General features: G+C 36.2%; 6 protein-coding genes and 1 long non-coding RNA gene across 10 annotated transcripts; 4 read left to right on the top strand and 3 right to left on the bottom strand.

The window, feature by feature from the left end:
* Positions 1 to 4,392: 4,392 nt before the first annotated feature.
* On the bottom strand, positions 4,393 to 11,785 carry LOC129742982 (pickpocket protein 28-like). The gene is made up of 4 exons (XM_055734925.1): positions 11,756 to 11,785; positions 6,397 to 6,557; positions 4,703 to 5,038; positions 4,393 to 4,642 (listed from the first exon to the last, which is right to left on the bottom strand). The coding sequence occupies exons 1-4, from the start codon at positions 11,783 to 11,785 to the stop codon at positions 4,393 to 4,395; spliced, it is 777 nt and encodes a 258-aa protein (XP_055590900.1).
* A 13,691-nt stretch (positions 11,786 to 25,476) lies between these two features.
* On the top strand, positions 25,477 to 29,437 carry LOC129742980 (pickpocket protein 28-like). The gene is made up of 7 exons (XM_055734924.1): positions 25,477 to 25,685; positions 25,797 to 26,181; positions 26,237 to 26,397; positions 26,452 to 26,793; positions 26,849 to 27,045; positions 28,839 to 28,855; positions 29,282 to 29,437. Exons 1-7 carry the CDS (start codon positions 25,477 to 25,479, stop codon positions 29,435 to 29,437), a joined length of 1,467 nt encoding a protein of 488 aa, XP_055590899.1.
* Positions 29,438 to 31,345: 1,908 nt separating this feature from the next.
* On the bottom strand, positions 31,346 to 34,452 carry LOC129742979 (uncharacterized). The gene is made up of 3 exons (XM_055734923.1): positions 34,014 to 34,452; positions 33,482 to 33,969; positions 31,346 to 33,268 (listed from the first exon to the last, which is right to left on the bottom strand). Exons 1-3 carry the CDS (start codon positions 34,450 to 34,452, stop codon positions 31,346 to 31,348), a joined length of 2,850 nt encoding a protein of 949 aa, XP_055590898.1.
* Positions 34,453 to 45,207: 10,755 nt separating this feature from the next.
* Positions 45,208 to 50,475, bottom strand: LOC129742978 (uncharacterized). The gene has a single exon (XM_055734922.1). The coding sequence runs from the start codon at positions 50,473 to 50,475 to the stop codon at positions 45,208 to 45,210; it is 5,268 nt and encodes a 1,755-aa protein (XP_055590897.1).
* Positions 50,476 to 81,678: 31,203 nt separating this feature from the next.
* Positions 81,679 to 82,225, top strand: LOC129742066 (uncharacterized). The gene is made up of 3 exons (XM_055733912.1): positions 81,679 to 81,770; positions 81,854 to 82,070; positions 82,130 to 82,225. Exons 1-3 carry the CDS (start codon positions 81,708 to 81,710, stop codon positions 82,153 to 82,155), a joined length of 306 nt encoding a protein of 101 aa, XP_055589887.1. The 5' UTR covers positions 81,679 to 81,707; the 3' UTR covers positions 82,156 to 82,225.
* A 3,581-nt stretch (positions 82,226 to 85,806) lies between these two features.
* LOC129744351 (uncharacterized) lies at positions 85,807 to 86,401 on the top strand. The gene is made up of 3 exons (XR_008736899.1): positions 85,807 to 85,956; positions 86,024 to 86,134; positions 86,190 to 86,401. It is a non-coding gene; the product is annotated as an uncharacterized LOC129744351 (long non-coding RNA).
* Positions 86,402 to 112,247: 25,846 nt separating this feature from the next.
* Positions 112,248 to 287,737, top strand: LOC129747376 (uncharacterized). 4 transcript variants are annotated; one of them, XM_055741551.1, is made up of 7 exons: positions 112,248 to 112,406; positions 142,152 to 142,354; positions 211,102 to 211,249; positions 259,064 to 259,198; positions 259,824 to 259,965; positions 272,766 to 273,381; positions 286,885 to 287,737. In XM_055741551.1, the coding sequence occupies exons 2-7, from the start codon at positions 142,288 to 142,290 to the stop codon at positions 287,202 to 287,204; spliced, it is 1,428 nt and encodes a 475-aa protein (XP_055597526.1). In that variant the 5' UTR covers positions 112,248 to 112,406; positions 142,152 to 142,287; the 3' UTR covers positions 287,205 to 287,737. The 4 variants fall into 4 exon arrangements, with proteins under 4 accessions (XP_055597526.1, XP_055597524.1, XP_055597527.1 ...); XM_055741549.1 differs by having other exon boundaries at positions 112,250 to 112,445; XM_055741552.1 differs by having other exon boundaries at positions 112,255 to 112,399.
* Positions 287,738 to 288,358: the final 621 nt, after the last annotated feature.

Here is a 288,358-nt window from a genome sequence, read left to right as displayed (position 1 = left end):
TTATGTATTTGATTTTGTCTTAGTAAATTTTGTCAGTACTATCAATCTTGTCAATTTAGTCATTTATTTTTAGGTTTGTAAATCTTGTCAAATTCGTCATTTTTTGAAATTTCTTCAATTTAAATTGTGCCATTAATGTCAATTTTGTAAATTTTGTGAATTTTGTCGATTTTGTCAATTTTGTTAATTTGGAAAATTTTGTCAGTTTTATCTAATTTGTCATTATGTGTCAATTTAGTGAATTTTTTTTATTGTTTCATATTTCCAGAAGGACGTTAATGGAAATGAAAATGTAGTAAATAAGAACACAATCAGTTTTCTTTTAAAAATACTCAACGTCAAGGTAAAATTATTTATCAGAATTACGCTTATTTTTACAATATTATTGCCAAATAGCACAAATTTTAATTAAATAGCAAAGGTTTATAAAAAACATTGAAATCCCGAGTCAGAGAAAACAAATAAATATTTTTTTAAGAAAGAATAATCGATTAATAATAATAAAAATAAATTATTTTTATCTAGATTGATTAAGGCTGTTAATATCCAGTTCCACCAATACCTATTAAATTAAATTCATTATGAACCTATAATTGCATCAAATGAGCATCAGCAAACCATAACTGTTTAAAATGAATCCGATACTCAGTATTTTACTTGCTCCGTTTAATTCATATGAATTTAGCTATTGGTGATGGGTTTAGTGATTGATAAACTCCATATTCTCACTCGGGTCCTTACTATGTTGTTTAAATGTGATAAAAAAAAACCAAAAAAAAAACAAAAAAAATCGTAGTTGTTGGCTTTACTAGATATAAGATAACCTTTTTTCCAGTAGCAATAGAAAAAAAACCCATGTAAGTAAAGACAAATATAAAAAGTTATATCAAATGTTTATTTTTAATTATATTATTACAAACAGCTCAATTACATCGTTTATTTGAATTTGTATTCATCAATATTTTATTACATATTTATTAAATGACATATGATTTATTTTATATTATATTATATTGCTTTTTTATATATCATTATATTTACACTATATTTCATTTATCAGAGAGAAGGCATCTGGGGATAACCTTAAGCAATTATTGCAAGCGGAGTGGAGTGCCAACCATTGTAGGTTTCTGAGGGTTGGATGCTTTCTCTCGACGAACCATCGGCCGTGGAAGCCCTAGAAGTCAATTCGAAAGGCCAAGCCACACAGACATAGGCTGGACCTTGCTACCGATGGGGGAACCATACATACATACATACATACATACATGTGTCAATTTAGTGAATTTTGTCATTGCCAATTTTGTGAATTTTCTCGATTTTATTAATTTCATGAATTTGACTCGATTTTTTCATGTTTGTCAATTTTTTCAATTCAGTGAATCATGTCTATCTTGTTAATTTTGTCAATTTAGTGAACTTTGTCAATATTGTCATTGTCAGTTTTGCCAATTTTCTCGATTTTATCATTTTTGTCGATTTTTTTTCGATTATGTCAAATTTGTCGATTAGGTCGCTTTTGTAAATTTTGACAATTTCAAATTAATTTTTGCACCTGTTCGCCTTAGGGTGGACTGGTATATACTTAAATAAATACTACGTTTTTTGGGAATTATTAATTTATGAAATTTTGTTTACTGACATCTATTTGTCAATTAACTCATTTTATCGTTCGATTGGAAGCGCCCTCTGTTTTCCTTATGGGGAATTACACGGAGTGAAAGCGTACCCAGCGTTTATCGCTCCATGTCTTCGATCATCTTCATGAGTGATTGTTGGAAAATGCTGGCAAGCCCAATTGATACGTTTTTTGGAGTGATGATTTGATGATAATTACTATGAAAATTTATTTTTCAAACTATTTTGTTTTTTTTTCTTTCTTTTATACATTGAAGAGGGAAAAAAATCAAATTTTTTAAGACAAAAATCATTTTTATTGTACTGCCCAGTTTCGCAAAAACGTAGTGACAAAGTTTACAAAAATTCACACCAATACATACAAATACACTGACATCGTCTGAACTCGTCGAGCTGATTCGATAGGTACCTATAAAGGTATATCTAAGACCCATAATTAAGGATCTCACAAATCGACCGATAACTATACCTTTCTGAAAGAAAGGCAAAATGATCTGATACATCTGGTTGGAAATAATTGACTTTAAAACAAGAGGGGCATTAAGAGGGCAGAAATAGAAGATTTTCATTAGAAATAGCAGTAGAAATAGAAGTATTTCTATTGCAAACTCAACAGATTATTCCACCGAATATTCGGCCGAATATTCGGCCGAATATTCGTTTGGCCGAATAGTTGAAAAAGTCAATATTCGGTATTCGGCCGTTCGCCGAATACCACTATTCGGTACATCTCTAATTAAGATACTTGAAAGTGTTTTAAAGAACCTATTTGGGAATTCTAAGCGACATGTCAAAAATGTCTGTCAATTTCTTGTCATGTTATTTGTTTTGTTTATATCTGTACTGATATTTACAAATGGAATTCAAGATTTTTTCGAATTTTTCTTATAAATGTTAAATAAGATATTCGAATACATTTTTGATGATGCGAATTTTCGTTATGATTCATATTGTGTACTGAAAGTCCTTTGAACGAAATAAGGTACCTTCTATTGACCAACCCTCTCAATCATCTCAAATGACATTAAGTTTAAATACTAATCATTACAGTGGCAATAAGCTATTGCTGGATTGGTCGAGAGGCTGGTGAGTTTCATTGCAACCTAGAGAGCAGCGGTTCAATTCTTTAGGCATGTAAGCAGCTTTTGTAATCAAAACAATATAATTAAAATCAATGAGATAGACCATGATAGACCGGCAACCTAGCAATCTGACATGTGGTTGTCAGAGCAATCTGTCAATTGGATTTTTTTCGGCGCGTAGAAGTTTCTTGCATTCTCTTAGAAGTTGAATAGCGTTCTCTAGAGCCACCTAAACGAACTTGAAAGTAGCTTTAAGAACTTAAATTTTGGGCTGATTAGCATTCTCTTCAGAAACAAACGAGAGCTGATTAAGCTTCTATGGAACCTTTTTAAGGGAATTCTGGTTGCTTGGGTATCCAATTACAGGGTATATTAATGAAAATTCACCAGAAAACCCTCCGGCTGTCCTATCTAAGTGCATTGAAAATCATCCGTGCGACTGCTTCAAATAGATGGGCGGAAGAGTCTAGGAATGGAAGCTTTAACCTGCTGGTGGTAACGAGATCCTGGTTCACAGTTCAATCCGTTATGGCAAAATTGGTGTAGGCGTATGTTGAGAAAACACTACTCTATGATCAAAATGTGAGTTGTGATTCAAATACACAACAATGTTTTTTTTTTAAATATAATTTTTTATGAGCAATATTTGGACTTGTTAATCATTATTATCTACAAATACATCATTTCTCTTGGTTGTTGTAATGATTCTACCACGAAAAACAGGAGAACAACACAAGTGGGGAAATGCCTTATTCGGGATACAACAGTAATGAAGAGATGGTGGAACAAAATGACCGCTGCGGTCAGTGAAAAGGGTGTCCAAACTATGATGAGTGACATTCGACGAAAAGTTCGAAATTTCATCAAAACCACAGCGGATTATTTTTTTTTTATTATTTTTCCTTTAAAGTGCTATAAAAAAAACCTACATTTTAAGGATAAAACATGTTTATTTTGTTTACATAGCTTCGAGATAGACCCGTTTTAATGTGTCCAGATTTGAGATAATCTATGCTTTAGTGTAAAAGAAGATAGTTTTTTTTGTTGAAAAACAAATATTATAGGGACTACGCAACTTTTCCTCTTGAAAATTTAGTTATGAAAATATGTACATAAATACTTCTTGAGGAAAAGGGATGCTCACTTCGCCTCGGGACAATTTAAGTTTTTCGCTAACAGATAATGCTTTAAAAGCCGAAATTCTTGATACGCGTGCAAAATTTTCTAAAGTTGTTCCTCTTGTGAAGAGCAAATTATGGGCCTTAATACATAAGACGAGTCACGAGTCGTTTTACTCGATTGACCCATTTTGGCATTATAGTTGTCGAATCGAGTCAAACTTCAGTCGAGTAGCTCGACTGAGTCGACTGCTTGAACGTTCGTGACTCAGCTGTCACGATTAAGCGAGCCAAGTTTGTTTTGATCTGGTCCTGCAACAGAGGTGCCAGGTGTCCTGATTTATCAGGATTTGTCCTGATTTTCGAGAGACCGCAAATTCTAAAACTTTCAGTTATGACAACTAAAAAGCTAGCGCCAAATCAAAGAAGGCAAATATTTAAAACACCTGTTTCAACAGGGATTGTCTATCGATAGCAGAAAGGGGTTGATAAATCTTTCATTTAGGTACAAGATTTAAAAAATTGGTTCTTTAATAACATGCATTTATTTTATTTCAATAATCATGTCGACATGGCAGAACTTGCCGTACCGGAGCCACTTTTACGTCTCTCCTTAGAGGTCTTATCAAACAAAAATATACGATTTCCAGAATACTTATCATGCTGGCTCCCATCATTAGTCCGAAAAGTCCTCCCAACTTACCAACCGAATCGCTGAAACTCACCAGCTCCTGACGAATTGTTGCCAGAATCCGGTTTTCCTTCATATTTATCATAAGGAAAACTACACCATAAAAATTTATCCTGAAAGCATTTTAAGTTGTCAATTTTTCTCAAGATAAAGTGAATGCATTTCTATATTACGACGGAAATCCCAAGGCTTCGACAAAAGCTTGCACACTGTACGGTTGACTTGAAATTTCGACTTCATAGGACAGTGACGTGCACGCTGGCAAACAACCACAAGGATGATCGTTATTTCCTCCTACTTCTCGAGCAAACATTTTCATGTAGGCGCCTGAATAACAGTCGATTTCACTAGCATCGCATTCTCGCATGTCCGCGCTTCTTGGCATGGAGAATTTAACGCACCCACACAATTTGTAAGTGAAATTCACTAAACATTCCTGCATGCAATTATGCTGGTTGTAAATTTTGAAGTACCGTAGATATCTTTCACTTTCGAAGAAACATTGCCGGCTGAAAAAAAAATAACTGTTACCAGAAATTGATATGACTTTAGAAGAGTTGGCCGTGACAAACTTTCGATAGAATTACTTCGAGATAAAATAGCTGATGGATCCTTTAAAACCGAGCATTTTTGTTGGAAATACTCTTGAAGGGATTAATAAGCCATTAACGCTAAAAAGCCCAGGAATAGGAAAATGCTCCTATTCCCAATACTATATTTTTTTTAGCTTTTTGCTGGCTTTCTCGCTGGAGGTTTCTGGATCGGTAACATCCACTGATAGTTTTCCAAACCCAGAAGTAAAATTCAAGGGAATAAATCATGCGGATTTTTTTAAACTGTTTCACACAACCAAGAGGTTAAAATATTTGAAATCGAAATCAGATTCATAATACATCCTTAATCCCTTTAATGCGTGGTTTTTTTTAATATAAATGGGTCCAGCAGTGACTGATGCATGGTAGTTATCAAACATTTTACACATGTTTTCAATTTCTACAGAGCAAGTTCACTCTTTTTGGAAGAAAATGGTAGAAATTTTGACACTTGAAGCATATTTTGAAAACTTTATCATGCAAAAATGCTTCAAGATCTTTGGCCGTCTTGTTTTTTTACAACACCTGTTTTATTTTCGTATGCTGTGATGCAAAAACAGTTGGATTTCTATCACATTCGATAGAAAAAGAACAGTGTTGTAGAATATATTGACTACCTAAGATCTTGAATATATTTTCACCAGATAAAATTGACAAAGTGAGTTACAAGTGTCAAAATTTTTACCACTTTTTCGCAACACGAGTGAACTTGCTCTCATCACCAGTAAAAAACCATGGACCATATTTGATTAATTTCAAAAGTAATTGTATTGATAAGCCATATGATTCACGATTATTCACGCATTTCTGAGATATTTGGATTCTGGTCACTGCTGTTAACTCTCCACTGAATATGAGTCCATGGGCTTGCCTGTGTATATGTACTAAAGTTTTTTAAGCTTTTTTTTATGTTTTTAGCTTAATTCAGTACTGTAAATATTAAAAAAAAACTTCGATTCATCAATAATTCAATTACCAATCAAAAACCCAAAAGAAATTCTCATTTTTGCACTATGTAAACAACAAAAACTATTGAAAAAAATAATTATGTTTCTTTTGAGCCTGAACTGCTAAGCTAGCGGATAATAAAGTATTTTTCCGTTCATAATTTTATTTTTTCAACGGAATCATAGTCCATGCAGTAGAGGGTTAACAACATGCTTTGAAGGGTTTAGGATCAGCTTTTTTTTTGGGTTGCTCTTAATCCGGTAAGTTAATATTTGTTCATGCAAGCGCTCAAGTTAAACATAAAAAGTAACATGTTGTATACGAACTGTTCCAACCGCTGAGATCGTAGTGCTGGTGCTGTTTCCGTCAATTGCGGCTTCACTGTCAGAGTCATACTACTGCCCAAAGCCAAATGGTAATGGAAATGCTCCAACGTTGGTGCCTCGTCCGGTGGATGAATGAGCACTTGATATCCGTTTCTTGGACCCTGAAAAAGAATGATACGAGATGCAAAAAATCGTTAATCAAAGTATTGTAGTATTTCAAAATAAATGTAAATCAACATTGAGTTTTTTTTTATTGGTACTACCTAGTGAACCTACATGCATGTAAGAGGAGCACCGTGACGTCTGTAACAAAAAATTCCAATCGATACAAAAGAACTGTCAAAATCGACTAAACACGATCCGAGCTTTTGTCGCAAAGCCTTTAGCTTTCTAATAGAAAACTCAACCAAGGAGAGTATTGTGATTGCTGTTGCAGTTCAAGCAAATAATTTTAAAACTCGTCGTATGAACTCGAATTGCGAACAAAATTTAAGTTCTTCGTACCGTTTATCGCGTTCCACCGGGCATCAAATTCGATGTTGTTTTGTTGGATTTACTGAGCGTTCACTTTATAGCTTTAACATTGAGTCAGAAAACAGTGCTTAAGAATTTTTTGTCCGAACGTTCGGCAATGTGGCCAGATATTTTTTTAACACGTTCGTCGCCACGCTCAATTTGGTAGTTTTACTAGCCGGGCCAAAAGAAATTTTCAGAGAGAGAGAGCAAATAGGGAGAACTCCCATATTTGAAACGTGTGGCGAAGCTGAGCGGTTAACTCTAGTAAGAGAGCGTCACACGCTTTTTGATGTGACGGGCCCCCCCAGGAAATACACCCGTCACCCGAATATGGGTGCCGTGGCGACGAACGTGTTAAATAAAGCATCAGATGTCGCTTTTGTTATATACAGGTTCACTGGTAATACCGTAGATAGATATATGATAGAGTTCACGGTTACATACACTACAAAATAAATCATCGTTTACAAAGTCAGAAGCTAACATAATTCTCAGCCCACTATTCTGCCCATAGCCAAGTGGTCGTTCAGGATATGCATCAAAATTTGAACCGTTGCGATAGCCGGATTCACGGATCCAGTCATTTGACGTTCTAGAAATGTTAGGATATGTGAACTCTTCGTGTAAATTTTCCAACCGATACAAATTATTCGCTGCCATTCCATTGAATGTGTTGCAAAATCCACCATCAGTTATAGTTTCAACGAATAAGCCGATACAATCAGGATTCTTTACAGCTTTCCACCAACAGTAATTAAGGTGATAATCCGGTTTGACAGAAATATTTTTCAAAATTTTGACGGTCGGTACGGATAGTTTATCGTGAAAAGATATCCAAACGGGGACATACGAACAGACATGGGAAAGTGCTCGGAGATTTCTGTACCTACAAATAAAAGCAAGTTATAACTAGATCTGTCCTGTTCATCATAGACCGTACTCATGATCCTTAAGTTCTTTTTGTTGAAGGACTCGCGATGCAGCGTCAGTTATGTTGAATAATTCCGTACTGCTTTGATCCACACTACAAATGGTTACTGCTGGGAATGGTATAGTCAAAATAGGCTTCAAGTCAGGCTGGTAACTGATATAAATTGGATTATCGACCCAATTCAAATAGGTTGCAATCACGCTAAGAACACTCAGAATGATCGCCGCCACAATCCAAATGATCCACCATCCACGATCTATAGGTCCTAAATGCTTCATTATCAGGTGCTTAATGGGATTGATGGAATTCTCTTCACAGTATTCAATCCAGAGAATTCGCACCATATTGGTAATACGCACTCGAATAGGTGCCATATCGTTCAACAGGTTCCACAGAAAAAGAACTGTTCAAAAAAAAACGAATCTGAATGCACACCTGACAACAATGAATCTGTTCTAATTGAACAATTTTCGCCAGGCAATATGTCTTGTATTTCATAACTGTTGGATAATTTTGGTTGAATAAATAATGCCCTTGTTATCCAACCGTTGCGTCGTTCATATGGAAAAAAAGCAAAGGATATGGTTTCTCAAACCTTCAGCAGACACCTAACGAATAATTTAATGGTTGCTTGTTAACAAGTTTATCACAAGCCACATGTTATCGTGGAGAGGTGAATATTTAAGAATAACGACCTTGACCTGGTTGACGATATTGCTTTGATACGCAGAGCGAGCTCGACAACTTCACCTAAAGTCAATGTCAACACTACGCGTGTGATAAACATTTGTAAGCAGTCTTCCGAAAATCACTCGGAAGAAACGCTCATGATAGGTTTCTAGTTGGAAACATTCAAAGCCGATTGCTGCTGCCTGTTGTTCCCTGGAGAATCGGCAGAGCGACAATGCGAAGTCAATGTAAACAAGATTCAAAAGCGAGAGCAGACTCGCATCTAAGTCGATCTCTCAAGCTCACTACCCGGTGTATCAGAAGTGATTGAGACACTGACTGATACAAGATCCAATTCAAAAATCCACTCACTCACTCACTCAAACTCAATCAATGCGGCCTTGCATCGGTTCATACTGCCTGCGTACTTTCTGGCAAAGCGGCAGAAACATATGTTCATACGTACTGCCTGCGTGTTTGAATGACTATTTTAATCCTCCCCAACAACAGCAACAACAAAGCAAGATGTATCAGGCAGACAGCATTCGATCATCGATCAGTAAACGAGTGAGTGAGTGAGTGATTGAGCAAAAAAAGTTATTGACTGAAAAAAGAAACTGAAAATCAGGTAGCTCCTCACTCAGTTGAGAATTCCAACTGGAGAAGAAACGTCTCTCTTTCAAATTTTATTTCTTTGATTCTCGGAGCAGCGCTGTCGAACACAATCTTTGCCCCACTGGGAGATAAACCAACCGACAATTTAGGTTTTGCTTTCGCTGTTGAAAACGTTTCAGTGTCTCTCATGAGAATTGAGTGATATTCGGAACACTGTTTGTAAGATTAAAGCTTTTTTGGTCAGATTTAAGCTTTTTAGATGTTTATAAGCTTTCATATCCAATGCAATCAAGGCAAACAAAAGTTTAAGTAAAATTATTTAATAACGAAATTCACTTAGCTAAAAGATGTTGGTCAAAAGTTTTATAAAATAATCTTTTCGGGTTGCATAGCCGTGGTGACGATACGTAAACTGTAAGTATTTGTGCTTGTAGAATATCAACGGACGCTAAGAGCTGGTTCACTGGTGTTGGGAAAAAGTGGTAGAAATTTTGACACTTACGGCACATTTTGAAAATTATGCAATGCAAAAACATTTTCAAGATCTGTGGCCTTCAAGTTTTATTTACAACACGTGTTGTATTTTCGAATGCTGTGATGCAAAAATAGCAATATTTCAATCACATACGACTGAAATAGAAAAAGTGTTGCAAAAAAATACAACGCTCCAAGATCTTGAAAACATGTTTGCATGGTAAAATTTCCAAAATGTCAAAATTTCTACCACTTTTTCCCAACACCAGTGAACTTGCTCTAAGAGGACTAGGATTGTAAATCTATTTGTATTTTTGCAACCTCTTCTATGGGTGTATATAAAACGTATGACCAACACTCTTTGTGAAGTGTTAGTGTCGTGTCGTTACACACGACACTAACTGCAAAAAGCATCCGTCGAAACGCGAAAAATCACCGACAGTGGAAGAGGCAAAGTGAGTCCAAATTTTCCAGGAGAGAAAGCGCCGCCCGGAGGAAGAGGAGCTCAAGGAGCTGGAGCAGCTGATCGCTTCCAAGGAACACGAAAGTTCTCAACGCATCCAGCAAAAGTTTCGTGCCGCAAGCCGAAATGTGCCGGGATATGGACGGAGGCATCCTGACCGACAACTGTGAGGTGATCAAAAGATGGAAGTAGCACTTCGATGAACACCTGATTCGGCGCACATGCAGGAGATCAAGCCGGTGGGGAAAGATACATTGCCGACCTAGCCAGTTACAAGGTGGAGCCACTCCCAACGATGAGTGAAGTTAAGGAAGCCATATGCCAGTTGAATAGGAACAGCTTAGTGAGAACTACCGAGCAATCACAGTTTGAAATACCGCCTACAAAGTGCTGTCCCGAATCCTACTCCGCTGCCTAACGCCACATGCAAACAGATTCGTGGAAAGTCAGCAGGCCGGATTCATGAAGGGAAGGTCTACGACGAACCAGATCTTCAAATTACGGCAAATTCTCCAAAACTGTCGTGAACACCAAGTTCCAACGTACCATTTATTCATCGACTTCAAAACGGCACACGACACGATCGACTGTGACGAGCTATGGAAAATCATGGACGAGAATTTGGCCTGATTAAGGCGACGATCGACGCTGTGCTGAGTGCGGATTTCGGGTGAATTGTCGAGTTCATTCGAACCGCGCAGGGGGCTTTGACAAGGTGATGGTCCATCCTGCATGATGTTCAACGTGGCGCTAGAAGGTACTATTCGACAAGCGGTGGGTGAAATGCGGAGCACGATTTTCAACAGATCCAGTCATCTTATCTGCTTTGACGATGACATTGATATAGTCGGCAGATCATCTGCGGCTGTGGAAGAAATCTACCGCAAACTGAAACGCGAAGCAGAAAGGATTGGGTTGATGATTAATACGTCCAAGACGAAGAACATGCTTGCTGCGGATCCGAGACCGACCGAACCCGCTTGTAATAACAGTAATAACAAGGTCACGATCGACGGCGACGAGCTGGATGACACCAGCCGTGAGATCCTGCGGCGAATTATCAGCGAAAGTCATGCCTACTAAATGGACTCCACAAGCAACTGACGTCGAGAAGACTTAGTCCTTCCACGAAGTGTAACCTGTATATGACGCTCATTAGACCGGTTGTTCTCTACGGGCACGAAACATGGATATTGCTCGAGGAGGACCTGCGTACACTTCGAGCGACGTATTCGAGCGACGAGTGTTAAGAAACATCTTTGGCGGCGTATAGAAAAACGGAGTGTGGAGGCGAGTGATGAATTACGAAGTCGCACGACTCTACGGCGAACCCGGTATCCAGAAGGTGGTGAAGGCTGTCTGGATACGCTAGGCAGGACATGTTGCAAGAATGCCGGACGATTGTCCTAAAACAGATGAACGCTACGAATCCAGTAGGATCGAGACGCTCAGGGGCGCATGGAGTAAGGTAGGTAAACCAAGTGGAGCGTGGCGATTGCGAGATGTCCGAGAAATTGGAGATTGGTTGCCATGGACCGAGTGAATTTTAGTGATTATGTTCATCAAGTTATGTCATGAGACGGAATACTATGAAAATTCATAGTTAGTGTCGTCAAAGGGAGCAAGCAAAGGGCACGTTTTGGTATTGATAAAACTTTTTATTTCTGGTAAGTCAAGTAATTCTGACTTACCATTTTGTGAGCCTTCTCGAAAGTTTCCATTGATTCAACTCTATGATTACATTTCCTTCTGTCTATACTGGAGAAAATGGTTTGATAAGTAGAAATAAAATAAACAAAATACCTGTGCTTACTTCAAACCTCTGAGCTAAGCTTTAATGATCGCGAAACTGCAATGCACGGCACTGAATATTTTTAGCAACGACTGAAAATTTATTATCAAATAGGTCGTGGAAGGTACTTTTCGACACTGAGTTCAGTGCTGAAAAGTAGTATGATCGATCTCAACACATTTGGTCACTTTGTACCCAACCGTTTGCCAGTTTTGTATTGTGCTGACTGCTGAGTGTTGCCAGTTTGAACATTTTGTTGTTAATTTGTTATAGTTTTTCGCGGGAAAACTATAATAAGGGATGAAAACTCAATAAAATTTCTTTTTGATTTCTATCTTGAACAAGTAAGATGTGTTTTACTATCCGTTATGGTCTAGACCAGGGGTTTTCAGATCGTGCTCCGCAGAGCACTTGGTGCTCCGCGAAGCTTTTGAAAGTGCTCCGCGACGTACGCAACGAAAATCATAAACTGATTTCGAAAAACTCTGATCTTTTGTTTTTTTTTTGTCATTTTTATCGTAATATGAGAAAAAAATTCAAAGGGCATATAGTACAAACGAATAAATTTTGTTTACTTTGTTTTTACTGGCGGCTGAATCCCTGGCCCCTGCAGGAATGTTGGCAAAGAATGGTGGATTGTCAAAGTGCACTGCGTTGATCGATCATTGTTGTGATGCAGGACTGAGTGTGCAAAACACTCAATGAAAAGGCTGTTCTTGCGCCGTACTTGGCGAGCTAAAGACTGCAGAAGCTGGAGAAGCGCATACTATTGTTGAAAACTCAATCAAACCTTGTATTCAAGAAGTCGTCCGTATCATGGTTGATAATATAACAGTGGAATTGGTAAATTCGATTCTCATGTCTGACGACACGGTTTCTCGGCTAATTTTTGACATGGCTGAAGATGTTGAAAGTGTTTGAGAACTTAAAAATTCGACATGCAGCTTGACAAATCCACAGATGAAGCAGGACTAGTATTTCTGATTTTTTTTTATTCTTTTTTCTAGGATTTTAACGCTGTCGCGTTATTCATCCCCTAGCATTTCTGATGATATTTGTTCACTATCAAGGTTCTGAATGTTTCGAAAAAGATTTGTTCCTTTGCAAACCGTTGATAACTTCCACGTCGGGGGCTTAAATGATCAAATTAAATAATTGATGAATATGTTACGGACAACAATACTCCATGGGGAAATTGCATTGATGTATGTATAGATGGTGCGAAAGCTATAGTTGGAAATAATGCTGGAGTCGTTGCCAAAATCGAAGAAAAGACAAAAAGTTGCGGCAGTAGTCATTACATCCTTCATCGACATGCACTCGCTATGAAAAAACTATCATCATCTTTGAAGGAAGTCTTGGGCGAAATCATAAAAATACTCAACTTTATTAAGGCTCGACCGAAAAATTCAGGGTTATTCAAGGCGTTGTGAAGAGATGGTTAGCCAACATTCCACGCTACTAACTAATTCATACCGAAGATCCCTGATTATCTCGTAGAAAAACGTTATCTCGCCTGTTTGAATTAAGAATGACTTCAGGCTTTCAATGCAAGGTAAAGGAATAACATATCATTTGGATCAATACATGATCTGTTGATTTGATAATAAAAAACAATCTTCGATTAAAACGGCAAAATCATGACTATCAAGAAAAAAAAAATCAAATTTTGGACAGAATCGCTCAAAAAGTGCAACCTGGACAGCTTTCCGAATTTAAGAAGCATTCAATCAGAAATAACCTTGAAGTTATCATCCGAAAATTTCTAAGAATTATGACAATCACAAAACTTTTCGTTAATAAATTAATTTTTGTTTTCCTTGGTGTAAACTTAAACTAACAGGCCCACGTGTCTAGTGAAGTCATTTACAATTACAATTACAATGATTTGCCTCAGGATTTGTTGAACAGCTTCAAGCAAAATTCCCCGAAGAATATCATCTATTATAAAAAATTCTCTTGTAACGGTGTTTGTAGTACTACTCCTTCGAAATTACCCAAACGATTCGAATGTAATTATTTTTAGAATATTCTGTAGTCATGCGAATCGGTTTATATCGATTAAAAACAACAGAAAGTCGCATCTTTTGTCCGTAATAATTAAATTTGTAGTTTTTTTAATGCAATAAAAGTCATGGCTTCCATTTTTTCGAGATTTTTTTTCCCTTTGGGCGGTTTGTTTTTCGTCTCCAAGGTCGAGGCGTCGCGAGCAGACGTCGTTAGAAGATAGTAACCATGGCATAGCATACATACACTTCCATCTGTACCGTTGAGCCGTCAACACGTACGCCGGAGCATCGTATCGTTGCTGTGTACCTGCAGGAACATTTTTCATTATTTATTTTTTCCTTACCTGTTTTTCAAACAGCACTTTTCAGTGCTAAAATTAAATTATTTTCATTTTCTTTTATTCATATTTCTCTTTTCTTTCCAGCATGGGGAAGTCATCGGCCGGCTCAAGGGCCGGGAGAAAACGGATTGCCGAACCTAATTCAGGTCCATCGCCCAAAAAAGTTGAAATTTCCAATTCATTCGATGTCCTTCATAACATCGGTGATGAGGAAATATTCATATTTAATTCTGATAAGAGTACTAAGAAACCTTCTTCTTCTTATACTCTTAAAAACGAAAAGATTCCACCAATAACGGTCACGATTCCTGACTTCAATGCCTTTCGAAAAGAAATCGTCACTTCCGTCAAGGATGTGAAGATTTCTTTTCAGATCGGTCGAAGGGGAACTGCTCGTATATTGGCGGAATATTTTAATGATTTTAAAAAAATTCTAAATTATTTGAATAATAAAAAACACCAATTTTTTACGTACGACACTAGAGGTGATCGTCCTTTTAAAGTTGTACTTCGTGGTCTCACTGGCGATCAGACACCGGATGAGATCACAGCTGAATTAAATTCTTTGTTAGGTTTTCCTCCAATTCAAGTTATTCAAATGAGGAAAAGAACCAACACGAATAATACCAGTAGTGTTGGTTTTGCTCCTGAACTTTATTTGATCCATTTTAAAAAGGATCAGGTTAATAATTTGTAAATTCTTGAAAAGGCTCGTCTTATGTTTCATTGTCGAGTCAAATTCGAACCTTTTCGTAAATCTTCTACCAATTTTCTTCAAAATATTACGCAATGTCGTCGTTGTCAAGCTTTTTGTCATGGCACTAAAAATTGTAGAATGAATGCCAGATGCATGTTTTGCGGCTCATTCGATCATGAAAAATCTAAATGCCTTTTTGGTGGTGATAAGCCAAAAACAGAATTTTTTAAGTGTGCGAATTGCGCAGGTAATCATTCCTCGAATTCTCTAGACTGTCCCGTTAGGGCAAAAATTGTTGCTTCTAGGAAAAATCCCAAAGTTTCCAGAAAAGTTTCTTCTCCTCCTTCCTCTTTTTCGTCTTCACACGTCAGACCGGCAAACAACCTGCCTGTTCGTGGTCAGCCTCGGCCTACATTGGAATCACGGCTGGGTAATACCCGAAGTGATTTTAATGTTACCTGGGCTGATTCTGCGCCACAGACTCGTTGTTTATCGTTCTCAGAGGTGGTTGAAAATGGGTTGCCTTCTTCAGGTTTAACTAATAAAAATGGGAAAAAACCAAGTCTCAACGTTCATGCGAAGGCTTGGGAAAATCCCCGAAATTCAAATACTTTCTCTTCTCCTTCCTTTTCTGATCCTAACAATTTTGTTGATTTGGGTGAGATTACTGAGGAAAAATTAAAATTTTTGCATCAAAATTTAATGGAAATGATGCAACTTATGTTGAAAGCAAATTCAATGTTTGAAGCTTTCCAAACTTCTTTTAATTATGCTAACAAAATTATTATGACTTTACGATTCCCTCATGGATCCAAATAGATGTTTAAATATTATGAATTGGAACGCTAGATCTTTGCTGGCTAACCAAGACGAGTTCTTTTTATTTTTGAAAACTCAAAACATACATATTGCTGCCATCACTGAAACTTTTTTAAAGCCAGACAATAACTTGAAAAGCAATGCTTTCTTCAAAATTTTACGAAATGATCGACTTGATCGACAAGGTGGGGGTGTAGCTATTGTCATCAATAGTCGTCTCAAATTTAGACTTCTTCCTTCTTTCAATACAAAAGTCTTAGAAACAATTGGAATTGAATTAGAAACTTCTATGGGGAAAATTATAATTGTTGCCGCATATTTGCCTTTTCAATGTAGCGGTGAACAGAAAAATTTTTTGAAGGGAGATTTACAAAAACTCACCAGAAATAAATATAAATTTTTTATTATTGGTGACTTTAATGCAAAACACCGATCTTGGAATAATATTTCATCAAATTCAAATGGGAATATTTTGTTTAATGACTGCTCTGCAGGTTATTATACTGTTGAATATCCTAATGGGCATACTTGTTTTTCTTCAATTAGAAATCCCTCCACAATTGATTTGGTTCTAACGGATTTAGGCGAGCATTGTAGTCAATTAGTTACTCATGCGGACCTCGATTCAGACCACCTTCCAGTAACATTTTCTTTATCCCAAAGTCCCATTGAAAACCCTTTAAAATCAACTTTTAACTTTCAAAAGGCTAACTGGGAGCGATATATGAATTTTATTGAACGTAATTTAGATGTAAACGTTCCACTGAATTCAATAGAAGATATTGATTTGGCTGTAGAAAATTTGACAACTTCAATAGTCAATGCTAAAGCCGCTTCAATACCCAAAGTTAAACATAAATTTAATCAACCTTTAATTGATGATGATCTTCAGTTTTTGATACGACTGAAAAACATTCGTCGACGCCAATATCAACGTAATAGGGATCCTTATTTGAAATTTATTTATTGCGACCTTCAAAAAGAGATCGAACGTCGTTTAAATTTCATTCGTAATGAAAATTTTGCTAAAGCAGTAGAGGACATAAAACCCTACTCAAAGCCATTTTGGAAATTAACTAAAATTCTAAAAAAGCCCCAGAAGCCAATTCCTACTTTGAAAGACGGGGATAAACTTCTTTTAACGAATGCAGAAAAAGCTCAAAAATTAGCCCAACAATTTGAGTCTGCTCATGATTTTAATTTAAACGTTGTAAGTCCAATTGATGCTCAAATTTCCCTTGAATTTGATGATATTCTATCTAAACAAAATGTATTTGAAAGTTCTTATGAGACAAATATTGATGAACTTAAATTGATTTGCAAAAAATTTAAAAATATGAAAGCCCCAGGGGAAGATGGGATTTTCTATATTCTTATTAAAAAGTTGCCTGAAAGCACTTTAAATTTTTTAGTTAAAATCTTCAATAAATGTTTTCACTTGGCTTATTTTCCAAATAAATGGAAAAATGCCAAAGTAACTCCAATTTTAAAACCTGGAAAAAGTGCTTCAGAGCCTTCAAGTTATCGACCAATTAGTTTGCTCCCTTCTTTAAGTAAGCTATTTGAGAGAGTTATTTTGAATAGAATGATGATTCACATTAATCAGAATTCTATTTTCCCTGATGAACAATTCGGTTTTCGTCATGGACATTCTACTACACATCAACTTTTGAGTGTAACTAATATGATTAACGCTAGCAAATCTGAAGGATATTCAACTGGTGTTGCTCTTCTTGATATTGAAAAAGCTTTTGACAGTGTTTGGCACAAAGGTTTAGTAGCTAAATTAGCTCGATTTGATTTTCCTGTATATCTCACCAAAATTATTCAAAATTATTTGACTAGCCGAACCTTACAAGTAAGCTATCAAAATTCATGCTCTGAAAGGACACCCATTAGAGCTGGTGTCCCTCAGGGCAGTATACTTGGGCCAATCTTATACAATATTTTTACTTCTGATCTTCCTGATGTACCAGAAGGAAAAGGTAGAAGATTATTTGCTGATGATACTTTGCTTTCAGCCAAAGGTCGAAATTTACGGGTGGTACGCAGTAGATTGCAACAAAATTTAAATTCCTTTTTTGAATTACTTGAAAATGTGGAAAATTTCTCCTAACGCTTCCAAAACTCAACTTATTTTATTTCCCCATAAGCCAAAAGCTCAATTTTTAAAACCTAATGAAAATCATTACATAACTTTTAATGGGGTTTCATTAGAATGGTCTGATCACGTGAAGTACCTGGGACTTACACTTGATCGGAATCTTACTTTTAAAAATCACATTGAAGATATTCAATCTAAATGTAATAAATACACTAAATCTCTTTATTCTCTCATCAACAGGAAATCCAGGTTGTGTCTGCGAAATAAGATGTTAATCTACAAACAGGTATTCCGATCAGCGATAATGTATGCAGTTCCGATTTGGTCTAGCTGCTGCGCAACGAGGAAGAAAGCCATCCAGAGGATTCAGAACAAGGTTCTGAAAATGATTTTGCGGCTTCCACCTTGGCACAGCACCGAAGATCTTCACCGGATTGCAGGCATTGAATCGATCGAAGAGATGGCCAACAAAATCATCTCCAACTTCAGAGGCAAATCGATGCAGTCTTCCATCGCAGAGATTCGTTCTCTCTATAATTAGTTTTAATTTAGGATAGTTTTAGTTTTTAGTAGTAAGTTAAAATATTTTTTGACATTACAGGATGTTCTCCTACATAAAAATACTTGATTGCACTCAGCAAAATTAATTCAAATAAATAAATTATAGTGATTAATAAACTAGGGCTCTGGACAGTTCATCATTGAGCTGAACACCTAATTTAATGTAATAATGTAATATAAATGTAATGATGAATTGGTACAAATAAAGACATATTTAAAAAAAAAAAAAAATGGCATAGCATACTGATCATTGAGAATATTTTGGCGCGTATTTCTCAACCAAGCATATTTTCAATGTAAGTGGTGGCGATATGAAGCGTTGATGTGATTTTTTTTGTTCTTGATTCCTAGCTCATTTCTACAGCACATGGTTATGAATGACGCCTAGATGTGACTCAGGTTGACATTTTGCTGATCGAATAAAACATATAATATTTGTTTGGCCAAAATCTGAAATTGAAAAGTCAGGCATTCATTTTTAAAGATTTTCTTTTCTTCGAGGGGTTTGTTTTTCGTCTCCATGGGCGAGGCGTCGCTAGCAAACGTCGTTGCAAGATAATAGTAACCAAAGCATACTGTTCATAGGTCGCTGGAAAAATTTAAAAATTAGGCGCCTATTTCTCAACCAAGTACCTATATTTCTTATGCACGTGGGGCGATATGCAACCTCGATGTGTTTTTTCTTGCTTAATTGTACACAGCACATGGTAATAAATGACGCCTAGATGTGACACGGATTGATATTTTATCGATCGAATTAAAACCATATAAATGATTTCAAATATTAAAACCATTTTTAACTCGTGTTAATTTAAGTAGTTAATTGTTGTCCAAAAAAAAATTGGTAAAGATAAATACGAAATAATGTTATGACACTTTGCGGACGTTTAAAAATAAGAAATTGGGAAGCTTTACATTCAATTTCGTATAATCCAATACGCCTAGAACGCTAGACACATTAACTGAACTGGAGTCTATGACGCATCTGAAAAAGACCTATGTGTTTTCACTTGCCCCAATAAATGGGACAAATGTATACTTAGATATTTCTTTCTGTCAATATAACTTATATTTTTTGAAAATATAACTTTTTTCAGAGAATATGAAAGTTGAACTGTGGTGATATTCGTTAGGATTTGATCGGTGTTTCATTTTTGAAAATTAAGATTTACAGTAAAAAAGACACATAATTTTTATTATCTTTACAATATAACATAATCCTAAATGAAATCGCAGATCACCACCAACAATGTTTAGGAAATTTTGAAATCAGAACGGCTTCAATTAAAATCTTTAAAATAATGGGTTAATATATATAAACATAAGTTATCCACTTTCCAAAACCAATCGTTTCTTTGATTCATTGAGTTAAAGTTCTAAGGAATTAATTTGCATTTTTTGCTTGAATAAAAATAGGAACTTGCAATACACAAAATCGCCAGATTTAATGCCATGAGAAGTGCTGTTTGGGAACACTTTAAGTTGAAATGTGTTAAGTCTATAACTTAAGTATTAGGCGAATCTTTTTGGAAATGATTTTGGTGAAAATATGGATTTTAATTCAAACTGCTTCGAAGGATGGAATAAAAAGGTGAATAAAAAGCTGTTTGAAAATGATTAGTAAAAAATCTTTTTTTTATGGCTTATGTTCATTCGTTCTTTGATAGCTCATGTCTCTCTAATTCTTTCCATCATCTACGAAAATGTGACTTTTCTTATGCTTTTTATTTCTTCGGCTCTAAAAAAATACACCATCCAAATCTAATTGGGGGCTGAAAGCGCTGCGTTAGGCAAAATATTCGGCAAATTCTCCAAAAATTCTCGCGATATTGAAAACAATATAACAAAACGGAATAAATCTACTGAATGGAATACAGCAAATGAAACAGTTACATATTGTCAACATACAGTTATTTATTGAACAAGTTACAAAAATTGGGTTTTAAAAGACCCGTTGAGTTAAAATTCTTTGGTTTAATTTTGATAGAATTGAGCGGGATGATTCGAGTAAAGGGAAAGAAGGGAAATGTAAAGAAAACTAGGAAAAATTGAAAATGGCCGCCAAGTTGAACATGGTAAGACGAAGTTTACCGGGTCTGCTAGTAAAATAATAAAAAGATCGATGACTTTAAATGCGTGGAACAGCCTATTTTTATGTCACAGAAACAAAAATCATTAACATCGCAAGAATATGAATACTTGATAGATATGACATCGGATTCAAAGCTTCAGGAAAGATTCGTATCCAAAAAGTCGTTAGAGGAGTATTGGTGTCAATTGAAAAATAAATTTTAAATTTTGTCCGATAAAGCAAAACATATTGTGAGTCTTGATTTTCCACATATATCGCAACGAAGACAAAATACCGATCCCGACTAAACGCGGAACCAGACGTCAGGCTACAACTGACATAAATTTAACCAAACTTGTTACAGCTTGACAAATTAAAGAAGGTGTATTTTTTCTATTGAAATCAATAATTTTTGATGACACGTGTTTTGTTAATGAAAACAAGACTATTCAAAGAGTAGCCATTCATTACAGATTTTATTGACTACGATGACAAAACACATCTTATTTAAACGATAAATACTATCAAGTTTTCAAAACTCGGGTTTTTAATTCTTTCAAAAATGTAAAGTCTGCTTCATTTCATATTGGAACAAATTCTTTTGCTCATTGTGGCGCTCCTAGTGGACGGATTTGGAAACTTTTTTCACCCACGTGTCGGGAAATTCATTACCTTTCACCATGTATTTATGTCATAACACCAAACGATAGCATTTTGTAAACAACCGCCATGGAAGCCGAACGGAGAGATCAAATTGTGCACAGTTTTCTTGAAAATCCATTGTTGTCGGCATCGAAGCTAGCTAAACAGCTTAAAATGCCCAGAAATACCGTATGGCGTGTTATCACGGCTCGGAAGCCGCATTCGAAGCGTTGGAGTGGAACTGTCGACCGGAAACTGCGTGGGAAAGTCATCAAGGCCGTCAAGAGGAATCCCAATCTTTCAGACCGCGATTTGGCCAATAAGTTCCAGGCCGCTCACAGTACGGTGCGACGAATTCGTCTCCGGGAAGGAATAAGGTCATTCCGAGCCAGCAAACAGCCAAATCGGACGCTGAAGCAGAACAATGTGGCCAGAATCCGTGCTCGAAAGCTGTACGACCAAGTGCTGACCAAGTTCGACGGATGTATTCTGATGGACGATGAGACCTACGTGAAGGCGGACTTTGGGCAAATCCCAGGTCAAAAATTTTATTTGGCGACGGCTCGGGGGGATGTACCTGCAAAATTTAAGTTCGTGTTTGCGGATAAATTCGCCCGCAAGTACATGATTTGGCAGGGGATATGCAGTTGTGGACAGAAAACCAAAGTCTTTCTCACTGACAAGACAATGACATCAGAAGTCTACAAAAAAGAGTGCCTACAGAAACGGATTCTGCCGTTTATTCGTGCCCACGACCGTCCAGTAATGTTTTGGCCGGACCTCGCAAGCTGCCATTACAGCAAAACGGTTATGGAATGGTACGCAACGAACGGGGTCAGCGTAATACCGAAGGACCTCAACCCCCCAAACTGCCCCCAGTTCCGGCCGATAGAGAAATACTGGGCAATCACGAAGCGGAGGCTTAAGGCAAAGGGAAAACTTGTTAGGAACATGACTCAAATGAAGAACTGGTGGAATCAAATCGCCAAAACGGTGGACGAAAAGGGTGTGCGCCGCCTAATGTGCCGTATTACGGGAAAAGTACGAGAATTTCTTCGAAACAGCAATGAATAATTTTTTTAATTTTTTTTATGAAAGAGTACAGAAAATGCTACATTTGTATGAAAAACAAATCATGAATTCGTTAATAAATGACTGAACTACACGCAATTGTTTGTGTTCCAATATTAAATGAAGCAGACTTTAGGTGCTCCGCCAAAATTTTTGGTTTCAGAAAGTGCTCCGCCGAGCAAATGATCTGAAAACCCCTGGTCTAGACGAATCATAGTATTTTTCCCTTCAGCCGATAGATCAGAACTTTGTTCCAATGATCTAATCTAGTTCAACATTTTCGAAAACTGATGCTTGGGAAACAGCACGATGCTGCTACATCCTCTTCCAGGACGATATCCCGATGGTTGTTTATCACAGGGCGAGTTATTCTAATTCAACAATAGTTCATCGAACAGAGTAACACCGTTAATGAAGAAAACATTCAATTGAATGTGATGAATTATGAAGAAATAACGTAGAAAGTTATGAATCAGAATAAGTCTTCATTCTATGATGGCTGTGATAAATTTTCGACTACAACGAAAACAGAATCACTAAACAGAACTGTACGGATAATCGAATCAAAATACAGGGATAATCAAATCACGGATAATCGAGACACCGGATAATCGAGTCTACGAAGAATCGAATCCGACCAGTACTGTAAAACGACGAGATTCAACTCTTTCTTTATGACCGCAATGCGCCAGGTAATTAACCTTGTAATTGACAGCTGTTGAAAGCAACAAACCAATTTTCGATGAATTATTAATGAGCTTTCTCCACCCTTTCATCATTTTTAAGAGACAATCATGAGAGGGCGGTTTCAGTTGGTTTTGCTGAACAAACCATGACGGTGAATTTGAAAAAATGCAGATCATTATGGCATGAATATCTGAGAGAAAATTTTGTGTTTGCGTGCCGTCACATAGTCAACGAACGGAGTTGTTATGCGGAAAGGTAAATGTACCAGAAAATGTATAAGTTTTTTTTTTTTGAGAACCTGAAGAAATATCTAGCTTGGGAACCCATATCATTCAAACGATTTCCGGATTTTATCAATCATCATCGTAGAATTGTAGAGGATCCTTTAAGCACGCGAATTTACAACCTGTAAATGTCGAAAGTGCCCGATTTGGAAGGAGTAATAACACAGAGAACAGACGTACAAGCTCGAACAAAAAATCCTTAAAAAAGTGTGTAAAATTTCAAATGCTGACACCCAAAAAATACGTTGAAAATTAACTTGAAACAGTGCCATCTATTGCGCCGTTCAAAAGTTACAAATCAAGTTTTCACAGTTCTCTTTGGTGTATTTGGAGACATCTGGTGACTAAGCTAAAAAGGAAAAATTGGTTAAAATTTTCGTTGGAAATTTTACACAAGTTTCGTGAAATAGCTTGTACGTCTGTTCTCTGTGGTAATAAACAGCAAATTTGTGACTTATATAACGAAAGATAAGTCATATCTATTTTTATTAAATAATGTTCCTACATAACGTGAATTTATATTTATACTTTCGTCGAAAGTTCCTCGCGGCGTTCAACACTTGGATGTTTTTTTTCTAGAAGTTTAGATGTATTTATTCATCCCATTTAGCGGATATTTCATAAACTTTAAGAGTTCGAAGTGTCTAAAAACCTTTGGATTCTCCGCTTTCGATATACTACTTTTTTCGAAGTTTAAAACGCCCGAAGTCTTAAAAGATTTCTTTTTGGTTTAGCCAGGCGATAGAACCTAAGCGGATTTTTAAAACCTGATATAGATTCCCGAGATTTGATTTCAAATTTTAACAAGAAAATCTTGAATTTTTTTCGCTGAATGTCACTTTTTGGTGTGTCTAAAGGGTGATGCGGTCAAAATTTGGTCAATATCAACTTAAAACTCAAAAACCTGAACACCCCTTATTTTGAAGGTGTGTGTGTAGAATGTTGCTCCTATTTTGATTTTGGAATTCACTCTTCAGTTGTCAAAATGCTGCCCACGGAAGAAGAGCAGCGTTTTAAAATTATGCTTGCGCATCGCGAAAATCCGAGCTACTCGCACGCAAAGCTGGCAAAATCGCTAAAAGTTGCCAAATCAACCGTTACATATGTAATTAAAGTGTTTGAGGAACGTTTGTCGATAGCCAGGAAGTCTGGATCGGGGGGAATCGAAAACCGGAAGCCTCTGAGACGACAAAGAGTGTTGCCGGTAGTTTCAAGCGAAACCCTAACCTCTCTCTCTCCGAGATGCCGCAAATAAGCTGGATGTATCGTCTACAACCGTGCATCGAGCCAAAAAACGAACCGGACTATCGACTTACAAAAAGGTAGTGTCTCTAAATCGCGATGATAAACAAAATACGACGGCCAAAGCGCGATCCGGAGGCTGTACACGACGATGCTGACGAAGTTTGACTGCGTGGTAATGGACGACGAAACCTACGTCAAAGCCGACTACAAGCAGCTTCCGAGACAGAAGTTTTATACGGCAAAAGGAAGGGGAAAGGTAGCAGATATTTTCAAGCACATGAAACTGTCAAAGTTCGCGAAGAAATATCTGGTTTGGCAAGCCATCTGTACCTGTGGCTTTTTTTTTACAATTAGTTTATTTGAAACGGCTCATAAATACCTGTGGCTGGCTTGAAAAGCAGCATTTTCATAGCTTCCGGGACTGTCAACCAAGAAATTAACGTGAAAGAGTGTTTGAATAATCTTCTGCTGTCTTTCCTGAAGAAACACGGTTGTTCCTTACTGTTTTGGCCGGATTTGGCATCTTGCCATTACGGTAAAAAGGCTATGGAGTGGTACGCCGCCAACAGGTGGTTCCCAAGGACAAGAACCCTCCCAACACGCCAGAGCTCCGCCCAATTGAGAAATACTGGGCTATTGTCAAGCGGAACTTGAAGAAGACCAAAAAAACTGCTAAGGACGAGCAGCAGTTCAAGGCAAACTGGTTTTCTGCGGCGAAGAAGATGGACAAGGTGGCTGTACAAAATCTGATGGCAGGGGTTGAGCGTAAGGCCCGGCAATCCGGATTTGGAAGAGCGGAAGCCTAACTGAATATTTTTCCTGAATTTTTTACTAATTAAACTTAAAAAAGAATTTTAATTTGATGTTTTAAATAAACGATTTCACCGATTTACACGCGTTTTCCATTGACCAAATTTTAACCGTATCATCCTTTATTCTAAATATAAATTTGTGAGCATTAGTTCAGGAATTTTGGAGGAGAAGTGAGACTTACACCGTTACACGACAATTTTATATAATAGATGAATCTGAGGATTTTGTTAATTTTATTTCAGACTATGGTGGTGTTTCTGGATTTGTCTGGCATTGATGACGTGCATAGCCTCGGCGTATACTACCTACCAAAAGTGGTCGACAGATCCAATCGTTATCGTTTATGCCCCATTATTGCTGCCTGTTTCAACTATTCCGTTCCCGGCGATCACGATCTGCCCCTTAGTTAAAACGCGTGCAAATTTGGTAAACTTAACGGAAGCGCTTGAAATGATCTCCAATAATATAACTTTGGATGACGAAATGTATGCCTGTCTATAATAGACTCCAATCTGAATCGATCATCTGCATGTGTGAACTTTTTCCAGGAAACTGAAGCTCCATACGTTGGTCCAAGTTTGCCCCTTTTCCAACAGCTGGAAGCTATCTGAGCCGTATTCAGCGAACAACATTTCGCAAATGCTTAACCAGGTTTCACTGAGTTTCATAGAAGTAATGGAAATGTGCTCATTCCAATTAGAACCAATCGCTTGCTACAAATTGATGGCAAACACATTGTTGGATGAAGGAATTTGCTACACATTTAATGCTTTACCGGCAAATGAAACGTATCGTGAAGATGTATCCACGGATTTTTTCGGTCTGAGAGCACCAAAGACCTCGACAACTTGGTCCCGGGAAACAGGATACCGGACTGCTCGGATAGCTTCCTTTCCCCGTCAAGGCCTCTCCAGTGGGGAATTGAACGGTGCCTTTTTTGGACTTAAAACAGCTCGAAAAAATCATGACCCACTATGCTCGGTATGTTAGTTGTTTGAATGTTTTTCTTCTAAATTAACATGAACATTTTTTTAAGGGGCCGTTCACAGGATACAAAGTGTCTATTCACCCACCGGATGAAATTCCTGTTATTGGGGAGCGATTTCTAAGATTGAGTCAAATGAACGTACTTTTGGTTAATGTGAAACCACAAATTATTCGAAGTTCTCAATCATTGAAAAACATTTCACCAAAAGGGTAAGATATATTTTATCATACAACATTGATCACCCAAACTGATTCGATTTCTAGACGATCCTGTTATTTCGAAGATGAACGGTACCTTCGATACTTTCGACGCTATAATCAAATCAACTGTGCCCATGAGTGTATTTCCAATCTAACGCTCAGCAAATGTGGCTGCGTAAAGTTTTCGATGCCTAGACTCAACGATACTCCGGTATGCGGCACGGATAAGCTCGACTGTTTCAGGACAATATTCATCGACATGTACTCGGATCGCAGGCTCAGAGAGATTTGTGACTGTAAGCCACCGTGCAATTCCATAACGTACGATACGGAAGTTTCTCATTTAAAGTTCAATTTCCATAAGTACATTGAGGCGCTCTCTTTTTCGATGCCTGGCTACGGAGGGTAAGAGCATCAGTTTTTTTAATCATTTTTAAATCACTCTTTTACTTTCCAACAGATATGACATTACGGCGATTTCTGTTGGATATAAAGAACGTCATTTCCTGGCTTTGTATCGTCGTGAGCTCGTGAGTGTGGTTGATGCTATTGCGAAACTTGGAGGACTGTTTTCGTTAGCTTTAGGGAGTAGTGCTTTGAGTATTGCCGAAATTTTCTACTACTGTTTCATACGGCCGCTGCGGAGAGCTACGAACAGTAAGTAATTAAGCAACTGAATACAGACTGAATGTTGCATGAAAACACTAAAAAAGCGTATTCATAAAATTCAAGGACTATTGAAAGCCATTCATTTCAATTCTTAGCTTATACGATAGATATCAAAAGTGAAGTATGTACATAAAGGGTGATACGGTCAAAATTTGGTCAAGGGAAAACGCGGGTAAATTGGTGAAATATTTTATTTAAAAAATCAAATTAAATTTCTTTTTCAAATTTAATTAGTATAAAATTCAGAAAAAAATATTCAGTTAGGCTTCCGCTTTTCCAAATCCGAGTTGCTGGGCCTTACGCTTAACCCCTGCCATCAGATTTTGTACAGCCACCTTGTCCACCTTCTTCGCCGCAGAAAGCCAGTTTGTCTTAAACTGCTGCTCGTCCTTAGCAGTTTTTTTGGTCTTCTTTAGGTTCCGCTTGACAATAGCCCAGTATTTCTCAATTGGGCGGAGCTCTGGCGTGTTGGGAGGGTTCTTGTCCTTGGGACCACCTGCACGTTGTTGGCGGCGTACCACTCCATGGCCTTTTTACCGTAATGGCAAGATGCCAAATCCGGCCAAAACAGTACGGAACAAACGTGTTTCTTCAGGAAAGGCAGCAGACGTTTATTCAAACACACTTTCACGTAAATTTCTCGGTTGACAGTCCCGGAAGCTATGAAAATGCTGTTTTTCAAGCCATAGGTACAGATGGCTTGCTAAACCAGATATTTCTTCGCGTACTTTGACAATTTCATGAGCTTTAAAATATCTACTACCTTTCCCCTTCCTTTGCCGTATAAAACTCCTGTCCCGGAAGCTGCTTGTAGTCTGCTTTGGCGTAGGTTTCGTCGTCCATTACCACGCAGTCAAACTTCGTCAGCATCGTCGTGTACAACCTCCGGGATCGCGCTTTGGCCGTCGCAATTTTGATTATCATCGTGATTTGGAGTCACTACTTTCTTGTAAGTCGATAGTCCGGCTCGGTTTTTGACTCGATGCACGGTTGTAGACGATACACCCAGCTTATTTGCGGCATCTCGGAGAGAGAGGTTAGGGTTTCGCTTGAAACTACCGGCAACTCTCTTTGTCGTCTCGGCGGCTTCCGGTTTTTGATTTACCCCCGATCCAGACCTTCTGGCTGTCGACAAACGTTCCCCAAAAACTTTAATTACATTTGTAACGGTTGCTTTGCGTGCGAGTAGCTTGGATTTTCGCGATGCGCAAGCAAAATTTTGATACGCTGCTCTTCTTCCTTGGACGCCATTTTGACAACTGAAGAGTGAGTTCCAAAATCAAAATAGGAGCTGGCTGGGAATAGGACCGATTACCTGCGTTGGTTCCTTCGATAGCGTCCTCGTCCTATCCCAACGTTCGCCGTTGTCCGTTTGGCTCAGAATTCCCCAACCAAGACCGCATGCAAAAGGAACAATGGCGGAGTTCCAAGTCGATGCCACCGCACGTTATCGGACTTATTCACCGATTTGATTTTTAAGGTCTTCCGGGAGGATTTTTCGATTCCTCGTATTAACAAAGGCATGCAATTTCATGCAACTATAAACTTTTACTATTCGCTCAACTTTTACAATTATAAAAACTTATATAAAAAAAACTAGCCAGATCGGTGTTCACGCACAAACCAATCGGCTCTAGACTCGGGTGGCAACTGGAGATCACGAGCAGGTTGGCTGGGTAACAATAGGTCGTCGTCGGGTGGCTCGTTAGCACTAGCTATCGCTTTTCCTCCCTCCTCAGTCCATCTCACAAAACAATCAAATCCTCACTCATCAATTCCAGGGTTGTACATTCGCACGGTAAGTATCAAACCTCCTCACCCACCCTGAAAATGCAGCATTTTCTGAATCATTCATCAACCCTTTTAAAAAACATCAATTATTTTGACAAACCGACATCTCTTTTTTTCCAATGTGACCAAAGCATACTCATGCTTTTCAAACAGAGACCTTTTTCACAGTTATTCAGACATTTCCGACACTAACTTTCAGACTTTTATACAGGCTCAAATTATTCTTTTATTTCTTCACCTCAGTCAAAACAAACAAACTTTATTTTTTATTTCTGACTATCAATCATACACATTCTGACAGTAAACAGACTCTATCTTTCTGACATTTTCATAATTTTGATGACGACATTCCGTTCAAATCATTCGATTCCGAAATCGGCAGCAAACATATTTTCTCAACTGGTCGCTTCACAAATCCTTTTTCTGTTTTAAGAGTGACTACTCTCACAATCTCATCTTCTCCCGGATGAACCTCGTAAATTCTTCCCATTTTCCACTTAAGTGGCGGAAGATGATCTTCCTGGATTACGACCAATCGACCAACATCTATCGACACTGCCGGACGCCAACGCTTTGTTCTTCCTTGTAGTAGATTTAAATATTCCGTTTTCCAGCGCTTCCAGAAATTCAGAAGATTTTTCTGAACGGATCGAATTGCATCAAGGCGGTTAAAGGGAATATTTACCAGCTCTTCTTCAGGAATCGACTGCAGTGATGAACCAATTAAAAAATGAGCAGGCGTCAATGGTTCGAGATCGTCAGGGTCATCAGACATCTTAGTTAACGGTCTGGAATTCAGGCAGGCTTCTACCTGAACCAGAAGTGTTGTCATGTCTTCAATCGAGAGCGCTGTTTCCTTCATGACCTTGAAAAGATGTTGTTTCGCAGACTTAACAGCTGACTCCCATAAGCCACCAAAGTGCGGACCACTTGGGCGATTAAAATGAAATTTGATTCCATCATTGGCGCATTCCTTCGAAACCTTCTCTTGGAAATCTTTATTTTGCAAAAGATGCCTGAGACCTTGAAGGTAGTTCTTGGCTCCCACAAAGTTAGTCCCATTATCTGAGAATATTTCTTGGCATTTTCCTCTGCGCCCAAAAAATCTTCTCAGAGCTTGAAGGAATCTTCCTGTCGATAAGTCTGACACTAGCTCTAAATGTACTGCCTTTACCGCCATGCAGACAAAGACAGCGACATAGGCCTTTACTGCTACTCTCCTGGGTCCTGGCCTTATAAAAACAGGACCGAAATAATCAATTCCGGTTTTGCAGAATGCTCTTGACGGTGTAACCCGAGCAGGGGGGAGGTCACCCATTTGCTGCTGAACTAACAACGGTTTTGATTTGAAGCATCTCATACACCGATGAACAACAAACCTTATTAAATTTCTTCCACCAAGGGGCCAGTATTTCAGCCTAATTACAGCTAGCATAAGTTGAGGGCCCGCATGCATCAGCTTTTCGTGGTAGTGTTCTATCAGCTTCTGTGTGAAAGGGTGTTTAGCTGGTAGGATAATCTGGTGCTTTGTATCAGCTGATTCCTGTGAATGACTCAATCTGCCACCAATTCTCATGATCCCATCTTCAGGAGAAATGTAAGGATTGAACCAACGTAAAGGGGATTTACATGCAACAACCTGACCAGATGACAAAGCTTTCCATTCATTGGGAAACGTTTCACGTTGCACTCGGGAAACTAAAATGTGTTCTGCTACTTTTAGCTCAGCCGTGGATAAAAATCCGGAGTTCTTGCGCATCTCTTTGGGCAGTTTTAATAATTCCATGAGTCGCAAATAGTACGCTGTTTTTCGTATTAAATCCGTATATGTGGCGTGATGACTAATATACCAGTCGTTGAAGTCTGCTAACGGTGCGGAAACGTTAGCAACAGTTTTCCGACATCTCTCTTCTTCAACTTCATTCGACGATTGTAAGATAGATTTAGGCCAAAATTCTGGGTCATGAATTAACCAACTGGGTCCCTTCCACCATAGTGAGTTTTCTAAAATAGATTCTGGATAAATACCGCGAGAAATAATATCCGCTGGATTATCAACTCCTGCAACATGACTCCAAGTGTGGCCTTCTGTTATGATTTGAATTTTAGAAACACGATTTGCGACGTATGTAGTCCATGTGGAGGGTGTCGCCAGACGCAAGACGCATGAAGAGTCTGTCCAAAAATATACCTTACACGATATTTGAAGCGATTCTGCTAGCTTTTGGTAGAGTTGGGCAGCCATCAAAGCGCCGCACAGCTCCAAACGTGGAATCGACTGACACTTAAGTGGTGCAACCTTGGATTTAGAACTGACCAACCGTATCCAAACAATGCCCTCTGCATCTTTGCTTTTCACGTAAGCACACGTGCCAAAAGCCTTTACTGACGCATCCGAAAAACAATGTATTTCCACTAAAACAGCATTAGGAATGATTAAGCGACGATCAATAGTAATTTCTTGTAGCAAGGGGAGTTGTTTATAAAATTTCCACCATTACTCACCCACCGTTTTAGATAGAGGAGAATCCCAATCCAATTTTTTACCATTACTGTCTTCGTAGGTCCAAAGTAATTGTAAGAAAATTTTTGCTGTCGTGATGGCAGCTCCAACCAGGCCCAGTGGGTCAAACAAAGACGCTATAACTGACAAGATTTTTCTTTTCGTTAACTGTTCCGTCAACTCTAACCGTGGAATTTGAAATTTGAGTTTCAAAACGTCTGACTTTGGTCTCCAAACTAAACCAAGCGTAGTAACTGACGGGTCTGGGTCCAACAGGATTTCGTCTGATTCCTTGATCGCTAAGTTTTGCTGTGAAACTCCTTTCAACACTTCAGGACTTTTCGAAGCCCATTTCCGAAGTAAAAATCCACCCGCATTCATGATGGAGTCGAGTTCCTGACGCAAAATAATCGCTTCTTCCGTTGTGTCTGCTCCGGTTATGACGTCATCCATATAGACATCGTTCAGCAGTACCTGTGCTGCCTTTGAGTAGTTTTCTCTTTCATCAATGGCTAATTGTTTCAGGGCCCTAGTTGCTAAGAATGGAGCTGGCTTCGTACCATATGTGACCGTATTCATTTCGTAGACGTTTATTTCCTCTTCTGGAGAACCTCTCCAAAGAATGCATTGTAGAGGCCGATCTTCCTGCCTGACATAAACTTGCCGAAACATTTTTTCGACGTCTGAAACGATCATGATTTGTCTTGTCCGACTGCGCAAAATAATGGAGCGAAGATCTTGTTGAATTGTCGGACCCAGCAGCAAAGCCTCATTCAAAGAAACGCCTGAAGAAGTTTTGCAACTTGCGTCGAAGACAACACGAACTTTAGTCGTTGTGCTGGCCTCTTTCAGAACTGGGTGATGTGGGAGAAAGCACCGCTTTTTGGCATCCGTTTCCTCAACCTTTCGCATATGACCCAACTGTATGTACTCATTCATAAATTTATGATATTCTTCATATAAAACAGGATTCCGAGCTAACCTGCGCTCTGTACCCTTGAGACGGTCGATCGCGATTCTCTTCGATTCACCCAAACGCTGAATGACAGACTCATTCTTTGGTAAACTGACAATATACCGACCATCTTCAGAACGTTGAACGTCTTTTTTAAAAATCTCTTCACAGCGTGCTTCTTCAGGCGAAAAACTGGGACCAACATCGATTTCCTCGCTCAACCAAAAACGTGAAACCATGTCCTCTATAGTTTCCGAAACTGACACATTACAGGTGATTTGGTCACCTTTGCTTGATAGAGATTGACCACCGCAAATCACCCATCCAAAAACAGACTCAATCAGTGTTGGGAGGTTGTTGCCCAGAGAAATTTCCTGACCTGATTTGAAGAACGAGAAAAATGATTCAATGCCCAACACAAGGTCTACTGATCTGCATGTGAAAAATGCTGGGTCTGCCAAAGTTATTTCCTGGGGCATTCTCCAGCCCGAAATATCAACCGATTGCGTTGGTAAGTTTGCAGTAACCTTAGGCAAAACTAGAAAATCCGTCGTTAGAGAAAAGTCTGACACTCTCGACCGTAATTTTGCTCGAATTTGTTGCTTCACCTGTGCATTTGATTGACCAATTCCTTGCACAGTAACCGACACCTTTTTCCGACTTGCCTTGATAAGCTGACTCAATCTTTCCGTGGCAAAATTGCATTCCGACCCGGAATCGAGAAGTGCTCTTGCCGGAACCTTCCGACCATATTCATCTTCCAACCAAACCACCGCCGTAGCTAGTAAAACCGTAGACGGACGCTCCACACCTGACGCCGACACTGACGTGACGTTCACTGACTCATCTGACTCTATGCTTGCCGAATTTACCGAATTTCCGTGGTTCCGATAATTTGAGCTACTTGTGCTTGCAATATTTCCTTTACCATCTCGAAAGCAAACCAAGGTGTGATGACGTCCCTTACAATTCCGACAAGAGAATTTTGATTTGCATTCCCTTGACTGGTGTCCAGCTCGAAGACAATTTCGACACAACTCTTGTTTCAACAAGACCGAGTCCCTTTCCGTTGCGTTTAGTTTTTTAAACTCAGCACACTCATATAAGAAGTGACCACCAGAACACATGGGGCAATTTGAACCTGACGTTTGGAAGGATCCGTAGCTTGTTTTTACAAATGGTAACCGAAACTTCGAAGGATGCTGCTGAGCGAATTTAGTATCTGCAGATTTAACCGGTAAAGACTCCAAAACAGTGACCCTTTTCTGAAGAAAATCCATAAGCTGGGAAATTGTCTCTTGTTCCTCAGATGCCGAGTGTTCTTCCCAACTGCGACGAGTAACTGGATCTAAACTACTCGTTAGCAAATGTATCAACAGCAAATCCTTGTAATCAGCAGATTGGACTGCCTGATCTAAAATTTGAACCGCTTTTTGAAAATCTTCAACCAAACTGTGCAATTCCGATGGGGATTCTTTTGTAAGTTGAGGAAGCCTAAATAAAGCTTGAATTTGTTTCTTCTTCAACAACTTACTATTATTGTAACGCTTGACCAAAAGATCCCAAGCCACCTGATAATTTGCTCGGGTAATTTGTAGAGAATCGACCAAACTCTTTGGCTCACCTTGCAGACAGCCCTTCAGATAATGAAACTTCTCTACATCTGGAAGATCAGTTTTCCAGTGAATGAGAGAAGTAACAGATCACGAAAGCTCATCCATTCATCAATGTTTCCGCTAAATGTCTGCAATTTTATTTGTGGTAACCGAACATGATCTAGTGTATGATGGGCAGCCGAATCATTCAAGCGATCAACACTATCGACAAAAGGCTCCTGCAGCTCTTTAAGCTTATCCATCAACACAGCCTTGGCCTCATAGTAAAAATCGCTAACATCTTGGCGTTCCTTAGAAAAGTTAAAATCTTCCGCAACAAAATCTTCATGAGTTTTCACTTCGATAATCGTATCGCTAAATCTCTCCCACAAATCGTCAAGCCTTTCCAGTCTCACCTTAACCTGACTGCACGTGGTAGTTTCTCCGATAATTGAGATAAACTTTCTTATATCTTCAAAATCCGTAATAGTTTCCGACAATTTAACCCGCAAAGTCTTTAGACTGCTTGACTTGGATACCTTGGGAGGCATTTTGGACTTTTCCAATCAAAAAACCAACAAAGTGAACCTTAGCTCCAATTTGTTTCAACAAAATGTTCCAAAGAGAATCTTAACTCCAGTTTGTTTTCATCCAACGAATGAGACTTGAATTCCAGCCGGTAACACACCCAGGGCTTCACACGCAAAAAGTGTAATCAACGAAAATTATGTTTCAGTATTTTATTTAAAAATGCAGTTGATGATAAAATTCGATCCAATAAACTTCATACACTATAAAAATAAATTTTCTCATTCACAAACATGAAACACAAAAAATCCGACACAAATTAACAATTTTCAGTACATAAATGCAGAACCACTGCAGTACCACCACGGTCGGAAAACACTTCGAAAATTTCACTAAAGTTGCTCGAAGATTGTTGGAATTAGAGTTGATTGATGAATTTCATTGATGAGAGTTGATTGACGAATGTTGTGAGGAATGTTGAATGTTGATTGATGAAAATGAAATCAGTTGATCCAACCGAACCGAGTGGGAAATTTGAGATGGACTGGTATATAAGCTATTCGACCCGTTGTTGATGCTTACCCGAGCCAACCTTGTAGAACCACTGCGTTGAACCTGCGTTGTATAGTTGCCACCTTACCGAACCTTTGTCCGCTCTCGAACCCTGCTGCCGAACCAATCGACACCGACCCAATGGAAACCGACCGTTTCCCGAAACCGTGCAACACGATGAACCGATGCGCTGTACCAAACTGACCAGTAAGCTCCTCCAAATCTGCTGCGTTTCGCTTGGGCCCCGTAAACCAGATCACCCTTGTGATCAACCGACCGTAGAACCAAATTGCCCAATCAAACGAGCACGATGTGTGTGGTGCTGAAGATGGCGATACCACGCCAAACCAGGAATACCCATGGAGTCGTCCGATTGTTCCGACCGAACAATAGCGCCAGACCAGATAGCGTGCAAAATGGCGTTACCTTCCGGAATTCCGAAACCAATCTGAGGTCCAGGTCATCCGGCTCGAAGGACCAAATGGCTGGGAATAGGACCGATTACCTGCGTTGGTTCCTTCGATAGCATCCTCGTCCTATCCCAACGTTCGCCGTTGTCCGTTTGGCTCAGAATTCCCCAACCAAGACCGCATGCAAAAGGAACAATGGCGGAGTTCCAAGTCGATGCCACCGCACGTTATCGGACTTATTCACCGATTTGATTTTTAAGGTCTTCCGGGAGGATTTTTCGATTCCTCGTATTAACAAAGGCATGCAATTTCATGCAACTATAAACTTTTACTATTCGCTCAACTTTTACAATTATAAAAACTTATATAAAAAAAACTAGCCAGATCGGTGTTCACGCACAAACCAATCGGCTCTAGACTCGGGTGGCAACTGGAGATCACGAGCAGGTTGGCTGGGTAACAATAGGTCGTCGTCGGGTGGCTCGTTAGCACTAGCTATCGCTTTTCCTCCCTCCTCAGTCCATCTCACAAAACAATCAAATCCTCACTCATCAATTCCAGGGTTGTACATTCGCACGGTAAGTATCAAACAGGAGCAACATTCTACACACACACACACACACACACACACACCTTCAAATAGAGGGATGTTCAGGTTTTTTAAATGCAAAATTGAAAGAAATACGTCAAGTAGATATTGACCAAATTTTGACCGTATCACCCTTTAAGTGGTCCGAAACAGGCCCAACAAGGAAGATCATAAAGATCCTTGGTAAGTCGTTTGTTGTTCGATAATTCTGGGGGGAGAAATTAATAAAAATGGGATAATTTTAGAAAATTCTATAGTTTGCGATCTCTTTATTTGCGGCACTGAAAGTCAATTAGAAGTTATAATTTTTCATGGTTACAAATTTCAGAATTCCATTATAATCCCGAATTTAATCCAATTCGATGCTAGAGGAATACTGCAAAACACCCTGTATATTATACGGAAACTTCGTTTCAAACCTGGGTGAGTTTGACTAGTTTTTCCTGAGCTGATATCTTCTACATCTGGAAAAAATCATTATGAAAAATAAGCTGGTAAGAATGTTGACTGTTGACTGAATGACAGACTCATTCTTTGGTAAACTGACAATATACCGACCATCTTCAGAACGTTGAACGTCTTTTTTAAAAATCTCTTCACAGCGTGCTTCTTCAGGCGAAAAACTGGGACCAACATCGATTTCCTCGCTCAACCAAAAACGTGAAACCATGTCCTCTATAGTTTCCGAAACTGACACATTACAGGTGATTTGGTCACCTTTGCTTGATAGAGATTGACCACCGCAAATCACCCATCCAAAAACAGACTCAATCAGTGTTGGGAGGTTGTTGCCCAGAGAAATTTCCTGACCTGATTTGAAGAACGAGAAAAATGATTCAATGCCCAACACAAGGTCTACTGATCTGCATGTGAAAAATGCTGGGTCTGCCGAAGTTATTTCCTGGGGCATTCTCCAGCCCGAAATATCAACCGATTGCGTTGGTAAGTTTGCAGTAACCTTAGGCAAAACTAGAAAATCCGTCGTTAGAGAAAAGTCTGACACTCTCGACCGTAATTTTGCTCGAATTTGTTGCTTCACCTGTGCATTTGATTGACCAATTCCTTGCACAGTAACCGACACCTTTTTCCGACTTGCCTTGATAAGCTGACTCAATCTTTCCGTGGCAAAATTGCATTCCGACCCGGAATCGAGAAGTGCTCTTGCCGGAACCTTCCGACCATATTCATCTTCCAACCAAACCACCGCCGTAGCTAGTAAAACCGTAGACGGACGCTCCACACCTGACGCCGACACTGACGTGACGTTCACTGACTCATCTGACTCTATGCTTGCCGAATTTACCGAATTTCCGTGGTTCCGATAATTTGAGCTACTTGTGCTTGCAATATTTCCTTTACCATCTCGAAAGCAAACCAAGGTGTGATGACGTCCCTTACAATTCCGACAAGAGAATTTTGATTTGCATTCCCTTGACTGGTGTCCAGCTCGAAGACAATTTCGACACAACTCTTGTTTCAACAAGACCGAGTCCCTTTCCGTTGCGTTTAGTTTTTTAAACTCAGCACACTCATATAAGAAGTGACCACCAGAACACATGGGGCAATTTGAACCTGACGTTTGGAAGGATCCGTAGCTTGTTTTTACAAATGGTAACCGAAACTTCGAAGGATGCTGCTGAGCGAATTTAGTATCTGCAGATTTAACCGGTAAAGACTCCAAAACAGTGACCCTTTTCTGAAGAAAATCCATAAGCTGGGAAATTGTCTCTTGTTCCTCAGATGCCGAGTGTTCTTCCCAACTGCGACGAGTAACTGGATCTAAACTACTCGTTAGCAAATGTATCAACAGCAAATCCTTGTAATCAGCAGATTGGACTGCCTGATCTAAAATTTGAACCGCTTTTTGAAAATCTTCAACCAAACTGTGCAATTCCGATGGGGATTCTTTTGTAAGTTGAGGAAGCCTAAATAAAGCTTGAATTTGTTTCTTCTTCAACAACTTACTATTATTGTAACGCTTGACCAAAAGATCCCAAGCCACCTGATAATTTGCTCGGGTAATTTGTAGAGAATCGACCAAACTCTTTGGCTCACCTTGCAGACAGCCCTTCAGATAATGAAACTTCTCTACATCTGGAAGATCAGTTTTCCAGTGAATGAGAGAAGTAACAGATCACGAAAGCTCATCCATTCATCAATGTTTCCGCTAAATGTCTGCAATTTTATTTGTGGTAACCGAACATGATCTAGTGTATGATGGGCAGCCGAATCATTCAAGCGATCAACACTATCGACAAAAGGCTCCTGCAGCTCTTTAAGCTTATCCATCAACACAGCCTTGGCCTCATAGTAAAAATCGCTAACATCTTGGCGTTCCTTAGAAAAGTTAAAATCTTCCGCAACAAAATCTTCATGAGTTTTCACTTCGATAATCGTATCGCTAAATCTCTCCCACAAATCGTCAAGCCTTTCCAGTCTCACCTTAACCTGACTGCACGTGGTAGTTTCTCCGATAATTGAGATAAACTTTCTTATATCTTCAAAATCCGTAATAGTTTCCGACAATTTAACCCGCAAAGTCTTTAGACTGCTTGACTTGGATACCTTGGGAGGCATTTTGGACTTTTCCAATCAAAAAACCAACAAAGTGAACCTTAGCTCCAATTTGTTTCAACAAAATGTTCCAAAGAGAATCTTAACTCCAGTTTGTTTTCATCCAACGAATGAGACTTGAATTCCAGCCGGTAACACACCCAGGGCTTCACACGCAAAAAGTGTAATCAACGAAAATTATGTTTCAGTATTTTATTTAAAAATGCAGTTGATGATAAAATTCGATCCAATAAACTTCATACACTATAAAAATAAATTTTCTCATTCACAAACATGAAACACAAAAAATCCGACACAAATTAACAATTTTCAGTACATAAATGCAGAACCACTGCAGTACCACCACGGTCGGAAAACACTTCGAAAATTTCACTAAAGTTGCTCGAAGATTGTTGGAATTAGAGTTGATTGATGAATTTCATTGATGAGAGTTGATTGACGAATGTTGTGAGGAATGTTGAATGTTGATTGATGAAAATGAAATCAGTTGATCCAACCGAACCGAGTGGGAAATTTGAGATGGACTGGTATATAAGCTATTCGACCCGTTGTTGATGCTTACCCGAGCCAACCTTGTAGAACCACTGCGTTGAACCTGCGTTGTATAGTTGCCACCTTACCGAACCTTTGTCCGCTCTCGAACCCTGCTGCCGAACCAATCGACACCGACCCAATGGAAACCGACCGTTTCCCGAAACCGTGCAACACGATGAACCGATGCGCTGTACCAAACTGACCAGTAAGCTCCTCCAAATCTGCTGCGTTTCGCTTGGGCCCCGTAAACCAGATCACCCTTGTGATCAACCGACCGTAGAACCAAATTGCCCAATCAAACGAGCACGATGTGTGTGGTGCTGAAGATGGCGATACCACGCCAAACCAGGAATACCCATGGAGTCGTCCGATTGTTCCGACCGAACAATAGCGCCAGACCAGATAGCGTGCAAAATGGCGTTACCTTCCGGAATTCCGAAACCAATCTGAGGTCCAGGTCATCCGGCTCGAAGGACCAAATGGCTGGGAATAGGACCGATTACCTGCGTTGGTTCCTTCGATAGCATCCTCGTCCTATCCCAACGTTCGCCGTTGTCCGTTTGGCTCAGAATTCCCCAACCAAGACCGCATGCAAAAGGAACAATGGCGGAGTTCCAAGTCGATGCCACCGCACGTTATCGGACTTATTCACCGATTTGATTTTTAAGGTCTTCCGGGAGGATTTTTCGATTCCTCGTATTAACAAAGGCATGCAATTTCATGCAACTATAAACTTTTACTATTCGCTCAACTTTTACAATTATAAAAACTTATATAAAAAAAACTAGCCAGATCGGTGTTCACGCACAAACCAATCGGCTCTAGACTCGGGTGGCAACTGGAGATCACGAGCAGGTTGGCTGGGTAACAATAGGTCGTCGTCGGGTGGCTCGTTAGCACTAGCTATCGCTTTTCCTCCCTCCTCAGTCCATCTCACAAAACAATCAAATCCTCACTCATCAATTCCAGGGTTGTACATTCGCACGGTAAGTATCAAACAGGAGCAACATTCTACACACACACACACACACACACACACACCTTCAAATAGAGGGATGTTCAGGTTTTTTAAATGCAAAATTGAAAGAAATACGTCAAGTAGATATTGACCAAATTTTGACCGTATCACCCTTTAAGTGGTCCGAAACAGGCCCAACAAGGAAGATCATAAAGATCCTTGGTAAGTCGTTTGTTGTTCGATAATTCTGGGGGGAGAAATTAATAAAAATGGGATAATTTTAGAAAATTCTATAGTTTGCGATCTCTTTATTTGCGGCACTGAAAGTCAATTAGAAGTTATAATTTTTCATGGTTACAAATTTCAGAATTCCATTATAATCCCGAATTTAATCCAATTCGATGCTAGAGGAATACTGCAAAACACCCTGTATATTATACGGAAACTTCGTTTCAAACCTGGGTGAGTTTGACTAGTTTTTCCTGAGCTGATATCTTCTACATCTGGAAAAAATCATTATGAAAAATAAGCTGGTAAGAATGTTGACTGTTGAAAAATGTCTTTGTGTTGAATCTTCGGTACTCATTCCTCAATTCCTCCAAGGAAACAATCGATAAGACATGACACGATCTTCATCGAATCTTTCTTTCCGACAGGGTCGAATCAGACAAAAATATACAATTTCTAGTAAACTTATGAAACTGGCTCCGATCATCAACCCCATAAGGCCTCCTAGTTTTCCGACAAAATCACTAAATCCGACCAATTTTTGTCGAAACCTCGTTAGAACCCATTTTTCCTTCATTGACACGAAAAGAAACGATGGCGGATACCTACGATTGAAAATTAAGCGCGTGTGTGAGATTGAATTCAAATGGATCAGAACCAGACTAACTCTTTAAATGTCACATTACTTGTACCGAACGTAGAACGAAGAAGTTCTTCGTAGTTAATGTCAACCTTCGAAATTTCTACTTCGTACGTTAACCGGGTACAGGCTGGTAGACATCTGCATGGAATCCCGACCCTGGTGATTCGAGATCGGTTAACAACTTTGAAGTATGATTCACGGTAACAATTAATTTCGGAGGCGTCGCACACACGCATATTATTTCTTCGAGGCGATGAAAACTTAGCGCAGCCACAATTTCTTTCCGTTTCGTTTGCTATGCATTCCTCGATGCAATTTCTTTGGTTGTAGATTTTGAAAAACCGCAGACGACGCTCTGAGCTGAAGAAACATTTCCGGCTGCGAAACATTAATTCTCTGGTTAAAACGATCTTTAAAAATGTCTACTAAAGTTATACCTTTTATAAGAATATGTGCTCAGCGATTCCGAGGTCTTCAATAGATGAGGTGTAGCTGTAAGAAAAAGTGATTCATACGAAGGTAAAAAGTAGAAGGAATCCTCAAATGTTGGATCCTCGTCTGGCGAGTGAATAGCTATACGGAACCCCGTGCGTGGTCCCTAAGATATAAGAGAAAATTGTAAATCATCAAGTTTTAGTTTCATTTCTTCTCAGTTTACCAAACAAAAAAAAATCGTTATCTAGAATTTTGGATCTGAGGAAAACTTGTAAGCCTGATTGCATTCCAATACCAATGGCCCGAAGTGGGTAATCTTCAGCACTTAGCTTGTTTTTATACCCAGATTCAAGAGTCCAGTTGTCCGCATTTTCAAAAATTCGAGGATAGTGTTGTGGATTAATTGTCCGATAATGTTTGTCCGCCGATATAGCATTGAAAGTGTAGCAAATTCCTTCGTCGGTTAATGTTTTTCTCCACAAGTCGTCGCAGTATTCGTAAGAATCTCTCCAGAGGCAACTGGCAAAAATTTGATCAAAGGTGGGAGCAATTTCATCGAGCATTTCGAAACAATTCTCTGTAGCTTTGTCTTCGGACCAAGCATTAAAGGCAAGAACCGGACAAACGTGCATCAGAGCTCTGCAATATCGCATCCTAAACCATTCAGGAAACGAATTAATCATTAGGTTTATTTTTCCGAATGAATTTCAGCATACACTTACTCTCGATTTGTTAATGGTAATTTGTAGGTTATTTTGACGAGTGTCTCCGTCAAATTGATGTAAAATTTCTGAGCTTTAATTATAGGACAAATTGTTACCGCTGGAAATGGAAGCGTCCATATAGGTTGAAGTTTAGGGTCAAAACTGATGAACACGGGCTCAGTCTGCCAGCCACGAAGTGTACCGATGATACTTAGAACAGCCATTATTATGGCGCCAAGAATCCACAAAATCCACCACCCACGATCGATCACTCCCAGCCGTTCCATTACCAAGTGTCGCGTAGCCAATATCGAACATCCCTGACAATACTCAATCCAAAGCTTGCGGAACAAACTCGATTCTTGACGATGTACCATCGTTATCCTATTTGAAGTAACACTCTTAAATGCACCCCCAATTGAACTGGTTGTTGTTTAAATTCCGTACCAAGTTAGTTCAATACCGTGATTGAAGATGCTCTCATTCGTTCAGTAATTTATTAAACATGAATTATTAACTGTGGAAATCTTTGAACATGCATGATACATTTTTGATGAAGCAGTGTGTGCAGTAGGACAATACATAGTATGAACTCCTCTTAATTTCAAGCATGTAAGTAATTACACACTGACTCATACTTTCATCATAATTAAAAAGTCAATCTCAAATGAATTAAAAGTCGGTGATTTTTTAACACTTTTAGTTTTTGCAACTAAAAAAAAATTTATTTAGCCTTCTTCTGTAATCATTGATTTTAATTCAACTTACACTTTTTCTAGCGGCAGCATGGTTTAAGCAGACAGAAATACACAATTTCCAGGAAACTGATCAAACTTGCTCCAATGAGAAGACCAAATAGGCCCCCGAGCTTACCCACTACGTCGCTAAAACCGAGCATCTCTTGGCGCATCAGTGGTAAAATCCACTTTTCCTTCATGGACACGTAAAAATATGATGGCACCCATCTGAAACAGGAAAAAAATGCTAGCTTTATCTAAAAACAATGCACAACGAAAAATAATGACAACCGTTATGATACTCAAATTTTCTCGATATAAAATACATGATATCACACGAGATACACCTTACATTGCAAAGATTCCTACACATTTTTTTTTATAAAACCGAAAAGACAAGACCAGGGAATCCAAAAATCGTTATTTGCCGATAAATTTTGATCAAAACACCCGTGAGAGAAATTTTCATCCGCACTAGACTAGAACAGCACTTATCTATTTCAGTTTTGCTCTCGGTAAGCAGTGCATTCCGTTTCAAATTTATCATCTCTTTTAACGTTAATGATAAAATTATGCTCACGGACAAGAAAAAACTATTTTTCATTAATTTGCATGAAACCAAGGGTGCGGAGAATCAGGATGAATGCAAATCGATGGAAAACTGCCAGATCGGCTGTTAGTAAATGGAAATGATGTGCTATCACCAAATTTAATCCTAACTGGGTGAGGAATAATTTCAATCAAGAGACCATGTTGTCATGAATACCGAGCTTAGCTAGTTTAGCGAGTAAGATTCAGTGATCAATCGTAACTAATGCCGCTTTGATATCGGTGTATATAGCATCGACCTGTTTTTTTTTTCACAAAACGAAGTGTTCAGCGACAACATAATGTGAGGAAGCGCGTAAGAGGGCTTGACTTACAACAATTTCGAAAAGCTTGGATCCTGCCGACAAACTCGTAATGCCTCGATATTGCTTCACATTTCGTCGTTTGCCAATTTTGAAGACAGGAAACATGGAGGATTTTTTCCAATAGTCCGGGAATTTACGTTGTTGAAATGATCGGTTATAGATTTGGGCTAGCGGCAACGAGAGAGCTTCGATGCATGGACTGTAAGTGACAGCCGGAATTCCATCCGGTCCAGGAGCAAAAAAGCTTTTCAGTTTCCTTGCGGCATTTCGATGAGCTCTTGATCTATCTCTAAGGTGTTGAACTCTATAGAACCCGCCGGGACGTGAAACGTGGCATCAGTGCACTCAGTTTCGGAAGACCAGGAAGACCGGCTGAAAATGCTCAGCAAATAAATTGCAACACGTATCTGGAGAATCAGCAACTGAGGTAGGTAGGGAGATCGAGTTTCGTTTCGAATTTTCGAAAGTCCAGAAACTTCGAGGGTTCTTACGTAAACCAGATAGTACACCTAGAACATGGTGTTTGCACAGTGATGCATTGAGTCTGCGGTAGGCTGTGCTTGCTGCTTTGAACTGTTGTTGAGAGTCGACCGTTCGATTTTTCCGAAGCCTTCGCAAACATGCATTTTTTCGCGTCGAAGTTGTTGCAAACTGCGCGTGCTCCAAGCAGGTGTAACAGGGCGTTTAAACCTGGTGTCGATAGCAAGAGCAGGTAGCAGTAGATTAATGCACTCACTTTAGATTCAATCACGTTCCAGATTCCCAGGTAAGTATAGTTTCTTCCACAGGTACACGTTCCAGAGTCCAGGTAAGTAATTTCTTTTTAAACTTTCTTTCTAGGTAGCGCATTCACAGGTAAGTCCAGTTTTTAATTAATTTTCACTTTGTTCTCTTCGGTACTACTTATTTATTAATCCAAAACTTCAATGTTCTTTAAATTACTAACTTTTCTTACACAATTTAACTTATAATGATACACTTGATCCAAAAGTAAACAACTGATGATTGTTGATGTCTCGCTGGCCAATCAAAGCAAAGAGGAAATTCGGGCTGTCACCTTCTTCCTTTTATAATCTCTTTGGCGGAAGTGCAGCAAGTTTTTCGGTATTTTGCGTTTCTCTTTTCTTTCGTTGATCGAGCGTTGACGGACGAGGGGTACGATGAATTCTCGAACAGGTGTTATCCACAAACAGATGGCGCGCTGTCGTAAACCTTTTCGATGTAACGAACATGCTGGCCCCTTCAGAAATGTTCATTTCTGACAGATTGTCGATGAAACTTTTGCGGCCAGTGGTCTATCCCTCGGATTTGTCGATGAAATTGGGTTGTTTTGATGTCGAACGTCAATCAATCGATGATGTTGCTTGAAACAAAATAAAACAAACATAGCGTAGACCTGCGAGGATGAAATTTAGCTAATTTGGACTGGTTCTCACCTTTTCCAATATTAGAAAATGCCTTGTATTTTCTTAATTTCAGGTAGGTTGTGTTAGCCCGTGTTTAGTTGCTGCATTTCATCGGAGAATCAGGAGTTTCGTTGCTGGTTGGCGGAGAAGTTGTTCCAGCTGATGGTGGTTCTATAGGTAGCAAGCAGATTTTTGCCACCGGTCGAGTAAAGATGCTGTTGGATGTGCGAAGTGATACGACTCTTGTAATTCCGTCTGGTCCGGGATGCAGATCGGTGATTCGAGCCAGCTTCCAGCTCATCGGCGGTGTGTTTTCATCCTTGAGAAGTGCCAGGCAACCTTTTTGGATGATGACGGGCGGCTTGTACCATTTCGAACGCTGCTGGAGAGTTGACACGTACTCAAGTTGCCAGCGCTTCCAAATGTCCTGTAGGAGCTTTTGTGTGCGATGCCAATTGTTGAGCCGATTGTAGGGAATGGAGGACAGGTCTAGTTGAGGAACTGCTTTTAAGGCGCCACCAACTAAAAAGTGCCCCGGTGTCAGAGGATCGAAGTCGGATGGATCATCACTTAATGATGATATCGGTCGGGAATTTAAGCAACTCTCAATTTGCGCTAAAAGAGTTTCCATCTCGTCATACGGCAGAGTGTGATTTCCAATGACACGAAGAAAGTTTTTTTGAGCTGAAGCGATTGCGGCCTCCCATAGACCACCAAAGTGCGAAGCCTTAGGTGGGTTAAAGTGCCACCTAATACCGTTGTTGGTGCATTCCTCCGCCAGCGCTTTTTGGTGCTCCTTGCTGCGAACTATTTGCCGTAATTCGTTAGCAGCTCCGACGAAATTACGACCGTTGTCACTGTAGATTTCAGAGCACAACCCACGACGAGAGACGAAGCGCTGTAAAGCTTGTATGAACTTGGCAGCGGTGAGGTCAGAGACAAGTTCAATGTGGACAGCTTTCGTACAGAAGCATACGAAGACTGACACATAGACTTTCCGAGGAGCAGCACGACGATGAGATGGTTGGATCTGGATGGGTCCCCAATAATCGATGCCGGTGATCGCAAACGGACGGGCCATGTTCACACGATTGGCTGGTAAGTCCCCCATGAACTGCTCTAGTTGTTTTGGACGGGCTCTGAAGCAAATCACGCAGGCATGTACGACACGCTTCGTTAAGTCCCTGGCCCCTATTATCCAATACTGGGTTCGAAGCAAGCTGATGAGAAGCTGCGGTGCAGCGTGTAGATGTTTCGCGTGGTGATGTTGAACTAGGAGCTTGGAAAAACGGTGTGTGCCTGGTAGCAGGATTTGATGTCTGGTGTTGTAGGGTAACGTTGCATGACTGAGCCTGCCCCCAATCCGAATGACTCGAGATTCAGACAGAAACGGATGGAACCATCTGAGGCGGGACTTTGTTGGGACAGGTTTGCCTTGTTGTAGCTGTGACCATTCGCTGCTGAACTCCTGCTGTTGGACAAGTGAAATGAGTGCATTTTCGGATGCTTCGATTTCCTCACAAGACAGTATTGTGCTGCTAGGACGATCGGCTTTCTTGAATTTTAATCGCCTACAGTAAGCGATGGTGTTGACCATTCGGCGAAATGAGGAAAACCGCTCAGTAAGATCGTTGATGAAGGATTCCGTAGAAGTTGCAGTGATGACAGATATTGGTGTTTTTCGTGCTTCTTGAAGGACTTCAGAATTGTATTGGCTGATGTGTTGTTGAGTTGGCCATTTATCTGCGCCGCATTTTAACCAATCAGGCCCATGCCACCACAGGTCGGACTGGAGGAGAGTTTCAGCTGTCGTGCCGCGTGATAGAAGGTCTGCTGGGTTTTCATATCCTGGAACGTGGTTCCAGGAGCAATTCTCGGTGGCGAGTTGTATCTTCGACACCCGGTTCGCTACGAAGGTCACCCAGGATGATGGAGCAGATTTGAGCCAGTGGAGGACCGTCGTTGAATCGACCCAAAAGAAGGTTTCTGGTTGAAGCTGAAGCGATAGCATGACTTTCTTGTAAAGTTCGGCGGCAATAAGTGCACCACAGAGCTCGAGACGTGGGATACTTTGACGATGCAGGGGTGCGACTTTTGATCGAGCTGTTAGAAGTGCAACTTTTACGAGGTCTGAAGAATCGGTGGAACGAACATAAGCGCATGCGCCGTATGCACGCTCAGAAGCGTCGGAGAAGATATGAAGTTGCACTGAGGTTGGATTTGAATGCAAAATGCAACGTTCTATTCGAAGTTCGTTAAGTAGGATAAGTTGGGAGTGATACGATTTCCAAAAGGATGTGGCCGCAGACGGAAGTTCTTGGTCCCAGTCCCAGCATTTACCGTCGTCGTTTTTCAAGCCCCACAGGGCTTGCATGAAAAGCTTGGCGGAAGTGACTACTGGACCCAGCAGTCCGAGGGGATCGAAAAGGCGAGCAATATGTGACAGTGCGATGCGTTTGGTCAACGGTTGTTCCGGTGGAGACTCGGGGAGGTTGATTCGGTAGCGTAGGTGATCCGGTGCTGGCTCCCAGTGTAAGCCAAGCGTTTTCAGGCACTGATCTCGGTCGAGATCGACAGAAGATTGGACCGCCCGGTTTTCTGGAGAGACATCCTTAAGAACAGCAGCTACGTTGGAAGCCCATTTGCGAAGCTCGAAGCATCCCTTGCGAAGTAACTGGTCAAGCTGTTTTTGGAGATTGATGGCGTCTTGGATAGAATCGGCCCCAGAGAAAAGATCGTTGACGTAAAAGTCCCTTCTGAGAACTTTCGCTGCTCGGGGGAACCTCTCATGTTCATCCTCTGCCAGCTGTTGCAGTACTCTTGTAGCCAAGTAGGGAGCGCTCGCTGTCCCATACGTCACGGTCTTCAGTTCGTAGGTCTGCATTGGTGCCTCGGGTGAGGTTCGCCACACTATTCGCTGCAAGGGGGTGTCACCTTCGTCGACGAGAATTTGTCTGTACATCTGCTTGATATCAGCTAGCAGCATGATCGGCCGGATTCTGGAGCGCATGATAATAGAGCGTAGGTCTTGCTGTACGATGGGTCCGACCATTAGAGCGTTGTTTAGGGAAGGGCCACTGGGAGTTTTGCATGATGCGTCAAAGACAACGCGTACTTTCGTCGTGGTGCTGTCTTCACGGATAACAGCGTGATGGGGTAAATGATAGCAAGGTGTGGGTGGTTGCTCGTAGTCGAATACCTTCTGCATGTGGCCCAGTGATTCGTACTCCTTCATGAAGCTGTCGTATTGTTGCTTAAGACCCTCGTCGCGGTTGAGCTTGTTCTCGAGCATGTGGAAGCGTCGCAGAGCGGTTCGGCGATTGTCGCTGAGATTATCGAGGACGTTATTCTTGACGGGTAAACGGACGCAGTATCGGCCTTCTGGAGTGCGCCTGACGTTCTGCTGGAAGTGAGTTTCGCAAGCTGCTTCTTCGACGGAGTAGCTTGGCGAGGAGCTGTCGTCTTCAATTGACCAAAAACGCTCCATGAGATTGTTGAGGTCACTGATCGTTGCAAGATTTGCCACAATAGGTCGGGTTGGTGGAAGTTGTTCGCACTCACCCGAGACCACCCAATCGAAGACAGAATTGATGAGCGTTGGTTGGCCATCACCAAGATTGATTCTTCCGGAGGTTTCGAACAGCTCAAAAAAGATTTCTGCTCCTAAAATCATATCGATTCGACTGGTTTTGTGGAAGGACGGATCGGCAAGCTCTATTCCAGGTGGAATCTTCAACGATGATGCATTTATTTCGGTTGATGGGAGATCTATAGTAACCTTCGGCAACACAAGAAAGTCTAATGTGGTGGAGTACTGGCACACACGTGAGCGAATAGAAGAACGAATTTTGAAGCGAGCTTGCGTTGTGGACTGGCCAATTCCGACGATGGGACAGTTCAGCTTTTGGCGATGGACCTTGATGAGCTGAGAGAAAGATTGCGTGATGAAACAAGATTCACTTCCGGAGTCGAGAAGTGCACGGGCTACGTGCTCTGTTCCGTTGTCATCGACGAGGCTGAGTAATGCAGTTGCCAGGAGGATAGTTTTGCGGTTGTTTTTGGAGGTTGTGAAACATGGAGCCTCGATAGAAGCAGCAGGGAGTGACACTGACGGCTGTGGGTTCGAAGAAGTAGTTGGTTGTCGTTGCTTCGTTGTGTCGGAAGTCTTGGAGATTCCAGTGGAACAAAGTTGCGAGTGGTGACGGTTACGGCAGTATCTGCAGGCACTTGTTGAAGAACAATCCTTAACCTGGTGGCCCTTTCTAAGGCAGTTTCGACACAGCTGGTGTTGGCGAACTTCCCTCTCTTTCTCTTCGAGACTAAGTTTTGAAAAGGTCGAGCATAAATATAGCGGATGATGGTCGGAACAAACTACACACTTTCGGAAATTGGATTGATTTGCTCGATGGCTGGCGATCAAGCGCGTAGGAGATTTCTTGATGACATTGTTCGATACTGGTTCTACGTTTTTCGAAAGGGCTTCAAGGACACTGGCACGTCGCTGGATGAATTCAGTGAGGTCGTGGAAAGTAACTGTCGATAGAGTCGATGAGTGTTCTTCCCAGTCACGTCTCGTAGTCGGGTCGAGTCTGATGCTAAGCATTCTTATCAAAAGGATGTCCCAAAATTGCGTTTTCTCCCCCAGTTGCTTAAGGACTTTCACATTTGCTTCAAACCTTTCGACAAGAAAACGCAGTTCCGTAGATGATTCACGCTTCAAAGTAGAAAACTCGAACAAGGAATCCACATACGATTGCTTCAACCGTGCAGGCTTCTGATAGTGCTCAACCAAAAGGGTCCAAGCGACGATGTAGTTGTTTGCGCTGATGTTGATTGTTTGGATCAGCTTCAAGGCTTCTCCACTTAGCGAAGAGCGGAGGTAATAGAATTTTTGTATATTAGACAGTTCGTGAGAAGAGTGGACCAGCGAGACGAACAAGTCATGAAAATTGAGCCAACTGTCGATGCTACCGCTGAAGACCGGAAGTTTCACGTCGGGTAGTCTTACATGTGACGACCAAGCAGGGCTATGAGGCGCAGAATGAGAGGATGACGATGCTGGCGTCGACGGAGAATGTTTATTTTTCGATAACAGAAATCCCTTGACTTCGAAAAATGAAGATTCAAACTCGATGCGTTGCTTCAGATGGTTGTCGATCTCAGCTTCATCCAGAGTTTCTAACTCCGTTTGCACTCCGTTGAAATCATTCCACAACGACACCAGGTGCTCTAGACGACCAGCAACTTGACATTCGTGTTGTTCTTCATCGTAGGTTTCAACGAATGCCCGGATGTTAGAGAAGGATGCCAGCAAACTCCTGTGCCGGGTCCTTAGGTTTTTAAGACGACGATCGTTGGACATCGTGGGCTGCAAAAAGCGACCAGGTAGCACAAAACGTGGAAAAGTAAAGGGGTTGGAATGGTAATTACCTTTTTAAGGCAATTCTATGCCTTGTAAATTAGAATAACAGCAGGATCGCCTTGAGGACTCGTGCAGATGATAGAAATTGCTCGGTTCCAGACACGTGATTCTTGCCAGGTGAGGATGACGGCGTTCAGATGATTAATGCACGGAGTTTCGACGTGCATCCGGCTCGAAGGACCATATGTCGATAGCAAGAGCAGGTAGCAGTAGATTAATGCACTCACTTTAGATTCAATCACGTTCCAGATTCCCAGGTAAGTATAGTTTCTTCCACAGGTACACGTTCCAGAGTCCAGGTAAGTAATTTCTTTTTAAACTTTCTTTCTAGGTAGCGCATTCACAGGTAAGTCCAGTTTTTAATTAATTTTCACTTTATTCTCTTCGGTACTACTTATTTATTAATCCAAAACTTCAATGTTCTTTAAATTACTAACTTTTCTTACACAATTTAACTTATAATGATACACTTGATCCAAAAGTAAACAACTGATGATTGTTGATGTCTCGCTGGCCAATCAAAGCAAAGAGGAAATTCGGGCTGTCACCTTCTTCCTTTTATAATCTCTTTGGCGGAAGTGCAGCAAGTTTTTCGGTATTTTGCGTTTCTCTTTTCTTTCGTTGATCGAGCGTTGACGGACGAGGGGTACGATGAATTCTCGAACAGGTGTTATCCACAAACAGATGGCGCGCTGTCGTAAACCTTTTCGATGTAACGAACACCTGGGAACATGCGAATTCAACCAAGTACCAATCAAATTGCAGAAAGTTTCAGTCATAACGTCTACTGATGCGTTGCCGAAAACTGCATCCCAGTCAATGCTGTTTAAGTACTGTAAAAGCAGCGAAAAGTTCATCTTCCGAAAATTTAACGGTCTACTCCTACGATCCGAAGTGTTTGGCGATCGGTGTTATCTTGATCGTCATTGGGATGCGATTGTTCGAACTTCTAGAAAAGATCGATACCCAAAATCGATTCTACTGAATGGTTCTAAGATCGATCCACTGGAAAATCCAAGCAAAAAGGATCGATTTTTGCCAGATCGTCCTTCTAAATGTTGGTTAAAGAGGAATAAATAGTAATAAACGACAGGAAAGCTCATACATTTAAATAACAAATGTCTGAGCAATAGAAAATATTTGTTTTCAAACTCAACATAAGAATGTTTAACTTTTCATGACTTTCAGTGTTTGTGACATATCAAAAACAGAATAAAAACATGCATTTTTCCATACAACATACTTTAGAGTTAAAATTATAAGGGCGTTAGATAGAAATTAGTCTTGATATTTAAGTTTGGTCATTTGGTGAAATGCTTATTTTGAAAAGACTACAGATTTTTATTTACGTTGGTGTTCTTAATGCCATCAATTCAGCCATAAGGCATGGTACATAGGTAACGTGTTCAGTATCATCTTGAAAGCTCAAGTTCTATTCAACATCCAAATATTTCTAAAGTATAATTTTCATGATGAGTAGAGCCAATATTAGAATATGAATTTGATGAATGAAGGATTTTGGTAGATATTAAATGAACGCTGTAATTTTCTAGTAATACATTTTATTGTGGTTTCGAACCGATCTTTGACTATGAAACTTGGAAAATTTGATAAGAACTTAAATCTTCAGCTGAGTAAATGGCAAGAGAGCTTAATTTATGGCTGAGTAAGCTTTCAATCAACCGTTTTAGGGAACTTTCGATCACTTAAACATGCGATAAAAGCACATGAAAGTTCAGGTTTTCCTCAAAAGAATAAAGGTATAAAACGTTATCTTAAGTCGGTAGCACCAATAATGAAAACCAGTGTTTCGGATGGTGCAGATGTAAAAATTATGCACGAAACTGAACTTGAAAGTCTCCGAAATAAATAAAAATTAAAACCAAAAAAGATCGAATGGACGGATCAAACATAACCTTTCAAGGCTAGAGAATCGATCCGAAAAATCTAAAATTTGAGTTGAAATGACCGACCTGTTATGCAAGTGATAAACCAGTTATCATTATCAGTTTTGCTCGATTTGCTTCCCTGGACAACACATAAGAATACCAGAGGAATATTCGTGTATGCATCCATTTTTCCTTGTTTGTTGTCTCCAATAGGCTTCTACCTCTGGATTATTGATGTTATTCGTTAACATTCACGCTTTCTTCTTACTGCTTTTGCCTTGTCCTCCATCAGAATAATAATATTAATTTTAATCTACATTGGCATTTCGGCTAATTTCATTGAAACAAAGTAAAATTGAAATGAGCCCAGTCGGACGCATTCTCATGTGTTCGACCCATCCATAGCGAGTTGTGGGGGTGAGATGTAAGAGAAAAAATCATGGCAATTGTATAATAAAGTCAACCAATGCAACTGGCACAACTATTTGTTAGCATTGTTAAGCGGGCCATAGACTAACAAAAAGGCGTGTGCAAATTTGATGATTCCACGACGATTGCTTGATCTATGCTTGCCCTCACACGATAAAAAAAAATATATTTCACGTGAACACAAACGATTGCTGGCGAAAACAGCAAAAGCAACAACAAAAACCTTCACCACCCCGGCTGGGGCTTAGTGAATGGCTTGGATTTGAGGGTGGTTTGTACAAAATATTTCGATCCGAACCGATTTTACTCAGACCATAAGCGCGCTCATTCCAGCAGTGCCATACACGATACAAATCGTGTTTACAGCGACAGAATGTCCTCGAATTTCATCGCATTTGTACAAATGTTGTGTAGTCTATGGCCCGCTTTAGACCTGTCATGATTGAAATCTTTCTCGCTCTAAAGCGGACCACAGACTCCATATTAGTACAAATGCGATGAAATTCGACGAAATTCTGTCGCTGTGAATACGATTTGCATCGTGTAGGGTGATCAAAATATTTTGTACAAACTACCCTCTGTAGCATGGTGCATGCTGCTGCTTGTACAAAACTCAGGCCATTTACTCAGCCCCAGCCGGGGTGGAGAGGATTTTTGTTGTTGCTGTTGCTGTTTCCGCCAGCAATAGTTTGTGCTTGCGTGAAATATGTTTGTATCGTGTGGGGGCAAGTGTAGAATCAAACAATCGTCGTGGAATCATCGAATTTGCTCAAGCCATTTGTGTAGTCTATGGCCCTCTTAATGGGCATTCGCCACACGCAAAGTCGGATCGTCAGTTCTCTCGTCTGTTGTGCGCCAGAACGGTTGTGCACTTTCGCCGCACTGCGAGAAACCGAAGAGACGTCGAACGGACAAAGGGAATCCGGGACGACGCGCCGGTTCTCCGGTAGACTCCAGAACGAGCCTCACAATTCGTTCAACATCAAGTCGATAGTAAAAAAATGTGAAAAGATAACCAATTGGAATAAATTTCACGAAAGCTTGTATGCAACAAAAATTCATTCTATAGGATTGCAGATAATCTATAAATCAAGTAATTTTTTAATTTAATAAAATCAACAATTCAAAAGGTGAAATAACTCCCATCTTCCACGACTTGCTTTTTGGTCTAGCAATCTGTTTGTTGTTGTTGTAAACATTTAAAGGCGCTTGATACATCTTCAGTTAAGTACATTTGTACATGATAGAAAAATGGTTTCTAAGCGTATTGGGTTATAAAATTGTATGTAAATCTTCCCACTTTCTTTTTAACAAATGTCCGCAAAGAGTCATACCATTATATCATATGCATCAGAATTAAATTCATGTTCTATAGACAACAATTGCTGATTCAATTAACATGAAATCAAAATAGTTTTAATATTTAAAATCGTTTAAATCATGGGTGACCAAACCATGGCCCTAACTTTTTGTGGCCGCGAAGCTCATTTTGGAAAAGCCATGTTCTAAAGCTGAACGTTTGGTCTTATTCTTCATGTATCATTTGGATAAATACATAAATCTGAATCAACACTAGCTAAATTCAAAACAAAGATCTGAAAATTCTTTGAAATGATAAAAGCCAAAGAAATAAATGTGTTAAAAACTTTTTTAGAGAAAACACGTTTTTGGATTGTTGTGTTTGGCCATTTTCCATACATTTTTTGAACATTTGCAATTTTCTGTCAAACGTAAAAGTATCCGAATATAAAAAATCTGAAAAAAACACCAAATATAATTTGAAACATGAAGAATCATTTGTCATTTTTTACCCAAAATCGATAATTTGCACTTTTCTCCTTAGGCTTTAAGGGACTCATATAATTTTAGAAAAAAGGTTACCGTCAGTGAAAAAAAACGAATACAATTGAGGCCCTCAGGATCAGAGGGGTGCAAGTCAAAAATCATCAATTTTAAGTTAAGTATACCTAACGATTCTTCATGTTTCAATGTACATTGAATTTTTTATAATTTTTTTTGAACACTCTTTCCATTAAATTAAAACTGTTCGTATTCGATAAATCTATGAAAAATCGAGCACCTTCACAACTTTGAAGCGCGTTTTCTCGAAACTACACTACACTCGAAACTGCACTTGCACTCCTCTGATCCGATGCGCCTCAATTACAATTTTTAAATTATCAAAATTGTACGGTATTTGATACATTATCTGTAAGTTCCATCATATATTTTTCAATGTTTTCCGATCGGGTGATGGTGATTACATATCATTGGTATGAAGAACGTTCAAGCAAACTCTAGTTTTAATATTGAAGAGTTTGGATAACCTCAGAAAGAAAGTAAGACCCTATCCACATCGCTTAAAAATTTTAAAAATATCACCGAACCATATCAACATCATGATTGAAATTATACTTTCACAACAACTTCAACCATTCGTAACTTGAATTCTATTTCAAAACCTTCGTCTATCCCTAAACATTTGATAACTTTTGCAAGTTAGGTAATATATAGGGGTCATTTTATACCAAGTGACCATGAAAATGCAACGACCCTCTTCTATTTCACTCAAAATCAGTAGGATGACTTATTATAACGTTAATAAGAAAAATCCAAAGTTTTGGGGGAATCGGACCACCCTCCCTCAAATGGCAGCCTCCCCTTTTTCGAAAATTTGGCAATTTTTGCCAAAAAACCTGTTTTTGTTTTTTCAATATCTCAAAAACAGCTACAGATAAGATAAGACCATTCCCATAAAGATTATATTATAAGCTATAAAATGAAGTGGTAGGAAATTTTCGGCAATGTTGCCAAACTAGTAAATTTTGCATTTTAAAACTTTAAATGCGATTATCTCAAAATGCTCCCACTTTTATTTTCGATTTGATGGCGCCAATGGATTCAGCGTGAAATTTTACATAAGAATCACTCATTCACTCAAAACAATATGAACCGTTTCGGAGATATCAAGTTTTTAAGATGGGAAGTTCGTGAAATTTCACCGCTACGCCAATACATCTTATAAATACGCCTCCGAAAGGATGGATCTGCTTCCGCAGATACTACAGGGTCCGGCAATTGAACTGCTACATTACTTCAACAGTAATTATTTCGTTGCACGCGAAACATGTAAGCGCCAGATGACACTTCCAACGAGGTTTCACCGAATGGTCGCGTTAAATGTAGTTTTTCAATATCGCAGTGAGTGTCATTTGCATGTTTAGTTTTCTCTTCCAAAGCCTTCACCAGTCCTAGCCACCTACTGCCAAACACAGCTGCCAGACTGTTCGAGCTTGAGAACTTCACCACCAGATGGCCATCAATCCAACTCTTGGTAGCGACGCCCGTGGTAGCGACGCCTGGATCACGACGCCCACTAACTCGTTAAGGCGCGAAGACGAGGGCAACGACCCGAACGATCGGTTCAAGGCCGGTCAGAGTATACTGGCTGATCCTCGTCCACTCTTCAAAAAATCACCAAAGTGCACACATCTCAAAACCCTAGTGCAGGTGTTACCGCATAAACCAAATTAAAAAGAAGAGCGATTGAAAGTGTTGCTAGAGGACGCCAGGTAAGCCGTGATTCGAAAACTCATCGTTGCCCTCGCCCAGAAAACTTACCCTAACAAGCGTTTGTCCTTACAAAAGGACCCTTTTGTCTTTGGCTTATAGTCCTTAACCAGCGCGACCTCAACCGGTTGTCAGCAATCCAGCTCCGTCGCCATATTGAGCTCGGGACAAGCAGTCACGTTTTTGGGCTGTCACATAACTACCACGGGAGTCGAAGGAAAACGTTTTAGACCCAGGACCACCCGAGGAAGTCTACCGGAAGGTTCGAGCGGACGGAAGTCGACGGTGGTACCACCAACCAGCATTACCAGCAAGGGCTATGCCCTCCAGGTCAGATCATAGCCATAAGTAAAGTGGGAGGTTCAGCAGTGCAAAAGTTTGGTAATATATCGTTTATGAGAAGCGCAGTTATTTTGGGAGTTTTCTTTGCATGTAATTTGATATTCCCTGTGATTTGTTTTGAGGATAAGCGTGCCGCCCTGAGGCCAAAAAAAAGGGAGTCTCTGAGACGCCGGCGGAAGTGGTAAGACGGTTCTTACATATTTGGCGCCCAACGTTCTATGGTCTTACCGTAACATATTGCAGAGAGTAACTAGCATCTTGCGTACGTCTCTGGGAAAACATCCAAGCCTTCTCAATTCAATTTTTGCTATTTTGATGGCAATTTACACCATACTTGCACTGCTTTTTAAAAATTCACTATTCAATAAAAGGGTTCTGATGTCCAAGGAAGTTTGAAGCACAATATCGCTTAAAAGATTTTGGGAATCAATTCTAAGTCTTAATTAATTTGATAAACCGATTGATATAGTAGGGCATAAATTCAAAGCTTCGATCAAATTGACTACACGTGGAAAAAATATCTCTGTGGGTTGTGGAGTGATGTGATATTTTAAATAAAAACACAAGAAAAAAAATTGATTTATTTCAACTTAAATTTAACATTAAACATTTACCAATTTTTTGAAATTAATAGATTAGGTGTGTGTAATCTTATTGTTTAATTTTCTTTTCTTGTGCTATTTATTTAAACTTAGTCAACGTGTGAATTTTAGAGATACTTAAATTTTAAAAATCAATTTCTTTTCTCGTTCATACTAGTTTAAATTTTGTCATTATGGATTTAATGCAATTAAAAAAAATATACTCAACTTTGAACACGGGTCACCTTTCGGATGATGAACTCCATCATGAATTACACGTTCGAGAGGCATTTAATCGAAATGATTCTAGGTCCAGCCGGGAACGTTTGCTACGAGGTTTGCTGAGGTCTGAAATGAATGAAATGAAAACAGATTATTCTCCATGTTGTAAAACAATTGAGGAGGAACTAACTTGGTGCAATGAACAACTGCTAATAATAAAAGATATTTTGGAAGGGTCAAAGGCAAAAAAAGTTCCAGACCAACTTTTTAAATCCCGCCTTGTTCATATTTTTTTCCGAATGGAACGTATTAAGCATCACATTAAAAAAGATGAAAATTTGAATCAATTAACAAAAATCGCAGTTGAGTGCCTGAGATTACTCGTGAAATTTTATTCAATAGTATCGCCATTTGCTGAAATAAGACAAACAGAACTCAGCTTAATTAATGAAAGTTTTCAGAAGGAACTCGAAATAGAAATTGACAGAGAAATAGGAAACGCAGATCAAAATGAAAATAATCAATTAGTTGAACGACAGGAAATTTTGGAGGAAATTGAAGAGGAAGGTACGGAAAGAGAATATGAAGAGGAGAAAGATGAACAAGAGGAGCAAGAAATGATGAATATATCTAGAGATAATACTTTAATTCAATTAGCAGCAGAAAATGAACGACTTAAAGTTGTGGTTAGCCAGCTTTTACAGCGCATTGAGGCTTTAGAAACTAAACAGGAGCCGAAAAATAACACGATAAATGCACCTATTAAATCATCGAATAGCACGCGAATAATTAATAACCAGGTTCCGCCTCGTTTAAACAAGATTGCTCAAACACCTCAACCAACTCAAGATTTTTGTGAATGGCTTAAAGGTAGATGTAGCTCATTGGAAAGTTTTGAGGACAAGTTAAGGCCGAAATCCTCCCACGCTAGCGCAAACCAGCTGGGGGAGGAAGCATTTGGTCGTTCTAGAAGAGAACATCATCTGCCCATTCACAAGTGGTCTGTGCGCTACGATGGGATGGATAACGGGCGAAAATTGAACGAGTTCTTAAAGGAAGTAGAGTTTAATGCAAGGTCGGAAGGATATTCAAGCACAGAGCTGTTTGCTTCTGCACACTACTTATTTACACGAAGGGCTCGTTCATGGTTCATGGAAATTAATGGGAACAACGAACTCGGTACGTGGGAAAACTTAGTCTGCGAATTGAAAAACGAATTCCTACCCGTTGATATAGATTACCAATACGAGCGTATGCTGAACGCACGTAAACAGGGGCCGAGAGAAAAGTTTCAGGACTTTTATCTCGATGTGGTCCGTCTTTTTCGTCACATGTCGTGTCAGTGGGATGAAAAGAAAAAGTTCGACGTCCTGTTCCGAAATACAAGAGATGACTGTAAAAACTCCATGCTTGCTGCTAAAGTGGACACCATATCTGCAATGAGAGAATATGGAAAGAAATTCGATGCAATTAATGCTCATATTTACGCTCAAAGATCGGAGCGCTTCCAAGGTCGAGGAACTTCTACTGCTCAAGTCGAGGAACTAGAGCAAAGAAATCGTAGAGAATTTTCCGGTCAACAAGGTAGACAGCTAAATTACGGAGGATATAACGATAATTCGATGTATAGACCAGACACAAAATCCAAACAGTCGGGGTCTCAAAAAGAAAATCGACGTTCCTCGGGAGTCCCCAAGAGCTATCAAAAACCGAAACAACAATCGATGGGTAATTCCAGTAGCTATCAAGATTCCAAACCAGGTCCTAGTGGAACCAATGCGTTACAAAGGATAGTTAGGGCGTACATTCCGATCAAGGATGGAGTATGTTTCAACTGTCATGAATCGGGACACAACTTTCAAGACTGTCAAAAAGAAAGGAATTTCTTCTGCTGGTCTTGTGGATTCCCGGGGTTCGCGACGTCGGAGTGTCCCTACTGTGAGTCAAAAAACTTAAAAGGGACTACTCAGTGAGGCCGAGTAGTCAACCAGAGAAACTCGAAAGTCCTCAAGCTCTTTCAGACTCCGACCCAACAATATTTTTACATCAGTTGGGTTATTCAAAAGTGGAAGTACCTGCTGAGGTTGATGAGATAGCTCCAATGCTTGTCAAGCTTAGCGGAGACGCCAGACCATTTGTGAAGATCCAATTGATGGGAATAGAAGTAATCGGATTACTGGACAGCGGAGCAGCCAGAACTGTATTGGGTCTTGGAGCTAACAAAATTATTAAATCCTTGGCTCTAAAGTTATTACCAACAACCGTTAATTTGCAGACTGCTTCAGGTGATGCTTTAGAAGTAATTGGATGTGCGGAAGTCCCCGTCACATTCAACGGCTCTACAAAGATTTTAACGGTTTTGTTTGCACCAAGACTCCAACGCAGATGTGTGCTGGGGTACGACTTTTGGTTGCGTTTCGGAATTTGTCCAAGTATTCGAAATCAGCCCATGGATGTTCTCGATGACGAGGCCTCTGGTGGACCAGAAGAGGAAGAAAAGTTGACCACAGAGCAATTACAGCAGCTAGAAGAGGTAAAAAAGATGTTCATAGTTGCTGGACCCGGGAGGTTTACAAAAACACATATCATTGAGCATTTCATCCACCTGAAAGAAGAATGCAAGAACATGGACCCAGTCAGAAAAAATCCCTACCCCTGGAGTCCACATATTCACGCAAAAGTTCAGCAAGCTCTAGACAACTTGATTCGGGACGATATCGTCGAACCATCGGACTCTGATTGGGCATTACCAATTATTCCGGTGGCCAAGCGAGATAGTCCCGAGGTTAGGTTGTGCCTAGATGCGCGTAAATTGAATGAACGATCCAAACGTGATGCGTATCCTTTGCCGCACCAGGACCGGATCCTAAGCCACTTAGGGCCGGTAAGATTTCTGACCACTATTGACCTTTCACAGGCGTTCTTGCAAATTCCGCTGAATTCCGAGTCTCGGAAATACACGGCGTTCTCGGTTCCGGGTCGTGGCTTATTCCAATATAAATCCTGTCCGATGGGACTAGTTGGAAGCCCAGCCACGCTCAGCAAGTGCATGGACCGTGTGTTAGGTCATGGTGCGTTAGAACCGGCGATATTTGTCTATTTAGACGATATTGTCGTAGCCACACTGACGTTCGAGGATCACATCGTCAAATTAAAGGAGTTAGCCAAACGTCTGGGGGAAGCCAACCTTTGCATTAACTTGCAAAAATCTAGGTTTTGTTGCCAGGAACTGCCTTATCTAGGATACATTTTGTCCAAAGACGGTTTGAGACCTAATCCTGATCGTATTCAGGCGATCATCGGATATCAGGTACCCAAATCAGTTCGACAACTGAGACGATTCCTCGGTATGGTAAATTATTACCGCAGGTTTATCGACAACTTCAGTAGTATTGTTGCGCCGCTCACGGATCTACTTCAAAACAAGCCAAAGCGAGTGATATGGAATGAGGCAGCCGGTAAGGCATTTCAAGCTATCAAAGAACGGTTAATTGCAGCCCCGGTCATGGCTAACCCTAACTTCGCACTTCCTTTCGTGATCCAAACGGACGCCAGTGATAACGCGATCGCCGGTGTTCTTACGCAAACGCATGACGGGGAGGAGAAGGTAATTGCGTATTTCTCCGAAAAGTTGAAGGGAGCTGAATTGCGATACCACGCTGCTGAGAAAGAAGGTTTGGCTGCGCTTCGCAGTATAGAAAAGTTTAGAGGGTACGTTGAAGGAACTAAGTTCACATTAGTGACTGATTCGGCTGCTCTTACTTTTATAATGCGCGCGAAATGGCGATCGTCTTCACGTCTCAGTAGATGGAGTATCACACTTCAGCAATTTGACATGGACATCCGGCATCGTAAGGGGAAGGACAATGTAGTACCCGACGCGTTATCCCGTTCTATCGAGACACTGGATACTAAGTCCGAGAACGGGTGGTATGAGAATCTTTTATCGGCCGTAAGGGCGGATCCGGAGAAATATGTGGATTTCAGGGTTGTAGACGGGAAGTTATTGAAATTTGTGACATCCAAAGCGGACACAATGGATTATAGTTTCGAATGGAAACATTGTGTTCCGGCTTCCGCGCGAAACGGAATTCTACGACAAGAACACGACGAGAATCTTCATATCGGTTTTCACAAATGCCTGGAGAAAATCAAACGGCGTTACTACTGGCCTCGCATGAGTAGCGATATAAAAAAATATATCGCTACATGTGAGAGCTGTAAAATGAATAAGCACTCAACTATAGCGAGCATACCAGAGATGGGGAAACAAAGAATTGCTACCAGGCCCTTTCAGTTGATTTGCATAGATTACATTCAATCTTTGCCACGGAGCAAGCAGGGAAACGCTCACTTGTTAGTTGTCCTAGACATCTTTTCTAAGTATTGCCAGCTGATCCCCGTGAAAAAGATTTCGAGTGTGATCCTATGTAAACACCTGGAAGAGCTATGGTTTAGACGTTTCGCGGTTCCTCAGATCATCATATCGGATAACGCGAGCTCCTTCCTGTCCAAAGATTTCCAAGCATTGTTGAGCCGATATGAAGTACAGCATTGGGCGAACGCTCGACATCATAGTCAGGCGAATCCCGCTGAAAGGCTCAATCGAACCATAAACAGCATGATTCGATCATACGTAAAACATGATCAAAAGCTATGGGATTCTAAAATTTCAGAAATGGAATTCGTTCTGAACAATACGATTCATACCACGACTAAGTTTACCCCGCATTGTGTAGTTTTCGGCAATGAAATAGTATCCAAAGGCTCGGATCATAAACTGGAGCCCAATAGAGAAGAAACTGTAGAGGAAAGAATGAAACGGTGGCGAGGAGTAAGTAAAAAGGTGGGAGAAATCGTAGGCGAACACCTTAAACAAGCTTATGACGAGAATAAGAGGCGTTATGATCTTCGGCATAAAAGATATGCACCCACGTTCACCATAGGGCAGCGGGTTTACAAAAGAAATTTTTGTCTATCATCAGCAGCCAACAATTACAATGCCAAACTGGGCCCACAGTACGTCCCGTGCATAATCATTAAAAAAAAGGGAACAAGTTCATATGAGGTATCAGATTTAAACGGAAAATCATTGGGGATTTTTTCGGCAGCAGACCTCAAAGCGTAAAAATCTGATTCGGAGTCCAACAACTAACATATTCAGCCTTATGCCCTTGCTCATTGCGTCATCCAAATCTCTGCTATGAGTAAATTAGATAAGAAACGATTTAAAAAAAAAATCCAGTACTCTCTCGGGTGGCTAAATAGTTTCAGGTAAATGGTTCGTTAACAGCTCAGTTGAACTTCAATGAAACGCTTGAGATTTTCCATTCAAAATATCGGCTCAGCAACATACTGTTGAATACATTTACTTACTCATGTTTTATGCCACGAGAATGTTCGAGAAGTGTGAGTAAGAAACCCAACCGCATCTTACGTTTCAACAAGCCCCAAAGAAAAATGTAGAAGAATCGTTGAAAGCAATGTAGTTTCGACGGGCTTATTTCGGCAATAACAAAAAGTTTAAAATCGAACCCGATCAAAAAAAGAACGTCATGTAAAAGTTTCCTTTTTGATTAACACTAACGTGTAAAAAAATATTCAAAATGGGGTACCTTGGTATCCTAATCAGCCAAAACCGGGACGATACTGGAAAAGCCGCGCCTCATTCGTTCGAAGGTCCACAAATACATGGCAAAGGTATCCAGATGGTCGATTCATCTTTATCATGGTGGAAAAATAAGAAACGGGTTTCGGAACCACCAAATCCTAGGGTCGGTTTCTTTAATGCTCTCATGGCATTGGCATTGAGCTTGTCATCCATACGACCCTTCTAGTGTCGCGCTTCCAGAGAATATCAGATCTAGTACTTCACTCCATAAAAGTAGATCTCCGAACAGCTTATACATCATCCTAAAAGAGCTGTGATAGATGAAGCCCAGTAGTACAGCTTGCTGGGTGATAAAATTTCGGCTAAACAGTTTGTGATCGGTAAAAACAGCCATGACCTCGTTCACAACAAAATTCGTTCCCTCCGTCCAATGAGTTACCGATATTTTCCTTGTAGCTATGTATGTCACTGTAAAAACGTTAAAGGAAATTATTGAATAACTAGAAAGATTAAATTTGAGACTAAATTTACTCATTAGAGCCAATTCGTTCATGCTGTATTAATCAAAAAAAAAATTAGAACATTCAAAGGAAAGTCGAATGTAGAATAAAAAAAAAATAACTGAAAGAGATATGTCTTTATCTAGGTCAAGGTTCAATGAACTCTCAAAGTAAACAGAATATTTTTTCACGGTCAAGGTCATCAATAGAAATCTGAGGTTAGAAAAATGATTTAATAACTCCTGGAGACGATTTAAATTGAAACCACAATAACCATTAATTTCCATTCGAAGTCGACATTATATATCCAGAATATCTATCCAATGGCACTAATTGAAGGGTAAAACCCCTAAAATTTTAAATGATGGAAAACTTACCTTGGTTTAGCACATGCATCGACCGCATCGACTCGCTTGATTCATTACCTCTCTTCTTTTCCTTCCCTTTCTTTACACTGTTTGACAGATCGTTGAATTTCACTCACACATTGATATGATAATAAAGAAAAACATCGCCACTCCGACAGTGACAGTTCTACAATCGCACTGTTCAGGGATCTCTTCCAAACGTACTGAAATGTAAATAGTTCATTAAATATTAGAATAACTTTATTATTACTATATATATCGAATGTGTACGGTTTATTTATTATTCAATTGAAAGTAGGCAATAAAAAAAAATCTTTTGAATTTGTTATGTTTATGTTAATTTTTTTTTTATAAAATTTAAAGTAGTTTTTAGAATTATTAGTTTTATTAGTATTCCCACACTTTCAAGGGTTTTAATGGATGGGCGGTATAACAGGAGGTGTCCCTAGTTGGCTTTAATCGCTGGAGGCTGGAGTTCAAGTAACGCTGATGGCCAGTAAAGACCTAGTCTTTAAACAGAGCGGAGTCGATTACGACGTTGATGCCTTATGACCCCGATACTCCAGGGCTTATACTTGCTTTATTCATACGTGCTTCATTCCGAATTGGATGTCATTTCTTCTTTTATTGTTGGTGAATTTCTCTTAAGCTAACGTAAATACGGCGTAAATTGACCGAGCGGATTTTAAATCGCGAAGGAAAGGTTCAGCATGGTATTCGTTGCTAGCGTACTTTCAGACGTAATATGTTGCGACTTGCGAAAAAAAATATTTGCTAGGATTTACTTGTATTCCTATGCAAACATTTTTTTCCCCGGTCCGAGGGAGAGTGTAAGCGCCAGATGACACTTCCAACGAGGTTTCACCGAATGGTCGCGTTAAATGTAGTTTTTCAATATCGCAGTGAGTGTCATTTGCATGTTTAGTTTTCTCTTCCAAAGCCTTCACCAGTCCTAGCCACCTACTGCCAAACACAGCTGCCAGACTGTTCGAGCTTGAGAACTTCACCACCAGATGGCCATCAATCCAACTCTTGGTAGCGACGCCCGTGGTAGCGACGCCTGGATCACGACGCCCACTAACTCGTTAAGGCGCGAAGACGAGGGCAACGACCCGAACGATCGGTTCAAGGCCGGTCAGAGTATACTGGCTGATCCTCGTCCACTCTTCAAAAAATCACCAAAGTGCACACATCTCAAAACCCTAGTGCAGGTGTTACCGCATAAACCAAATTAAAAAGAAGAGCGATTGAAAGTGTTGCTAGAGGACGCCAGGTAAGCCGTGATTCGAAAACTCATCGTTGCCCTCGCCCAGAAAACTTACCCTAACAAGCGTTTGTCCTTACAAAAGGACCCTTTTGTCTTTGGCTTATAGTCCTTAACCAGCGCGACCTCAACCGGTTGTCAGCAATCCAGCTCCGTCGCCATATTGAGCTCGGGACAAGCAGTCACGTTTTTGGGCTGTCACATAACTACCACGGGAGTCGAAGGAAAACGTTTTAGACCCAGGACCACCCGAGGAAGTCTACCGGAAGGTTCGAGCGGACGGAAGTCGACGGTGGTACCACCAACCAGCATTACCAGCAAGGGCTATGCCCTCCAGGTCAGATCATAGCCATAAGTAAAGTGGGAGGTTCAGCAGTGCAAAAGTTTGGTAATATATCGTTTATGAGAAGCGCAGTTATTTTGGGAGTTTTCTTTGCATGTAATTTGATATTCCCTGTGATTTGTTTTGAGGATAAGCGTGCCGCCCTGAGGCCAAAAAAAAGGGAGTCTCTGAGACGCCGGCGGAAGTGGTAAGACGGTTCTTACAAACAGTATTGAACGACCCCTCGTAGCTTTGTTTACATAGTCTTAGCTATCATTGCACAGTGGTGCAGAACATCAATCTAGCTGTACGAAATTAATAGCGCCCAGGGATGAAGAGATAGACGTTTGATGTCTTCAGCAACATTGTTCAATTTTACATGGAGCATATTCTAGCATCAAAATTTTTGCCAAGGGGTCCACCGATAGCGAGGTAAAAATGTTATCTTTTTTATTTTTCAAATTAGGGCTTTAATGTCTTCGACAAAGTTGTTTATCTGATTAAAATACATAAGTTTGTTAAATATGTCAAAGTCCTATCACATCACCCTCAGGAGTTACATTCAAAGTAAAAAAATCTCTTGAAAAAACAGTTTTGATATTTTTGAGATGAATAAACCGATGAGATTTTAAATCCCTCGAAAATATAAATAAGTTGGGAGGGATAATTCATTTCGTATTGCATAATATTTCTACTATTTTTAAAATGGAACGAAATTTATAAAAATATGCAAGTGACCAAAATGACTAATAAAGATGGATCTATACTAGATGTGACAAATGTGGCAAATGTTTTTTTCCATAGAGTTTTCAAAAATCTGTTATTATATTTTCATTTTTTTTAATACTCCTGAACAATTTGGTTTTGTGGCCCGCCAACTAATCTCATTTCTAAAATTTGGCCCGCCGATTGAAAATGTTGGCCGCCCATGGTTAAAATGATTTCGATTCGATCAGCAATATATAAATTTGGGTCATATCTAGGCTTCATTTATTTATAGGTACAAATGAGCCAGGAATCAAGAAGAAAAAAAAACACATCTAGGCTTCATATCGCCATCACGTGCGTTGAAAGTTTGCTTGGTTTAGAAATAGGCGCCTAAATGTTCTCACTAATCAGTATGCTATGCCATGGTTACTTTTCTCCCGCGACGTTTGCTCGCGACGTCTCGACCATGGAGACGAAAAACAAACCGTCCAAAGGAAAGACAATCTCGAGAAAATGGATGCCATGACTTTAATTTGATTCAAATAACTACAAATTTAATAATTACGAACTATTGATGCGACTTTCTGTTATTTTTATTCGATATAAACCGATGCGCATGCCTACAGAGTATTCTAAAAACAAATTCATTTGAATCGTTTGAGTCATTCCGGAGGAGTAGTACTACAAACACCGATACAAGAGAATTTTATATAGTAGATAGCCGAGTTTTAACCTTTAATCAGAATAAGCTTAGAGCAAGTTCACTGGTGTTGGGAAAAAGTGGTATAAATTTCGACACTTACGGCACATTTTGAAAATTTTGCCATGCAAAAACATTTTCAAGATCTGTGGCCTTCTAGTTTTTTACAACACGTGTTGTATTTTCGCATGCTGTGATGCAAAAATAGCAATATTTCTATCACATACGGCTGAAATAGAAACAGTGTTGTAAAAAAAGCCCCAAGATCTTGAAAACATTTTTCCATGGTGAAATTTTCAAAATGTCAAAATTTCTACCACTTTTTCCCAACACCAGTGAACTTGCTCTTACTGTTAAAAAACTCAAGCGTTTTAAAGTACAGTAGATCATTGACATCGAGAAGAGGTTTCGCAACGGATTTGAAGTTTGTATGAGATTTTGAAACATTTACGAATATATGGTAGGCCAACGATCAAATTCAGCTTTCTGCTCGTAAGATTTATCGATTATTGTTTTTGCATACTGGTTTGGGCACTCTAATTTATATAAAAGTTATACTTACCCTTCATAAGTATCGAATGATACATTTTGTGCCGCTGCATACCGGTCGAAGTGCAGTACCGGCATCGAAATCTCCACAGCATACGAAATACTGGTACATGCCGGCAGACATTCACAGGGTTCAAATTGATCTTCGGCTTTCAGGGCGCTCCTGATCCTCAAGAAGGACTGAGAATAGCATTCGGTTTGACTGGAATCGCAAACCGGTGTCTCACCACTCCTTGGCATGGAAAATTTCACACACCCACAATGTTTGGCCGTCTCATTGGAGATACACTTTATAATGCAGTTATTTTGATTTTAAATTTTGAAATATTTTAGAAGACGTTCTCCGTCGAAGAAGCACTGTCATCTGGAATTTGTTGTTGTGTATTAAAGATTTTTGTCACATTTTTTATTATAATTCACCTTTGGTAGGGGTATCGCCTAAGATCATCAGAAGTTTTTATGACTTCGGGTTTAACCGTGAATATCGTTGTATCAGATTCCGGCAATGCGTAGTACTGGATTTCGAGGAGCGGGACTTCATCAGGCGAATGAATTGCAATTGAAAACCCATTACGGATACCCTAAGGAAATCGTTCTAATACTAAAAAACCTAGAGATTGTATCGTCCAATAAACGTACCGAACAGATGGGATCCCTATCGCGCACCTTTGATTTCAATGCTAGCTGTAGACCAGCTTCTTTGCAGATTCCAACCGGACGTAACGAATAGACATCCAAGTGTTTGACCTTGTAGCCGGACTCTAAACTCCTTTTGAAGTACGCTGGATCCATATACATTGATGAATAATTATGTTCACCATGAAGATTTGCCATTCTGTAAAGTTGCTTAGCCGGTACAGTATTGAAGCTGTAACAGAATCCTGAATCGGTCAATACTTTAGCCCAAAGAAACAAACATTCGTGAACTTTTCTCCACAGGCATCTTGCAAAAATATCATTGGAATTTGGTGCAATGTTGGCTAAATTTTGTATTACATATCGAGATGGCCTTTCACCAAGCTTTAAAAAATCTCTCAAAGCAGGACAAACGTGCAACAGCGAGCTAGCACGAGAGTTTCTGTTGAAGAAAAGAACAAAAACTTTAAAAACATTTCCAAATTTGGTGTTTAAAATCATACTCAGAGGTTCGGAAAGTTTCCCGGTCGCTTGAAGTCTCTCTACGGAATTCGTTAAATTTAGGCGCTCTTTGTTGGACTTGATGATAGGGCAAATAGTCACAGCCGGAAACGGAACAGACCAGACCGGTTGAAGGGCTGGATCGTAGCTTATATACACTGGATTCATTTTCCACATCCTGTATGTGCTGAAAAAACTCAACAGCACCATGATCAAGGCCAGAAAAATCCAAAGTAACCACCATGCCCGTTCCAAGCGGTGAATCCTATCCCGAACCAACTGTCTGACGGCAAAAACAGAGCTATTTCCTATGAATTCAAAGACAACCGCAGCGATTCGTTGTAACATTTTGAATCTTTGAAATAATTGTGATATGGTAGAACATAAAAGAATGAGAATTTTTGCACATTTCGACTTCAATTAAACCAATCAATGGGTAAGCAAATAATTAAACACAAAAAGTGGAATACTACCCTCACGTGATCTGAGCATCATTCCAGTGATTAAGTTCAATTGTTTAATATTTGATTAATATTGTAAACGATCCTTTCCACCCTATCCTTACTTAAAGCTCATCATTTGACTGATTGATATCTGATACACTAGTTTACAAAATTTTAAAAAAATTGTGAACTTGATTAAATGACCAACATTTTTAATGTAAAATCGGGCGCTGAATCCGAAAATGAAATTCAAAAAAATCTCAGTAGAACCGTTTTTGAGTTATGCTCCAAATATGAAATTTCGAAAAAATTAAAAAAAGTTCTTGTACTTAGATTAAAATATCTCGGACGGCATAACCGCAATTTGAAATCCCTCTTTTGCATATTGAAGGTGAATAAGTTTTCTATCGATCATCTGAACACTGTTTTTGCGTTTGACCAACAATATTGCTGATATTAGTAACTTTATGAGAAAAAATTTTATAAAAAACGCATTTTTTAAGAGAAAATTTTGTTTCAACGAAAGTTTTAGACTCGATGGTAGCATTTAAAAAATCTGATTTTCTTTTGCGCTTGAATGTCAATTTAAAAAAAAGATGTCATGTGGTTATTTATCAAAATCGGTTAAAAATTGAAGAAGTTATGGTTACTTTACCATAACTGAAATTTTTGGAGTTTTTAATAATTTAACGAACCGCAGTACACTTATCATAGTATAGGAAGAATGAAACATGATAAATCTCACTCGCTCCAATTCAAAATTATCAATTAGCTTACCAGAAGGTCACATGCCAATTTTCGGGAAGATTTGACCATAGGGAGGGGTTGCTTAAGTCTCAAACGTGAATAAAATTTTGAGGTATTTTGCCCGGAAGGAACGAAAAATACTGGTTTTTCATCAATAACTTTTTTCATCACTAGCTGATTGTTTTTATGGTTGATTTTCTTAAAGCCTAAGTTGAGACAAATATTTCACCAGAAGACTGTAACTCGATTGGATTTGAAACAGAAAAGTTATTGCGGTTCAAAGGTCGCAAATTTTGTCCAACACGCAATGAGTACTTTTTACGCATTGCGTTTTATACGACAATTTTCGACCAAAATACAATCTTTGAACCGCAATAACTTTTCTGTTTCAAATCCAATCGAGTTACAGTCTTCGGGTGAAATATTTGTCTCAACTTAGGCTTTAAGAAAATCAACCATCAAAAACTATTGGCTTGTGATGAAAAAAGTTATTGATGAAAAACCAGTATTTTTCTTTCCTCCCGGGCAAAATACCTTAAAACTTTATTCACGTTTGAGACTCAAGCAATCCCCCCTATGGTCAGATCTTCCTGGAATTAGGCATGTGACCTTCTGGTAAGCTAATTGATAATTTTGACTTGAAGCGAGTGAGGTTTATCATGTTCCATTCTTCCTATACTATGATAAGTGTACTGCGGTTCGTTAAATTATTAAAAACTCCAAAAATTTCAGTTATGGTAAAGTAACCATAACTTCTTCAATTTTCAACCGATTTTGATAAATAACCACTTGAAATCTTTGTATTAAATTGACATTTAAGCGCAAAAGAAAATCAGATTTTTTAAATGCTACCATCGAGTCTAAACTTTCGTTGAAACAAAATTTTCTCTTAAAAAAGGCGTTTTTTATAATTTTTTTTCTCATAAAGTCACTAATATCAACAAAAATGTTAGTCAAACGCAAAAACAGTGTTCAGATGATCGATAGAAAACTTATTCACCTTCAATATGCAAGAGAGGGATTTCAAATTACTGTTATGCCGTCCGAGATATTTTAATCTAAGTACAAGAACTTTTTTAATTTTTTCGAAATTTCATATTTGGAGCATAACTCAAAAACGGTTCTACTGAGATTTTTTTGAATTTCATTTTCGGATTCAGCGCCCGATTTCACATTGGAAATGACCTTCAGTTTACTGAGTTCAAAAATGCTGTTAACTAGTGATATTAACGTTTCAGAAAACTTCAATTAAAATTGAGGACTCATGACCTTGTTTACGTGAATCATTAAACCTTGCTTAAAATATCCATTTTAATGGTAAATTTATTCGTTGTGACATTTTCATATCTGCATGTCTTCCTTCAAAGCTACTTGTCTGATAGCTTGCTAGAGTCCCTGGAGTTGGGTACACCTTGCTCGTCAGCGTACTCAACACAGGGCTAATTTATGGTTCTAATCCCATATTTATGGGCCAACTTTGTAGCCTAGTGCTCCGTTGTTCCGTATCAATCAAGCTCGGATGCTTTATGTTGATTCAGCACAAATGCAACCGCTTTTCGTGACTGGAAGAGTGTTTCTGAGCAGGATGCAAATAAGAAGAAACCTTGCAATGCAAACTACCTTTGCTGATAAGCCATTTAGCTACTGGTTGATAAGTTCTTGACATAAATTGACCGTTTTTTCAGCTTATAGAAAAAAGGTAAGTAGTGCCGTTTAAGTTGTTTGTTGGTCCCTGTCAACTCATCTTTTTTGTGAATATACAGAATATAGAATACTGAGCTATTGTGACTGAATAAGAGATGTAGAAATCATTAAAAGATTTAATGAAAGTTTCAAGATTTAATAGCTTTAGCTACCTTTTTGTTAACATTTAGAAATATTCCAAGGAACCAACATTATAGCACAGTAAAACAAAAGAATTTAAAGTCTATTTCAAGCTGAGGTAAGGGTACTCGAAGGATTTAAAATCAGTTTTTTTCTTTGGTGCGAGCTGCGGACTCTGCATAAACCTTAATGATTCTCAACAGCAATGTTCATTTTTAAATGAGGGTTTTATGTGGCTTTTTTGTTATAAATGTGCTTTTTAACAAACAAGAGTACAATAGAGAGAAAAGTATATAAAGAAGAAATTCAATATCTTCTCTCCTGCATGACCTAAATCAGACGCCGCACGTGAACGGGCCCACAATTGCCCTATATTTTGTAGTTCAGAAAAACACTGATTTGCACTAGCATGTTTTGACCAAAAAAGATCTATCCTTCGTGATTTTTTCGATGAATCAAATGAAGGCTGATTAAGCCATCACACGCATCGTAAAATGGAGTTATGGCTGTTATTACCATCAATTCCCCTACATTTTCAGTTAATTGAAAAGAAAGCATGTCTGGACTTGAAAATTTTGAATCAAATGAGATCTATTTCCCAACATTTTTAATATAGTTCAGAAAAAGCATGTTCGGACTGGAAAATTTTTGAGCAAATGAAATCTATCTTGTGTGATTTTTTGCCAAGGAATCAAATAAAGGCTGTTTAAGCCACCGCACGCATCGGAACCTGGAGTTAAGGCTGTTTTAACTTTAATCCCCCTACATTTTTTTAATATTGCAGAAACGCACGTTCTGACATAAAAATTTTGAATCAAATCAGATTTATCTTGTGTGTTTTTTTCTGAGAAATCGAGTAAAGGCTCTTTCAGCCACCGCACGCTTCGTAAAATACAGTTATGACTGATTTTAACCTCGATTCCCCTACTACATTTTTCAATAAATTATGAAAACAGTACCTTCGGATTTGAAAATTTTAAATCAAATGAGACCTATCTTGTGTGATTTTTAACAGTGCCTCAAAAAGTCTTAATAAGATTCCTTGAAAAAAAAAACCTCACAAGGCGAGTCTCGTTTGATTCAAAATGTTCAAGTCAGAACTTGTTTTTTTTTCTGAATTAGTAAGAAAATGAAAGGGAATAGTGGGTTGAAACAGCCATAGCTCCATTTTTCAAGGCTTATGGTTGCCTTCGATCGATTTCTCGAAAAATAAAACACACTAGATAGGTCTCATTTAGTTCAAAACTAGCTGACCCGGTAAATTTCGTTTTACCTTCTAAAGTATAAATCATAATAAATGTTTAATTTTATCTACACGTCCTTAACTGCATCGTGCTCGCGAAAAAGTGAGATCCTTGAAACTATTATACAAACCATCTCTGACCCAAAAAAACCCTCGAATACCAAATTTCACTTCATTCCGACCGACCATTCATACGTGATGTTGTTACAAAGAAAATGCCTCCATTTTTATATATAAGATGTGAAGAAGAGATAACTTTGTATGGAGACCCCCCTTTCATAAAAAGTGAGATTCTTGAAACTATTATACAAACCATCTCTGACCCAAAAAACCCTCGGATATCAAATTTCACTTCATTCAGACCGACCATTCATACGTGATGTTTTTACAAAGAAAACGCCTCCATTTTTATATATAAGATGGGAAGAAGAGATAACTTTGTATGGAGACCCCCCTTTCATAAAAAGTAAGATTCTTGAAACTATTATACAAACCATCTCTGACCCAAAAAACCCTGGGATACTTAATTTCACTTCATTCCGACCGACCATTCATACGTGATGTTGTTACAAAGAAAACGCCTCCATTTTTATATATAAGATTTTACAGTACGTAACTGTACTGTGAACTTATTTTAAAATGTTGGGAAATTGAGGCTAAAATGGCCATAAATCCATTTGCCGATGCGTGCAGTGGCTCAATCATCATTTGATTCCTTGAAAAAAAAGCACTCTAGATAGGTGTCATTTTTTGTTCAAATATTTCAAGTCTGAATATGCTTTTTTTCTCAATTCATTGAAAAATGTAGAAGAGTTGAGGGTAAAAATAGCCATAACTCCATTTCACGATGCGTGCGATGGCTCAAACAGCCTTCATTCGTTTTCTAGGAAAAATACAGATAAGATAAGTCCCATTTCATTCAAAACTTTAAAGTCTGAACATTCTTTTTCTGAACTATATTAAAAATGTTGGAAAATTGAGTGTAAAACGGCCATAATTCCCTCTTCGAAATCACACACGATAGATCTCGTTTGATTCGAAATTTCCAAGATCGAACAGGCTTTTTTCTGAATTAATTGAAAAATTTAGGGGAATTGAGAGTTAAAATCAGCCATTACCCCATTTTCCGATGCGTGCGGTGACTCAAACATTTCATTTGGTTTCTGGAAAAAAAATCACGCAATACAGGTCTATTTTTGTTCAAAATTTTCTAGTACAAATCAGTATATTTCTGGATTGTTGAAAAACATCAGTGCGATAAGCGGTAAAAAGGCACTATATCTCCGTACGTAAGCCCGTGCGGCGTATGAAACTATGTCCAATCGAAACTCTGGACATTTTTACTGGAGGAAAGTATATTTTCATAGATTTGGTACATGTTGAAGGGAAGATATTGATCTTCTTAGCGGTTTATTAACTTTTTTCCCCATTTTGCATAGGTTTAATAAACTCTCTTAAATTAACAATTTTCTCCATTTCAAAAGGTCAACGTTTACTTATTTCTGATACAAGTGTAGAATGTCAATAAAAATTATTTACATTCTTCAATGTGGATTACATAACGTTTGGATGTATTTAGCTGTGTGAATTTATATCATTTTGGGAGCCCGTTTTTCTCAAAACCATCACTCAAAATCCTTTAAAAACAGGTTATGCTATCTCAAAAAGAGGTTAAAAAGTTTAAGCGTGTACACGTTCTCTTCGGGTGTCAAATCATCTGTCACTTAGTTTTATCATGCCTACATCCACTGTTCCAATAAAACAGTTTTTCAACTTGGCTTGACGCTAGTTTTAAAAGAGCATTGAGGGCATTATTAAAACAGCTACCAAAACCCTTATAAAAACAGGAAAGTATGTGATTTATTGAAGCTTTGGCAATACTAAGGCTATGATCATTTAGTATCCGGGCAGTTACAAACGTGTGTATTTTAAAAACTAATCATTTGATCGGAAAACTTTATATGGAGGAAATGAAGGTGTTGATATGACATTTAATGTAAACATAAAAAAAAATATATTTATCAATGATTTCAAGAAATACTATAACTTTTTCATAAAATCTGTTTTTTATCTTTGCACACTTTTTTCAGTCATGTATTGATTATTTTTTTTCACCACAGATGCAAAACCTTTGCAAAATCAGGCTATTTTACACAAACTCACCTGGAAAAAGCAATTTAAATCGTGTTGGAACCTTTTCATGAGTAGGCATTTCGAAGAATTTGATCTCTTAAATCCGGTTTTAACATAATTTTTATTTTGTCCATCAGAACACATCTGTCATATTGCGTAAAAACCGGATGCACAGATTACAATATTTGGAACTAATCATTATTAGTTATTTACTCGGTGTCTACTAGTCAGGCAACACTTTTTGCCTGCCGGAAATGGAATTTTTGGATTGTTTAAGGAGTCTGCATTCAGTTATTCCCAATAACCATAGACTTTTTACCATATTTAAGATAAAGGGTTCCACTAAGATGCTTGGTTTGAACTTCGTGAGCATCCTAGAGTGGTTCCTTATATTTCTTAACCATTGGGTCCGAAAAAAAATCAGAAAAAATCAACAGTTCATGAGCATTCAAGTCAACAATGAAGAATTTTCGAGGCGCAAAATGCGTAAAAGGAGCAAATTTGTGCAAAATTATTTTTATCATGTCTTTTTTGCGTCGTAAATATCTCAAACACACGTTAACTTAAAAATCTATCAAAAATAGACAAGATATTCCTTTTCTTAAACAACACAACGCTACTAAAGTTATGCATATCCGAGCTCTATTAACGTAGATATCACCAAAATAAAGTACCCGGATACTAAATGATCATACCCTTACTGCAATTTTTTTTACAACACTTTTAAGATAGTGTTTTATTCAAGTTTTAGCAAAACTTTCAGGGCTCTTTTAGAACACACGATAAATGAAGCATATCCTGTGTTACAATAAAACAGTTTTAAAAATTTGATGCCATGGAAAAGTCTTTATAAAACAATAATCAAACACAAAAAAGCCAGTTTTCTTTATCTACGTTACTTGGGACATTTCACAGGAACCCATTCTATTTGGTGATAAACGCCCTAGAAGTGTCAAGTCATCTGATGTCCTTTCAATTATATTAGTGAAATTTTGAAAATCAAAGACATCCCAACTTGAAAAAGATCATGTAATATCATTTGGTTTAAAATAATCGACTGCAAAGCATAAGGTGCATTAAAGGGGACCTTCTAGAAGGAAATTGATCTTATCGGTTTTGTATTTTTACTGAAAACTCGACAGAGAATTCAACAGCCGAATAGTTGAAAAGGTCAATATTCGATACATTTCTACTTATTCAAATGTTAGTTTACCATGCAATGTAAAAACACGATTTGTAACTTTAAATTTAAAAAAAAAACAAAAAAAACCGTTTCCCACTATACATTGGTTACATACCCTTTTTTAAGACAGTGTAGATTCCAAATTTTCAAAGGAGAAAAATGCGAAAAGCTATTTACTAGCTCTTAAAAAGAGACCAATAAGCGTTTTTAAAAAAGAAAAATCAATCTCCATTTCACTCACACTCATGAGACATACAGTACAAAGCAAAGAGTGATTGCAACGAAATTCATACTCCTGCTTGGTTCTTTAAGTAATTGCGAACTATATTTCCATGAAAAAAAACCGTTTATCGACAAAAACAAGTGAAGAGTGTTTCTATGCATCGTTTGCGTCATACAAACTCGAAAGATTCTACGTAAATCTTAGTTTGCAGTTTGAACAAGGTTGCAAAATTTTCAAACTCGTTTTTCTCGAAACATCTTACATGAACATAGCCCCTTTCCACATCATGGTCCTGATTTCATCTGCACACGCTCATTTTTTTACCATTTATGGATAAAGTAACCATTCTACGGTTTTTGCTGTCGAACTGCCAATAAGGTTACTTTTTTACAATTTTTGGCAGTGTCATTTCAACCAATATTGAAGTTCTCATACACTAATCAAAAATGGTTAAAATTTTATCCATAATTGGCACAACAATGATCAAGAATATTTTCTTCGCCATTTTGGGTTTTGGCTATCGCTATTTTTCCCGGAAGTTTGAATCCTTTTTTCCTTGAAGGTCAGCATTCATTTAACACTAAATTACCCACTAGCAGGCTTCGGATTCATTTGAGAGCAAACACCTACGGAGCTAAAATCTGATCTCACTCTTTAAGCGGCGTGAAGGAATGAGAAGGAGTGACCATTTGCCTCGAAGATGTCATGCTTCTAGGGCATAGGTCGGCAACCTGCGGCTCGCGAGCCGCATGCGGCTCTTTAGATGTATAACTGCGGCTCTTTAGCTCAATGTGTGAAAATTTTGCAAATCCCCGAAATTTTCTAGAGTAAACGGACGCAACATATGTTTTCCTTCAGTTCGTATAATATTTCCCAGGATTAAAAAAGAAACCAAAAAACTTCTATAGAACAAATTAACAGCATCTTGTCAGTTTGCAATCAAGCTGAGATTTAGAAACCTTCTTCATAAAAGTCTAATATATCATTTAGAAGCCCGGTGAAATTTTTTTTCGCTGGCACGGGAAGTTTTCCGTTGAGTTTTTTTTATGATTTAATCGGAAAAAACAGAGCATTTTTTTAATCGTCAAATATAGTCCTCACTGTTAAAATGATGAAATTGAGTTTGTTTTTCTTGGATTGAATTTTTTAAAAATAAATTTGCTTTACCACCGTTCTGATCAATTATGAACATCAGATGTTGATTTTAATAATGCTTTGAATACTGATAATATAATGGTTTTTTGCATTACAATTTCTTTCTTAAAACATTTTGTTTTTAAATTTTTCAAATATTGAATTCCATCTCTCCATGTTCCTTTTCAAAACAATGAAAAAAAAACCAAGATCTTCATTCTAATTTGAACATGAGTTCAAGTGAACTTAATTTTCAAGTTCGTTAAAAAATATTTTTGTAAACCGGGAACTGAGCGCCGGTCTAATTTTAGAACTTCATGTACAATATGAATATTTTTAGGTATTTATCCGAAAGAGAAACTCTATTTGGTAAAGAAGCATTTTCTTCCATAAATTAATATATATCTTCTAACAACTTTTATGTCTTTTTTTTAAATTCTCAACCTTATTCCTAATTCTGCAATTATTTTTTAAATATTTTGTCGTTCTAAAAGTTGATTTTGATTTCTAAGTCATTAGAATTTTGATTTTGGTTTGTTCTATGAAGTGATGATCAAAATAACGTCAAAAACCTGAAATTGGAGTTTAAAAAATCGGTTCGTTGAAAAATGAAATACAGCGAAGCAAAGCCAAAGTTAGATGTTTCTTATTATGTTAGATGTATTATTGTTATGGAAGATCCGATATAGCCATCAAAACTTTCATTGGACCCCAGCATATTTCTTCATCATCGGTTGAATCTATTCTTGACGATTCCAAAAATTCAAGATACACTGAAATACAGCAAATCTGTCAAGAATCAAAAGTATTTTAAAAATATTTTTTTGACTGTTTGAAATATTTGAAATTATTTTGTTTTGAAATATTTAAAAATTAGAATGAATTATTCACACAACGAATCTTATATCATTAAAATTAATTAACATTTTCGGCCAGGGGACCGCCAACAAATTCTTATAATGTTTAACATTACTAATTCGCAAGTAAAAACTAAGAATTCATTCTACAAATTAAAATATCTGTTTGAAAAAAAAAATAAAATAGAATAAATTCCAAATCCCTAACTGTATAAAAATATAAAATACTAATTTGTGTTTAGAATTCATAGAAACTGTGACAGAAGGATCAATCTGAATCCATGATATATGTCAGGCTCAGAGGTTTAGACATTTTTTTTTAAAGATTTCATTAGTATGGAGAAGAAACAACTTGGAAGGCTTACGATTTTGAACAGAATTGAGAATTCAATCTTATATTTTCGTTATCGAAAAATATAATTTTAGAAACCATTTTTCTAATTTTATCATAAATCAAAATGAGAACTAGAGAGCTGAATCGGAATGCTTGTAATGAAAAAAACTCCAAAAGAAATTTTATAACCACATTTTATAGACCACATCTCGCGACCGATTGTTTAATTTTGTCAAATTTTGACTAATTTTTTTCAATCCATAAAATGAGCATTTATGAATTAAAATTTGTTGGTTTATTTATTCTAAGGCCGGGAAAATATTTATCTATTTATAATGATAGTTTTATGCTTATAACAAACAAATGAACCGCAATGGATTTTAACGAATGTTCAAAACCAAAAAAAAAAATTAAGGCTTATTTGTAGAATTTGAAGAAAAATAATAATGACAAACTCTCGTTTAATTTTTTTTATATCAATTTACATCTTGTAGTATGCATTTTTATGATATAAAATTTTCAATGCTTCTTTTTAATATTTCAACAGAACACATCGAAAGTCAATTTTTTATCTGGGAATAGGTGTTAGGAAGAATTGCACCATTAATATGATAAATTTTATCAGGTCACAATGGTAAATCGCCAAAATTTTAACGTTACTAAGCTGTACCCGTTATGAAAATGAATGGATTCAGAAGAAAGAAAATCGCTTCCGTTTGCCAATAAAACAACGAAAATCTGTGGCGTTATGAAAAAGGATAATAAAACTGAGTTAACATCAGGATGCAATGTACCTTAGCGATCACCATTATTTATAGTAAGGATAAAATGAATTGCGGCTCTTTGAAACTTGGACATTTCCTTAATTTGCAATTTTTGGCTCCTCTGCCTCAAAAGGTTGCCGACCGCTGTTCTAGGGAGTTCTTTTTACCTCTCGCTCCGCTCTTAAAAGATAAATGAGCGCTCTTCGGGAGCGCTCCCTATGAGAACGCTTCAAGACAAACGTGATGTTTGTTTTGGTTTGCGCCGGCGGTGTCATTTGGAAATGATTCAATATGAATAACGAAAGGTAGCACGTGTCCCCGCTGATTATTTTGTTGAGTAGAGTGGCTCAAATAAGCAGATTGTTGTGTGAAGTTTACATGCAAAATTTAAGTCAAATAGCACAAGAAGGGCCTCTTGTTTGTAAAGAAATTTGAAATATTATTTTCGGGTAGCTATTATTTCATCAATAACCGTCAAAAGGGGCATTATGCAACAGCCGGATTAGATGCTACATATGTATACCACATCAAGAGGTATTATTTTTTTTGAATATAATGTAGTGAAGTTATCATTTAAGGATAACAAAATAATGATGACTAATTTCCTAACATCGTGGGATTTAAATATTTTGATTCTCATAAAAAATTTAAAAAAAAATGTGCCAAAGATGTACCTACATTTTTTTTATATTTTTCCAATGCCCTTATAACATACCTCGCCTATATCAACACTGTTGATGTGATGTTTTTTTTTTTTTTTTTGGAAAATCAATATGTAATAAAAATTACGCGAATCTATTTCGTCATCGCCTTTGGATTCGTCCGCAATCATGCACTTCCAGTGACGTTTTTCCGATTCTTTTGGCTTTTCTTTTCTTCCGAATAAACTTCCGGAAGTCTCTTTGAGAGAAAAGAGAAGTCGGAAGAATCGAAACAACATCACTGGAAGTGCATGATTACCGACGAATCCAAATCCGGCAATGACGACATTGTTCCGCGTACAGTGGCTTAGAAGGGTGCAACCAAAAAGCGAATTCTGGATGTGGAATCCTCCTCCTTTTGGATGCTTTTAAATCTTTATTTTTATTCATGAATTTGGAATTAACGTAAAATAATTATTGATCCGGTACTCTTTCGCTTTGCTTTGCGTTAAAAATTAACAATTTTTCTCTTCTCCGCATAAATTTCTTGTGGTTCAAAAATAACCACAATCTTACTTCTCAAGAGATGGTAAAAAATGACTTCTATGGAAGAAGTAAAAAAAAACACTTAACGTGGATAGTAGACTGGCCCATAACAAAAAAAAATCTTTATATTCCACGCGGCACCCTCTAGGTTGGTGCATTTAGGTGAAAAAATGACTTTCTGAAAGTTTCAGATCATTTGGAAGAAGCACGAGCTGGCGCAAAAGAATTGAAATTTGTATGGAGATTTTCGGCAAAATGTATGAAAAATCGACATACTTTCACTCTTTATGTTCTAAAATATGTTTCCAATATGCTAGAAAGCTCAGAATTTCAGGAATTGTAGTTCAAACAATGACAAACAAGTTTGTAGAAGATCGTGACGCGATACGAGTTGACTGTGATGAGTTATCCGCAATTGAATGTGTGATTTTTTCGCATTTCATCGATATATCGTGAACGGTGTATAGGTGGATTATTAGTACTAACTTGATCGCATTGTCACAATGAGAATTACAGATAAAAAGTTTGTGTCTTCGGCAAAGTTGTAGCTTATTTCATAACAAATATCTTTGCAAAAAGTTCAAAAAAGGTTTGAAAAACTATAAACTGCTGCATTGTGGGACGACGCGATCAAGTTAGTGCGATTATTCAGGGCTTATAGATTAGGGTGGTGTAAAATGCCAAATAGCCCAATCAGCCATGCTGTGACATTGTTTACAAAACAAGAAGGGATCAAAGTGCATCAAGCACGCAGGTATCACGGTTTTAGATTATTGAGTGACGGAATAATATCGGTTCAGTGACAGTGAGTATTTAAAATTTGTTTTGGTTTCGTGAATTTTTCAGTAAATTTCTACATCTTTCTCCCCTCTGTTCCTCCTGTGGCTCTCCTGTGCAGTAACAAAAAGATGCGTGGCCACCACAATTTAGGTACAATGGGCAACATAATTAACAGGATAAGCAACACCACGGTAAGAATAAGATATTCCGATTTCCTTTTGCCGTATTAAGTTAAGTTTTTTTTTCTTCCTGGGCAACAACGATGCTGCTGCAGCAACAAAGTGCAAACACCAAACCGATTGTGTTTAGTCAGACATGCAATCAGTTGATGACGCCGCGAACACCCAACACGACTGGCGGTGCCCTGCAGGCCCAGAATGTAAGGCGAAGTTCCAGGCTTTTTAGCAACAACAACTATTCAGTGAAGGAGAACACCAAGAATGAATCGTCGCATACAACGTTTCCGATTTCCGTGAAGTATACCGAATCAGGTGGGTAGTAAGCTTATTTCATAATTTAATTAAATACTGAAATTAAATCTGTCCTGAAGGGGTCGCGCCACTTGATCCGAGCTGATGGAGAAGAAACCAGAATTCGATGCGAGATTGGCGCAGATGGGTAAACGGTTTCCGTTATGTAATTGCTCGATTCTTGGATAATTGTGTTCACCAAAATGAATAAATCAAGTAAATAATAAAGGTAAGTCAGATTAGGTACTACTATAGTCCTACTCTTACAAATTTTTAACATTTTTGCTATGATTTTTTAATTACAGTGAGTGATGACGGAACCGATGGAACTATACTATAGAACCAACTAGAAAATCTTCGAAGAACGATGCCGAGGAATCCCCCCGTTCCAGAAAACGCTCGACTCGAGCGGTTCGAGACCAAGAGAAGCAAAAACCTGGCTAAATTGCAAAGCGACGAGGACGAATTTCATCACATGTTTATGGTCTGCGTTCAGGAGAAGGAAATGGACCGGAAGAAACGCGAAAAATGTGAGTTCTGGAACCATCAGAATTGAAAAGCTGAATAATTTCAATTGCTAAAAGTTGGAAAGTAAACTTATTTCAAATTAAAATCCAAGCAAAACTGCCCTAATATAATTTGGAAACAAGGAATTAATTTGTAATCTTCTTATGCTATGATATGTTGTACAATATTTCAAGTATTTTCCTACTTTCCAATGAAAACTTTAATATATTTTAAGATATTAATTACACTGAAAACTTCAATGGACTTTCAAGTTCCTTTGGTTATATTATTAAAAAAAAGTCACAATCAATAATGAATTTTCTCTTTATTTTCAGGTGAACGTTAAGTTATTATTAGTCATCAATTCAGTTTATTATTCGGAAGTATTCGTGAACGTCTTTGAGGCACAATTCAAATTCAAGAGCCAAGCCATCCCGAAAAAAGTGCGATCGATTGCTTCCGGTTGTCCAGTGGCCCGAGCATTTCCGCTGAACAGCTGAAAAACATTCGCAGAGGGAAACAATGAAGATCGTTGAGGAAAGAGCGAGCAAACGATGGTCCGGATCCGATTTTTTTTGTTAAGGAATTAAAAATAGTGAGAGTGTCAAAATTTATCTTTGTAGTTATTCTGCATTATTGTGTATCAAAATTTAAAAAAATTGTTTCTAATAAAAATATATTTAAATCATCAGGCTTATATTTTTCTTAGAATGAGGTCGTAATTTTTACTGCTGGCCGCGGTGAAAATGGCGAGAGTTTTTTCTATCACAGGTCTGTAAGCAATCATCTGCTTGAAAAAACTGCTATGCTCCGGGTAGTAGCTGAGCAGAGCACGAAGCGTTCCTAGTACAGTCGTGGCCACTGATACGATCTTCTCTTGTATGACTGTCTTCGTACTGCTTAACGTATGGGTTAGATTAGTGTGTTCAGTTTTCGTTCCTAGTTTTTCCTTAGTAATTCGATGAAGATTGCTTTACGCTCCCCCATACCAGTGAAAACAATTTCGCCCAAAAGTGATGTTGATGCTACTCCGTACGTCGGGAACCACCTTGAGTCCTAGTTATGTTGCCGCCCACGTTCTTGAGTGATGCTATCCGAGCGGCCGGCGAAACAACCGGAGCCTTGGCTGTGCCGTACTTGATTTGCTTGCTGATCACCTGCCGAGGAGGTTTGACCATCGATGCGTCAACGTAGGCCAGCTGGGATCTCTTGACCGCTGCTGTCTGCTCTACCTGGGCCATCTGATGTTGGCCGTCAGACGGTTCAGCTTTACCTTTCTTTCTATTGAACAACGCTGTTGGAAGATTGAAGAAGAGAACAGTTTTTATGAGTTTCTACGGGGAATTATTTAAATGGAACTTACAGCTTTTGCCCGAGGAGCTAGGAGATTGTTTCTCCGTTTTGGCATTACAGCCACTGTTGTTTGTTGTAAAACAAAAACGATTCAATCAAGTTGATGGTGACGTCATATAAAACACCACTACCAAAGCACGACTTTTTCGGCATGCTTTTCATTGATTTTCTTTGACACAAAACGTAAACAATGTAATAGGCTGTCAAAATTTTGGCTTGCGTGCCAACTTCTTCACCGCGCCTACTTTGTGTCAAAGTTGTTCCACCCTAGATCTAAAAGCCCTGGCGATTATTAGCCCATACACCGTTCACGATATACAGTACCGTTCATAATTGTATAGAAATTGGAAGCACGCGCACTCTCACTTCGACTTTGAACTTCCATAACTTTTTACTCTGATGATATTTTTTGATCAAATTTTTTGCGTTAGATAGCTCAACTATCACACTATTATATCACAAAGTTTGAGCTTTCTGGAAATTGGCCTGAGAAACAGTAATTCTTCGAAAATCGGACTTTTTGGACTTTTCTCATTCAAACTGCAATATCTCTGAAACTACGCAACATTTTTTATTGAAATTTTGCACAGCGATTGTTGAAATATGAAGCTAGCATGTCTGAAATTTTCGAAAAGTTCTATCGATGAGATCAAAAGTTACGCGAGGTGCAATATTTCAGGCAGGAACCTTGAAATGCGATTTCTTTAGAATTTTGGACGAATGTTTCCATAGGAAAAAAATCACAAATTCGGTTGCGGATAACTCATCACTGTCAACTCGAATCGCGTCACAATCTTCTACAAACTTGTTTGTCATTGTTTGAACTACAATTCCTGAAATTCTGAGCTTTCTAGCATACTGGAAACATATTTTAGAACACAAAGAGTGAAAGTATGTCGATTTTTCATACATTTTGCCGAAAATCTCCATACAAATTTCAAGTCCCTTGCGCCAGCTCGTGCTTCTTCCAAATGACCTGAAACTTTCAGAAAGTCATTTTTTCACCTAAATGCACCAATCTATTGGGTGCCACGTTGAAAAAAAAGTTGTAAAAATCATCCCATACAAAGTTGGGCCAGTCTAGTGGATAGGTATGAAAATATTAACTTTTTAACGATTATTGGTTGATGAATTTCGAGCGTGCCGACTTCATGTGTCTTTCAGGACCAATTAACGATAAGTAAATGCAAGTAATTCGTCAAACAAAACGCTCAATTTTGAAAATTGAATTTATTTCAATGATCTATGTAACCCTCCACTCCCTCGGTCAAAAAAGGTAGGTATCTAGGCTAGGCAAATAGAAATTAGCTGCAGCATTTTTGTAGCTGTTTTCTACTTTTCGACAGGAAAAAGAGCCCAAAAGATTTGCAATAATTAATGTATATTCGTGCCGGAACCAAACAAAATCAACAAAGCTATATTATTTTATAGATTAGGCATGCTTAGTTTGGTGAAACTTGTATATCTATCCAATACAAAACTCTCTCAAAGACTTATAAAATAGTTTTAAAAATGGACATTCTAATGAAATAAAATTTGATACCTGCTCACTGATTGGTGATTTAATTAGATCAATTAGACATTTGAGCGCTTAGCTTCATCTGTTTTCCACCTCTGAGTAGGTATTATTTGAAGAAACCAGATGTCTAAGAACAATATTATATCATATATAAAATAACCTTAAGTATGTACACCCAAAATAATTTAGAAATTATTTATACGGGATTTTTCACGTAAACTAAGCTTTTGTGGCATCACATCGCTTCTACGTATGCTTTGTAGTAACTAATGTACTTCCATATAACTGTCACATGAATTTCACGTAAAGTATAGGTGGATGGGTTTGAATACAATTTTTGCCATTTTCTTAAGCATGTGGTGGTATTTTCCTATTGGAAAAGGGAATTGTTGTCAGTTAGCTAACTTGATTTTGTCTGGATGCGGCAGCTCGATAGCATTCAGCATCGGAGACGAGCAGTACACCACAAAGGACGTCCTGCGGGTCGCAAACACGAGAAATACAAACCCGAGCCTCTGGAGCAAGGTGGTAAGTGTGAATTGTTTTCCCTTTCGAAATTTCATGCAATTTATGCTGTGGTTTGTGTTTTTTCCAGCTTAGAAGAAAGCTCCAAGAAATCCGTGGAGAAGACGAGGAAGAGCCGTGAGAGGAAGCCCAAGCACCAAGTCGGCCCGGATGGAAGTTAGTTTCTACTGATCCTAACCAGGTTATCAATTTGATGATTCAATTTTTAATTGTTTAATATTTTCCATTTTTTACAGGATTCAACAAACTATGCAGCTCGATGGAAAGAAGTTCCAGAATTGTGTTTAAATATAAGTTTCAAGTGTAGTGACAGTGTGACGAATATGGTAATGAAAATAAATCATATTTTTGATGAAATTCAATTTGTTTTCTTTTTTATTACCAGAAATAGAAACGTAACAAATAGTAAAAAGAATCTAAATATCATTCCGATACTAAACACATTTCACGTAGTTTTCATTTTCATAACACGTTGAACGCATGAAAAATTCACGTAAATTGCACGTGATGTTCATAGAACAAAATTCCTATTAGGAGAGCGTTTACTTATTTTATCCGTACAAATTACGTGAAAATCAATTGGATAAATATTATGTCGTTTTTCACGTAGCAGCAACGTGCAGATTATTTTGGGTGTAGTAATAGCTTCCTTGTTGTTTCACACCTTGTGGCCCTTTATAATTTCTCGATCTAAGAAAATTGAATAAAAAAGCTGGCTTCAGAATGAAGTTTTGTTCTGAAGCCAGCTTTTTTAATTAATTTAATTTTTAGAAAAGGATATTGCAACATATAAAGGTTCAGTCATCATATCGATTGCAAATTGATTTCACTAACATGTTATGAAGAGTGCACTTCGATGAGCAACAAAAAAATCAAAAAGTTTGAACCGAAATAAAACGGATAATCAAACATTTAAAGAAAGATGACAAAAATGGAAAAGTTAATTGATGTTGACAACTGACGTCAACAGATGGGATGCGAAAAAAATAACAGCATTTAGAAGAGCTGCAATCCAATTGAAATGACGCGCTGATATGTTACGCCTCGTTTAACCGATTAACTTGTCTAAATTGCTAATTTATTCATCACAAATAAACTCGGGCAATGCTTCACCAAATTTTGCAAACAGCTGTTAGCCGCATCAGAGTAAATTTTCAAAAAGACGCTCTTCAAACTATACTTAATAAAGAGTAATACATAATTGAAAGAATAAATTAAGACCGTTTAAAAACTCAACCACCTTAAATTAGCTCAAACCATCTACTATGAGAAAACAAAGACAATCATTCACCGGCCCGTCCCGTCTGAATGAATGCAACCATTTCACTTTCTCAAATTGTTGCGCGAGACATGTTGTCTGCCAAATTTGATTGGCCGAATGACATTTTCGGCCGCGTACCCGCGTAAATGGTTAATTACCTTCTGACATTCATCATAGCAGCTAGAACGTTGTTGTTTGTTTTGTTGTTTTCTTTGAGATTTTTCAGCATCTTGGGTTTATTCATCCTATAACGCTAAATCGTTTTGGTGGTTGGTTGTCTCTAAAGACTTTATTTTGTGGGGTTTTTTTTTCGCAAATATAGATATGTATTGACCTCTGTCTTGGCGCTAATCACAAGCTATTCTTAGATGTGAGCTTCATAGAGTAATCTTAGTCCGAGTATTTTTAGAAGCCGGCAAAAACAACACTGCATTCCAAATGTCCACTTCAAATATTTTATTGCCAACTGAAACCCGATCGATCAGCTGCGTTTCATGAATGATTTGTTTGGGTTTCAAATCTAGGTCAATTAGTTCACACCCATGCTCAGCTGAACGGCTCAATTGGGTTGCACATATTTGATCCCATGCATCTATCAATGGAAACCCCATTCAATCGAAATAATATCTGCATTTGCAGCGACTGTGGTTGAGTCTAGAGCTTGCATAAATAAAATAGAAGCGGCGATGATGCATTCGATTCGAAGATAAGAATGCTAAGAAGAGGAAAGGCAGGAACCCCAGAACCAGATCGCGTTGATTGAATAATCGAAAAGATTCATGTTCATCCACTCGATTCACTTGACCCGGAAGGTGGAAGTTCTCGTTGAGAAAGTAAGAGTTTATGAATTGTCACTCGAATGAGCGCAAAATTTGATTGATGAGTTAAAATTAAAGTTGAAATACAGCAAAACAGGGGAGCATCCATAACATACGTAACGCTCTTGAAGAGGAGGGAGTAAGCTCGATCTTAACGATTTGTGACATAGGGGAGGGGGGAGGTATGCTTAGCATAACGTAACGATTTTTGTTCTCTACAAAAAAAATATTCTATATGAATCGACTTAAGGATTTCAAAAATCACGTACGTGGGGACTAAAGGAAATCCGGAAAATCGAAATTTTAGTTTTTATGCCGAATGACTCAGAAATGTATGAAACTTTGAGATCTGGTTTTAACTCAGTATTCATCTGCGTTACGTGATTTTCATAGACGGGTACATCATGGCGTTGCGATTTTTAACATACCAGGGAGAGTGCAAAAAAGTTCATCTTTTGCGGAACATTATTTATGGATGCCGCCTAATATTATCTCATCATACCCGTGAGAATGTTACTTGAGCACACTTGGGACAAAATAGCTATGAAACTGTTGCAGTTCTACCAGTTGTCACTCGATTTTATGAACTAATCCCCCATCCCAATGTCTAGACTGATAGACGCGTCAAAACAGAGAGGCTTAGTTTGGCGCGGCATGCGCTATTCCATATTTTATGGTATTTCATTATTCTAATTTCCGTTTGCGCCCGGACAAAAAGTCATAAACCTTCTCGATCAAATGATCAAACCAGATTCGAGATAAATATTCAAACCTTCCTGCGCAGGAAACGGGCTCAGCTTTCAACTGAAATAGTATCGAAGAAGTGACATGCGAAAAACAAAACTAATCAATTTGCAGCCGGCTCTTAATGGTTAAATTTATGTTAGGGTAGTAGAAGAAACAAACAACACACTCGTATCGAATTTGAGAAAAGGCAAACGATAATACCTGAACTACCCTAAGTTCCCTGGGAAAGTTTGTAGGGAAAAGAACGCCCCGTGGCTATCAAATTTCCGATTCGGTTCCTTTGGCTGTGGCCGCGCGACATCGAAATCGCCCTAATGTGTCGATACATTGGATTGTCTGAAGCATGAAAAAAAAAATGGAAAACGACAAACCCGGGAAGATATAAATTTTATGTCATCCTTTTTCGGGGTTTTATGAACTAAAACTACGAAGCAAAACAGTTGATAATGTTCGCGGCGTTATAGTTGCGAATTCGTGGCTCCAAATTGGATCAACAGTAGGGGTCCAATTAAAAACGATTTTAATTTTAGTCTAACCAAACATATTCTTTAGTGAAGCTTCCCATAAACAGTTTAATAGAATCAAATCAGCACATTTGTAATCCAAAGGTTTGAGTTGATACCTATAATGATTTATCGTCTTCCAATTGAAGCAAAATAAATATCAATTAAATATTCGATGATGTATAGTAATTTTATTTTGGCTTTTTCGGTCTTGGATGTAGATCAAACAACGGTGGTTTTTTAAATACCCGACGTTTCGACCAGTTTTGTCGGTCTTTTTCAAGGGAACATGAAATTTTATTAAAAAATAATTGTTGTGAGCGTTGTTAATGATTTATGAAATGTAGTGTTGTTACTACAGACAGCAAGTCTGTAGTTTTAGAACGCAATCGACAAAAACAACAGACAGCAAAGTGAGTTACATTTCATAAATCATAAACAACGCTCACAACAATAATTTGTAATAAAATTTCTAGTTCCCTTGAAAAAGACCAACAAAACTGGTCGAAACGTCGGGTTTTTAAAAAATCACCGTTGTTTGGTCTACATCCAAGACCGAAAAAGCCAAAATAAAATTACTATATTGTCGGATTCTTTGCTATCATCAACAAATAACTAACCGCGTCTATAGTCCTGAAAATTCGTTACTCAACTAACTTTTTTTCGTCGCTCGTTTTTCCATCTCTCTCACTCTCACTTACTTAACGTTCTCCTTTTCGTCAATTCTTCGTTCAAACGAATACACGATGAAATGAAAATCTACAAGCTTGTGTTATATTTTAAGTTGCCACAGATATTGCAAGTTTTTCCATTATATTATTTTTCTAAATCTATAACCTATTCATCTGTACCCTACATATATATCATTCGTTGATGTTTTAGAAAGAGATTTTATTTTCGTGAAGCAAATTTGTATAAGAACCTGACAGGCTAAAAAGCCCTTATAAAACTCTATTTTTTTTTCAGATTTTATTCAGGGGCAGTATGGACTGATTTGAACACTTCTTTTTTCGGCAAATCTGAATTTGAGATAAGCAAGTGCCGTGTTTAAGATCTGAGTGTTAGGTTTTGGTCGTTGATTGAAATCCATAATGAATATTTGAATTTGAGGTTTACCTGAAATCGGGACCCAGCAAACATAAAATCGCATTGAAAATGATAACTCAAGTCATTAAAAACGTTACCGCGAATCGTAATTCCAACTAACGCAAGTAAAAGGTCGTAAAAATTGTTACTCTAGGTGGTTTCAATCGGACTTGATAAAAAGTTCGCCATGTTTGCACATTTTGAAGCTTTGTTGTTCTCTCTGCGACCGTCAGTGCAACCAGATTGCTCAAAATCATTATCTATTTAAGGTTCGCTTTGACTTTTTGTGTGTGTTTTCATATAAAATCAATGGAAAGGTAAAAGCAAAATCATAATGCCGGGAACTGTTTATCCTCTTTTCTCAATTGTTTGTTCTCTTTGATTTTTTTTTTGAATTCTTATATATTATTGGTAAACCATATTTTGTGCAATTCTGCTTAATGACAGAGGCAGCAAATATTGTCGCTGGCAACGGTTCGCATGCGTTGAGAGAAAAAAAAAACTTGAGCTCTCATACATTCTTTCAGTATGTATAAATAAGGTGTCGAATATCGTCCAAATCGTATACTCTAATCGCTTAAGCCAGAAACTAAAAATATGTATGTATATTGCCTCCACTTTGGTAGGTAAATGCTGTTTTTTCGTGTTTCATACGATCATTCTATAATCAGTGTTCGGCACAAAAACGCTAATCCGCTAATCGCTAGTTAGTCCGATAACTTTTTGTTAGCGGTTTAATTTTGCCGCTAAATTTTGATCGAGCTAGCGAATTAAAAAGTTCCGCTATTTTTTGGTTCCGCTAAATGAAGACCGCTAACTTCCATTTACTTGTTTCAAATTCACGAATTATTACTGATAGAAGAAATCTTTTTGTCGTTTGACAAGTTAAGGAGACATCGGGTATCATTCTTACACCAATATGCGCTTCAAGTGAAAGTGGTCACTTCGGATGGTCTTAGGGCAGGAATGCCTCATACAGATTTACTTTTATTTTCTCTTTTAGTACTTCTTTTCTCAACATTCTGAGAAAAAGAATTCAAGGAATATAGCTAAACAGTATTAAACTATTTTAAACATCCTTTATGTAATTCATAGCTAAAAGGTCAACTTTTCGATACTGTTTTTTTGCCTGCAAAAGTACAGTCCACGGTCTACTTGATCAATATTTTACGTGACATTAGCATGGTCGTCCACATGTGGTGATTTGTTGAAATGTGCTTTTTAGGTTAAACGATGGATTTTCAAAGGGTTTTCCAAATTTCCAAGTTTTTTTTATTTTAGATTTCAACGTTACTATCCCATCCGGCAAGTCTCGTTTAATACATGTACGAATCGTGCTGGAAAAATCCACTTCCTACAACTTGTTTGATGTGGATGAGATATTTACTTTTCACAATACAGTTTTTCACTGGTATTTCAAATCAGGTAAAATAAAGATAAGATAAAATGCCATAGAATAAATTTGGATTTTCATTTCATTTAGTTTTATAGATCCACGTTTGGCAATGCTCCTATCATAAGAATTTTGCATTCCTTTTTTGAAAGTTTGAAAAAAAGTGAAAACTGGTTAAAAAAAATTTCATCAGACTGGGCACAATGAATAATCCACCATATTTGTAAAGTTTTTGAGCAAACGAATTGAGATGCAACAATAATCCATCCTCTGGCCATGCTGTTTACGTTATTGTTAGTCAACAGTTAGTGATTAGCGATTAGCGCTTTAAACTTGAAGCGATAACTTTTTCAGCTGATTTAGTGGTTTTAATTAGCGATCGCTAAATTTGAATGAGTTAGCGATTTAATTAGCGTCGCTAATTTTGCAATTAGCGATGCCGAACACTGTCTATAATGTATTTTAAACGTTTAACAAAGTTGTTGAGAAAAGTACCTACAAAAATGTTTGCTGAGGAATTAAAACTAATATCGAATCTGCTAAAAAAAACTTTCTGATTCAGAACACGGTTTTATTTTGAAAGTCTCTCGAAAAAGCCTTTTCTATTGCAATAAATATGTTTAAAATCGACATAAAACCAAGTTTTATGGCAAACTAATTGAACCCAAAATTTTACTTGGACAAAGAATTTCACCAAATGAGCGTAAATTGTAAACCAACCAAGTGATCGAATACGTTAACAATTTTCGATTTAAATCGAAAGCACTTTAAAGTGTCTTTCTCCAGAAATAAACAACGGAAATGATGATCACATAGGAGAACGATTTCCTTCGATCCGATAGACTTCCAGAAGACGCCAGTTTGTCTCCAGTAATAGAATGTAATTACATGGGCAACGAAGAGGCGCAAGATGTGGGTTCAAGTCCCGCCGGGAGACAAGGCGAATTTTTTTTCGCATGTATTTAAACATGAATTTTCACCTTATCTATTCCCTGAAATTTAAAATAACAGTTGGATTTATTTCTCCTCCAAAAAAAGTTTCCCTGACTGAATTTTGAGAGAAAACCCATCGTCACAGTTAGAAAAAAATCATTCTGTGTTGTGATGAATGTTCTTTGTGCTATATAAAATCTATTTTAAGAGATTCTGAAAAGAAAACCACTGAAACATAGTTTGATTGCCGTTTTCAAGAAAAAAATATGGGCTTGTGATATAGCTCAGTTGGCAAGTCTGTTGTCTCCTGAGCAGATGTCCGCGAGTTCGAGCCCAAGAGCAAACATCGAACACAGCTGTACCGGATAAGTTTTTCAATAACGATCCGCCAACTGCAACGTTGATAAAGTCGCGAATGCCATAAAGTTGGTAAAACGACTATAATCGAAACAAAAAAAAAAACAAAAAAAAAGAAAAAAATATACCAAACATTTTCAAATTTTCAATCGCCAAGTTACATGAAACTCTCATTTCTAAACTTCGTTGAAACCTAGCTCTTGATTTTGTTCCAATCAATGATCAAACAATACTGGCAAAGTTTTTGCTCATTTGGATAGCTCTATGGCAACCCTCAAAGACCCTCAAATAAATAAGATACTTTCCATGGAAAAAGTTGATTATTTCTGACACCACTAGGGAACAACTCAACTATGCCTTCAACTCAAACACTGTAACGTAAAGATTTCAATGTGAGGAACAACTTTGTAAAGCACTTCAAACCATTTTTACCCACGTAAAAAAAGTTGCAGAGATTTAAGGTTCGCTTTGACTTTTTGTGTGTGTTTTCATATAAAATCAATGGAAAGGTAAAAGCAAAATCATAATGCCGGGAACTGTTTATCCTCTTTTCTCAATTGTTTGTTCTCTTTGATTTTTTTTTTGAATTTTTATATATTATTGGTAAACCATATTAAATTATAATCTACAATTGTACAGCGGAGCCAAAAAAACAATACAGCTTCTCTTGGAGCATTTTCAAACCACATCTGGTATTTGGCTCTAGACTCTCCTGAAATTGTTATTAGATGACAATGTTCCAAACAAAGTTGGAATAAACGTTCAAATTATGATTTAAAAGATATGAATTTACTATGATGAAAGAAAAATCAATAAGAGTAGAATCACTGACCACGAGCGGCGATTTATCATCAATTGAAAAATTGATTTAGTTGAATTTAACATCAACTGTAAAGAAAAATACGAAAGCTTCTGAAAAAACAGGAGGACCAAAGAATTAAACGCTGGGAAGTACTGATGTGTGGGCATTTCAAGAGAATTGAGATGACAGCTTTAAATTGCAAGAAGCAAGATGAGAGGACAGCTCAAAATTACTAAAAAGTGAATTGAAAGGACAGCACCAAAAAAGAGTAAATAAGCGTGTCAAAGGGACATTTGAAATATGCCTGATTATGTTTCAAGCTGGTTGAGAGGACAGCTTAAAATTGCACAGAGTCAGTAAGGACCTCTTGAAAAAAATTTACATGTTGAAAAATGTCTTAGAAAATCCATGTGTTTGCATTCAAGTGGGTTGAGAGGACAGCTTTCAGTTGCAATAAAGAGTGTTGAGGACACAACTTGAAAATGCAGCCAAAAGTGTGTTGATAGAACAGCTTTATAAAAAGGAGAATCAGTTAATCAAAATGAAAGTTGAAAAATCGAAATACGCAATTCAAGCAGATTGAGAAGATATTATAGTACATCTCTAATGACTTGAATTATACTCTCTGAGCATGTACATATTTGTAATTGAGATTCGTAAGAATCTAAAATAACGACAATGGTCTTGTTGGTAAGATGAGCACAGATTTTCAAGGCTGATGCTCAGATCGTTTGAGAATGGTTCCAGCTCCAGTAAAAGACGGAGCGACTGGAAAAGCGCAGATTATTAAGGCTGCAGCTTTGATTGTTTGTTCTTCCATAAAATAAGACGGAGAGACTAGACAGCGCAGGTTGTTGAGGCTGCCGCTGATTGTTTGTTTTTTTAAATCCGCCTTCCAATGGAAAAAGACGGATTGGCTTAGGGCAGAAACACAGTGCATGCGAGCGAGCGAGCGAGCGATTCGCGCGAAGAATCGCACCTCATTTGAACACGTTGAAAACTGTGAGACCGTTCACAGTGCAAGCGACGCGATTCGTACTATCGCGCGAAATACCATTCGGAAAATTATCCGTCGCAGCAGTCGCGTGAATACTTTGTTTTGGTTCACCCAAACTTCATATGAACCTGCACTGAGATTATTTCTCGGCAGTTTTATTTGAAAATATATCGCGTTATTTTTAAATAATAAAAAAAATCGATTTTCCTCGTCTAACTTTTTAAATAAATTTGAAGCAGAGGTCAATTTCAATTATGACAAAGTTTTTCCAGCATATACCTGTTGTTTGTCCAGTATACGGACGAAATGGTGACCAGCAAATTCTGAAGAGAAATTCGTATTATTTTGCGGCACGGTAAATTTGTGCTCTTTGTGCTGTAAAAAACATATTACTTTGGGGGAAAATTTAAACATTGTGAATTAATTTTTTTCGCCAAGCTGCATAAGATGCATATTCCATATACCGGCGTGCGTTTTTTCTCTAATTATTTGAAACCTTTAGAGATTCCGGTGACAAATTGCGTGGTCATCAGGTCTCGCACGATCCAAAATTTTTTCATTCCATTTCTAATTGCTTGAATAATTTAAGAACGTGAAGTTTTGATGCCAAAATAAATAAGATGGTTTATAAAAAATAATTTTCTTCGAAAAACAAATACTCGTTTTCTTTAAGAACAAATAAAATAACTTCTCCTAGAGAAATTGATATATGGATATTGTTTTAAATATTTAAAGCAAGAGTAGATTAGCTGAAAAATATTTAAAGTACTAGCTGCAAAAAATGGTTATTTATCATTTCCCTTCATCTTAAATTACTATAATCATGATTATACAGTTCAAAATATGTCGACCGGAAAAGAAACGCAGCTGCCAGATCAAAATCAGTTGCTTGGATTCACAATGAAAACTCCTAGAAAAATTTATAGCATCCTAACATCTGTAACCAAAGCAAACACTCAACTGCTGATCACAGAACATTTATATCCAGAAAAAGGTAAATTTTACTTGTTCAATCTGTAATATGAGCAAGGATTAAATAATAAATATGACTCTAGAACAAATTTATCTTACATTAAAGTGCTTTTGAAATAAAATCTTGGGTGCTTATTCTGCGAGTCACGTGACGTGGATTTGTCGGGTCAACATGATTTGACGTCAGTGAAAGTCGCCGGCGCAGATAGCGATGAAAACTCCGGTTTGTGGATTCGGCAATAAAAATAATTGAATGATTTTATGAAGCTGTTAAAAATTTTAATTGAATGTCACATACGAATTATTTCATAATGATTTAAACAAAAATAACCTCTTAAAAATTATTCTTTCAATTTCCTATAAATTGATTTACATAAATATTATATTCTTTCCTATCCATAAAGTTTTTTCTCAGTGTAAATCGCATCCCGTTCGTCGCGTGCACTGTGAACGATCCTGAAAAATGTTCACGCGAAATTCATTTCAGGTTCATTCAAAAATCGCTCGCTCGCTCGCTCGCGTGCACTGTGTTTCTGCCCTTAGGAAGCGCAGATTTCCAAGGCTGCTGCTGCTGTTTGTTTGTTTTTGTTTGATGGACGTTTTAAGAAATGTCGATTTTTAAGTCTGCTGCTGCTGATTGTTAATTTTAAGCGCAGATTTGCAAGGCTGTTGCTGCTATTTGTTTGTTTCGATTTGGCCTTCCGGTGGAAAAGACGGATTGGCTTACGAAGCGCCGATTTTCTAGACTGCTGCTGCTGAATATTTTGACCTACCGGTGGAAAAAGATTTTTCAGGCTGCTGCTACTGATTGTTTGTTCTTCCGCTTAATAATTTCACAATGGATGATGCAGGGTTTACAAGTCGATGCCATGTATACCGACAAGTCTAAGGCTATTGATTAACATAGATGCTCTCCTGTCAGTGGCTGTGTGAAAACGGGATCAGCGGAATTTGTCTTCAGTGAATTCGTTCATACCTGAAAAAAAAGAGTCCAATTTGTTAGGATAGGGAATGCGAGATCCAGGGTATTCTCGGTCAACAACGGCGTACCACAAGGGAGTCAATTAAGACCCCTTCTTTTTGTCACTGTTATGAATGAGTTTTCCGGAGTGCTGCATGACGTGTTTGTGTTCAAAAAAAATTTCTGAGATACGCCTTGGGTGGCAAGAAGAAATTACGGGATACCGATCCTTGTGTATTGGATTGGAGTCGCTCGAAACTCGGAGGAAATCAACAGATGGGCTGTTTTAAAGGACTTGACTAGTAGAATGTTTATTTAGTATTTAGTATCACAAATTTCTCCAAACGAAGGACGTAGCAGTTTGGGCAACGTGAGACCGTTTCGGCCTCCAAATCGAATACAGAAGTACGCTCGTAATGAACCAATCTATAGAATGATGGCGCTTTAAACGCTTTAAAATATAGTCTAAAGATGTTATTGTCATGCATATGTTCTAACAAGGTAGGATCAAATGCTGAAGCGTAGAATCTGATAAATAAATAGAAAAGACAGTGAGACTGGAAAAGCAAAATTGGTCAAGGCTTCTCCGATTGTTTTTAAATCATTTTGATTCTGGTAGTAAGAGGGATGCCGAAAAATTGCAGATCCTAGGATTGCGTATGCATTTTTTTTTTTGTATGTTTCACTTTGGTAAAAATGAAATAGAACTCGTCGTTTTATTAGTTTCATCGATAATGGTGGTAAGAAAAAATGGAGTGATGATATAAGGTATAAGAGGAATAAAAATAAAAATTTAAGAATATTAAAAACTTAAAATATTTTAAATATTTTTTTAATTATGAAAGTTTAGTAAGATTTGAGGTGAGAAGGAATGAAGAGGTGAGATAAAAGGATTGAAAATAAATAAAGCCAACATGTGGCAACACTGGAAGAGAAGCTACGAAGTATAAACTAGAACACAACTCAGCGATTGATATATTCGTGTGAGCGACATACTTGTCCCAGACAACCAGGAGTCGTATTTTCTTTTACAGATTACATCGTATAGAATGTTATTTATACTCGTATATCTGCACCTACAATGTGCGGTCCATGCATATTCTTTATCGTATTTAAAAGCATTGCATGACTAGAAGTATTTATGTACATATGAACTCGACCTTTGTGTACGACAATTCGCAAAAAATCCGTGAAACGACCGATATACGGTGATCAGCCGTGATTGAGAAATTTGGTCGTGCTATGCATAAAATAATTCGAAATAAAAAACGTATATAACTGCATGGATTCGTAATAATGTGCATGCAATCGTATACCTTTGCAAATTAATTCGCATGTCTGATTTTCGTAAAACGTGTTTGCTGGAAATCGTAAAAGAATACAAAAAAGTTAAATAAAATCGTTTATGATAATGGGACATCGATGATTGGAATCGTATTAAAGGAGGCTTCAAAATGTTGGTCTATTTTTAGATCATCGATGACGTGTTCTACGATTTAAAAGATTTAAGTTATAGAAATATACGATTTGCTTTTGGTTTAATGCCTTTGAAGCAAATCCCCTTGAATTTATATATTGCAGATAGCGTCGAGGAACCATCATGAGCTGCTGATCGAATCGTCAGGGGATCAAGTCCAGGCGCTAACAATAAATTCATGAACGTGGAAAAAAATCAGCAATCAGGCAAATAGTAAATGTGTACGATATAAACTTGAATTTGACAGCAAAAAACACATTTGTTTGAAGTAATCTTATTTTTATTATTTTTTGGGGATGAATATACCAATTGGTTAAAAATCCCAAAAAAATATTTTTTTTAACTGACGGAAAATGAGAGCCCTGCACTCAAGTCGCAAAAGACGACAAATTCGAAATACCCACCAAATGGTTGTCTGGGGTCTTAATGAATCTCTGCAGTGAGATTCATAAGAATCGTGAAATCACGACATAAGGGACAGCTTGAAATTACAAAAAAGCGAGTCAAGAATACAAAGGACATCCAATAATATGTTATTAAAATAACTAGTGATCTGAATTGCTTAAAAATATGTCACTAAATCGTTTGACATGAAAAAGAAACGGTGGAGAAAATTTACCGTTTTAAATCATTCAGGTTTGAGTTACATCTCAAACATGGATGAAAACCAAAACAAATTTTGTACTATTCTACATTTAAGAATGCATATAACTGCCTGGATATTCTAGTTTTATGGATATCACCATTTGAATAATACTAAATTCTACATTTTTTGTCAAAGCTGATAAGATAACATAAGCACTTTTTTTCATTATCGCTAAAGAAAATCTTTAAGTATCTGATATTGACGATTTTTTAATAATTTATTTAAATTTTTCTGCCAAGCAAGTTTGTGTATAACTCAAACTAACGGGTTGCTGAAGAAAACAATTCCGACCTAGGTGTTATTTGTTTACTAATAACAATCATAAAATTCGCGGGGTGCCCTGAAAAGAACGTGTACGCGCCGGCCCGTAACGTTCCTTTTCTCAATGAAATTATTTCACCTAACTGGATGAATGCGTGGGTGTAAAAATAGCTTGGCAATCTGCCATTATGGGTTTGGGCCAGTTGTTTTCTGCCGGGTGCGTGTTGCCGAAATCAATATTCGGTTTGGTCCCAAACGCTGAAAAATTGAAATCTGGTTCAATTGATTGAGGTAATCATTTTTGACAAAAAAAAATTGTATAAGCTTTGTGTTTGATAATTTTTCAAGTAAAAATGATCACTTTACAATTAAACGAATAAAAACCAGTCAAAATATAACAAAAATCGAAAGTTTCTGCCTTCCTTTTGTAATAGTTAAAAAAAATTAAAAGTTCATGCATCTCGATAAACTTTCCATTAACGGAACCTAGCTTAGTTGGTCGAATGAAACCTATTGAGAAAAAATAGGTCAATTTGGGTTGGTTGAGCGCTGTCCTTAATAGATTGGTCAGGAAACATCTGAAACCGAAATTTGAATATCACTTCATAGTCAAATCAGATCTCCAGGTCGTCTTCCGTGAGATCTGCTTCACTTTTAATTAAGCGAATCCAATAAATAACCCTGCTTATGGTAGGATTTTTTGTTACAAACCATTTTAAATCTTTTATTCGGCTCGCTTTCGAACTGATTAGCCAAGCGAGATTTCCATCGATCTAGATAAGCGCGAATGGATCGCCTGTAGAGCGCATGCCATCTTCAGCTGACGAGGGTATCTTTCAAGTGTCATATCGCGTTGGATGGAGGGAATTCAACAGAAACTGTTTTGTGGACACACTTTTCCCCCTTCTTTTTTCGATCTTTTACCAATGAATGTGCATCGATAAATAAACACTCCCCCCGACACGCTGGCTCCAGAACTCGCGATCTCCCCCCGATATGTGCTGAATGCTAATGAGCTAGAAATATATATGGATCGATGTAGGTATTCTGTCACCCGGGAGTTTCCTACTACTAGTGTCTATCGTGAGTTTCAGCTGCTGAACCAACTGGCGTATGACATGGATTTGGCGACTCTCATTTGAATAATGTGTGCTGGAACCCGAGATCTAATGGACGATTGTTATCTTACCTCGCGCCAACATTAAGCCGATCATTACTCATCGTGTGGCCGATAATCGATTCTGATTGAAGCTTCCGACCCCATTTAAGTTCTACTAGAAACATGATCGGTGGTCTGGTCTTCTGGGTCATAAAAAACCGATTGGAATCGTGGAAATATTTTTAGTTTCAATTTATTTTCCCTTTTAGTGATAGTGGTTGACTAATCAGGTGGATGACAATTTTATTATCTTGTTTATTGGAAATTCCACTCATACCTGTGTTAAGCGTTTGACGTGACAATGTATGGTTGACAGAATTCTGGAACTAATTTGAGACGCTAAGAAAAACTTCAAAAATAAAAAATTATTTGTAAAAGTTGTCGATAGGAGTTCATCTTGCTTAATCGATTGGTAAATTTAACCAAAAATCGATGATTCCGGCACTTATCTCCCTCAAATTCTGAGAGCCTCTGTTTTAGTTGAACTGAAATGAATGAAAAAGTAAGAACTAACTGACAAATGATTTATGGAAAGAGTAGAAAATATTTTTTTTTCTTTATGTACACAATAGTCGAATAGGGACAAGGGAAAATTTGAAATATAAACACATTTCTTTGGGTAAGATTTACGCGTCCTGAACTGTATTAGTCAAATTTGTTCAATCAGTTCTAGATTTAGAGATATGGCATTTGGAAAATTAGAAATTAATCTGTTGAGAGTAAAATCAATCATTAATAACTTATGAAGTAACTAATCTACATACAAAACGAAAAGCATCACAAAGTGGTATATTTCCCGAAGAAAACGTAAGGAATTTTGTCTAGATTATTTTGTTGCAGAGATACATCGTTTCGAAAAAAAATAAGTTTAAAATTTTAACATTTTAGTCTATTCTGATTTAAGCTTTCAAAAATGTCAAAAATTCATTTTGGTTCAAAATGATTTAAAATTCCGTAACGTGGAATTTTAACATGAGAAATGAAAACATCTATAACTTCTACCCAGAAATCAAATTTACCCAAGGTCTTCAGGAAATGGGTCATTAGGTAAAAACCTTTATTTTCTAAATCTTTGTTATATCTTTGTAAATGCACAAATCTTTTTTGATGATTTTCTACCTATTTTGAAAATATATTCCGAAAATAAGAGCTGATAGAAAAAAAAATGGAATTACGCCCCCAAATAAGTCAAAATCAGATTTCAAATTAATGATTCTTTTGAATTTAGTTCCTTGTGTTATAATTGTGAATGTGGATTTTTAGCTCTGGAGATGAATTAAAATATACTTAGCTTAAACATTAATTCCTTCACATTAATAAATTGCTAACCTAATACGAGATATCTCGATTTTTCATTTGCCGCAAATGAACTACGTTGAGAAGCATAACTCAAATGTTTTAAATTTAATAATGAAACGTTAAACTACACATAACTTTCAGTAACTCAAAATTTAAAAGAATGCAGAGTTTGGTCCAGTGGTTTCTGTGATAAAGAATGCCTAATTTTGGAGTTTTTGGCTTAGATTTTTTCGCGGTCCTAAAAGTGTTAAAACAGCATTTATAAATAGATAGGTTGGATGAGCCTAATTTCGCTATGTTTTGTCGGAGGTTTGATATAAGTAGATCAAATTTTTAATTCTTAGATATACAATGTTTTGGTAATAGACTTCCAAATTATTTTTTGAACTCTTTTAGGTTTTAAATAATCATTTCAAGCTTTAGTTTAAGAAAAATATCATGTTTTTAAAAGTGTGTCGATGTTTCTAATTTGGCACTAATAGCTCCTAATGTTAACATATGGGTGTTTTTTTATTTATGGACATATGAGGAAAAATGTATTCGCTTACCCTGATTGTACCTGATTTTGAATATAATTAGGGTTTTTAAATTATTTTTATGAGAAAAACCTTAAAACTCACCTTTTTATAACTTTAGTAACGTTTTTGGAATATGAATAGATAAATAAGGACTATTAAAATCCTTCACAATATTCCATTATGCTTATTCTAAAGAAGGTAGGGTAAGTGTGCCTAATTTCGCTATATTTTGTCAAGGGCTTTAAGATTTGATGTAGTAAGCCAAATCTTCATTTTCAAGATATAAAGTTTTTAGGTTACTCAGTTAAAAATTCTTGAAGCCACTCGGTTGAAGTTTAAAATAATCATTCTAAGCTTTAGTTTTCGAAAACTTATGTGTTTTTTAAAGTGTGTTGATGTTCCTAATTTGGCACTTATTGTTCCTAATTGTTAACATATTTGTTCCTAATTATGGACATATAAAAGAAAAGTTTTTGTGCGTGCCCAATATTTGTTCCTTATTCTGCATATGATCATTTTGCTTATTAATTTAATGAGAAAATTCTGAAAGCATACCTTTTATCATAATTTTTAAAATATTTTTTGGAATGCGACCAGAGAAAACATGCCTTTTAAATTTCTACAAGTTCGTTTATGTCAGTTTTGAAGAAAGAAGTGGATGTTAAGCTTAAGAAAAAACAAAATTTTCATTTTTTTTTCAATTCGGCCAAATGAAACTGGCTTTTTCTCAACAATTTTTTTCATTTAACATTTATCATATTTGATTAAGTAGAATATTTAAGTAATGCATACAAATAAGTATTGCTAGGTATTTCATTCAGACTCTTTTTTCAATTTTCCATTTCGATTCTGTTCTCGGTGAGAAGCTCTCTGAAACATGATGGTTTACTTTTTTAATATATTTGAGTCTTTCTTCAATCCTTTGTGTTTTTCCTCTTCAAACTACTTGTTTGCATCCATTGCTTTTGTAAATTTGTCAATGCGAGTTCCAGCTGATAGATCAGGAATATTTTTTTTCTGTAGTTACGATGTTTCTTTTTTTTTTTTTTGTGGTGACTGAGGTAATTTCAAGAGCTGCAAAAAATCATCTGCTTTGCAAGTTTGTTACATATTCCATGATTTAAAAAAAAATGGAATTAGATTATTTGCTTCGATGAAAGAGTTACCTTTGAGTGCTTTTCTATCGCGTGTAGATTTCTCAGAATGGTCTTCGATTTGAGGATGAATTGAGAAGCTTTGGACTATCATCGCCCATTAAATTCATGTGACAAATTAAAATTTTCCTGGTTTGTAGCAGACTCCAAGAAGTTTTCCTATTGTTCTTCAATTATTAGACGATCGATAATATCAATATACTCTGCTTTAAGCAGTTTTCAGCTGAAAGATGTGTTTAAAATTCAAAATACACAGCAGACATTTGTTCTCTACACATTGGAATAACTTTTATGTTGAAATCTCCTGCAATTTTCGATAAAACGATTTTATTGTTAAAATAAAAGTCAAATTGTTCAATGATTCAAATAAGTTCATTTTAATTTTCTAACAACGATTTTTTTTTGAACTTATGTACAATGCTCAAGCCCATCAAGTTATAAATATCAATAAGTTTTTATTTTGGAATAAACAATTTTAGACATGGTTTCTCTAAGCTGTGAAGCTTCATGTCTAGTTCCAGAACTTATTCGGGTTTCTTAAACAACGCTCTGTAAAATTTTTCATAAATTTATTTTCGATATTAATATATAGCTTTGAAATCTATATATATAAAAAGCAATTATCTGTATGTTTGTTTGTTTGTTTGTTTGTTTGTTTGTCCTCTATAGACTCAGCCGTCTTAAGAGCTAGAGATCTGAAATTTGGCGTGGATGCTCATTTGGACCAGGAATGATGAAAAATGTTTTTGGATTTTTGGACGACCCCTTCTGAAGGGGGTCGTCCATACAAGACAAATATTGTTTTCACGTTATTGACGTTATTTTCCGTCGGATTGTGATGAAAATTTGCACATGAGTGTTTTGAGAGACGAGCAATCGATTACAGTTGTCAAATTTAGGGATAGGGGTCGGCAAAAGGGGTCGTCCATATCCACTGATTTATGTTTTTGCGATATTGGCGTTATTATACATCAGATTGTGATGAAAATTTGCACATGAGTGTTTTGAGAGACGAATAATCGATTACAGTAATCAAATTTAGGGTCAGGGGTTGGCCAAAGGGGTCGTCCATATTCACTGATTAATGTTTTTACGATATTGGCGTTATTATACATCGAATTGTGATGAAAATTTGCACATGAGTGTTTTGAGAGACGAGTAATCGATTACAGTTATCAAATTTAGGGTTTGAGGTCGGCAAAAGGGGTCGTCCATATTCACTGATTAATGTTTTTGCGATATTGGCTTTATTTTACATTGGATTGTGATGAAAATTTGCACATGAGTGTTTTGAGAGACGAGCAATCGATTACAGTAATCAAATTTAGGGTCAGGGGTCGGCCAAAGGGGTCGTCCATATTCACTGATTAATGTTTTTGCGATATTGGTGTTATTATACACTGGATTGTGATGAAAATTTGCACATGAGTGTTTTGAAAGACGAGCAATCGATTTCAAGTTTCGAATTGCGGATCAGAATTCGGCTGAAGGAGTCGTCCATACCCAACTTTAATGTATTTGCGATTTTGACGTTATTCTACATTGGATTGAGATGAAAATTTCCGCATAGGAGTTTTGAGGGACGCTCTTTTGCTTTCCGGTTTCAAATCTTGACTTAGGGGTCGGCAAAAGGGGTTATTATCTGTTCACTGTTTTTACGATATTCTCTTGATTGAGCATAGAATTGTAATGAAAATTGGAACATGGGAGTTTAACAGAAAAGATAATTGATTTCAGGTGTCAAGTTTTGAATCGTGGTCAAAAAAAAGGCCGTCCATGTTAGTTGCTCACTGTTTTCGCGATATTGTCGTGATCATGCATCGGATTGAGATGAAAATGTTCAGATGAGGGTTATAAATTATGAGCATTTGACTCCAGGTACCATGTTCCGTGTCAAGGGTCGGCGAAAGGGGCGTCTATATTCACTGATCACTGTTTTCAAGTTCCTGACGTAATTTTACATATAATTTGAATAGAAAAAATGGCACAAGGGAGTTTTGAGGAACGTAAAATTGGTTTCAATTATCGAATTTCGGGCCATGGGACAGAAAAAGCGGGTTTCATTGAAAGTTCAGTGTTTTATGCCATAATTTTGTTGGAGGCAGTTAATTGATACCAATTTAAGTGTGAAGGTCAAGCAAAAGAGTCGTGCACACAAACAAATAGTACATGTTTCTGCCATAATGTCTAGATTTTGCAACCGATCGAGAAGAAAACACTCTCACATAAATTTTAATAAAAAGCCAATCAACAGTTTAATTTGAATTTCAAGTAATAGTAATAGTAGCGACTTTAAACCCTGTTGAATTTTTTCCCCAAAATTGTCGAAAGAATGTTTCGAATTCATTTGCTAAACTCATTTTGACGTACCAATGATTTAAAGCGAAACGAAGTTCGTACGGGTTCAGCTAGTACACTATAAGTAAAAAAAATATCATGTTTTAACTTGTTACCATTTATTTTACAGTTAGTTGAGAATCAAGTTAATATAAAATAAATTTCAACAACTTAACGTCAATCATTTTTTTATTTATTTTACGTCAATCATATTCTTTTTTTTAAACACTATAACTTCAATATAGTAAGAAACATTTTATTCTGTCCAACATGAGGAACACACTAAAAAAAGTGTATTTTTTTGTAGTTGTTTTAAGTAGAAATAACGTCACAAACAGTCAAAATCAAACAGTATGTTAACATAAGGTACACATGCCAAATTAATAACATCCACCCTAGTGGATGTTGAGCTGATTTATATTCAAACTTCATCTTATCCCATGGATACATTAATTATACTTCAATGAGTAGAAAATTCAATGTAATAATTAGATACAAATATGTACCGTCAAACGGGGCATTATGCAACAGGAGGGTTAGGGGCAACATTTATGTACCAGAACATTTATTCAATTTTTATTTTAATAAAATGTAATGAAGCCATCATTGAATGAAATCAAAATGATGATGACATAGCTCTCACATCGCTCGTGAGAAAGTTTATTAAAGGTTTTGAGTTGCATAGAAAACTTAAAAAACCGAGCTTTAGGTGTACAAATTATACATTTTTACATTTATACATTTTTTGATTTCGTAAAAAACTTTACCCAGTATGACGGATTAGCTTAATTATATCACCTACAAATTTAATATTGCTTTAACTATCGCATCCCATCATTGTTGGTGTAAAAATATATTTCGAACAGTCACCAAATCTTTTTTAAATAAATATTTTTATAATTTGGTTACCAGTCTGGACTAAAATGCATAAAAATGTAAATCAAAGATTCAATCTCGTTTCCATTTGCTGGAATATGATTTTTTGCATCTCGTGGTTGTTAATTTGAAAATTTCATCTTTTCAAACAAATTTTTTATAATTTAAGGTAGGTAGTAAATTTTTTTTGTAGTATTTCTACCCCTAAATGTATGTAATACGTCCTCTGTTCAATACATGCTGAGTCAAGGGAAATTCACTTTTATATATTTAGATGGTGCCCCTATCTTGAGATTTAACATTTTCCCAATCTGGAATGAAGCTGTACAACTTTTAAGGACCAATTTAAAAAAAGCTTCGGAGGGATCTAGTATTTCACAGCCGATTATTTTAATCCTTTCCGATGTATGAGAAGGACATTCGCAAAGAAGATGCACTTACTATTCCTTCTCCATATTGTAGAAACGACACTTGTCAGAGTTTAATCTGCCACTTTTTCCAATGTGATATATGTATTCACAGTGACCTGTAACGAGCCCTGTGAACATTTTCAAGTCTTTCTTACCCAACATAAAATCGTATCAGAAAAGATTACTTAAGTCGTTTACAATGGTGTTGCGAGTCAAAATTAAAAGTGCATAGTTAAAAGATCGTATAAAACAGCGTCTGAAGTCAGTTTAAATCGGATATGATGGAAAGTCGGCCATGTTTGTAAATTTCGAAATGATTGGCTTCAAGTGAGAAAATCATCATGATGTTCTCTCTACAACCAGCAGTGCATCCAGATGGCTAAAAACCAGATGGAAATTGAGAAGGGTAGTTCTGCCCAAAATGACCTTACGGGGTAAAACGCCAACGACTATATTTTTTATAGATTTTGAAGATTTGGGAAGAAAATTAAGTAAATTTTTCTCACACAAATGTGTTCATAAAATCAATATCTTAAAACCAAAATAAAAATAATTGCCAGACATTCAATGAAACGTGAATAACAATCAAATTAAATTTTATGTTGGCTATTCATCACTTAAGTTGTAAACAATTAGCAAATGAAATAGGCTTTTACGCCAAGGTGACTGCTTAAAACATTCTCATCATTGATTTTATTGGTTGTTCAAAGAACATATTGAAATTATTAATTTATGAAAAACTGCTGAAAATTGTTGTTCTAAGATAAACTGAAAATTTATCAAACTTTAAATATCCGATCAAAATGCCCTCATCAAAATTTGAACAAATCGCCCTCCTATCAAGGTGCTGTTTGGAAAGATGGAAACAAAACACGTGTTTTACTCTTGGTTTTCGGGTTAGATTTCATGAGACCGATTATCAACATGGTGTCGTGACTGATCGTCGCTTCATTCGGACACGTTTGCTTCAAATTATTTTTTGAAAGTAACATTTACATATCTATCTACAATATTCTCTACTCATGGTACATCGATCTTCTTGTTTGCTTAGTCCTAAATTAGATTTCATAAAATTTACAACTTTCGATCGGGTTTCAGTGAAAACCGTGCACTGAAAATCGAATCGGTTCACTAATTTCGTCGCCAACAGCAGCAGAAAAGTTTGGTTGAAGCCGATACAGTTGAAAACAAGGTCAAAAAATTCAAAATTATTCATTTTATAATTAGAAAATAAGTACAAACCACATGTACTTATTTTCTTTTTATGTGCACATGTGTTACTACATGTTTTTTCAAATTTAATAATTAACTAATTTTTTCCACTGTGAAAATCGTGTTGTTCTCGAGTCGTTTTGATACAATAACGAGCAATGACAGAATAAGACTCGCAGATAGAAATACGAAAAACGTGTTGCAATGTATTCGGGTGCACAGCTTATGTATTTCGCATAATCGGTCATTTCCCCAATATTGACCAATGAGAGATCTAGAAAATATTGTCGCTGACAACGATTTGATGGCTATAAGAACAAAACCTTACGCCATTTTGCATTCTTCCGATAGGTAGGTACGAATAAGGTGTCGGATAACGCCCAGTTGGTATAGTTTTCGTCGCTTTAGAAAGAACGGAAATTTATGTATGTATATTGCCTCCACATTGGTGGGTAAATGCTGTTTTATCAAGTTACATATGATCTTTCTATAATGTATAAAGATCGTATATCAAAACAGCATAAAAATAAAGCTACAAAAATGTTTGCTAAGTAGATAAGATATGAGCTTTTTTCTGCTTTCTAACGTTTGGTTGGATAATTTTTTAGCCTGCGCCCCTTCAAGAGCATTTTGTCTGCAATTATAGATTTTTTTTTATTTTTCATTTCTAATTTAAAATAGCATTTGGATATACTGCAAAAAGGCCAAAAGAAGACCCTTCTCTGGCCAAAAGTCTCAATGATATAACCTAGAAGCACAGCTAGTAGCTTTATATTGGTTTGGATATTCTTTGCAAAATATAAAAACCGACTTTTGTTTTTGGCAACACGCTCGAAAGCATTGTGTTGCAAAAATCTAAACCGTGCCTAAATCGAACGTTTTATCATCTTTAACTCTCTGATACGGCCGGAACAAATTTCAAATCCTTCTTTTGTCACTCGGAGTTGGAACATAGCAAGGGGGGAGGGGGGGGGGGGGGGGGGCGGACAGTAAAAAATAATGCGAAAAACAAATAAATTGGAATAAATTGCACGAAAGCTTGTATGCAACTAAATTGCATACTATATCATTGCACAAAACCTATAAATCAAGTAATTTTTTATCGAATAATTCAATAAAATCAAGAATACAAAAGGTGAAAAAACTTCCATCTTTCAAAATTTATATTTTGGTCTTGTAATCTTTTGAATATTTGAATATTTTGTCGAAAATTACATCAAATACTTCAAACTTTATTTATTTCCCCCTTTGGGTTTTTGGAAATTTCGAAGGAGGGGGGTGACAAAAGAAGAAATTGATATTTGTTCCATTAAAAATAGTTCATTGTTATTATTAAGTTTTAAATTTTCCTTTCGACTGTATAATCAATGTTCTAGGATGTTTTCGGCGGTTTCAGTCTACAAAGTGATTAAAAAACGATTTTTATCACAACATCCGACGTTTCGGCTTATATTTAGCCTTTATCAAGGAATCTAGCAAGTGTGTAGAAAAGTGTAAAAAAAAATTTAGTTTATGTTCTATGATGATTCAAAAGTATAAAATAGTGTCGGTCTAATAAAATAGTCTTTATGTACTTACAATGTTTCGTTTTTTTTCGTTCAGTTGTTTCGCTAATCTATGAAATTGTCAATTAGTAAAACTGTGTATGAGCTGTTAAATGTGTACGAACTTCTATCTATGGTGTGTAAAATAGTTGTCCAAGTTTGAATGTTTCTTTTCTGTTTCTAACTATTCGTCGAATCACTATCACTGTTTGTTGAGTTTTGTATAAGAGATTTGTTGTTGTTTTGTGTTCTCTTTTTTGTTGTTGTTTTGAGTGTGTTAAAAATCCCGGCATATATGATGCTCAGCCCTTCAGTATCACTTCGCTTATTGACAGTGTTGCCATTGTTGACGATGTGACACATTTTTAACGTTCCAAGTGCAGCGGCGTATTTGTGACGATCAATCACTTTCACTAACTGCATATCGAAAGAATGGTCCTGTTTTATGCAGTGATGAACGAGTGCTGTTGTTTTCTTCAATTTTTCATATCGCTCGTCGTTTTTGTCGATTCCTTCTTTACGTAATTTCTTCAGTGCATTTGCGTCCGCTCATTCTTTCCTTAATGGTGTTTGTTGTCATTCCGATGTATTGTGATTTACAATCTTTGCACGGAATGCTGTAAATAACCTTTGACGTGTCTTCAGTTGATACAGGATCTTTTGTTTTTGTGAATATTTGTTTGACCGTTGAAGTGTTTCTTGTTGCCAATTTAATGTTCGGATAATTTTTTTTCAGAAACTTTCCAATCTTTTCTGATGAGGGATGTAAATGAATAATGAGCTAGAGTACATATATCGCTCCATTTTTTACAAAGTGATTCGACGAATAGTTAGAAACAGAAAAGAAACATTCAAACTTGGACAACTATTTTACACACCATAGATAGAAGTTCGTACACATTTAACAGCTCATACACAGTTTTATTAATTGACAATTTCATAGATTAGCGAAACAACTGGACGAAAAAAACGAAACATCATTGTAAGTACACAAACACTATTTTATTAGACCGACACTATGTTATACTTTTGAATCATCAAAGAACATAAACTAAATTTTTTTTTCACACTTTTCTACACACTTGCTAGATTCCTTGATAAAGGCTAAGTATAAGCCGAAACGTCGGATGTTGTGATAAAATTCGTTTTTTAATCACTTTGTAGACTGAAACCGCCGAAAACATCCTAAAACGTTATTATTAAGAACGTAATTTTTCATTGAAATTCGGGTATTTTTCAATGAAAATTGGGTAACCGAGCCGGACCGGACTGTTCCCAAATTTTGTATTAAATATCCGGGTAAATCCGGCTTAAACCGACAATCTGGTATCCTTAGTCATGAACTTATATAACCGTTTGATTATAGTTACCATTTTAACATCTTTATGGCATAGTGCTTGTGATTTAGCTCTGTTGGTAAGCCAGTTGCCTCCTGAGCCGATGTCCGCGAATTTGGGCCCAAAAGCAAGCATCAAACACAATTATACCGGATCAGTTGTTCAATATCTTTTAGCCAAATGCCACGTTGATATAATGTCGCGATTGCCACAAAGTTGGTAAAACGGCTACAGTCGAAAAAACCTTAATACGCGACATTACTATATCAACGTTGCAGTCGGCGGACAGTTATTGAAAAACTTATCCGGTACAATTGTGTTCGATGTATACTCATGGGCTCGAATTCGCGGACATCGGCTCAGATGGCAACTGACTTGCCAACTGAGCTACATCACAAGCCCATAAATATTCTGAGGACTTCATTAAACGTTTCATTTGAAACAAAGTTAGTTGCAAATTACCCCTTTTTCCGGAAAAGGTGTCAGTGTGATTACCCTTAAAACATTCGATGAATAGTACCCCATTCAACGGTATTTAACCATAAAATGAAAAGAAAGAATCCCAAAAAACTTCATTGCATAAATATGCATTTTTCGACCCTTATTTTCAAAGCAAGATATTAATGTTTTATCAAAAACCATTTTTTCTTTGAGCAATTTCAATCACAAATCAATTGAAGACGGTGTGGTAATTTCAACGGAAAACAACAATTAATCTAATTCATATTCAAATACTTTTGGAAGGAACTTTGAAATTGCATTCAACTTAATCTCCACTCTCTCGATGCATGCAAGAAATCGCACGTGTTTAAAACACCATGCGGAGAATTGCACATTCTCTGAGCATTCGAGATTTTCCTCAACGTTTATCGCCTCTCGCATCATAAAACCAAAATAAACTTAACAAGCCAAAACCGCTCTCCGATGCATAAATGAAGTAAGAACGAAGGAGAGAAACTCCAGCGCAGCATGAAACTTCTCAAAACGTGTTTCTTATCATTTATCAGCGATAACAGCCTTTTAACACCCCATTGGGAAGCTAAACGTTTGAGCGTACGTTAGGGGGACGTTCCGTGTGGTGCCGGCAAATTTTCCTCTCCCATCTCCAATCAACGTTTTGTGCAAATTCCCTCACAAAGATTCCTACTTCGCCAAATGTGAAGACGAAACCGCAAATGCGCGGGGTCGACTTGTACCCGGCCCGGCAGCAGCGATTTGTTTGTTTATCCTACTCAACAAGATTGCTTGGAAGCGAATCGGCCAGTCAGCTCGCGGCGATCTGAGCATTCGGACGAACTCGACCCGGGCGCTTGCTTTCGATTACTTAATTCGCGATTTCGCGTGGAGAACCTCGAAGGATGCTGTAGCTGGATACTGGATCTCGTTGTACGAGGTTGCGTGTTTCGGGGATATTTCATTTTTTTTTCTCAAAGTAAGGATCATTGTGGGGGAAGGAAAATCGACGCTCCAAGAAACGCAACAACTCTGATGCGCCACCCTCGACAGCGAATTGACTTTGCGCATCGATTTATTACCATTGGTAACCGATCAATTATGCAAATTCCGACTTGTTTACTACACACTACCAGTGGAGCCCACCAATCCGGATTCCGATCCGATCAGCTTGGAAGCAAATTGGAAATAAAAGAAAAATAGCGCTCGATGTGATTAAGCAAATTGTGAAAATGGGAGCCAATTAATTCGGTGTTCTCGAAAAGTGCGGGGGTAGTGAAACAAAGTGTCCACACCGAAACAACATACTGAATGTCTGTCTGTTTGACCGAATGTGTGAAGAAACAAGATCGGATACTGTGTCTGCTTTTTTCTGGCTTCAATCTGTGGGGAACGTGAATCGAACAGGTGCACATTTGGGGGTTCAGAACGGAACTCAGGTTAACTGAGTGAAGAATGAAGACAAATGATTCGATTATTAATACCTATATCTTTTAAATGCTGTTGGACTGTGCGAAAATTGGATTAAAATGGGAACTTGTGTTAATGTGGAGTAGGAGTTCGAAATCGTCCCGGAGTAGCAAAGTTTATTATCGGTCTATTCTCACTCTTGAATGAAGATGCATTTCTTTTGCTGTAACTTATTTTAGTATATTTCCGGCATTACGTTCAGAGAACATATCAAAGCTAATAAGGTATCATCATAAAATTCGTTAATCCGAATGTAATCGAACGTTTTATATCCGATGAAGTGCGTGAGTTGTATCGATTACAGATAACAGTATTTAGAGTGTACAGTGTCTTACCCGGGATTTCTAGATTTCTAGAATTTAAAAAAAAATCGGAAATTCCCGTATCCCAGGAAACGCTATAATATCCCGGGAATTCCAAAAGCTAATAAAAAAAATCACTAAATTATAAAAATTTACACGATCAAAATTGGAAAACAGGGTAAGATTGTGCAAGGAAAACGGAGGTTCTACCTTGATGTATGACTTGGACTTAAAAATATGTTCCTATTAAAAAACTGGTTAATACAATGAATTCAAAAAAAAAAAATTTCTTTCGAAAATTAGGCTGGAACAAATATCAATTTCTTCTTTAGTCGCACCCACCCCCCCCCCCCCCTCCCCCCTTTAAAGTGTTATGTATTTCATGGAAATTTGAATACAAAAAATCAAATATTCGAAAGATTACAAGACCAAAAAACAAATTTTGGAAGATGGAAGTTATTTTACCATGTGTGTTCTTGATTTTATTGAATTTTTCGATAAAAAATTACTTGATTTATAGATTTTGTGCAATGATAAAGTATGTTAATTTGATGCATACAAGCTTTTGTGCAATTTATTCCAATTTATTGGTTTTTCGCATTATTTTTTATTGCCTCCCCCTAGGGTGGTCTAACCGGTTTTACCGAAACCGGTAAAACCGGTAAAACCGTCCATTTTCCAATACCGGAAATACCGGCTATTGAGACGGTAAAAAACCGGTATTTCCGGTAAATTTTTCATTATTCCTCTTTTACTTACTTACTTAATGATCCCGCGCCGATCCTCCGGTGCATAGGGCCGTGGTAAAAGACCTCCACTGTTGACGATCCGGAGCCAGCGTCTTCACCTGGTCCCAGTCAAGATTCTCGTCGACAGTTCGGATTTCAGCGGCTAGACTTCGCCGCCACGAATTTCTGGGTCTGCCTCTTCTTCGATGACCTTCTGGATTCCAATCTAGCGCCTCTCTGCAAATCTCGTTTTCATCTCTTCGCAGCGTGTGCCCAATCCATCTCCACTTACGTTCCCGAATCTCGATTTCTAGCGCCTTTTGATGACACCGGCGATGTAGTTCCTCATTCGAGATCCAGTTGCCAGGCCACCAAGCGCGGATGATATTCCGCAGGCAGCGGTTTACAAATACTTGCAGTTTTCGCGTCGTTACCGCATATGTGCACCAAGTTTCGCACCCGTACAGCAATACGGATTTGACGTTTGAGTTGAAGATTCGGATTTTTGTTCGTAGAGAGATCTGGCGTGACCGCCAGATGTTTCGGAGACTCGCAAACGCAAATCGGGCCTTTCTGATCCGTGTTTCGATGTCTTTTCTGGTACCACCATCAGGCGTAATCTGGCTACCAAGATACTGGAAGCACTCCACTTTCTCAACTTGTTGCCCAGCTACCAGGAAACAGGAGGGATCTCCTGTGTTGATCTCCATCGACTTGGTCTTTCCGACATTGACTTTGAGACCTGCTGCCTTGGAACTTTCGGTGAGGTCGTCGAGTTTGCTCTGCATATCTGGTTGTGTTTGGGCGAGCAAAACAATATCGTCAGCCAGGTCAAGGTCGTTCAGTTGCTCCATTGTTGAAGGATTCCACGGCAATCCTCGGTTCGGTGCACAGTCAATCGATCCAATCAGAATCTCATCCATTACGATTAGAAAAAGTAGCGGTGATAGAATACATCCTTGTCTCACTCCAGCAGTTACCGGGATTGGTTCGGACAAGACACCGGCGTGCAAGACCTTGCACGAAAATGCCTCATACTGTGCTTCGATGAGATGGACTAGTTTCTCTGGGACCCCTCGTCGCCTTAGAGCCGCCCAGATGTTTTCATGGTTAAGTCGGTCAAATGCTTTTTCGAAATCAACGAACACCAGCAGAAGAGAGTCCTGGAATTCGTTGATTTGTTCCAGTATGATTCGGAGCGTTGTGATGTGGTCCACACATGATCGTCGAGATCGGAATCCAGCTTGTTGCCGTCGGAGTGTGGCGTCTATTTTCTCCTGGATCCTGTTCAGAATCACTTTGCAGAGTACTTTGAGGGTTGTACAGATCAACGTTATGCCTCGCCAGTTACCGCACTCTGTCAGGTCTCCTTTCTTCGGGACCTTTACAAGGATACCCTGCATCCAGTCGGCCGGGAATGTTGCAGTATCCCAGATGTCAGCGAAAAGACGGTGCAACATTTGTGCTGATAGGGCAGGGTCGGCTTTCAGCATTTCAGCAGGGATGCAATCGATCCCAGGTGCTTTGTTGGATTTCATGTTTTTGATTGCCGCTTCTATTTCAGCCAGCGAAGGCGCTTCCGAGTTGACGCCATTTATGCGACTTACTGTTGGCGCTTCGAGCTGCAGATTCTGTTGGCCATCGCTATTCGTGACTCGGAAGAGTTGTTCGAAGTGCTCAGTCCATCGTTTGAGCTGATCTGTTCGATCGGTCAATAACTGACCTGCTCGGTCTTTTAGCGGCATTCTTGCATTAGTCCTTGCACCACTGAGGCGGCGAGAAATGTCATAAAGTAATCGGATATCTCCATTGGCGGCGGCTCTTTCTCCCTCTTCGGCTAGGGAGTTTGTCCAGGCTCTCTTGTCTCGTCTACAAGCTCGTTTAACTGCCTTTTCCAGCTCCGCATATCGTAAGCGGGCGGCTGCTTTGGCTGACCCGGTACATGCCTGCTCAATTCCGACTTTCGCCTTTCTCCGATCATCGACCATCCTCCAAGTTTCATCCGACATCCATTCACTCCTTCTTCCACAAACTTTACCGAGAGTACCATGGCTCGTCGTGATAAAGGCATTCTTGATTCCACACCACTGTTCTTCGACTGTTCCGTCTGTCGGCAGCTCCGAGGCTCGGGATTCTAGCTGTTCAACGTATGCCCTTTTCACCTCTGGATTCTCCAACCGGCGGACGTCGTAACGACACCCGACTTTCTCCTCGCGCCGTTGGACACGTGCAACTCTCAGTCGTATCTCGCCAAGGACGAGGTGATGGTCAGATGCAATGTCTGCGCTTCGCTTGTTGCGGACATCAAGAAGGCTCCTTCTCCATTTTCGGCTGATGCAGATGTGGTCAATTTGATTTTCTGTTCGGCCATCTCGGGATACCCAAGTGACCTTATGTGCTGGTCGATGGGGGAAGAGCGATCCACCGATCACTATGTTGTTGTTGCCACAAAATTCTACAAACAGCTCTCCGTTTTCGCTCATCTGTCCTAGGCCATGGCGCCCCATGATGCGCTCAAGGTCCTGATTGTCGGAGCCAATCTTTGCGTTGAAGTCGCCCAAATGGATTTGAATGTCACCCTTCGGAATTCTCTCAACCACGCTGTTCAGTTGACTGTAAAACTGCTCTTTCTCCTGCAAGTCGGCAACGTCAGTTGGCGCATAACACTGGACCATTGTAAGGTTTCTAACCCGTGTTCTAAATCTGGCTACGATTATTCTTTCGTTTATCGGTTCCCATCTAATGAGGGCCGCGTAGGCCTGCGGGCTTAACAGGAAACCAACTCCTCGTTCCCGAGTAGCATGTTCTCCTCGTATGCCAGAGTAAAGCAGGACTTGCCCGGATTGTGTCTTGTGTTCTCCAGTATTAGGCCAACGGACTTCGCTCAGTCCCAGAATTTCAAGCTTGAGGCGGCTAGCCTCTCTAGCAAGTTGTTCCAGTTTGCCTTGTTGGGCAAGGGTTAAAACATTCCAAGTTCCAATTCGTGTCCGTGTTTTCATGCTAAAAGTCGTCGCCAAAGTTCCAGGTCGGTCATTTCTTTCGGATTCCGTAACAATTTCAAATCGGGAGCAGTAGGTTGTTAGCCTAAAGTCCCTATCCCGCGATGGGGCTGCCATCTTGGACTTAGCTGGCGGGAGCCGCATTTCATAAATTCAGCCGCTTGCTGCAAGACAGACGCTGTTTGAGCCGCACCTGACCTGGAGAACAGACGCTCGGTTGTTGTTGCACGCCGCCCCTGACCTGGGGAACAGACGCGTGCGGCCACCTTCTCAGTCTGCATGCGACCAAAGCATCCACCGGGGTTGGGTACCCGATCTCCGCTTAGGTTACTCGCACCCCAGCCGGCACCGCGGGGAGGTAGAGATAGGAGTTGTGAATAAGAGGTGATATGACCACTATGGGGTCTCGTGTTGCACATTATCCACCGTTTACCAGCCAGTTTCCTCTGCATTGAAATAAAATTGACACAGCTAAATGTTTTTTTTACCAAATATGTATGAGTGCAAATACTCAAATTTTGTTCAATCAGCTTAAAAATCCAAGCTCAATAAATCTTACTGCAAGGTTTATGTGAGATTTGATCATTGCTAAAAATTTGTCGATGTAACTTTTTGGAGCTATAGTGGCGTTCAAAAGAGCATTGACAAGCTGCCATCTCTCTCTTAGAAGATACTAACGCTCCACAACATTTAAAGACTTTTCATGTGTTCAAAGACTAAAGAAACGATGCAGCTACAAGAAATATTAGATTGCTTCTCAATAAACACTGTATTTTTCATTGAAAAACTGGAATTTGGTCAAAACATGCGAAAATGATTTATCAAAAAACATGCCAAGTTTATCAAAATCGTTCTAAGCGGTTTCGGGCTTTCACAAATTTAAAATTTAAAACCAAAAGTGTTGAAAACTGATAAGAAATTTCCTACTTTGTTTTAAAACATTAAATTTTTCAACAGGTAAAAAATGATCAAATGTTTGTAAGAAATCTATCCATCAATATTTTCAAGCTAATTGATGGAATTGTTTAGTTTTTATTTTTATCGCTGTTGAAGTATTTTCTTTTTCCAGACAAAGTTTTTATAAATTTGCAACCGTATTATAATTAAACACGCATGGATCAGATCCAAACAACTATATTTATTGCTGAATTTTGACTGGATTTTGAATAGATTTTTAATCCTATTTGTTCGTTTTGATGTTCAAAAGGCAAACTGAATGCGATCTCAACCTAAGTTGCGGAGAAAACATACGTATTTTGGACAACAAAAATCTGAAATTCTGTGAGTCAAACAGAAACTTTATCACAGAGTTTTGTGTTTTGCCTGGTTTTTTTTGGCCGTAAAATGTTGTTTATCAAAATGTATAGATTTTGTATATCATTTTCATGAAAGACGATTTAAAACTTTTACAAAATCTGTAAAATCTGTTCTTATATCTGAATATTGTATTACAAAGTACAGGAAAACAATTTGTAGAAAATTATATGAAACTTCTATAATTTCTGCAACCTCGCAGCGAAATTGTAATAATGAAATGAAGATGATAAACATTATGATTATCATGAGGATGATGATTGATTTATGACAAAGGGATAATTTAAAGACACAATACCATATTTTTCAATAGATAATGTTGCTAAATCTATTGCGTTATCAATTCTGAGCATTTTATGCCATTACTACTGCAATTAGACAAAACTTTTTCATAAATTCGATATGCTTCGAAAAATACCGGTTTTACCGGTTTTATCGGTTTTATAAATTACGAATACCGAAATACCGGATTTGAAAAAAACCGGTAAATCCGACCACCCTACCTCCCCCCCTCACGATGTTCCAACTCCGAGTGACAAAAGAAGGATTTGAAAATTGTTACGGCCTTAGTGCAAACGAGAAAAACGACAAAGAATATGCATGTTCTATTTTCCAACAATCATCATTTTGAAGTTCCGTTTCGCAAACAGCTAACAGTAGCGAAATCATTGGCAAAGAAATGACATATTTTGAAACAAATGAAGAGTTTAAAAAATTAACGAGATTTGATGAATAACCTGAAGCCTAGCTAAGCAACTATTATAAGTAGTGAAAAACCTTTCTCAATCATTTTAAATTTTTGCCCCAAGAATTAGTCAAGTTCATCGATTAAAGTTTGTGCTTAGTTTTTGGATCTTCAGTTTGATTGCTAATTTAATTATTGAGACATTGAAAAAGTTTGAAATGTTTTGCAATGCTACTAACTAAAAAATTTATAATATCGAAAACTGAAATTGATTGTCGGAAACTAGACCATCAAGAGGTATTAGTAAAAAAGATAATAAAAACATTGTTTCCAGAATGTTGGTCAATGAAAATAGGTAGAGAATACCCAAGCAACCGAAAGTCACACATTTACTTGGATGAAGGCTTAGAAAGTTACATATTGGCTAATGAAAAAAATAAACGGCTCAATTCCCTTGAGTGAACTATATGTATACATTTATGAACTTGAAAGTTGCAAAAGTGATGTATATGTATGTACGTTGTAAACGACTTAAGTCACATAAGGGGCACACAAGTGCTCATAACGGTATTTTCCAAGTCACAAAAAGTCTATTGAGGTGCTTTCTTCCTTCATTAATAGAAACAGCAATATTTGAGATGGAAAACTTGAGACAATTTATTTATATGGTTTGTCTGACAAAACAAGCAAAAATGGTCAAAAACTAGGTATTTTACAGATAAGGTTCCATAAGCAGTAAAGTGTTAAAATCTTCCCGAGAACGCATAAATGGCCGGGAAATGGACACTCTAGATAACAGGAAATTAATGCCTTATTTCAAAAGAACAAAACTTGAATGAAAGTTTTGGAATATTTGAATGAAAACATCAATTTTTGGGACATCGTTTCATTCATTATTTTTTGTAAAGCTTATATTTACACTCAAATGGCTACCTGCATGTGCGCACTTTAAAAAAATCGTTTTTTGACAAACAGCCTGCATCAACCTTTGCATAATCAGTACAAAATTAATTTTTTAAATAACAGGAGACTTGATCCTTCACTAAAGAAGACTTGATCCCTTATTCAGGGTGACCTGACCCTAGGCAAAAATATAATAAAATCCGAAGATAAAAGGTCCGTTGAAAATTTCTTTCGATATTAGTTCCCATTTCACACTTTGTAAGTATCAGACAAAGAGAATTATTAAAGTTTGTCTTCTACCCTAAAATCATTGCATACTATAAGGCGCAATTTTCTAGTTTTTAGATAAATACAGTAAAGTTAGCCCTTTTTAACAGATAATTACTCCCTAAATATTACTTATTGATCAGATATTAGTAATTTCATGATAACCAATGATCAGGATCTATTCAGATTAAAAATACATTTTTCCGAACTCTAGGGATCAATTATACCCATAACATACATTTTGGAAAACTTCTTCTTAAAAAATTGAGAGTTTACTTTTGCTTTGAAAATATTGCTTTATGAAGTTCATTTTATACTCTAACGATTGACATATTGGAATAAATATTTTATAATGATTTTTTCATATAAGAAACATTTCAAAGTAATAAATAAGATCTTCAAATCACATTTTGTGCCAAAATTGAACAGTTTTTTCTTACGACATTACCATATAGATTTAGCTATAACAGGATCAATATAATTTAGATAAACATCATAAATGCCTGTTTAAGTTTTTGAATGTTGATAATACATAACAACATAAAAAAAGAAAATAAAGCCCTCAAAAATGACGAAAAACAAAAATTTCAAAAGCTCAAATACAAGTACAAACAAAAAAATTTATAAAAAAAAGAAACAAAACGATAAAAATAACAGACAAAATGATTAAAAAACAAACATTCTAAATATAACAAAAAAAAGTTGGAAAAGTGTCTAATACATGATAAAAAATAACAAACAATGACCACGACCACTCCTAGATGTTGCCTTATCGGCAGCTAAAATTCGAAGTGGTAATAAGCTTTTCTAGAATACCTGCAAGGGCAGCCAGCGGCCAACAGCGAAAACGCTTGTCAATTTTTACACAGAAACATTACGAAACGGCATATATATCATCGGCATCATTTGATATAATATCGATTTAAAAAAAAATGGAAATCCATGTTTATAACTGTTAAGCATAAAATTATACAAATTCTTGAGTTTATCTTGATCTTGATATTGAGTTGATGAATGGCTTCAACTGACTTTCAATGTGTGATAAATTCGTGGTAAGTGAATACAGTTGGACGATTTTTTTTAAAGTCGAAATATTTACTCATTTCAAAAACAATCCTTTTCAAGCTTCAAAAAATGATTTATTTTTTATATGCCATTTTCTCATGTTCGTTCACATTTCATCTTCATGAAATGGCGGACATGTCTCAAAAAAGGCTATTTGAGGAACTTTTTGGAACTTCGAGTCCATAGAAGTCTATTTGAGACCCAATTTACAACTTTTATTCTGAATGATGCGATTGACATGTCACAAAAAAGGCTATTTGAGGAACTTCTTGGAACTTGAAGTCTACAGAAGGCTATTTTAGACCTCATTTGTGACTTTTATGCTGTGTGGGTGCGATTGACATGTCACAAAAAAAGCTATTCGAGGATCTTTTTGGAACTTGAAGTCCATAGAAGGCTGTTTGAGGCCCTATTTGTAACTCTAATATTGAATGATACGATTGTCGTTTTACAAAAAGGCTATTTGAGGACTGAATCAAAGCCACAACAGAGCTATTTGAGGAACTTTTTTATAATTTTCATGCTCACGTTTGGGGAAATTCGGTACTTATTCCCTTTGGAACCTTTTTTCAGCGAAATTCGAACTTTGGAGGCACGAGTTTAAGTAGATATAGGACGTTTGGTTGCTTGGGAATGGTTTATTTTTATAAATAGGTAAGGAAAAAGTTCATGAAAAAACCGTTTGATTTTGGCAACACAAAATTCTCGAGAGTGTTGCCAAAAACAAAAGGGGCCTTTGCTTTCTAACCGCTATGACTGAAAAGAATAGGGGCTCCCATACAAAGTTTAAAAAATATGATCCAATTTGAACATTTTTCGGAAACTACTCTACCGATTAACGTGAAATTTGATGTGTAGTCGTTTTCAAGACCAGCAAAGGTTTCTATAATATTTTCAAGCCCAACAAAATTAAAGGAGCGGAGAGGCTCCCATACAAAATTCAAAATAGTATGAAACAGTTTGAGTCAGCGTCTTCACTTGCTGCCAGCCAAGGTTCTCGCCAAACAATTTGAGCAATTTCCGGAAATTACTAGCCGTTTTTAAGAGCGGAAATGGTTTCTATAACTTTTTCTCCGAATCCAAAAAATCCCTTTTCCCATACAAAAATAACAATAAAAGATGAAATCCTCAATGGATTTTTATTAAAATTGATAAATGTATTTTGAAAAATTGACATGTTTTTTTACAAAATAAGATGATATGTTGTGTTGCTAGACGCTTCCTTTTTTAATGAATGAAGATTCTCATTTTCAATTAATGTATCATACATGTAGTTAAGCATACATAAATTCCATTTGGATGGTAAAGTGTCGTTGATAAAAAAAAAATATAACAAAACCAATGCACAATGGAGAAAAAGTTCAACTTGAGCAAAATATATGAGAATATAATTTCCTTTAGTGAAAATGTCCAGAAAATCGATTGGACATAGTTTCAGACTCCGCACGAGCTTTTGAACGGAGATATAGTGCCATTTTAACCCCTAGTTCTCCTATATTTTGTAAACCATCCTGAAAATAATGATTTGGGCTATTTTGAAAAGTTTTAAACAGAAATAGACCTTCCTTGTGTGATTTTTTTTTTCCAAGAAACCGAATTAAGGTTGTTTGAGCAACCGCACGCATCGGAAAATGAAGCTATGACCGTTTTATTCTCAATTCCTCTACATTTTTCAATTAATTGAATAAAGTATGTTCTGACTTAAAATTTTTAAATTTAATGAAACCTATCTTGTGTGATTTTTTCAGAGAAATCAAATGAAGGCTGTTTGAAGTACCACATGCATCTGAAAATGGAGTTATGACTGTTCTATCCTTAGTTGCCTTACAGTTTTTCAAATAATTCAGAAAAGCATGTTCGGACAAATTTGAGCCAAATAAAACTTATTTTAAGTGTTTTTTTCTAAGGAATCGAATTAAGGCTATTTTAGTCACCGCAAGAATCGTAAAATGGAGTTATGTCTGTTTCAACCTTCAATTCCCCACCATTTTTGAATTGATTCAGAAAAAAGTGAGTTCGAACTTGAATATTTTGAAACAAATGAGAGTTATTTTGTGTGGTTAAATTATGAAAACAGTAAGTTCGGACTTGAAAATTTTGAATCTTGTGTGTTTTTTTCAAGGAATCGATCGACAGCTACTTGAGTCACCAGAAGCATCGGGAGATGGAGATATGGCCATTTTTACCCTAAATTCCTCTACATTTTTTTCAAATATATAAGCCGTAACTTCATTTTCGTTGCGCGCGATAGCTCAAAAAGCCTTCATTTCATTCCTCGGAAAAAATCACACAAGAGAGTACCAAACTGGTCCAAAATTGTCCTGTGCGAACAAGCTTTTTTCTGAATCAATTGAAAAATTTAGGGAAATTGAGGGTAAAACAGCCATAACTCCATTTTACGATGCTTGCTGGCCCAAAAAGCCTTAATTCGATTCTTAGGAAAAAAAACACATAAAATTAGTTTTATTTGGTTCAAATTTTCAAGTCCGAACATGCTTTTCTGACCTGTTTAATAAATGTAGGGGATTTGAGTGAGGGTAAACAATCATAACTTCCTTTTCAGTGGCTTTGGGTGGCTCAAACAGCCTTCATTCGATTTCTCGGAAGAAACACACGAGATAGGTTTCATTTGATTCAAAATGGTCAAGTCCGAACTAACTTTTTTCAATTATATGAAAAATATAGAAGGATTGAGACTACAATTCCATTTTCCGAAGCGTGTGGTAGCTCAAATTGCCTTCATTTGATTTTTCGTTAAAACTAGACAAGATAGGTCTATTTCTGTTCAAAACTCTAGTCAAAATCAATGTTTTCCAGGATTGTTTACAAAATATAGGAGAATAAGGGGTTAAAATGGTACTATATCTCCGTTCGCAAGCTCGTGCAGCGTCTGAAACTAGTCCAATCGAGTTTCTAGACATTTTCGCAAAATGAAAGTATATTTTCATAAATTTGGCTCATGGAGGGAAGATATTGAATTTCTTCGCGGCTTGTACACTTTTTCCCCATCGTGTTGTTAGTGTTTGCATACAGTTTGGCACACTTTTTGATTAAATGCCAATTTGCCTGTATATAAAATCTCCTCCCGCTTTAAAAAGGGGCGATTTTGTTTTTAAATTTAAACGAATTATGAAATGTATTTAAGGTCCCTCCTAAAGTGGCTCCTTCAACCTTCAAACTTTTAAGTTATGTTTAGACTCAAGACAATCTAGAAGCTAAGATGTCATGAATCATAGTTCGCTTTTGAATAATGTTGAAATTTAAATAAAATTTCATTTAAGTAAAATTATTTTTAAAAACTCATTTTTTTCTATGGAAGGGGTAGCAAAGCACACCGAGTTAGCTAGTTCTTAATATACGTAGAGTTGTTGAAAAACAATTATTTAATAGCAGTTATTCAAAAAAAATCAATTGACTCATTTTCAGACCTTGGAGGACAATTGTTTAATGTCACTTAAGTTTTATGATCTGGCCTTTAGTTCTAAGAGAAATTAATGAAAATAAAAAAAAAAAGCATGGTGAAGGTTATGCATCGTCTGGCGTCAGCAAAAAAAAATTAAGTGTTTTAGTCTTATAATCTTCACTAACTAATTTAATTTTTTCATGTAGGTATGTTAGCGTATTAAAATTCTTAAGGAATTTAAACAGTCTTGGAAACAAAAACAAAATTTACCAACATTCGCTTGTGATGAATTTAAACATATGAGAAAGAAGCAATTTTAAACAAAAAATTTTTTGTAAATATTGGTCCAGCGTACGAATCATTTCAATAAGGATACCATTACCAAAACAAATCGTTAATGAAAATAACATGTCTCTAACCTACAAAACTATACGTTCTGTTTGATCAAACACAAACACAGAAATTGCAATTATGCATCCCTTATGCGAATCCAGGATTTATTTGCATTCCATTAAATTTATTACGGTGCAATAAACAACTAAACTTTCCTAATCATTTCCACCTGTTCTACATTTGATGGACGCTGCCATCTCACTTTCTGCTGCCCGAGTTAATTGTCGTAAACTCTTCCTCGCCTTGATTGTTCAGCTGTCAATTAACAATTTACAACCGCGGGCCCGAAATTGCAAGCTCACCGGGGAAGGAATATTTATTAACAAATCGTAAAATAAGTCTTTCATCCGGATCGGCTTAAAATGCAAACTACCCAAACGCGCTTAGCAAGGCATGGCAAATTTTGCGATGATCTGCATTTAAAATACGGATTTTGATCGCAGCTGCATACACACTTGGACCTCCACGTCAGCAACTTACTGATACTAAAATGGCCATAAGCCGATTTTGTTGTCTCTGATGACCGGTCACATTTATGGCCTCGTAAAAGCTGGACTTTTGTTGGGTGACAAACTGGATCCTAGAACCATTCCCAAGTCCGCTGCATATAAGAGGAAATTCTCTAGCTTCTATTGCCCGCAATAGAGAAAAGGCGGAAAATGTTCCCCAAGCCATTGGGTTTACGATAATTGAGCTGTCAATTCGTTCTCCTTCCGCTGACAGCTCAACAGAGACGTTTTAGAGCTAAACCGCACATGTTGATCCGCCGCCGTTGGATTACAACTAGACGGGAGTTAAAAATTTGCTGCCCACGCACAAATGACTAGTTTATTAGTTTGAGCAATACATATCTGGAGCTGGAATGCCCCCAAAATAAAAAAAATTGAGTCAATATTTTATCAGCCTGATGGGAGATGTGATTTGAATTCTAGTCACTTGATGTCGTTCACACATTGGGCTGGTTCAATTTGATGGTTGACTCAAAATATCTCGAAATCAGAAATAATTGATGCTCGTTTACTCGATCATAACTTCAACAGTTTTCAACCGGTTGGTTAATTCTTGATAAAGAACAAAATCATAAATACCAAAAAAAAATCTTTACACGAATGCCAAAGCGTTGGTAAAGTGTCACAAATAAACAAAAAAAAAATCAAAATATTTTTTAAAGACAATTTCAGATTATCAATAGCTAATTTTCAAACCACCATCAACATAAAAAGTTTTTGTAGATGAAGATAAGAAAGACATATTTGCATTTATGTTTCTGAATATACTTTTTTGATCCTGCACCATTTCGTATCTCAAAAAGTTTTCTATGGTTTCTACTGTCATACTGTGAACAGATTGGACATTTTTTCACTTTTAACAAAATCTTGATGTATCGAACTTTAACACAGGCTCACGTGATATCAACATTTTTATTGATGGTTAGTAGTGTATGTTTTCACATAATGCTACACCCAAAATTCAGCCTTTACTCCAATCATGAGTTCTCGACATTTCAACGTAATTGGCGTAAGACGTGAATGCAATTGGCGATGATTCGAATTGTGATCCCAGGCAACAGTTTCCCGTTTCCAACTCCCATTCAAAACTAGCGCTGACAATCAACCCTCGTTTGCCAGATAGTACCTATACTGAATAAATCGTTGAATTGACAAGACGAAATAAGAATGTTATGAGTTCAATGCTTGTTAATTTTTTTATTTCTTTTATATGGAATGAACTCATTTGCTTTTCTTGATACGCTTGAATTTTTGTATGTAGTGGTCATGTACAATTTTGCTCGAGAGTTCGAGTCTTTTTGCCAGTAGTCGGGAAAGCACCGTTGGTCACCGTTGTGAATTGTTATAGTACTGTTTCTTTTAAATTAGCTACCTCCCTACTGTCATTTCAACATTTAAACGCGATATATATTTTTTATAATCATGCATTTCATTAATATTTTCTATTAAAGATTGACCAGGTATCTGGTGTAACACGTTTAACTAACGAAATATAGCTGTTTTCTAAATATGTGATATATAGTTCAGCAGTGGTTTTATTCAGACTGAAATATTTGAGATACTTATCAAAGCCTTTTGCAAAAATTCTTCATAGCAGTTCTCGCGAAGTTAAGCTAAAATGTGGCAGATTTTAACAGTTTTTGTAGGATATAAGCTTGAAAAAAAATTAGATGTCTATAGCAATGTGAACGAATGTTTGCAACAATCATATTATCCAGTCGTTAATCCTCTAGGCCAGAGGTCGGCAACCTGCGGCTCGCGAGCCGCATGCGGCTCTTGGGATGTATAACTGCGGCTCTTTAGCTCAATGTGTGAAGATTTTGAAAATCCAAATTTTCTAGAGTAAATGGACGAAACATAAGTTATTCAGTACAGAGGATATTTCCTAGGATTCAAAAAGAAACCAAAAAAACTATTATAGAACAAATTAACAGCATCTTGTCAGTTTGCAAACAAGTTGAGATTTAGAAATCAGTTAACGTTCTTCACAAAAGTCTGATACAGCATTTGGAAGCCTGGAGCAATTTTTCTCTGGACTTTGTTTCCTTTGTTGTTCTGATTTAAAAAGACAAAAACAAAGCATTTTTTATCGTCAAATAAAGTTCTGTTGAGATTATGAAGTGGAGTTTGTTTTCCTTGATTTATATATTTTAAAAATAAATTTGCTTTAACACCGTTCTGATGAAATATGAACATCGGCTGATAATTATAATTATGCTTTGAATACTGATAGTAATTTCTATGTGTAGGTGTTATAATTTCTGTAAAAACCGTTTTGTTTTTAAATTTTTCAAATATTGAATTCACCCTCTCCATGTTCCTTTTCAAATCTATGAAAGCATTTCAAAATTTAAAAAAAAATCAATTTTTTGGTTCTAATTTGAGCTTTATTTGGTAAACGTCAAGGTGATTTAACCAAAAAATTCTGTGATGGTTTTTAGTGATGGAAAAAGCATTAATTTGATCTTAAAGTCGTGACAAATTGAATATTTTTTACAATTCCCTTCAGAAAAATCGATTAGAATTAATAATCTGATCAAGATTTTCCAACACAAGAAAAAAATCTATGTATGTTCGAAGAAGAAAATTTATAATTTTTGAAACACGTACAACCCTTAAAAAAAATCTGTAAAATCTGAGAATATTTCTAAAATTCTGTGTTCCGTAACACAGATTCTGTCATGAAAATTTGGTCAAAGTTCTTTATTATTTTAGCTTTTCCGGCAATCTTGGTAAACGTGCATTTTCTTCCATAAACTTTAAAAGAACTTCTATCAACTTTTATATCCTCTTTTTATTCTTAACTTAGTTCCTAAATCATATCTCTGCAATCCAATTATTATTAACAATTTCATGTCTGTTTTAAAATCAATTTTATTTCTGAGTCTTCATCAGAATTTTGGTTTTGGTTTGTTCTAAAATTAAAGTAAAAACTGAATATTCATAACATATGAAAATCTTTACCTTTCAAAGCTGATCGGGTCAATATGACACAAAGCGCACATTTCAATCATCATTTAAATACCAACTGAAAGACTTTGTATGTTCTATGAAGTGATGATCAAAATAACAACAAAAAACTAAAATTTGAGTTTAAAAAAATCGGTTAGTTGAAAAATGAAATGTTGGAGCCAAAGTAAGATGTGTATTTTCAAGTAAGGTTTATTTTTGTACTGGAAGATCACTAACAGCTATCAAAACTTTCATAGGACTCCAACAGATTTGTACATCATCGGATGGATCTGTTCTTGACGATTCTAAAATTCCGAGATACACTGATTTGAAATTGTTTTGTTTTGAAATTTACCACACAACGAATCTAATTATCAATATTGGTTAACATCGGTGTGTGACACCACCAACAAACTACTAAAATGATCAACATTACAAATTCGCAAGCAAAAACTGAGAATCAATAAATTTTAACATTTATTTTAAGAAATCAAATAGATTAAATTCCAAATCTCTTATGGTATTAATATTTAAAATATGAATTTGTGGTTAGAATTCATAAAAACATTGATTAGAGCGCCGATGTGGTCTAGTGGATAGGCTGGTGCGAGTCTGGTAACCCAGGCGTACTGGGTTCGATTCCCGGTATCGGCAAGAAAAACTTTTCGGTTCGAATCCGATAAGTTTGCCGACAGGTAAGATGTGTTTCCATATAAAATTAAATATATAAAAACTAAATATTTCAGAGGGAATGCATCTGGGGATAATCTGAAGAGACTATTGCAAGCGGAGTGGAGTGCCAACCATTGTAGGTCTCTGCAGATTGGATGTCTTCTCTCGACGAACCATCGGCCGTGGAAGCCCTAGAAGTAATTCGAAGGCCAAGCCACACAGACATAGGCTGGACCTTGCTACCGATGGGGGAACCATACATACATACATACATACAGAATTCATAAAAACATTGATAGAAGGATCAATCTGAACCCATGATACATTTGAGACTCAAAGGACATTATTTTTAAGATTTAAATAGTTTGCAAAAGGAACCACTTGAAAGAGTTACGATTTTGAACAGAATTGTGAATTTAAACTCAAATTTTTATCATCGAAAAATATAATTTATTTAAACTAGTGTTCCTTCGGCAGCCGAACACATCAATCGGACAACGCAACGATCGAGGCGATCGAGGCGTGGCTAAAAGTGGTGGGGGCAAGGGAACGGCAAACGAGCGAGAAGGTGGTGCGAGGTACTGTTAGCTCAGTTTGTCGGGCAACGATCGTTCCTGTGCATTGTTTTCGGTAAGCTTCGTTCTGTTGTTTCGTTGTGTAATTTTATTTCAGCGATGCTTCGAAATCATCAATACAGAACTGTTCTCTTCGTTTTGTGTGTTTTGACGTAATGATTGGAACGAAGATAAAATCAATCTGCACATAAAGCGGGCCATAGACTACACAAATTGGCCTGTACAAATTCGATGATTCCACGACGATTGTTTGATCTATGCTCGCCCACACACTACACAAACTTATTTCACGCGAACACAAACGATTGCTGGCGAAAACAGCAACAAAAAAAAAACCATCTCCACCCCGGCTGGGAGGATGTTTTGTACAAAATATTTCGATCCCGACCGATTTTACTCCAACCGTTTGGGCACTCATTCAAGCAGTGCCATACACTATGCAAATCGTGTTTACAGCGACAAAATTTCATCGAATTTCATCGCATTTGTACAAATGTGTAGTCTGTGGCCCGCTTAAAGCGTAAAACTCGGAAGAAATCAGCAGGACGATTTTTCCGAAGCAAGTTTACGCACATCTGCTAATTTTTAGAAATCTGGTTGCACGGCGCCCGATAAGTAGTGTTAGGCCGGAAAGTGTTAGGCCTAATGGGTTAAAAGGTCGACGGATGTTCGGCCGAATAGGACAATAGGCCGAATGGGACATTAGGCCGAAGGTTATTTGGCCGAATATTATTTGGCCGAATGGGTGTAAGGCCGAATGGTCATTAGGCCGAATGGACGATAGGCCGAATGGTCGTAAGGCCGAATGGTCATTTGGCCGAATGGTTATTAGGCCGAATGGTCATTAGGCCGAATCCTCGTAAGGCGGAATGGTCGCTTGGCCGAATGGTCATTTGGCCGAATGGTCAATAGGTCGAATGGTCGCAGATCCGGTCTTAAGGCCGAATGGATGCACAAACCATTTGCGCATGTGAAAATTGAAGTCCCAGATAACCCTAGCAATATTCAAGTGTATCTAAAAGAGTGCCTCCAGAAGCGGATCCTACGTTTCTTCAAAGCTCACGATGATCCGAAGCTCTTCGGATTTCGCATCTCGCCAGTACTCCAAGGAAGAAGTAGAGTGGTTCAAGGCAGACGGAGTTAATTTTGTGCCAAAAGAGCGCCCGATCGAAAAGTATTAGGCCCTTAGAAGGGGCGGACACCATCTTAAATGACTTAAAGTTGTGAAGAATGTCATGAAGAGGGCATAGGTTTTCACACCAAAATTGGTCGATCCTGAAGTATTGCTGATTGTCATGGCTAGGACTAATGTTCGAGAATTGGGTTAAACAAGTGAAATGAAAAAAAGAAATGATTGAGGCCACAACAAGCTCCTATTGTCGGTATCGATATCATGTCGACTACTTTCAATCAATCACAGAAAATCAACGTATTTCGTGTTGGTTGAATGATTGAAAACTACTGAAGAACTCTATTTAGTTTGGGAAAATCGTCATTTCAACCACTATTTTGTTATGAGATTTTGAAAAATCTTTAATTATGATATTACCAGCAATACCGGTTTTCTCAATAACGAAATTTTGAATTTCAGGGCTCAAAAGCGATCAAAGGCCAATCTTTAGATGATCAACCATTTATGTTCAGATTTTTTTTGTTCAATTTTTGAGTCTAAAAAAAATGGATTGGATCAAAATAGATCATATTTTTCTATTGTGCACGCGTCCTAGAGTATGATGATTGTAAGATGGTTGTCAAGTTAAAAACCAATTAACAACCCTATTGATAGGTATCAAATGGCGTGAATCCTTCTAAGGTTTCCATATAACCACCGATCGGCACAACTCCTTGTGCGCTCCCACGCAATGTCGTTAATAGTCGGCAATAATCGCCCATACATGTATCTAGATGTATGCATACTGAGCCACACGAACTTAAGTCCAATCGGACTAAACTTTTCTTGTCTTCCCATTTCCCTCCCACTGACCATCTGACTATCTTTTTGTCGATGCGTCTTGTTTTTGTTTCTGCCCTTCCCTACTGCTCTAACGAGAGGCGCTGACATGAATAAATTCATTTCACTACTCACTGAACGTTCGCGCGCCACTCCTATCTTGTTCGCGGCTAGGCGCCATCAATAGAGCGCCAAGTCAATAGAGAGAAAACCTTTGTCGGAATGAAGCGATAATTTTAATAATTTGACGTCACGTTGGCGTTTCGGTTTCTTTTTCAAGTGTCCCATCCAATGGTCTGGTCAGTTGGTTTGTCAGCTAGCCATCTAGTGCAGCGGAACGCAGGATTTGTGAATGGGAAATTTGATCTAGATTCCGTTCATGCCTTGTTTGGAACTACTGAATCAATACTGGGGATCAGTTGCTCTATTAATTTAAATTAGATCCGATATGGATGGATCATTAACGGAACTGTGGCCTGATGTGCATATCCTTCATAAAATATTTAACGGATGATATTTGCATCTTTGATTGGTTTATTGAGCTTCAAATTATAATATTAACTTAAATCGTATCATGACCCGAAAAATCTTAGACGTATTTGAAAATTAACAAACAGTAAAGTAACAAACTTACAAACATTACAACTTTTGCGAATGACAAAAGTGACTCCTTAACCGACTTGAAATCACGTTCAAATTTATGTTTGAATCCACGTTCAATTACAAAAAGTTGTTTCAAACTCTACGAGAAGGAAAGTATACTTTATTTCTAAAACTTATGAAAAGTTTTATTAGGCATACAATGTAATAACTTCATTGTAACCCTCGACAAGAAATTCGATACTTCCTTATCGTTACAGAGTGGATGTCTGTTTAATAAATTCCATGAAAATTTTAATTATCGCCATATCTAGCAATAGTCTCAATAAATTTTAGAATTTAATCGCAAACTGGCAAAGTTGCACACTAAACACATTTATTATCTACGCATTTATTCCCGTCCCAAGTGATAAACTATCAATCGCTCAGCGGGTTGCCCGCGTTAACTCGTTTTACGGTTCACCTAATGTCGCCCACCTTAAGTGTGGTGCAAATTAAGCTGCGCGACGTTGAGGTTCACGATCTTGTCTGTCGTTTTGGATATTAAAAACAGGGACTTCCCACCATCACCGTATCCGCAAGCAAGCATATTCGCACACAAAATATGGTCACTTGTCACATCTTTTGCGATGTGCCGGTTGCCTGATCCATGTCAATCACTGGCGGTGCGGTTTTCGTTTCGGTTTCTGATTTTTTAATACTTTTTTCTCGTTCTGTGGATCTGGTTCAAATTTCCTCAAACAAATTTACGTTTTGCACCTGGCTTCGAAGGAAAATTTACGAGCATAATATCGGGAAGCCACAACTTAGATGACAGGGTTATCCAACAGCTTTAAATTATTGTTATTGCTTGCAAATCAAGAAGCCATATCATGTAATGTAGTGATAATGTCTTTGTTGTTCAGTTTTTAAACTTGCGGTTTCTCGTCTTAGTCACTTCTCTCGTTCAACTATATAGTGAATAGTCGCTTTCACTGTGGTTTTTGTCCACGCTGCGCATTTTAGCAGCAATGAAGTAATTTGTAAATTGTTACACATTGTAATCGGTTGCTAATATCGGTTGATTTACATTGTTTTAGCAAGCACTTAGGAATACATGTATAAACATGAGTCACTGGCAGATAGAATATTCAATAGAGTGCCATATGTACACACACAAATCCGACTCTACTCCAACAATGACCTTCCTTGGAGGTGGAATTATTGGTATAAGATTCTATGCCGGCCCGGCATTTACAAGCTTTCTTATATCTGGCATTGTCCTCCCAGCGCAACCGAATTCCATATATCCGAAAGAAACCAAGTAAAATATATCCGATTTCCTATTACAAGACGAAGCAGGATGGAAACCATCAGCCTGCAAAGATATTGTCGAAGGATATACCGAGCGTTGTGTGTGTATGTAAAACCGGCATTAGAAAAAAAGTCTTTGTTTCCGACCGACGACAAAAAACTACTTGCCAAGATAAGCTGTGCGTGGCAATAGAAAACAGTTTCTAGTTTCCAATCCGCACCCCATTTCCCTCCCATTCTCATCCCTTTTCCTATGAAGATAAAGGAGGATGAAATAAAACACCGACCAAAGGCAGACGGCAAAATGCAGAGCGTTTTTTTTATAATCGGCGTTGGTAGTAAGACTATGACAATAAACTTTCGTTTGCTAACCGACTCAGATAGAGCACTGGGTAAGATATCAGATTGGCAAGCCGAGATGAGATGTTGCAGTGAGTTCGATTCTCACTCTATATATATATGACCCATTCCAAAAGCCTCTCAAATGGAGAACCGATTTTCATTTTTCGTTATTTAAAAATAATTTACCCCTTCTGGCTGTGATAGACTTGGACTACATGTTCGAAATATACCGTTTCCTAAAAGCTATTGATCTTCGTCTCTAATTCTTTTAATTTTCATATTTCCCTATCTATCTTTTCTTTTCTTTAAAAGTGAACTAGTTATAAGCACACAATTGTAATCAAACAAAACGTGTTTGGCTCCTTAAAGCCTAAAGGTATGAGGCGTGATTCAGAGACATATTTCAACGCTTTAACAAATAAATATTTCTAAGCATAAGTATTTTTTTAACAATAATATCTACATCATCGCACATATAAATTTTGTATAAAGTTGATGTGCGCAGTATTGCAAACCTTATCTGCTTATATGAGCCATTTATTAAGATTCAATTCCCTTTATTTTTGGGTATAAATGGATCGATTTCATCATTAAATCACATTATTCGTTGAGTTTTAAAGCGTTTTAGTAAATTAAGCATTAATTTTAAGATTAAATTTTGATTTATTCCATGTAGCTGACCATAAAATTCCGTGACGTCACAACGCTTTGCAAAACCCTGCTTAAAAATATAGCGCGTTGTGACGTCACGAAACTGAATCGCTCCAAATTAAATTTAAATGAACATTTGAAAAAACTCAAAACAGCGATTTGTTGGTTTTAATAAAACAATACTTTTCTGAAATTTTCATAAAATTTGATCGAATAGAAGAGCAGAAAAATGCACTCTTTAAAAAAACTGAAAAGTGGAAAAAGAGGCGCTTTGGGACGTCATAATTTCTATTGCTTATATTTTGATAACTATTTGTTCAATAAAAATACTTTTAATTTCAGTTTGTAACGAATTAAATTCTGAACTTAGGAGTATTATTTTTTTAAATGTGCGATATAAACTGTAAAATCTACAAACAATATACCAAAAATTGTTTTGCAAACGTTGTGACGTCACGCTGGAATGGGTCATATACATGTTCACTTATGAGATGAGTTACCCAACAGGATGAAAATCCCATAATATGTTTTTCTTGATTCGCTAGAATGTAATGGTCATGCATCATTTTCCATGGCAGCTCGAGTCTTTATGCCAGTATTGCTAGTATTTTTTTTTCGTCGCGGAACCCCCAAGCTTGGTTTAAAATGACTTTCTGAATGTTTCAACACGAGCGGTTCAAGCACGAGCTGGCTCAATCGAATTAAAATTTGCATGGAGATTCTTGGAAAAATGAATGAAAAATCTACATACTTTCACTCTTCTTGTTCTAAAATATGCCTTAAGTATGTTATTGAGTTCAGATTTCAGAATGTAGAGTTTAAACAATGAGGAACATATTTGAAAAAGATTGTAACGCGATACAAGTTTACTGTGGTGAGATATTTTGCTTATATTTTGTGTACGGTGAACATGAAAAACATGTTTCCCATGTAAAATTGAGCACGTAATTCAAAAATGAAATATTTTAAAAATAACTAAATAAAAAAGAGTTTGAGCTATGTTGAAAATATTACAGTTTGCTGAAAGCAAAAAGTGCTTATACATAAATCCAAACATCTCGAGATACATATCATAAAATTGAAATTTTTTCCCTCATAATGATAGTAAATAAACCTTCATATTTTCAACAGGTATTGATAAAGGCCCTAGTGAATTCGTTGTTTAAAATTGAATTTTGAACAGTTTGAATTATAAAAATCGAGTCTATAAGAGCATGTTCGCTCGTGTAGGGAAAAGTTGTAGAAATTTTGACACTTTTAGCACATTTTTAAAATATTACCATGCAAGAATGTTTTGAAGATCTGAAGGCATTTAATTTTTTTTTCTCAATTATTTCAAGTTTTTATTTCCGATTTCCTAGTTTTGATTTCTTTTCACAGATTTGTAGAAATTGAAATGGTATGATTAAAATAAAGTTAATACTTTTTTCCCTCGGGGCCCTCTGAGCAATTGCAATATATTGCAATCCCCCCCCTCCCCCCTCTCTCCCCCTAATCTGGCCTTAAAAAGTATTTGTTTGTGCATTCATTTGTTGATTATGGACAAAAAAAATGGCAATTCAAGTCTTTATGTCTCAATAAATAGCATTACAATTACTTCTCCTTGAGAATTGAAAACAAACGGAAAGAATACATTTTTTTACGAAATGACTTTGTATTAAAAACGTTGTCTAAATTTTGAAATCAAAAACTCAAAAATGTTCCTGACTTATAGATTAAATTGACGTTTTCCTACTCGTACATTAGACTAAGTCAATTTGGGGTCATTTTTGAATTTCTCAAACCCTGCGGTCTTATAAGCTTTGCTTTAGTTCAAAACTCATGATTTTTTTGCAAGTTTTTTAATTAACCTTGACATGAGAAAACTTGAACTTTTATGTTTGTATGGGGAAATCAAAAATTTGATTCTGAAAAACCAACATAATTTGTGTTTCTTTTGTTTGGTGGACCCTCTCTGCCCTTACAAAGAAGGGAAGGAGTCTCAAACCTTTATAGAAACCTTTCCAAAGCTTTCCCCTGTCAATTTTTCATAGAGTGGTTCAGTAGTTTTCGAGTCTATAGGAAACAGGCAGACAGATATGTGTAGCATCCAAGCAACGGAAAGAAAACTTCTTGTACGATACCGAAAGTTATCTGGTCAGCTTCAGTGGCTAAATCGTATGAAAGTTCGAAACCGGCTGCCCCCGTAATATCCAGCGATGCTTGAAAATACCGATTTTAATGTGGCATCGCTGCGCTGGTAATATCGAGTCGTCTCCGAAGTGGCTTGAGAACAACCTCTCTCTCTGATTTTCTTCTTGTATGATATATTATGGAAGGTATGCCATTAGCACGTTTTAATCCATATATAACATAACTCTACAATATGTATGAAGTTTTTCGGAAAATCAATTGAAATAAAATTCAAATCATTTAAAAAAATTGACAAGTCTGTAATTACATTCATTTTTAAAATTAAATATTAGCCTATTCGGCCAAATACTTAGTTCAACTATTCGGTGAGCCGAATATTTGGCTTAACGGGTTTTTACATTTCTAAAAACATATTTTCTAGATGAATAGAAGAAGAACAGGACTTTCAACCTTCGCAGGAAGTCTAGAAGAAATAAAAATGTAAATTCTTTTCAAGTTGTTTTTGCCCCTGGAGTTAGGCACCGCCATTAACATTTCGTGTATTGTAGGTGTGGGTGATAAAAACGGTGATTACAGGGGATTGGAAAATCAACAAATATTTGCACAGTGAAATACTATGCAATGATTTGTGTTGTAAATGCTGAAAACTATTTATTTTTGTAGTTCAACAGTTATACACGATTTTCAATTTTGTTTATTTTCTTTTACCCAAAAAGTTTTGTTCTGGTAATAAAATAGTAGGTACATTGGGTAGACAGTAGGTACATTGGTATACATTTGACAGAAATATTACGGAAACCGTTCAACAGCTGTCCCGATTTATTCCATTTTACGGTGCTCTAAATTCTTGATGACTGGTGGTCAAAAAAAGTGAAATTGGAAAATTTAAACAAAATCTTCAATCCAATTATATTGCTGAGGTAAGTTGAAACATTTTAAGAATTCTGGCTATTTCAACCTTTGAATGCATAGTATTGTAGAATTAAACAATAACTAAATTCAAAATACTTCAAATATGTGTGAATATTTTTTAATCATATACTTACGAAAAAATTCTATAGATTTAAGCGGTTAGCTTCTGATATTATTAGTACAGAAATTTAATTTAATTGTGAGATTTGAGATCAATTTTTGCCATCAATCAATCACAAACATCCTTCTGCACTAAATGAACAATGTTTATTTGAAATTTGCAAAATCATAATGACACACATGCAGGATCTCAATTAAACTTCATGTTTTCTCAAAGAGATTCCTTTTTACTTAACTCTAAGCATACATCTTCCTAGAATATGATGGCTAGCATCTGACAAATGCTAGCATCTGGCAATTCTCCATATCACGATAACAGTTCTGTTTTTGCAATCTTTGCTATGGTTTTTTGTACCTTTCATAAAATCAATTTAAACATTTCAAATTCTACAATCAAAGGCGTGACTCAGTTGAACTAGTTCCACATTGCCAATTAATGGATGCCACTCCGTGATTTTCAAAATCAAAGCTTAATAAATCAATAATTTAACTAAATAATTCTAATAAACTTCAATTGAACGGCTTCAGTTGTTTTCCTTTAATGATGTTATTTTACTGAATCAGTAATCGATATTCATTAACAAAATCACATTAAAGGAATAAAATAAATCTATATAATATTGGGTGTCACTATGTCAAATAAGCACTTTAAAATTCTTCTCAGGAAAAGAAGAAGTATTCGTGGGCCCAATAAAAAAAAATGGGAAAAAAGTTATTGCTGATTTCTTGTGCGTGTTTTTGAGACTGTTTTAAAGAAAATTGGCATGATAGAGATCAAATCAATTTCCAACGATTGAGATGTTGAAAAAAATGTTCAAATTATATTTATTTTATTTTGGAATGATTTGTAAATTATAGAGTTAAAATTATTAAATCATATTTTGTAAAATTTGGTAGTCTAACACAATAGCTAAAAACTTTAAACTATAACTATAATAGTTTAAAATTTGTGAGCTAACCGCATAGTTGTTTTGCTCTATTGGCTCATTTTTTATGAAACACTAGCTGACCCGGTGTGCTTTGCTACACCTTTTAGAATCAAATGATATTTTCAAAAATTATTCAAATTTTTATTGTTTTAATGGCGTTATTTTGAATCAAATTATAACAGAATTCATAAGAAACCGCTATAAAATGAGAGCTGCAGCTCGAGTTTCGAATTGAAACACAAAGATAACTTAAACTAATATTCTGAATCTTGCTCTAAAAATTTGTGTTAAAAATCTGATAATTTTAATCGGTCTGGAGGGTCTCAAATTAATCGTACGCAGACAATCTAAATATGGTTGTTTTTTTTTTATATATTCTGGATTTATGTTAAAAAAACTGATAAGAAGGCCCCCTCCCCTGTACTTTCCTTCACCCCCTGCCAAATGGAGGTCGTGATCTTTAATAGTCATACCCATTTTTTAAGTTTTTAAGCTTCACAACAAAATTTATATGGAGCCTCCTCCTTTCTTCCCATCTCTACACTGTAAAGAGTAAGGGTCTATAACAATCGTAAAAACATATCTCGTAACCAAGTATCTTTCCATGCCGTATTTGTTTCCATTTGTTTGCTTCGTTAGCATAAATTGAGAACTTATGCTAACAAAATTGTATTGGGCTGACCTCCCTCCTCCTACGTACCTACTCACTGAAAGGAGGATGGTGTGTCAGAAAATCGTAGAATCATACCATAATGCCATGTTAAGTTTTTTCCATTTCTCAGATTTTGTAAGTTAAATGAAAGCCTCCTCTTCCCTTCCTATATTCCCAATTCTATCATTCTACTGCAAGAAAGGTATTGTTTCACATAGAAATAGTATTTTTCGAACTCAAATACTTTTAGATGCCAAATTTGTTTTCATTTGCTCGATTAATTCTCGAGTTTTGCAAAAAATTGTATGGAAGCACCCATTTTCCCTTTATATCTTTCCGCTGAAAAAAGGTGGGGCCTCAATTTATGATAGAAAAATTTCTCGTTTCCAAATACCCTCATATGCCAAAGATGGTTCAATTTGCTCGATCAACAGTTATACTGAAAATTGTAAGGGAGACCTCTCCTCCCCCTTTTCATTCACCTCTTTGTAGGAGTGAGGGATACCAAATATTCATAGAAGTATTTCTCGTACCCAGATATCATTTCATGCCAAATTTGGTTCCATTTGCTTTTGTAGTTCTTGAGTTATGCAGTAAAAATTGTATGAAACTCCCCTTCCTTTTTCCTTTCTCCTCGCTGGAAGAAAGAAGGGGTCTCAAACAATCATTAGAACATGTCACGTTCCCAAATACTCGTCCATGCCAAATTTGGTTTAATTTGCTTAATTAGTTTTTAAGTTATTTAAAAAATTATAAAAGAGGCCCCCTGCTCTCTTTATATCACCCTACTGGAAAGAGGAGTGGGTTCAATATCTTGATTAGTTTTCGAGTTATATCTAAAATTGTAAGGTAGCCCCCCTCCCTCCTTCCTTTCACCCCCCAAATTTGATACCAATTGCTTGATGGGATCTCGAGTAATGCAGAAAATTTTCTTTTGTATGGGAGGCTCCTCCCTCCCTTCATGAGGGAGGGTTTCTCACCTTCAAAAGCTGCTCATTGTCTGTTTTTCGGTAACTTTAACAAGTAACTACATGGTTTTGCACCGTATTATCAACCCTGAAAAGCCACAGTATTTGATACCGTCACATAGCTCTTCCTATCACAGGAGATTTTTTTAGGTCCGAGGCTTTTTGAAGAGGATTAATTATCGCACTTCTTTGAAACTGATTCAAAAGATATCAGAATTTAAAACAATTTGGCTTGACATCAATTAAGTTTGAAATTTGGAAAATGGAACAAATAGTCATTGAGTGAATAAGTAGAAATATTGTACCATATTGTAACAAGTTTTAAGATTAAAATCTTACGTTTTATGAATAAAAAACTGAAATTATAATAAAAAATATATAAGCTCTTAAATTTATCACAACTCACTCATATTCCTTTTATTATTTTTTTTTTCAAAACAGTACAACATGAAAACGAAATTGACAAATTGACGTGATCGAAAAATATTAACGAATCAAATCATGTTCTCCATCCGAAGAACATATGTGACCATTTACACCGGACAAAAATGAAAAAAAGTAACACAAACCTCAACAACCTGACACTCCTCCGCCCTCATCTTTTAGCGCCATGTGTATGTTAATGAGACCGTTTCGTTGCCGACTGCCATCCGCGCCCCTTGAAGAAGAAACAGAAGAAGATCGCGACCACACGATCGCGAGGGTGTTTTCATTAACGTCGTCAACGATGTCGATTATCATGTGAAACGTGCTCGTTCCTTCTCTTATAGTTAGAGAAATGAAATGAAATCGACAAGCCGGAGTAGGACTAGGTACGAGGGCGTGATTTAGTGCGTCGACTTATTGTGTGTGACACAGCAAATGGGCCAATTTGTCCCGATATTATCTTAGGAAGACGAGAAAGGAGGGGATAGGACACTTAATATTCATCAATGAAAATGCGATTCACGGCCAAGAACGCACTTCATCGTCCCACCTTCGGTTGAAGTTGTGCATTGTATGGATATTTTTGCACCAACAATGACACTTGACGACAATGAAATTCGAATATCCCGGATTTATACTATCTTACCTTTTTTTTTTTTGTTTCTCCCTTGCTTGCTAACTATATGGCGATCTAATGTTAATAAAGTTGTATCAACCAAAGTAGAAGTTCTTTGGCGCCCCCTTTTTTGGAATGTTGCTGTACGAAGATGAATGGTCCACATAGGGGGACAATTTTGTGGATCGACTGTCATCATTATCATTCCTGGCGTGGCAATCATGACCACCCCACGCTCAAGTGCGTGAATGAATTACCAGCAGCGATGTAGCTCGACTCACTTAGCAGTGATTTAATACCTACCGTTAGTGTTAAAATTTTTCCTCACATTCGTAACAGTATTTTTAAAAGTTTGGAAAAGTTGAGACAAATGATAAAAAGGTTCAACATTTGAGATTTTTTTTTGCCAAGATTTCAACACTTTTCCCTAACCAGACTTTCCCAGTTTACAAATTTTCCGCCTCATTCTTTCCACCCAAAAAACTATGCGCAAAATTGGACGTTTGATTAATCACTAAACATGCCGCCACTTGTTTGTTTTTTTTTGTCGGTTAGAGTTTCGGTGGGAAAACATTGTTCATTCAACTTCGATACGTTTGGTCTATTCTTGGAGTGGAGTGATGCCGGCATAACAAGCAGTTATCTTAACTCAACTTTTGTGAGAAAAAAATTTTAGCCGGATGACAAATGAATATTAAAAAAACATGCGGCGTGCTTCGAACTAACTAATGAATTGAAGCCGATCTCAAAAAGTGGAAGCTGAGAGTGTTGTGTGGGGTTTCAACGTAATAGGAAAATGTGATTTGGAGTTGAATGAAATTTATGTGACTAATTTGAAGCATTTTTCATTTACAGTTTGAGCTGAGCTTGAAAACACAGTGAAATCTGGGTGAAGAATATTCATCAAATTTACAGTGAAGTGTTAAGTGAAACGGAAACCATATTCATAGTGAGATATTTGAAGGATCAACGACAGTAATAATTTTGAAACATGGCCTGGACAAAGCATCATAAAGTGGATTTCGGAATAACTATGATTGCAGTACTCGTAATCTTAGGTAAGTGATTTTTCATATTGTTTTATTTTTCTTAAAAATTTTGTTATTTGTTATTCAATATTTGTAAGTTTACTTTCATATTTGAAGCACTAAAATGCTCCTACTAAAAATCAATAAATAAATAAAGACCTCTATCGAGTAGAACCTACATAAGTAGTGAGTAAACACTATGAATTTATTTACAAACAAATATCGACATTCTTGAAATTCCCGATCAAAATGTGTTGATTTTCCAGAAAATATTTCGATTGCATTCCACTCAACTGCATTTTCTCACTATCGTTTGCCAAACAAAATTACGCTAACGCTGCATGGTTAGGGGAATATTCATTAAAATCGTTCACGTTCCAAAAGGCTGTCTAACAGAAAGCTGTTCGATTTTCATATGAAGTTTTATTGGTGACATAAGAAGCTATTATTCAACGTTTCGTATCTTATCAATCGGTAGCTTTAAGAGTATCTTCTACGCAACAGTATAGTAAAACTGTTAAGTCATCAATAGATAACGCACTTCCTGTTCAATAACATAATTTTCACTCAGGAATATTTGTTTCGAACTTTGAGTTCAAACATATCCCGAGGTTTGTTTACTGAACCACCCTTGAAAATTTTCTTCTACTGTTTATTATTTATCTGGCATTCCATTCATCAAACTTCAATCGCATTAGGTAGTGGAACCAATTGCAATCGAAGATTGTTTTTTTTTTCACAGAGAGTAGCTAGATAGGTTCATCTTTTGAGATTAACACGTGGAGGTATTCAAACATCATTTCTTCAAAGTAAGCTTCAATAAAAAGAAACTGATGTTAAACGGGTTTCAGAAAAATGGTAATATTTTAATAATTTAACAGCCAAATTAATATATTGGATAAGTATTTTGATATACATTGCAATTCAAGTTAAACTTTTATATGAACACTAGCTGACCCGGTGTGCTTTGCTACACCTTCCAAAAATGATTGAAATTTGTGGTCCCTAGTTATTTAACTTTTCATTTATTTGCACAGAATTTTTAATTCAATTTCAATGTTATTAAAATGTTTTTTTTTTCAGAATAAATTGCAACGTTTTTTTGTTTTGAAATTTAATTAATTTTTTTTTAAACCCGTGTTTTAATCCTTTTTATGACTCTGGATTTCTTTGCTTCATAAGTTTATAGCTTATGTAAATTTTTTTATATATGGAATTTATCTGTCCCTTCATTTGTAGAGTGGGTCTCAAACTATTCTTTAAAAATGTTCTGTAACAAAATAACTTCACGGGACACTCATTTAACCTATTAGTTCTAGAATTAATATACAAATTGTGAGAATGACCCCCTCCATCATTCCTTTAATTTTAATGGAAGGAATGGGGTCTCATACCATCAGAAAAACACTTCTTATATATAAATACAATTACATATCTTATATGGATTAAGCTCTCGAGCTATTCAAAAAAATGGGTGACTCTCTCCCCACTTTATATCTCCCCTCTGGCAGGAGAAGGGGTACATTACCCGTACACAAATATGCAAATTTGGTTCCATTTTCTCGATATGTTATCAAAATATTTTAAAAAAATGTATGAGTGATTATATCGTTCCACTGAATGGAGAGTGGTGCTAAACTACCGGAAAAACATTCATTGTACTCGAATACCCTCCCATGCCAAATTTGGTTTCGTTTGCTTTATTAGTTGTCGAGTTATGCCATAAAATTTGTATCGGAGCCCCTCTTGCTGCCGATCATCCCCTACCTGGAAGGAGAGGATCAAGATCAAACATTTCATGTATTCAAAAACATTCCCATGCCCAATTCTGATCCATTTGATCGATTGTTAGATTGTTCCCATGTCATATTTGGTTCCACTTGTTAGATAAGTGCTTGGTTCATGCAAGATAATCGTATATAAGCTCCCGTCCTCTCTAACTGTATCCCCAATTGAAGGAGAAAGAAGTCTCATATAAGCTAATAACCATTTTACGTATCGAAATGGTATCCCATGCAAAAATTGTTTCCATTTGCTCAAGTTATGCGAAAAATTTTAAAGGAGCCCTCTCTCCCCTCCCTATCACGCAACTGGAAGGAGGCAGTAGTACCTAATCTCACAGAAATATTCCATGTGCTCAAATACCCTTACAAACCAAATTTCGTTTCATTTGCTGGGTAAGTTCCCGAGTGATGTAAAAATTGTATAGCACCCTCCTCCCTTAAGATTCTACAACTTGAAGAACTGAGGGTTCTCAAAATATCATAGAAACATTTTTCGTTATCAAATACCTTCCCACAACAAATTTGCTTCCATTTGCTTGATCCAATTATGCTATCCAATTATGCTGAAAATTGTAAAAGAGCCCCCCTCCCCTTTTTTATCTCCTCACTGGAAGGAGGGAAGCAAATATTCAAAGAACTATTTATCGTACCCAAATAAACTTCCATGCCAAATTTGGTTTCATTTGATCGAAAAGTTTTCAAGTTATGCAATTTAAAAGGTATGAAAACCTCCTCCTTCCTTCCTGTATCTTCACTGGAAGGAGGGAGGGGTCTGAAATATTCATAGAACCATTCCTCGTATTCCCCTACCCTCCCATGCCAAATTTGGTTCCATTAGCTTGATTAGTTCTCCAGTTATGAAAAAAAAATGTAAGGTAGGCCCCCTCTCTCCTTCCTATCTCCTCAATGAAAGGAAGGAGGGGTACCAAATATTCTTAGAAATATTTCTCGTACCCAAGTACCCTCCCATGCCAAGTTTGGTTTGATTTTCTTGATCAGTTCTTGAGTTATGGAGACTTATTACTTTTATATGAAAGACCCCCTCCCCGCTTCCTGTTAGAGGGAGGGGTCTCAAACCATAATAGAAGCCTTCCCCGGCCTCCAATACCCCCAGCTGCCAAGTTTCAGGTAAATCGGTTCAGTAGTTTTTGAGTCTATAGGGAACAGACAGACAGACAGACAGACAGAAATTCATTTATATATATATACTAGCTGACCCGGTGTGCTTTGCTACACCTTCCAAAAATTATTGAAATTTGTGGTCCCTAGTTATTTAATTTTTCATGCACAAAATTTTAAATTCAATTTCAAGATCATTAAATTTTTTTTCAAATAAAATTGCAACGTTTTTTATTTTTAAATCTTAATTTTTTTTTATTTAAATCCGTATTTTAAGCCTTTTTATGACTCTGGATTTCTTTGCTTCATAAGTTTATAGATTATGCCAATTTTTTTTTATATATGGAATCTTCGTTGTCCCTTTATTTGTAGAGAGGGTCTCAAATTATCCTAGAAAAATTTTCTGTAACAAAATAACCTCACGGGACACTTATTTTACCTATTCGTTCTCGAATTATTATACAAATTGTTAGAGTGACCCCCTCCATCATTCCTTTAACCCTAATGGAAGGAATGGGATCTCATAACATCAGAAAAACACTTCTTGTATACAAATACGATTCCATATCATATATGGCGTCATTCTCGATAAGCTCTCGAGCTATTCAAAAAATGGGTGACCCTCTCCCCATTTTATATCTCCCCTCTAGCAGGAGAAAGAGGTCTCAATCGTTTGCTCCATTTGTTGTCGAGTTGTGCCATAAAATTTATATCGGAGCCCTTCTTGCTGCCTATCATCCCCTACCTGGAAGGAAGGGATCAAGATCAATCATTCAGTGTATTCAAATACATTCCCATGCCCAATTGTGATCCATTTGCTCGATTGAAAGATTGTTCCCATGTCATATTTGGTTCCATTTGTTAGATAAGTTCTTGGTTTATGCAACATAATCGTATATGAGCACCCGTCTTTTCTAATTGTATCCTCAATTGAAGGAGAAAGAAGTATCCAGTAAGCTAATAACCTTTTTACGTATCCAAATGATTTCCCATGCCAAAGTTGTTTCAATTTGCTCAAGTTATGCAAAAAATTGTAAAGGAGCCCCCTCTTTCCTTCCTATCACGCAACTGGAAGGAAGCAGTAGTACCAAATATTCACAGAAACATTCCATGTGCTCAAATACTCTTACAAACCAAATTTCGTTTCATTTGCTGGGTAAGTTCCCGAGTGATGTAAAAATTGTATGGAAGCACCCTCCTCCCTTAATATTTTACAAATTTAAGAACGGAGGGTTCTCAAAATATCAAAGAAACATTTCTCGTAATCAAATACCTTCCCACACTAAATTTGGTTCCATTTGCTTGATTTGCTATCCAATTATGCTGAAAATTGTAAAAGAACCCCCCCCCCCCCCTCACTTTCTATCTCCTCACTGGAAGGAGGAAAGGATAGCAAATATTGCAAGAACTATTTATCGTACCCAAATAAACTTCCAAGCCAAATTTGGTTTCATTTGATCGAATAGTTTCAAGTTATAGAATTAAAAAGATATGAAAGCCCCCTCCTTTCTACCTGTGTTTTCACTGAAAGGAGGGAGGGGTCTGAAATAATCATAGAACCATTCCTCGCAGTCCCCTACCCTCCTATGCCAAATTTGGTTCCATTAGCTTGATTAGTTCTAAAGTTATGTAAAAAATTGTAAGGTAGGCCCCCTCCCTCCTTCCTATCTCCTCACTGGAAGGATGGAGGGGTACAAAATATTCTTAGAAACATTCCTCGTTCCCAAGTACCCTTCTTTGCCAAGTTTGGTTTGATTTGCTTGATCAGTTCTTGAGTTATGAAGACTTATTACATTTATATGAAAGACCCCCTCCCCCTTTCCTGTTAGAGGGAGGCGTCTCAATCCATAATAGGAACCTTCCCCGGCCTCCAATACCCCCACCTGTCAAGTTTCACGTAAATCGGTTCAGTAGTTTTTGAGTCTATAGGGAACAGACAGACAGACAGACAGACAGACAGACAGACAGACAGAAATTTATTTTTATATATATAGATAGATATTTTCACTAGCTAAGTTTACTCGACAATGGGTGAGTTCACATAAACGTAAATTCTGATGGATTAATTTATGAAATTACCCAAGTAACCAAAAGTTCCATAAAACATTCTCTTAAAACCTTACTCAGCCCTGCTCGAAGGCTGTATAGCATTCTATACAGCTAAAAAATTTAAGTTCTTATCGAAACTTTCAAGTTCCATAACCAAAGCTGAATAAAAGGCTATTCAGCTTTTCAATGAGACTTAGATTTTTTAAACTTTTTGCAAAAAAAAAGAAAATGGCTGAGTTTTGAAATCTTACGCCACTTTCTATTACTCTTTCTACATTTGATGAATTTAATACTTACTTGAAAAATCTGCATGCTTGAATAATCGAACCTGAACCTTCCAGATGATGACTGACCACGATACCTTTGAACCATCGCCGTTGTCAGGGTAGTTGGTTTAAAAACTTGAGTTTTAATATACTAGAGAATTTCACATTCACTTTTTCGAAGTAGGCGAAATAATAAAAACGTAAACATTCAACCAAACTAAAGAGATTACATACAAAGAGGCACAGTCTGGTCCCTTTTGAAATAATAAGCTTGCAACTTTGCTGTAGGGCTGCCTTTAACACTGCTTGGTTTTGCTCGATTGGAATGACACTGACAGAAAATCAAAAATTCCAATCGTGACATTTCGTCTCTTATTTTAACCGCTTGCAGTAGGTAATTATGCAAGCAATCTTTCATTTAAATATTGGTTTTTGTAATTTTTTATTAATAACATTTTAGATTCTCTCCAAACATGTACTTAGTTGTGCAAACAATCGACGGCAAAGGGCGACCATTAACATCCGATATAAATCAGATATTTCCTCAAATGCAATCTGATTTAACAAGCATTCCGTAAATATAAGGACTAAATTAATACAAAAATATTCGTTATAAATTACCCGGTTTTATCCGAACTTGCTCGGAAATTTGATACAAAATTCAAAAGTGGTCCGGCTCAGCTCGGTGGCCCAAATTTTGTTAAAAAAAGCCCTTATTTTGCCCGGACACTAAATTCTCAAAATCAAACAATTAACTTTAATTAAGATGATTTAATTTTTTTAAAGTATGTCCAAAAATGAAATTATTGGAAGAAATTTATGGAATTTCTTTTTAAGTTTTGTTGAAAAATTAATGATTTTTTAGCACAATTTCTCGTTTTTTGTTTTAAAAGCTTTGCAAACAAATGTCTGGATATTGCCAGGTTTATGGGTAAAATAGCCCGGATTTGTAGTGCGTGGAAAAAAATCAGGCAACCTTATTATTAAGGGTTTGGCTCGTTTGGGTTTTCTGATAGATAAGTTCTTGTATTGTTTTCGATAACAATGCTCCAATTGAAAATTTAATTCAATTAAATTCACATAATTTTCAATTTTAATTGATCATTTCATCATTGTTGTTCATTTTCTACTTTTTCAATATTTCTAAACGAGGTCATGTTTAAATGAATTACCTGTTGCCGGTACGAATTGTATTGATCATACACTACAATATTTGAAATTGTTAAGAAATAATCTACCCGGAAATACCTAAATATGTGAGGGTTTAACAAACATTTTAACCGTGATTCGGGAATATATGGCAAAAAAATCTTTTAAAGAAATCATTTTTTTTTCTCATATCTCATTTTTTACTGAACCGATTTTTTAAGTCAGTAAAAAATGTTCCGATCATTTTATACAATCATATTCACTTGCTTCCTTGCAATTCAAATTCCAAAATGAAAAAATCCGAAAAACACCGCTTACTTATTCTCCCGTAAGTCATTTATAGTTTACTTGAAATAGAATTACTTTTGTGTTCACGAAGTTAAATGCTTTACGATAAAACCCGGGAAAAATCACATATTTTTCCAAATTTCTGCGATCAAAAATTTAAAAAAGTTGTCTTAAAACATAGTTTTTATTTTACTGTATCATCACTTCAACATGAGTATTGTTCGAAGTGAGTGAGTGTGTTCGAAGTGATGACACGCTTTACCAATTGTAAATTTCGTTCGTTCGGTTTTGCTTTCTACCCCCACTAAACCCTCACAAAATGTTTCTTTTGATGTTTAAAAAAAATGATAGCAATGGAAACGATTTAGAACTATTTCATATCAGTCAGGAGTTCCAATTGGATACTTAAGGTCTGATTAGGCAGTTTTTTTTCTAAGGATGCATAATGAAAGATTTCATGAATTCATTAGAGGTCCTCCAAAACATTGTTTTGTTTTGATGCGCCCGAAAAAAGTTACACGCATTAAAACTTCCAGAACAGTAGTATTTGCACTCAAGAGCGGATTAGGTTTAAAGAAATTTGTGCATCGATGTGGTGGTGGTCTTGGATAGGATTCTCGGTATCGACAAGAAAACTTTGGGTCCGAATCTCATAAACGGCTGACAGATAAGATGTGTTTTCTGCATGATCGTGCGAATGGGAAGGGGGTGGGGATGAGATTAGGAGTTCTTCAAGTAAAATTTTCAATTTATAGCATTGACGGGAAATTAATGGATGCCAAAAGGTATCATTAACTAAGGTTTACAAATATTACAGAAATTTGGCTGGCCTGTGGCAAAACTCAACCTCATGTCGCTCTAGGCCTTAGACTTTTTGATTTTACGACACTACATATTTGACCTTAATAAATTGAAACTTTCATTGTGAATTCCAAAATGCAACCATTTTTACTTCAAATTTTATTTATTAAATAATTATTTAACTCATCAACAATCTGTTAATCATGTGACACGTGTTTACTAAACCCACGATAGTCCACAGAATGAGCAACATAAAATCAAAACCCTTAGTATCCATTACTTGGTTACTAATCACTAATAATAGATATTGTTAAAAGCAATCGTTTAAATATGTCATTGAAATTTTTTTGCCTAACGATATTTTCTTCAAAAAACCAATTAGAACCTCAATTTTATTTTGAAGTTTTTAACATCTTTATGAAAAAGACATTAGGCCTTCGGCTGGTTCTTCTCTGACTCTGTGTTTTTTTGTTTCTCTTCTAAATGCTGAGCTCCACATCCCTAAGGGTTTTAATAAATTACACAAAGCATCCAAATTCGCACTTTTCCAAGGTAGAAAGAAAATACGAACTTATCATGGTTGTTTTGTGTGCCATGAATCAAAATATGCAATGAGTTTTTTTTTTGTATCATCTTTAGGTTTTGAAATAGGATAAAAACATTTTAGAAAATTCTATACTTTTCTGACAAAACTGTTAAAAAAATCAATATAAAAGTTTTGAATCAATAATCAACTTTGCCAAAGGCCGCTATCAGACTTCGGAGGGTAAAGTTATAGCAGCTTTTTTTTTTTTGTTTACTTTTCCCCATTCTGTTTGAGACGGGAATTTCGACGAATTTCGAGAGAAGTTTAAAATCATATTGAATTTTTGATATTTTCAAAGCAAACATCAATTTTTTATAGTCTCAATGTGTTCAATGAAATCAAATCTTTAATCTATTATTTTAGTCATGTCAAAAATAGGGTGATTTGCCAATCGTTGTCCCCTAACCCATCGTTGCACAGCATGACTTAAATTGTCAATATTTCAGCTGATTCTCAAATTTTGATCAAAACTAATACTGAATTTGTAATTCGGAATGTTTTCTGATGAAATGAGGCTTTTGAGATATTTTCTGCTGTTAAATGTGTATCTTATGACAGTTTTATTTTTTTTTTTTTCGCGCAGTTTTTGTGCTAATTGTTAACAAAACCCTTAACATTCCTTCTACGGCAAATAAGGTTTTACGTCGGAACAAAACATTTTTAGTATCAGTTTTCTATACGAAACGTTTGTTGGACAATTTTAACACCATGATTTTAAAAAAAATTAAGTTCCATACTTAAACAGAAAAAATGTCGGATCGTGCAATAATTGGTCCGCTCAATCTCCTCTTGCCCCATTGCTGTACATAATTCCACTGCAAAATTTGTTTGGAAATTTCAAATTTATAAATTCGTTTGCCTCCAAAAACTTTGTTTAGTTGTTTTAACAGCCAAAAATAGCAATAAAAATTTTGGAAGCGATTGATTAAGTCCTGAGTTATAACAACGTGTTTTAAATTAGAAAGAAGGCTTGTACGGAAAAACCCAAATTTTCATTCAAAAAACATCAGAGATGTACTTAAAGTTCAAAACACATAATTTTGGATTTTTAACATATTTCTTGGTTCTTACAATACATTTCATGTTAACAAAAACTAAACCTTTGCCGCCGACCGTGGCCTAGAGGATAGCGTTCCAGTCTTCTAAGCCAGAGGTCATGAGATCGAATCCCGGTCACGGCATACATAGTACACTTTCTGTGGGTCGGTGGTTTTAGCATTTGTAAGATGCTAGCCATCTTATCCTTGAAAGATGTACGCCTTAGAGTTAAGTAAATTAGATCTCTTCAAAGAAACATGAGGTTTCACTGAGATCCTATTTATAAAAAAAAAAAAAAAACCTAACTTGTTCTCCAGAAAAGATATTCATTGTCATACAAAAAATTCAAAATTGGTAAATATTTTTAATTTTAGTGCTTTGACAGCTAATTTGAAGGCTGATTAACCATAGGATGATAATAAGAAACGCATTATACTGCTTTGCATAGCCAATAAGTGTGTTGATTTAAAACTTTCGCAAAAACATGTCATGAAATTATTGAAGGCTCCGGGAAGCAAATCCATCAATTTTACAATACTTTTCAATTGATTCCAATTTTTTATTTTGAAATGATTAGAAATGTTTTCATGAAATACTTTGCTTCTTCTTATGTTGGCAAAAAATTAGGCTTAAGAATGGGCTAAACCAATAATTTAAAACAAATTTAAAACAAATTTAATTTCAAACTTATTTGAATTTCTTGGATATGCGAAAATTTCTTCTTTCATACAAATTGTCATACAAAATTGAATATGTTCATCGACTACATGCAACTAAAACAACTCGAATTGTCTATTGATATGACATTTTTTTTCTGAATAAATGGATATTTACGTTTAACTAGTATTTTTAGTAATTTCTGTACTCCAATTATTTATTTTCCACTCAGAGTTTTCATATTTTTTGCACTCAATGTTGATTTTGAATAATGAATTCAATAATACAAAGACACTTTATATTTCCATAAGTTTATTTTTTCTACGGTAAAATCTAAAAATTGAAGCTTTGAAATTATTAAACTCGTTGAAAAAACATATGTGTGTATGAAAGTCGGGCAACTTGCATTGTCTGAAAAGTGTCAAAGTCACCTCAACTTCAATGGATTTGAGAGACTACTATTTTATCAGATTTATTTTGAAATCTTTTATTCCGACCATTTACTCAACATTTTATGCAAATTTTTCTGGAAAAATTTCGAGACGGCAAATCTTAAAGAATTTTATTACATGTCAACAGCGATTCCGTTGATATTGTTAATAATATTGTCAAAATATTGTACAGTAGGAAAAATACGACCCTTAATCCCAAAAATTCGAAGTCGGAGGTTTGAAGACCCGAAATATTAATTATCTGATGTGCAATTTTCTCAGAAATTCGAATCTGCCGTCGAGTTACCGTCACTGAAGACATCTAAGTGAAGCTTTATTTGGCCCTTATCATCCAGAGAAATGAACAGTCATAGCTTTGTGAAACTTAATTTGATCCAAAACAGTTTTCTAGTCGGAAACCCACTTAAATGAAAAAAAATATTGAAATCAATTAACTTTTTGAAAAGATAAATTTTTAAACAAAATTGTATATCATGAGCATAAATCAGTCAAACGATCTGAAACTTTGGGTGTGGTTGTGTCCATTTTCAAGTTTTAAATTGATATTCATTATGTAAAAATCGATCGATTTCCAAGTCAGTCCTAAAGCAATTGTTCTATAAAATCACACCTTCTTCATAGGGGTAAAAGGAGGCATAACAGATAACGTTCTTTAATCTTTTCACCTGTAAAAAGGCACTTAAAAATTAAGCATTAAATATCTTTTAGTTTATCTATGGGAATTTAAAGAAATAAGCTCAACACTGGACAAATAAGATCAAATAACACTATACTGAAATGGCTTCGGTTAAATCAAGAGGTAGATTTGAGTTTCTGAGAAAACTTCACGTGTGATAAATGCTATTCCAGACACTCAAACCGGCGGCTTTGTGTTTTTTTTTAATTTTGGGTCCGAATTTTCCAATTCTGCATTGGACGGTTTATATGAAAGACAACCGCCCCACACCCCCCCCCCCCCCAACCCCCTCAAAAGGGGCCGTCACCAAATTAGATTGCATTTGAAGTAAAAGTTCTCATAATAAGCTTCCGTAGCAAACATCAGCCTCATCGACCGCATGGTGGCTGAGTCTTAAGAAGATTTTTAAAATGTGCAACCATTGGAAAAAATCGGACAACATTATGCACATAATAAAATTTGCCTGTGCAACTATTGGGCACTGACAAGCTGTTTTAAATGATTTTTTAAATTTTTATGTCACTATTTTCAAACACTTGAACTTTTGGATCTTGTTAACCAATCCTGTAAGAGTGTATCGACAAAAAAAAATCGGGGGAATTTGTTTGAAATAACTGAAATACAGCATAAAAACCAAAATCATGTGCTTAGCTGTACAACGATTGGCAAATCACCCTACTTGCAATGTTTTTTTTTTTTCATATACAGGGTGGCCACAACTTTTTCATTTTGGAATTCCCGGTTTTTTCCCGGTTTTCACGGTCAAGGTTTTCAAATCTTTTATTGTCCATTTTCGTCAGAATATAGCAAAATTTTCAACATTTTCCATTGATTTGGTTGTTTCATAACACTCAAATCATTGAACACTTAGACAAACTCGATTCTATTTTAAGGTATTTATCACATTTTCTTAAAATGATGAAAAAGAACATCCTACCCAAAATCGTTATGGGTTATTAAGTCGTGTTTACAAAAAAATTAGCAATGGATTGTCAGCACTTTTCAATAAATCATTCGTCATGTGGCATTCTATCATTTTATTTTCATAAGTTACAGATACCAAGTGTGTTACTACAGCTCACAAAATCCACGTCTCTGTGAATATTCCAACTGTTCTGAGGGCGTTCAATCATGTAACTCTCTCGTCACAGTAAATTCAGTTAAAATGTTGTTTCCAGAGGTTTAACACTCAGTAGTATATGCATCTTCAAGTGTAATATAAGTTTTTACTAAAAATTTATCTTACTGATTCACAGAGGATTGTTTATAATTTCTCCATGTTATTCAAAATAGGGGTATTAATGAACACTTGTTTTAAGGCATTATTTGATTATCTAAACTTATCTTCAATATTTAAATATATACCAATAATAATTCTTATCTTGAATATAAACCGTTATACATAACTTTATCAGTTTCAAAAAATCTTTAAATATGGATTGTACGACGTGATTCTCTGTACCTTTGTGAATCTGAAAATTGCCCATGACTAATCAAGAGTAAATTTTGAACAACCATTAATCCTATCTAGACGCAGTGTTTAGATTTATCTAGAAATATTGCAAAATGAGGCCCTTAGAATCAAAGGGGTATAAGTGCATAAAAGTTTATTCCGAGAAAACACGCTCGAAAGTTGTTGTTTTTGGCCATTTTCCTTATATTTTTCTAAAAATTCTATTTTGTTCTCGAAAGTAAAAAAAATCTTTGTTCATAATAACCTCTAGAGATGTACCGAATATTCGATCGGCCGAATATTCGGCGCCGAATACCGCCGAAAAACCGTTTAGCCGAATATTCGGCTCACCGAATAGTTGAGCTAAGTATTCGGCCGAATAGGCCGAATATCTACTACAGACTTTTAAATTTTTCAAATAATCATGAATAATTTATAAAATATCCAGAAGTTATGTTGTTAAAGCTACACAATCATTAAAAACTTATGGTTTCCGCGTATCTTTCACTGTAGATCGTACAGGGCAAAGCTGAATGGTATCACTTAATACTTTGATTATAGTTTATTCATGATTTTCTGGATATATTCAGGCCATAAATCCAGTAAAGAATCCAGATAAATCAAATCTGGCCTGGATGTCCAGATATTGTTTAAAATTTCTCCAGTTTTGCTCGGGTTTATTCAGATTATTTGCTAAATCAAATAAAAAAATCAAATTCCTTTTAAAATTTTTTTTCGATTTTGTGTTCAATAAAGATTTTTCAAAAATTACATAATATACTTAAATTTTGCCCTTTTATATTTCTTTTTTTTTAATGGCCCTGAATGCCTGACCGTGTGGATACTAGAGTGTCCATTTCCCGGCCAATTTGCCGTTCCCGGGATTCGGGAAATCTGGTGGACTGTTTCCCGGGAATTCCCGGGATCCCGGGAAATATTCTGAAACATGTAAAATCTATGCACTTTGATTCAAATATACCTAGCGTATCGAACCTTTCGTGCAAAAAAGACCATAATTTGTTCAAAATGTACTCTTTATAATATTTCTTTTAGCTTATTTTTAATCAAATAAAGCAAACAAGCAAGCAGCGGGCAATTTCGAGGTAGAAACTGTTTTCAACAATGATAAATTCAAAGCAGTCAAACGAACTATAAAATAACCTGAATTAGTCATATGAAGCAATCAATCAAGCAATCATTTAAGCAATTAGGGGTTAATAAAAAAAATTATCTTTTTATTTGTTTAATTTTTCCAACCTGTGTTTTTTTTTCTGATCAGTTCACATACTGGCTCTTCATATGAAATAAACTATGTATTTTTCATTTTTAAGTTTTGAAATTCATCTGGCTTTCAAAGTCAGAGGGAGAAAGGTGCGTGAATGTTACTTTCGAGAAAACACAATCTGCCTACCTGCTGTGCGATTTTTCATATATTTTTCGAAGTGTTGTTGGTTTTCGTTCAATGAAAACGGTGTGGAAATACACATAATCTTTTTAAACTCATCTATTTGAATAGAAAAAATTGCACCAAACAGCTGCAAAATGTCTATTGCCAAAGGAATCGGCATATCATCAATGAGTTTTGTATAACTACATTTTCAAGAAGAACAATAAGAATGGTTCCGGAGGCTATCAGGCTTTTCCAGAGAAATAATTTCATACATGTCGGGAATTCCCGGGAATGAATCAATGATTCCCGGGAATCGGGAATTCCCGAATTTTTCAAATTCCCGGGAATTCCCGCCCGGGAAATCCCGGGACGGACACTCTAGTGGATACGTGTGGTTGAAAGTATAGTATGCTTAAGGCTGAAGATCATCTATCTTTTCAATAACTATTTTGAAGATATCTTGCTCAAATTCGACATTCATCTAATCCAATATCAGAGAAGCAATTTAAAATAGTTTGGCACCTGTTTCGACATGTTTTATCCCAGAGTTCACCATAACGCATTCTCTTTGGTGATAAACGCCCTAAAAGCGACTAGTCTTCTGATGTCTTTTCAATTATTGGTGACATTTTGAAAATCAGAAAGACCTCTACTTAAAAAATATCTCGTAATACATCATCCGATAATATCATCTGGTCGGAAATAATCTACTAAATTCATGAGGGGCATTTACATGGAAAAAATAGAAGGAAATGGAAATAATAGCCTTTATTTATTTTTTTTTCAGTTCGCCGAATACCACTATTCGGTACATCTCTAATAACCTCAGTTGACCTACCACTTTCCGAGGAACTTGTCTCCGGTTTTGAGCCAAGTTTCAAAAAGATTTTGGTATTCAGTAAAGATTTTTCATATTGAAAAGGCCAATAATTGCGAAAAAAAAATTTAATCAGTGTTATAATTGTTTTTAAATGATTGAGTTTTAGCACAATTAACTTTCAGACAGTGAAAACTGTATCGAAAAGCGATTATTATCGATACCTACTGTTTTTTGCCTGCAGTCCACGTTATACTTGTTCAGACATTTGTAGTTTTGCATGGTTAACATGTGGTTATTTGTAAATATGCAATTCTTGTAAGTCAATCAATTGACTTTCAAAGGAATTTCCCGAATTTGCATAAATTGCGTATGCCACTCGTGGAAAGATTCAACATTTTCAGCACTCGACGTAATTATCCAACTCGGCAAGCTCCGTTGGATAAATTTTTTAACTCGTACTAAAGAAATCAATTTTTGCGACTTGTTGTGATGAATTACTTTTAAGAAACTATTTACCAAACATTGTTTTTGCATCGTTTCTAAGTTCTAAATGCAGAACATGTTAATCATGATCTCTATTTTGAATTCTGACCTTAAAAGTTTAAAAAAATGGACACAAGTTGCATCGTCTTGATTTAAAAGTTTTAGGGATTATTAAACAGCATATCAAAGTTTGAGGTGAAGAAAAATTAAAAACTCAAAATTGGTATTGTGTAACTTTGTGTAACTCAATAAAAATAAGAAACCATTTACTTTTTATTTTCATGGCGTAATAAAATTGTAATTTATAATTTTGCAGTTTAAATTGAATAAAACTTGAATTAAACTAACAATTTAAGAAAAAAATAGAATTTTAGAACCCACGAATTTTAAGTTCAAGATAAAATTTTGATTAGAAATTGAAATTGCAAATTTAAAAATAAATTTTAAAAGGAATAATGTAATTTTTGTAGCAGCCATAAATATTTTAAAGAAAAAAAATCTGAATCCTCTACTGCATATATGGTCTCGAAAATTTAAAAAAATATGTTTAGCATGATTCAGTTCTGTAAATAATTAAAAAAAAATTATATTTAAAAAATAAGTGATTTCATACATCATTTACTCAGATCTATATTTTTGCAAAATAAAAAATGTTTGCATTAAAAAAAAATCTCAACGTTTTAATGATTCATTTAGTGGATGGTTAGTTTTGTTATGCAGACAAATGTGGGTTTCATTTCAGTGAAAAAAGTTACAATTAATTGATCAACATTTATTTTTGTTTTAAGTCAGTTTCTTGTGGTTAAATTATGAACAAATAACTGTTCCGGTTAATGACAAAGTTATAACATATATTATAGTGCTTAATTGCAAACAACTCCTGTACCAGGGAGAAAAATCTTATAAGTTTTTGCAAACACACGCTAAACTAAGGCTAACTCTAAAGATTTATGCCTAAACCAATTCGAAAAGTGTACGAATAAGGTTTTGAAAATCAAAGTGACTCAACAGTGTACATAAAAGCATAAAAGCTTAGTTATAAAACGCAGATTACAATAAATAAAGCCATTATTGTTTTAAAAATTGGTTTTGCCGTCTTGAATTCGAATCATTTGTCAGATTCTATCAAATCTAGCGATATTGTGTTTTACTAAATGTTGAGCTTAATCAATTATTGATAACTAATAAACGGACAACTCTTTTTAGTAAAACTACCGAAATTAGCGTGACGACGAACGTGTGTAATGCGTGTGTAAGTTTTTGGATCCAACGAAAATCCACTTTTTTCGAATTTTACCACTTAAGTGGACATTTCAGGAATGAACCATTCTAACGGGATCCGGTAGGTCGCGGTCGAATGGATTGTTTCCCGAATCAGATGATGTGGACGCGTGAAGATGCCAAAACATCTGGCCGAAGCGCAAACGTATTCCAATTGGGGCACTAGACTAGTGGGAGCTATTTTTGCAGTTGTTTATTTATTTTTGAAAACCACCCAAGAATAGGAATTTCGCTGCAAAAGATGGGTAGCAATTTTTTTTCGAAGAGAATAACATAAATGATCCACGTCAATCAATTTAAATGGCGTGTAAGTTGAGTGAGTTTGTTAGTTATAAACACCATACGATCTTTTATCCAATCATTCCGATGGCTGGATCAAGTTTAAACGAGCACTCGAGTGGAGCGATGGGTGTGGCGTTCAATTTATTAGACCTATCTACAAAATGCGTTATGTGAGGTCACCGGTGCAGTCATAACTTTAATCGGGCAATAGTGAGGGAGGTTCCTTCGCACTTTTGCCTGCCACCAGAGGACGCTTGTCAATGGGCCGAGTCTTCCTGGTGCAATAAATCGCTTCATTCATTCGTTCCACTTTGACATACATAAGGCCTATCTGAAACTAAACAACAAGTTTTACCCAATCGATATTGTTTGGTTTTCGATACGAATGGATTTCATGCGTATGGATGACAAGAGAATATATTTCGCTATCATTAGCACTTCTTAGCAGAAAACTGAAGTGTTATTATAGTACTTACACGCACTGATGGACAAAAGTATTCGACATAAACTGACTTATCGCATTTATTCAAATCTACAGTAACCCTACAAAGTGTATGATATTTACCTATTTTTAGGTAAGTAGATTTTGTGAAATGTTCTCTATCTTATAGCATTATATTAAACTTTTCTTCCAAAACAAGGAGAAAATATTTCTATACAACAAAAACTTTAGCAGAACACTAAAAGAGTTGAAAGCTTATGTCCGTCAGTGTATGTCTACGAAGTATTATCTCTGTTGAGATCATTGAACCGCATTAGGTAGAAGTGAGAAGTAAACAGTCGTTAGTGTACTGTTCGATTATCTGTATCTCATGAGTAGTATAACTTTTTTTTAATAAGCCAGCTACTTATGATAATCAAAGTCTGTACATTCGAATGCCTCAAATTCGTATGGGAATTTTAAAACCTGCGAAATCTTATGCGCTGCCTACTAAAATTGATCCTAAGTCTAGTACAAGGTCCTATGCCTACTGGGCTTAATCAGACCACGGGAAGTTTGTATGGGATTTTTAGACATTTCGTTCGAAAGGAACATGGAAAACCAGTTTTTCATCAATGACTTAGGTCATCTTCAACCGATTTTTTTTTTAATACGGGTTTTCTTAAATTTTGAATACCATACACCAAAAAGAGATGTAAAAATATTTCATATCAAATAAATATACCTAATCAATCTTATCTGAAAACAATCTGCCCAACTGAACGTCCCCAAGAAAATTCAAATTACGTCACATTTCTGCATGTAGTTAGTCTGACACAGTGACATACATGAACGAGTCTGGCACATTCATTTATCATGATCGATGATCGCCGTTTTCCATTTCGTCAAAGCTAGCAAGCAGTCACAGTTTTGTGCAAAAATGATGAATGAGAGATCACTGAACGCTACGCAGTGTACTTTGGGTCAACGATTGTTCATTTATTTCATTGGTCTCGGGCAGAGTTGCTTTGTAAAGCAAGCAAGTGTTAAAGAAATCTGTGCTGTTGACTTTGAATGCGAATCAAGTAATCTTCTTGCAGCTGCGTGGGATGTGCAGCCAAATAAACATTGTGAGGGTGTTGATGACGGTTCGAATCAATAATATCCCTCTCCAAAGATGAAACGGAACTATTAGGTACAATTGAATTGAGACAATCGAATCAATCGGGGCGTGAGTATAGGAAACACGGACGGATACGCATTTGCATTCGGGGTTCTGATTGATTGATGATGGCATCGGAGACGATTTAACGATGTGCGTTGTTCGAATGGATTGGTCAAACGAAACCGACAACACGCAGCAAAAGGTTAACGTCCTTTATGAAGAGATGAGTGGTTGAAATATTAGTGATCCATAACAGTTACTGTTATATTGATGACATATGATGCAAAATGTATTGATCTGAATCCTTTCAATAGGTGAAAATTGCCACTGTGTGTGACTTCATTTAGAGAGAAGATCGTAATAAAAATTGGAGTTTTTGGCCAAACGGCTTCCTCTGTTTGGTCGTTCATTTAAATATTCGGCCGAATAAGTCGAATACACTGAATGTTTATTTTTAGAATTTCTACCATTAGAAATTCATCAGATTTTTCATATGTATGTTTGGTAACTTTCTTTTAAACTGCCTTTTCTCCTTCAATCACCTTCAGTCTTCAGCCTTCAGTTCACAATTTCCTATCACTACACTTCAACTCTGGCTAGGTAAATATTTGCCACCTTTCCTCTTCAAATTAGGATTAGAGAATGATCCACATCAAGAAATATTTAAAGAAGGTAGTGTCGAGGTGGCCCTGCTCTAGTATTGGTACAGGCTGAAACGGCACAATCACAAAAAATAAGTTAATTTACTAGGATACTTATCTTTTCCGTTGATTATCCGAAGAATCTGCTGGAAATTTTCTACTTTTAAAACATGTTATTGTAGAAGGATTCTTGATCTTCAAGAAAAAGTTGCATTTTTTAATAATTTTTCTAAAAAAAAGACTAACAAAGTTAGAAAAAAAAGTCTTCTTTGAAAATGTTCAAGTCAGTGCAGTTTAAGTTCCTCATTAAAATAAAGTGATCAAAATACAATTTTTTACACAAAACAACAATCTTTTATTGACATTTTATCATTTTATAGCATTTTGTATAAAAGGCATAATTTTAAAGCTTTTCTGCTAACCTTATATAAATTATTTTAATTTCAATTCTTTCTCCTAGACATACCTACCACAATATGGTGCTGAGTACTTTATAAAATATTTAAATATTTGAAATTTACAAAATCATCTTAATCTTAAGGTTTCGGGCAAACATCTTAGCTGTATCTTTCACCGAAGATCGTGTTGGCAAATGCTGACAAGTACCGTTTTAATTTTTATATTTAGATTCACGTTTATTCCAAATTTTCCGGATATATCCAGGCATGCCCATAAATCCAAAAACGGGTTCAAAGCTAGATAAATCTGGCCAAGATGCCAAGATATTATTAAAAATTTATCGGATTGTGTCAAATCATTTGCCAAATCAAACGAAAACCTCAAATTCCTTTGAATCAAAGCAATCGAAAGATTCCTTTTCATTCAACCACGGTACCGGTACCGTGGTTGAGTTAAAAAGAGTAAAGTTCCTCGTTGACAAGTTTTAATTTTTGCATTCTAAAACAATTTTTACAGTCAGTTATAGAAACAATTCGAACGTTCCTGACGAAAAATTTAAATTCCAAGTAATTTTCTTCCACTTTCCTCTTGCATTTATTTGAAATATTACCTACATTTGTTTAAGATTTACCCGGTTTTTGCTGGATTTTTCAAAAAAAATCAACCTTTTTCTGTCCGGCCGTGCAGATACGTAAGTCATAAAGTATGACTCAAGGATCATCGTCCCAGATTTCCTGGGATCTCAATCTCTTTGAGATAAACGCTATTGAAACGACAAGTCATCTGATGTCCTTTCCGTTATTGACAACATTTTGATAATATCCCAATATTTTGATGGAGTGCGTTATGTTTCTGAAAAGAAATTGAACTCATAAAAGCATGGATAGACGATAATCCCATTTTTGAAGGAGATTTTATACATTACTAGCTGACCCGGGGTGCTTTACTACACCTTTCAAAATAAATTAAGGTAATGACATTTTGGAAAATTTTATTTTATTTGTAGATGATCTTAACCCTTCGTTTCATAAAGTTACAAATATGCAACAATTAATTAAAACTGTTCTAAACTTCACATTTAGCTAAAAAGTAAATTTTTTTTTCGATGAGAATAATATTTATAATTTCAAGATCACGTTCAATTAAAAAAAAATAACCAAAAACCAAAAAAACCCACTTGAATCTGAAAAATATGGAATGTGGAAAAAGCCTAATTTTTCAAATTTTTGGCCTAGTGTAATTCATATTGAGAATTTTTTTTCGACTCAAAAAAAATATTTTCGTATTCCCACTAAAGTAATTTACATAATAAACAAAATTTGAGATTTTTTTTTTGTTTTTTCTCTGATATAATGGGTTTTCAATAACTGTTGCAAATATGCAACACCATGCAACGGTAGTACCCTAGCTAGTTATATGGGTTCCATAGTGTGTTTTCGAAACTTGCATCGTTAAACAGTGTATTTGTTTCCCGATGACAATGTTTTCGTTATAAATGATTTATTATCATGTTCAGGCCGCATTAAGAGGGGGGGGGGATGAGAAAAATTGCCCCCCCCCCCCCCCCCCCCTGAATAAAGAGGGCCCCCGAGGTGAAAAAAATAAAAGTTTTGCTCTAAACCGTTATCAAAACTAGAAAAATATTATAAAAAGTTCAAAATTTATCTTACTTTAAACTAGGACGGGTCCGAATAATTAACTTATTTAGGATTTGTTATTCAGCATATGTAAAACACATTATTTTGATTTTTTTTTCCGCGGCCCATTGGTATAACAAATACATATTTTGAATAAAAAAAAATGTCGGATGCCTCATAACTTGCAAAATAAGCATACACCAATTTTCAAAAGTTCTATATTATTCAACGTGATTCAAACTCAAGTACGGGGCTTTATCCAGAGAGTTTAAAAATCTAAAAACAAACAACGAATACGCTTTTTTCCACTTGAAAATTCAGTACTTTCTGCCAACATTCGATAACCGAGGTTTGAAGTATTGTTTTGCTTTTTTTTCTTAGAGATGAATGAATGATTTGATTGAAAATTACAATGCTCATTATTTTTTACTAAAGTATGAGCCGTTTCTTATTATCAATCGACGAAAAATGCTCTTTATTTATACTATTCAACCTTTTCCTGGAAGCTCTGGAAGTTGATTTTAAATTGAAACTTTTTGTTCTCGAATTTAGTTTTATTTTTATTTCTTTTTATTCTTAAACTGATTTCAAGTTTGAATTCTAATTTTAGAATCATATTCCAAATTCTAATGCTCATTCCGAAGAAATCTTTATTTTTCTTTTAATTTTGCCAACAAATGATATTTAATAGTTTAATGTAATTTGTAATTGGATCATTCCTTCAAAACTAAATTGAGACTTTGCTCTTCAATATCAAGTTTGTTTATTAAAACTGGCATATAGTTATAGTATGATTTAAGATTAAGAATCTTTATCAGAACCAATTTAAATACGTTTTCGGAATTGATTTGTGTTGATTTGTTCAAGGTTATGTTCAGAAAAGTTGTATAGGTAAGAAGCTTTCCATTTTGCCGCCGGTCGTGGCCTAGAGGATAGCGTTCCAGCCATCTAAGCCAGAGTCCATGAGATCGAATCCCGATCACGGCACATATAGTGCTCTTTCCGTGGTCTGGTGGTAAGATGCTAGCCATAAAATCCTTGAAAGATGTACGCCTTAGAGTTAAGTAAATTAGATCTCTTCAAAGAAACATGAAGTTTCACTGAGAACCTATATGTGTGTGTTCGTTTTTTTAGCACCTTCAAGCAAACGTAAGGAATAATTTCCTCAGTAGGTGGTATATTATCGCATAACTACTCCTAGCTAATTTCTCGAGAGTCTTTGTAGTCTAGTGGATAAGCTGGTGCGAGTCTGGTTCCGATGTGCCAGGCTGGGTTCGATTCCCGGTATCGGCGAGACAACTTTTGGGTTCGAATCCCATAAGAAGCCGACAGGTAAGATGTGTTTCCTCTTATAACTGATTATATGAATGTTTAACCAGCTGCCAGCTGGCCAGGTATATGCACGGATGCCGGAATACCTCTAAGTAACCTGATTGACTCGTTCTTCCAAAATATACCTACATACGAAGCCATGGGGTCGGTCCAAGAATGCATGTGAGCACATACTTAGGCAGAAACTGCGGTGAATCCGTGCACCCATGGTGGAAAACCAACATACATAACTACTCTCAGATAAATTCTTAACTTTCCGGTGTCCAGAAATCTAGATTTGCGAAGTTCCTGTGCGAAAACTATGATTAGTGCAAAAGAAATTAGGAATAAGCATTTATTTCCAGTTGTCAAGTGTGAAGAAAAAAAGGTGTAACCGTTTCATGTTGTTGCAAATTTGCAACAATTAATATTTTTGCTAAATAACCGAAATATGTGAAAATAATATTTTTTCCTAATTTTTCCCTTCATGTATTCATCATTGCGCACTATTGAGAATTTTTTCGAGAAAAAATAAAAAATCATGAAATGAAGGGTTAAGATTAAATCTCACTACTGGAAGAACGGAGGAGTATTGAATAATCAAAGAAATGTAAAAACCCATGCCAAATTTGGTTAAAATAAAGTTAAACAAAAGTTTAAAAATAAGTTATGTACATGAGCCCCCTCCTACCTCCTTTGAATTCTTAAAAAAAATTGTTTCTGAATAGTGACGTCCAAAAAATTGATTTCATTTGCATGTTTAGCTCTCCAGTTATGCCAAACCCAAAAATCCTTCCCAACTAAATTTCAATCCATTTGCTTGACAATTCCTCGAGATAATCAACAAAAAATGTATGAAAGTCCCTCTCCTCCCTTCCCATCTCTCCATTGGAAGGAAGGAGGGGCATCAAACTTTCCACGAATACAAACACCCTCCAGTGTCATGTTTGGGTCCATTCTCTGAGTGTGTGATTGTATTTAAGGTACCTGCCCACGGGGAAGGCGAGAAGAATAATAAACAATCATAGAAACATTCCTCGTATCCAAATACTCTACCATGCCAAATTTAGTTCTATTTGCATGTTTAACTCAACAGTTTTGTATTTGCTTCATATGAGTTATAGAAAGTTATATGAAAATGTTAAGAGAGCCACCTCTCCCAATCTTATCTCCTCTCTGGAAGAAGGGAGAAGTTTCATTTATAGTACCTAGATACCTTACCAAGCCAAATATTCCTTGCAAACCTTTGGAATTTGGTTGGGAGGCCTCATCCCCCTTCCTGTGAGGGGGAGGGATCTCAAACCAAGAACCAAAAACTTTCCTTGGCCTCCAATACCGCAACTTGCCAAGTTTCACGCAATCGTTTCAGCAGTTTCCGGATCTATAGGGAATAGGCAGGCAGACAGAGAGAAATTAATTTTAGATATATTGAAAAGAATGGGGAGATACTTGATCATTTTTTCTTATTTTCATCACATCTTTTTGGGAAAATTTGGCAGATGATGAGTCTTTTGCTTTTTCTGACAACTTGTAATTTCAAGTTTATATATATGTTGTAAAAGTTAGATCGATGTATGCGTTTTCGTGGAACCAAAATAAATTGTGATATTTTGAAAGTAAAAGGAGACTGGAATCTTTATCAAAGGGGACTTGATTTTTTAATCAGGGTGCCATAGCTTTGCAAAATCTAAAGATGAAAGTTCAACGGACTTTTTTTGCCATATTTGTTTTTATTTCACAGTTTATAAGTGTCAAACCAAAAAAAAAATCAAAACTTTGTTTTTTACCCTTTTACCCTTTTTTATTCCGTAAAGACTGGTTCAGAAATTATAAGCTTATCTTAAATCATAATCCAGACTTCGCACTTTTCCTCGAACATAACTAGTAAGCTTAAAGGTGGGGGCGATAAAAGGCGACACGTATCAACGTGAAATCGTCTTCAACGAATTTTACTATTTGGTTCGAAGAAACTCTCTTGTCAACTGGCAGCGCAAATGGGACGAGGATGAGTTGGGTCGGTGGCTCCACTCGATTATCCTAAAGGTAAGCCTTAAACCCTGGTTTAATAGATTGGACCTGAGTCGGGATTTTATTAGTATATTTTCCCGTCTTATGTCCAATCATTATTCCTTAGACGCGGTACTCTATCGTTTTGACATTGCTGGCAGCAATTTGTGTGGTTGCGGCCAAGGTTACCACGACATCGAGCATATTGTTTGGTCGTGTGAGGTCCATCTTGTCGCTAGAGCGAATTTCATAGACTCCCTTCATGCCCGAGGAAAACCACCCTATGATCCAGTGAGAGATGTGCTGGCCTTGATAGACTTGGACTACATGTTCGAAATATACCTTTCCTTAAAGCTATTGATATTCGTCTATAATTCTTTTTATTTTCATATTTCCCTTTCTATTTTCTTTTGTATTCTAATTAAAAGTGATGAACTAGATTTAAGCACACAATTGTAAACAAACAAAACGAGTTTGGCTCCTTAAAACCTAAAGGTATGAGCCGTTTCAAATAAAGGTATTACAAAAAAAAACTAGTAAGCTTCAGCACATTTGCATTACCCACCATTTTTCCACTTTTGGTCCATCTTTTTTAAATTTTCCGATGTCCTCAGCTGGTTTTATGTATTTTCGTAGCTTTGCCCAAAAGCCCAAAGCCCAAAAAGTCTCGTTTGGCCGTGTCTCCTGGCCGTGTCTCCAGGATTCATATTTTTTGACAAAAAAACAGACGTTTCGACTTTTTTACCACCCTAGTGTGTCTTTGGCGTAATGACATTTTAATCGCTACGATGAATTGTTTGTTGTTTTCATCGACTTTTTTCGGCGAAAGTTAAAACGAAATTACTTGTTTCGCTCCTCCTCAGTGGACCTTAAAATTTGTTGAATTCAATGATTTAGCAACAGGGATTTGGTTTGGAAATGAGATACTGTTTATTCATTTCTGTTTGTCAAGTCCTTACAAGCTAACTCAGACCTATAGCGATTATAAACTTGTCGCTTATCCTAAGTGATTCTCAACTCTGAATCATTCTTTAAAACTATCATATTCTGGGCTGACCACCCAGAATAAACTGCCAACACTGCAGGGTAACTCATAACCACAAGCTTTGTTGGCTGGGTTTAGCGTGCATGATGACAACACGCTCGACCATATTGAACCATAAATGTTTGAAAAATAACCATAATCGAAGTTTTGTGGATCAAGTCGTTTTATGAGTTTTCAGTGAAAACTCATAAAATGAAATTCTGAGGAGAACTTTGAAAATGGTTATTTTTCAAGCATTATAAAAAAAGAAAAAATGAGCAGAAATTCAGGGAAAAATGATCCGAATGAACGTAGAATGACAAGAATCAATCTGAATTTAATAAATAGAGGTTTTATTGTAAAACATGGTTATCGTAATTGAAATCCTTATAGAATTTGTCCTGATTGCCTCGTCTGTTGCCAACATTTACGAATGAAGCCCCGCTGCTTTCCGGTAATTAAGAAGCACCCGATCCGGGGGCAGCTTCTCCCATGGTTTAGTGCCTTAATTCAATTGCAGCTTCTCGAACCAGATAGACCGCTGAACGAGAGGTAATGCTTTTCTTATCATTGCTGTAATGGAAAAAAAACATAAAAATGGTTAGGTTGATCAAAAATTTTAAAAAAATCCATTTTAACATGGAGACTTACCTTTTGGAAAATGCCACAATCTAAGCATACTGGTCTCAAGCAAAAAAAACACCGTTTTCGTATCCCCTCCGCTGTTCAGCAGAGGAACAGCAATGATCTCGGATGGAATTTGGGACCACCTCCGCTATTGGAATTGGAATCATCCTTATCGGAAAGTTTGCCTCCTATCGCATCGCTGTCGCTGGTTTTGCTATTGCCTGCTACTGCAGGATTCTACTGGAAGCTCCCGATCCGGATCAATGCGGAGCAGCCGGTGACCCATTGTACAATAGTGGGCAATTTCCTTATTGTTCTGATAGAGAAAAAAAAATGTTAGTAACATTGGGATTTGGAGGATGTCAGAAAGATAGTTTCAATGTTTACCACTTTTGTTTAATCGAGCAGATACTTACAGGTAATCAGGTAATTGGAGTGAAAAAATAACTGAAACAATCAGTCAATCCGACGCACAACAGTAAAATACAAAAAAGTTTCTGCGCGTCCAAAGATGGCAACTGTTTTTTCTTACATACTGCGGTTGAATTTGAACCATTTTCAACATTTTTTGTCAGAACTTCCAAAATGCTTGAAATTCAACCGTACACTGTGTTTAAAAAACAACAATAATGGCAGTTTTATCGAAAATCTCATAAAATTGTTCAAGAAAAGCCATTAATGGTTAAAAAAATATGAGCGTGAACATTGGAGTTCAGGGCAAGGCGGGTAAAGCTTCAGGTGTGTTCTTATACCAATGCACGGAATCGTCTATTTTGTGACAGGCAATCGTAATCGTAGGCATGGTAGACGAACAATTCGCTGTCAAAAAACGCTCCGTCTCCAACCCCACCAATGAGAAACTTTTGGTACCCCTTAACTACTTTTCCTCAATATGCACCCACCCTACTGACCCACCCTGGTTCAGGGAAGGTTGTATTGTTGTCATCATCATTGATTTTTTTTCCAATCATTTATTGTTCAGTTTAAGTTTACGTACATGTTGCTATTATTCAATTGTCAAATGGAATTCTAATGCATCTACATCTACCTAGGGTAAATGAGCCTAATTTCGCTATATTTTGTCAGAGGTATTTAGATGTGATATTATTACGCCGAATCTTTTATACTTAGATATAAAATTTTTTGGTAACTAAGTTCCAAATTTTTTTCTTTACTCTGTTTTGGTTTGAAATAATCATTTCAAGCCTTAATTTACTAAAAATATCATGTTTTATAAAGTCTGTCGATGTTCCTAATTTGGCACTAACTGTTCCTAATGTTAACATATGGGTGTTCCTAATGTTAACATATGAGGAAACACGTATCAGTGTACCCAATATTACACTATTTGTTCCTGATTTTGCATATGGGTCTGTTTTTTTAATACTTTAATATGAAAAATCTCAAAATTCACCTTTTTATAAATTTGAAATATGAATAGAGAAATGAGGACTGTTTACATCCTACACAATATTCCTTTACGCTAGTTTTGAAGAAAGTAGTGGATGTTGAGCTTATTATAAATTAAAACTTTTACTTTTCCAATGGATACATTTATTATATTCCAAAAAGTAGAAAATTCATTGTAACGGATACAAATAAGTATAGTAGAACAGTAAAACATCATGCAACAGCATGATTCGATGCAACATTTGTATACCACAACACATATTTAACTTTTATTTTAATATAATATAATAAAATTATCATTTAATGATAACAAAATGATGATGTTATAGTTTCTCACATCATGAGATAGTTTTTTGAAGTTTTTGATTCTCATAGAAAATTTGAAAAATCGAAATTTATAAATTTTTGGATGCCATAAAAAACTTTACACAATGTAATGGTTTTTCTTAATGATATTACCTACAAACAACAATACTATGGGTGTAAGAAAAATTTCCGGACAATCATTTAAATTTTTTAAATAAATATTTTCAAAATTCCGTTTCCAGTCTGGGCTAAAATCAATGATTCACAGTTTAAATCTTGTTTCCATATGCTAGAATATGATTTAAAATTTTTCGTAGTATTTTTTATCCCTAAATGTATTCAGCACCCTTATGCTTTCTTTTAAAAATAATCTTTGACAGAAAAATATAAACTTTAATTCTAACAAAATCAAAAATAACTGCAGATCGTGCTTTTTGCGTAACGACATCACAAATATGTCAAAATCTGTAACTAACTATTTAAACTTTTTTTTTTATTTTTCATTAAAAAACAAAGGTTTTTGCAGCTTATCATTTTTTCTTAGTAGGGTGAAAATCGCATGTTTTGTAAATTTAAAAATAACTGGTGGAACCAATCATTTTTCTGATTACGTTGGTGTTATGTCCCACTAATCTTTAAACTTTTGATGTACAAACGGTAGGATTATCTGTGGACATTAGGTTTTTAGAAGCCATCGAAGTTGAAAAGTGTTGCATGATGCCCCAGATGACGGTATACAGCATATTTTATTGAGATTTTTTTTTTAATTTTTCCTTTCGATTCTGTTCTCGTTGAGAAGTACTCTGTAACTTGATGGTTTCCTTCTCTGTCGCGAAGGGTGCGTTCTTAACAACCTTGCGAAAATATTTTTTAACATTTTTAGCTTTGAGATACACTGAAGTAAAAAACAATCATGTTTTATTAGCTGAAACACAATTCAATCAATCAAATTTATTTCAAATACAATCTATGACTTTGATATAGTTTGGAAAACTTTGACTATGTCCATAATAAGGAACACATTCAAAATAGTGTTTCTAATTGTGGACATATGCTTTTTTTAGTTTCTACACGAAAAAAAAAACATGGTTCTAACATATTTATTACTTAAATCATGATAAAAAACAATCCGACAAAAAATTTCAAAAAAATCGGTTGACAAATTCAGCTTTTATCTACCATATCTCAACAGGTGTTTTTTTTAAGAAATTTGCTAACAATTCCATTCAATTTGGACATGTTTTGAAACAATCCAGAGTTAAGAAAAAACCTGTGAGTTATAAAACTAATTTGTATGTAAAATGAAAGTTCACATGATCCGTTACATTATCATTTTTTTTATAATTGTGATAAGTGAAAAATAACGTCAAAAACAGTCAAAATCGAACGGTATGTTAACATTAGGTACACATGCCAAATAAGGAACACCTACCCTACTAAATTATTGCTTTCATTTATAAAATCATTTATCATCATCAACTGTCAACCGCTATTGTTCTCAATATGCGAGTTGACGAAAGAAACGAAACCAAAACAATCGGTTTTGGTTTTCCTCAAACGTGGCCGCGATTGATCGAGTCCGGGAAAACACGTAGATAAGTATCAAAAAATTTTCTCCGTTTTGCTGATGTTTCCAGCCTCGATCTTCATTGTAGAAAAACCAACAATGAATCTGTCAAACTGGATGGATTTGTTTTATTTTTTGCAAGTTATTTTTCGTTGCAAGTCGAGAAGAACTGTTTGTACTTTCAACAATGACGGCGTCGGTGTTCCAAGGTAAAATTTTAATTGAAGAATTATTTAATATCTTTCTCATAAACCTTCGTTTTTCTCCATATTCTAACGATGAAGCAATCCCACAAAGAATGAAGGTTGATGTTCAAGAATTGGTGCACATCGGCCACTACACTGCCGGATGTTTATAAATATAAAATTTCAATAAAGTTTAGGAAAATAAACGAAATACACACATCTTCATTAATCATGGCGATAAAATATTTAGTTTTGAATATGGAAATTGAAATTGAAAATCATATTTGAACCCAAAAATGTTTTCGAATATAAATTGCATTTTTCAAGATTGCCGATTTTCCAGCCATTGAGTTTGCTGATCGTTTTAAGAAATTTATAATGCTGGAAATTTAACTAGAAAAGCAACGGGACAAAAACCAACAAAATTTTGCTGGTTTCCTGCAATGAAAAATATATAATGATAATATGATATTGAAATCTTATCTCGAATCCGAATCATTAGTCTGATCCAGGGCTTCGATCCTCAACCCTAAATTCTATTCTTAATCTGGGACCTGTATACTGATCCTGATAACGATCCTTATACTCAAAACTATTCTAATCAGTTAGTTCAGAACAGAAGTGCAAAAAAATATCGCATAATGAATGGATCCTTTTGCTGAAGTTCCAAACTGACCTATGCTTCCTTGTGCACCGAACGTCGAACGTTTCTGTATGTAAGAAAAAGTTAGACATAATTTGCGCATAGTCGTAGAAAGACATAGGTATTTACGCAACGCGACTAACACCTTAAGTGCCAATGACAAATCGGATATTACACAATTCAAGAAGAAGGGGGAGTCGAATGCATGCTTCCTCTTAGTTTGAATAACAGAGGATGCAACTAACTGAGAAGTATTGTAAAGCTTAAGCTACCCATGCCTCCTCAGAGCACCGTATATTAATCTTACGATAACCAGAAGCTGCCCACCCAGAGGCGTTTTCATGGTTAATTAAAATGCACTCCACGCACCACTACACATTTGCCATAGCCGTCGTCCCGCCAAAACGTCACTTCAACATCACTTCTCTCATCAATGGGCCCTGCAGCGGGACAGCATGGAAAATTGAATGGCTTCATTACCTTGAGGTGGACATCGAGGATGATCGTCGGAACAAAAAAAAAACCTCAGTTTTGCAAAGCTGTTAACTTGAAGAAGGGCGAGCTAGACACGAAAGGGCGTTGGGAAAATCGCGCTGACAAATCGTGGGTAATTAATTACCTGCCCTGCAGTCATGTTCGGTTTTTTTTTTTGCGCTGCTCCATTCAAATATCGATGAAGTGTGTGCCAACATGTCTTGTCAAACGGTGGTAAATTGAAATGTTAATGTCCCTCGATAATGCGCAATTCCAGTTATACATAAAGAGTGCAGCAGTTTTGCGATTTTCTCGGAATCAGGGGCTGTTGGAGGAAAGCTGTCGATAATTAATAGTGATCGATCATCGAGTTAGTCGTTTGACAGCTCAAGAGTGTGTTTGGCTCAGCCAAACAAAGTTCATAGAGAGCACTTGAAATCCATGTGACATTTTTAAATCGTTGAAGCCTTTAGCTAGAGCCAAATATTAATAACCAACAGGAACGAAGTCTCTTCGATATCCGTTTAGTTAGTTACATCTACATTCTTGTCTTTATCGTGTCGTCCGAGACATGAATGACGTGAGAAAAATAAAAATTGATTGAAAAGTTGCACAACTCTAATTGATCCACCAGCTTCATTTGAGGCCACACAAAAATAGAAACTTCCCTGGCCCACCCACGATGGAGAGTTCAAATCGATCACATACGACACCATGCTAGTTGGTAGTCTAGGAAGTAAAGTCTTTAAATTGATGTCGAATCAACAAAAGCAGCGGGAGTCCGTTACATTGCAGAAGTTATCCCGAACAGAATTGTATGTAAGTCAACCAGTGAGTTATGAATTCATATGACAACGCATTTAGAACAAAAACTAAACAGCTTCAACAGTGAGAAAAACTTCACGGTAGGTACCACACATAAAAGTTATCCCCTGTCGCGTGTGAAATTTACGACCTCAGGTCCATTAGGGCGACAACGGAGAGCAAAAAATACAACGAAATAAAATAAACGAGATCAACTGGGCTGGGAACGTTAAGCTCGGGAGATGAATTAACATTAGCCGATCGGATTAACTTGTGTGTGCGCAAAGCGTTCAAAATTCCTCCCGCTGCTGACCAAATCTTGGGATCTATGGCGGATTGTTTGTTGGTTTACCTTTATGATGGGAAACATTTGGTACGACCAGCTCGCCAAAATGGCAAGGAAGGAGGAGAGATGTTTTGACAGGGGTTGTCCAGTTAAGATCACGCAGGAATAATCATTTCTGAGTTAGGTAAGGGTGGCTCCGTGAGTTATGACTGTTCCGGAAACTGATTAGGTATCACTGTTGATTGACCTCTGAGATCCTTGACAGGCATTTATTTAAAATCCGGAATTTGTTTTGACGTAAAATATGTCATAAGGGAAGTAAAATAACAAGATGTCAAATCTATGTTTAGTGATGAATTGATAAGATATTGATTGAAATCTAGCTCCTACTCCCAATCTTGATTCAATCAATGATAAAAGAAATTTGTATGGAAAAAGGGAAATTTATTTTCTTAAAGTCGTAACTAATTCTGGCGAAACTGTTAAATCACACAAACTGAAGTGCGTCAAGATTTTAATAAATAACAACTTTGTAGAATATTATGAAGAATTTTAACGCAAGTGAATGAAGTTACAGGGATATTAGTTTTGCTTATACATTTTCATATATTTTCTTATAAAATCAACAGAAAAATTACAGTTACAGAAAAATCCCAGGGACTATTTAACAACTTTTCTCAGTTGTTTGGTGTCATCGATATTGCCTTTTTAAAACACTTCTAAATATGAAAAATACAGTCCTACGGTGGTGCCTGGTATTAAATATTTCTCGGAATGTTACATTTTAAATGTAAAAGTTAACACCCTAAATGTTCACAATAGTGCTGGTCAAAGCTTGGTACTCGTAACATATGGTTGCTAAAACCATTATAAAGAAATTTAATAGTGGCATGGCTTGGAAAGGGTTGGCTTCCGAAATTAGAATCACATTAGATTACACCAAAAAAAAAACAAGTAAACTTCATTCTTAGCATTTTTATACCACATCACGTATTTGGCCTTTATTCTCCAGCACTGCAACTGATGTTGGATGATTATGTCCTACCACAAACACAGTTAAAAAATGGTTTAAAAGCTACAAATTAGTTATGAAGAACGAAAAGTCAAGAAATTATTAACAACGGGCAAAGATTTTACATTTTAGCGTTAATTTTTTAAAAATATATTTCCTTTCAGATCTGATTTTTCAAAAAAATACAAAGAAGTTCTTCAATTTTGAAAAAAAAAACGAGTGGGCATAAAATAAAGAAAAAATGTATAAAATAGGTTCCCAAAAAATAGATAAAATTGATATAAATGATAAACAAGAAAAAAAAAGCAGATGGGTTTCAAACCGAAAAATCCCAACAGAGCAAAACCAATCAGCAGAATTACAAAACAATTAAATAACTAATCTTTTAAAACTGAGTCAAAACTTTTTTTTTCAATTTTTATTTTTTAAATTATTTTTGTGTTATTTCTGACTTTTGACAAAATTTACCGGGATATTGCCCGGATTTTTGGTCGTCAATTTTCAAATCAAATGGCCGAATTTTGCAAGGTTTTAAAATAAAAAAATAAAATAAAAACTAGCTGACCCAGTGTGCTTTGCTTCACCTTTTTAAAATCAATGAAGGATATAATTTTAAATTTAAAATGATTTCATCTTAACTAGTGAAAGTTGAACTTTAAATTTGCTTTTCAAGATTAAATTTTTTTTCTTTGTTTATGTTTATTTCATTAGTACATAAATTATGCCAAAATGTATGTATTATTCGTATGGTATATCTTTCCCTTTTTCCAAAGCGGAAGGGGCTCTCGAACTTTCATAAACCATTGCTTATTTCTAAATAACTTGACATGCCACATTTAGCTCATTTTTTTTAATGAATTTTCAAGTTATGCCAAAAAACTTGTGTTCTTTTCTACTTCGCCCTGAAAAAAGGAGGGTCTCAAAATATTCGTACGCAAACAAGCTCTCTTATAAAAGATGGTCTCCTATTTGTTGATAAGTGCTCGTTTTTAGCCAAAAAACCTGTATAGTAGACCTACCACCACCCCCCTCCCCTCCCCCAATTTGTTGGATCGATTCCCGAGTTATGCTAACATTTGTCGTTTTTTTTGGGAGACACCTTTTCCAGTGAGAGGGAGGAATCTCAAAGCATAATATGAACTTTCCTCGACCTCCAATACCCCTTCCTACCAAGTTTCAAGCAAATCGGTTCAGTAGATTCCGAGTCTATAGAGAACAGACAGCCAGACAGACAGACAGAAATCGATTTCATATGAATAGATTGCCTGGATTTTTCCGGCTTGGATGCGTCCTTAAAATTCTGGCAACCCTGGCCTTACTTCTAAGGCTTAGAGTAACCCTATAAAAGAGAAATTTCGCACAGATTTTTATCTTGATAGATGGAACAATATAAGGGGGGTGAGTAAAGAAATGTTGGCCACCCTAATGCCCAGGAAGGTTGAAAGAATTTTTTCTGAAAAATAGGGTAACCATTTAACATTTGTGTTTTTATCATTTAAATATTTGATCTAAGCTCAGAATGCTGGATTCAGCATACACAAGTTTAATACTGATTTAATAAAAATTCTTCAATATCTTTCAAATTGTTTTGAAACGAAATTCGTTAAGCTTTATAAATATGTTAAGTTTGCTAGGTTTTATTCAAAAACTAAGCAATAAATTTAAAGTTTAAGCAAAAAAATCTTATCAAAAAATCACCTTTTCTTAGAATGTGTCATAAACGCATTTAGCTCGCCCGTTTAACCTTCTTTTACAATAAAAAAAATAGCCGGTTAGGGCCATATAGACCCGGATGACTATTTTGACTGTATCTTCAAAACTACTGAACCAATTTTCATAAATTATCCCATCTTTGATTTGTCTACATCTTTTATATGTATTTATGAAGAAAAATGTTTATTATTATTTATGTGGCGTTTGAAAGTTGAGCCTAAAGACAAAATGGCCAATAAAAGATGGCGTTTTCGAACTAAGATAGAAGAACCTGGTTCAAATAACGAAATTTCATTATGTCAGCAATATTTAAGCTAACCTGAAGATTCATTTCGAGTAATAAAAGTTTTTGGTTTTCAAAGCGTATGATTTTAATGGAAATTTAAGATAAACTGAAAAATCAGTGACTCTTTTCTTGGAAACCATTTTTTTATAATATTCAGCTAATATTCATAAAACTGGGTAAATAAATTATGTATTTTGGAAGAACAGAGAACGCTGTGCCTTATTTCGACCTAAAATGGCCCAAATATGTAGATTTTATATTCTTGAGCTAATCAAAGGGACTTTTTGATTTAAAATAGTACTCGCTGACCCGGTAAACTTCGATTTTCTTTTTACTCAATAAATTGTTAGAAAATGTTTAACTTCATCTACACATTTTCAACTTCTTCGTGCTCGTGAATCAGATTTTATGAAAATCGTCTTAAAATTGTTCGAGTTGCGTCCCATTTCAAGTTGATTTGTGAATGGGAGCACCCCTCCATAAATAGTGAGATTCTAGAGGCACTCATATAAACCATCTCTGGCCCGAAAAACCAGAATAAGAAATGATAACTTAAATCGTTTACAATGGTGTTGTGAATCGCAATTCCAAATTTTGAAATGATTTTGCTCGTGCGCGGGCTTGAGATAATTGTTGAGAAAATTACCGTCATGTTCTCTCTGCAACCAGCAGTGCATGCAGATGGCTAAAAATCAGATGGAAATTGAGTAATATTGGAAAATGTTATCGCTGGCAACGATTTGAAAGCTATGAGAGGTATTAGATAACGTCCAATTGGAGTAGTTTTAGTCGTTTTAGAAAGAAATGAAATATTTGTATGTATATCGCCTCCACTTTGGTAGGTAAATGCTGCTTATCCACTTTCATACGATCATTCTATAGTTTATATGGAACGTACATCAAACAGCATAAGAATATAGCAACAAAAAATGTTTGATGGGGGATATATGATTTTGTATGGGACCCTCCCCTTCCATAAATAATGAGATTTTCAAAACCATTATTAAAACCATCTCTGGCCCGAAAAACCCTCGGATACTAAATTTCACTTCATTCCGACCGTCCGTTTATATGTGATGGTGTTGCTAAGAAAACGCCTCCAATTTTATATACAAAATTATTTGATAAATAAATTTAAAGTTTAAGAATAGTTGTGCGCAGTGTAACAAAAAGCGTAAAGCAAAAATCGACATACCTCACATTTGGTCCACAATATACTAAACTTCTTTAATTTAGTACTCAAATTGGTCAGCTTATCAGTCTATTTAATTTAAAAAGATCACTTTGGATTGTAAATTTAAGTAAATGAACAGTAAGTAAATTTTTTCAATCAAAATTTAATGATTCTCATACAATTATAGTTATAAAATCATAGAAGTTTTTTAAGGATCTATTCTAACACCCAGCTATGGTCTGTAAAACCAAGCACTTTAATTATTTAAATAAGAGCTTCTGATCAATTTAAACTTATATCAATCAAAACTTTTCCAATATGACTTCAACAGAATAAGTTATCTTCGATGCAAACCACTCATTTTCAAGGACTTCTTGAATTCAGGTCGATTTCTGAAGACCATATAAATCAAAACTTTCAAATTTTCAATAAGCATCTGATAGCAGATACTTGGACAATTTCAAAATGGTATAGTATATGAAAATCGTTCCCGTAGTTTTGATTTTATAACCAAAACAACAGTCCAGTTCTATATGACACTAAACTAAGCTTGCCAGATTGCCCGGTTTTATCCGGGTTTGCCCGGATATTTGATGCACAATTTCGAGAAAGTCCGGTCCGGTCCGGTTGCCCGGATATCGTGAAAAAAGTCCGGATATTGCCCGGATTTCTTCACAATTTTCATGAAAAAACCAAAAAAAAAATCAAAGTTTTTGAGTAAGTTCGCTGATTTACATTTATAAACCTTTAAATATTAAAGTGTTCCTAAAAGTTTTTGGAAGTCTATAATTACATTAATAAAATAATAATTTCATTTTTCATGCATTTTTTCTGTGCTTTTTTATATATCAACACCTAAATTTCGTCCGGTTTTTGCCCGGTTATTGGATTTGATGAATTGAAATTCATGCCCGGATTTTGCCAGGTTTTTTGAAAAAATGCCCGGAATTGCTAGGCCCGGATGGGACTGGAAAAAATTCTGGCAACCTTACACTAAACGGCTTATTGTCCTTTTATTTGTTGGATGACTCTGGTAACCCTTTTAAAATTTAAACATGAAAAATTGTAGAGCTCTTCATTTTAGGAAAACTCCGCTGCCCGATTTCTGACGAAATTTTTGAAGGATAATTTTCCCGTTCTTGTCTCTTGGGACGCCAGCTAATGTGCGTGAGAAACGTCGAAAACAACTCTATTGCTTATGTCTGAAATAAACTAAATAAAACATATTCCATATCCTATCACAAGACAAAGCAGGATGAAAACAATCAGCCAGCAAGGATATTTTCGAATAGTTTACCGAGCGTTGTGTGTGTAGCTAAACCGGCAATAGAAAAAAAATCATTATTTTTTTTTAAACTACGGCAAAAGACTACACCAGCCAAGATGAGCTGTACGTGTATATGTAAACCGGCCGGCAATAGAAAACAGTAAGTCTGTTCAATGAAGTCTGGTCGAAAAAGAACAAAACAGGTAGATATGGATTGACAGTTGATCACCTGCCTTTTTCCAATTGACTTCGATCGTCCGCTACCAGGTCGAAACGAATCCTACCGCCGAGCTAGATCGGTTTTGACTAGTTTTGATTGAACAACTTTTGATTGAAACCAGTAGTACCTTACCAATTTCTCTCTACGATTGAACGAAGCTAGTTTTAAGTTTCCCATTCTCACCTTATTCCCATCCCATTCTCATTCCTAACCCATCAAAGACAAAGGAAGAGGAAAAAAAACACTGTCCAAACCATGATGGCTCTAGATATGGTGATCTCAGATGCCAAATCGCCATTCTGCCATATTGAAAAAAGTTTTGACAGCCGGCTGTAGTGTTTACGAAAAAAGGAGTCAAGGGATGCCAGGTGTTAGTGATAAAAAATCAGATGGGAAAAAAGTGTGTATGTGTGCAGAAGCCAATCGTAAACGAAAGTTAAAAAGATTTAAAACCGTACTGGGGTTTAGTTTATTTTATTATATTTAAATTGAGTTTTCGGAAAAAAGCAATGATATGAGTATATTCAATGAATTAATTTGTATACTAAACACTTTTTTTCAATAAAATTACAATACAGTTCGGTCTATCCGTATGTTCCGAAAAAGAAAAACTTTTCTTGACCGTTATGATAGAAAGGATCTTATACTGTATTTGTTTTCTCCACTCGTGGAGTGTTCCACCGTACCCGATAAAAACAAACACAAATCCTCGCCAGTGTATTGCTACCTCGCTCACTCACACGCTCTCTCGCAACACTGGCAAAATTATCGGTGGGCCACCGTCCGTAAGCAGAACTCCGACAGTTCAAAACCAGTGCAACACCGTCCGAATAAACAAACAGTTTGACAGCACCTAGTGGTGCACCAGTGCAACACTAGTGCAACACTCGGCATAAACAAATACGGTATTAAAGGGTGGTGTTCGGGCACGGCCGATGGGGGGGTTCGGATTTCGGGGTATTTCTTCCCGTCTCTCGTCGACGGCATCCACCAGCAGCAAGAAACTCCAGGTAAGTCGCCTATTTTTCCACACAACAGCTGATCACCCGCTCGGGGGGGAGATTTCGTTTGCACTTTTCGGGTTTGGGTTCTGCTTGTGAGATAGCACCACACACTATGCACTCGATAGTTGTTGCCACCAAATACTTTCCCAATTTTCGGAACTATTTAAGAAGTCGCTTGGTTGGACTTGGATTAATTTATTGCGAAGAAGTGAAAATCCGTGCGATTCGTTCAACTTTACTTTCTATTCTATTCAACTAAAATGGCTTACATACTATTGTGTGAACTCTCTCCGCGATGTTCGCTATGTTGCGAGAGAGAGAGTTGATCTTATGCTAAGGTACGATCACAAATAATGGTGTTTACGAGCAAATGGATTAAAGTGTCAAGTGAACATAGATTAAGACACATATTACAAACAAAAACTTAGATCCTATTTCCTGACCGGTACAGTACCGATCAGGTGGAACAAACAACTAAAACCATAAACCGGATGTTGTTTGCTCCTTATATATTCTTTTTACCTTATCCAAAGAGCTATTTTGTTTCCCTTTAATCGAAAAGTGTTGGATGAAAATAAACGTAAATCGGTTCTGCTAAAGGAATGCTCTAAATTCTGCTATTGATCATTTTCACGATTAAATGATAAACGATTTTATGATTCGAAATGCTACCCATCAGATCCGGATTACTCGATTGGATCTTCTGGAGCAGCGATGGCAACAGACGGGGGTCCTCCTGAAGCAGCTTTTTCATCTCGATGAAGATCGGATGTTCCTGCAGGAGGGCCAGCCGCTTCTCGGACGATGGAATGTAACGCCTCGCTATGTTACCATCCGATTCGATGACTTTCTGCTGCTTCTAGATAGCTCTTGAAAGAAAAAAGTGTTGAATAAGCATAAATTTGTCATAAGTAATGCAAAATTAATGTTACTAACCGCTACCGACAAAGCTGGCACCGTCGTTTATAGGTCCAACTTCTTCCAGCTTTGCTTACCAGCCCGGAGCTCAGCCGGAAGATTTTGTTTCGATTCTATGAATTATATTTGCAAAAATCAAGGCGAAATCTTTGTCTAAGCAATATCTTGATGATTGGCAAAACTTCGTGTTTTACAAAAAATCAGAGCACCTGGCATCCCAGCCAGCCAGCAGCCAGCCGAACAGCCAGCTGTCAAATTTCGGCTCCTCCTCCGCATCCAACCCTCGTCTACTTTTTGCCAAAGAGAGACCACCATATCTAGAGCCATCATGGTCCAAACGGCAGACGGCAGCAGTCAATGCAGTGCATTTTTTGGTAATCGGCAGTGGCAATTAACCTTCGTTTACTAACCACCTCAGATGGGGCACTGGGGTAGATACCGGACTGGCAAGCCGAGATAAGTATTGTTGGGAAATCATTCTTCGAATAACACGACGTCATTTTTTTTGTTACAGAATGATAATAATATTTTTGCAGGAAAAAAGACATTCAACAAAAAAGAGCTACCCCAAATACGCATCAGCTACCGTAGTTATTTTCAAAAGTATATCAAGTGCATTAAAAAACAACAAAACTGAAATATTATTCCAAAGTTTCTGAAAAATGTCATTTTCAGCTTCTCATAAAACCTTTTAATATACACAACTTGTAGGAAAAATGTTTACCTCGACAAGCATGCTGGTGGGGTATCCCCACATATTAAATTTAAAAACAAAAATGTGAAAGACTATACCCAAGTAACAATTTTAGCTTTATTATGGTCAGCAAAATATCGTTTGGACTATCCCATTAATCTTCATAAAAAGCTAAAGCGCATTCTATAACATCACCTGGACTCTAATAAAGCCAAAATCAGGCTATTTGGCCCTACTCTAGAAACGTCATCAAGACATATAATTGTTGGTCATCAATGTTGGTCACCAAAGCTTTTAAAAAGCTATTATTAAACATGTTAGAAATTTTTGTTTTTTTTTCGGTTCTATTAGTTCTCGGAGTTTTTTTTTTATTTTTTCCAGCAACCATAATGGTTGATGAATGATGATTGCATTATTCAGATATGATCTGGTAAAATTAATAACTAAAAAAAAAACAATGTTTCAACCATATATTGAGCGTCTTTTCTACTGCCAGTCAAGATTTTAGGTAAAATGTATATGAAATAATATCTTAAAATAAATGCGCCTCGTCAAATCTGATGGTCAATCATGATGGAATTGATGGAAAAAGGCCTGAAAAAATATTTTCCAATGCTTGCATTTTGAACCCATCAACATGGCGTCATTTTGTGCCCTTCGATTTTGCAACCAACATGGCGTGAGTCAATTCATAGTTTTATTATGGTTTAATGATGACCCCAAAAAAAGCTACGATTTGACGTTTCTCTCGCAAGCCAACCAATTACACGCTAAGATTGAGTTCCTCATTTCTGAGTTGTTAATCATTAGTACAGTAAATTTTTTTTTTTTTTTGTTTCGATTATAGTCGTTTTACCATCTTTATGGCATTCGCGACTTTATCAACGTTACAGTTGGCGGATCGTTATTGAGAAACTATCCGGTACAACTGTGTTCGATGTTTACTCTTGGGCTCGAACTCGCGGACATCGGCTCAGGAGACAACAGACTTGCCAACTGAGCTATATCACAAGCCCTTTAGTACAGTAAATGAGGACAGACTTTTTGAATGAAAAGGGATTGGTTTTGAATGACCCGTGGAATAAATCATGAGTTGAAGTCAAATTTCGTTGTCTGACGCCATCTTGAAATCCAAGATTGCGGCTTCCACTGAACTTTAAAATGGTGTAAATGACTTGAAATCGCATGAAACCCCAACAAAATGGGTATCGGGTGAAAGGGCTAAACGAGTGGAAGTTTAATTTCGCTATCAGAAGCCAAGATGGTTGCATCCGCTCAACTTTTAATGCTTAATGCTGACAAAAAGTCGCATTAAACCACCACTATACGGGTATTGGGTGAAAGGGCTAAACTAGGAGTCGATTTTTTTCTTTCCGACGGCATCTTGAAATCCAAGATGGCAGCTTCCACTGAATTTAAAATACTGTTAATCGATGAAAATCGCTTAAACACAACTTTTTTCACGTAATACTACATTGAAACTACTATTTAAAGACAATTTAGATAATTTTAAATCACTTTTATTATTTTTTCATTATGTTTCTAATGCATTTAGCACTTTTCTTGTTTTGTTTATAGTTTTTGTTTTTTTGCCATTTATGTAATTCTATTATTCCTATCATGCTATTATGTTTAAATTGTATTGATCTTATTCTAGCGAAAACTATAAGGTTATGTTGTTTCTGTTAACCGTCTGATTTAGGCAAATGTGCCAAATTCGATGTTGCCAAAATCGAATGTTGTGAAAAACGAATGGGGTCTGTATTGTGGTGGTTTTTGTGGGATTTTCAGTCACTTACAGATTTTCAGAGAAACGCGAAAAGAGATATTTGACTTCTATCATTTAGCCTTAGCACCCAATACAATATATTTGGGAGTTTCATGCTATTTTCATTCATTTACAGTATTTTTAAGTTCAGTTGAAGCCACCATCTTGGATTTCAAGATAGCGTCAGAATGCAAAAATAAATTTTTTATAGCTTATCCCAATTGACAAACACCCATATTTTGGAGGTTTCATGCGATATTCAATGATTTAGAGCATTTTTCAGAAAGCTGCCATCTTGGATTTCAAGATGGCGTAAGATAGCAATATTGGACTTCTACTCGTTAAGCCCTTCCACCCACTACCACCTGGGTTTCATGTCATTTTAAGTCATTCACTACATTTTAAAGTTTAGCGGAAGCCGCCATCTTGGATTTCAAGATGGTGTCAGATAGCGAAATTCAACTTCTACCGGTTGATTTATTTCAACTTATACCCCTATAATATAGGTTTTATGCGATTTTCAGTCATTTACAGTATTTTCAAGATGAGTGGTAGCCGCCATCTTTGATTTAAGATGACGACGGGCAACGAAATTTGACTTCTACTCGTTTATTACTATCACCTAATAACCATATTGTGAAGGTTTCACGATTTTTTCAGTAATTTACAGCTTTGAAAATAAAAGCGGAAGCCGCCATCTTGAATCAATGATGGCGTCAAGCAACAATTTTTTTCCTACTATTTGGGCCCTTTCACTCAATACTCATATTGTAAAGATATTCATACCACTTTCGGTGATTTCAAGTTTTCAAAGATGTATTTTTTAAATTTTAACTCAAAACCAACACGCATAACTTACCAAAAATGTGTAAAAATAGGAGTTCCAATTCAAATATGTGCTATCTAATCTGAGCGTGTCCTGTTTTGACATCTTGATCGAGAACTGTCACTAAGTTTTAGGGCGGTTTAATAATCATGCACTGAGTGCTATTATAGAACATGCAAAAGAAAGCTTGGAGCAAACTTCTAGGTTTGTGTTTTATTATAGTTTAAAAAGAGCATTCATAACTCTTTCAAAATAACTAAAACAGCATGTTTAATAAAAGCTTTATTAGCGTTTTCAAAACCGTCTGAAAACATATGGCCGAAAAAAAAAATTATAAGCATTCTGCAAGACCATAATAAAACCGCCATAAAACGAGCTGCACAAAAAAATGCCATAATTAAACCATAATAAAACTTCCTAATGCTAGTTGGCATAACCTGTGTTACTTGGGTATTGATAAGGTTTATAAAATTTTGCGAGGTTTGAAAATCAATTTAAAAATTACCCTTTATGGATCTCAAAAACTAGAATTATTACAACATATGTTGTATGTTGAGTCATATAGAACAGCATATGTTTTATGAGCTGTCCCATTGACGTAGCTTTTCGACGTTTCACAAAGCTTGAAGAAATTTCAGAAACTTTTACTTCAGCAAATTTTTCAAATATCTCGGACTGTTCAGCTGCTCAAGAAAAGCTCTCTGGAAGTCAATCAGTACTCCTCATAGTATATCTTCTAGTTAAAATTTGTATCTTTTTAGAAAGGTACAAGGATTTGAAAAATTAGTTATCAAATGATCCATATATTATCAATCCATTTTTACCATCCTTGACCTTTTCGCGCACCTCAAAATTCCACTGACGAAGAGGAATGACCCCGGTTAATGAGATAAAATATTTCCTAGCGGTTTTCCGTATTTTTTCACTCTATCCCTAATACTGCGCCACCAACTAATGATAACCAGCTGAGATGGGCCAGATGAAATTCCTTTGCGACTATTTTTGCGCCGCCTTTTCGTTCTATTTATGGTGATCCATTCAAAATATAAACAGCTCCGAAACAGCGAGTCGGTATGACGAAAATTTGGGGCCAATTTTAACCTCTCCCTATAAGATCGCTAACATTTTTAGATGCCCTAGGCATGTTAGCGATCACTTGACACATGTCGAGCGCGTTGTTTTATTAATCGTCAATTTAACCGCTGACTGACCGTCCTACTCAGGAACATTTTCGTAGAAAATTTATTAACACATTTGGACAGGTGCTGCCTATTTTGGAAACGATCCAAAGGTTTTCGTATTTTTAAGGGAAAATAGTTCGACGATTACTTTGGAAAGGAATACTCGTGATGTCATCAGTTTTGACAGTTTAATTTTTTTGAAAAGAATTGAGAAAAATTTAAATTCCGAATGAAATGACTTTGTTCGCCATTGAAATGTGAAAGATTTTGAACGCTGCAGTGACAAACGGCTATAATTGTACATGAAACATAAATATCAATTATTAACACAAACATTATAATTACGGTATAAAAGCTTCAATCAACCTTCGAACCCAGGATGAACCTCCTGCTGCTTCTGCTATGTACTTTTGAATTTTTAATAAACAATCAGAATCAACACATGATATGTTTAGAAAAATCCGGTTCAGTTTAAGCGAGACTTCGAAATGATAAGTTCCACAATAATTTCGTCAAAATTACGAAGATACTGTACCCAAAACTTCGTTTCAGCCCTTCGATATGTGGCGAATCGTAGGCTAACATATTTCGAAAGGTCGTGGTGGGCCATTTGGGTGTCGCTAGCTGCCATAGCTTGTATTTTATGTTCGAAAGATACTTTTAACCGATGGTCAGCGAATCCAGTGGTAGTTGTTTACGCCTCAACGTTGCTTCCGGTTTCGTCTGTTCCACTTCCGGCTGTAACAATTTGTCCTCTCATTAAGGCACGCGTTTCCAAGTTCAATCTGGCTGAGGTACTAAGACGATCCAGGAACAATGTGTCGTTGGACTATGAAAGGTAAATGATCAGCTTCGCTAATCACTCGGATTATATTTAGTCCTAAATAATTGTTTGAATTTCAGTTCTACATTTAAACATAAACTGATAAGAAATTTTACTCTAATTTTTACGGTTGGAATCATTCCAAGATATCAAGATTTCAGATTTCATTTTTTCTTACTTTGTCGTGTAGAAATGATACAGACGGAAATTTAAATTTTTCACAATAATTTTCGATTCATGTATACATATATGATCTGTTGTTTTGATAATGTTTCATCAGGATGTTTTTTTTTCAATTCACAGTGAAATGAATCTGCGATCGATGGCACACGTATGTCCCTTATCCGAGGACTGGAAACAATTTGAGCCTGAGCGCAATGAAAACGTTGCTTCCAATTTGAAAAATTTCGGTCACTTGTTTGACGATATTTTGGAAGTTTGTCTATGGCGGCACAAGAAAGTTCCATGTCGAGATTTCGTTACCGAGATGCTCCTGGATGAAGGGATATGCTACTCATTCAATGGAATGCCTCCTAGCCAAATCTACAGAGATAATGTATCGGCAGATTTTTTCAATTTCAGTACTCCTGCTTTGGCCTCGTCCAGTAAATGGTCACAGAACGAAGGATACGGAGAAAAAGGTTCCGAAAAGTACCCAAGAAAAACATTTTCTATTGGAACAGCAGCGGGGTTTGGTCTTATTCTGAGTATTCCACGCAATTATGAAAATTTTACTTGCGCTGTTAGCTTTAATTACTCACAACTAGCAACAACTTCTAAATTGGTTTTAATTTCAGGGACCGTACAGTGGATTCAAAATCTCCGTTCATCCTCCTGATGAAATACCCATAGTAGAGTGGAAATTTTTTAGGCTGGATCTTTCAAATTACATCAGATTGAGTGTTCAACCAAATGTAGTAAAAAGTTCAACGAATCTCAAGAGCTTACCGATTGATAAGTATTATAAAAATGTTGTGTCTTTCCAAAAAAGGGTTTGATCCAGTTTTTCATATCCCCCAGGCGCAGCTGTTTTTTCAGTGGTGAAAAAAGGTTAAGATTTTTCAAGAACTTCAACGTAAATCTCTGCACTTTGGAATGCTTAGCCAACCTTACGATGCGGTACTGCGAATGTGTGCCATTTTGGATGCCACGTACTGCGGATATGCTTGTTTGTGATGCAAGCCAAATGGGATGCTACAAAAATGTTTATGCTAATATTGTCAAGAACGTTAGCCAAATATCCATCGATCGAATATACCCGGTTTGCGGCTGTCATCGAACGTGTCAATCGATATCGTTTGAATCCGAGATCTCACGCTATCCAATTAGTTATGATAAGTTTGTCAATGATTCAAAACACCTAGAAAAACGAAAGTGAGGTTTTGATGAGTCTCTGTCAATTTTAATTACTTAGATACTAATTATAAAACTGTCCCCTTCCAGCAATGATCGATCCGGAATTTTCGTTACTTTTAAGGAACGTTATTATATACCTCTGCTACGTCGAGAGCTCATCACTACGGTGGATGGAATTTCCCGGCTAGGAGGCTTTTTTTCATTGCTTCTGGGAGCCAGCGTTTTGAGTGCTGCTGAAATTATCTATTTCTGTTTTATTGAACCATGGAGGAGAACATGATAATAAATTTGATTTGGTATCTTTGTATGGCTTTTAGCTTTGAAAATGGATGGTATGCTATTTTTGATTTTTTTTAATGCTCCGTTGGATTCCATGTTTGTAGAGTATAAAAACTGCACTGCATACGTCAATACGTCTGCACGATACGATCTAGGACCGAAAATAAACCGATCTTAATAATTATTTCGTGGCAGAAGAATCGATCGAAAGAACATAAATCTGAGTTAGATAATGCCGGTTTGCCAAAGTTAAACATGTTAATTTTTTTGTTTCTATTATAAAAGTCGAGTTCGGAATACACGCTATACACAAGTTAGACGAATTTCTCGAATGAGTGCTTCCATTTTGTCCGCTAGAGGATGCTGATGATGTCGCCTTCTCATCATATGGAGAAAATAAGTGGCTGATGGCTCTGATCTGTAAAACATTCCCGTGCTGAGAATCATCGGATGTAACAATTTCAGCCTGATGCTTTCCGTGCTGTTTTCTTTTTATGTTTAGGTTTGGAAATAAATGTGAATTAAAATTGATACATCATTCAAAGACAAAAGTAAAAACCTTAATTTTTAGCAAGATACCAATATTTATCATCATAAAATTTAAAATTTACATGCCTGTGTATTTTCAATTTAACACTTTTGAACACGGGTGAAAAAACACGGGTACCTAAACCTCCTGCAAGACAAAGTGCAATTGATCTCTCACTCTGCTCAAATTCCCTATCATTTGATTGCCAGTGGAAAGTGGTCCATGATCCTAATGGTAGTGATCACTTGCCTATCGAAATTACTATCACCAATGGGGTCAGCTCTTCAAACACAATAAATATGACATATGACCTTACAAGACACATCGACTGGAAAAAGTACTCGGACGAAATAATAACAGCCTACGATTCTATGCATGTTTTACCTCCTTTAGAAGAGTACCACTTTCTTTCTAGTTTGATACATGAAAGCGCACTTTGTGCTCAAACAAAACCCATCCCAGATTCATCTGGTCCAAGAAGGCCCCCTAATCCTTAGTGGGACCAGCAGTGTTCCAAGCTTTATAAGGACAAATCAACAGCATTTAAAGATTTTCGAAAACATGGAACTCTCGTCCTTTTTGAAACATATGTTTCCCTTGAAAATCAGTTCAAAAAATTGATAAAGGGGAAGAAAAAGGCATATTGGAGAAATTTTGTGGGTGGTTTATCACGAAAAACATCCTTGAGTACCTTGTGGAGAGTGGCACGAAGCATGCGTAATCGATCATCTACGAATGAAAGTGAGGAATATTCACATAGATGGATATTTAACTTCGCACGGAAAGTCTGTCCAGATTCTGCACCTGTACAAAAAATAATCCGGAATGTGCCTCCAAATAGGTGTGGTATTGATTCCAGCTTTTCGATGGTCGAATTTTCACTTGCCCTCCTCTCTTGCAACAATTCAGCTCCGGGAATTGATAAAATAAAATTTAATTTGTTAAATTTGTTAAATTTATTTAATCAATTCTTGGAGCACAACATTGTTCCCCAAGAGTGGACACAAGTGAGAGTCTCTGCTATCCAAAAGCCCGGAAAACCAGCGTCCGATCCCAATTCGTACCGTCCAATAGCGATGAAGTCTTGTATCCGCAAATTGATTGAGAAAATGATTTTGTTCCGATTGGATAAGTGGGTGGAAACAAATGGTCTCCTTTCAGATACTCAATTTGGGTTTCGAAGGGGCAAAGGGACAAACGATTGTCTTGCTTTGCTGTCTTCAGAGATACAAATGGCGTACGCAAAACGTGAGCAAATGGCTTCAGTGTTTCTAGATATAAAGGGAGCTTTTGATGCAGTCTCAATAGAGGTTTTGTCAGACAAGCTGCACTCCCGTGGTCTGCCTCCTCTTTTGAACAACATCTTATACAGCTTGCTTTGTGAGAAACATTTGAACTTGGCTCATGGAGATATTGCAGTTAGAAAAACCTCTTACATGGGCCTCCCGCAGGGTTCATGTTTGAGTCCACTTTTGTACAACTTTTACGTAAGTGACATCGACAGTTGTCTCTCTGAAGGCTGCACTCTGAGACAACTTGCAGATGACGGCGTGGTCTCTGTCACAGGATCTACTGAGTCTCATCTGCACAGACATTTACAAGATACTTTAGACAGATTGTCTTCCTGGGCTTTGGGGCTTGGGATTGAGTTTTCCCCTCAGAAAACGGAGATGGTTGTTTTCTCTAAGAAACATAGACCTGCTCAACCTAAGCTTCAACTACTAAGCAGAATGATCACTCAATCGAGGTGTTTCAAGTATCTTGGGGTTTGGTTTGATTCCAAGTGTACCTGGAGAGCCCATATTGAGTATCTGAAAGGCAAATGCCAACAAAGAATCAATTTTCTTCGATCAATCACTGGCACCTGGTGGGGAGCCCATTCAGAAGATCTTTTGAAATTGTATCGAACAACGATTCTCTCAGTGATGGAATATGGTAGATTCTGTTTCTAGTCAGCTGCCAAAACTCACCTCATCAAACTCGAGCGTATCCAATATCGTTGCCTGCGTATCGCTTTGGGATGTATGCCCTCAACGCATACTATGAGCATTGAAGTTTTGGCAGGAACTCCCTTTGAAAGATCGATTCAATCTACTATCACTTCGGTTCCTCATCAGGTGTGAGGTCATGAACCCATTGGTGATAGTAAATTTCGAAAGGCTTCTTGGGCAAAATCTTCAAACCAGATTTATGTCTATTTACCACATCCTCATGTCAATGCAGGTAAACCCTTCTTCGTACTCTCCAACTCGTGTTTGCAGCCCTGACTACGATAATTCTTCTGTCCAGTTTGATTTGTCTATGCAGCAGGAAATCCATGGAATCCCAGACACGCACCGTCCACTTTTGATTCCACAAATTTTCGAAGCTAAATATAGGCACGTTGATGCTGAAAAAATGTTCTTTACCGATGGGTCCCTGATACAGGAATCTACGGGATTTGGAGTGTTCAACGAAATATCTAGCGCCTCTTACAGCCTCGAGTCACCATGCTCTGTGTATATAGCAGAATTAGCTGCTATTCATTGGGCTTTGGATAGTATTGCCACACGACCTGTTGAACACTACTTTATTATAACTGATAGTCTCAGCTCTGTTGAAGCGATCCGCTCTATAAGACCAGGAAATCACACGCCGTATTTCCTCAGTAAGATACGAGAAATATTGACCACTTTATCAAGACGTTGCTTTTCCATCACCTTTATCTGGGTCCCCTCACATTGCTCGATATTAGGCAATGAGAGGGCAGATTCCCTTGCAAATGTGGGTGCGATGGAAGGCAACATTTACCAGCGTGAAATCGTCTTCAACGAATTCTACTTCTTGGCTCGGAGAAACTGTATTGTCAACTGGCAGCGCAGATGGGACGAGGATGAGTTGGGTCGGTGGCTCCACTCGATTATCCCAAGGGTAAGCCTTAAGCCCTGGTTCAATAGATTGGACTTGATCCGTGATATTATTCGTATATTTTCCAATCATTGTTCCTTGTACGCGCTACTCTAACGTATAAATATTGCTGGCAGCAATTGGTGTGGCTGTGGCCAAGGTTACCACGACATCGAGCATATCGTTTGGTCATGTGAGGCCCACCTGGCCGCTAGAACGAATTTAATAGACTCCCTTCGGGCCCAAGGAAAACCACCCTGCACCCTAGTAAGAGATGTACTAGCTGCGATAGACATTGATTACATGTTCGAAATATACCTTTTTCTAAAAGCTATTGGTCTTCGTCTATAATTCTTTTAATTTTCATATTTCCCTATCTATTTTCTTTTCTCTTCAAAAAGTAAAAAAAAAGTGATAAAGTGATGTAGACCTAAGAAAACAATTGTAAACATGCAAAACGAGTTTGGCTCCTTAAAGCCTCAAGGTATGAGCCGTTTCAAATAAAGAAATTACAAAAAAAAAATCCCTGTGTATTTTTACACGACGGCTTTTGAGATCCGATCTCGTGCAATGATTTCGATCTTAATTTACACGCCTCAAAAATTACATCCTAGAAAAAAATACACCGTGATAGAGTTTTACATCCAAATCGATGTTCCGTTTTCGTACATCGTTTTCGATCTAAATTTACACGAATTGGTCTTGCTGTCTAATCGTATAATTGATGCTGTGCATTCTACAATAAATGCTGTAAAATCAACTATACTGGTATAGTTGATTCGACTGTCAATATAATAGATATGATTATATTCCTATGATTTATTTTGGTCGTTAAACACAGCAAGAAAAAATAGTGTAATTTTAGATCGAAAACGATGCACGAAAACGGAACATCCTTTTCGATATGAAATAACATTGAGGAGTGTGAATTTAGATCGAAACAGTTGCACGCAATAGTAACACATAAAACCTATCCCTATACTGATTAAAAATAGCATGTTGTTAATTTGAAACCAACATTGGTTAAAATGACGCAAGCGTGTGTGCCTTGTGTCTTGGCCAAAGGAGGAGGAGTTTCGGAAATCTGTTAAAGTTACTCAAATATGTTTCTCAGACAATATTCAGCTACATTAATTAAGTTTTCTTTCATTCAAAGTCAAAGAATAAAAAATCAAAAAAGACTGTAGATTAGCTACGGAATGCTTAAAAAATTCTAAGAACGCTATAAATTAAAAATGTCCGATAGGTTGTCAGCTGGCCAGGTAAATACACGGATGCCGGAATACCTGTAAGTAAATTAGCCCAGTTGATTGACTCGTTCTTCAAAAAAAAACTTTACATCATCTCAATACATTCAACCAAAACAGTTCATACGAAGCCATGGGGTCCAGATATAGTGTACGCGTTGTATTGGAGATTTGTCGAACTTAATAATCTAAAGAATGCACGTGAACACATATTTAGGCAGAAACTGCAGTGAATCTGTGCACCCATGGTGGATTACCAACATGGCCACACAAAGTTTAAAAAAGTGGTGAAAAAACCGTACTTTTCAATTAATGAAATCCACTTCAAAGTTGTATTTAAGTCTCATAATATCTGAAAAATTTAAAATTGACAAAAAATTGGATAAAAGGCACCAAAAATGATGTTCCCCTGTCTGCACTATAAATGAGCATTAGGTCCAGATAATAATTTTGGCGTCTTGTGTACCTAAAAGTCAATTTAAAATGTGTGAAGTACTCCCATGCAAAGCTACGCTATTAGGGCAAATAAACTTTGTTCACACCAGCCATATCTATATTATATGATTTAAGATAGATTTCACTGAAACACTTTGTCATTTACATTTATATTCCATGGGTTTTAAATCGAATTAAAATATAAAACGTCTGCAAAAGGTAGCTTTTGCTACAATTTATTTCCGTATATTTTGGAAATATTTTCGAAAGATTTGAAAAAATACTGAAGAAATGGAACTAGGTTATTTTGCAGAAATTTACGAATTAAAAGATTTGAACTCGCAATCTCCGATAATGTACATCGGCATGTCAACCTTTTTCACTATTAGGATAGTGTAAAAGCATTGATTGATTTGTATATCAGAGATGCCTCGTGTACCGATTTTTCGGTTTCACGAACAGTGAATTAATGTTTGTATCCTGACACCATATTTCTTCGTTGATTATCATCAAATCACAGATTCAAACTATTATTAGCTTCACTGTTGCGTGACTTTAGTTCTGTATAACCTTCGTAAACAAGTCACTTTTTCCAGTAACTGAAACAGTGTTACAAAGTAAATTGGATAGTGGCTTCCATATTATCAGTGTTACTAATTTGAGAGTGTCAGTAAAAGTGCCAAGGATGTTCATGTTCAAATTGCTGTATCGTTGAATATTTTAATGAATCGTCATTGCACATGACAAACTTCTACACACATGGTTTGATGCCGCCATAACTTACCTCTTCATTACTGAAACATGTCCCGGTTCAAAAAGTTCAAGCAAATATTCTCTGAATACTGTGCGGAAAATTTCGTGTTTGCAGTCCGATTCACGGTTGATCGACGCTCTACTTACTTGGAAAGGTTGAAACTTTGTGTTATTTTTATTTCCTCAAAATTTGTTTGATATGCATACATTCTAAATAGATCATGGTGGGTCATATGGATAGCACTGGCAGGAACCTCATGCATTTGGTCAGCAGTCACAATATTCAACCGGTGGGCCGCAAAACCGGTAGTTATCACCTATGCTCCAATGGTTCATCCCATTTCATTCATTCCACTTCCGGCTTTTACCGTCTGTCCGCTCATAAAATCACGGGTGGAAGAGTTCAATCTGACCGAGGCGTTGAGGCTTGTTCGACGAAATGTTACATTGGACGATGACAGGTTAGAAAATATTTTATTAATAAAGTTATTTCCGAGATAATCTTAAATTTTCCTCAAAGTGAGATGAAGCTGCGAGTGATGGCTCACGTTTGTCCATTTTCAACTTCATGGAAAAAATTTACGGAATCGAAAGATGAAAATATTTTTCAAACCCTGAAGAACATGAACATTAAGTTCGAAGACACGATTGATATGTGCTCATGGAGGATGGGATCAGTTAATTGCAGAAATTTTGTATCGGAGACCTTGGTGGCTGATGGAATATGCTACACTTTTAATGGTTTAGCCCCTAATGAAATTTATAGAGAAGATATCGCACCGGACTTCCTGAACTTAAGCTTTCCTAGACTTTCTACTCCATCAAACTGGTCCCGCGAAAGAGGTTATTTTAGAAACAGTTTGAAAAAATTTCCACGACGGGCTCTTTCTAGTGGAAATCTTTCAGGGTTTGCTGTTGTCTTGGTCTTGCGTCGGCTTGATCAAGATTTCGTTTGTAGGGTATAATCTTTTGAATTCATTTTTAAACACTTTTATTTATTTTGCAATCTTTAGGGTCCCTACACAGGATTCAAAGTCGCAGTTCATGCTCCCGATGTAATACCAATGATCGACCTAACATTTTACCGTTTGAACATTCTATCTTCGTTAAACCTTCGCGCAAATCCTGAGATTATATGGACACATAAACAGTTGAAACATTTACCGCCTTCGAAGTAAGTCAAGTGCACGCTGCAATAATTTTATTATGCTATTTTCGCGAGGTTTTTCCTAAAAACACAGCTTTCTGTTAGAACAATATCACCTGGTTTGATCTTCAATTCAATGATTTGAACACACTCTTCTATTGCAGACGACATTGCTTCTTCAACGGAGAAAAGTATTTGAGATACTTCAAAACTTACAACCAACACAATTGTGCCCTCGAATGCTTCTCTAATTTGACGCTGCAAGTTTGTGGATGCGTTCCTTTTACGATGCCACGTTCTGCGGATACTCCCGTCTGCGATGCCAGTAAAATACCATGTTACCGGAATATCGTAAAAAATCAGAACGATAAATTCAAGCACGATTTTGTGCGTGTGCTTTTTCCCATGTGCGACTGTCATCAGGCTTGCAACAGTATTCGATATGACGTTGAATTGTACCACTTGAAGAGTGATTTTAATAAATTTACGCAAGCACTGGCGATTCCAATTAAAAGGTTTCTGGAGTGAGTAGTTGCAGCAGCTTTTAGAGGGATTTAAGTAAGCTATATTTTTTTGTATTTTTAGCAAGGACCCTGCGACGCTAACCATCAGCTATAAATCACCTAACTTCATTCCACGATGGCGGTTAGAGTATATCAGCATTACGGATGGAATTTCCCAGCTGGGTGGTCTCTTCTCCCTGGCGCTAGGTGCCAGTGCCCTAAGTATAGCTGAAATCTTATACTACTGTTGCATACGTCCTGTTCGAAGGGAGCGATGAACAGCTTTACGCAGAATGCGAATTAAACATCACTACATTAATATTTATTTTTATTTACATGGTGTTCCATTTCCCAAAATAATTTGATGAAAAAATGCCTTCAATTCACTTGGTCCAGGGCGACCATTCTCCAATTTCTCGGGCATCCCAAAGTTGGCCAGATCACGATAGGCTCGGTCTAACCACCTGGCTCGTTGCGCGAGCTCGTGGTTCATCCTTTGCCTCCACATTCGGTTCTCCTGCACGCTGTCAAATATGTTTCTTGGCACTCATCGCTCGAATACACCGAGTGTCCGCAGGTCCTCCTCGAGCAATATCCATGTCTCGTGCCCCTAGAGTACAACCGGTCTAATGAGCGTCGTGCGAGGTCTAAGTCTTCACGACCGCAGTTGCTTGTGGAGTCCATAGTAAGCACGCCTTCGCTGATCATTCGCCGCCGGATCTCACGGGTGCAGCCGGCTGGAGTTATTTTCTGCGGTCACCAGTGGGCAGAGATAGACAAAGTCTTCGACTATCTCCAGCTCGTCACCATCGATCGTGACCTTGTTATTATTGGATAAGCGGGTTCGGTTGGTCTCGGATCCGCAGGCTAGCCGATTCTTAAACTCTTCGTAGTGTTGGCTGGGATGCGAGCAACCTAAGCGTAGATCGGGTACCTGACCCCAGTGGATGCTTTGGTCGCATGCAAACTGAGATAGGGAGCTCCGTACTCCTCTGTTCTCCATAACAGGGGCGGCGTACGAGGTGCAGCAACGTCCTGTTTGTGTTCGAGACCTAAAATCGTAACATCACGACGGTCCTCCTGCGAGATAGTGGGGTAAGCTGCGGGCCTTGCGAGCCCGTGACTGCAAAAAATATAAGCAACGAACAATGAACACCAAATTTCGGATGGATATTTTCAAAGACCAACCCGACGAAAAGAACCAGCGATTAGAAACTTGGAACATGGAACTACCAATCTCATAATTTCATGGGCAGTACACACGTGCTCTCCAACTAATTGAAGAGCCGCAAATTCGACATCGCAGCACTGCAGGAGGTATACTGGAAGGGCTCAACGGTACGAACGTTCCAAGATGGTCATACCATCTACCAGAGCTGCGGCAACACACACGAGCTTGAAATAGCTTTTATAGTGATGGGGAAAAAGAAGAAGCACGTGATCGGGTGGTGGCCGATAGACTGACGAATGTGCTGGTTGAGAATCAAGGGCCGGTTCTTCAACATCAGCATCATCATGGCACACAACTTTCACTTCGGGAGTACCGGTGATGACAAAGACGACTTTTACGCGCAGCTGGAACGAGAACATGGCCACTGCCCAAAACGTGAAATCAAGATCGTTGTCGTTTTAACGCTCAGGTCGGCCTGGAGGAGGAATTCAAACCGACAATTGGAAGGTTCAGCGCACGCTAGCTGACCAATCAAAACGCCCTCAGACTTTTTGATATCGCAGCCTCCAAACGAATGGCCGTATTTTTTTCCAGCACCGCCTCCAACACAAGTACACCTGGAGATCACCATACCAAATGCAATCACAATCGACCACGTTTTGATAAACTGTCGTCACTTTTCGGACATCATCGACGTCAGATCCTTTCGAGTCAGCAACATCGAGTCAGACCACTATCTGGTGATCGCTATATGTTATATGATTTTAATCACCGTAATGCCATTAAAATTATAATCATCTATCTGGTGATCGAGAAGATGCGCCCAAAACTCTTCATAGTGAGCGACATAAGAAACCGACACAAACCTCGGTTCAATATCGCAAAACTGAAGCAACCTGAGGTCGCGGCAGACTACGCGCAATCGGTCGAAGCAGCGCTGCCGGCAGTTGGCGAACTTATTTAGCGAAGCCCCTCTCGAGGACTGTTGGGATACCATCAAGACAGCCATCAACAGCATTGCGGAGAACGTCATCGGGCATGTGGAACGAACTCGACGGAACGACTGGTTCGACGAGGAGTGTAGGAGAATGATGGACGAAGAGAACACCGCGCGGGCGGCAGTAGTGCAAAGAAGCACCCGTCGAAACGTGGAAAATCACCGACAGCGAAAGAGGCAGCGAGTCCGAATTTACCAGGAGAAAAAGTGCCGCCTGGAGGAGAAGGGGGGCTCAAGAAGATGGAGCAGCTGCATCGTTCCCACACGAAAATGCTAACAGAAACTCGACGAATCCCACAAAGGCTTCGTGCCGCAAGCCCAAATGTGCCTAGATATTAACGGAGGCAGCTCGAAGGACAACGGAGTAGCCAACGATTAGGAGGAACCACTCCCAACGATGAGTGAAGTTGAGGAAGCCATTCGCTATCTGAATAGTAACAAGTCTGCTGGGCAGGATGATATCGCAGCTGAACTCACCAAAATAGGCCCGGGCAAGCTGGCCGATTGCCTCCACTGGTTCAAGGTCCGGATCTGGGACGCAAAACAGCTATCTGAGGAGTGGAAGTAGGGGTTAATAAGCCTAATCTACAAGAAGGGGGACAAATTGGACTATGAGAATTACCGAACGATCACTGTCCTCAATGCAGCCTACAAGTTGCTTTCCCGAATCCTACACCGCCGCTTAATGCCCCAAGCAATCATCAGGCCGGCTTCATGGATCATCGCAGGGGGCTTCGACAAGGTGATGGTCTATCCTGCATGATGTTCAACGTGGCGGTAGAAGATGTTATTCGACGAGCGTTGGGCGAAATTCGAGGTACGATTTTCAACAGATCCAGTCAACTTATCTGCTTTGACGACGACATTGATATTGACCATCTGCGGCTGTGGAAGAGGTCTCCCGCAAACTGAAACGCGAAGCAGGAAGGATTGGGTTAATGATTAATACGTCCAAGACGAAGTGTATGCTAGCCTGCGGATGCGAGACCGATCAAACCTTCTTGTCCATAAGAAGGTCACGATCGACGGCGACAAGCTGGAGATATTCGAAGATTTTGTCTATAACGGCTCACTGGTGATCGCAGACAATGACACCAGCTGGTTATCTGGCGGCGAATGATCAGCGGAAGTCGTGCCTATTATGGACTCCACAAGCAACTGCGGTCCAGAAGACTTAGCTCTCGTACGAAGTGTAATCTGTACGTGTCCCCAACGGGCACGAGACATGGATATCGCTCCAAAAGGACCTGCGCACACTCGGTTATTTGAGCTACTAGTGTTAAGAACTATCTTTGGTGGCATGCAGGAGAACGGAGTGTGGAGGCAAAGGATGAACCACGAGCTCGTGCGACTCTACCGCAAACTCAGTATCCCGAAGATGCAGGACGGATAAGCTGGGCAGGGCATGTTGCGAGAATGCTGAACGACTGTCCTGCTACGAACGGACGACTGATGTTCGCTACGAACCCGTTAAGAACGAGACTAGCAGAGGCGCAACGAGCAAGGTGGTTAGATCAAGTGGAGCGTGATCTGACAAATGTGAGATGTCCGAGAAATTGAAGAACGGTTAATATAAGGAATTATGTTCTATAAGTATCGGCTAGCTCAGGCGGCTACTAACCTCAGGGTCGGCTTCCACTTGCTAGCAAGGAACAACAACAGGGTGACCAAGGATAAGAGTACGCCAATTGAAGAATTTTCAATAATATGGGCTCTCGGCCCCTCGAACGGTCCACGACTGCCGCCAGCACGAACCTTCCGGCTCCGGCCTTCAGGCTGGATAAGGTCCGAGTGTAGATGGAACGGCCCTTGCGCTCGAACTCTCTGGATCAACACGCATTGCTCTTTTCCACACTAGAGCACAAATTTCAAGTGAGCTAGGAGCGCTTGGTGTAAAAAGGCGACACCTGGTTGTTGAGTTCCGCATCATGTCAATCGGAGCACCAGTAATTAGTATGACACTAAATCGTGTCCCTGGACTCTCCTGTCTCAGGGACGCCCAGCCAGATGATCTCCTTGGTACAAACACGACGTGAGACCGACCCTACAATCAAAGCTAACACACACATATATTAATAAATTTTAACAATAATAAAGAGCTTATTGAAATATATAAAAAAAAATAGAATGCAAATATTGAAATATGATCTTGAATTATTTAATTCGTAACATATGATTTGAAATAGTTTAGAGTGCCATTGTTACCGTTCGACGGAAACAGTTCATCAAATTATGTCGTGAGACGGAATACTATGAAAATAAAAAAAATGGTTCAAGAGAATCGTATGAAAATCATTATTTTTCTTTTGGCAAAACTTTATAAGAGAATTCAATGACACACGTAAGAGTATTTTGAAGAGTTTATATACCGGTTTTCATAATAATTCGGTGATGATGATGATAGAATTCACAAGTACATGGCTATACCTAACGGTAAATTAAAAACATTATATATGCAATAAATTTTGCTTTTTTCATTTTAACGATGCTTTATTTCAATGTTTTTAACTGTATTACGCTTATCATTACTCTCTTCGAACAGGACGTATACAACAATAGTAAAAAATTTCAGCAATACTTAGAGCACTAGCACCAAGCGCCAAGGAAAACAGGCCACCTAATTGGGTCTCCGATACAAAATTTCTGCAATTAACTGATCCCCTACGCCAAAAGCACATATCGACTGTATCGGCAAACTTTAAGTTTATATCCTTCAGTGTTTGTAATATGTTTTCATTTTTTGATTCCGAAAAGTTTTTCCAGGTGGTTGAAAATGGACAAACGTGTGCCAACACTCGCAGCTTCATCTCACTGTAGGGAAAATATATTATCAATTTCAGTTTTGGTTTGCTTCTTCTGCTTAGATATCACTAAAATAATCACCTGTCATCGTCCAAGGTAACATTCCGTCGAACAAGCCTCAACGCCTCGGTCAGATTGAATTCTTCCACCCTTGATTTTATAAGCGGACATACGGTGATAGCCGGAAGTGGAATGGTTGAAATGGGATGAACCATTGGGGCATAAGTGACAACTACCGGTTTCGCGACCCACCGGTTGAATATCGTGATTGCTGACCATATACAGGATGTACCCGCCAGTGCTATCCATATGACCCACCATGATCTGTTTGGAATTGAAATTCGTCAAACGAATTTTGAGGAAATTAAAATGACACAATGTTTCAACCTTTCCAAGTAAGTAGAGCGTCGATCAACCGTGAATCGGACTGCAAACACGAAATTTTCCGCACAATATTCAGTGAATATTCGTTTAAACTTTTTGAACCGGGACATGTTTCAGAAATGAATAACTAAGTTGCTAAGGCTGATCACATCATATGGAGATGTTTTCGTGGGAAATGTTAATTAAGCTCCCATAAAATATTCATCTTAGGTGCAATTGAGACATGAACATCCTCAAATGTTTGACACTTTTGAATGGTAACATTTGAAATGGCAAAGTAAGTGCTTCGATTCTTGGTATAATGGACCTGTAGCACTGCCTGTAGAGCGTACACGCAACATTAAACTTATAATTATTAGTGTCATTCAAAAGGGCAAAAAATCATCAATTGGTAACCTTGTTGCATATGTTTATGGAAACAAGCCACAGATGATAAAACGAAAAGATTTTGAGACCTGAGAATAAATTATAAAGAAATCGAAAATTATCTCTTGTGCAAATCCGATTTTAACCAATTTTTGTAGATGAATGAAAGGATACCCCAATTTTTAAAATAATACACTTTTTTTGTTTAAGTGATGAATGAAAAGGTAATGGTTTTTCTGATGATTCAACATTGAATATGTTGTAAAAATTTTAGAATATCCTTGTTTTAAAGAATACTTAAGCACCGTCTAGAGAATAAAAAAAAGTGTAATTGGCCAAATTAGGGAACACCATAGAATTTCTGATGTCAAATTCTATAAATAGTATGGTAAAATCTTTTTAAAATAGAAAAAAACTGATCGTGGTAGACCCAATAATATTGCGAAAATTTTAAAGTCTGTTTTGGGTTGTTTTTGACGTCTTTTTTGTGTGTGTATTAGCTCTACACCCATAAAAAGGTGCAAAATTTCGTTGCCGCTCGCATCTATGCCAAAAATGCGCTGAAAAGTGTAGGGGAGAGTGGGGATACTTGAACCCCTTTTCTTATTTTCACCATATCTTTTTGGAAAAATTTAGCAACTCGCACTCTTTTACATTTTCTGACAGCGTGTAACTTCAAGTTTCTATGCTCCTAAAATTAGAACGATACTTGAACCCGTAGATGAACTAGAAGCATTTTCGTAGGAGTAAAAAAATTGCGATATTTTTGAAGTTAGCGGAGACTTGATCCTTTATTCAGGAAGCCCTAATCCATAGAAAATATCAAACAAAACCTCAAGATAGAATGTTAATTGACTATTTTGGTCATGTTTGTTCTCATTTCACAATCTATAATTGTCAGAAAAAATATTCTATAGCTTATTCTCAACCCTTATGACATTGTGTACTTACGGGCGCATTTTTTTTATAAACAAGAGAAAATCAATTATTTTAGCACTTTTCTTCAGATAATTGATGAATGAATATTAGCTATTGGATAAATATTAGTAATCTCGTAATCAGCCATGATCACGATCCATTGAGAAGAAGAATATACAGGGATCATTTGTACCCATATATTAGAGATCAATTGTACCCAAAATCAACATTTTAGAAAACTTTTTCTGAAAAAAGTTGGAAGTTTTCCATCGCTTTGAAAATATTGTATTTTGAAGTTCATTTTACACTCGAAAGATTGATGTATTGGAATACATATTTTTGTTGTAATATTTCCATGTTAGGAACATTTTAAAATGATGAAAAAAAATCTTCAAGTCACATTTTGTGAAATTTTTCAAACAAAGTTCAATAACCCAAAAATTTATTTTGTTAAAATTTTTTGAGCTTCAACCATTGATGTTTTGTTCCATTTGGCACATTTTTCTAGAACATTTGATCATTGTAAGACATTCCAGTTTAGAGATATAGCTAAGGAATCAAGTATCCCCAGTAGACTGCCTCAAATGACCCGACTTTTGAAAAAGTTCTACGCTGCAGGCTAAAGTTGATCCTGGGCCTAGTTCAAGATCTCATGCCAAATTTGGGCCAGATCGGACCACTGGAAGGGGGCGATCAACGAGCCTGAAGTTTGTATGGGATTTTGAGATTTCTTTCAAAAACGGGTTTTCTTAAAGCCTAAATTATGACAAACATTTCATCCGAAGATTAAAGTTAAGATAAAAAAGTTATTAAGTGTCCGACCAGAACACTCAATGTGAAATGCATGCCGTTTCGTCAAATAATGACCGATTTTAACCATTGTAGTTGTGCTCGATTGCAATTTATGATGTTTTTCAAATATTTGAGATTGGATTATATTCACTTGATAGTTCGGAAAGAAGTAAAGGCGGAAAAATGCTTGAAAATTGAAAAAAATTTCATAACCACAGGGGCTTAGGAACATGACTGGACGATTTGTGATGCCAATATTTAGAGTTGTATGGGAAATTCAAAAACTGTTAAATGTTATGCGCTGCAGGCTAAAATTTATTCTAGTCCTAGAACAAGATCTCATGCCGAATTTGGGCCAGATCTGACCACGGGAAGGGGTCGCTCAACAAGCTTGAAGTTTGTATGGGATTTCGAGACATTTTGCTCGGAAGAAACATGAAAAACCAGTTTTTTATCAATCACTTTAGTTCCCGTTGGCCGATTTCTTTCAAAAACGGTTTTCTTATAGGATGATATTCATCACTGTCAATGAGTCGGGGCGGTATTGACGCCTCATTAACAGTAATGAATACCATCGTAAAAAAGTAAGCCCATTTTTGAAGCCAAATAACTTTTTTATCTTAACTCTTATCGAAATGCAGTCTTCGGATGAAATATTTATCATGATTTAGGCTTTGAAAAAAATTATTTTTGAAAGAAATCGGGCGACGGGAACCAAAGTTATTGATGAAAAACTGTTTTTTTTATTGGCCACAAATCATCCAGTCAGATTTCTAAGCCCCTGTGGTTATGCAATTTTTTTTTTTTAATTGTCAAGCATTTTTCCACCTTTACTTCTTTCCGAACTATCAAGTGAATATCATCCAATCTCAAATATTTGAAAAACATCATAAATTGCAATCGAGCACAACAACAATGGTTAAAATCGGTCATTATTTGACGAAACGGCATGCATTTCACATTGAGTGTTCTGGTCGGACATTTAGTCGCCTCATTAGAACACTGATGAATATCACCCTTAAAAAAGTTAGCCAATTTTTGAAGCTTAATAACTTTTTTATCTTAACTTTATCTTAACTTTAATCTTCGGATGAAATGTTTGTCATAATTTAGGCTTTAAGAAAACCCGTTTTTGAAAGAAATCGGTCGAAGGAGACAAAAGTTATCGACGAAAAGCTGGTTTTTCATGTTCCTCTCGAACAAAATGTCTCAAAAGCCCATACAAACTTCAGGCTCGTTGAGCGACCCCTTCCCGTGGTCCGATCTGGCCCAAATTTGGCATGAGATCTTGAACTAGGCCCAGGATCAACTTTAGCCTGCAGCGTATAACATTTCACAGGTTTTAAATTTCCCATACAAATTTGGGGCAGTATAATCCCCAGGGATCAAGTATCCTCATTCTCCCCTACTGTACCAAAGATGATATGATTGGAAAAGCTCTACTCGCATAAAGACTCGATCTCCCAAACATAACTATGCATAACCACTACTTTCAAGCGAAACAAGAAAAACATTTGTAAGGATTTTCATCCTATTGGATAGTTTATCCCAAAATAAATTAAAAATAAGTGAGTACCGAGCCCAACGCAACATTCTTATTTCAACTTTCCAGTCCGATAACTTAACCAGTGTACCAACTGAGTCAGTTAGCAAACGAAGATTTATTGTCATTGCCTTTCACGCCCGATCACAAAAAATTGCACTGCGGTGGACGTCTGCCGTTTGACCGGTGGTTTTTTTTCCGTCCTCCTTTGTCTTGAGATGAGATGAGAATGGAAATGAGAATGGAAATGAGAATGAGAATGAGAATGGGAATGGGAATGGGAATGGGAATGGGAATGGGAATGGGAATGGGAATGGGAATGGGAATGGGAACGGGAATGGGAATGGGAATGGGAATGGGAATGGGAATGGGAATGGGAATGGGAATGGGAATGGGAATGGGAATGAGAATGAGAATGAGAATGAGAATGAGAATGAGAATGAGAATGAGAATGAGAATGAGAATGAGAATGAGAATGAGAATGAGAATGAGAAGGAGAATGAGAATGAGAATGAGAATGAGAATGAGAATGAGAATGAGAATGAGAATGAGAATGAGAATGAGAATGAGAATGAGAATGAGAATGAGAATGAGAATGAGAATGAGAATGAGAATGAGAATGAGAATGAGAACTAAAATGAGAGTGAAAATGAGAATGAGAATGAGAATGAGAATGAGAATGAGAATGAGAATGAGAATGAGAATGAGAATGAGAATGAGAATGAGAATGAGAATGAGAATGAGAATGAGAATGAGAATGAGAATGAGAATGAGAATGAGAATGAGAATGAGAATGAGAATGAGAATGAGAATGAGAATGAGAATGAGAATGAGAATGAGAATGAGAATGAGAATGAGAATGAGAATGAGAATGAGAATGAGAATGAGAATGAGAATGAGAATGAGAATGAGAATGAGAATGAGAATGAGAATGAGAATGAGAATGAGAATGAGAATGAGAATGAGAATGAGAATGAGAATGAGAATGAGAATGAGAATGAGAATGAGAATGAGAATGAGAATGAGAATGAGAATGAGAACGAGAACGAGAATGAGAATGAGAATGAGAATGGGAATTGCAATGGAAATTTGAATGGGAATGGGAATGGGAATGGTAATGGGAATGGGAATTAGATGGAAATTGGATGGAAAAGGGATGGGAATGAAAAACAAGAAACTGTTTTCTATAACATACTTTTTGAAAGGGTTTGCTGAAAATTCCAGGAAATATGACCGTGCACTTGAAAATCAAAGGGAGCTGTCAGTTTGGTTGTACTCCATTTCCCCGAAAACGTTTGCCCAGAATAAAAAAAATCCCCAGAATTTAAATCACCAGAAAACCACTTTCCCAAAATTTTTATTCCCAGATGAACCATTCCACTATAGGGAAGTTCCATACAATGCGGTATACGATTAGGTGTTAAAGACTTTTTTGTAATTTTAGAAAATTTTGTATGAAAATTACTATTTTAACTAACTTAAAATAAATTCATACAAAAAATCTTTTCAAACAACTTATAAAGTAGGATGCTTGGTGTTATTTTTTACCCTTCTTTTTATTTCTTTTGAGAACCGGGTTTTGGACTAATTTGATCATAAAATGATAAATATCATCAAGACATTTCATGAAACTCGAGATGAAAATGTGTGAAATCATCATAAAAACTATTTTTTTTTTTTTGACAAACCAACATCAACTTTGTTGAATTTATGCTCATTAATGGGTAAAACTTACTCATTGGCATGATATTTTCAACTTAATTTGACGATCACTCAAAAAACGGTGCGTTAAGGTGCCTGGAATCTTTTCCACTGTAATTTTTAGGACCTTATACTAGATCTTGTAAGTAAAAAAAGTATGGGGAAATGTGAGGCTTTGTTTTGGCAAGGCTTTAAAGTTTTTGACTTTCGAAAAAAAAAAGATTATTTACTCATTTTTACCATAGATCAATTTAGTGTGTAAAAGTTTGGAATGGTTCAATCCTTTCATATGGTATACTTTTAATATACGAATAAAAAAGTTTTCCTTAGAAATATATGTGATTTATTTTTTTTCTTCATCATATAAATTTTTAAATTTTTCAAAGTCGGATGTCTGTGGTGCGTTCAATATCCATGATAATGAGTTGAAAAACTAGGAATATCTTAGTCAAATATCGAGTTATTAACTTGTAAAAATAAAAAAGCGGACCGATAAAGTTCAGTTTTTGAATTTTTACTGCCTCAAACCCCATAGTGGATTCCCCAGAAAAATTTTCGCCACCATTTCCCAACAATTTTTTTGCCTGAAGTACCATTAATGTATTTATCCAAACTAGAATTTGAAAAAAAATGATTTTCCACAAAAATTGATTTCTCACACACAATATTTTTTTTTTGCGGTAAAGCACACTGGTTAGCATAAAATCAAAGTTCCCAAACCTTTAGCAAAATACAATACTGGTTCTAAAGTAAATTGGGTTTGAAACTTTCAAACAATTGTAAGTAAAAAGTAAATAAGTCTAAACTAGAGGCTTAATAAAACTACGGGAAAAAAATCTAAGTTTTGTTGCTCTTCAGGAAATGTTTAGTTCTGGGGAGAAAGAGTGGTGGGAAATGGTCCATATTGGTGAAAAAAAATCTTTGAGTATAAACGCAAATCAAACCTGCTTTTTCTCACAATGTCCCGCTTTTTTTCTTGGAAAACTTTTTCAAAGTTCACTGACTATTTAACACTGGAAAAAAAAACAAATTTTAGCCTCAATTTGAATTTATTGGTTCAACATTAAACTCCATAAAATATATCTTTTTCCTAAATACAAGCAGCATTGTTCATAGTTTATTTAGGACAACAACAAATAACTCTTACTTTCTAAACATTTTGAATCAGTTTAGTATCCGAAGTATACAACAATTTCTCGAGTTCTCAAATTTTTAAAACCAATTTGAAATATATTTGTTGCTAGGCAAAGGTTTTTAGGCGCTATCCAATCCGCCGTTTACATGTAGAACTTGAATAATTTTCTCTCAAAAAACGTGTTGATTGACGAAATCCGCGGAAAATAAACATTCTCGTGACAAAACACCGTTTAAATAGAAGTCATGTAAGAAAAAAACTTAGCAAAATCAATCCACTTAAAACGTTGGTATACTTTCTACGAAAAACTTTGGCCGATGGTTTTCGTATAAGTTTGGCTATACAATAAAGCTTTTTTCAAGAGTTCCTCAAATGTCCCGCTTTTTTCGGCTGTGTCCCGTTTTAAAAAAAAACATTTTATTTCAACTTGGATGCTTATGTTTAAAAACTTTTATTTACTTCCATAAACTAAGCTATAATAATTTTCGAACCGTAAAGCAATTCAATGCTAAAACGTGAACATTTTCACACTGAACGCAGTATCACAAAGTGCTACTCTTAAATACACCAAGGTTTTTTTACGCAGTTTTTTACATGGTTTTTTACAAGGCTTTTTTACACGGTTTTCGGGAATAAACACGGTTTTTTACACGGACACCTACAAATAAAACCCTTTCACTAGAGGGGTCGCAAGTTGAAATCTGAGCTAAACTCATTTCTCGCGGTACTAACACCAGTAGCTTGTCTCAGGTCATCTTTTTATGTCTCAGGTCTCTACTCTCTGGTCTCAGGCCTAATGTCCCATGCCTTAGGTCTCATTTCTCAGGTCTCAGGTCGCATGTCTCAGGTCTCAGGTCTCATGTCTAAAGTCTTAACTCTCAGGTCTCAGATCACAGGTCTCAAGTGTCAAGTCGAAAGTCTCAGGTCTCAGGACTCAGATCTCAAGTCCCATGTCTCAGGTCCAGATATGAGTTGTCTCAATTGTCAGGTCTTAAGTCTCAGGTACCAGTTCGCAGTCTCAGATCTTATGTCGCTAATCTCAAATCTCAAGTCTCAAGTCTCAAGTCTCAAGTCTCAAGTCTCAAGTCTCAAATCTCAAGTCTCGAGTCTCAAGTCTCCAAGTCTCAAATCTTACTGTACTGTTGTTTTGCTTGCAAAAGTGAAGTCCACGACCAGCTTGATAAGTAATTTTCAGAATAGGTACTAACATAATCGTCCACATGCGCTGACTAGATGAAATTGGCTTTTTGTAGGTTGATTGATGAAGGTTGATGATAGGTTGATTGATGAATTTACATTGGATTTTTTTCGAATGAGCATAAAATTGCGCTTTGCAAAATTAGATTTTACAAAAAAAAAGTTTTGATAAAAAAGAATCAGAATCCCATGTTCATACCTTGCGATCAAAATATCTCTATATCCGAAGAGATGAACAAGCTGAAAGATGAAAATCTCTTCAATAATCATGTTAAAAAAAATCCCTATATTCCGTATGGCAGACTGTGTCCTTTTGGAGTCATTTTTGAGTTTCTCAAACCTTGAGGTCTAAAAAGATTTATTTTGAGTCAAAACTCATCAATGATTGCAGAATATTTGAAAATCGTTTATATGAGTAAATTTGAACTTTTATGTTTGTATGGGAAATTTGAATATTTTGTACTTAAAAATCAACATCATCTTCTGTGAAACCGAACTTTCTAATAGTTTTTGTGCCATTTAATACATTCTCTTATTGAAATTTTTCTGCTGAACAACTTTGTGCAAGACCGCATCGTCCAATCTTATTAGGCAAAAAATAGCTGTTTAACAGAGGTAGGTCTTTTGGCATTAAAAAAACAATAAATTCAATTGACATCACTGCTGGGTGCCTCAAGAGGTTCAAATTTATTAATTTAAACTATACTTGAAAATTCTGCAAAAAAACATTGATAAGTTTTGAACCAAAACGAAGCTTTTTAGACCCTAGGGTTTGAGAAACTCAAAAATGACTCCAAATCGACTCAGTCTGCCGTACGGGGTATAGGGATTTTTTAATATAATTTTTGAAGAGATTTTCAGCTTTTCGCTGGTTCATTTCTCCGGATATAGAGATATTTTGATCTCAGTCTACCCGCACAGGCTCGTTGCGCAACTCTTCCCGTTTTCTGATTGAGTACAAATTATGGAACCGTAGCAAATGTGCTCCAGTGAATTCGAGGTTTTTTTTTATTTTTGATGAAGTGAATAATATGAGTTTATAAATCATAATTAAAATAGAAAAAAAAACTAAAAGCTAAAAGGTGCATGTCAAACATAACTGCAAAATCGTTTGAATTTTGAAATTCAAATGCTGGGCCAAGAAAATAAATAAATATATCATCATTGGACTTTGAGAGGGTTGTTTCAACAAACCAATGCCGCCACCATTAATCATACTTTCCCAGCAGGATTTGAAAATTCAAATGATCCCAAACACAACATCTTAACCTAAACTCCACCACAGGTCAGAAAGGGGTTTGATTGTGCCCTGTCTGCTTTCCGGTAAATGTGGACGCAACGTCTTATCGAATTAAAACTGCATTTATGAAAACTGGCACATGTGGAGCCCGGACCTATCGGAAGCAAAACTGTCGATTCTTCCGTCCGCCATTCATGTGGGTCGTTTGGTTAATCGGTTTCATTAGCATAATTTTCGCATTTGCACTTAGCAGCAACACATCGGCATCTGGCTGGACCCAGGCAAAGACAGATTTGTTTTTCTTCAGGTTTTTTTCTCCCTATTCTTGTGGTCAGATTTAAGATATGAAAAGTGGTCGAAGAAAATGCCAAACACGTTTTGGTAGGTCGTTCAACGATTTTTTTTCAACGTTTATTTTCAAAAACATTCCAACTTTTCTCGAGCACCATTCACCCGACCCGCTGATAAAAGAAAAACGATTGAAAGTTTGTTTTCGGTGAATTGCTTTCTGTTCCGCTTGTTCCGGGGATTGCTCATTTAACCAGTTGGTTGATTCTGATCAATCGGTTGATTGTCCAAATTCTCTTTTGATTCAGCTGTTCACTGCTTTTTTGGGAAAACTGTGCATCTGCACAAGCACATTGGGTTACCGACGATATTCTTGAGCTTGCTTCTGTAAAAAAAAACTTTCTACATGTACTCACTTTTAAAAAAAATCAAAAGAATGTAAGAAAATTTTATAAAACTTTTTTTTTTAATCAATCTTCCAATAACTCATCTAAGTTTGTTAAATTCTATTTCAATTAATGCAAAGTTATTTAAAAAGAATCGAAACATTTTGAAGGGTTGATACTAAAGATAAATCATTTTAAAACAATAAAAATCCCGGCAAAAAATAAGTGTCGATCTTCTATCTGGATTCACATTTCAGTTTCATTCATGGTTTTTGGTAACCTTATAAGGAATCAAACATAACTTCAGTGATTATCGTCTCACCTGCATTTTTTCTGCATTAAATTTTACTTTCAGAACTACAACCTGTCCTCGGGAATGTCCGGGATCCAAGGTACTACAGCAATAACAACACCGACAGTCTGACCAGTAGCATCAACATCAGCAAAACGAAACGATCTCACCAAATAAGCGCATCAACCCACGGGAGCACCCAAATGGCGAGGTATGTTTTATTCAGTTGTCCTTTCGTCGTTGTTTGTTGTTGGCATTGCAGTTCGTTTTGTGATTTGGATTATTTTTTTTTGCCTCGGTGTTTATCACTTTAAGCCAATAAATTGTGCTTTTAATCAACTGCGTTACGATGCACCAACCTTATGCTCCAAAGCTGGTCAAGTTCCGTTATCGAAAATGGTATACAGTTTTGCGTAAATGTTTTATACAAAATATTTAGTTTGCTACAACAGCAACTAACTCAGCCGTTAATCTTAAAAAAGGACTACTGGAAAATTCTCAGCTTTGATTAAAGTAATATCCCTTCAACTAGCGTGGATAAAAAACTTAAGATTGGTAAAAGCCTGATTGGTAAAAAGAATTATAAATATTCATACCACTGGAGCATGTGTTAAGTTCTCGAATCTTACAATTTCAAAGTTTTAACTAATTTTATGAAGATCTCTGAACATTTAAGCTTTTGTTCTAAAATAAGTTAAAATTGAATTTTGGACTTCAAAAATGAACGAGGTTCAAATATTTACCAAACAGGAAAAAACAAAAAAACCTTTGTATTTTTTTTCTCAAAGGTCAAAATTAGTTACAGTATATTTCCAAGAAATTATTAATTGATTCAAAACCCCTGAATATTTTTTTTTGTAAATAGAAATATTTTCAAAAATATAAAATTAGCAAAAAAACTGGAGCATCCAAGTAAGTCAAAATCAGCATTTAAACTCTTGGCACTTGGCACTTGGCACCACAAAAAAAAAGTGATTTCTTGCACCTGAAAAACCCTGATTTTTTTTTCAAAAAACATTCAAACCAATAAAAATCAGTTCTGAGTTTCACTATTTTTTTTGTAACATAATTATCACTGACTAATTTTTATCAAAACTGCTAAACTTGCAATCTTTTAAATGCCATATAAGCAAAAAACAGTGGCCATAGACAATATCTGAAACCTGGGTTTAATTTAGGTTGAATTTGTTGAAAGGCTTCGGAAAGTACAGTTACGTTCAAAAATGAATAAAATCGCGCAGAGCAGCGACTTTCTACTTTAACGAGCTACCGATTCTATATCAGTTGGTTTATAAGACGAATAAACTCAGAAGGTTTTAAACCCCACAAAAAAGGACAAAAACTCTCAAATGATTCTTTTTTTTGAAATTTTCACACAAGCTTGTTAATCTTCTGAAGCCTTTTATGTTCATTAAGTTAGTTTTGCGGGCAGTAGGAAGACAGATATAGATATTTTAGAAAAAAAATCGGGAAAATTGAGATAGCGCCACAAAATATGCTGTTACTTTGTGAAATTTATTTTTTTTATAAAAAAAATATTGTGAGATTTTATTTTTATATACCAATTCACCCAAAGTGAACAATACTCCGAAACCAACCTCATTTTCGAAATCGCTTAAAATCATGATCAAATTAATTGGTTCCCTACGATTCCTATGGTTGCTACGATACGTACGGTTCCTTAGGTTCTCTACGGTTCGTACGGTTCGTACGGTTCTCTACGGTTCGTACGGTTCCCTACGGTTCCTATGGTTCCTAGGGTTGTTGCGGTTCCTTCGGTTCGTATCATTCCCTACGGTTCTTTACGGTTCATACAGTTCCGAGAGTTCGTACGGTTCCTACGGTTCTTAGCATTCGTACAGTTCTCTACGCTTCCTACGGATCGTATATTTCCTACGGTTTCCAACGGTTCCTACGGTTCGTACGGTACCTGCCGTTTCCGATGGTTCCCTACGGTTCCCAACTCTTTCTACAGTTCCCTATGGAACCGTACTGCTCGTATGGTCCCTACGGTTTGTACAGTTCCCAACAATTTCAAAGGTTTCAACGATTTTTACGGTTCCCTGCGGTTCCTACGGTTTGTACGGTTCCAATGGTTCGTACGGTTCCTACGCCTCGTACGGTTACTACGGTTCGAAAGGTTTTCTACGGTTCGTACGGTTCCTACGTTTCGTATAGGTCTCTACGGGTCGTACAGTTCCTTATGGTTCTACCGTTCGTAAGGTTTCCACGGTTCGTACGGTTTCTCAGTTTCTAAGGTCCGTACGGTTCTCTACGGTTCCAACGGTATGTACGATTTTCTTCAGTTCCTACGATTCTTTACGGTTCCCATGGTTCCTGGGGTTCGTACTGTTCCTACGGTTCGTGTGGACGGTTTGTAAGGTTCCCAACGTTTCCAACGGTTCCTACTGTTCGTATAGTTTCTGCGGTTTGTACGGTTCCCTACGATTGCTACGGTTCGTAGGGTTTTTGGTTCGTACGGTTTTTACGGTTCATACGGTTCCATACGGTTCATATGGTTTGTACGGTTCCTATGGTTCCTATGGTGCGTATAGTTCGTACGGTTCCTCTCGGTTCATACGGTTGCTACGGTTCGTACGGTTTCTATGGTTCGTACGGTTTCTACGGTTCCCTACGGTTCGAACGGTTCCCTGCAGTTCCTACGGTTCGTACGGTTCGTTCGGTTTCTACGGTTCCTACTAGAGATGTACCGAAAAGCCGCGGTTCGCCGAATACCGATTATTGACCTTTTCAGCTATTCGATTGAATTATATATTGGATTTTTGAGTAAGCCTGGATATATTCAGAAAATCTGGAATGAACGATAACCAATGTATAAAGCGATATTCGCCAGCATTCTCCTGTACGATCTACAGTGAAAGGTATACAGATATCCCTGAGATGTTCTGCTAAACCATTAGTTTTTGATGATTGTGTAGCTCTTTCAACATTATTTTAAGATATTTCAAAATTTATCAAAAATCATTTGAAAAATTTGACAAGTCTGTTATACTATGACCAGTTATACGTATACTTAGCTTAGCGCCGAATATTCGGCCGACCGAATATTCGGTACATCTCTAGTTTCTACGGTTCCCTACGGTTGGTTCAATACGGTTCGTACGATTCTTACGGTTATTACGGTTCGAACGGTTCCCTACGGTTCGTACGGTTCCTACGGGTTTCTACGGTTCTTACGGTTCGTACGGTTCGTAAGATTCGTACGGTTCCTACGGTTACTACGATTCGTACGGTTCCTACGATTCCAACAGTTCGTACGGTTCTCTACGGTTTGTATGGGTCCTACGATTTTCTACGGTTCGTACGGTTCGTACGGTTCCTACGGTTTTCTACGGCTCTCACGGTTCCTACGTTTCTTACGGTTCGTACGGTTCCTACGGTTTTTTACGATTTGTGCGGTTCCTACGGTTACTACGGTTCCCTACGGTTCGTACGGTTCCTACGGTTTTCTACGGTTCGTACGGTTCCCTACGGTTCTTACGGTTCCTACGGTTTTCTACGGCTTTAACAGTTCCTACGGTTACTACGGTTCCTACGGTTTTCTACGGTTTTATACGGTTCGTACGGTTCCCTACGGTTCTTACGGTTCGTACGGTTCCTACGGTTACTACGATTCGTACGGTTCCTACGATTCCAACAGTTCGTACGGTTCTCTACGGTTTGTATGGGTCCTACGATTTTCTACGGTTCGTACGGTTCGTACGGTTCCTACGGTTTTCTACGGCTCTCACGGTTCCTACGTTTCTTACGGTTCGTACGGTTCCTACGGTTTTTACGGTTTGTGCGGTTCCTACAGTTACTACGGTTCCCTACGGTTCGTACAGCTCCTACGGTTTTCTACGGTTCCCTACGGTTGGTTCAATACGGTTCGTACGATTCTTACGGTTATTACGGTTCGAACGGTTCCCTACGGTTCGTACGGTTCCTACGGGTTTCTACGGTTCTTACGGTTCGTACGGTTCGTAAGATTCGTACGGTTCCTACGGTTACTACGATTCGTACGGTTCCTACGATTCCAACAGTTCGTACGGTTCTCTACGGTTTGTATGGGTCCTACGATTTTCTACGGTTCGTACGGTTCGTACGGTTCCTACGGTTTTCTACGGCTCTCACGGTTCCTACGTTTCTTACGGTTCGTACGGTTCCTACGGTTTTTTACGATTTGTGCGGTTCCTACGGTTACTACGGTTCCCTACGGTTCGTACGGTTCCTACGGTTTTCTACGGTTCGTACGGTTCCCTACGGTTCTTACGGTTCCTACGGTTTTCTACGGCTCGAACAGTTCCTACGGTTACTACGGTTCCTACGGTTTTCTACGGTTTTATACGGTTCGTACGGTTCCCTACGGTTCGTACGGTTCGTACGGTTCCTACGGTTTTCTACGGCTCTCACGGTTCCTACGTTTCTTACGGTTCGTACGGTTCCTACGGTTTTTTACGGTTTGTGCGGTTCCTACGGTTACTACGGTTCGTACGGTTCCTACGGTTTTCTACGGTTCGTACGGTTCCCTACGGTTCTTACGGTTCCTACGGTTTTCTACGGCTCGAACAGTTCCTACGGTTATTACGGTTCCTACGGTTTTCTACGGTTTTATACGGTTCGTACGGTTCCCTACGGTTCTTACGGTTCGTACGGTTCCCTACGGTTCTTACGGTTCGTACGGTTCCTACGGTTCCAACGGTTCGTATGTTTTCCTACACGGTTCGTACAATTCCTACGGTTCGTACGAGTGATTCTAGCGCCCCCTCATATGAGGACCACTCGTCGAGGTTGATTGCCCGCCTAGACTCCCGACCTCAGAGCGGATTTTCCAAATGGATCCGAAAAAGGACACGGAACGATGAGTGGGATGAAGATGTCAAAAAAATTGACCAGTAGTTGGACCGTCGTGCCCAAAGAATAACTGGGACGCAAACCGTTGTTCTCGAAAGACACTCGCTAAAATGTACTTTCCTTCATAATTTCACAATATTTTTAGATGAAGACATGGAATTAGAGTGTCCGTCCTGGGATTTCCCGGTCGGGAATTCCCGATTCCCGGGAATCAGAAATTCATTCCCGGGAATTTCCAGCATTTATGAAGTTATTCCTCTGGAGGCCTAAGCCTCCGCAACCATTCTTATTGCTGTTTTTGAAAATAAAGTCAAACAAAACTCATTGAGAATATGCCGATTCCTGTAGCAGAATACATTTTGCAGCCATTGTGTGCAATATTTTGTATTCAAATAAGTTTAAAAAGATTACACATATGTTTTTCCACACCGTTTTTATTGAACGAAAACCCACATCACTTCGAAAATATATGAAAAATCGCACAACAGGTAGGTAGGTTGTGTTTTCTCGAAAGTAACAATCATGCCCTTGTTTCCCTTCGGCTTTGAAAGCCAGATTAATTTCAAAACTTAAAAATTAAGAAAACATGTTTTTTTTTCATATGAAAAGCAAATATGTAAAGTGTTCAGTAAACGATCAATCTAACAAATAAAAAGATATTCATTTATTGACCCCTAATTGCATAAATGAATTCTTCATTTGAATTATTCAGATTATTTCATAATTTTTTTTTTGACTGCTTTTTATTTATCATTATTTAAAACAGTTTGATTTACTTGATTAAAAATAAGCAAAAAAAACCATAAGGAAGACTACATTTTTAACACATTATTGGCTTGTATGCACGAATGGTTTGATGAGCTACAATGTGAATCGAAGTGCATATATTTTCATGTTTTTAATAATTCCCGGGATCCCAGGATTTCCCGGGAAACAGGCCACCAGATTTCCCGATTCCCGGGAACGCGAAAATGGCCGGGAAATGGACACTCTACATGGAATTTGACAGAGTTTCAAGCTAACTTTGTGAAGCAATATCAATTTTCCCTACATTCACTATAATAACTGAATTTCTCTTCCTAGTGTGTGGCAGGACTTGTGATACAGCTCAGTTGGCAAGTCTGTTGTCTCCTGAGCCGATGTCCATGAGTTCGAGCCCAAGAGTTAATATCGAGCACAGTTGTATCGGATAAGTTTTTCAATAACGATCCGCCAACTGCAACGTTGATAAAGTGCCATGAAACGATTATAATCGAAACAAAAAAAATCTTTCTAGTGCCCCCCAAAATGTTTGAAACTCATTGAATGAAGAAATTATAAGTTTATCTAGCTTGTGTGAAAGTTTCATTATAAAATCTGAATTTTGAGCCAACTTTTTAAGTATCATTTTCGTGAAACTAAGGAGCAGGTCTCCGGAAAAGCGCAAAAATATCATGCACAAATGATGTAACATTCCCCAACATTTCGCAGAGTCAGTGGTCGAAAATGAAAGAAGTAAGCATTGGAACAGTCTGAACTTCGATTTGTAGGTATGGATAGGAAAGTAGCTTCGTGGACAAAAACCAATCCAAACCAATAATGGGCGAATACCAGGATAACACTTTGGACCGGAAAGTTATGGGTGCTAACGCCTATAAAAAATAGAAAGTCAAAAATCGCTATCATTTTTTCGATTATGGCAGTATGACTTCTCATCAACGTTGCAATACGCAGACAGTTATTGAAAAACTTATCAGGTACAATTGGGTTCGATGTTTACTCTTAGGCTCGAACTCGTGGACATCAGCTAAGACGGCAACTGACTTGCCAACTGAGCTATATCACAAGTCCTTGAAAAAAACTTAATTCGATATCTATGTTTCGCTCATCAGGTCCTTTTTTCTGTTATTGGTTTTCTGAAGGTTTCATGTCCTATATATTCCGAAAGTATTTTAAAGTAAATTCCAGAATGAACTCAGCATTTAAATCAGGCATGTCAAACTGGGGGTTCGCGGGCCGCATGCGGCCCGCGGCCTTGGTCAATGCGGCCCGCGTAGCCCCGTCCTAAATTATCACAAAATTCCCTACTACACAGGAGTATACTGGCTTTCCTGCCACAAAATTTTAAAAATATTTTTTTTTGCTACGAGAGGAAATAATATTATTTTTGGAAATAAAAGATTTTTAATGCGGCCCGCACACTTAAACGAGTTTGACATGCCTGATTTAAATGTTTAGAAAAAAAACCAACATTTTTCGGAATTTTGGATAAACTTTTTAAATTTTCAAGCATTTGATGACGAAATTTGAATGCAAAAATACTTCAAATCTGTTTCTTAGAAAAGGGGTAGACAATCTTTTAGAACGGAACACCCATAAAAATCTACATTGGAAACATAAAAACCAAAAGAAAACTTTTTCACATAACTATTTTAAGTTTGCCTAACAAGGCAAATCAGTTTTAAAGCATATAAAACTCTTTATTCTTATCCATGCTGTGACAACTAATATCAGAAACAGAAACTCACTATTTTCATTAGTGTCCAAAAGTTTCAGAAATTTATGATGGTCTCGATCAGATCACGTAAAATGATAAAAAGATAAAATTTATAGGGTAACTGGGGTAGTTTTCATCCACCCCTCTTTCGAGTTAAATTTAACTTTTTTTTCATTTGCCGTTGTAAAGCATGTACCCTGATTTATCCTACAAATTACAGAAAAAACTGCGTCATATATCTACACCTATACGATAAGTTTTAAACACTAAACTTGCAGATTGAAACATTATCAAATATAAACATGGAAATTGAACGCAGATCGCGCGATCAACTTGCACAAATCTGTATCCAGTTGAGCATTCAGAGACACGCGTGAGCAGATTAATGGTCGCACTTTGGTGGATGTCACACTTTCACCCGGGAACTGCAAAAATACACCATGTTTGGATATTTTGTGCGCACTCGAACGCAATAATCGTGATTTATGAACAATTCAGGTTCACTCAAGTTGAGCAACCGTTTTACTGCACATTTAATGGGAAGTTAAATTTGAGCTGGCTCACATTGTTTCGTTTAGAGTCGTTAGACTATGATAAAAACTCTAAATGTGGGTAGACAAGAATGGCTCATAAAAACACCTCAGAATTTGTAAGGTTGTTTAACTCCAAACGCGGAAGGAGTGTTAAATAAGGAGTTAATACTTTAAAAATGTCACGCTCCAATTGCTCGAAAAAATATTATATGTTGAACCACAAATGACCACCTTCCGAAAATCAATCACACTTTTTGACATAATTTAGTACTTAACAAAATGTCAAAACAGTCACAATTAAAACACGATCCATAAATTATGGGCTACTGACAACAAGCAGAAAAATAACTTCGCCGTGCATCTTGAGGAAGCTGCGACGATCAATGGAACCTCTTCTGCTATCTGCCAATCCAATCTTTGGACCCACATCAACCTTTATCGGCAGTGACATCTAATGAGGCATGCAGGTATTCTTGGGCCTCGGAAGGTAAGAGTTATCGTTGGCCGTTTATCTTGTTCGCCATTTATAATATATATTTTTATAATGGTCCTGGTTAATGTTGAGCGGAAAGCAATGTCGATGTCTTCGTCGGTCGTTCGAAACGTGTTAATGGCTTTATTAATAGCTTGCTGCATAAATGAGACCTTGAAGTGGTCGCGATTGAACATAAACATAAATAAAATCAACAGATGAACAAGTGGGATGCAACCAGTTTGTGGTATGGAAATTGTACATGTTGTTGAAAATTTTGGAAAAAAGTCTGTATCATAGGAAACTGTTAGTTTCATTAAAAAGATTAGTTTTTGATAAACTTTTAAGAAGAAACTCCGATCAAATATTGCATAAAAAAGTTAGTTGAATTGAAATTAATGATTTGTACAACAAACTGTAAATTAATCGAAGAAAGCAAGAGTTGTATGTTTATCTCAAAAAGCTTGCCGACATTGAAAAATAGAGTGAATGATAAAACAATGAAGTTCGTAAAATTTTTATAATACCGGAAATCAACGAATGAATGAAGCAAATTTGTACAAAATACATTAATCTGATTGAACCAAATTTTGATAAGGTTTTTCATATTGTAACAATTTTTTGAGAACCTCAAAACTTATGCTATTAAAAGTAATAAGATTTAGTGATGACCTTAAGAATCGATTGAGTAAACAATTAATTCAAAACAAAAAAAAACCCTCTGCCTCATTTTTTGGAGACGAAATTACATGCGGTTTTTAAAAAAAATTGATATTACTTAATCGATTTCAAAACGTCTATTTTCATATCTGAGGTTAGCTTTTAAAACCCTTCTGTCAATATCTAGTTTGCATAGCTTTTTTTTGAGTAAATCTATATCTTTACAAATCATAAAAATGATTGTTTGTCTGTGTAATAAATAGCTGAATTTATCAACGAGGAATTAGGTACCGTAAACTGGGGGAGCTTTGATCACTTTTTTCATTTATTTTTGAATATTTTGGAAGGGGTTGCTTTTTCGTAATACCTAAAAGCTTTAAAACCCTTACTGAGGTGAGGAGTTTTAAACATGATCATGGATTGCGGTTAATTCAAACGACATTTGTGGTCATAATTAAATGTTTGTTACAAAACCAGATTTCGAGTTTGATCACTTTGGATTTTACGTATCTCAACATCTTCAAATTTATTGTTTTGATGCCATTAAGCACAGAAGGCTCAAACCATCGATAACAGTAATTTTTTGCTTGGACTAAATTAAATTTTTCAACATTTTCCTTCAAAAACAAATATACTCGAGAGATGGACAATGTTGCTGCATACATTTAGGGGCCAAAATTATAAACATTTCTCAATATTTTGTTTTCCTCGAAAACAAATAAAATTTTACCTTCATGCAATTCCCTAAGTCCTCGTACTGTTCCCACGTTTTTTTTTCTTCAAACTTTACCATTTGATCAGGTTTTTAGCCATTTTTCCTATACAGGCTTTTTCATGGAAAATTATCGTTTTTTTTTCTATATCCAAAAATTATCATCAAATGACCATAAAAATAACACTTAAACTTAACCTAAACCAAAAAAAAAGTTGATTTTTTACGTTAAACAACCCATTTGCTCCTAAATGCTTAAATTTGATCAGGAGAAATGTTTGTTTGTGAGCCTTCAAAAAACCTGATATTTTAAGATTTTATAATTATATTTTAAGTATTATAAAAAATCTCCTAATATAAACCAAATTTAGCTTAATTGTAACTCAATTTACAGGCTTTCAAACGTAGTAAACAGTTTTCAGATATTTTAACTTTTTATTTAGATAATCATGATTATCTGCAGAAATTTCATGCTGATCAAAGTTACCCCGGAGATCAAAGTTCCCCCAGTTTACGGTACTTTAAGGTTTTAAGGAACGGGGTTGTTTTGTATAATAGTTACGAATGATCTTCGAATCTAGGGAAGGAGTGCCCCATGCGGACAAAAAAACAAAAAAGTGAGGACAGGGTTCTCCACGAATTCAATATCGATTATCAATCCATAAATTTTGAAGTGAGCTTTGATGTAATGAGATTAATGATTTTAAGATTTTAAGTATTGAAATGTTGAAAGGTGCCTACTATTGCATAAAGCATGGGTGGCCAAATCATGGCCCGCGGGCCACATTTGGCTCGCACATGTCTTTTTGTAGCCCGCGAAGCTCTTTTGGAAAGAATTGCATTTTTTTGGCTTATATCATTCGGAAAAAAAATTACATAAATCTTCATCAACTTCATTCAAAATTAAAGTCGGGGGAAACTTTTGGATTAGATATGATGTAATTTTACAAAAAGGTTACCGTCACTGGATAAAGGATCAATTACAATACCAATGAGAAAACTTAAATTTTCGTAATTGTACAATATTAGACACTATCACAGGGAAAGAGCATATTTGCTGGCTATTTTGTAATACAGTAGTTTCTCGATTTTATCACGGTCGAAAAAAATTTCACCGTGAATATGGCGAAAACGTGAATTTGGCGAAACTAAAAATTAAAGTAGAAAAATGTATTTTATTGACTTTAATCGATAATTTATAATGCTTTCAGTAGTAGAAAAGTTCTATATCAATAAATTTAGATCATAAAATGTAATTAGCATAGATTACTAAACACAAAGGATCGATTTCAGTTCAGATTATTCTTCTCTATAGCAATTTTAAGATGTTTTCGTTAAATAAAATCATGGAGAGTATCAATTAGATAGGCTACATCTAATGAAAGTGAATTATCTAGTTTTTATGGAAAAATAACAGTCGTTATCTGTTTTGTAGATTTTGAAAAAGAGTTCGAAGAAAAATTTATCAAAAACTTTTCTTCTGCAAATTTCAAATTTCAATATTTTAATCTTCACACCTTTGATTGACTTGAAAATTTACCTTTTGGATATATGTTTTGAAATTTAAAGTGTGTTTTTTTAAAGTGTGTTTTTCGAAATATGCTTTATGGGCAGATGATCCTGCTGATATGTTGATAAGCTGAAATCTTATTCCTTTTTACATATTTCAAGGCAAAGCTAGCAGAATTCATGTTGATCTTCCAAAATTATCCATTCAGACAATATCAAAGGCTGCCTTGTGTCCAATCAGGATTGCGCACGCCACCCTTCAAAATAAACAAATTCAACAAAGAAATCAGAGACACTTATATCTTCTCAAAAACGTTTAAATTTACCTGCATCTTTATATGATTCGCATAACCAAAAAAGTTTACTGTTTAAGAGCGGCTAACCAAGCACAAATAACAACATTAGCGTTAGCGTGACGTTTAAATACTAATGTCGATTATTACAAGTGTTTTTAAAATTCAAATGACGATTTTACACACTTTACAGCTAAAGTAAGCAGTTCAATGGCATTTTCATGTTACTGAATACCTGTATACCAGAACATAAACCATCAAAAATATCATGAACAAAGACGCTCTACACTTTTGAACGAAAATTAAGGTCCTGAAAATGGTTTCTGAATGATTTCTTGAAAAGCGTGATAAAATCGAAACAATAACCGTGATAAAACCGAGCGTGAATTTGGCGAGCATTGATAAAATCGAACAGTGATAAAATCGAGGAATTACTGTAACTGTAAAAATTGTGGTGCCTTAAATATAAATCATTTGTCAGATTTTATCTAAATCTAAATCACATCTAAATTTATTAAACAAACGTGTGAAATATTTAAAATTCTCAGTGGTGAGTTAAATAGATTTCTGATAACTAATAAATAAATTGATAAACGTGAAAACTGAAACCAGACTTAAAATCTGTTTTTTATAGATAAGATAACAACTATTTCTAAAATCATCGATGAAAGTCTTTGAGAATTTGGTATTTAAGATTTTAACTAATTCAACAACTTTGTTGCAGACTGTGACATGATTCGACTTATTCTAAAAATAATATCAGAGATTCAAATTCGCTTCAACATTTTTAAAATTTCCGTTGTTTTTTGCAGGATTGGGAAAAAATTATAAAAATGAAACTACTACAACTGTTTTTTCTCAGAGGAAAAAATTCTACGCGGTCTTCTGAAAAGTTGTTCATTGAATTGAAAAATTGTTATTAACTGTTTGTAATGTTCTATAGTTTGCCAAAAAAGTGCACAAATTTGTTTAATAAATTTGTTACTTTTTTCAAGAGCTATCTCGAAAGCAAGAGCTGATAGAAAAATAACTCATTTCATTGGAATCATATAAGTGAAAATTAGCTCTTAAAGTCTGTAAACATTTTTTTATTGCTTTCTATTATCTGTACTTTCCATCACATAACCGGCCATTTTTCCGATTGTTTTGGTTATTTCAGTGGTCTTCACAGTTGTTTGAGTTTTCGTGCGTTGTTAGCTTTTGAACTCAACTCTTCCTTCAATTTAAGAGAGTTTAAAGGGCCTCAGGAAAACTGATCATATCAAACTTTAAAAACCACCTTTACTCGATAATCAAAATTAAATATAAAATATTTTGTTTTAAAAATATCGACTATCCATCAAAACTTTACAACATCAGCTTATTGTTCAAAAACTTGATATTTTGCTACGTAAGTATTTAAAATTTGATATTTTTTTGCATGACTTCAATAATTTTGAAAATTAAACCAAATTTAAATTGGTAACGTGTTCTTGAAAATTTAAAAGAATTTCATTTTTTATTTTAATTCGAAAAACCTAACGAAACGAAACGGATTATCTTATAGATACATATGGAGGCGTTTTCTTTGTAACCTCATCACGTATAAATGGTCAATCGGAATTAAGTGAAATTTGGTATTCGAAGGTTTTTTCTGGTCAGAGATGATTTGTATAATAGTTTTGAGATTATCACTTTTTATGGAAGGTGGGCTCCTATACAAAACCAACTAGAAACGGGATAAAACTCAAACAACTTGAAAACGATTTTCATGAAAACTGATTCACGAGCACGAAGAACTTAAAGAACTGTAAACATTTTCCAACGATTTTTTAAGTAACAGGTAAAACGAAGTTTGCGGGGTCAGCTAGTAATTTTTATATTTTAATATAGCGTACTCTGTTTTTCCTTGAATGTAAAAGAAAAATAACTTGTTTGCCCCGCGAGCAAATCTCATATCCAAAATTTGGCAAAATTATTTAAGATCATGACCACAAAAAATGGTAAAAAAGTGGTGTAAAAATTTTGTTTTTCAATCAATGAATCGTCAAAATTGTTTAAGTCACATCAGATAAATTTTGAAAACAGGATTGAGAAGTTGACGTAATTTGGAACATTTTTGCATTTTTAGACTGTCGAAATACGAAACACAGAACTTTGACGAATTTGCAAAGGTAGCTGTTTTTTTAAACTTTTTGTCAGCTTGGGTCGGATTTTGACAATCTGAAAAAGGAAAAATAGGACAAATTACGTCAACTTTTCAATTCTTTTTTCAAAATTTATCGGTTGTGACACTGTGTGACACAGCAAATTAAATTGTGTCTTCAATAAATCATCGAAAAATATCAAGCAAAGATAACAAATAGAGTTTTTGTAGAAAATGGAGAACACTTTAGCTTTATTTCCAAGATTACCAGTTTTCAATAATACAGGGCTTTCAAAAGAATACAAAAATTCAGATGGTTTATTTCCAGTCTGAAAATTTCAGATATATAAACTGAATTATTGAAGTCGATATAACGAAGTAAATGGGTTACTTAAAGGCGAGAAATACAATCCACAAGAAAAATAATGCATTTCAAAATTTTAAGAACCAATGATAACCGATCACTTCGAAAAAATATTCAGAAGCTCAACTTCATGAGTTAATTTTGATACTTACGATTTCGGTGGAGCACATTGCTGCCCATTGCAGCAGAACCAAAACATTGTTTGTTTTGGTTCCTCTTGCTATTTCAAATTCGCAATCGAGAACAATAGATCGCTGATTGCTGATGACAGATGATGATGGTAAACACGGTAAAAATATTTACATCATCACACGGTTAGGCGAGAATACTCAAATTGGGTTTGTGGTAACACATCAGTTTTTGCCATATATTCTGGGTAGGAATACCAAAGTATTCATTGAGAAATGAGTACTTTCCCGGTTAGGGATTATAAGAAGTGGAAAGTGACAATTAGCTATCGCTAATTAAAATAGTTGTATTCTAATGACCTAACAGACGAAACATGAATAAAGATAACTCTATTCCACCACTGGAACCTGCGTTTTCAACAGTTAATACAGAGATGAAGTCTTTATAATGAAAATGCGTGAAAGAATATATTTAGACTAAAGAAAAAACTCTTATACATATCTAGGAAAACGGAGTAAAATACTGAAATTTTAAAATGGACCTTAAATAAGGTTGATTTCAGACACAGTGTTTTATTTTTGAAACTTGGAAATTTAGTGGAAAGTAGGAAAGAATTTGATCCCTTAGCTATTTCTCATAACTGGATTCTCAAACAAAAATCTTATGTTCTAGAAAAATCACCAAATAAAGCGAACTAACAATGCTGTTACCTTAGACAATTTAAAATATATATAGGTATATGTTTTCTGAGTTATTGAACTTTTAATGAATAATTTAAAAATTTAATGTGATTGAAAGATCTTTTTTCAACATTTTCAAATAGTTCCAAATGGTGGTAAAAATCTATCAAAAATATTTATTCCAATGTGTCATTTATTGAGGAACGATTGACTTCATAATACAATTTTTGAACAACATTGTTTAGAAAAAGTTTTCTAAAATGTTACCTGTTCAATTGATTCCTTGAGTTCAAAAAGACATGTTTTCAACCAAATGAATCGTGATCACCATTTAGCACGATATAACTTATGTTTATCCAAAAAATATTGTTTATCCAATGATTAGCTGGTCAAAAAGACTTAAAAGATTGATTTTGTCAAAAAATATGAATTTTCGCCTGAATGTATGCTACGACTCTAGGTTTATAGTTAAGTTAATAGAATTTCCGTTTATAAATATTGATTAAATTTATAGGCCAATTGAAGAAATTAAGGTTTAATGTTTGCAGTTTCAAGCGATTTACAGACTCCAGATTTTGGCAACATTCAATTTTGGCATATTAACGGGATTTTTAAAAACATTACCTTACATTTTCCACTTTTGAAAGGCCAACACTGATGGACAAAAGTATTCAACATAGCTTATTCATTGCATTCATTGAAATTTACAGTAACTCAAAATTGTTTTTGATATTTACATATTTTTAAAGTGTATAAATTCTATGAAATGTTTCCAAGAGACTCTTCTTCCGTAACAAAAATATAACTGATTGACAAAATTAACAAAATTAACAGAAGTGTTAAAATGGTCAAAATGGTCATATTTGACAAAATTGAAAAAACTGAAAAAATTGACCAAATTGAAAAAATTGACAAAACTGACAAAATTGTCCAAAAATGTAAACCACTTAGAAAATTGACAAAATTAACCTATTTGACAAAATTGACCAAATTGACAAAATTGACAGAATTGACCAAATGGTTAAAATGGTCAAATTTGACAAAGTTGACAAAACTGAAAAAATTGTCAAAATTGATAAAACTGACAAAATTGACAAAATTGACAGAATTGACTAAATTGACAAAATTGAAAAAAAAATACAAAATTGACAAATTGGACAAAATTAACATAATGGACAAATGCACAAAATGGAAAAAGTTGACAAAACGGACAAATTTGATGAAATTGACCAAACAGACGAAATTAACAAAAGTGACAAAATTGATAAAATTGACGAAACTTACAAAATTGACAATATTGACTAAATTGACAATATTGACAAAATTAACAGAATTGACAAAATTGACAAAATCGAGAAAATTAACAAAATTGACAAAATTGACCAGATTGACAAAATGGACAATATATACAAAATTGACGAATTTGACCAAATCGAAAAAAAATGACAAAATTTACAACATTGACCAAATTAACCTAATTGACCTAATTGACAAAAAAAAAACAAAATTAACAAAATTGATCTAATTGACAAAATGGACAAAATTGACCAAATTGACAAAATGGTCAAAATGGTCAAAATGGTTAAATTTGACAAAATTTACAAAATAGACAAAACTGATAAAATTGTCAAAATTGACAAAACTGACAAAATTTAAAAAAAAAAAATGACAAAATTGACAAAATGGAAAAAAATCGACAAAATTGACAAATTTGGTGAAATTAACAAAATTGACAAAACTGACAAAATGAAATAGACAAAATTGACTAAATTGACAAAATTAACAAAGTTGATAAATTGACAAAATTGGCAAAATTGACCAAATTGACCAAATCGACAAAATTTACATAATTTACAGAATTGACATAACTGACAAAATTGGCAGACTTGAAAACATTGACATTTCAAAATTGACAAAAATTCTAAGATTTATAGTTAATTAAACCGATTATTGTACCCTTATTTATTTATTTATTTATTTATTTATTCTTTATTAATGCAACGTAAGATTGATAATCTTTTAATTTGTTAAATTGTGAGTAATAATTCGTTTGATATGAAAAAAAACTTAGAAATAACTGTTTCTGAAAATGTACCTTTTATAAATGTAAAAATACCCTAACTTTAACTATTCAGTTTTGCCAATAAACTCTCTCTGAAACTTCCTCTGTTTGTAATATTCTTGATAGCGTTGGGTAGTTGATTCCAGTTTACGATAACCCTTACCATGAATGAGCAATTATAGTAACTTAAGCTATGGTTTGGTATTTGAAAGCTGGAAGAGCGTGAGTTTCGAAGTGGTATAAGTAGAGATCTTAAATACGGAGGAGTGCCACTAGTAATCAAGTTGTGCATGACCATACAAGAACGGAACTGATAAAACTTATCAAAACTAGAAGATGCTTCTGTAAGTAAGTTACTCTGGAAAATCTAGAAAGTTTAAATACATATCTGACACAGGCATTCAAAGCCACTTTGAGTCTTGCCAGTGAAAAAGCTGAGGCATTGGATATAACAAAAACACCGTATGTGAAGTGGGGTAAGATGAATGTTTTAAAGAGCTTGAGTTTAGATTGAACATCTAAGAATCTAGTTGTGATGTTCAACTGCTTGAGAGTACAATAAATTTTAGCACATTGATGTTTAATTTGCATTCCCCAATTAAAACTATGATCGAAAATTACACCAAGGTTGTTAATTTTGTCAACAAAAGTCAGTGATTCACAATTCAGAACTAAATCAGGTGGTACATAGGAACGATTCGATTTATCAATCAGGATGGCTTGGGTTTTGGATGCATTTATAGGTAACAAAATATTTTCTGACCATCTGTATAAGCTAAGAAGGTCCTGATTAATTTTGAGAGTCAAATCAGTGCGATTATATTTGCCATAGTTGCAAAAATACAATTGTACATAATCGGCAAACAAATGGACCGAGCGATGCGAAAGAACGTGTGGTAGATCATTTATAAACATTGAAAATAAAATGGGACCAAGTACCGATCCTTGGGGAACACCTGATTTAATATTTTCAAATCCAAATAGATTATTCTGAAGAAAAACTGCTTGTTTCCGATCATCCAGGTATGATCTGATTAAATTTGCTGCAGATGAACTGAATAAAAAAGACGAAACTAGTTTGTTATACAATCTCGCATGGGACACGAGGTCGAAGGCCTTTGAAAAATCAATCAAGAGTAGAATGGCTATTCCTTTTCTATCAATGCATTTGGATATATCGTCGTGTACTTTTATTAAAGCAGTTTCAGTGCTGTGCTTTTTACGAAAACCAGATTGGAATTCGTTTAAGAGTCCATTTTGATTTATGTGAATAGATATTTGTTCCTTGACTATCTTCTCGAAAACTTTTGATAAAGAGCACAGTAGACTTATAGGTCTCAAATTAGAAATCGTATCACAATTAGATTATTTGGGCAAAGGTATTATTTTTGATGTTTTCCAATCAGAAGGAAATTTGGAACATATGATAAAACAATTAAATAAATGTTTCAGAACAGGAAGAATTTTCGGGAGAACAATTTAAATAAGTTTTATTGGAATGTGATCAAATCCAGTTGCATTTGATTTTATAGAATAAGCTGCATTAATTATTTCATAATCTTCAACGAGCCTGAATTTAAATCCGTTTGATCTATGAGGAGCTGTAAATGAACTTGAGCAATCAGTAAAATTTGTAGAGAAATAGGAGTTTATTTCATCAGCCGAGAAGTTACTATTTTGGTGAGATTCGGAAGATCTTTTAGTCAGACCAAGTTTTTTTATATTTCGCCACACAGCTTTGGGTGGAAGATTAAAATCAATAGTTTTTTTGTCGATTTCTCTTTTTGTTCACTCACACACAGTGTTCACTCGATTTCGAAGTTGTTTGGATAATGATAAATTTTCTGAAGATTTATTGCGTTTCCAATTACGGTAAGCCAAATCTCTATTGATAATTGCAAATTTTATATCATTTGTAAACCACAGATTTTTCTTAAATTTTCTGAACTTATAACGAAAAAATCTTTCATGAATAAGATTGAGCTCAATGTTCTGCATGTTCAATATTATATCAGGGTCGTTAACACAAGTGTAACTTTCACAGCTGAATTCTTCAAGAGCAGAATTCAAACCATTTAAATCATAGTTCGAGTAATCACGATACCAGTATCCCGTAACTGGAGCATCACGTGAAAAGTTGAGTGTGCTAAAAATAAGGTCGTGGTGAGAAATTCCGGGAATTGAAACTTGATTAAACTTGACTACAAATTCTGATGAATTAGTCAGTAAAAGATCGAGTAAAGAGGAACCAGTACTGTGAAAGAAAGTGGGCTCTGTACCTACGCTGTCAAACGATAACGACTGTAAAGGATCAAGTAATCGCTGAGAATGTAAAGATCGCTTTTTTAGATCTGTGTTAAAGTCACCTATAAAAAATGTATGTTCGTAATTAAGGCCAAGTTCATGAAAATGGTTCACGAGAGTTTCGGAACAGTCATTTCATGGGGGGCTGTAATAGATACCAATCAAGATTCGAGATGAGTCTATAGATAATTCAAAAATAAAGAATTCTAAAGAATTAATAGAATCCACTTGGGTGGAAGATTTTTTAAGGATTTTATGTTTCAGATTGCTTCGAATATAAACACAAATTCCTCCACCATGACGATTTCGATCATTGCGGAGAATATGATAACCATCGATATGTACTTGGGAATTGCGAATTGAATCATCCATCCAAGTTTCGGTCATGCAAATAACATCTGCTTTGCTATCATAAAAAATATTCTTGAGTTCTTCAAATTTGGTCATATGGCGAGCACAGAGACTTTGGACATTAATATGGCAAACATTAATCAAGTTGTTGGCAGCATTTAAAACAGCCTTAGTTATATGTGAAGGGGTATCGTTAAAAGGAGGACTAACCATTGTCAATTAAAAAAGTTGTGATGAGAAAGAACAGAAAGAGCGTCTCGGCAAAACTTAAAGCTAATGTGAGTGGTATGAAAATTGGAATATAAACCATTTCTGATAACAAATAAAAAAAAATCGTAAGAAACTATCAGGGGTGTACAAGTATAAAGAGAGAAAAAAACAAAATTCAAACGAACTATTTTGAGCGGTGATTTTACAAACTAGGAAAAATATTATTACCATCATACCGCGTATTTTGGGATATCTCACGCTTCTATATCCAGAATGATCAGGAACAGCATCAGCAGGATCCAATCAGCAAAATCAGCTACAGACTTTCAGGAAGGACATGGATACATGGATAACTTAAGGATGGATTCACAGGAGTATTATGGGGAAGGAGAAGGGTTTTAACAAGGAAAGGTAAATGTGTATTTCGTTTTAACTTTCAGGAGCGGACGGAGTCAAAAAGATTTTAGGATGGGAGTCAAAGGAATAATTGGGAAGGAAAAGAATAGCTATCAAGGAAGGGTTTGATGACGTCGGCCGGGCAGTTGATCAACTCGATGAATCGGCGTGAACACGGATGAGCCAGTCAGCTTCACAAATACAATACCATCTCTCGTCTGCACGTTTTGTACGGCACCCATCTTCTTCAATTTAATCGTCTCAGATCTAATAATTCTCGCATGTTGAGCCAGATTTTCATTGATGAAAACACGACTGTCGTTATCAAATCCGATGTTACGCAGGGTTAGGGAGCGATTCCTCAGATAAGCCCGATAAAATTCATTCTTGGAATTTCGAAGAGTAAACTCACACAGTATCAGTGGCGATGATCCAGGTTTTATCGGGGGTTTGGAGAGACGCAACAATTTTGCCATGGGATTGTTGGTGAAGCCAAGTTCAGAACAAATATTTTGGAACATGACGTCTAAATCTTCTCCTTCAACGTGAGGAATACCGGAAATAACGAGCTCACAATTTTTCTCCAGCTTTTCGGTACATTCCATGCTAAATTGAAGATCAGCACGAATGGATAGGATGTCGTCGTTTATCTTTGTAACATTGCAAGAACATTCTTCTTTCAATGCACTTAGCTGATCTTCCAAACCCTCGATCCGTTGACGCAACTCACCGGTACACTCCTCGATTTTTGCCTCGATGCTGGTTTGAATCCGGTCATTCTCTGCAGCCATCATGCGACGCATTTTGTCCCACAGATCAGTTAGAGACTCAATCTCCTCGGTGTCGCTGGATACAGCTAAGTCGTCTTTCGTACGTTTCGGTGCTCGCCCGTCAGCAAACAAGGCAGGCAACGATGATGTAGATCTTGTTGTTATTGTTGTTGGGCGACCAGTAGTGGAGATGTTTACAGGCTTGTTTTTGTTTTTGTCCATTTCTGCTTCGTAAATGGTTCTTTGCTGGTGTTTCTGAAGGGTGAACTATTTTCCGGGAACTGTATGACGTGACAGTATGCTACTGAGGTGCATGATAAACAAATAGTTCTTTCGATTTTTTGGAAATGTTCAATCGAATAAGGAATCACTTTCACTATCGGGAATCACTAGCGCACTTTACGGATGGAATCGTTTAAACTTTATCAGTAAAGGTGTTGAATTTTGGGTAATAATAAACGATTTTTCACGACAGCTTTAAACACGCGTTAGGTACATTGCCCTTCAGAAACAATTTCTTAGTTGCCGTACCGTATTCTACTCTAGTAATTGTAATTTTAAACATTTTTATTATATATCCGCTTCCTTCACTTGAGAGGTTGAATTATTTGAAACATATGGTCATCTTTTTTTGCTTTTCAGAAGGTATAGTTTTTTAAATTGTATTCTTTATTTTTATATCTCTTCCATTTTGAAGTCACATTTGCTGTGACTCTGATAAAAGGAAAGAGATTATAATGTCAGAGAAACGGGATCATGTCCATTTTGTCCACTTTGTCTATTTTGTCCATTTTGTCCATTTTGCAAATTTTGCCAATTTTGTCAATTTCGACAATTTCGTCAATTTTGTCAGTTTTGTCAAATTTCCCAATTTTGTCAATTTTGTCAATTTCGACAATTTTGTCAATTTCTACAATTTTGTCAATTAAGTCAGTTTTGTTAATTTTGTCAATTTGTTCAATTTCGTCAATCTTGTCAATTTTGTCCATTTTGTCAATTTGGTAATTTTTGTTAATTTTGTTAATTTTCTCAATTTTCTCAACTTCGTCAATTTTGTCAGTTTTGTAAATTTAGTAATTTTATTTCAATTATTTCTTTCAAAAATCTCCAATTAGTTGGTAATTATGTTATTTATATGAAAATAATGATTTTTTTTTTCAAAATACGTGTATCCTTTAAAATCCTAACTCAATTTTTAAAATTGATTTTGGATTTACTGCATTCGAAGTTCTATAATCGTAGTTCATAATTTATAAATCTATCATTTGTTTATTATTTTGTGTCATATGTATCCAAATATAATTTACAGGCTGAAAGAAAGGCTACAATCCACTGTTAAGTGTATTAAATCGGGTTTTTTTAGTTTTGGGAACTGTTAGTAGCCACCGTATGAGTGATAGACTCTTGAGCTTCTCATTTCAGGAGAAATCAGAAAACTCCAAACACAGCTTTGACCATTCCTAAGATGATGCAGCGAGAAGGTACATCTTGGGCTATGTTTGGCTATATCAAATCTAGTTAATATTGGAATTCGTAAAGTTTTCGTCATATTTTCTTACTTTTCAGTAATTTCTTTGAAGGAAAATAACTCAAACCACTCTAGTAAGATTCAAACAAAATACATAAATTGAACTTCCTCATAGATATAGGAAGCTACTATTAAGATAAGATCTGAACAGCTTTACTCAGCCATTTTCATTCACGGTTTTTGAAGTCAGGTGTGGATCTGGAAAGTATAATTCAATTGGCTCATCTTTGTTTCACCCCCGAATGATTTTCCTGTAGTTTAAAACCAAAAAGACCTGCCTATAACATGCTTATTCAATTTCCCGGTCATCAGCGGTTAGCATAAAAAGATTGCTATCAAAACAAGGTGTTCCACAAGATAATGGATCCTGTCCTACAGAATGTGTTTCTCTGTCAGTTCGAATCCCGCTCGTAATAAAAGTAAAAGGAATTCGCACGCCTGTTTTGCTTATGCCTTCAAAACGTCGATTTGTTGCCCTCATTCGGATGCAAATGAGCCAATATTAGTGCAGATCACATAAATTGAGTTCTCAATCTGGGCTCTCAACGTCCAATCGAATGGTTTCGTTTTGTCTTTCGATGGCACGCTCGAAGCTCCCCGAGGAGTGCAATTGCAACGGTCGCCATGTGCAGCAGGAACAGAACGATTGAGTTGGTGCTTTATCTACGCATTTACATACTCCCCAGGCGCGCCATCGAAAATGTAATAAAAATTAATTAATCGACGTTGCTATTGAACATTGAATTTATTTTATGTTAATTTTTCTGTCGGGCCGGTCAAACCAACTCTTGGCTCTCGGTTGCCCCGGCTTACACTTTTGAGCAATGTCCTGGCAATGGAACCTGCATGTTTAGGTACCTGTTGCCGGCATTAAATAAATTCTGTTTGCGATAAGTGCTATACAGTGTAGAGCAAAAAATGTTGAATATATAAAGTGACTCTGCTATCAACGAGAGTTTTCCTTATGTATTTGATGAGTTTTTCAATCGGTAGTGTAATGGGATCATAAAAATACTTTCCACACGAGTTGCATCTTTGAACTTCCATATCAGTCTAACATTCATATATAAAAATATACGTACCGGGATCAATAGTTTATCGTATATCTCCAGCGTCGAGGAAAAGATTGACAAAACGAACAACTCAATTCTTACTTGAGACGCCATTTGAGAAAAGATATCTTTATCGCAATAATAAGAGATAACGAGCTCCCTCCATTAGGAAATCCATCCCTTCGGACTTTCATACAATTGATGGCAATGATGCCGTAAAAGGAGTAATTTACCTTGTAAGATCGCGCTCGAGAGATAACACGGGCTGCCCATCAGCATTATAATTACTTCTAGTTTATTAGTCCATGAACCATGCGCCTTGCTGAAGTCAACAGGTTAATCGGTACCGGACAAATGCTCAGATAGCCTCAGGTGCGGAAGGATTATATCCGTCCGAGATAACTGTTAATAAGTCGACCTGTCGCCAGAGAGAATTAATTTATTCATTAGTTCAAAGAAGCTCAAACTGAAGTCGCAATCGGTAGCTGCAGAAGCCACATAAAGTGCGATTAGTATCTCTCTAGATTTCCACACCTGGGCCGGCCCATCTCATCTTCAATGTATCGTTCATTGCAGGAATAGTTTCTCATCAACACAAGGAGACACAACTCTGAATTATACCCGTAGCGAAACGAGAAGGTTTAAATGCTGATTAACCTACAATTCAATCAGTCATCACCTATTGCGATTCTGCGATTGAGTTATAATTAAAGCTTTCCGTACCGCTTTCAGGTTCCAAAAGTTAAACGAACGAAAACGCCCTGCCTATGGAAGTTTAATGACCTTAACTTGTAATTCATATGGCCAATAAAAGTGTTCAAACATCCAAATGCATAACCCTCCTTTGAACTTAGTCCGAATATAACGGGCTCATAGATTCAGTCTGCGTAGAGTAAGTACATTGTACAAATGTACACCAGACAAGAACACAAATGCCGACTTTCAATCAAATGACAGTTTAAGCACGTTAAAGTGCCCATTGTAACGTCTGGCATCCGTCTGGAGTAGCATTACCGAAGCATATCAGTTAAATCCGACAGTCACAATATTGATACACCTAGCTAGAGCTAGGCCTTACAATTTTTCATGGCACTTTCAAGCTAGACCCTTACGCAAATAAACACATGCTGCTGGTAGAGTTAGCTTTCATTTTGATTAATGATCCCGCTCGATGCTCTTTCAACCTTTGCGTTGCCGTATCGAAATTTTCAGCGCCACCGTGTTAAAAAGGATTTCTTCACTTCTGATTCAAGTGAAGTTTTTCATAAAATGTGTATTTTCAATCATTCAAATCTCTACTAGTTATTACTTAGCTGGCCAGAAGGACCAGTTACAACTGCCCTCGAATTCCTGGTCAAACCACGGGAATTCTAGTGAGGGTGGGCTCACATGCGGCCTCTTTTGCTTGGCTAAGCTAGAGCAGAGGTTTCGGAGAACCTCGGGTCGGCTTCTCGCAATAATGCACCGGTCGGTAGTTCGGAAGGAAACACAAACGCTATCTTAAAGTTTTCATGTCCTGTTTATTACAACTTACGTGTGTCTTGTGTAGGTGTGTAGTCTGTTGCTGCTGCTGCTGGTGGGCCGGCCGGCTGGTGCTACGATGCTTGTCCGATGGAGAATCTTTGCTGGGTGGGTCAACAGTCTACCACAGTGTTGGAAGGCAATGGGAGATTAGATTGCCCTCGTGGTGGAGCCAATCTTCGTTGTGGTTGCCCTGGATGGTACACGCAGGTGTAAAACACCGCGTGCTCCTCAACAGAGCTTCGAGCCCGGAGGGACACGTTCGAACTTTCACTAACCCGTTTGAAGGGGTCGAACAGTGCCCTCTAGGACCGGATGTTGACGACGATGTTGTTGTATCTGGATGGCTGTGGTGGCTGGTCGCGTGGGGGACCAACTTTTGTTCGTTCTTTCGATGCCCGCCGGACTTGTAATTCGAGTCCGTGCGCAGGCTCCTCAGTGGAGAAACGGTAGCAGATCTTTGCTCACTGGCCCGTTTGACTTGGGTAAACTGGAGCTTTGTCGAGTCAATTATCCTGACCGAAACCGCTGGATCAGTCTTCTTGACCGTAACCGCTGGGTCAAATCTCTTGACTGGAACCGCTGGGTCCTGGTGGATTGAATATGGGGTTAGGATGGGGTTTACAGCAATCACTCAGTAAACTCACTTGATTCGCTTAATTCGCTCAACTTAAATTATCTTTTCCACATATGTTAACTATATTTTTCGACACTTTATACTGACGCACGTGAACGTATACTTTGGCCACTATGGTCACTGTGTAGCGATGTGAACCGTGTGCTGGTCGAAGGTGGAAAGGATATGCGAATCTTAGTAATTGTTTAGCTGACCCATCGCAACCCACATTTCCGTTCCATTTTCCACCTGACGTTTTTCCATTGCTCTTTTGCTTCTCATCGGGCAAGTGTTTTGTGTTGTGTCATAAGTGTTTGCATGCGCTAGCTTCTGTTTTTGTATTTGGAGTGATCGTTATTTTAAATCTCCTAACTTTATTTATTTATTTATTGTTTTAAATCATAGAGTAGGTTTTATCAATAAATTCTCTTACAAATTGTATTCTTATTTAAATTCAAATATTGGCGGGAATAATTATCGATATTTAATCGATTACGATAACTACCTCTGAGCACTCAGATTGAGTACTCCAAACTGCTTGCTCTTCATGGGTATGATTGGGCGAAATACCCCAATGGTAACATAGTTCCACCGATTTCCGCGCTAATTTCAAATGAAAATGGTTCCACTTATCATCAAAAATAATCACAAAAAAGGGGGTGTTGCGAAAATGTGCACTTTTCGATGGACGAGCCTTCCAAAATTGCCAATAAAATACACTAAATGCTTTCTATAGAGCTTCAGCAACTTCTAGATCATAATGTATGAGACAAATATAGATCGTGGCTTGTTACAAGTTTGTTTCAAAGACAGCGAACCATTTTATCCAACCTACAACGTGTCAGGTTCAAAAAACTGTTTTCTGAAGAGATTTTTTTTACTTTGACTGTAACTCCTGAGGGTGATGTGATAGGACTTTTACATATTCAACAAACTTATGAATTTTGATCAGATAAACAACTTTGTCGAAGACATCAAAGCTCTAATTTGAATAACAAAAAAGTTTGCATTTTTCTCTCGCTATCGGTGAACCCCTCGGCAAAAATTTTGATACAAAAATATGCTCCTTGTAAAACTGAACAATGTTGCTGAAGACATTAAATGTCTATCTCTTCATCCCTGGGCGCTATTTTCGTACAGCTAGATTGATGTTCTGCACAAGGTTGCCGAAAAAAATTCTGTGTTTTTGACAAAAAAAATTCTCGAATTCTGTGATTTGAACCAAAAATTCTGTGACGGTTTTCTGTGACGCTATTTCTATGAAGTTTATTGAGAAATTATGTCAAACATCAAATAATTGGAAACTACTTACAGTTTTAATAGAAAAAAATCAATTTGACTTAACTTGTTTTCATATTTTCATGAATTAAAGTGAGAAACGAAAAGTCGCAAATGACAAAAAAATTTAAAATATTGAAAATATGTATAAAATTTGGAAAATCTGTGAATTCTGTGAATATTTTTGAATTTCTGTGATCTGTGACACAGATTCTGTGACGAAATTTTGCTCAAAATTCTGTGATAATACAGATTTTTCTGTGATTTCGCAACCTTGGTTCTGCACCACTGTGCAGTGGTTTTGAACGCGTTGTTGTTTTTATTTTTCAACAGTAAGGTGAATCAAATTTAGTAAAAACTAGCTGACCCGGGAAACTTCGTTTTACCTTCTAAAGTATAAATCGTAATAAATGTTCAATTTCATATACACGTCCTGAACTGCATTCTTATTGAAATCGTAACAAATAATGTTGAATTTGTATTGGGACCACCTTCCATGAAAAGTGAGATCCTTGAAACTATTATACAAACCATCTCTGACCCAAAAAACCCTTGGATACCAAATTTCACTTCATTCCGACCGACCATTCATACGTGATGTTGTTACAAAGAAAATGCCTCCATTTTTATATATAAGATAGGAAAAAATTCAACTGTCATTCACTACGTATTTTTGATAATTTGAAGAACTCAGCAAAATCAGTTCACTTAATGCAGAATAACCATGAGAAATCATGTTTAACGGAAATCAGACAATATTCCAAAACTTAGCTTTTGCTGATAGCTCAAATACTAGAAATCGAACATTAAAAATATTGACTGATTTTGCTGCCTGTAAAAAGTACTATCCGACATTTTTTTTTCCAAAATTCAAAATTTACGCGTTTTTGGAAATATTTACGATGTGAGAGAAAAAGAAAATGATAATTTTGCACAGCTTCCGTCAAACTTCATCATTATCAATTTGATAACTGACAAAACCGTTGATTATTCAAAAAAATTAGATACTGTGAGTGAGTGATGGAAAAGTATGCAAACACTGTCAAAAAAGTGAGCACTTGATCGACAACTACGGTTAAGTGTCTTCAGGGAAGTCAAGTTTCATACCAGAATTTTTAATTCAATCAGCGAAAAACTAAGTGTCGATCGCTGAAATGTCCAACCACTTATTCTCCCATAAGCTGAAAGAGTTGCTAAGCTATGAGTCATTGAAACCTAACCTCAAACAATAAATTTTTGCTTATTCCAGAGCTCGTAAGCTGTATAGCCGGAACCTAGCCATTGAGATAGATGATTTCTGCTGGACGACAAAACTTATGAGGGTCCCTAATTCAAACAAATTCCAGGTTTTGAATCCTATACCATTTCTACTCGTGGCAAGGGTCCTAGTATTCTAACGTATGTATTTGCTGGTTGTTTTGTAAAAAAAATGTAATGATTTGCCAAGAATCTGCTCCTGTAGAAAAAACAACAATTTTCGAAACTAAACCTTTGGTTTCCGCCGTTTTTACAAGTCTAATAAGAGTAATCTTGTAAGTACCATTCGTAACAAACGATCTATATTTACTATAACCGATTATATTTTACGTTCAATCTCATGATGGTTTAACTTCATTAGTTAGATTTAGCCAGCAGACATTACATTTAAAACGTTTTAGTGGCACAAAAAATAAGCAAGTTTTGTTAATTTAGAAACAGCTGAATCCACCAAATTGCCATCAGTTTCTTTCAAAAGAGAAATAATGGGTCAAAAAGAAGTGGGAATTGAGAACGAGGATACAGCCACCCCAAATACAGATTTGGCGAATTCTAAGTGGTAAAAATCGACCAATGTCATAACTGAAAAAAGTGTGCGCCGGCCGATGGAAGATATAAAGATTAAAGCAGAAATTTTTCCTGCAAAAAAACGATAAAATATTTTATTTTTATTTTTTTATGAATTATGATGAGATTACCTTTTGAAAACGAACACACACATATAGGATCTCAGTGAAACTGTATGTTTCTTTGAAGAGATCTAATTTATTTAACTCTAATGCGTACATCATTCAAGGATATGATGGCTAGCATCTAACAGATGCTAAAACCACCAGCACACAGAAAGAGTATTATGTATGCCGTGACCAAGATTCGATATAATGACCTCTGGCTTAGAAGACCTGAACGTTATCCTCTAGTCCACGGTCGACCATAGAAAGTATTTCGATCAAACGAATGGTTTTTGAGATACATGCATTCGTAACTGTCCGATTTCTAAATGAACTAAGCTTTAGTTAATTGAGTTGAAGTCTCCTCTGTCCTCTGTTGATTTTACAAATTTTCAAAAATCGACCAATAGAAAATATTTAATATGTGGTGAAAAAACTTTCATTGTGAAAGAGTTATGGGGGAGGAATTGCGTACTGCCCCTTAATTTTATCTCATTGGAATAAATCTGAGGTACAGACCCCGTTCGATTATGGCAACACGCCCGTACATTTTGGTTGCCATAATCGAACGGTTTTTTTTCTTATCTTGTTTTTGAGTTGTTTCTATAAAAAAAAACTATTATTTTCATCACAAATGTTTTTTTAAGTCAATTTTTCATTTTTTTCATCATGTTTTTGATGCATTTCGCCCTTTTCTTGTTTTGTTTAATGTTCGTATTCATTATTGTCATTGTCATTGTATTGTCATATTTGCTGTTTTTGTTATTCTTCATCATTTTTTAGTTGTGGTTTGTCATATTCAGTCTATTGTTTAAATTTGTTTTTATTTTAGTTTTTCATCTTTTTGTCATTTTTGAGTACTTCATATTTTTTTTTTCAAATCTTTGGTTTTTATTGTTGCATTTTATCACCATTTCAAAACATAAAAACGTATTTATGGTGTTTGTCTAAATTCAATTGGTTCTTCTATAACGAAAACTAAAAGCATTGCAATGATCACACTGACATGACACTTAGAACAAAAATTCAACCATTTTCTGTCTAATTTATTATGTTGGATTTTGAAGGTTTGCAATACCGACGGCAGGTGGCGAACCTGAAAAATGTGACAAAAAAAGCCCTGTAGGAAAAATGTACCTGTTTATCCCGATTTTATCGAGGAAATTGCCTGTTTTTTTAAGTTGGGTGGCATTTCCTAACTGGGATAGAATTTCTTCAAATCGATCGATGCGCACTCTGGAATCGATATTGCGTACTGTTGAAAAAATTATCCAGAAAACAAAATCGAGTGTCCAGTTAGTATGGTCAGTGCTAAAAGGTAATGTTGTTTCTAAAAACCGTTCGATTTAGGCACATGTGCCAAAAACAAATGTTGCCAAAATAGAAAGTTGCCAAAAATTAACGGGGTCTGTATTTTGAAAAATTTCAAAATTTGAAAAGAAAATGAATATAAAATTATTTTGGTATTGACACCACCTCAATTGGATTTTTTTTTTAGTGGATAGTAATTTAAAGATTTCGTGGTATTTATTAATTAAGAAATTTATTCGAAGAACTTTGTTTATTAATAAAAATTTGATTCGGATATAAAATAACGAAATATGGCTCTGAACTCTGGAGTTTTTTAAACTCTAGATTCATTGGTTTGCTCTTGAACTTAAAGCTCTCATCCTCTCATCTTAGTTAATTTAATTTGAAACGAATTAAAGGAAATTTTAACCCTTCGTTATGAAAAGTAATAAATTTTCAACAAAGAATGTACGAGTAAAATGAACAAGTGTTATTCCCATTTCATTAGATAATTTGAAGGAAATAATTGAAAAATCATGAAATTAAGGTTTAATTTCTGATAGCACAATACAACCGAATTCACATTTTTCGAAGGTAGAAAAAAATTAAGAGCTGATTTTGGCTGAATTTCGCCGAGATTCTGCTAGCATTTGAAAATATTTAAACATTCATTATATAAATTACAAAAAAAACTTACACACACAAACATATAGGATCTCAGTGAATCTTCATCTTTCTTTGACGAAATCTAAATTCTACTTGACACTAAAGCGTACATCTTTCAAACATATAATGGATAGTTTCTTCTTAATGCTGATTCCACCTACCCACAGAATGTATACTATGTATGCCGTGAATGAGAATCGTTCGCATGACCTCTGGCTTACAAGACATAAACGCTATCCTCTAAGCCACGATCGTCGGCGAAATTTGTGATTTTTATATACAACATTGAAATGTTACCAAGATATTGAAAATAAAGGTTTTAAATCGATGATTAATTTTCTCGACGACTGCGACTTATTTTTACTTCAAAGAAATCTATATATATAAAAAGTAATTTCCGTTTGTTTGTTTGTATGTTTGTCTTCAATAGGTTCAGCTGCCTTAAGAGCTAGAGAGCTGAAATTTGGCATGGGTGCTCATTAGGACCAGGAATGATGAAAAATGTTTTTTGATTTTCTGATGACCCCTTTTGAAGGCGGTCGTCCATTCAACAACGGTTTTATTCCCCCGAGCCAAAAGTCATGGCACCCATTTTTTGAACCGACTTTCGTTTCCGTTCGTTTCGTTGGCGGGATTATTTTCACCATCCCCATAGGCAGTCTATTAGAAACGACCATCCAGAGCTCACATGTACTGGATAGCAAATCAAAGCTTGCTCAGCATTAAAAATTTGAAAGTAAAAATTTTGGCGGGTGTTTTTTGTACCTACTACTGTTCAAAGCACATGCTACCGTTACGAGATATTTGGATGCAATTATAAGCCTACATTTTGATTGGAAAATAAAACTAGCCTGTAGGAATATATTGACTTGAATAGTAGTGGCTTTCAAAGTGCTCTTCACCGCCGCTGGGGGGCTTTGAGGATCAACGATTTTTATATTTTTGGAATTCCTCATGGAGAAAGAAATTTTTTTTAGATTCAGAGTTATAAGTTCAAGGCTGTGATTTTGACGCTCCAATTGGGATGTTAATGGGGGATTAGAAAATTGATAAGATAATTAAATTTGAGGTTTTGAGTTTTATACAATTTGATTCCGCTGGCCAATTTCTAACTTTTGAGTTATCATTGATCTATTAATGGGATGTTTGTGTCCATGAAAAAAACAGAACTAAAAAAAACTTTTTTCATAATATGAAAATGGTGTTTTCGGGATGATTTGCTTTCGATAACTTCTAAAAGCTATTAGTTGAACTTTCAACATTTAAGATAAACTAATAATAAAACAGGGCGAAATTGAAAAGCGAAAAAATACTCACATGCAATTGAAAACATGCAAAGTGAGTTTTCAACATGCTTCAACAAAGTTTGGAGGTTTTTTAAGAAATTTCTAATTAAATGAAACTTAAATATACCATTTTACAGGGAGATCATCCATATTGAAAAATGGGATAATCTTCAACAGATATTTTCATTAGATAGGGGATGGAAATAATAAAAAAGCAGTTTAATCTTTTGAAGATAAAACTATTCAGCCAAATCTATTCAAGCTTTCTAAAAAATGATGGTTGTAAAAAATGTTTTTCATGAAAGGATGAAGGATTGGGATGAAAATTTGTACACGAGAGTTTTGAGGCAATCAATTTCAGGTATTGAATTCAGTGTAAGGGGCCGGCAAAAGGTGGGCGTCCATATTACGTTTCAATATTTTTGCAATATCGTCGTTACCATACGGATTGGGATGAAAATTGGCACGGTAATTTTCAGGGACGGACAATCGATTATAGATGTCATATGTTTTGCCAGGGGTCTACGACAGGAGTCGTCCATTAGTTTTTTCTTTGAAATTTCTTTGAAAGTTTGCGCACGGGAGTTTTGAGGGAAGGAAATTAATTTCAGATATCAAAGATTGTATAAGAGGCCACCGAAAGGGGTTTAACTTTTTGGCAATAATTGCGTTGTTATGAAACTGTCGAGTCGAAATTCATACACGGGGGTTTTTCGGCACGTTCAATTGATTTCTGATTTAAAATTTAGTAGCAGACGACAGAAAAGTGAACGTCCAATATTTTTGCAATAATAACAACAATGATTTCGGAAGTGCATCTGGAAAATGCTTGACAATTGGCGTATTCATACAACAAGTTGAAAGCGAAACGGAGTTCGTATGGGATCAGCTAGTCTATATATATAAAAAGCAATTATCTGTATGTTTGTTTGTCCTCTATAGACTCAGCCGTCTTAAGAGCTAGAGATCTGAAATTTGGCATGGATGCTCATTAGGACCGGGAATGATGAAAAATGTTTTTAGATTTTTGGACGACCCCTTCTGAAGGGGTCGTCCATAAAAGGCAAATATTGTTTTCACGTTATTGACGTTATTTTCCTTCGGATTGTGATGAAAATTTGCACATGAGTGCTTTGAGAGACGAGCAATCGATTATAGTTATCAAATTTAGGATCAGGGGTCGGCCAAAGGGGTCGTCCATATTCACTGATTAATGTTCTTGCGATATTGGCGTTATTATTCATCGGATTGTGATAAAAATTTGCACATGAGTGTTTTGAGAGACGAGCAATCGATTACAGTTATCAAATTTAGGATCAGGGGTCGGCCAAAGGGGTCGTCCATATCAACTGATTAATGTTTTTGCGGTATTGGCGTTATTATACACCGGATTGTGATGAAAATTTGCATATGAGTGTTTTGAAAGACGAGCAATCGATTACAGTTATCAAATTTAGGATCAGGGGTCGGGCAAAGGGGTCGTCCATATCCACTGATTAATGTTTTTGCGATATTGGCGGTATTATAGATCGTATTGTGATGAAAATTAGCACATGAGTGTTTTGAGGGACGAGCAATCCATTTCAAGTTTCGAATTGCGGATCAGAAGTCGGCTAAAGGAGTCGTCCATACCCAACTTTAATATTTTTGCGATTTTGACGTTATTCTACATTGGATTGAGATGAAAATTTCCGCATAGGAGTTTTTAGGGACGCTCTTTTGCTTTCAGGTTTCAAATCTTGACTCAGGGGTCGGCAAAAGGGGCTATTATCTGTTCACTGTTTTTACGATATTCTCTTGATTGAGCATAGAATTGTAATGAAAATTGACACATGGGAGTTTAACAGAAAAGATAATTGATTTCAGGCGTCAAGTTTTGAATCGTAGTCAAAAAAAAAGGCCGTCCATGTTAGTTGCTCACTGTTTTCGCGATATTGTCGTGATCATGCATCGGATAGAAGTGAAAATGTTCAGATGAGGGTGATAAACTATGAGCAATTGACTCCAGGTAGCATGTTCCGTGTCAAGGGTCGGCGAAAAGGGCGTCTATATTCACTGTTCACTGTTTTCAAGTTCTGACGTAATTTTACATATAATTTGAAAATAAAAAATGGCACAAGGGAGTTTTGAAGAATGTAAAATTGGATTCAATTATCGAATTTCGGGCCATGGGACAGAAAAAGACGGTTTCATTGAAAGTTCAGTGTTTTGTGCAAAAATTTTGTTGGAGGTAGTTAATTGAATTTCAAGTTATAGTAATAGTAGCGACTTTAAACACTGTTGAATTTTTTCCCCAAAATTGTCGAAAGAATGTTTCGAATTCATTTTCTAAACTCATTTTGACGTACCAATGATTTAAAGCGAAACGAAGTTCGTACGGGATCAGCTAGTCTATATATATAAAAAGCAATTATCTGTATGTTTGTTTGTCCTCTATAGACTCAGCCGTCTTAAGAGCTAGAGATCTGAAATTTGGCATGGATGCTCATTAGGACCAGGAATGATGAAAAATGTTTTTAGATTTTTGGATGACCCCTTCTGAAGGGGGTCGTCCATACAAGACAAATATTGTTTTCACGTTATTGACGTTATTTTCCGTCGGATTGTGATGAAAATTTGCACATGAGTGTTTTGAGAGACGAGCAATCGATTACAGTTGTCAAATTAAGGGATAGGGGTTGGCAAAAGGGGTCGTCCACATCCACTGATTAATGTTTTTGCGATATTGGCGTTATTATTCATCGGATTGTGATGAAAATTTGCACATGAGTGTTTTGAGAGACGAGCAATCGATTACAGTTATCAAATTTAGGGTCAGAAGTCGGCAAAAGGGGTCGTCCATATTCACTGATTAATGTTTTTGCGATATTGGTGTTATTATACATCGGATTGTGATGAAAATTTGCACATGAGTGTTTTGAGAGACGAGCAATCGATTACAGTTATCAAATTTAGGGTTTGAGGTCGGCAAAAGGGGTCGTCCATATCCACTGATTAATGTTTTTGCGATATTGGCTTTATTTTACATTGGATTGTGATGAAAATTTGCACATAAGTGTTTTGAGAGACGAGCAATCGATTACAGTTATCAAATTTAGGGTCAGGGGTCGGCCAAAGGGGTCGTCCATATTCACTGATTAATGTTTTTGCGATATTGGTGTTATTATACACCGGATTGTGATGAAAATTTGCACATGAGTGTTTTGAAAGACGAGCAATCGATTTCAAGTTTCGAATTGCGGATCAGAAGTCGGCTGAAGGAGTCGTCCATACCCAACTTTAATATTTTTGCGATTTTGACGTTATTCTACATTGGATTGAGATGAAAATTTCCGCATAGGAGTTTTTAGGGACGCTCTTTTGCTTTCAGGTTTCAAATCTTGACTCAGGGGTCGGCAAAATGGGTTATTATCTGTTCACTGTTTTTACGATATTCTCTTGATTGAGCATAGAATTGTAATGAAAATTGGCACATGGGAGTTTAACAGAAAAGATAATTGATTTCAGGTGTCAAGTTTTGAATCGTGGTCAAAAAAAAAGGCCATCCATGTTAGTTGCTCACTGTTTTTGCGATATTGTCGTGATCATGAATCGGATTGAGATGAAAATGTTCAGATGAGGGTTATAAACTATGAGCAATTGACTCCAGGTAGCATGTTCCGTGTCAAGGGTCGGCGAAAGGGGCGTCTATATTCACTGATCACTGTTTTCAAGTTCTTGACGTAATTTTACAAATAATTTGAAAAGAAAAAATGGCACAAGGGAGTTTTGAGGAACGTAAAATTGGTTTCAATTATCGAATACCGGGCCATGGGACAGAAAAAGAGGATTTCATTGAAAGTTCAGTGTTTTGTGCAATAATTTTGTTGGAGGCAGTTAATTGATACCAATTTAAGTGTGAAGGTCAAGCAAAAGAGTCGTGCACACAAACAAATAGTATATGTTTCTGCCATAATGTCTAGATTTTGCAATCGATCGAGAAGAAAACACTCTCACATAAATTTTAATAAAAAGCCAATCAACCGTGTAATTTGAATTTCAAGTAATAGTAATAGTAGCGACTTTAAACACTGTTGAATTTTTTCCCCAAAATTGTCGAAAGAATGTTTCGAATTCATTTTCTAAACTCATTTTGACGTACCAATGCGAAACGAAGTTCGTACGGGATCAGCTAGTTATTCCATAAATAATGAAAGATCCAGATTGGCTAGAGTTCAGAGCTCGAGGAAATCATATTCGTTGACCGCAGTAGGGCATGAATGAGAGAAAATAAATTTCCTCCCCACGTGTTTCGAGAGACGATGAAAAAAAAAAACAATATTAGCTTGACGAACTTCATAATACCTACATTTTTTTCTTTCGTCATTCACTCCACAGATTCAATCCACAAAGTCGTGACAGTTAACAAATATTCAATCATTTCAATTGGATTTTTTATGATTGGATGTACTTTCTATACTACCAGACAACTAAATTTTTTTTCTACCTGACTCTTAGCAATGCCGTCTGGACGTTTGTGAAATCAATTTAACGTGACTTCACTTCCCCAGCACGGTTAGGCGTGTTAGAATGATAAAATGCCTCTAAAAACGATGATTTTAATTGGTCGGCTCAATACTTTCTTAATAGACTATGACCTGGAAGAAAAATAATGGAGATCCCGCCATGCAGTGTTTGTAGGGGATAAAACCGCCCAGGCGTTAAATAATCTCAAAAAAAATCATGTGTTGTTTGCAATTTCAACTTTATCATGATCTCCGAATTTAGATGACTGAGTTTTTCAAAAGTTCACAATCACGAGTAAGAAATTGCAGTGACTTTTTTTCGACAGTCAGTCACAGATTGCTATTTTGACTGATTGGGCGCAATGATGGAAACGTGAAACGTAGACATTGACAGGAAAATTATTTCACTTTCATCCAAGCATGGCAACAGTTTTGAGCACTGCTAGAGTTTTTAGTTTCAGAGATACAATACTTTAGAAAATATATTAAATTTTACAATTTTTGACATTTCATCGCAAATAATATAATAAATTTCGGACATCACAAAAAGGCGTTTTAAAATTTTTGGGGTGAAGATTTTAATTTATGTAACAACTTTGTTGAAAACTGCAAATGTCATTTCGTTAAAAATTTCTTCTTTCAAATTTCGTCCAATTTCTGTTTTTTGTAGAACTGAATAAAAAAACCTAACGAAATCTTATCTAACTACTAGCTGATCCCGTACGAACATTGGTACGTCAAAATGAGTTTAGAAAATGAATTCGAAACATTCTTTCGACAATTTTGGGGAAAAATTCAACAGTGTTTAAAGTCGCTACTATTACTATTACTTGAAATTCAAATTACACGGTTGATTGGCTTTTTATTAAAATTTATGTGAGAGTGTTTTCTTCTCGATCGATTGCAAAATCTAGACATTATGGCAGAAACATATACTATTTGTTTGTGTGCACGACTCTTTTGCTTGACCTTCACACTTAAATTGGTATCAATTAACTGCCTCCAACAAAATTATTGCACAAAACACTGAACTTTCAATGAAATCCTCTTTTTCTGTCCCATGGCCCGGTATTCGATAATTGAAACCAATTTTACGTTCCTCAAAACTCCCTTGTGCCATTTTTTCTTTTCAAATTATTTGTAAAATTACGTCAAGAACTTGAAAACAGTGATCAGTGAATATAGACGCCCCTTTCGCCGACCCTTGACACGGAACATGCTACCTGGAGTCAATTGCTCATAGTTTATAACCCTCATCTGAACATTTTCATCTCAATCCGATTCATGATCACGACAATATCGCAAAAACAGTGAGCAACTAACATGGATGGCCTTTTTTTTTTGACCACGATTCAAAACTTGACACCTGAAATCAATTATCTTTTCTGTTAAACTCCCATGTGCCAATTTTCATTACAATTCTATGCTCAATCAAGAGAATATCGTAAAAACAGTGAACAGATAATAACCCATTTTGCCGACCCCTGAGTCAAGATTTGAAACCTGAAAGCAAAAGAGCGTCCCTAAAAACTCCTATGCGGAAATTTTCATCTCAATCCAATGTAGAATAACGTCAAAATCGCAAAAATATTAAAGTTGGGTATGGACGACTCCTTTAGCCGACTTCTGATCCGCAATTCGAAACTTGAAATGGATTGCTCGTCCCTCAAAACACTCATGTGCTAATTTTCATCACAATACGATCTATAATACCGCCAATATCGCAAAAACATTAATCAGTGGATATGGACGACCCCTTTGCCCGACCCCTGATCCTAAATTTGATAACTGTAATCGATTGCTCGTCTTTCAAAACACTCATATGCAAATTTTCATCACAATCCGGTGTATAATAACGCCAATATCGCAAAAACATTAATCAGTTGATATGGACGACCCCTTTGGCCGACCCCTGATCCTAAATTTGATAACTGTAATCGATTGCTCGTCTCTTAAAACACTCATGTGCAAATTTTCATCACAATCCGACGGAAAATAACGTCAATAACGTGAAAACAATATTTGTCTTGTATGGACGACCCCCTTCAGAAGGGGTCATCCAAAAATCTAAAAACATTTTTCATCATTCCTGGTCCTAATGAGCATCCATGCCAAATTTCAGATCTCTAGCTCTTAAGACGGCTGAGTCTATAGAGGACAAACAAACAAACAAACAAACAAACAAACAAACATACAGATAATTGCTTTTTATATATATAGATATAATGTTTTAAAAAAAATTAATAGGTTTATCAGTTCATCAGGTGTGAATGACTGATTTCAGCTAAAATGGGGAATATTAATATTTCCATAAGCCATAGCAGCAAAACTAGAGATGATAGACAAAAATTGGCGAAATATTCGTAATCATGATGCCAAAACCAATAAAATCAGTTATTAAAACATATGCACTAGAATACGTTAGGTAGTTTTGTTTATAATAAGCTTTAATATGATCTCAATCAGTTTAAAAGAAAAAATCAACTTTTTTTTATCAAATCTGAAACTGGATCATAACTTTTAATTTTAATTATCATTGTGTGAATGATCTAGAACAATATGATTGATGTGAGTCTTGAAACTCCAAGATTTTTCGAGAAATTGCCTTGTTGCTGAGAAAAAAGTGGGCTGATAACGAGATAGATTGGATCAGGCAGGGGTGAGCAAACTTTTCAACCAAAGGAGCCAATTCAAATTATAAATCTTCCCGGCTGGTCGCACCCAAGTTGACACTTATTGACTTTCTGAAAAATTAACAAAACAATAGAGAAATATGAAAATTAAACCACAATGACAAAAAAAAAACTTGGAATGAAAAAATGAAACGACTTCAAAATTCGAATATCTTAAAAGAGATATTTTATAATGTTTGAGTGAAAGCAGGATAATACTAGCCGAAATTTATTTGGTTCAACACTAAATCGTAGTCAGTTTTTGTGGTTATTTTAGAATAATTTAAATTTTTTAATTCATAGGAAATACTTCGCAAACATTTGTTTAGAGACATCTTTTGGTTTGCTTTTTAACAAACACTGAAATTTTTCAAGTTTTTTTTTAACGATTCGTTAGAAAATTTGAACTATTTTCTGTTGAAATGCTTTTTTGTTGAATCAGTGACGGGAGATTTTAAATTAAATATGACCTCAGAGACTGGTTCACAGAAAATACATAATATCTTAGTTTTTTCATCAATTTTCGTCAAAGAGGTTACAGTTAACGTTCTTAATGCTTGGAAATTTGACAGATTTCAAGGTTTTTTATTATTGAATTTACTGCGATTGGATTTCTAACGCTATTTTCATAAAAATCTTATGATATTGATTTCGAGGAAGAATTACCTTATTGGGTTAATACCTATAAAAAAAAATTATATTGCTAATGTGAATTTTCAAAGTAAAATGCCTTTATTTGTTGATGTTTGACATGATTTTCTGCTGATATTTATTTAAAATGCATTAGATATAAATTGTAGTTAAAGACATTTAAACACAAATAAAAAAGGTATTGATTTATCAAAACACTCAAAATTTATGTCGCAAACTTTGTTACTGAACCATGTCGAAGATCATTTTAAAATCGTTCACCCTGCCCTGGCAATATTGTTTAATGAGGAAAGTCATATCCGTTTATATTAAAGAACAAAAGTGTTACACTTGATTAGTTTTTTTTTCTCGATATTTGACTGCCAAAGGAATCAGTCTTTTTGCCAATTTCTTTTTATTTAGGGCCTTTTTTGACATTCGGGCCCGTCTTTTGACAAATTCGAAAAATCAAAAAAAAGTCATTCAATTTTATCTTGCTTTGAATCGAAAAAAATCTCTTTTTCAATTGAATTTTAAAATGTCCATTTTCATCTGTAGCCTTTCAAACCCACTTTCATTTCCTTTGAATTTTAAAGTGGTAAAATAAAAAAAAATGTTATCTGAATATGTAGAATTCAATCAGTTCCGTTTTGAACGTGGAAGCAACAACACGTACAAGCAGCGCGCTCCTTAAAAGTGTTTTACCTGCGTTCACTCTTCGTGAGTGGTTAGTTTAAAAAAAAAAAACGGAAAAAATCAACGGAAAATAAAAATGGAAAAGAGAAAGAATACTCTTAAACTAGTGTTTACAAACAAGACTAAAAGTGCCAGTCATTTGGAAGTGTTACGGTTTTTTGCAAAGTCAGCGAATATTCCGGCGGCAAAAGTGCACAGTGCTTATAAGGACGAAAATGACCAAAGTTTTTATGTGAAACTGATGGACGAGCAATCTTTCAACCAGATTAGTAGCTCGATGGACGACCAATATCAGTTTAAATACAAAGATGGAGAAGTGACAACAGTGAAATTTGAAATGGCCAGCAAGCTGTTTCGCTACATCCGAATCTTCAACTTGCCACCAGAAACGGAAGATAAAGAAATTGCTGCCGTCATGAGTCGCTACGGGAAAATTCATCAGTTTGTTCGTGAACGATATCCAGCGGAATACGAGTATCCAGTGTACAGTGGAATCCGCGGTGTTCATATGGAACTGGAGAAAGACATTCCAGCCAGTTTATTCATCGGACATTTTCGTGCAAGAATTTACTACGATGGGCTGAAAAACCGTTGCTTTTTTTGCAAAGCAGAAGGACACCTTAAAGTGGATTGTCCGAATCTTGCTAGTATGAGAGAAGACGGGACGAGAGCCGTTGCAGGTACATCTAAATCTGCAGAGCAGCAAAAGCCGTTATACAGCCATGTTGCTGCCAGCTTGAGAATAGCCGTTACTGACCAGTCTCAACCGACAAGTTCCATGACAACACTACCATCAAGAAACATTTCACCACGCATTCAATTGCAAACCACCAATACCGAAGCAGTTTCAAATGACACCAGCAAAAAGGAAACCGAAAGTATATCGCCTGGGAACGATGCTCCAACTGAGGAAGAGGAACCCAGGCAGATGGATACAACACAGCCCAAAGACGGTAAAAAAAAGGAAATCCCCGAGCGCTATGTGGAATCTACTGACGAAGGAGAAAATCCCATCAGCAGCGAGAAACGTCGCGAGAGGATTTCACATAAAAGAAGAACGGAATCAGCAGTTGACAGCGATGAAAGCAATACGTCAGGTAAAGGTAAACGAGAAAAAAAGGTAAATAGCAAAGAATCAGTTTTAAAAGCAATTGAAGATCGTAATAGTTCAAAAACACGATCAAAGTAAATTAATTTTTTTGTGTAAATTCAGTCATAATTTCAGGATACTTGCAAATGAATTTAATCAGGAAAATTGCAACTATTAATCTCAATTCCATAAGTTCAATGTTAAAAAAATCACTTTTAAGGGAATTTATATGGAACAATGATTTAGACATTATTTGTGCGCAGGAGGTAGATTTTGAAGATTTTACTTTTTTGACTACTCATTTCGCTATAGTCAATATAAGCGAGGATAAAAAAGGAACGGCTATTTTAATTCGTAAAAATATTGAATTTAAAAATCCAATCTTGAATTCCAATGGAAGGATAACTTCTGTTGAAATTGAAGGGATGAATGTTGTCAACGTTTATGCTCATTCAGGTACAAATTTGAAAAAAGAAAGATATAAATTATTTACAAACGATATTCTGATACATCTTCAATGTACAAGTAAAAATCTCATTCTTGGTGATTTTAACTGTATTATTTTGAAAAATGATTCCAACAGTTTAATCAAAAATACGTGTAACGGGCTTAAATTTCTCATAGAATCTCTTTCATTGGTTGATTTAGAATTTAATATTAAAAAAGGTAAGACGCAATTCACTTTTTGCCGTGGCTCATCAAAATCACGGCTTGATAGAATATATGGGTCAACTGATTTTTTGACAAAAACAATTAGTATTGATACCTTTGGTTTACCCTTTTCTGACCATCACGGAATTGTACTTAAGTACAAACGTGATAATACCGATAATCAATTCATTGGGAGAGGTTTTTGGAAAATGAATATTTCTTTGTTAAATAATGAGTCATTTCAAGATAAATTTAAAAACATGTACAGAGAATTGAAACAAAGAAATTCATTTATTAATTTAAATTTTTGGTGGAATAATGATTTTAAAAAAAAATTAAAAAAAATATTTAAACATGAAAATTTTCAAATTAATGAAGAATCGCATAGATCAAAAAATTTTTATTATTGTTGTCTCAAAGAATTGATTGAGGAACAAAACTCTGGAGCTATGAACTTAGATGAAATGAAAATTATTAAATCTAAAATACTTGAATTAGAGTATGAAAGATTAAAGAATTTCAAATATCGGTTGAAAGCAAATACCATTAATTCGGATGAGAATTTATCACTTTTCCAGCTCACTTCCTTCTTAAAAAGAAATGATCCCACAAAAATGTTTAAGTTGAGGGTGAACAATGAAATAGTAGATAACTCCTCAGAATTAAAAAGTATTGTTCACACTCATTTTGCAAAATGTTTTGAAAAATTAACTACTGCAGATGATAACAGGGAATATATTTTGAATTACATTACAAAAAAACTAAACCAAACAGCTATTGATAGTTTAACACGCCCCTTTAGTTATGAAGAATTGAAATTTGCAATTCAATACGCTTCTTCAAAAACATCTCCAGGACCAGATGGTATAAACTATGAATTTTACAACATATTTTTTGAAGAAATTAAAGAAGAGATGTTGACTCTTTTTAATGGCTATTTTATTGAAGGTCAATATCCACCAGCTTTGTTTACAGAAGGAATAATTACACTTGTTCCTAAAAAAGGAGATCCATTTGATATTCACAATAAAAGACCAATAAGTATGTTGAACACAGATTATAAAATTTTGACAAAAATGTTGTGGCATCGGTTGAGACCTTTACTGACAGACCTTATAGAACAAGGACAATCAGCTTGCATTGAATCAAGATCTTGTATAGAAAATTTAATTGATTTAAGAGATGTATTTCTAAAAGCTAATGACAACAAGAAATTTAAATGTGCTATTCTTACAATTGATTTAGAAAAAGCATTTGATCGCGTTGATCATGATTTTCTTTGGATTATTTTAGATAAGTTTGGATTTCCTACATTGTTCATTAACTTTTTGAAAAAACTTTACTTGAATGCAACATCAAAAGTTTTAGTTAACGGTTTGCTAACACCTTCTTTCCGAATTTGCAGCTCAGTAAGACAAGGCTGCCCATTAAGTATGGCATTATTCACTTTGTATGTTGAACCACTGATAAGAATGATTTATCAAAACGTTGATGGCATCTTTATGAGCAATAAATTTATTAAAGTTGTTGCTTATGCAGATGACATAAACATTTTGATAAGAAATGACCATGAATTTGATACAATACTGGAGTTGATAAGTTATTATAGTATTTATTCAAAACTAAAAATGAATCTTTCCAAATCAAGGTTTCTGAGGCTCAATAACTGTTCTATTGGACCACAGCAAATCAAGGAAGAAGAAAGCGTTAAAATTTTGGGAATGTTTTTCTGTCCTAATATTAAAACCACTGTAAATAAAAATTATGATACCCTTATTAAAAACATTAAATTTACATTAACCCTTCATTCCAAGAGACATCTAAATCTTTTTCAAAAAGTTTTAATACTAAACAGTTATATTTTATCAAAACTTTGGTATATTTCACAAGTACTTCCCATGGAAAATAAACATATTGGCATTCTGAGACAACTTACAAGTAAATTTATAAGGAAAGGATGTTTTTACTTTGTTTCTCATACGGAATTATTTCTTCCAGTTTACAAAGGAGGAATGGCCCTTTTTGACATTGAATCAAAATCTAAAGCTTTATTTATTAAAAACATTTTATATAATCGAGTAGGACAGTTAACACCAAATGAGTTTATTATGAAGAAAATAAACAAAAATAATCTCACTAGAAATATGAGGGAATGGCTAACGTTGGCAAATGAATTCAGAACTATGACAAATTTCAACACAAGTAAACTTATTTATGATCATTTAATTACTCGGTTAAATATAGACATTAAAATAGCAAAAGAATTACCCAACCTTGATTGGGAAACTATTTTTGAAAACTGTAATAAAAACTTCCTTAGTTCAAGTCAAAAGTCGTCCTTTTTTACCCTTTTACGAGATATAATTCCAACTAATGAAAAGTTATTCAGGCACAATGTTAGAGGTATAATTTCTTCCAAGTGTAATTTATGCAATAATAATGACACTATCTTACATAGAATAAAAGACTGTGTAGCATCAAAAACAATTTGGACATGGCTCAACAAAGAGTTAAAAACAAAATTTAAGATAAATGTTAACGATGCAGAAGATTTATTCCAATATGCAATAAAGAAAAAAGATTATAAGTTAAAAGCAGGATTATGGTTGACACTAGAATGTATTTCGTATATATTGGAAGACAGAGAAGCTATAAATATAAATGGAATAAAAGAAAGAATACGCTCAGCAAGATGGAATAATAAATACTTATTCCAGATTCATTTTCAAAATTATGTAAATATGTTATGAAAATAGAATAGGAAGTGATCAAGCGAAATAAGTGAAATAGTAATTAAGACAACATATAAGTTAATCTAGAAATGTAAGCTTTAAATGTACCTATCTGTATATAAAATTCAATAAAAAACAATAAATAAATAAAAAAAAAAAAAAAAAAAAAAAAAAAAAAAAAAAAAAAAAAATATAACGCGTTTGAGAATAATAAATATTGCAATTAAACCTATATAAGAACAAAAGAAATGCTTAAAATTGTAGAATTTATATGTTATACATGTCTGTTCTTAAAATGTTACACACTTTATAAAATAAATCAAAGCCGCCTTTAGACCCACAACAACTGTTTGACAAGGAGTTGTCTAAGAAAAGTTTACAAACATGTTGAGAAAACTGGTAAGGGATCTATTTATCGAAAAAAATCATTCGATAGCGCAGGGTTTTTCGATCTTAAAAAGTTAAGTCTGAAACTTAACACCATTCTTTTTTTTTAAGGAAAAAAATATCCTACGTTAGGTAGAAGAGAAGAATTCTGAAGGCGGGGTTTGGAAAAACGACAACAAATCTGTCGGATTCTCTAAAAGAACCTTCCGGAACACTTCGGTTCGTTTCAGATACTCGCGTCAGTTTCCGCCAAAATTCGCAAATAGACTGACTCTTGAGTTTTGACCGTTTTTTCTTTTCCCTCACTTTTTTGTTGGTCAACTCTGAAAAGGCTTTTTTTGTACACGCTCAGCTAATAGAAAGCATATTTAACTCAAACTATTTTATATGTTATTTTATTCTGCTCTTTTCTGTTATTCATCTATATCCTACAAAATCGACATTGGTGGCGGAAATCGCAGTTTAACAGAGGTATGGGTTCGATTCTCATCTTTGGTAGAAGGTGTCGTTAGAGAATCTTATGTTTCTTTAATCTTTAAAATTTCTTTTACGAAGACATGGAAAACATTTATCAAAAAGAAAAATGAGAAATTGCCCGAATGACATTTGTGCGCCTACATGTAAAAATTTAATAGTTCTTTGTTAAGTAAAATTTAAAAAAAAATAAAACTCCTGAAAATCCGATAAAGCTGATAAACGAACTAATAGAAAACTCATTTAAAAAAATTAAGATTGCAGCAATGCAGAGGTTAAAACGAAACGAAAAGGAAAACTTCGCTCAGTGAATGACCCCCCTTGAATTGCCGCCTCCATATCGGGCAGGGTCCTTAACGATCTCCGACATGTTTATTCAAAAGTATATAATAAACTCACCTCATCTGGAACCACCACATGTGGTGCGAAAATTGCTCTCCCAACTAGAAAAAATATAATCATCGTGTGTTTAATAAACACTTGCAAAATAGTTAGCGCAAAACGATCCACTTGTGGCCGCCGGCCGTCTTCTGATTGCTGCCAAGTCAGGAGGCGGGTGGCAATTAAATTGTTACTGATTATTGAAAAATTAACCGGCGCGTTCGATTCGCTGTTCGATTTTCAATGCTCTTATTCTCATTTATCTGTGGGAATGGGAGAATATAACGACCAGTTCTAATTATCTTCGTGGCGGCGCGGCACTTCGTGTAATTAGAATATGAGGCACTGCGGTGTTGCTATTCTGACTGTTCGGTTAAACATATCGAGATTTTTTCTAGAAATAAAGTACCAATTATTTTATTCTACGACCATAAAAATGACTTATCAGAGAGACTTTGTGGAGAAAAATGTTAAAAAAAACTACATTTGTGTTGGCGAAAATCATTAACTATCAGTGAAAATTTTTATCAACGTATGAGTATTAGCTTAGGCTTCTATAATACCCTAAATATATGGTCGTTCGACACGTCGCATTGAATCAGCAGTAAATTAAAATACAGAGGTGAATTATTGGCGCCAGAATATTATCGTTTAAATCGATTTCCGATTGAACTTTTATCATTTATCAACCTGCCAATTTATTATTAAATGTCCATTCAAAAGGGGTGTTACATTCTTAGACCAAAAAACATTTAAATTAAGTCATTTTTTGCCGATACTATAACTCTAATATACGGTTCGAAAGTTTTTGACAAGATAAGGAAAACAAATTATAGGGCCAAAAGATTTACTTGAAAAATCAGCTGACGTTCAAACTCCTCTGAATGCCGACTAAATTTGAAAGTTGGCCTCCTAGGAACCGTATATTATTCATTTATGTACACTAGAAAACCAATTTTGCCTAGTCTGCTTTTATATTCAAAGAAGTAAAAATTCAAATAAGTGTTTCATACGTTTGGATGTATTTTCTGATCATTGGAGTTCAGGCGTACAGAAGTGCAAAACAAAAAATTTCCAAGGAGTTTTCCTTACTATACTATACTATACTATACTATACTATACTATACTATACTATACTATACTATACTATACTATACTTTACTACACTATGTGAAAATTTTCTGGATTTTCCAGAATCGCGCCTATATATTTGTTGTATATTTTCTTCATGCTTGCGATTTATACCAATGAACACTTCACAGATTGTCATCAAATTTGGCACATTTACAAAAAAAAGTGTTGTATTTTTTCGAGTACAGACCTCATTAAGATTGTTTGGTTTTGACTTCAAAATATCTTTAATATGGCAACTCAAGACTGAAGATAAACATAACAAATCTATTAGCTAGTTTCCCGGAATCCGGTGTGTTCAAAACATCCATAAAATGACCATAAAATTCACATTTCGTTTCGCCAACGATTAATGTGGCAAATCATGTTATTTGCACCTTCTCTTGGTGCTAATCAGTAGCACCTCGTTAAAAATTGGCTATCGCTCTATCAATCTTGGGCCGCAATAATCATCGCACAATCAATTTATTTGAAATCTCCCCCGCAATGCCATTAATCAACAAGCTGCTCAGCTCGCTCTGCACTCACTTTTACCGCCCTGCTAACACACATTGGCTCACGCTGGTGTTGCTGTCTTGTTGTTTTTTTTTTCTCTGCTTTGCCCCATTCAGGAATAACCCCTACCACATAAATCATGGCCGCCGGCCCAGTCGAAGCAGCTGGACCAATGCTGGCGCCGGACGAATCAGCAATGGCAACAATCCGATCCGGAGAGGCATTCAATCAGCGACCGCAAGGAACGATCGGTAGGTATTTTACATTCATTCATCGACAAATTATTTCGGATTTTTAGGATCCAATCGAGGTGTGTATAAGCTAATTAGAAATCACAAGCTTTCGCTAACAGCTTAAATTCAAACAAAAAAAAGGCTAACAAATTTGTTTAAAATCTGTTCCTATTTGTCAATCGGAAGCAAATCATCCAATCACATTCAAGCACTAATAGTCGTAGGCAAATATGTGTGGTAAAGTTAAAACCTGCAATACAAGTGACTTCAACCGTCAGACCAACATATTAGACCGTAACACGCGATATTCAATCCCAGTGGGTCACAGAGAGGCAAATCAAACTACTCTAGTGAACGGTACATGCTAGTGAATTGCTCCCGGAGGTCGTAAGATCGCTATCAAATAATCGATTTACGGCTGCCGTGTGACATCTATAGGTTGTGCTACAATACGACCATTAATCAATGTCTCTAATCTCGTTGACACCTATAGAATCCTAGCTGGAGATACAGTTTCACCTTTGATGACTAGTGTATAGCAAGACGCAAAATGATGCCTCCGATTGGCTCACTTACTATCTTACCTACCTACTTACTAAAGTACTATTTCTGTTATCCGATATCTACCGCGATACCATTGCAGTTATGGCCCCAGCAAGCCCCCGTCTCAGTACACGTACGAGCACGTCCAAAGTGGATCGATAACGCTGCCGAGGGGAAGCAAGGCATTCCTGGAACCGGACCAGAACAGGACTCTCGCCTATTCGACGCGGACCGATGGTGCGGTAAGTGTTAATTCCTACTTAAGTATTGCCAACAAATGATGTCGTAGCTTAGCACTTCTTAGAAAATAAAATAGGGCGACTTCTATACATTCAGATAACCTTTCATATTCCTTCATTGAAGAAGGCATAATATCTCTACACTCAAAATAATCCGCACATCTTTGCTACGTGAAAATCTACATAATTTTTATCCAATTAATTTTCACGTAGTTTCGAACAATATAACAGGTGAACGCACCTTAATAAGAACTTTTACTGTATGAAATACAGTCTCAATTTACGTGAATTTTAAGTGAGTTCGATACGATGTGAAGATGAAGAATACATAAAATAATTTTAATTTCTAAATGAAATTGGAGTTGATTTAGTTAAGGCTTTTTTCTCTGTTGATTTTAATAAAAGAAATACAAGTTTTATTCAATTTAACAAAACACTATCACTGCACTTATTAGCTGATAAAAATAAATTCGATTTCCGCTAGCTCTTGCGGCCCAGTTTACTTTGGTTTCCAAATCCTGAAAAAGAAAAAACTTTTTCAATAATAACTAAAAAATTTAGAAATGATAAATAACTCACCATTTATGCTGCGTGCATAATACCCTCTGGCATTCGTTCCAGCACACACGAAGCTCTTACTTCTCGAAGTGCCGGAACTTCTCTTATCGTACAACTTTTCGATCTGAGGGGAAAATATATTTTCTATCAGCGGAGATCATTTTTTATTTGCTTTGACTTACCCTTTTCTTTCGATCTACATAGGCGTAAAAATTTCAGCATCAGTACGTTGATAAGGTTCCGAAAAAACATGCACTGCAAAAAATTTACATTTAAATGGTATGTTTCTCCACACATACGGCTTTAAAATTGTTCAACACATCAAATTCATTTGAATCTTATAGAATCCAACTTTTTTACACATAATGTGTATGTGGAATAAATATAGTGAGCTGACTAAATTAGAATGAGCGTGTGGAACCAGTCGAAAAAACATCGAACCCCTTGTCGATGATTTTTGTCAGTTTTTTCATGCAAAATGGCGCACACTAATTTCTTGTTCAGTTGCGTGGAATCGAGACGAATAGAGAAAAAATCGGAAATCGTGCTTAAAATGTTCTCGGAGGCAAAGGATCCTGTTAAGCAATCAATTCTGGAGTTGATGGAAGTAAGTTTTAGGTCAGTCATCACTGCAAAATACTGTAAGTTAACCGCGATTGTTCTTTTCGTCAGGATTTCGGCTCAAATGACGGTGGTCTTCGAAAAAAGGAATTTAATATGTTTACTTGCTGCAGTTCGTAGGGCGGATGTGATTCGAAACCATGTACTAATCAATTAGGCGCAGCAGCTAAACAAGCAAGGTGGAAAAAACAGAAAAGATCTGGAATGTTTATTTGGATGCAATTCCCCATGGGGAAGGAAAAATTTCATGATTGGAAGTCGTGCTGGCCTGGTGCTGCCGCTTGCCAGTCCGGACAGTGCTTAGAAGTGTTTTTTTTTTTAATAAGTTAAATAAATAAAAAGTGTAGTTATAAAAGTGTTAAGTGTTCTAACATATCGATGACTTTAGTAAATATATTTAATTTATTCACAGCAGAAAGCTTTAATGATTCAATATGTCTGTCATATAGCCTCTGTCTGCCAATACTCATAACTTTTATTCTTTCCACATATGCATTCTAAGTGCCACCACATATAACTATTCTATGTTTTTGGGTATATGTGGGACACATATTTTTCAATTGTTTAACAAATTGCAAAAATCTATATAAGCTGACACATAGCCCCAATGTGTCGATTTCGTTGAGTGTGGAATTACGGAAAAATCGTCCAAACTAATTTTCACAACTCAATCAAAGCTAAACCAACTGATTGATGCCAGCTCTTTTTCTTATAAGAATTTATAACCAAACGTGTCAGAAAATTGCTCCATTGATTTCCTTACACTTTACGTGAAATTCATGATGAAAAAAATTAGTTACTCCGAATTCACGTAGAATCGATGGGATGCATCAACAGCTCGACCTACGTGAAAAATACGGTAGAATTTATTTTCAAATTATTTTGCGTGTAGGGGTATAATAAATTTCGATAGTTTGTGACAAATTGAACGAAAGGAATGGAAAAAAGGGCAGCCGGCCGTAGTGGACACCCCTTTTTTCTAGAGCTTGCTTTAGATAAATAGAGTTGGACCAAAAACAATTGCCTGTGAAGGGCTTGTGATAGCTCAGTTGGCAAGTCAGTTGCTTCCTGAGCCGAAGTCCGTGAGTTCGAGCCCAAGAGTAAACATCGATCACGGTTGTATCTGATACTTTTTCAATGAATGTCAGCCAACTGCATCGTTGATATGAGTCGCGAATGACATAAAGATGTTAAAACGACTATAATCGAAACAAAAAAAAAAACAATTGCTTGCATTTCAGTTAACAAACTTGACCCCTTTACCATTCTTGAACGACTTTGCTGTAGTGACAGCTTGCCAAATCTGGCCAAAACATTACGGGATAGTCGTGGGATCAATGAACGGCAGAATTCGTTTTTGGAGACACTATTTTTGGTATTGTTCCGACGTCATTGTGCCAAATCATAAATTTTCGTGTAAATTTGTCGGCAAAAACAAATTTCAATTAGGCTGGAATATCTGCTCAAGCCGTTGCCAAGTAAAATTTTTGACCTGAGATTTGCCCGAAGTCAGCCTTGACATAGGTTTCATCGTCCATCAAAAGACACCCGGTCAACACCTGGTGGTATATCTTCCGAGCACGGATTTTGGCTACACTATTCTGTTTTATGGTCCGATTTGGCTGTTTGCTAACTTGATTCGACTTGATTCCTTCCCGGAGTTGAATTCATCGTCAATGTTTCCTTAAACCGTTTGATAACGTGATATTTCTGGGCAATTTCAGCTGTTTAGCTAGCCTTGATGTAGACCATAATGGATTTACCAAATAACTGTGCAAAATTTTATCCCTTCTTTCGGCTTCCATGCCGATTGTGTTCAAAGTACAGTCGTGTTGCGGAATGTCAAAATTACTTACGTGAAGTTGACAAAATTCCCGACACGTGGGCTTGAAGAATTTCCAAATCCGTCCACCAGGAGCGCCACAATATGTTATTTAAGTGATTTTTGAAGAGGTTATTTAAGTTATTTAGGATTAAGTTATCATTTGGATCAACAAGTGATCCGTTGATTTTTTATACAAATAAACAAATAAACTATTCAACAATTCATGTGGTAAATCTTTTAATGAGTTCTAGAGGACCTAACAGTGAGCTAAAATTTGAATAAAAGTGAATATTATTGCTTGCATGAAGTTAAGGAATGTGAGGGGTTTTATAAAGCGCAATCTAGAATTTTCAATGAGGGAAGTGATAAAAATGGTAATTTTTTCAGACTGGTTCATCTAGATGACTAATAAACAGACCTGACTTCATTTCGTGGTGGTAAAAAAGCTGCCCACTGATAAACTAAAACAAAATACGGTGGTCAAATCGTGCCCAAAATATTTGAACCGTTAGAGGTGAGAAATTTTGAAAAAAAACCTAAATGGACAGCAACACGAACTCCTTAGCGGGCACCTTGTTGGGTTTCCAACCAGAGACTTTTCGTTGACAAGTCTTGTCTGTATTATCCGGTGTTAAACAAGAATAAAAAATTGAAAAAAAATTATGTCTAAGTATTACTTGAGGAGGCCGACGATCTGTGGAAGCTTGAAGACTGCCTTCAAATGCGATCATTTTCCCTGCATAGCACTTTGATAGGTCCCACATAGTTTATACTCTTCTTCGGTTGGATCTGGATTCGCGAAATAACGCAAAAACTGTGGTGGAGTGATAGAAAGTCAAATATGTTGATTTTGTGCCGAAAGAGGACAGTCGGATAAATTTGTCAAAACTTCGACCAAATCAAAAGTTTTGAGTAATTTTAAAGGTTAAGCTTCAAGAAATAGAAAACGTTATCTTAAATAATCTTGATTTGGAAAATGGAAGTTCGTAGTATAACTTATAGTTGGCGAGAGTGGTGTCAAAAAATAAAAGTAAAAAAAACTTCTTTATAGGAAGCCATATCAAAAAACCACTTTACAGAGCATCACCAAAATTTGCACAAGTAAACATTACTTTATGAGGCAGTTAAATGTTTCATCTATTTCCATCCATGCGTTTTAAGTTTTTCACAAAAGAAAGTTTACGAATACACTCCTTATTACAAAAAAAAAACTTCACCACAATTTACGCTTCTAATGCTATGATCATTTAGTATGAAGGAGTATTATGAAAAGGACTATCTTGTCTGTTTTTTTAGATTTTTAAGTTAACGGGTGTTTGAGATATTTACGATACAAAAAGACATGGTAAAAATAATTTTACACAATCACCTCGGAAATTCTTCATTGTCGACTTGAAAGATCATGAACTGTCGGATTTTTCTGAATTATTTTTGGCCCAAATGGTTAAGAAATATAAAGAGTCACTCTAGAATGCTCACGAAGTTCAAACCAAGCATCGGAGTGGAACTCTTGATCTCCACTATGGTTAAAAAGTCTAAGGTTATTGGGGATAACTGAATGCAGACTCCGTAACAATGCAGTAAATCCGTTTCCGGCAGCTCAAAAGTGTTGCCAGATTAGTAGACACCAAGTAAATAACTATAGTTATTTTTACATAGTATTCCGTCTCACGACATAACTTGACGAACATAATTCCTAAAATTCACTCGGTCCATGGCAACCGGTCTCGAATTCCTCGGGCACCCCACGTTCGCCAGGTCACGCTCCACTTGGTCTAACCACCTCGCTCGTTGCGCCTCCGCTCGTCTTGTTCCTACCGGATTCGTAGCGAACACCTGTTTTGCAGGACAGTCGTCCGGCATTCTCGCAACATGTCCCGCCCAGCGTATCCGGCCAGCTTTCACCACCTTCTGGATACTGGGTTCGCCGTAGAGTCGCGCGAGCTCGTGGTTCATCCTTCGCCTCCACACTCCGTTCTCCTGTACGCCGCCAAAGATGGTTCTTAACACTCGTCGCTCGAATACTCCGAGTGTACGTAGGTCCTCCTCGAGCAATATCCATGTCTCGTGCACGTAGAGAACAACCGGTCTAATGAGCGTCATATATAGGTTACACTTCAAGCGAGGGCTAAGTCTTCTCGACCTATAGTTATTATGCTCACTATTACAATAGTGAGTTGTTCCTCTGATCGCAATCTGTGCAACCGGTTTTTTCGCGATGTGACAGATGTGTTCTGATGGACCAAGAAATTCATGTTAAAATCTTCCAACCAGATTCCAATTGGGTTTTCCAGGTGAATTTGGTGAGGTGAAAAAAAATATCATGATGTTGCAAAGGTTTTGCTTCTGTGTTAAAATAAATAGCTCAATTCATGACTGAAAAATGTGTGCAAAGATAAAAGAGAGATTTTATGAAAAGTTAAAGTATTTCTTGTAATCAACGACAATTTATTTTTTTTTATATTTTTACATTAAATATCATATTAACACCTTCATTTCCTCCATTGAAAGTTTTTCGATCAAATGAATAGTTTTTAAAATACACCCGTTTGTAAGAGCCCGGATTCTAAATGATCATAGCCTTATCACGTCGGAATACCAATTGGGAAAGTTTAACAGAGACTTTATAGATTTACTAACAAATTTTGGGTTACAAAATCGAGACCCCAATGCTTATTTACAATCGATAACTGAACGCTACAGAAAAAAATATGTCTTTCAAAAACAAAATATAAGATTCTGCGGAATTGAGGAGGAATTCTAGTGACCACAATATTACCGAGAAATTGAAGAGTACAAATAAACAACTAAATACAAGGCGCAAAACGAATAGTAGGAACAGAATACTACGAACAACTGATGAACACCGATTTGTCATTGAATGAACCTTTTTTGAGATATTTAAAACCGTTTTTCGGAAGACTCCAATCATCCAATTTTGGGTCAAGAGTCGCCGAAAGGGGTCTCTTCATTGTTTTTGGGATTTGGACGTTATTAGAGTAAGGTGGGGTAGAACTACGAGTCGGGTAAAATAACGTTTTAAGATGTATGTATGTATGTATGTATGATTCCCCCATCGGTAGCAAGGTCCTGCCTATGGCTGTGTGGCTTGGCCTTTGAATTGACTTCTCGGGCTTCCACGGCCGATGGTTCGTCGAGAGAAGGCATCCAACCCTCAGAAACCTACAATGGTTGGCAATCCACTCCGCTTGCAATAATTGCTTTGGGTTATCCCCAGATGCATTCCCTCTAGTTCCCAATCCCCGATATGAAAATATATCTGAAATTCAAAATAATATTCTACATATATATAACATAAAAATTACCTGATACCTGAAAAAGAAATTATAGTTAACTTGAATAGCAGTAAATTAGGCTGGAACAAATATCAGTTTCTTCTTTTGTCACCCCCCCCTTCGAAATATCAAAAAACCCGAAGGGGGAAATAAATAAAGTTGGAAGTAATTTATGTAAATTTCGATTAAAAATTCCAATATCTGAAAGATTAAAAGACCAAAAAACAAATTTAAGAAGATCACCTTTTGTTTTCTTGATTTGATTGAATTATTTGGTTTTGTGCAACCATATAGTATGCATTTTTTTTTTCATGCAAGCTTCCGTGCAACTTATTCCAATTTACTTGTTTTTCGCATTATTTTTTATTGTCCCCCCCCTCGCGATGTTCCAACTTCGAGTGACAAAAGAAAGATTTGAAATTTGTTCCGGCCTTATATGTGAAAAATACTTTTAGGTTAAAAAATTTAAATTTAAAATAAAAAGTAAAATAAAACAGTAGTTTGCAGTATTATTAAACATAAAAAGTTTACAAAGAAAAATCAACGCTGTTTGCTGAAATCAGATTCAATAATTTCGATGAAATAAAAAATGTCTTTCAATAGTTCTTTTTTTTTTAATTTAACAACATCAAAAATCTTTTCTCTTATTTTAGATGTATAAAAATGGAGGTTACAAAACAAGGAGAAAAATTTTAACTATTGACATAACTTATAATTTTTTTTTTTTCGTGGCGTTTAAATAGCTCGGGGAGCTGACGCTGGAAATGAAAATTAGAATAGTTTGGAGAAGAAAATTTAAAGTTTAGAGAGGCAGCGTAGAATAGTAAGCGATCTTGAGACGTTGGTTAGACCATCAAGCACTTCATTATATCCATGGAATATGGATAGAATGCAGTTCAAGATAATAAACCAACCCCTCCTGATACCAGTTGGAGGAAGGACATGGGCGGGTTCGAGACTGGCCTCTATATACTCCCCACGCAACTAACTACATTTAAGGTTGTATTATTAAAGGAATCATTTTAACTTATCTTATATGTTTTTCCTTCCTCCGTCGTCGTCTGTTGAACGTCTGCTCCGTGGCTCCGCCCCAATTCCACTGATATGTGTGATGGGTTTCGTGATAGTTGTCTCGGTGTTTTTCCAGTCATCAGATGACTCCGAATCGTATGCGCAGGGGTATATGAAAATAAAAGAAAGAGAAAAAGGAGAGGAAACAGAAATATAAAGGAAGGAATTAGTTTTTGCATAAATTAATTGAAATGTTGTTTGCTATTTTCCCTAATTTTTGGCCTTACCATAGATGAATTTTCCCTATCTGTCACCTAACCTTACTCGTTTCTATAAATTTGGATTCTTGCTAGTTTGATTTAAAAATAATCATAGATTTGCTTAGTAAAAGATATATTCAAGTGATTGATACTACGCGACTACACGGTTATTCAATAACTCAACTAGGATATCATAAAACAGAATCTAGAAAAGGTGTCTCTTAAACTCATCAACAATGAACTGTAAGCCTAAATAGCAATAGCTTTATTTTTTTTTTTTTATCTTTATTTGAGAGGTTTTCAGCCACAGGCTGGTTCGCCTCTAAATAGCTTTATTGTTATCGTCAACTTATCAAAGGAACAGGAAAATAACAGTGCTGTTCTTTAAAACCTCATCACTAATTATGGTCAACTTCTCAAACAAACTTTAATACTCAATCTACACGATAGGGGTTCAATTCAAATAAACCGTGTACCTGTTTTTAAATGTCCGAAATGAATGATCTGAACTATCTACTCATTCTTGCTTATCGAAATCATATTTTCTATTTTAAACTTCGATTTATGAATTTCAATCCTAACCGAAAAATGTATAGATCTACCAAAAGTAAAACAAATGTCGAAAGTGTATTACAAAATGAAATATCATATTTTCAAAACAGCATTCCCGTCCAATGAGCCTCTAGTTTTTGTAAAATGCTTGATTTAAGAATAAGCCAACGAAATTCATAAACCGCAAATGCACACTTTCTAGAGCATTGGGGAGGCGAATACCATTACTATACCTAACCTAGCTAAACTTGAAACATCCTAATTCTATGAAACTAAACTAGCTAACTACCTTACCAAACAGATTATGCCCTATTGAAAAGTATCACTTTATGAAGCAAATTGTGATATTTTCACTACAAAATTTTCCCATTGTTCAACGGAAGGGAGGGCAAGTGTTTCAACTCCCATTCATCTTATCAGCATGGATCATGGAAAATTGGAACACCATTGAACCTACCGCTAATTTAATTTAAATAAAGGAGTCCATCAAGCCTTCTAATTTGAATCATATTATGATCCATGCTTGACAAGATGTGTGCAACGACACTGTCAGGACAATGATAGTAAACCATCATTATCACACGCATGCACACCGCCGCCGTGACCCATGGGAACCCAGGGTACGGAACTTTGACATAACTAATAATTATTAGTTAAACTTTTATTCTACCAAACAAAAAAAGGAAAACATTTGAACTTATGACATCACTTATTATTAACAATAAAACAATATTATTTAAAACTTTTCATTGTTTAATAGGATATAATATTCGTTTTACCTAAAAATTTCGCTTAAATTTGCACAAATTATGTATAAATCTGAAATGTAAAATACGTCACATAATTGTCTCAACTTATGAGGTGAACAATAAAGTAAAATAGATGGAACGCTCTCACCAGTTTCGAGCTTTCCTTCGTTGGAAATTTCCCGGTTGCTGCGATGGATTCGTACTCGTCCATACATGTTCTGGGCTGGGTTTATGTTGCGCACTCAATCACTTCACCCAAAAACGCAAACGGTTCGAAAAAAAAAACATCAAAGCAATCCGCGCGTAGCTAACGCTTCGTCATAGCAGCAAAATCGAAATTACACACGCGAACGAGCGGAGTCCATTTTTCGAAACCGCATTCTATTTCATTCCCAGAACGAACACGAAAACATTTTCTTTTTTGATTCTAATATTGTAGAACTTTGCCACACTCATCAATCTTCGCACAACATATGTATAATCGAACAACACTATCTGACTTCCGAAGCTACCCAAATTAATAACACAACAGCCGACCTGGCAGTAACGAAAAAACGACCCGTACGCGTCAAGACCACGACTGCGTCTGGGTAAAATAACGTTTTAAGATTATCAAAAACTAGGAACAGCAAAATTCAAAAATCTTGCGTGGATTGATAATGATTTTGACTGCCTACATTCAGACATAATTTTTTTTATCGTAAAAGTTGGAAATATTCCGAAAAATGAGATAAAGTAGCATTTTTGTATAAATGATGTAATTTTTAAAATAACGGCAAACATGTTTGAGCAATCTAAATTTTGCCTTTCAATGAAAGTGTTAATGTGTCTGTTTAGTTGTTTTCAACTACTATCGAATGCTAAAGCAAGAATTTCATTAATGTTTCTCTGTTTTGCACAGTAAATTAAGAATCACAAGAATTATTTAAGGGATAATAGTACGAACTGCAAATAGGGCGAATGATATACATGATTCAAAATTTTATTTTTTTTTTCAAAAATACACTGGAAACATCAGCGCATATTTTTGTATCTACAAAAACCTGCTCGCGCGAAAAATTGCTCAAATACGATGAGAACTGGATTTCGTAAACCAGATGAATATGGACACTTCGTAGATAACTCCGAATTCGCTCAGGTTGTTCGCCTATGTATAGGATTTGTGTCAGAAATGAACACAGAAGCTGCTGTTGTAGGCAAAAATTGATATAAAATAATTTTCCTCTTGACTTCATGCAGAAATGTGAAATTTTGAATGATCGTACTTTTACCCCACATCATTCGAACTTTTGCCCCAGAGGTGGGGTAAGAGTACGTTTCGATAGCAGTTACGCATTTTGACTACTGCTATCAAATGCGTCGATCGATTATCTTCGTAATTATTTAGAAGAGAGATAAAAGTCTAAAGAATCAAATGCTGCTCTTGGTTTTTTAGAAAAACAATTGCAAAATTTTCTAAAAACAGGATAGCACTAAGGTCGCACTTTTACCCAACCATACTCTATACATTGGGTTTAGATGAATATTCGCACACGGAAGTTTTCAATAACGGATAGTCGATTTCAGGTATTTAGAGTTTTTAGGGACGATCAATTGATTCAAATTATCCAATTTCGAGGCAGGGGTCGGAAAAAGGCTCGTCCATATTAACTGTTTGTGGTTTTTAGATATTGACAGATATTATGCATCGGATTGGGATTATAAATTCCACATCAGGGTTATTTGCGGTAAAACGAATCGATTCGTATTGTGGAATTATGAGATGAAAATTAATGCATAAGATCGATAAGGAAAATTTATTCGCAGTGATTTATTCGGAATTTTTGATATCTATTCGTTTTCGGATAATTATGCATCGAAAGAGCGTCATTCTCACTAACCAGCAACTGTTTTCGTGACATTTTTCTTTTTGGAAATTATACGAATTGAAGAAAGGGGTTTAAAAAAACAGATACGTTGTTAATGGTGGTGGTTTTCCAACTATTTAATAAGGATATTTACTCTAACTAAAAATGAATTTTTTATTAAGTGTAAGGAATATTTTACTCTGTTTGAAAAACATCATTTTATTTTATCACATTTTTAAAATGGCTTGCGAAACGAAATTCGTACAGATCATCTAGTTGTCAATAAATATATTTTTTTACATAAATTTGGGCTGCAATAATTACCTACTATTAACATTCGTTCATGTAGATACAGTTGCGTTCAAACAAGAATGTTGGGTGGGTTTGTTGTAAGCGAATCCGATTCTATTACCTCATCGTGGCAGATTTAGGTTTGGGGGGTAAGTTCAAAGCGGAGAACTGTTTTTTTTTTTGGGAAAAAACTCTTATTCCCGCTTTATTCGCAGATTCCTGTACCTGGCGGTAATTTTTTTTAATTTTGATTTCTATTTTATTGCGGTATCAGATTTTGGGGGGTAAGTTCTCCTTTAAGAGCATAACTTTGAGCTATGTCACCAATAGCCAAACCTGTAGGGAGGGAGTTTCATTCGGGTTGGCGGGGAAAGTTCTCAAGGTTGGGTATTTTCGAGGTTCAGTGTTGGTTTTTTCTTTCACAAAATCGAAATTTATCACAAAGAATGATGTGAATTAATAGGAACTTCAATCCTGGTTTGTTAAGGATTAGAAAATGTTTCAACAGAGTTCAAAATAAGATGAACAGAGTTTCAAAAATGACCTGCTAAATATACTGATTAACAAATTTGATACACAATTAAAGCGAGTATTTTATTCGCTCTTGTGTTTAAATACCAGTTCTGTTGGAACAATTTATATTTCTAAACAAACCAGGAATGAAGTTTGAAATTTACGAAATTTTTTGGGATAAATTTTAATTTTTTGAAATAAAAAACCAAGAATGCGTTAATTACGATGTTGTCCAGTCCATACAAACATCCTTCCAAAAAAGAATGAAATCGTCTGTTGGGTAATAATGAACCTCATTTTCTACCCGTCACCATTTTTGATCACGTTGATCAATTTTACAAAACTTAGCCAGGTACTAGATATAACATTTTTATATTTTTGAACCGAATTTCAAGATTTTTCAATGAAAATTGTCAACAATATAGCAAATTTAGTGAAGCAATTCCAAACTTCCCTTTTTTACGGGAATAGCTTTATCTTCGTTTTCAGTCATTGTATAGACTTCAAACTTTGTAGAACGTTAGATGGATAGCTAAACTAGATTGTGTGAAAATTTCATGAAATTATATCAACCTAAAGAGAAATGGCAGCTTGTCAAAGTTCGAAGTGAGTGCACAGCTTCACGCGATTTCACTCATTTTTTAACGCAACTGTATCTAGGGCTATTAATTTTTTTTCAAAAATATTTTCGCGCTGATTTATAAATAAGTTTAACGATTAATTTTACATGGCTCGATGATACTTTTATAAGTATTTAATGAGACCATATTTTTTTATATTTATAGAAAAAAAAATAAACCCAACTTTATTATTAAAGCTTGTCTTGTTTTGTAAGTGCCCCTCAATGTAAAAATGCCGATGATTTTAAACAGTATCAAGAAAGTAACTGATCGGACATAAACGTAATTCTGCTTTCATTTTAGGTGATACTCGTGTAACCGGATATTCGGTATTATAGTGCCGTAGTGTTAATACATACATGTATTTTTCACGCAAATATTCCAGCAAAGTTTTTAAAAACAAACATATTAAAGGCACCTTTATAAATATTAAAAAAGAGTTTGATAAATATGTACATAGGTACAATGATAGCTTGAGATTGACACAATCTAAATTAACAAAAACCATTCTCAATGCATGCCATTCCGGTTTATGGTAATGCATATCAACACCTGAAACAACCTCGCCCCGGGATAAATAGTGCAATCAACCGCCATCGATAGCTTTCAATTGGTCAATTAATCTCGCCCGCCCACAATGTTTTCGTTTTTATTCCCCAGGTTCACCGTTCACCGAAGGGTCACAGAAGAAACCAGCATCACCATCAACAGCATCAATACCGGGCACGGCACATGGCAGACTGGTCCTCGGCGAACGGCATAGCAACCACCAGTCAACGACGCTCCCACGAACCCGGCGTCAAGACGGCTGTCGTCAATGGACTTTGTATAAGGTGTCCCGCCGAGAAAACCGCAATCGCTCGGAAAGGCCTAGATGGAGTGCTGATCGAGCCCCCGATGTTGACCACCTGTCGGAATCAACCGATTTCGCGGGATCTGTACGAACTGGAAACACTGTTTGGGGCCAAGTTCAATTTCATTTTGCCCCACTCGAATGGAGGAGGTCCGTATTCTTTTTTGGCGAAGGTGGTCAATCGGCGTAGCGGAAAGGTGGTTCAAACTTGTGATCTGCGCTACAAAGTCGTTGTGAAGCAATGTGGTCGGTATCATCCGAAAAATAAGGACCTCAAGGTGTTGTGCGACTTGGGGCATATTTGGGGCTCCAGGTGCAGCTTCCATTGTAGAAACGGAGGATATCCGAGTCGACAGAATGCCTACGTTGAGTGCAACGAGGACCAGAAATGGGAAGGAGAGGAGCCGTTTTGTATGTACAATGGTGAGTTTCCAAAAAAAAGGTGCCCTTAGAAATACCGTCGACATTATACCGAACATTTTAGGAGCTAACTTTGGAAAAGGTTTTTTTTCCTTAAAGGCTTTTTTTTTGCTTAGTAAAAACTGTGCAAATTTTGGTGCCACTAGGATTTGACTTAGAATATTTTAAATATAAATTCCGGAATCAAAATCTTGGGACTGAAACTGTTTCTTGACCTGCCAGAAGGTTGATATGGTTCAGGGGAGACTGACACACCTCTCTCCTGCTCTTAATAACTTTTTTGTCATTGCTGTATCCCTAAATTTGAGTAAACAAGTAGTTTTTTTTTTTAATCTCGCTAGAACAAATGTTGTCAAATTTCCACACAAACTTACGCGTCGTTGGGCGACTCCGTAGAGCTAACGAAATAAGCTTAAACTTAACATGGAGCCTTTTGAAGGCCCAGGAACGATATCAACTCCCAAGGTTTTTATTCCAGGACATTATACTTTTTGAAGCACCATAATGAAATGTCAACAAACCACAATCCTAAATAATAACTCTGAAAAAAATATTTGATAATAAATATTTCTTTCAAATATATATTTTGAATTTGAGCGCTATGAATGAGAATAAATATCACAAAAAAAGAATGTATAGTCAATAAATATGCTAGTAAATTGATATAAATAATATTTGCCAATACACTTCATGGAAAAACAAAATTAAGGCTTTTTATAAAACTCAGTTGGCAAGTACTGAGCCGATGTCCGTGGTTTAGAGCCCAAGAGTAAACGTCGAACACAGTTGTGCCGGATAAGTTTTTCAATAACTGTCCACCAGCTGCAACGTTGATATAAAGTCACAAATGCCATAGTGTCTCATATTAAAATCATAATTTAAAATCAAAATTTGAAATTCAAGTTCAAATTCAAAAATGAAAATCAAAGTTGCAATTGGAGTCAAAATCCAGCCGGACTTGTTCTTTGAAACCTTCTATAATTGTTTTTTATTTTCAATTCCCCCGGTTTTCACCATCAAAAATTCATCATAGCAGAAGAATTGGAATAAAAATAGTTCTAGAAAGTTTCAAGGAACGAGTCCGGCTGGAATTTCATCTTTCAACTATTCCCCATCTTCTACCATGTTACAAAACCTAGTTTCGACATAATGTTGAGTTATTCGTGAAACAAGATTTTTAACGTTTATTTTCACGAGAAGTGTAAATGGGCCTTTAGACTGTAGACTGTAGACTGTAGACTGTAGAGTAGGGTGTCCCAAAATTGCATAACTTCTGGGAATCTGGGGACTCACCCTCCAAATGGTAGATTAAGATGTGCAAAACAAACTTTTGTATGGGGCCGACTAAAAAAATCATGTTTAGAGGTTCCGCAAGCGCGATCTTTGAAAAAAGTCCACTTTCAAAAGATTTGATTTTAAATAAATTCTGGGTCCAAAAATTTTCATAAAATTTATATATTTTATATTTTTTTAAATTTTATTTGAGTTAAATAAAAAATGAAAAATGAACCAAATTTGTATCAAAATGTAAAACAAGCAGGCTATTTCAAAGAAAAAAATTTTTTTGGTCCAAAAATTATGGATTCGAACCCCTTCCTGTTGTCCGATTCCGCTCAAATTTGGCATATGGCCTTCTGATGACTTCCTTAAACAACCCAAGTCTTTTTTTGCAAGCATTTTGATTTTAAAGTTGATATTTATTAAGACAAATTTGATAAATTAAATAAAAAATATCCTAAATTGTGATTTTTGTTAAGGATTAAACCGCGAATAGCTCTTCACACGATGATACAAACAACATATTTTGTTCAGCAAAGTTTAAGTGCACAAAAATCCGCATCTTTTGTTGGCATTGGTATCAAAAATATTTTACGCTTGGTACACATTTCGCTCAGTTGAATCCATAATTTTTGGACTAAAAAAATTTTTTTTTTCTTTGATATAGCCTGCTTGTTTTACATTTTGATACAAATTTGGATCATTTTTCATTTTTTACGTGTAGTATTTAACTCAAACAAAATAAAAAAATATAAAATATATAAATTTTAAGAACATTTTTGGACCCAGAATTTATTTAAAATCAAATCTTTTGAAAGTGGACTTTTTTCAAAGATCGCGCTTGCGGAACCTCTAAACATGATTTTTTTTAAGTCGGCCCCATACAAAAGTTTGTTCTGCACATCTTAATCTACCATTTGAAGGGTGAGCCCCCAGATTCCCAGAAGGTATGCAATTTTAGGACACCCTACTGTAGAGTGTATAAACCAAAGCAAATTTTAGAAATGATTGTCAAGCTAACATTAATATTACATTATTCATACTCATACCTATAAAGTGTGCTTTCCAAATTGGCGGTTTTATTTATTTAATTCCCAGTAAAGATATAGTAAACCCGGCATATTCCTTGAAACATGAATCTATTCATAAATTGCATATTCCTCACAAATGATGGTTGAGCTTAAAGTTAAAGCACTTTGCCTTGTAACTGTGCAAGATGTTTGATCTTAATAAAAATGGGATATACTATTCTTTGTAGTACCTATTCTGTACTGAAATTCTGTTTATTTTTATGTTTCAACAAATTTAAAAAGAGTTGTTCTACTCGACGTAAAAACCATTGATTTTTTGTTAATGTGGAGAAAACATTACATGACCCATTCCAGCGTGACGTCACAACGTTTGCAAAACTTTTTTTTTGGTATATTGTATGTAAATTTTACAGTTTATATCGCACATTGAAAAAAAAATGATACCTCTACACTGAACCCAAATTCACTCTTAAAATACACATGATTTTTCACTTAAAAACAAGGATCCAGTGATTTTCTTCCATTCAAGTGCGACATATACATTTCACTTGGCAGTCACTTAAATTTCAAGTGAATTCATCCACATTCACTTCAGTCGTCACTTGAATTTGAAGTGAGAAAAAATATTCACTTCCCCATCACTTGGATTTCAAGTTTATGTCGGGTTGTAATTGTGTTTATTTTCAGAGTTCAAAATGGCAAATTCTAAAGAGCAGCGTTTAAAGCTTATGCTGGATTTGGATTCTCCCAATTCTTTACTAGGCGATTTTGGCGGTAGTTTGTGTTAAACGTGATGTAAGTAAAAGTTATTTAAAGGTGTTATCATGTTTCAGCTTGTGGGTTGAACTGGACAGATTTTCTGGTTTGCAGCAGGGAAGATTTAGAAGTAGCACTATCCGCAGTAACCGATCTGCCTTGGGATTACGATGGAATTTTCCAATCAATAAATTTATGGCGAAAGCGTAATGTAAGTATTTGAAATCGAAGTGGTGTTCTATAAATGTTCTTTTATTTAAAAAACGCGAGAGATAATTAACTAGAAACTTACTTAGAAATTCAGATAAATTACACTCGAACGTCATAGCGTAATTCACTTGACTGGTCACTTAAGTGAATTCACTTGACCTATCACTTAAAATTCAAATGAAATTACGTATGGCGATAATTTACTACAGATGTCACTTATTTTTTAAGTGAAAATTATTTTGCGTGTAGATTCAGAATTTAAGTTGCTACAATTTGAAATTTTTTTATTGAACGAATCGTTATCAAAATATACGTAAAAGAAATCAAAACATCACAACGCGCCACTTTTTTCACTTTTTTGATTTTTTTTACAAAACAGTTTTTTTTAATGCTCTTTTAATCGATCAAATTTTATGAAAATTCCAGAAAAGAATCATTTTATTCATTTTGTTTGTTTGTTTATTCAATCAACGGACCAAGTATAGGTCCAAATGACGACTTAAAGTTAAAGTTACATAAAATTTACATCTAATTAATGATTTCTTGACAATCTTAAAACACTTCTTCGGAAAACATTCCGCGAATCGTCGAAGTCGACGAAGTCGACAACCAACAAACCGCTATTTTTGATTTTTTCAAATTGTGATTTCAGTTTATTTTAGGGCTATTCTGTTTCGTGACGACACAACACGCCATGTTATTAAACAGAGTTTTGCAAAGGGTTATGACATCACAAAATTTTATGGTCAGCTACATGAACAAAATCTTAAAATTAATGCCTAATTTGCTAAGAATGTTGAGAATCTCAACAAATAGTGTAATTTGGTGATAAAATAGATCCATTTCTTCCCAAAAAACAAAGTGCATTGAATACAAAAAGGCCTTTATAAGCAGACCTAAGGTTTGCAACAATTTCATTCGAAATTTATGCGATCACGTGCGCGTTATTAAAAAAAAAAACCAAAAAGTAGGAAACACTTATTCGTAAAAGCGTTTAAATGTGTTTCTGAATCCAGGGTGGCCAGCGATTTTCCATTTTCAAATTCCCGGTTTTTTCCCGGTTTTCCCGAATGAGATTTTATGGATTCCCTGGTTTGAAAATGCGCAAATAAATATGTCCAAAAGGTTTTTTGACCAAAACTGAAGATATGTTTTTGCAAGTTGAATATAGAAGTGTGAGAGGACATAATTCTTTTTAGTTTAATCTTGAAACTCAAAGGTTATTCGAATAACGGTGATCGTAATACGGTAAGAAAATAAATCTAGTTGTCCGAACCTCAACCGAAAATTGTTATCTTCTTTTCAGTCTTTCATACCATCTTCGCTTTTTATAAGAGAAACTGCTATACTTAATTATTTGCATGGAAAAATCATAGTTTTGATATGATGCCATATAATAATTTTAAAATTTCAAGTTTAATTCTAAATTTTTCTATTGAAATCTACTGACTGATATTCTGATATTTTCCTTCTAAAATTCTAAAAACAGATACAGATTAACCTTATTCATGATAAGCAATCTGATATTTTATTTCGGTTCTCATATTGAATACTGAATCATGTTTTTATTTATACCTTTAACATTTATATTAGAATGCGCTGAGTTCTAGATTATCTGTCCTATCTAAAAAATGCATGTTTTATTCGATTTTGTAAGTAATGCAAACAGGAAACACACAAAAAAATTTCTCTTGTTACATCATTTGCCTTCTGTGCCTTTATCAATTCATTGAATAAAATGGTGGCATCTTTTTTTCCGGCATTTTTCCCGCATAGGACAATTAGGAGAAAATATTTTCGAAACCAAATAAAATAAGTTCTTCGAGGTTATGTCGTCACACAGAAATTTGATTTTGATTTTTGAACTTACGTTTTGATAGTTTTTGACAATTTTTAGTGTTTTAGTACATAAAACACAAACAAATTATTTGATTTTTTTTTAAATTTAAATGTTTTAGCAATCAAATGATAATTTGAAGTATTGTTATGATTACTTTTGAATTTTGAGGTACCTGCAAACAGCTGAAAAAAAGTAAAATCACTTAAAAAATTCTCATTGTTCAATCTATTTAAAAACTACCATTGATCATAAGATTTTTAAGAAAATTTGTCGACCGGGGTAAGACTTCATGGATGAATAACTGAATTCATATCTCTCTTATAAAGTTCTATATAAATTAAAATTTTTTCATCAAATTAATCTGATATTTTAGTTGGACTCTTCAAAATAACTCCCTCAGCTTAAATGTGTTTGTTAGATTTCTGCTAATTTCTCCAAGTTTCGTTTCAGCATAACGTATTTTTCAGAAAAAAATAAGCTCCTGATACAGACTCGAACTTCGTCAATTCCGGACTAGTGTATAATAATTCCAGTTATAATTTTAGTTTTCGTTCCATAGAAAACTGTCTGTTTTCAACCTATGAATTCACATCACAATTCACATTTTAAAACTCCTTTCACTTATTTCTTCATTCAGATTTTTATGTTTTATTTTTTCCAGATATTCGCAAGGAAAGTGCACAATGAAAAAATCTTTAATTAATAAACGCTATAAGAGTTAACTACCAAAACTTAACGTATTAAAACTTCACAGTTGTTAAGCGTTTTTTTTTTTAATTTAAAAACTTTTTTATATTCACTGCAGAGCACAATACGCGTGAGCTAAGAAATAAACTAAGTTTGTGGTCGAGAAATCTCAATATTTCAAATATTCCTAACTTTTTCCGGCATTTTACTCATTAATATGTATAAAATCCCGACACTTTCCTGCTTCTCCCAAATGGTTACCAACCCTGGAATAAACGACTATAGATTATAAAGTTTCTGAGAGAAAGTTCCGTCATGATAAATTGAATGTATTTTAGAATTTAATAAGATTCCATAATCCATAAATCCATAATCCATAAATAATTTTCCCGGTTTTGATTTGAAATTCCCGGTTTTTTCCCGGTTTTCCCAGTCTCATTTTAAATTCCCGGTTTTTTCCCGGTTTTCCCGGTTTTCCCGGTTCGCTGGCCACCCTGTAATCTTTTTAATATTCAATTGCAAAGGAAAATATAAATAAATGATAATTTGAAAAGGCTTCGATCTATTAACAGTTAGTTAATGGACACTAGAGCGCCCAATTCAGTCGACTTATGAAAATCTTTTCCCGTATGTTTGTATAACGTGCCGCTATTTAGCCTACCCCCATGCTGAGATCCTAGGCCTAGCCCAAAGTCTAATGCTAAATTTGAGGGATTGGATCAGGGAAATAGATGGCGCCATGAGCCTGAAATTTGTATGGAATTATGAGATTTAGGAAGGAACATGAAAACCCAGTTTAACATCAATTACTTGAGTCTCCATCGGCCGATTTGTTTTCATTATAGTTATTCACGAAGCTTTAATTATGACAAATAGGTCATTCAAAAGTCCCATTTCGATAAGGGTTATGGTAAAAAATGATATTAAGTATCGAAACTTAGATTCAGAAGGTTCAATTTCGATAAATACGTGAATGATCGTTAAGTGATGCTTATATTCTCGTTTTTGAAGCTTAATAACAGTTTATGATAACTTTAATCGCAATGCGTTCTTCAGATGAAATATTGTCATAATCAAAGATTTAAAACACTCTACTTATAAGAGAAATTAGTTGTTAAATACCAAAATTATTGGTGAAAAACTGTTTTTTTTTTGTTCATCTAGAACAAAATTCACGTTATTCCATACACACTTCATATTTGTTACCCGACCCCTTTCCATAGTATAATCCGGCCATAATTTTGCATGGGACCTTGGGCTAGCACCTTTATTTTTTAATTAGTTTAATTTTGTAATTTTGTAAAAAGTCTCTTTTGTGAGATTTTAGTGATTACGTGGTTGGATTTGGATTTTCTAGTAACATTCTTTGAGATGAAAATTTCAGTAAAGGATAGTTTTTTTTAGAATAACTTTATTACAAATTCATTTTGCATTAAAGTTTTATCAATTTGTTTGATAGAAAAAAAAAATTACCATGATCTAAGATTTTTTGAATCTCATTGCATTTGTTCCATGGAACTTAGTTTGTTTGAACTTAATGGCACCAATTAATAGAAACTATTTTCGGGTTCTTTTTATTCTAATATAGATATATGAAGAACTTAAACTTTTTGCAAGATTTTTATTTAAATTACAGATAACTACCTGCTGTATGATTCTAAGAGATTTAAAAAAAAACAATGAGGATTTCATGTTTATGATAGTTTGTTTATTCTTGAATCAAGTGTTCAACAAGCGCGATTTTATATGTTTTGTAAAACAATTGCGTTTATGCGTACAACACTTTCTTAGTTTCTTTAAAAAATTGATACTGAATTCGTTTATTAAAGCGCAAGTAGCTTGGAAAGTAAGTGATAAATATGATAATAAGAGATATTTAAAATTTCTAAATTATTTTTTATATCTGGAATTTCTTATTCGGTTTTAAAATCAGCCATTTCTATAACAAAAAGGCAAAAAGTGGTATTTTCTAACTCAAATTAAAGGTATTTAAAATAAAAACTTTTTCAAATGTGTCCACGTGGACATCCGGGGAGGGGGGTACGGGTTTGCCAAATGTCCACGATTGTCCACGGAGGGGGAGGAGGAGGTCAAAAATCTCATTTTTCTGTCCACGTGGTATCTGAACGGCCCCTTACCTGGTACCTTTTTTAAAGAATACTAGAACGTCTTCAATGAAAAAGTACTTCTCATCCTCCCTAAATGGCTTCGTGAATTTTTCAATCTTTCCACTGGCTCGCCTCTATAAAATCAATATGAATTTTGATAATTTCTTCAATCAAAGTACTGATGAGCATTAAAGAAAATCATAATGACTATAACTGAATTTTTCTGTTATATATAGGTATTCTCAAAATACGGTTTACTGTTTAGAGAAATAAAATTTAATAAATTATGGAAGTTATTTTTGAAAAATTTCGATTGAATTGAAGTGAAATTTAGTGAAATTTTTATTATTATTTTAACAGTTTGGCTACCTCAAAGACCAATTTCTCGGTGAAAATTGAACTTAGTTTATAATAGCTTATAAAAATGGAAATAAAGGAAAGTTTTCTTTTTGTTTGCACGATTTTTGTTTTATAACTAATTCTAAACTTTTCTTAAACGTAAGCTGAATTCTAGAATTTATGTCTATCAAACATCTGAATCGCAAAAAGTTGAAAGCTAACTTTTCGACAAAAAAAAAACCGTTTCAATCATAGGGCCAAACCTTCCTAATTTATCAATAATTCAACAAACGTTAACAAAATTTAGATCAGAATAGAATGAAAAAAGAAGTATTAAGTTTTTTCCAAGCTTAAAATCATACAAATCTATTTATTTGGTGAATTGTTCAATTTCTCTCTAATGTCTGTCTGTTCTAAAAGCTTTTCATTATTCCAAAGAAAAAAATATATATCCTTGAAGTGTCTTAGAATAAGCACAAAATTTCAATGAAAGTTTAATAACGAAACATAAATTCAAAAAATCGCTATCGCTCCAGTTCTGCAAAATCTAATTCACTTCAATGATCTAGAACCAAAAATTAAAACACCTAAAGCACTTGTTGCAAATCTGAGACGAAGCAGAAGTTAAAGTTAGAGGGAATACTTAGCTTTAAGACTTTCAATGATGATTTCCAAATGGATTTTGCTTCAAGCTCCAATAATCTTTCGGGTATCCATGGTCTATTTGACCTATGCTGTTATTACCTCCCTCGTACCGCTGTACTACAATCTGCTGAGAGGGAAATTCCTAATATATTCTGCTCAATTCGCGCACCAATTCCTTAAATATATTTTTGATTCTATAAATTCGAGAAAATAATGTATTACTTACTGTGGTCATCCCAGATTCCCCAGATTCATTCGGATTCATTCGGACATACCCTAGTGTTCAAAGTAAAGTGGACTAGTGAAGCAAACTACATTCTTTGTTAAATTTTGAGGTACCTGCAAACAGCTGAAAAAAAGTAAAATCACTTAAAAAATTCTCATTGTTCAATCTATTTAAAAACTACCATTGATCATAAGATTTTTAAGAAAATTTGTCGACCGGGGTAAGACTTCATGGATGAATAACTGAATTCATATCTCTCTTATAAAGTTCTATATAAATTAAAATTTTTTCATCAAATTAATCTGATATTTTAGTTGGACTCTTCAAAATAACTCCCTCAGCTTAAATGTGTTTGTTAGATTTCTGCTAATTTCTCCAAGTTTCGTTTCAGCATAACGTATTTTTCAGAAAAAAATAAGCTCCTGATACAGACTCGAACTTCGTCAATTCCGGACTAGTGTATAATAATTCCAGTTATAATTTTAGTTTTCGTTCCATAGAAAACTGTCTGTTTTCAACCTATGAATTCACATCACAATTCACATTTTAAAACTCCTTTCACTTATTTCTTCATTCAGATTTTTATGTTTTATTTTTTCCAGATATTCGCAAGGAAAGTGCACAATGAAAAAATCTTTAATTAATAAACGCTATAAGAGTTAACTACCAAAACTTAACGTATTAAAACTTCACAGTTGTTAAGCGTTTTTTTTTTTAATTTAAAAACTTTTTTATATTCACTGCAGAGCACAATACGCGTGAGCTAAGAAATAAACTAAGTTTGTGGTCGAGAAATCTCAATATTTCAAATATTCCTAACTTTTTCCGGCATTTTACTCATTAATATGTATAAAATCCCGACACTTTCCTGCTTCTCCCAAATGGTTACCAACCCTGGAATAAACGACTATAGATTATAAAGTTTCTGAGAGAAAGTTCCGTCATGATAAATTGAATGTATTTTAGAATTTAATAAGATTCCATAATCCATAAATCCATAATCCATAAATAATTTTCCCGGTTTTGATTTGAAATTCCCGGTTTTTTCCCGGTTTTCCCAGTCTCATTTTAAATTCCCGGTTTTTTCCCGGTTTTCCCGGTTTTCCCGGTTCGCTGGCCACCCTGTAATCTTTTTAATATTCAATTGCAAAGGAAAATATAAATAAATGATAATTTGAAAAGGCTTCGATCTATTAACAGTTAGTTAATGGACACTAGAGCGCCCAATTCAGTCGACTTATGAAAATCTTTTCCCGTATGTTTGTATAACGTGCCGCTATTTAGCCTACCCCCATGCTGAGATCCTAGGCCTAGCCCAAAGTCTAATGCTAAATTTGAGGGATTGGATCAGGGAAATAGATGGCGCCATGAGCCTGAAATTTGTATGGAATTATGAGATTTAGGAAGGAACATGAAAACCCAGTTTAACATCAATTACTTGAGTCTCCATCGGCCGATTTGTTTTCATTATAGTTATTCACGAAGCTTTAATTATGACAAATAGGTCATTCAAAAGTCCCATTTCGATAAGGGTTATGGTAAAAAATGATATTAAGTATCGAAACTTAGATTCAGAAGGTTCAATTTCGATAAATACGTGAATGATCGTTAAGTGATGCTTATATTCTCGTTTTTGAAGCTTAATAACAGTTTATGATAACTTTAATCGCAATGCGTTCTTCAGATGAAATATTGTCATAATCAAAGATTTAAAACACTCTACTTATAAGAGAAATTAGTTGTTAAATACCAAAATTATTGGTGAAAAACTGTTTTTTTTTTGTTCATCTAGAACAAAATTCACGTTATTCCATACACACTTCATATTTGTTACCCGACCCCTTTCCATAGTATAATCCGGCCATAATTTTGCATGGGACCTTGGGCTAGCACCTTTATTTTTTAATTAGTTTAATTTTGTAATTTTGTAAAAAGTCTCTTTTGTGAGATTTTAGTGATTACGTGGTTGGATTTGGATTTTCTAGTAACATTCTTTGAGATGAAAATTTCAGTAAAGGATAGTTTTTTTTAGAATAACTTTATTACAAATTCATTTTGCATTAAAGTTTTATCAATTTGTTTGATAGAAAAAAAAAATTACCATGATCTAAGATTTTTTGAATCTCATTGCATTTGTTCCATGGAACTTAGTTTGTTTGAACTTAATGGCACCAATTAATAGAAACTATTTTCGGGTTCTTTTTATTCTAATATAGATATATGAAGAACTTAAACTTTTTGCAAGATTTTTATTTAAATTACAGATAACTACCTGCTGTATGATTCTAAGAGATTTAAAAAAAAACAATGAGGATTTCATGTTTATGATAGTTTGTTTATTCTTGAATCAAGTGTTCAACAAGCGCGATTTTATATGTTTTGTAAAACAATTGCGTTTATGCGTACAACACTTTCTTAGTTTCTTTAAAAAATTGATACTGAATTCGTTTATTAAAGCGCAAGTAGCTTGGAAAGTAAGTGATAAATATGATAATAAGAGATATTTAAAATTTCTAAATTATTTTTTATATCTGGAATTTCTTATTCGGTTTTAAAATCAGCCATTTCTATAACAAAAAGGCAAAAAGTGGTATTTTCTAACTCAAATTAAAGGTATTTAAAATAAAAACTTTTTCAAATGTGTCCACGTGGACATCCGGGGAGGGGGGTACGGGTTTGCCAAATGTCCACGATTGTCCACGGAGGGGGAGGAGGAGGTCAAAAATCTCATTTTTCTGTCCACGTGGTATCTGAACGGCCCCTTACCTGGTACCTTTTTTAAAGAATACTAGAACGTCTTCAATGAAAAAGTACTTCTCATCCTCCCTAAATGGCTTCGTGAATTTTTCAATCTTTCCACTGGCTCGCCTCTATAAAATCAATATGAATTTTGATAATTTCTTCAATCAAAGTACTGATGAGCATTAAAGAAAATCATAATGACTATAACTGAATTTTTCTGTTATATATAGGTATTCTCAAAATACGGTTTACTGTTTAGAGAAATAAAATTTAATAAATTATGGAAGTTATTTTTGAAAAATTTCGATTGAATTGAAGTGAAATTTAGTGAAATTTTTATTATTATTTTAACAGTTTGGCTACCTCAAAGACCAATTTCTCGGTGAAAATTGAACTTAGTTTATAATAGCTTATAAAAATGGAAATAAAGGAAAGTTTTCTTTTTGTTTGCACGATTTTTGTTTTATAACTAATTCTAAACTTTTCTTAAACGTAAGCTGAATTCTAGAATTTATGTCTATCAAACATCTGAATCGCAAAAAGTTGAAAGCTAACTTTTCGACAAAAAAAAAACCGTTTCAATCATAGGGCCAAACCTTCCTAATTTATCAATAATTCAACAAACGTTAACAAAATTTAGATCAGAATAGAATGAAAAAAGAAGTATTAAGTTTTTTCCAAGCTTAAAATCATACAAATCTATTTATTTGGTGAATTGTTCAATTTCTCTCTAATGTCTGTCTGTTCTAAAAGCTTTTCATTATTCCAAAGAAAAAAATATATATCCTTGAAGTGTCTTAGAATAAGCACAAAATTTCAATGAAAGTTTAATAACGAAACATAAATTCAAAAAATCGCTATCGCTCCAGTTCTGCAAAATCTAATTCACTTCAATGATCTAGAACCAAAAATTAAAACACCTAAAGCACTTGTTGCAAATCTGAGACGAAGCAGAAGTTAAAGTTAGAGGGAATACTTAGCTTTAAGACTTTCAATGATGATTTCCAAATGGATTTTGCTTCAAGCTCCAATAATCTTTCGGGTATCCATGGTCTATTTGACCTATGCTGTTATTACCTCCCTCGTACCGCTGTACTACAATCTGCTGAGAGGGAAATTCCTAATATATTCTGCTCAATTCGCGCACCAATTCCTTAAATATATTTTTGATTCTATAAATTCGAGAAAATAATGTATTACTTACTGTGGTCATCCCAGATTCCCCAGATTCATTCGGATTCATTCGGACATACCCTAGTGTTCAAAGTAAAGTGGACTAGTGAAGCAAACTACATTCTTTGTTAAAAAAAAATGAAATTAAATGTCCAGATATTGACAGTTTGTGCTGATTAGCTCAACCAACTAAAATGCGGGAAAACTCTGCAGTTCTTACTTTAGAGGGCCCACTTACTTCTTTTATAGTGAAACTATTCGAGATATTTTTTAACGAGGGTGGGGGGTCTTTGGGACCCTTGCCTGTTGTATTTTATGTTTTAATTGTGATTTTCTAGTTTCATTTTTTCCAGGATTCCTTGAACTTTATGCTATATGATTAAAATAATGTTTTCTCCCTTGAGCACAACCCCCTCTCCCCTGAGCCGAGGCGTCTGTATAAACTTGGTTTCTTTTCTTGATTATTCACAGATATCTCCGATGACTACGCGTACGACAACGACGCCCCGCACGGCACTTCCGACTGCAGCTACCCGATTCCCCCGAACAACGGCCGATTTGCGTGCGAAATGAACAACCCAGATTCGGACGGTTCCAACGACCTGTACGTCCCGAATGGAACGATCTGTCGGATCAAGTGCAGCGACAACTTCGAAATTCCAGCACACTTGCAATCGGTGTCCGCATTCGAATGCCACGAAGGTCGCTGGAACTCCACGATGAAACACTTCTGCCACAAAAAGGCAGCACCCGGTAGCGGACTGCATCATCCCAAAAGAAGATACGGCTAGAGTGCTCTGCTCCACCCAAAGGGAAAATGGGAGCAGGGGAGGGTCGATCGACGCCAATCTTAACACAACGCTTAATTTATGCTCTAAACTGTTAAATATGCTGTAAATGTGTGTGCTCGGTAGCTTCTAAGGCCAAGAGATAGTGGCGGAAGCTTGATTTATTGCTCCGCCAAACGGGAGCTGCAGAATCGAAATGTGATCGGTGTGGATATGAATGACAGTCAAATGACAACCAGGCAAACCAGTTAACGGGTCGTTGAGAGGCAAGGAGCCGGCGTTAAAAAGTGAACAAGAACTTGAGATCGTATGGGAGGAAATTTAACTCGATCGAAAGGAAGAAAAGCAGCAAACGAAAAATGTTACAATTTATACACAATCTAAGCCAATCACGTTGAGATTTAATGACTGTTTGAGTATTTATAAACCTAGCTTAAGATAGTGACTACCATGACGCAGTTAAACTGTTTTGTTAAGGATCACTTAAATTTGTTTGTGGAGAAATGATAAACATGGAAATAAAACAGACTTCAAAATGTTTTTGTACTTTATTATATCCGAACGGTTTTCCAACTTCCAACTTCTAAAAAGATAGGGATTTGTGTTCTTGATTTGATGTAGGTCTTTCCTGATCTGTATGTCGAAACTTTTTCTCATATAACCATCTGGGGTTACACTGAACCCAAATTCACTCTTAAAATACACTTGATTTTTCACTTAAAAACAAGAATCCAGTGATTTTCTTCCATTCAAGTGCGACATATACATTTCAGTTGGCAGTCACTTAAATTTCAAGTGAATTCATCCACATTCACTTCAGTCGTCACTTGAATTTAAAGTGAGAAAAAATATTCACTACCCGATCACTTGAATTTCAAGTGAATGTCGAGTTGTAATTGTGTTTATTTTCAGAGTTCAAAATGGCAAATTCTAAAGAGCAGCGTTTAAAGCTTATGCTGGATTTAGATTTTCCCAATTCTTTACTAGGCGATTTTGGCGGTAGTTGTGTTAAACGTGATGTAAGAAAAAGTTATTTAAAGGTGTTATTTTTTTTTTTTTTTTTTTTTTTTACAAGATGGAAATTTGACTTCAAACCATAACAGCCGGGTGTTTGCTGCCGTGTGTGGGTTCGTCCCACTAAAACCACCTTGGGCTTC

Source organism: Uranotaenia lowii, chromosome 2, assembly GCF_029784155.1.
Source record: "Uranotaenia lowii strain MFRU-FL chromosome 2, ASM2978415v1, whole genome shotgun sequence".
Classification (NCBI taxonomy): Eukaryota; Metazoa; Arthropoda; class Insecta; order Diptera; family Culicidae; genus Uranotaenia; species Uranotaenia lowii.
Note: the sequence above shows the minus strand (reverse complement) of the source record. Positions and strands in the feature narration are given on the sequence as shown.

What these genes read in the sequence shown, in the direction of transcription:
- LOC129742982 (XM_055734925.1), bottom strand. Translation starts at nt 11,785, where the DNA reads ATGGAAACTTTCGAGAAGGCTCACAAAATG. An exon ending in CGATCTCAGCGGTTGGAACA is followed by an intron (nt 5,039 to 6,396) that starts GTTCGTATACAA and finishes TTTTTTTTTCAG; the next exon opens with CCGGCAATGTTTCTTCGAAA. An exon ending in GAAGCCTTGGGATTTCCGTC is followed by an intron (nt 4,643 to 4,702) that starts GTAATATAGAAA and finishes AAATGCTTTCAG; the next exon opens with GATAAATTTTTATGGTGTAG.
- LOC129742980 (XM_055734924.1), top strand. Translation starts at nt 25,477, where the DNA reads ATGACGTGCATAGCCTCGGCGTATACTACCTACCAAAAGTGGTCGACA. An exon ending in ATCATGACCCACTATGCTCG is followed by an intron (nt 26,182 to 26,236) that starts GTATGTTAGTTG and finishes CATTTTTTTAAG; the next exon opens with GGGCCGTTCACAGGATACAA. An exon ending in AAAAACATTTCACCAAAAGG is followed by an intron (nt 26,398 to 26,451) that starts GTAAGATATATT and finishes TTCGATTTCTAG; the next exon opens with ACGATCCTGTTATTTCGAAG.
- LOC129742979 (XM_055734923.1), bottom strand. Translation starts at nt 34,452, where the DNA reads ATGCCTCCCAAGGTATCCAAGTCAAGCAGTCTAAAGACTTTGCGGGTT. An exon ending in TGATGAATGGATGAGCTTTC is followed by an intron (nt 33,970 to 34,013) that starts GTGATCTGTTAC and finishes CTGATCTTCCAG; the next exon opens with ATGTAGAGAAGTTTCATTAT. An exon ending in CGAAGTTTCGGTTACCATTT is followed by an intron (nt 33,269 to 33,481) that starts GTAAAAACAAGC and finishes CGGAATTGTAAG; the next exon opens with GGACGTCATCACACCTTGGT.
- LOC129742978 (XM_055734922.1), bottom strand. Translation starts at nt 50,475, where the DNA reads ATGTCCAACGATCGTCGTCTTAAAAACCTAAGGACCCGGCACAGGAGT.
- LOC129742066 (XM_055733912.1), top strand. Translation starts at nt 81,708, where the DNA reads ATGCGTGGCCACCACAATTTAGGTACAATGGGCAACATAATTAACAGG. An exon ending in ACAGGATAAGCAACACCACG is followed by an intron (nt 81,771 to 81,853) that starts GTAAGAATAAGA and finishes ATGCTGCTGCAG; the next exon opens with CAACAAAGTGCAAACACCAA. An exon ending in CGTGAAGTATACCGAATCAG is followed by an intron (nt 82,071 to 82,129) that starts GTGGGTAGTAAG and finishes TCTGTCCTGAAG; the next exon opens with GGGTCGCGCCACTTGATCCG.
- LOC129747376 (XM_055741551.1), top strand. Translation starts at nt 142,288, where the DNA reads ATGGCCTGGACAAAGCATCATAAAGTGGATTTCGGAATAACTATGATT. An exon ending in CGACGCGGACCGATGGTGCG is followed by an intron (nt 259,966 to 272,765) that starts GTAAGTGTTAAT and finishes TTTATTCCCCAG; the next exon opens with GTTCACCGTTCACCGAAGGG. An exon ending in GCCGTTTTGTATGTACAATG is followed by an intron (nt 273,382 to 286,884) that starts GTGAGTTTCCAA and finishes GATTATTCACAG; the next exon opens with ATATCTCCGATGACTACGCG.